General features: G+C 48.4%; 77 protein-coding genes across 77 annotated transcripts; 35 read left to right on the top strand and 42 right to left on the bottom strand.

The window, feature by feature from the left end:
* Positions 1–7,265: 7,265 nt before the first annotated feature.
* On the bottom strand, positions 7,266–8,856 carry ABOM_000917 (cytochrome P450; the record flags this gene model as incomplete). Its single annotated transcript, XM_022528047.1, has 2 exons — positions 7,266–8,594; positions 8,662–8,856. The coding sequence occupies 2 exons, from the start codon at positions 8,854–8,856 to the stop codon at positions 7,266–7,268; spliced, it is 1,524 nt and encodes a 507-aa protein (XP_022394184.1).
* Positions 8,857–10,841: 1,985 nt separating this feature from the next.
* On the top strand, positions 10,842–12,981 carry ABOM_000916 (uncharacterized protein; the record flags this gene model as incomplete). Its single annotated transcript, XM_022528046.1, has 2 exons — positions 10,842–12,255; positions 12,314–12,981. The coding sequence occupies 2 exons, from the start codon at positions 10,842–10,844 to the stop codon at positions 12,979–12,981; spliced, it is 2,082 nt and encodes a 693-aa protein (XP_022394185.1).
* Positions 12,982–13,361: 380 nt separating this feature from the next.
* On the bottom strand, positions 13,362–14,723 carry ABOM_000915 (4-hydroxyphenylpyruvate dioxygenase family protein; the record flags this gene model as incomplete). The annotated part of the gene is made up of 4 exons (XM_022528045.1): positions 13,362–13,496; positions 13,551–13,908; positions 13,964–14,023; positions 14,080–14,723. 4 exons carry the CDS (start codon positions 14,721–14,723, stop codon positions 13,362–13,364), a joined length of 1,197 nt encoding a protein of 398 aa, XP_022394182.1.
* A 671-nt stretch (positions 14,724–15,394) lies between these two features.
* Positions 15,395–16,140, top strand: hmgX (the record flags this gene model as incomplete). The annotated part of the gene is made up of 2 exons (XM_022528044.1): positions 15,395–15,579; positions 15,645–16,140. The coding sequence occupies 2 exons, from the start codon at positions 15,395–15,397 to the stop codon at positions 16,138–16,140; spliced, it is 681 nt and encodes a 226-aa protein (XP_022394183.1).
* Positions 16,141–16,582: 442 nt separating this feature from the next.
* Positions 16,583–18,089, bottom strand: hmgA (putative homogentisate 1,2-dioxygenase (HmgA); the record flags this gene model as incomplete). The annotated part of the gene is made up of 4 exons (XM_022528043.1): positions 16,583–16,703; positions 16,755–17,405; positions 17,460–17,969; positions 18,022–18,089. 4 exons carry the CDS (start codon positions 18,087–18,089, stop codon positions 16,583–16,585), a joined length of 1,350 nt encoding a protein of 449 aa, XP_022394180.1.
* A 504-nt stretch (positions 18,090–18,593) lies between these two features.
* On the top strand, positions 18,594–19,889 carry fahA (fumarylacetoacetate hydrolase FahA; the record flags this gene model as incomplete). The annotated part of the gene is made up of 1 exon (XM_022528042.1): positions 18,594–19,889. The coding sequence occupies one exon, from the start codon at positions 18,594–18,596 to the stop codon at positions 19,887–19,889; it is 1,296 nt and encodes a 431-aa protein (XP_022394181.1).
* A 173-nt stretch (positions 19,890–20,062) lies between these two features.
* maiA (maleylacetoacetate isomerase MaiA) lies at positions 20,063–20,764 on the bottom strand (the record flags this gene model as incomplete). The annotated part of the gene is made up of 1 exon (XM_022528041.1): positions 20,063–20,764. The coding sequence occupies one exon, from the start codon at positions 20,762–20,764 to the stop codon at positions 20,063–20,065; it is 702 nt and encodes a 233-aa protein (XP_022394178.1).
* Positions 20,765–22,873: 2,109 nt separating this feature from the next.
* ABOM_000910 (putative C6 transcription factor) lies at positions 22,874–24,399 on the top strand (the record flags this gene model as incomplete). Its single annotated transcript, XM_022528040.1, has 2 exons — positions 22,874–23,570; positions 23,651–24,399. 2 exons carry the CDS (start codon positions 22,874–22,876, stop codon positions 24,397–24,399), a joined length of 1,446 nt encoding a protein of 481 aa, XP_022394179.1.
* A 627-nt stretch (positions 24,400–25,026) lies between these two features.
* Positions 25,027–25,744, top strand: ABOM_000909 (protein transporter TIM17; the record flags this gene model as incomplete). Its single annotated transcript, XM_022528039.1, has 4 exons — positions 25,027–25,095; positions 25,167–25,365; positions 25,454–25,608; positions 25,703–25,744. 4 exons carry the CDS (start codon positions 25,027–25,029, stop codon positions 25,742–25,744), a joined length of 465 nt encoding a protein of 154 aa, XP_022394272.1.
* Positions 25,745–26,479: 735 nt separating this feature from the next.
* ABOM_000908 (isoaspartyl peptidase/L-asparaginase) lies at positions 26,480–27,820 on the top strand (the record flags this gene model as incomplete). The annotated part of the gene is made up of 1 exon (XM_022528038.1): positions 26,480–27,820. One exon carries the CDS (start codon positions 26,480–26,482, stop codon positions 27,818–27,820), a length of 1,341 nt encoding a protein of 446 aa, XP_022394271.1.
* Positions 27,821–28,107: 287 nt separating this feature from the next.
* ABOM_000907 (cytochrome P450) lies at positions 28,108–29,837 on the bottom strand (the record flags this gene model as incomplete). The annotated part of the gene is made up of 3 exons (XM_022528037.1): positions 28,108–29,265; positions 29,321–29,596; positions 29,661–29,837. The coding sequence occupies 3 exons, from the start codon at positions 29,835–29,837 to the stop codon at positions 28,108–28,110; spliced, it is 1,611 nt and encodes a 536-aa protein (XP_022394274.1).
* A 1,910-nt stretch (positions 29,838–31,747) lies between these two features.
* Positions 31,748–33,075, top strand: ABOM_000906 (NADH:flavin oxidoreductase/NADH oxidase; the record flags this gene model as incomplete). The annotated part of the gene is made up of 2 exons (XM_022528036.1): positions 31,748–31,927; positions 31,990–33,075. The coding sequence occupies 2 exons, from the start codon at positions 31,748–31,750 to the stop codon at positions 33,073–33,075; spliced, it is 1,266 nt and encodes a 421-aa protein (XP_022394273.1).
* Positions 33,076–33,472: 397 nt separating this feature from the next.
* On the bottom strand, positions 33,473–35,024 carry ABOM_000905 (putative salicylate hydroxylase; the record flags this gene model as incomplete). Its single annotated transcript, XM_022528035.1, has 5 exons — positions 33,473–33,516; positions 33,589–33,920; positions 33,977–34,718; positions 34,771–34,828; positions 34,887–35,024. Coding segments are annotated over 5 exons (1,314 nt in total), but the record flags the coding sequence as incomplete, so codon positions are not given.
* Positions 35,025–38,632: 3,608 nt separating this feature from the next.
* ABOM_000904 (uncharacterized protein) lies at positions 38,633–40,139 on the bottom strand (the record flags this gene model as incomplete). The annotated part of the gene is made up of 3 exons (XM_022528034.1): positions 38,633–38,834; positions 38,897–39,687; positions 39,942–40,139. The coding sequence occupies 3 exons, from the start codon at positions 40,137–40,139 to the stop codon at positions 38,633–38,635; spliced, it is 1,191 nt and encodes a 396-aa protein (XP_022394275.1).
* Positions 40,140–40,815: 676 nt separating this feature from the next.
* ABOM_000903 (uncharacterized protein) lies at positions 40,816–42,333 on the bottom strand (the record flags this gene model as incomplete). Its single annotated transcript, XM_022528033.1, has 2 exons — positions 40,816–42,216; positions 42,274–42,333. 2 exons carry the CDS (start codon positions 42,331–42,333, stop codon positions 40,816–40,818), a joined length of 1,461 nt encoding a protein of 486 aa, XP_022394278.1.
* A 2,199-nt stretch (positions 42,334–44,532) lies between these two features.
* ABOM_000902 (glutamine amidotransferase subunit DUG2) lies at positions 44,533–47,744 on the top strand (the record flags this gene model as incomplete). Its single annotated transcript, XM_022528032.1, has 6 exons — positions 44,533–44,769; positions 44,830–44,955; positions 45,008–45,139; positions 45,189–45,749; positions 45,806–45,992; positions 46,042–47,744. 6 exons carry the CDS (start codon positions 44,533–44,535, stop codon positions 47,742–47,744), a joined length of 2,946 nt encoding a protein of 981 aa, XP_022394277.1.
* Positions 47,745–48,539: 795 nt separating this feature from the next.
* On the bottom strand, positions 48,540–49,670 carry ABOM_000901 (putative LaeA-like methyltransferase; the record flags this gene model as incomplete). Its single annotated transcript, XM_022528031.1, has 4 exons — positions 48,540–48,970; positions 49,022–49,290; positions 49,369–49,479; positions 49,540–49,670. 4 exons carry the CDS (start codon positions 49,668–49,670, stop codon positions 48,540–48,542), a joined length of 942 nt encoding a protein of 313 aa, XP_022394279.1.
* A 984-nt stretch (positions 49,671–50,654) lies between these two features.
* On the bottom strand, positions 50,655–53,885 carry ABOM_000900 (TAPT1 family protein; the record flags this gene model as incomplete). The annotated part of the gene is made up of 1 exon (XM_022528030.1): positions 50,655–53,885. The coding sequence occupies one exon, from the start codon at positions 53,883–53,885 to the stop codon at positions 50,655–50,657; it is 3,231 nt and encodes a 1,076-aa protein (XP_022394175.1).
* Positions 53,886–57,040: 3,155 nt separating this feature from the next.
* On the bottom strand, positions 57,041–59,058 carry ABOM_000899 (uncharacterized protein; the record flags this gene model as incomplete). The annotated part of the gene is made up of 3 exons (XM_022528029.1): positions 57,041–58,446; positions 58,501–58,927; positions 58,996–59,058. The coding sequence occupies 3 exons, from the start codon at positions 59,056–59,058 to the stop codon at positions 57,041–57,043; spliced, it is 1,896 nt and encodes a 631-aa protein (XP_022394156.1).
* Positions 59,059–61,896: 2,838 nt separating this feature from the next.
* ABOM_000898 (arylalkylamine N-acetyltransferase) lies at positions 61,897–62,288 on the bottom strand (the record flags this gene model as incomplete). The annotated part of the gene is made up of 2 exons (XM_022528028.1): positions 61,897–61,911; positions 61,980–62,288. 2 exons carry the CDS (start codon positions 62,286–62,288, stop codon positions 61,897–61,899), a joined length of 324 nt encoding a protein of 107 aa, XP_022394155.1.
* A 1,676-nt stretch (positions 62,289–63,964) lies between these two features.
* Positions 63,965–66,799, bottom strand: ABOM_000897 (uncharacterized protein; the record flags this gene model as incomplete). Its single annotated transcript, XM_022528027.1, has 7 exons — positions 63,965–64,494; positions 64,621–64,784; positions 64,834–65,095; positions 65,185–65,484; positions 65,637–66,122; positions 66,209–66,245; positions 66,320–66,799. The coding sequence occupies 7 exons, from the start codon at positions 66,797–66,799 to the stop codon at positions 63,965–63,967; spliced, it is 2,259 nt and encodes a 752-aa protein (XP_022394160.1).
* A 510-nt stretch (positions 66,800–67,309) lies between these two features.
* On the bottom strand, positions 67,310–68,635 carry ABOM_000896 (uncharacterized protein; the record flags this gene model as incomplete). The annotated part of the gene is made up of 1 exon (XM_022528026.1): positions 67,310–68,635. The coding sequence occupies one exon, from the start codon at positions 68,633–68,635 to the stop codon at positions 67,310–67,312; it is 1,326 nt and encodes a 441-aa protein (XP_022394159.1).
* Positions 68,636–70,166: 1,531 nt separating this feature from the next.
* ABOM_000895 (DUF21 and CBS domain protein (Mam3)) lies at positions 70,167–71,840 on the top strand (the record flags this gene model as incomplete). The annotated part of the gene is made up of 4 exons (XM_022528025.1): positions 70,167–70,415; positions 70,489–70,702; positions 70,758–71,427; positions 71,492–71,840. 4 exons carry the CDS (start codon positions 70,167–70,169, stop codon positions 71,838–71,840), a joined length of 1,482 nt encoding a protein of 493 aa, XP_022394158.1.
* An 83-nt stretch (positions 71,841–71,923) lies between these two features.
* Positions 71,924–72,538, top strand: ABOM_000894 (DUF21 and CBS domain protein (Mam3); the record flags this gene model as incomplete). Its single annotated transcript, XM_022528024.1, has 1 exon — positions 71,924–72,538. One exon carries the CDS (start codon positions 71,924–71,926, stop codon positions 72,536–72,538), a length of 615 nt encoding a protein of 204 aa, XP_022394157.1.
* Positions 72,539–74,219: 1,681 nt separating this feature from the next.
* On the bottom strand, positions 74,220–75,660 carry ABOM_000893 (putative C2H2 finger domain protein; the record flags this gene model as incomplete). The annotated part of the gene is made up of 3 exons (XM_022528023.1): positions 74,220–74,237; positions 74,288–75,485; positions 75,545–75,660. 3 exons carry the CDS (start codon positions 75,658–75,660, stop codon positions 74,220–74,222), a joined length of 1,332 nt encoding a protein of 443 aa, XP_022394163.1.
* Positions 75,661–76,269: 609 nt separating this feature from the next.
* Positions 76,270–80,405, top strand: ABOM_000892 (HECT domain protein; the record flags this gene model as incomplete). The annotated part of the gene is made up of 3 exons (XM_022528022.1): positions 76,270–76,472; positions 76,532–80,225; positions 80,283–80,405. 3 exons carry the CDS (start codon positions 76,270–76,272, stop codon positions 80,403–80,405), a joined length of 4,020 nt encoding a protein of 1,339 aa, XP_022394162.1.
* Positions 80,406–81,813: 1,408 nt separating this feature from the next.
* ABOM_000891 (uncharacterized protein) lies at positions 81,814–82,161 on the bottom strand (the record flags this gene model as incomplete). The annotated part of the gene is made up of 1 exon (XM_022528021.1): positions 81,814–82,161. The coding sequence occupies one exon, from the start codon at positions 82,159–82,161 to the stop codon at positions 81,814–81,816; it is 348 nt and encodes a 115-aa protein (XP_022394280.1).
* A 2,923-nt stretch (positions 82,162–85,084) lies between these two features.
* Positions 85,085–86,686, top strand: ABOM_000890 (MFS transporter; the record flags this gene model as incomplete). Its single annotated transcript, XM_022528020.1, has 4 exons — positions 85,085–85,158; positions 85,217–86,338; positions 86,397–86,475; positions 86,552–86,686. The coding sequence occupies 4 exons, from the start codon at positions 85,085–85,087 to the stop codon at positions 86,684–86,686; spliced, it is 1,410 nt and encodes a 469-aa protein (XP_022394161.1).
* Positions 86,687–86,988: 302 nt separating this feature from the next.
* ABOM_000889 (Zn(II)2Cys6 transcription factor) lies at positions 86,989–88,405 on the bottom strand (the record flags this gene model as incomplete). The annotated part of the gene is made up of 4 exons (XM_022528019.1): positions 86,989–87,065; positions 87,157–87,491; positions 87,549–88,270; positions 88,337–88,405. 4 exons carry the CDS (start codon positions 88,403–88,405, stop codon positions 86,989–86,991), a joined length of 1,203 nt encoding a protein of 400 aa, XP_022394246.1.
* An 860-nt stretch (positions 88,406–89,265) lies between these two features.
* On the top strand, positions 89,266–90,314 carry ABOM_000888 (RTA1 domain-containing protein; the record flags this gene model as incomplete). Its single annotated transcript, XM_022528018.1, has 4 exons — positions 89,266–89,431; positions 89,489–89,511; positions 89,587–89,812; positions 89,875–90,314. 4 exons carry the CDS (start codon positions 89,266–89,268, stop codon positions 90,312–90,314), a joined length of 855 nt encoding a protein of 284 aa, XP_022394247.1.
* A 3,083-nt stretch (positions 90,315–93,397) lies between these two features.
* On the top strand, positions 93,398–94,554 carry ABOM_000887 (uncharacterized protein; the record flags this gene model as incomplete). Its single annotated transcript, XM_022528017.1, has 3 exons — positions 93,398–93,449; positions 93,509–93,656; positions 93,732–94,554. 3 exons carry the CDS (start codon positions 93,398–93,400, stop codon positions 94,552–94,554), a joined length of 1,023 nt encoding a protein of 340 aa, XP_022394248.1.
* Positions 94,555–94,669: 115 nt separating this feature from the next.
* Positions 94,670–95,600, bottom strand: ABOM_000886 (bZIP transcription factor; the record flags this gene model as incomplete). Its single annotated transcript, XM_022528016.1, has 2 exons — positions 94,670–95,418; positions 95,480–95,600. The coding sequence occupies 2 exons, from the start codon at positions 95,598–95,600 to the stop codon at positions 94,670–94,672; spliced, it is 870 nt and encodes a 289-aa protein (XP_022394249.1).
* A 304-nt stretch (positions 95,601–95,904) lies between these two features.
* Positions 95,905–97,458, bottom strand: ABOM_000885 (MFS transporter; the record flags this gene model as incomplete). The annotated part of the gene is made up of 1 exon (XM_022528015.1): positions 95,905–97,458. One exon carries the CDS (start codon positions 97,456–97,458, stop codon positions 95,905–95,907), a length of 1,554 nt encoding a protein of 517 aa, XP_022394250.1.
* A 717-nt stretch (positions 97,459–98,175) lies between these two features.
* On the top strand, positions 98,176–99,526 carry ABOM_000884 (uncharacterized protein; the record flags this gene model as incomplete). Its single annotated transcript, XM_022528014.1, has 2 exons — positions 98,176–98,351; positions 98,404–99,526. 2 exons carry the CDS (start codon positions 98,176–98,178, stop codon positions 99,524–99,526), a joined length of 1,299 nt encoding a protein of 432 aa, XP_022394251.1.
* Positions 99,527–100,713: 1,187 nt separating this feature from the next.
* Positions 100,714–101,859, bottom strand: ABOM_000883 (NAD(P)-dependent alcohol dehydrogenase; the record flags this gene model as incomplete). Its single annotated transcript, XM_022528013.1, has 2 exons — positions 100,714–101,616; positions 101,683–101,859. The coding sequence occupies 2 exons, from the start codon at positions 101,857–101,859 to the stop codon at positions 100,714–100,716; spliced, it is 1,080 nt and encodes a 359-aa protein (XP_022394252.1).
* Positions 101,860–103,407: 1,548 nt separating this feature from the next.
* ABOM_000882 (glycoside hydrolase family 43 protein) lies at positions 103,408–104,501 on the top strand (the record flags this gene model as incomplete). The annotated part of the gene is made up of 2 exons (XM_022528012.1): positions 103,408–104,090; positions 104,201–104,501. The coding sequence occupies 2 exons, from the start codon at positions 103,408–103,410 to the stop codon at positions 104,499–104,501; spliced, it is 984 nt and encodes a 327-aa protein (XP_022394253.1).
* A 178-nt stretch (positions 104,502–104,679) lies between these two features.
* On the bottom strand, positions 104,680–106,166 carry ABOM_000881 (uncharacterized protein; the record flags this gene model as incomplete). The annotated part of the gene is made up of 2 exons (XM_022528011.1): positions 104,680–106,070; positions 106,145–106,166. 2 exons carry the CDS (start codon positions 106,164–106,166, stop codon positions 104,680–104,682), a joined length of 1,413 nt encoding a protein of 470 aa, XP_022394254.1.
* A 1,884-nt stretch (positions 106,167–108,050) lies between these two features.
* ABOM_000880 (uncharacterized protein) lies at positions 108,051–109,060 on the bottom strand (the record flags this gene model as incomplete). Its single annotated transcript, XM_022528010.1, has 4 exons — positions 108,051–108,340; positions 108,397–108,556; positions 108,626–108,970; positions 109,025–109,060. The coding sequence occupies 4 exons, from the start codon at positions 109,058–109,060 to the stop codon at positions 108,051–108,053; spliced, it is 831 nt and encodes a 276-aa protein (XP_022394255.1).
* Positions 109,061–110,078: 1,018 nt separating this feature from the next.
* On the bottom strand, positions 110,079–111,128 carry ABOM_000879 (uncharacterized protein; the record flags this gene model as incomplete). Its single annotated transcript, XM_022528009.1, has 1 exon — positions 110,079–111,128. One exon carries the CDS (start codon positions 111,126–111,128, stop codon positions 110,079–110,081), a length of 1,050 nt encoding a protein of 349 aa, XP_022394105.1.
* Positions 111,129–113,324: 2,196 nt separating this feature from the next.
* ABOM_000878 (hydroxyacid-oxoacid transhydrogenase) lies at positions 113,325–114,904 on the bottom strand (the record flags this gene model as incomplete). The annotated part of the gene is made up of 3 exons (XM_022528008.1): positions 113,325–114,331; positions 114,377–114,435; positions 114,483–114,904. The coding sequence occupies 3 exons, from the start codon at positions 114,902–114,904 to the stop codon at positions 113,325–113,327; spliced, it is 1,488 nt and encodes a 495-aa protein (XP_022394104.1).
* A 1,299-nt stretch (positions 114,905–116,203) lies between these two features.
* On the top strand, positions 116,204–117,226 carry ABOM_000877 (Cdk5/Pho85 family cyclin-dependent kinase; the record flags this gene model as incomplete). Its single annotated transcript, XM_022528007.1, has 3 exons — positions 116,204–116,245; positions 116,298–116,321; positions 116,381–117,226. 3 exons carry the CDS (start codon positions 116,204–116,206, stop codon positions 117,224–117,226), a joined length of 912 nt encoding a protein of 303 aa, XP_022394101.1.
* Positions 117,227–117,504: 278 nt separating this feature from the next.
* On the bottom strand, positions 117,505–118,032 carry ABOM_000876 (Bys1 family protein; the record flags this gene model as incomplete). The annotated part of the gene is made up of 1 exon (XM_022528006.1): positions 117,505–118,032. The coding sequence occupies one exon, from the start codon at positions 118,030–118,032 to the stop codon at positions 117,505–117,507; it is 528 nt and encodes a 175-aa protein (XP_022394100.1).
* Positions 118,033–119,031: 999 nt separating this feature from the next.
* ABOM_000875 (arylsulfotransferase family protein) lies at positions 119,032–120,575 on the bottom strand (the record flags this gene model as incomplete). Its single annotated transcript, XM_022528005.1, has 2 exons — positions 119,032–119,715; positions 119,769–120,575. The coding sequence occupies 2 exons, from the start codon at positions 120,573–120,575 to the stop codon at positions 119,032–119,034; spliced, it is 1,491 nt and encodes a 496-aa protein (XP_022394103.1).
* Positions 120,576–123,372: 2,797 nt separating this feature from the next.
* On the bottom strand, positions 123,373–125,064 carry ABOM_000874 (Zn(II)2Cys6 transcription factor; the record flags this gene model as incomplete). Its single annotated transcript, XM_022528004.1, has 4 exons — positions 123,373–124,183; positions 124,232–124,356; positions 124,435–124,718; positions 124,773–125,064. The coding sequence occupies 4 exons, from the start codon at positions 125,062–125,064 to the stop codon at positions 123,373–123,375; spliced, it is 1,512 nt and encodes a 503-aa protein (XP_022394102.1).
* A 1,735-nt stretch (positions 125,065–126,799) lies between these two features.
* Positions 126,800–128,614, top strand: ABOM_000873 (cytochrome P450 61; the record flags this gene model as incomplete). The annotated part of the gene is made up of 4 exons (XM_022528003.1): positions 126,800–126,977; positions 127,033–127,183; positions 127,264–128,512; positions 128,579–128,614. 4 exons carry the CDS (start codon positions 126,800–126,802, stop codon positions 128,612–128,614), a joined length of 1,614 nt encoding a protein of 537 aa, XP_022394097.1.
* A 2,957-nt stretch (positions 128,615–131,571) lies between these two features.
* Positions 131,572–133,252, top strand: ABOM_000872 (putative MFS sugar transporter; the record flags this gene model as incomplete). The annotated part of the gene is made up of 3 exons (XM_022528002.1): positions 131,572–131,665; positions 131,731–133,007; positions 133,139–133,252. 3 exons carry the CDS (start codon positions 131,572–131,574, stop codon positions 133,250–133,252), a joined length of 1,485 nt encoding a protein of 494 aa, XP_022394096.1.
* An 849-nt stretch (positions 133,253–134,101) lies between these two features.
* On the top strand, positions 134,102–135,245 carry ABOM_000871 (uncharacterized protein; the record flags this gene model as incomplete). Its single annotated transcript, XM_022528001.1, has 4 exons — positions 134,102–134,287; positions 134,363–134,649; positions 134,700–134,916; positions 134,976–135,245. The coding sequence occupies 4 exons, from the start codon at positions 134,102–134,104 to the stop codon at positions 135,243–135,245; spliced, it is 960 nt and encodes a 319-aa protein (XP_022394099.1).
* A 1,694-nt stretch (positions 135,246–136,939) lies between these two features.
* On the top strand, positions 136,940–139,125 carry bipA (Hsp70 family ATPase KAR2; the record flags this gene model as incomplete). Its single annotated transcript, XM_022528000.1, has 4 exons — positions 136,940–137,121; positions 137,180–137,344; positions 137,399–138,504; positions 138,560–139,125. The coding sequence occupies 4 exons, from the start codon at positions 136,940–136,942 to the stop codon at positions 139,123–139,125; spliced, it is 2,019 nt and encodes a 672-aa protein (XP_022394098.1).
* Positions 139,126–139,717: 592 nt separating this feature from the next.
* ABOM_000869 (DUF967 domain protein) lies at positions 139,718–140,367 on the bottom strand (the record flags this gene model as incomplete). Its single annotated transcript, XM_022527999.1, has 2 exons — positions 139,718–140,257; positions 140,332–140,367. 2 exons carry the CDS (start codon positions 140,365–140,367, stop codon positions 139,718–139,720), a joined length of 576 nt encoding a protein of 191 aa, XP_022394218.1.
* Positions 140,368–144,025: 3,658 nt separating this feature from the next.
* On the top strand, positions 144,026–145,287 carry ABOM_000868 (putative C6 transcription factor; the record flags this gene model as incomplete). The annotated part of the gene is made up of 2 exons (XM_022527998.1): positions 144,026–144,771; positions 144,828–145,287. The coding sequence occupies 2 exons, from the start codon at positions 144,026–144,028 to the stop codon at positions 145,285–145,287; spliced, it is 1,206 nt and encodes a 401-aa protein (XP_022394219.1).
* Positions 145,288–145,698: 411 nt separating this feature from the next.
* ABOM_000867 (zinc-dependent alcohol dehydrogenase) lies at positions 145,699–147,001 on the bottom strand (the record flags this gene model as incomplete). Its single annotated transcript, XM_022527997.1, has 4 exons — positions 145,699–146,180; positions 146,234–146,312; positions 146,371–146,738; positions 146,836–147,001. The coding sequence occupies 4 exons, from the start codon at positions 146,999–147,001 to the stop codon at positions 145,699–145,701; spliced, it is 1,095 nt and encodes a 364-aa protein (XP_022394222.1).
* Positions 147,002–147,913: 912 nt separating this feature from the next.
* ABOM_000866 (putative translation elongation factor EF-1 subunit) lies at positions 147,914–150,733 on the bottom strand (the record flags this gene model as incomplete). The annotated part of the gene is made up of 5 exons (XM_022527996.1): positions 147,914–149,121; positions 149,177–149,359; positions 149,412–150,158; positions 150,338–150,400; positions 150,505–150,733. 5 exons carry the CDS (start codon positions 150,731–150,733, stop codon positions 147,914–147,916), a joined length of 2,430 nt encoding a protein of 809 aa, XP_022394223.1.
* A 563-nt stretch (positions 150,734–151,296) lies between these two features.
* On the bottom strand, positions 151,297–154,938 carry pan2n2 (poly(A)-specific ribonuclease; the record flags this gene model as incomplete). Its single annotated transcript, XM_022527995.1, has 5 exons — positions 151,297–152,224; positions 152,282–152,880; positions 152,949–153,396; positions 153,453–154,750; positions 154,810–154,938. 5 exons carry the CDS (start codon positions 154,936–154,938, stop codon positions 151,297–151,299), a joined length of 3,402 nt encoding a protein of 1,133 aa, XP_022394220.1.
* Positions 154,939–156,678: 1,740 nt separating this feature from the next.
* Positions 156,679–159,025, bottom strand: ABOM_000864 (ESCRT-0 subunit protein HSE1; the record flags this gene model as incomplete). The annotated part of the gene is made up of 9 exons (XM_022527994.1): positions 156,679–157,244; positions 157,300–157,509; positions 157,561–158,172; positions 158,232–158,352; positions 158,408–158,506; positions 158,569–158,644; positions 158,723–158,757; positions 158,835–158,884; positions 158,950–159,025. The coding sequence occupies 9 exons, from the start codon at positions 159,023–159,025 to the stop codon at positions 156,679–156,681; spliced, it is 1,845 nt and encodes a 614-aa protein (XP_022394221.1).
* Positions 159,026–160,650: 1,625 nt separating this feature from the next.
* pakA (mitogen-activated protein kinase kinase kinase kinase STE20) lies at positions 160,651–163,357 on the bottom strand (the record flags this gene model as incomplete). Its single annotated transcript, XM_022527993.1, has 4 exons — positions 160,651–160,755; positions 160,806–161,140; positions 161,190–161,289; positions 161,351–163,357. 4 exons carry the CDS (start codon positions 163,355–163,357, stop codon positions 160,651–160,653), a joined length of 2,547 nt encoding a protein of 848 aa, XP_022394226.1.
* Positions 163,358–166,772: 3,415 nt separating this feature from the next.
* ABOM_000862 (putative nucleoside transporter) lies at positions 166,773–168,458 on the bottom strand (the record flags this gene model as incomplete). The annotated part of the gene is made up of 3 exons (XM_022527992.1): positions 166,773–167,266; positions 167,350–168,031; positions 168,114–168,458. 3 exons carry the CDS (start codon positions 168,456–168,458, stop codon positions 166,773–166,775), a joined length of 1,521 nt encoding a protein of 506 aa, XP_022394227.1.
* A 2,875-nt stretch (positions 168,459–171,333) lies between these two features.
* Positions 171,334–175,411, top strand: ABOM_000861 (putative RNA binding effector protein Scp160; the record flags this gene model as incomplete). The annotated part of the gene is made up of 4 exons (XM_022527991.1): positions 171,334–171,724; positions 171,784–172,034; positions 172,090–174,373; positions 174,426–175,411. 4 exons carry the CDS (start codon positions 171,334–171,336, stop codon positions 175,409–175,411), a joined length of 3,912 nt encoding a protein of 1,303 aa, XP_022394224.1.
* A 651-nt stretch (positions 175,412–176,062) lies between these two features.
* ABOM_000860 (cytochrome b5-like heme/steroid binding domain-containing protein) lies at positions 176,063–176,677 on the bottom strand (the record flags this gene model as incomplete). Its single annotated transcript, XM_022527990.1, has 3 exons — positions 176,063–176,227; positions 176,305–176,431; positions 176,514–176,677. Coding segments are annotated over 3 exons (456 nt in total), but the record flags the coding sequence as incomplete, so codon positions are not given.
* A 2,148-nt stretch (positions 176,678–178,825) lies between these two features.
* ABOM_000859 (putative ubiquitin C-terminal hydrolase) lies at positions 178,826–182,275 on the bottom strand (the record flags this gene model as incomplete). Its single annotated transcript, XM_022527989.1, has 3 exons — positions 178,826–181,723; positions 181,814–182,014; positions 182,069–182,275. The coding sequence occupies 3 exons, from the start codon at positions 182,273–182,275 to the stop codon at positions 178,826–178,828; spliced, it is 3,306 nt and encodes a 1,101-aa protein (XP_022394086.1).
* Positions 182,276–182,653: 378 nt separating this feature from the next.
* vps27 (ESCRT-0 subunit protein VPS27) lies at positions 182,654–189,018 on the top strand (the record flags this gene model as incomplete). Its single annotated transcript, XM_022527988.1, has 14 exons — positions 182,654–182,667; positions 183,164–183,296; positions 183,368–183,649; positions 184,096–184,489; positions 184,542–184,974; positions 185,201–185,380; positions 185,649–185,683; positions 186,108–186,862; positions 186,917–187,137; positions 187,196–187,337; positions 187,831–187,871; positions 187,924–188,017; positions 188,089–188,394; positions 188,497–189,018. 14 exons carry the CDS (start codon positions 182,654–182,656, stop codon positions 189,016–189,018), a joined length of 3,552 nt encoding a protein of 1,183 aa, XP_022394085.1.
* Positions 189,019–189,614: 596 nt separating this feature from the next.
* ABOM_000857 (MFS allantoate transporter) lies at positions 189,615–191,550 on the top strand (the record flags this gene model as incomplete). Its single annotated transcript, XM_022527987.1, has 7 exons — positions 189,615–189,863; positions 189,910–190,020; positions 190,148–190,247; positions 190,300–190,366; positions 190,419–190,534; positions 190,624–190,881; positions 190,964–191,550. The coding sequence occupies 7 exons, from the start codon at positions 189,615–189,617 to the stop codon at positions 191,548–191,550; spliced, it is 1,488 nt and encodes a 495-aa protein (XP_022394094.1).
* A 416-nt stretch (positions 191,551–191,966) lies between these two features.
* ABOM_000856 (D-galactonate dehydratase) lies at positions 191,967–193,238 on the top strand (the record flags this gene model as incomplete). Its single annotated transcript, XM_022527986.1, has 3 exons — positions 191,967–192,142; positions 192,208–192,429; positions 192,485–193,238. The coding sequence occupies 3 exons, from the start codon at positions 191,967–191,969 to the stop codon at positions 193,236–193,238; spliced, it is 1,152 nt and encodes a 383-aa protein (XP_022394093.1).
* A 259-nt stretch (positions 193,239–193,497) lies between these two features.
* On the top strand, positions 193,498–194,394 carry ABOM_000855 (short-chain dehydrogenase; the record flags this gene model as incomplete). The annotated part of the gene is made up of 3 exons (XM_022527985.1): positions 193,498–193,614; positions 193,681–193,893; positions 193,951–194,394. The coding sequence occupies 3 exons, from the start codon at positions 193,498–193,500 to the stop codon at positions 194,392–194,394; spliced, it is 774 nt and encodes a 257-aa protein (XP_022394092.1).
* A 244-nt stretch (positions 194,395–194,638) lies between these two features.
* Positions 194,639–195,080, top strand: ABOM_000854 (uncharacterized protein; the record flags this gene model as incomplete). The annotated part of the gene is made up of 2 exons (XM_022527984.1): positions 194,639–194,761; positions 194,856–195,080. 2 exons carry the CDS (start codon positions 194,639–194,641, stop codon positions 195,078–195,080), a joined length of 348 nt encoding a protein of 115 aa, XP_022394091.1.
* A 518-nt stretch (positions 195,081–195,598) lies between these two features.
* ABOM_000853 (uncharacterized protein) lies at positions 195,599–197,620 on the top strand (the record flags this gene model as incomplete). Its single annotated transcript, XM_022527983.1, has 1 exon — positions 195,599–197,620. The coding sequence occupies one exon, from the start codon at positions 195,599–195,601 to the stop codon at positions 197,618–197,620; it is 2,022 nt and encodes a 673-aa protein (XP_022394090.1).
* Positions 197,621–198,229: 609 nt separating this feature from the next.
* On the bottom strand, positions 198,230–203,251 carry ABOM_000852 (BTB domain and ankyrin repeat protein; the record flags this gene model as incomplete). The annotated part of the gene is made up of 3 exons (XM_022527982.1): positions 198,230–199,955; positions 200,007–200,124; positions 200,185–203,251. The coding sequence occupies 3 exons, from the start codon at positions 203,249–203,251 to the stop codon at positions 198,230–198,232; spliced, it is 4,911 nt and encodes a 1,636-aa protein (XP_022394089.1).
* Positions 203,252–207,374: 4,123 nt separating this feature from the next.
* Positions 207,375–210,487, top strand: ABOM_000851 (putative autophagy protein Atg13; the record flags this gene model as incomplete). The annotated part of the gene is made up of 3 exons (XM_022527981.1): positions 207,375–207,596; positions 207,674–207,772; positions 207,887–210,487. 3 exons carry the CDS (start codon positions 207,375–207,377, stop codon positions 210,485–210,487), a joined length of 2,922 nt encoding a protein of 973 aa, XP_022394088.1.
* Positions 210,488–211,617: 1,130 nt separating this feature from the next.
* ABOM_000850 (WD repeat NOL10/ENP2 family protein) lies at positions 211,618–213,845 on the bottom strand (the record flags this gene model as incomplete). The annotated part of the gene is made up of 2 exons (XM_022527980.1): positions 211,618–213,563; positions 213,629–213,845. The coding sequence occupies 2 exons, from the start codon at positions 213,843–213,845 to the stop codon at positions 211,618–211,620; spliced, it is 2,163 nt and encodes a 720-aa protein (XP_022394087.1).
* A 534-nt stretch (positions 213,846–214,379) lies between these two features.
* ABOM_000849 (uncharacterized protein) lies at positions 214,380–219,092 on the top strand (the record flags this gene model as incomplete). Its single annotated transcript, XM_022527979.1, has 6 exons — positions 214,380–214,421; positions 214,474–214,762; positions 214,826–214,947; positions 215,040–217,701; positions 217,754–218,404; positions 218,458–219,092. The coding sequence occupies 6 exons, from the start codon at positions 214,380–214,382 to the stop codon at positions 219,090–219,092; spliced, it is 4,401 nt and encodes a 1,466-aa protein (XP_022394206.1).
* Positions 219,093–219,898: 806 nt separating this feature from the next.
* Positions 219,899–220,477, top strand: ABOM_000848 (pre-rRNA-processing TSR2 family protein; the record flags this gene model as incomplete). Its single annotated transcript, XM_022527978.1, has 1 exon — positions 219,899–220,477. The coding sequence occupies one exon, from the start codon at positions 219,899–219,901 to the stop codon at positions 220,475–220,477; it is 579 nt and encodes a 192-aa protein (XP_022394207.1).
* Positions 220,478–220,856: 379 nt separating this feature from the next.
* Positions 220,857–223,084, bottom strand: ABOM_000847 (translation termination factor GTPase eRF3; the record flags this gene model as incomplete). Its single annotated transcript, XM_022527977.1, has 2 exons — positions 220,857–220,916; positions 220,976–223,084. The coding sequence occupies 2 exons, from the start codon at positions 223,082–223,084 to the stop codon at positions 220,857–220,859; spliced, it is 2,169 nt and encodes a 722-aa protein (XP_022394212.1).
* A 560-nt stretch (positions 223,085–223,644) lies between these two features.
* ABOM_000846 (RanGTP-binding protein) lies at positions 223,645–225,967 on the top strand (the record flags this gene model as incomplete). The annotated part of the gene is made up of 6 exons (XM_022527976.1): positions 223,645–223,665; positions 223,733–223,764; positions 223,827–223,884; positions 223,958–224,026; positions 224,089–224,123; positions 224,176–225,967. The coding sequence occupies 6 exons, from the start codon at positions 223,645–223,647 to the stop codon at positions 225,965–225,967; spliced, it is 2,007 nt and encodes a 668-aa protein (XP_022394213.1).
* Positions 225,968–227,996: 2,029 nt separating this feature from the next.
* ABOM_000845 (BSD domain-containing protein) lies at positions 227,997–229,294 on the bottom strand (the record flags this gene model as incomplete). Its single annotated transcript, XM_022527975.1, has 3 exons — positions 227,997–228,298; positions 228,374–228,729; positions 228,771–229,294. 3 exons carry the CDS (start codon positions 229,292–229,294, stop codon positions 227,997–227,999), a joined length of 1,182 nt encoding a protein of 393 aa, XP_022394214.1.
* Positions 229,295–229,613: 319 nt separating this feature from the next.
* On the bottom strand, positions 229,614–231,557 carry ABOM_000844 (uncharacterized protein; the record flags this gene model as incomplete). Its single annotated transcript, XM_022527974.1, has 1 exon — positions 229,614–231,557. The coding sequence occupies one exon, from the start codon at positions 231,555–231,557 to the stop codon at positions 229,614–229,616; it is 1,944 nt and encodes a 647-aa protein (XP_022394215.1).
* A 367-nt stretch (positions 231,558–231,924) lies between these two features.
* Positions 231,925–234,979, bottom strand: ABOM_000843 (putative DNA repair protein Rad4; the record flags this gene model as incomplete). The annotated part of the gene is made up of 4 exons (XM_022527973.1): positions 231,925–233,684; positions 233,737–234,091; positions 234,145–234,348; positions 234,404–234,979. Coding segments are annotated over 4 exons (2,895 nt in total), but the record flags the coding sequence as incomplete, so codon positions are not given.
* Positions 234,980–235,919: 940 nt separating this feature from the next.
* Positions 235,920–237,079, top strand: ABOM_000842 (putative pyruvate dehydrogenase E1 component alpha subunit; the record flags this gene model as incomplete). Its single annotated transcript, XM_022527972.1, has 4 exons — positions 235,920–236,005; positions 236,069–236,295; positions 236,370–236,522; positions 236,574–237,079. The coding sequence occupies 4 exons, from the start codon at positions 235,920–235,922 to the stop codon at positions 237,077–237,079; spliced, it is 972 nt and encodes a 323-aa protein (XP_022394209.1).
* A 520-nt stretch (positions 237,080–237,599) lies between these two features.
* On the top strand, positions 237,600–238,233 carry ABOM_000841 (thiamine-binding protein; the record flags this gene model as incomplete). Its single annotated transcript, XM_022527971.1, has 4 exons — positions 237,600–237,659; positions 237,757–237,862; positions 238,004–238,106; positions 238,170–238,233. The coding sequence occupies 4 exons, from the start codon at positions 237,600–237,602 to the stop codon at positions 238,231–238,233; spliced, it is 333 nt and encodes a 110-aa protein (XP_022394210.1).
* Positions 238,234–242,630: the final 4,397 nt, after the last annotated feature.

The raw sequence follows: 242,630 nt of genomic DNA, 5'->3' as shown, positions 1-242,630 counted from the left end.
GAGAGATGCGTGGCTGCGGGTCGCGTGTGGGTCGATTAAAAGGTCGGGCAGATGACTGATTCGCTGAGTGGAGTGTTGTTGCTCTTTGAAAGTTCACCGGTACTGCTGTTATACTGTGACCGTGTACGGGGATGACGGGTATCTAGTACTCCAGCCTATTTTTGGCGAATAGCTGGAGATGGGGGTGTCGACTCAACTTAACTCTATACTAATAATTATGGTCCTCCTCTGTGCCTTGTTTTTGATGGATTAGATAGGGTTGATATGTGGAGAAGGGGCTGCAATTGGTATACGATTATGAAGATATAGACATTATCTGCTGGATGCGGTTTGGGATGATTTTGGGCCTGTTGTCGCGTCTATGACTGCAAGCTACCAAGTTTTACCCTGTGGTTCTGTACTTGGAAATATTAAGGTGGCCCCGGTCGATATCATATCTTCAGCTCGGCATGCCGATGGTCTCGGGATATGGTGGAAGACTGTCCTCCGGCTCCCGATTATACTTTTGCATCAGCTAACCACCTACCATGACTCTAAGATCTCGTGAAATGTCTTACACTGTATGTGTGCCATCCAGAATTAAATACACCAAAGCAGTGGCTGTAGGGAATCGAGTCCCATAACTCTGGTCTGTCGAGATCTAGAACATTATCCAACAACAGCAAAATGTATTTTTATTGGACAGGGTTTAGCTGGTATCTATAACCACAGCACAAGCCAAGGTTAATACCCGGGTCTAATAACATATTTCTTTATCTGTATGTTTACTAGTTCTTTCCTGGGGCAAGAAGTTCAGCCTTTGTTGCCTCTCGGTCCGTGTTTCACATCATCTTAGACCATCCCGAAAATTCGGGATGAAGCCGAGCTTGGGCACCGGCGGACAACGGTCGGGTCTAGACACGATACTATCAAGAATCTTTAGTGCTAGCTATTATGGATACTCGTATGATGGGCGAACGTTGGGAAATATCAACGACCCAGCAGTGTGAAGCGGTAAAGCTTCTTGAGACTCATATTCCATAGCAACGGACTTGATAGCATTGCTTACTCGGTTATCAATGTGGAGATACACCACTGTGAAAAAACAAGTCAGGCACCCCATTGCAGATATTAAATCTACCGGACTAAACTATACACAGTCCTCCGTGCCACTACGTACTAACCCACGCAATACATCCAAAACCCACTTAGCCATATCTAATGCCGCCGTTCTAATTGGCGCCATAACACACTTAAATATCACCTCCAGTAAGCACGCCCTTCCCTTCCCATATAAGGCTATATATCCGATGCGACCAGGATTCCGAACAGGGGCAATGCCAATATGAAGTAACAGCTTGCGACGGAAGCGGACAAATTCAACCTTGGTTTGGTCACATGTCACGCCCGTGGTCTTTTCACGACGAAAAACAAGGTTTTCAGGACGTGGCTTCGAGAAGTGTTCTAGAAGAGAGAAATGCATGGGCGTGGTATAGCAGCAATCGTGCGCTAGTACTGTATAGTATTAGCGTGGTATTTTATCCATTACCGGAGGAAAAAAATTCTTCTCACTTGTTTATATACACACATTGGATGGCGGTTCTCGCGGGTTCTGGGTGTATCCGTGTATTTAGTAATAATATCCACTCTATAGGTATTTGAAGGTAGCTTATGATTGTAGCGTGAAGAATAACCAATAGTGCCTGAGAATTGGACTTGGTCGATGCCCAATTGTAATTCATTGACTCTATTATTACCATTGTACGGAGTACTTTTTTAATTTCTAATTTTTTGTGTTTTTATCTTGTCTTCGGCTCCGTTGTTCTCGTGGGGGATACTTTACCAGTGGTATCTCTGTGTGGTGAATTGGCGCTAGTGAGGTGATGAGCAGTGCTATTGGCTTTGAAGCGGCTCGTGATCATGACTCTGTAGGGTAAGGTACTGCCTTAGGGCATGCATATAGATGCATAATACTTTGTGTCTTTCTAATGGCTTTTTTTTCCCCGTTTTTGTTCTGTCTTTCGCGTCTCTCGATTGTTATATTGATAGATTGGTATGTATGATGAACACGAAACACAAGCCAAAGATATTCCCGATATTACCCCGTCGAAAAACAAAACCAAATAGCGAATACGTAATTATATAACAGGAACAGCAACAGCAACTGCAATAGGTAATTGTTCATGTTCTGATGGCCACATCGCGACCGCCAAACACTGTTTACTATTTATTATTTATTAGTTACCCGGCTACTCCGCAGAAGCGGAGTATATCGCAAAGCGGCGCTCGTCAATCAACGGTGGCCGCCGCCTACAGTAGACTAAACTAGTTTACTAGTTACATAGATCGCTCGGAGGACTTTGCTCCGTCAGACACGGGCGGAGCTGACTCCGTACTCACCTGTGCATGTATGTATAGAACGTTGCTAGACTTTTCGATGGAAAACTCATAAACCTTGAAAGGCACAAATTCAATTGCTTGCTGAGTTCCTTATTTTTTGGGGTATTCGGGGATATTATTCGGAGGGGACCTGCCTAGGTAGGGGATGTAGGTTTACCGTTTTTTGGTTGGCGGGACGCTTATTGGCGGGTTAGGTTTACTGTCTCTGGGATCTGAGACTTCTACTGTGTAAAAGTCTTTTTGGCTTTGGGGACGGAGTAATCACGGAGAAACTTGTCCTATTCTAGTATTTCTTTTCTTTCTTATTTTCTTTTTTATTTTTTGGTTACTGTGTTGGTGGTTGCCTTTGGGTTATATGGTAGAACGTGTGTGCTTCGTGTAGGTATAGTATTAGGAACTATGGGCCATCGCCTCTTCTATTTTCTATTATATCTAATCATTAACGGAATCCAAAGAGACCTACCTGGTTACTTTGTCATGTACATTTTGTTATATTCTAATCTGAATTTAATTTCTCTTGTAATATAATTGAGCCTTCTGTAATAGAATTACACGTCTCTGTTTTCAAGTCGCTTTTCGTTACATGTATTTGGGGAGAAGGACAACAACTGCCCCAAATGAAATCGAATATGCATCACATGACCCTAATAATCACGATATCTTCTTACCCAAATGATAAGTTAGATGATGCGTAGGGAGTTTGTCTCTGATATATTATGGCATTCAGGCATCAATCATGCCAAACTCATGATGTTACTGTGATGCTCTATCTCTGGTAAATGGCTCGGCAGTTCCTTTCTGCTTATGTATTCTGTATATTTAAAGCCGTGAATTCCTTGTTCTTAGGCTACCTGAGTGGATATTCTATGATTTAATCGACATATCGCTCCTAGAGTAGATGATCTTAGAACTCTGGGCCTTGCTCTTGGTGATATGTCGACTGACCCTGCCTTCATATGATCTTCTCCATAAATGCCAGTCCCAATATGTTCTGTTCCGAGGTTCATGCGGACATGCATAGAGTAGGGCTCGGTACTGCTTCATGTAACTCGAAGGAGTGTGGCATTAGCGGGGAAATGGAAAGGAATGCAACAGCTTTATCCACTCGATTAGGTTTAAGTTTGGTTGAAGCAATCCGTGTAACACATATCAAATTAGTAGTATAGCAATGATTAGGGCTGATTCTCCTGAAACAATTGCGTCTGTCTATAAACCCAATATCGAGATGCACCGAACTCTAGATCACCATTGCAGTATGACGACCATTGCTCAGCTGAAAATAGTGAATTGGAGATACGAAGTAACGTATGTAGCGGCTCCTTGTCTACCAGAAGAGGTATCATTCCATTTAGACAGGCAGTCTAAGCTTCAAGTTCTTTAACCATACTAAGCACGACACCCTCTATCGGAACAAGCTTATACAAGAGGTACATCACCAATGACATAGACAATGACGGGTAGACAAGGGAAAGCTTATATCGATCTCGAAAACACCCGCCTTCAGTCGGTATATAGCGGATAAATTACCCCCCTACCGCTGGCAACCAATACAGTCCTAATTGAAGGAACCTTGATCTGCCTCATTCTCCAATTGGAACGCAGCCATGCCCTCGTATCCTGTTCTAGTGCAGACGCCAGAAGTTTCCTGATCTGAACTTCCCTCGATAACGCAGATCTGGACAATAGCTTCGGTCCTTGGTTTTGTGAGATGCCGGGAAGAGGTCCAATCATTATCCACTTAGCGTTGCATGTGGAAGATTTGCCTCTAGCCTACGCTCGATCGGTCTACAGTCTCATGATATTAGTAAAGTTATTGAGAACGCCTGTGACTTTTCTTGGACAGGGATTTTTTGGAGTGAATCCCCGTGGGTACTCGAGGTGACCCATTAGGGTTTGAACGTTGCAGAGCCAAAAGCCGATAGCCTCACGATGACGCCAAAAATCAAGGACCTGCTTGAAGATTGAGGCACAACCTAAATACTTCCATGGAAGGGGAATGAGAGGAACAGTTCCTGATAATTTTCGTGTGGTGGATCGAGGTTGCATCCCGGGGCTCTTCGGCCTCTGACTCGTGCGTTGGGACTGCCAGCGGCCCGAGTTAAGAGATTGAAAATCACGGCGGAGTTTTTGCTGCGTTCAGCTCGTGAGGGGGTTGCGGGGAGGAAAGGAGGAGAAACCCGGTTCTGGTGGGTCAAATCTGGCGGGGAAATGTTGGAGAGCGGAAGAGAGCGGAAAAGAGAAACGCCATCTCTCTGTTTCCTCGTGCGTTCCCGGTTTGAGAGCACTTAAGGGTTGAGGGTTTCAAATAAGTAATTCTTATTTACTCAACGGCTTGATTGTAGGTTTGTGGCTGCTCTTTTTCGTAGTGAATTCTTTGGCGGAAACTTTAGCAGTTTGGAGGGTTGCCGGGAAGTATAATAAAGTGGTTTGCGTGAAGGATCTAGATCGGCGTATTCTCGATGCGTATTCTCGTTCCGGTTTGGAGTCGTATCGGAACTGGGGATTACATACAGGGTACTTATGATGTACGCGAGAGTGTATCTGCGAGTACTTTGTTTCTGCTTCCACTAACCTATTAGTTTATGTTAGGTCTGTTGTTTTTTGAGGCAACGGCAGCTCCGACGTATTGTACTATAATGGACACTGCTAATTATCCCAAGACAACATGGGCCAGGGTGATGACTGCACTTTGAAAATATTCGGCCAAAATTCCACTGCAGGTGCAGACCGGAGCTGCCGATACCCAGATGCATGTCATGGTGAGATGCATACTGCTATCAGTAAACAATTGTGAAATCCTGATCCTACTCTATGTGGCTGGCATGTAGCTGAGAAAATAGAGGTCTAACCGTCGGATACGTTGAAGGCCGATCTAGGATAGGTTTCGTCTATAACAATCAGGTTGACCTGCTTTGGGACGGTGGAAACACTCAACCATTCCCAACAAGGTGTCCACGGTTGTTCAAGTCATACATATTCTCCCAACGTGTAGTATTCACGCTGCTAAGGAAAACTTATCTGGCTTTGTGTTCGGCATCTATTGGTGTCCCCAAGGGCTTGTTGGATCTTGTGAAACTCATACTGTAAAATAATGGCGTTAGTCTGTAGTCCACTAAAGGCTCTGGGCAATTCGTTCAAAATAATCGTAGGGAGATAAGCTTGCCGAATGTTTGTACTGTACGACTCGGCAACGTCATGTAGTCATGAGTCAGGCATTATAAATTCCCAAGGGTTCTTCTGGAGACCTGAAGAACCCCTGATATTTGGCCCTGCCGGTGATATCATGAGGCGCCGATCGACTCTCAGATTGACATCTAGACCATGCCAGTGACAACAGAAAAATCTGCATTACATCTGACAGTTAAATGATCCAATTATAGAAGAACTGGTTTATGCCGTCATTGACCGCGCCGTATCACGTGGCGACGAGGTACACACAGCAGTACAAGCGATGTGATCACTCTGCCCAATCTGCTACCCATATCTTGATTCAAACCAAACCAAAACAAAGAAAAGTACCGGTTTTTGTTAGCAAGCGGCCATCATTTCCAGCCCAGTCTCTTACTAACTTCGCCTCGACCGGTTCGCCTGTTTTCCATTTCCCATTCAGCAGATGCAGGTCAGGGAACTGGCCTTGTCGCTTGCGTTGGTCGTTCAATATCATTGGGCAGGACCTGAGCACTGTCGATCTCAAGGTCACCAGGTCTATGAGTTGGCAATTTCATCACACTTCGAATTCTTCCCCTGCTCCAGGACCCGGGATAATCCACTGACAAGTCACCCGTGTCTCTTAGTAAAGCTCGTTTTGTTGCTTAACGGAAATGCCGCCGATCGATGCAGTTGACGGCAGGTAAGGACTCCAGCAGCGTACCACCCTCGCATGATCCCCGGCTTTCGACCTTACATGGAGCGCCTTACAGTGGGCATGGCTGACGGCTTCAACAGGTCCTGACCCCACCTGGCGAACGGGACGCTTGACGCTCAGTCGACCGTAGAATCGTATTCGAAGGTCAGATCACTCCACCAGGTCCACCACGGTGCCACGAACCTCACCCCGTAATGGCTGGCACTTCATCTATGGGGCATATTTTCTGTACTCCGTATTCTAGACCCCGGTCCATGTCGATCAGCGCCTCAAAACTGGTGATGGTGTGCTATGATTGTTCCGGATGCTTGCACGCGCAGAGGTTTTGCTTTTTTTTTCTTCATTCCCCCTGAAACTGACCCAACGGCCCGTAAATTTTCTTGATCACACGCTCACCATTATCCTTATTCTGACATTAATCAATATCCGCTGCTGAGTTGGCAAACCCTCAGCCTCAGCATGTTGCTTGCGCCACCGATCAATGACCCGTGGGACAGCATATCCCGCTTACTCAACTGTCAAATAGGTAACTATGTATTCCCCTTGTTATACGTATTCCAATCCTGCTATAGGTGTTGAGCTCTGTATTACCCTCCATGGTAGACTAAAAGCTGGTATCTTACATACGCGGTTTACTGGTTACGCCGATTTGGTATCGACGCAGGTACTTACTCTCTTGGGATTTTGCTACCATCCAACTCGGCGGCTCCTGTCTTTCACGCATTCAGAAATAGCCATGTGACAATACGATCTCTTCTTGTCGTAATCTCCCATTATTGACTGCTCTTGCTGACATTTCTACTGGGGTACTTAGTCACCATGCCGTGGACATAATATTATTAATAACATCTAATGCTAACATTATACATATCCTTTCTAGGGTGCAATATCAACTATGGTTGACTCGAGATGGTCGACCTCACGAAGATGGCCATGTTACACAGCGATAAAAAACAAAGCGACGACAGCGACTGCATTACTCGAACATATGGGCTTCGCAAAGGAAGATTTTGATCAAGGCTCATGACTTTTCCGGGAATCGTCGCTCCCAACCAATAATCGCTGGTTTCGAGGGACCGGAGAACATGGACGAGTAGTCTGTGGCAGGAACACCTTTCTTGCCATCTACATTGAACAGCTTCATATGACGCGCCATTGTCGCCACGATTACTCCCAGGTTAACATAGGCAAACTTCTCTCCAATGCAGCGATGGCGGCCAGCGCCAAAGGGCAGATAAGGACTGGATGTTCCTTTGGACACGGTGCCATAGCCGTAGTCGACCATGTCCTCTTCATCCTCCTTCTCAGCTCGGTTCTCCCAGCGATGGGGATCCCAGCGGCTTGCATTGGGGAAGTACTCATCACTAAGAGCGGTCACGCCGGGAGATGCTAGCAGAACGTGGTCTGCGGGGACGACGTAGGGTGTGCCAGGAACCGGCATCGGGTTCTTGACCTTGCGCATGAGAGAGTGAATGGAAAGGTGCAAACGCAGAGTTTCCTTGATGAGATTCTGATGAAGGGGCAAAAGATCCAGATCACGGTACTGCAGCGGCGGAAGGGTACTTCCATCCGGGCTGAGCTTCGTGATTTGCTCCTGATAGAGCTCTTCCAAGACCGCGGGCTCAGAGGCTAGTCGTAGCATGATCCAAGAGCTGATAGATGACGATGAGTGTTGACCTGCCATTAGTAAAGTGATCATCATATGGGCGATTTCTTTGTCTGGCACAGGCTGTCCATTCTTATAGGTACAATGCATGAGGTTCCAGATCATGTCGGAAGTCTCCCGGTCCGGGCTCTTGCGGCGCTCGTTGATAATGTCCATATAGATCTCCCTCATGCGCACATGGGCAGCATCTCGCTTCCGGTTACGCGGCAGCGGTGCCCACGGAAGCATGAAGTTGATAGGAGTGAACCCCCGGTCAAGGTCATGATACAAATCTGCGAACTCCGCAGTAAGCTTTTTGCGAACCTCCTCGCCTTGCAGTGCCCGACCGGCAGTGAAGATAGTGATTTCAGCCATGGCACCCGTGATTTCCACCCGGCCGGATGTCCCCTTGAAGTTGGGTGATGTTTTGAGATAATCAAGAACTTCTTTTTCAATCAGTGGTACATGCGACTCCAGTGCAGCCTGAGTGAGGCCAAATTTGATGAATTTCTTCTGCTCCATAAGCTTTGAATTCGGGCAATCATACACAATGTCGGAACCAAAGACCGGCGTGGTGAGCGGGCTATAGATCTCCTCGGCATTGACATCCTTCAGTTTGCCATTGAGAATGAATTCGTTGCCTTGAATGCCCAGGTATACTGTGATCTTTCGACCCAGTAATATGAAGGTAAAGATGTCGCCATACTGCCAACTGTGTTAGCAGCGGGCTCCATACAGAATTGCGGAATAAACATCACGGCGGCCGACTAACCTTTTGTCTACAAGAAAAGAAAAATGCATAAGGGTCCATCCCATAAGTAACGGTACTGCCCAAGAAAGGGATCCAGTGGAAAACAAGAGGTGGATCAGTCTTATTACGAAAGAGAAGCTGGCGCAAGACATTTAGGATGATGATTGCCAGCACGCCAACAGCCGCGTAGGCGCTGACGAGAGTGAAGGATGCCATGCTGCGAGGAGAAGATCGCGAAGACAGGGAAGAATAGGAAAACGAGTGTGAGGAGCCAGAAGAATACCGACCATAATATGGAAATTAGATAGGCCATTTGGATCTACCTTTCAATGTGTATGCCTAATCTGGATGGAACCCTAACCCGTAACCATGAGGAGTCAAGGATAGCCAGACCATTACTAAACAGAAGCACTGCCCCTTTAGCAATCGGAACAACCCCAATTCTGCTGACACCACCCGGATATGCAATGCGAGGTACCTGATAGTGGACCCCATATTGGAGTACTTGGCATCGGCGGGTGGGTTGGCATCCGAATCGGACCACTCCAGATGCCCTAATTGATCAGCAGCCCCTTGCAGCTCTAACGACAGAGAAACCCAGCCCCGGTGAATGTATACATAATAATATGTACGGAATACACGGCAATGGTTTAATTTGAAAACGTACGGAGTAGTTTTCATTTCTTTCGAGAGTTGCTATATTCACTAGGTTGTTTTTTGTCCTGGTCAAATCTTCAGGTCCCAAAGCCTGGAAGTTTGCAAGGTACTGCGTCGACCGCTGTCTGTGTATTGGGCCATAAAGCTGGGACTGTCATACATTGTGTCGTTGGTAAAGTGCTGACATGTGCTGCTTCATGAAGCTTGCTGTGGATATAGTGGCTAAGATTGAGCGCCTTGTCTCTCCTCTGTTCAGACTGCTCTTGACCCACAGGGACTGGAAGAACTATACACTGAAGAATGTCCTAGATAATATTTCCGTATATTAATTCTGCAAGACTGGCTTGGCTGAGGAGATAGCTATTCAGATGCAAAAAAGCATCCAGTACTGATCACCCGTCGAGTAATGAACTACGATGCCTTTGCCTATAGAAAAGAGATTCTCTGATAATCGTTCATGTGGGCCTTCACATGAAGATCGTACACAGCTATGCTGACTCTCTCAATGACCGAGAACATAAACCTACTGCAGCTGCTGGGCATTCAAGTTCAGAAATGTATAGAGTGTATGGTTTTGTTTCCTGGTACATTACGGCACATGCATATTCTAAAATCGTAGTTAATTTCTTCCTGCATAGTATATCTTTCCACTCACCATGGGACGATTCCTGTCAGCCCATGCTTTTACTTCTAGAACTACATTATCGATACTTAGGGGGAAAATGTATTCTAGACAGGAAACGATGGTTAGATACGTCTTGAGATAGCGGCTGAAGACCCCTGTAGCATTGGACGGAATCTCCACCTAGAAGCTAACGACATATTTTGTTCTAGAGTTGGCACCATTCTTCGTAATACTGGTGGCTTGATACGTTTGAGGTATCTAGAATGTAGACGGAAAGTGGCGTGATTCGGTGGATAGGTTGATGATAGTAGGAATCAAATAAGATATCATGGCGCACCTTATGTTCAGCGGACTCTACAATAGGTGAAAGGCTAAAATATTCAATTGGAACCTATCTTGGAGATCCTAACTGGAGGCGAAAAAAGAATTCAGGGACGGGTTCTGTCAGGTTGCCGACCAGGCTAAAAATAGAGTAACTTTGAATAATAGTCAATCATTCCTTGGAATAGGAGATGCACCACATCTAAAGAATTACAGTCCCAGTGCCGTGGAAACTCGACGGGGTTTAATTGAGAACAGGAGTTCCTGACCTGGGACTAGTTCGTATCTGCAGCCCCATGTGGCGCTTGGACCTTGAGTCATTTGCACTGAATCATCGGGAGTCACGAAGAGTCATTGTGGCGCTTCTCCGTTTCAGGACTAGCGCGTGAGGCCGACCTTCAGCGGCAAACGTCTGATGACTAAGCCCGTATGGCTTCCTTTCACAAACTATCAATCTAGTAGTCGGGTTATATTGCTATTTATCCAGACGTATTGTCCGGGTCTGTAGTTGCTTCAATCTACTGTGCTGTCTTTTTCTGTCATATTTTGACTGGGCACTAGATTTTGAATGAACGACCCTTCATCGGCAGCCAGCAACATGACCAGCACAAGTTCAACAGCTGGCCAGAGGCCCGTCTCGAAAGCCGAAAGCTCAAATCCCCGCGAATTCCAGATAAACCAGCTGAGGAGACGCTTTCGCCCGGCTGAGAGCACGGATGATGTGGGCATAACGCTGACTTTTGGGATGGCCCCTTCGGACCCGGACTTTCCCTTCGAAATGGACAAGCTGCAATGCGTTTTGCATGTGCCTCTATCATATCCTGGTCGTGAGAGACCCACTTTGAAAGTGACCAATTCCGAAATGGGCAGCGCTTTTCAGGATAATGTTGCGCGGGGATTCGATGACATTGTTGACAGCACCCTGAGAAGTGGTGGCCGTGCGACCTTGTTAACCTGGATGAATACGCTAGACCGACACCTTGAGCGTTTACTCACGACTACGGAAAGAGGCCCTACGCTGAAGTTCGTACCAAATGTGGCTGGCAAGCAGAAGCCAGAGAGCATATCGATTGTGGAAGGTGTGAAATCCTTGGCTGTTTCTACCCCAGCGAGTAAGCAAGACATGGAACCAAAGCCGTTGTCTGTGACGGAGGTTCCCTCTCAGGTATACTCTGCAGAGGAGAAATCACAGGCCGAGAAGAGGAGGGCTGTGGAGACTAAGCAAATCGAAGCTCGTCTTGGAAGACTGCCTTTGTTTCAGAAATCCAAAGATGGGCTTTCGTTTGTGATTCCTATACAGCCCCCCAAACCCGACCGGCTACCGATTCCGATCCGTTCTGTGAAAACAGTCAAGCTATCGGTGCCCCGTTTGTACCCACTAGAACAGAGCTCTGTTGAGCTCCAAGGCGTTGATCGTGCAGAAGCGCGGCCTGTCGAAGTGGGGTTTGCGCAGTGGGTTGAAGGAAACTCAAAATTGAACCTGATGTCGCAAATCAATTACCTGACGGCCAACATGCATAACTTCGCCAAAACGCTACTTGAGACTCCTCAGGAGACTGTTATTGATGCGTCACCTGAACCGCATACAGACTCTAAAGCTCATGAAGATAAATCGACGACGATAAATGGCTCGACACTAGAAGACAAACCTCACGTCCATGTCGTTCCACGACCTCCAGAATGGACAGTGGGCGAGCGCAGCAGCGAGAGCGAAGGTACGGACATGACCGAGTCTGAAGATGACTTTACAGGCGAAGATGAAGAAGATGGAGGAGCTCTAGTACCAGCGCTCCCGGAAACCACTGTGGAACGTGGTGTTGCCCTTTCTTTCCCCTTCTTGGAACTATATGGAATTGAGCTTTTAGAGCTTGTCGGCCTCTCAATCACGATTAAATGTGATCGATGCAAGGAGCAGATGGACGTAAAGAACGTCCCCCAGGTCAAGGACAAAGCTGATGCATTGTCTCCTAAAGTTGAGTCATGCAAGAAATGTGCCAATACTATGAGTTTTGGTAAGGATTTCTCGAACAGTACATAATATGAGAGACTAAACTAATCACATTCAACTAGGCTTCCGTCGACAGTTAATGCACCCTAATTCAAACCGCGCCGGGTATCTTGACTTGGATGGCTGTACTATCGCCGATCTTCTTCCTAGCAGCTTCATTCCAGCATGCGCTGAATGTTCAAGCCCCTTCCCTGCACCCGGTGTTGTTGCAGTCCGCGGTGAGAGCGCATCAGCATCATGCCGCCAATGTCATCGCAAGATGGTATTCAAGGTTCCTGAAGTCAAATTCCTCAGGGTAGGATCGGCCGCATTCACTTCTCGCAACCAAGCATTGCCACGAAAGAAGCCAAAGGAAGCTCTTGGCATTGTTGCTGGTCAAGAACTCCCACGTCGTGGTCGCTGTTCACACTATGGCAAAAGCTATCGCTGGTTTCGATTCAGCTGCTGTGCCAAGGTATTTCCTTGCGATAAATGTCACGATGCGGAGACAGACCACCCCAACGAACACGCTAATCGTATGATCTGTGGCTTCTGCTCTAGAGAGCAAATTTACCGGCCTGAAAATTGCGGAGTCTGTCGTGCGGTTCTTATAGGAAAAGCAGGAAGTGGATTCTGGGAAGGCGGGAAAGGCACGAGGAACAAGGTATTGATGAGTCGGAAAGATCCACGGAAGTATAAGCGTCGACCGGGATCAACTCCGGGAGGTTCTTCTTCGAAAAAGAAATATTAAAGGTGTCTACTTGGGTCGTCATATGTGCATCGGATGTTGGGCCATGTCTGGTTCGTCGATACCTTGGTGCACTGGATGGCCTGTGTACATGAAATGAACATAATGTCGCCCAATGAAAATACGATTAGATGCTTCGTATGCTTAGGATTTACTGTAACCATAACTTCAGATAAACAGGCCTTTAAAAACATTAGAAAGTAGCATGTACATACAAGACTCCCACATTCATAGAAACACTTCTTGTTATAGCCATTAGAGACGCTAATCTAACATGCGCAGCAACTTGACAAAAATACACTTGTTGGAAGAGATGTAGGATAGGTATCAAGCAGAGGCAGCAATACAAAGGCATAAGTCATTCACATCATCACACCCACGTCCTAAACAAGATTTCCACGCAGCTCCTGTTCCCGCTCAATCGCCTCGAACAACGACTTGAAGTTTCCAGCTCCGAAACCCTCGAAGTTATGTCTCTGGATAATCTCAATGAAAACAGTGGGGCGATCCATCAAGTGCTATAACCATTAGTACACGACCATTACACAAGAAAGCGGAACTGATCAACATACCTTGGTGAACAACTGCAGAAGATACCCATTCTCATCAAAGTCGATGAGGATATCCAGTTTCTGGATCGTATCGAAGTCTTCGTGAAGGGTCAGGCCGGCCTTCTTCAGTCGGATCTTCACGTCATCGTAGTAAGTGCTGGGGACCTTGATGAATTCCACACCGCGAGCCTTGAGGTTGGTGATGTCCCGGATGATATCGTCGGTCAGGAGAGCGATGTGCTGGACGCCAGCACCGTTGTAGAAGTCGACGTATTCTTCGATCTGAGATTGCTTCTTGCCCTTGGCTGGTTCGTTTATGGGCATCTTGACGATCTCGTTTGGTGAGGCCATCACGATACTCTTCAGAGCAGAGAATTCACTACTCAATTGTTAGTTGATCGTCCCCAAAATCTGACAGGAACAGCTGGACTCACGTGCAGATTTGCTTGTCGTCGACGGACCAGAAACGGTGGAATCCGAGGGCTTTCTCGTAGCTGTGATTGTTTAGCTTTTGGGTATAAAAGACAAACGAAAACAAAGGATAACTCACTATTCGCAAACCTTGTCCATCTCATCCCAGTCCTGGTTTCCAACACAGTGGTCAATGCGGTTGAGATGCACACTGGGCAAGAATTTAGAGACGGGGTCCTCTGCGGTCTCGAGCCGGTAGCCCGGGAGGAAAGCACCGCGGTAGTTGCTCCTCTCAAGCAGTGTATGTGTGGTCTGGCCATAAGTCTGGATTGTAGCTACTCTGACCTCGCCGCTTTCATCCTTCAGCGTCTGCGGGTTCGATACAGCCTTTGCACCGTTGCTTACTGCCGCGTTGAAGACGGCATCGACAGAGTCGACTTCGAACGCAACATCCTTGACGCCGTCGCCGTGCTGCTCTAGGTGGTGGTGGATTTCTCTCAGCTGCTCCTGTTCCTCGCTGGAGAAACGGTCGATCTGGTCGAGGGAACGGAGAGGCGAAGTGAGGATGAAGGTGACGTCTCCGTTGCGGACAACGTGGGAGCAGATGCCTCGGCTGTCGGTTTCGAGACCACGGTAGGCGACGCGCTTGAAGCCCATGCGTGTGATATAGTACGTAGCGGCTTGTTTGGCATTGCCTACGTACCAGTGCACATGGTCGTAGCCTCTGTAGCTGGCGAGGGAGGTTCGGTCTGTGGGAGGGGGGCTGGTGGAGATAGGGGCCATGGCTGTTGTTTTCGTGGTATTGTTTTGCTTTGACTTTGATTCTTTGGTTTATAGTAGTACAGATCTGATAGAGTCTGAGTTGAGCAATATAAATTGAAACTGTCGTTGTGCTGTCTTGATATCAACTACGACGAATGATAATCATCTTAAATACAATTCGACTCCCAGCCGTGGATCGATCACCGGGTATCTTGCTAGCCCACCACTTCATCAAACCAACACCTACATCACCTCTGAATAGTGATGATTTCATTCTTCCCAGTCCTACATTACCCAATTCGGTCAGCGGGATGATGGCAACTTGGGGCTTGCGTCGGCTGTGAGCGGGTGTTGCGTGGAAAGGGCCGGCTGGGCGCGGGTATCTCGAAATAGCCGACGCGCAGATGACCATGGGTAAAACATCCGCCACAATGACGCTGAAGCATATCACGGCTTCAGTCGCTTTAATTGCTGGGACTATACCGTTTCCAATCTTCATAGATATACATAGTCTAGTTGTACATAATATCCACAATATAACACCTGAGACATACAATCCCTTACTCCCTTACATCAATTCCCCCTACTTACACCTACTCACGACCAAAACCAAACTATCCTTTCCACTTCTATACCTCCAATCACACCAACCAAATACCCTCGAATTAATACAACCCCGAAGACAAATGAATATGGCCTCAACAACAATCTCCTCCACAAAACCAAACCTAACAACCAACGACTCAGCCGTTCTACAAGCCCTCTTCGACGCCGAATCCTCGCCCTCAAACGGCATCACAATCAATCCATCTCTACCCCCCTTCCCAACCCACCTAAACATCGACCCCAAGCTCCACGAAACCCTCAAACCCGCGAAGTAGCCATCGTCCGTACCCTGGCATCGCCCAACCCGACCCCCGAGACGATCCAATCCGCCATAAGCCAGCTCTCCACCCTGATAGCAGAACACCCAACCTACCCACCCGCCTACGTGAACAGAGCCCAAGCCCTCCGCATGCTTATATCCACGGACCAAGCGGAAGAAACTGAAACAGAACTCTTCACCCCACAAAACGCAGAGACCGTATCCTCCCTCCTCTCTGATTTGGGCGAGGCGATTGGTCTAGCGACGCCGCGGTCACCGGCGGATCCTGTTTCGGAGGTCCAGGCGCGTTTACTGGCTGATGCGCATACGCACCGCGGGTATTTGTTGCTGAGGTTGGCGAAGGTGAAGAAGAGTGGTGAAGCGTTTGAGGGGCCAGGGAGATGGAGCCAGTTAGATGCGGACAGGTTGGAAGAAATGGCGAGTCGCGACTTCTTCTTTGGGGGTCGGTTTGGGAATAAAGTTGCCCAGCAGTTGGCTGTGCAGACGAATCCTTATGCGAAGATGTGTGGGGCTATTGTAAAGGAAGCATTAAGGAAGGAGGTTGAGGGGTGATGTTTCTTTTTGTCTGTGTTGTGTATGTGCATATGTGTAGCTTTAGCGTCGTGTGTTCAATGTGGATTGGTTTGTTATATGATTTAATATGAACTAGAGTTATTCCGGGTTCAGCTAGGATAGATGAATTCTAGTGACCAGGGTTTACCAAGAGAATGTAGTTCAATTGCTGGCGCAAAAGCCGTCCATGTGGTAGTACTGCACCATGCAACCGCAACACTATGGCGTCGGCCAAATCGAGGAAGTAAATTTAGCCAAGTCGGAGGATTGGCCTTTATGGCTGTGGGTATGAGGCTCCCATGACAGTTTGAATGTGAACAATGGATGCGAATACAATATTAAATCAAGTGTTCCATTTAAGTAGACCAGGTATCAGTGCTAAGTTGCCAATGAATGTTTACAAAATATGCAGTACATCGTTTTCTCATCACAAGTGCAAACCTCAGGCCTTGTTAGGGTTCTTGAAGTGCCTCTTCAATGGCCGCCAGCTATGCTCGTTGTACTCTTCCTGTACCTTCTGGCACGTCTTGAGACCCCATTCGGATACACCGACCATGAGAGAACTAAAGACATTAGTAATTGAACAATACAAGCATGTCATAGCGAATACGAACCTTTCAAACATGAATGCCATGCTTCCATCACCGACCTTCTGCGGCTTCAGTTCAGCATTGCTGGCCCCCTCGAAAGCATCGGTGTCGGGACCGTGCGCGCTCATGACATTATGCAGACTGGCTCCGGCTGGCTGGAAGCCGCCGCCGGTTTTCGCATCATAGTTGCCCGAGATCAAGCCCATGAACTCGGACATGGTGTTACGGTGGTACCATGGCGGACGGAAGGTGTTTTCTTGCACCAACCATCGCGGAGGGAAGATGACGAAGTCAGCAATGGCGGTTCCGACATGGTCAGATGGGCCGGTGAGGACAGTGAAAATGGAAGGGTCGGGGTGATCAAAGGAAATAGAGCCAATGGTGTTAAAGCGACCTAGGTCATACTTGTAAGGGTAGTAGTTGCCGTGCCAGGCGACGATATCGAATGGAGTGTGATCCTGGCGAGCGGAGAAAAGGGTGTTGTTGAATTTGCTGTACAGGCGGTATTCGGATGGTTCCTCTTCATCATCGAAAGAAGCTACAGGAGCTTGGAAGTCACGCGCATTGGCGAGGCAGTTCGAACCAATGGGACCAAGTTCTGGGAGTTGATAGTGACCTTGGTAGAGCTCGCAGATGTACCCTCTTACCGGGCCATCTGGCAGAGTTACGCGGTATCTTGTAATTGAAATAGTCAGGTTACTGCTAGACTCATAGCATAGGAGGGCTTACCTGACACCACGAGGAATGACACAAATTTCATTTGGGCGGACGATAAGTCTTCCCAATTCAGTCTGAATGTCTAGCACGCCGTGCTGTGGGACAATCAGGAAATCACCGTCCGCAGAATAAAAGGCCTCCTTTCCCATGTCCTTTCCAGCCGCATACATCAGAATTCCCAGTCCCTGTTTCAGGGTGGGATCTCCGGAGCCTGCGATGAGATGCAGTCCATGCACCCAGTCCACAGTCTCATCCAGATCGAACGGGTTCCAGCGAAGCTGATTGGGAATGTGGTGGAGCTTGGTGGTCTCGGTGGTCATATGAGTGTGATAGGAGTCTCCATTTTCGACCTTGAAGTTCTCGTGGGCGGCCGCAGGAATGATCCTGTAAACCCAAGTTTGTTTGTTCTCATGTCGAGGAGCAGTGAAGGCTGTTCCAGACAGCTTTTCGGCATATAGACCATACGGAGCCTTCTGGGGGGAGTTCTGGCCTACGGGGAGGGCTCCTTCGATGGCTTCCGATCTGCGAGAATGTTAATTCCGCCATCCCTCATTCCGCACCCTTAGAGGCTTACTCATGATAAGAATCGAATCCAGTCTGGTAGGAGTAAGGGTCTGGGTGTGAGAAATTGGTGACTGGCATGATGTCAATGCCTGTTGTCTGTAGTATATGCTTTTTTTTTTGCGTTCAACGAATGAGTAGTAGTACAAGAGGTGGAGTTTAGACTTGATAAAAAATCGCAACCCTAAAGGTGCGGCGTGTGCCTCGTTTTATGAGAGTATTGGCGGTCGCGACCTGCCGGACATGATCGCGGAGATTCAAAATATTGCGCAACCTTTACGATACATCATAGCCAAGTATGAAGTTGCGGGGAGGGACCGCGGAATTGGAGGTAGCAGAGCTGGCGCGCAAACAGCCGGGGATAAGCGGCATTGCGGTTTGGTTCCGCGACCACCCATCGGAAGTCGTCCCTCATATGCCAAACACGAAGCTGTCGCAATCAAGCGATGAGGGGCAGACTAAGTCAAAGCGACTTGTTTTTAATGTCGCTTTCTTCGCGGTCGGAGCTTTTCACATGAACACGTTTCTGTGACTACCTTCTTGACACATTCGAGGTTTCTCATCTCTTCTACTATAACCTGAACAATGGCATCGTGGCTCCAGATCCCTAAGAACTCGCCATTTTCGCTGGCGAATATTCCCTTTGGAATTATCTCCTCAACTAAGAGTACCTCTCGCGTGGCTGCGATTGCGATCGGTGAATATGCGCTGAACCTGAGCGCTTTTGCCTCATCGGGGGGTTTTGCACAACTACCTGACTTCCAACCACACCTCAATGTTTTTAGCCAGCCAACCTTGAACGCATTTGCAGCTCTGGGTCGCCCTGTGCACCGCCAAGTTCGCGAGTATATACAGAATGTCTTCCGTGCAGACACGCCATTTCCTCAGGTTCTCAAGGATAATGCCTCCTTGCAGAAGGAAGCCCTCTTGCCGTTGTCAGAGGTGACCAACCATGTGCCGATGCAAATCGGCGACTACACTGATTTCTACGCTGGCCTTAACCACGCTTACAATGTCGGTGTACTGTTCCGTGGACCAGAGAATGCCTTGCAACCCAACTACAAACATCTGCCCGTCGCATACCACAGCCGTGCCTCGTCTGTCGTGACATCAGGCACGCCTATCCACCGTCCCAACGGCCAGATCCTGGCCAACCCAACCGCTACACCTAAGCTCCCCACCTTCTCCCCATGCAAGAGACTGGACATCGAACTCGAGCTGGCTGCATTCGTTAGCAAGCCCAACGATCTCGGAAAGCCCGTTAACATCAACGAAGCCGAAGATCATATCTTCGGATTGGTGCTCATGAACGACTGGTCGGCCCGTGACATTCAAGCCTGGGAATACATTCCACTTGGGCCATTCAACGCAAAGAACTTTGCCACTACAATTACTCCATGGGTGGTTTTGTTGGACGCATTGGAGCCCTTCCGCGCCACGGGTCTGGAACCTGGCGACCGGGACTCTCTGCTTCCCTACCTGCGTGAAAAGCGCGCAGCCAACGTTTACGATATCCCTCTCGAAGTCGAAATCACCAACGCAGGCGGAAAGCCAACTCTCGTCTCCAACTCAAACGCAAAGAACCTCCTGTACTCGTTCCCACAGATGTTGGCCCACCATACCATCACAGGCTGCAACATGAACCCCGGTGACCTTCTCGGAAGCGGAACGATCTCTGGCACAGAACCCCAAACCCAGGGCAGTCTCCTTGAGCAGACAAATGGAAAGAACCCGCTCAAGCTGGCTGATGGATCTGAACGTCTGTTCCTGGAGGATGGCGACACTATTGTCCTGCGTGGTAAGGCCGGCACGGAAGGAAACTATGTTGGGTTCGGAGACTGCACGGGAACCATTCTTCCCGCCATCAAGCTGGAATACTAAGTTTCAATCCTTATACTATTTTTCTTTTTGTAACGTTTCAAAATAAGTGAGATTATCTGTGATGAGATAGCTATGAATAAGTATCCAAGAACGTATGGAATCCATATACATTCCGTCGTTATACACCCGTAGAATCCCTCCAGTTCCCCCATTCATAACTAGGACAATACAACCTACGAAGATTCCTTCAGCCGGAACTCTTCGGGTGTATCACTTTGCGTCCTCCAATGCGCCTTCTTCACTGCATCCTCCAACTCCAACCGTTCAGAAATCCGCTGTACAGTAGGATACTCGGCCAAGTTCACACCAGAGCGCTGCGCCCCCCACACAGCAGGAAGCAAACACACATCAGCCATAGTAACAGCATCACCGACACTGAATACTCCCGCCGTCCGCGAAATAATGGTCTCATAAGCGCGGAACCCGTCCTCAATAAGCTCCTTCGACCACGTTTCCCGATCGAATCCCAACGGGCCAACCCGCTTCAGGATCTTCAGGTTCGTGACTGGCTGCACATCACAGCTAATAATCTCGCAGAGGGTGCGGACGACCGCACGGGACTCTGGGTCCGAGATCGGTGGGAGGAGAGCATGGGATGATGCCGGGGTGATTTCTTCTAAGTATTCGAGCGCGGAAAGCGATTGCGTGATGGTCACCGTTGCGCCCTGGGGTGCTGGGCGCTCGACTACGAGGGTCGGGACGGTGCCAGACGGGTTGAGGGCGCGGTTGGCGGGGGATGACTGCTCGCCTTTCAGGAGGTTTACGGGGATAGAGGTGTAGGGGATTGATTTGAGGTTGAGAGCGATTCGCAGACGAGCTGCGGAAGAGGAGCGGAAGTATGTGTATAAGGTGATTTTGGGGGTTTGATCGGTCATTCTGGGTGTAGGGTTATATGTAACTTATTGGGGTTGTAAAGAAGGTTGGTTTCTTAAGAGGGGTATGTTATGGCAATATGGGAGAGATGGGCTACCCAAGTACTAGTAGAGCTTCTACGCTACAGCAATTTAATACTCTTTGGGGAATATACATAAATGAAACAAATTAATACTGGTTTAGCCTTCCATTACTGCGTCTCATCCATGACCACGGTTGTTTTTATTACTATACTCGATGGTCTGGTCCAGAGCAGGCGGAACAGTTCCGCCGGTGTGATACCCGATTCTGAGCGCAAAAGTTTCCGCTATTTTCCGAGGTCAATGATCGTCTTTTGTTGAACAAACTTGGGGAGACGGCACTTCTATATCGCTGTGGGGCAGTGCAGTGCCTGGCCATCTGGAGAATCTTTGAGCATAATGTTCTGGATTGTTGCGGCAGTAGTATGCAATGACATCATGGGCTGTCAACTGCGGATAACTATACAGTCATGATTAACATTGAGCACACATAATCCGGGGGAAATATTGTGAAAATTTAAGACCTCTGCCTTATTTTATCTATTTGTTCCACTTTACTTCTAGCCAGGGATGCATCTTTCAAGCTTCAATACATTTAAAGTTCCCTGAGTACTAGTAAAAATATATATTCAAAGCCCTGTGACCGCATCTTGTTAGTTACACTTCGACTAGTTAGTAGTTACATCGTGGTATCAAAGTGCCTGGCCCTAATGCAAATAGATTACGCTTGATTCATCAATCCTACAGAAGTTTATGCTCTCTACACGACATTCTAGATCTAAAAGGGGAACGATGCTACTGTTGAGGTGAAGCTAAAGTAGGGGCGGGTATTTCCACCTTTTCCTCGGCAACCGACGGCTATTTTGCTAACTACATGCCAACATCCGCAATATCTCGAAAAACCAAAAACCCGGACCACTCAGCCATTTGCCTTTGGCTCCTGTGTCCGGCCCATTGTTACGTACCTCATATCCAGAATCAATGACTATCATGTGATTGGTTGATTTGCTCCCTGTGAGAATGGAGGTCAGGAGACAGTCCCGCAACGGACATTCCACATTTCAACGTACCTACAAGGCATGTCTTGCTTGCCGGCAGCGAAAGGCGAAATGTGAGTTAGGGACAGGGCCGGATGGTCTTCCATTAGGGCCGCCGTGCGCGAAGTGCAGAAGGGAACAAAGGGAATGCGTCTTCAGTGAGAAAAAGGCATGGGAAAGACAGAAGAAACGAGGTGAATTACCCGTCCTCCTTCTCTAGGCTAGACCATGTCTTAACAACGCATAAGGACAATCGGAAGAATATACACCGCTGTCTGCAAGGACACGCCCCAGACTATCCAGCAATCCCGGAATCAGTAGGGACGAGTCACACCACGTTTTAGGCCACGGTCCGAGTCCACTTAGCTATGCGGAGCAAGACCAGGATAATGGTGATAGTACACTTCAGTCGTCCCCAGCAGAGGGTAGCCAAAGACGGCGGCAATCCACCTCTACCTTGGCAAATTCTATGATGCGCACTGTGGTGTCTAGTGGAAATGATGCTCTCAATATCCTTTTTGAGGCCGCGGCGCCCATAGTAAGGAGCATGGTAATGGTTTAAGCGAGTCGAGTACGCCGTCGCGAAATGCGCGAAGCTCTACTGGTCGCTCTAATAACTATGAAAACTCATTAAACCAATCCATTGTCCCTCCAGAAGTCCTAGCGAAAGCAGCGCGGCCCGTAGAAATCTCCCAAGCGTCCAAAGAAGTCCTTAGTGTCTGGGGAGCATGTCGCTTTGTCCGGATGGGATGGTTCACTGCGAGAGAGGCTGTCACATTTATTGACCTGTTCGTATAATCAGTTGTTCTAATGCTAAGGTGCCAGAGCTGACTGACGGCCCAGTTTCTTCAAGAATATGTCTGACCTGTCTCCCATATTAACTGATTTCTATGCAGACCATAAGAATCATCGCTGGCTTGTCTCGCACGATCCAGTTTTATGTTGTACTATCTTGATGATATCCTCTCGTTATCACCTGTTACCTGGTGCAGGTGGTGGGTCGAGGAACTTTTTCATTCACCATCGGCTTTGGCAGCATTGTCAGCAACTGGTAATGCGACTTATGTTTGGACAGGAGAAATCTTCGCAGTCTAAAGTTCGAAACATAGGGACAATCGAGGCTCTCATGCTAATGTCAGAATGGCACCCTCGATCCCTCCACTTCCCTCCAGAAAGCGATGGCTGGGACTTTGATCTCACGTCGGTTCCCCCGGAGCCGCAAGAGCTAGAGGATTCTTCTTCTACAAATCGATGGCTGGAGGATATGATCGAGCCAGCACGAAGATCAGACCAGATGTCATGGATGCTACTGGGTTCAGCTTTGTCTCTCGCGCACGAACTGGGTATTTTCGAGCTTGATGAGAAGAAGCTGGGTTATGCGTCTGGTTACGAGGGATTTATATCTGGTGAACAAATCAAACTCCGCAGGCAACGGGTGCAGCGTTTGTTATACGTATACATCAACCAACTCGCATGGCGAATAGGTTGTGTATCGCTTATGCCACAAAGCCTAAACCATGCTATTCTAGGACGGCGGGCGACAAAAGAGCTAAACCAAACCGGCGATGAATGGCTGATATTTATGGATTCCTGGATGGATCTGACGAAATTGGCAAAATCGGTCACTGATATGTTCTTTCCGACCGTCTCTTTTGCTAGGCAGCAACTGCATAGTGGGAGGTACATTGAATTGCTGGATCATTTTCGTCCAATACTGGACAAATGGAAGGAAGAACATCTCCAAGTACGATGTAGGTGAATCTGGTCAAACCTAGAATCTAACCCATGACTGTAATATTTCTTGCGCCTACGAAACTAACATAGCATACAGCACTCAAGAAACAGTACTTTGATATTCTCTTCATTGAATATCATTTTGTTCGAGTCTATACGCATTCCGTCGGAATGCAAGCAGTGGTAGAACGGGTGCTCGCAGACAGCGATCCTCACGCGGAAGAGGTCCGCGCACTGAATATTGACCCAATTGACTACGAATACATTCAGGAAGTCATTGATGGATGCTGCCAGATACTACAGAAAGTAATTCAACTGGCTGAGAACGGGGTATTACGATTCTGCCCTGTCCGGATATTCCTTCGCATCACGAGCTCGTCCATCTTTCTCATGAAGGCTCTTAGTTTGGGAACACGCCAATCGACGCTGCGAGAGTCACTGGATGTTCTCGAGCGAAGTATACAAGCGCTAAGGTCGAACGCCTTGGATGATATTCATTTGAGCACTCGCTATGCTGCGCTGTTGGACATGCATGTCGCGCGTTTGCGGAGGAACCTACTGGCATCATCAAAGACTGTCAAGTGTAACCAGGGAACAACCTCGAGACCCTCCATGGGTGTCCCATCGAGCACAGATCAGGGTAACAACACCCCTATGATGGATATTCCAATATCACAAAATATGTCTGATATGGGGTACATCCCGTCCCTCAATGACATCGCAGCTGACGATTGGCTTTCTTTACCATTTGACCCATCAATGGCACCATTTGGCATCAGTAGTGCAGGACAATTTCCTGCATATGAAGGAGGAGCTCTGAACTTTATTTGGAATTTGCCGTCTTGAGATTCTCTCAAGATACGTTTGCCACATGACGTGGAACGTTATGTACATAGGTGTAGACATCTTTCTGTGAGTTTTGAATACATTTTTAAACCATGGGCTCTTCTAGCATAAGGCCCAATCAAGAACAAAGACAATAAGGTTTTCATTTCCCATTTGCTTTGCCACAGACTATCGAGGCTACGGGAAAAGTCGTAGTTCTTCCATGTACCACAAGAAAAGTTTGTTTTGATACGAGCGGAAATCGGGGTGTTATCTGCACGTGACCCCGTTCCCCGGCCCGAAGTCACGTTTCACGGGCGAAAAAACGCCATCTAAAAAGATTGCTGAGATCCGCCAACTTTGCTCCATCGCCGACCTCATTGCCCCCACAACAGACATCTCCTCCCGCGGTTTGACGATTAGAAGACATTACTTGACGAGTTTTATCATCGCCAATATATACGCCTTCGATCCCATCCTCCCTCGAACGAGTCACAACCTACCCGGGTCATCAGCAACCGCTCGATCGATTGACACATCGCATCTCACAGACCGTGTAGCCTGTCAGGACAGTAGCTACTCGTGCTTACGGATATACCGCCCGCTTAACATCATCTACTCGTCCCTTTATCTCTCTTCACATTCGCCATGGATCACTCTAGAGATCCCTGCCCCTGGGTTGCCCTGAGCGACTTCGGTGGTGCTTTCTGTATGGGTGTATGTATTCGAGTCGAAGTCTAATCGCGCTCATTTGCAGGACTATTGGGCTAATTAGATGAAAACTGTAGGCAATTGGTGGTGCAGTATGGCACGGTGTCAAGGGTTTCAGAAACAGCCCCTACGGAGAGCGTCGGATAGGAGCCCTCACAGCCATCAAGGCTCGCGCGCCCGTCCTTGGTGGTAACTTCGGTGTGTGGGGTGGTATGTTCTCGACATTCGACTGTGCGATCAAGGGAATCCGGAAGAAGGAGGACCCTTACAATGCTAGTATGTGTACCCGATCTCGCAATTTACTGGACACTTGGGGTGCCCAATTCGTAGAGAGCGTCTGACTAATTGATGCTCTTTGTTATAGTTATCGCTGGTTTCTTCACTGGTGGTGCTTTGGCTGTCCGTGGTGGTGTTAAGGCTGCCAGAAACTCTGCCATTATGTGCGCTGTTTTCCTGGCTGTCATTGAAGGTGTTGGTATTGGTTTCCAGAGAATGATGGCAGACAACACAAAACTAGAGGTGAGCTTGATCTAGCGTCTTCTTTCGGGAGCAGCTTGGACTCCCGACTGACTGACCGCTTGCATGAGTTTTAAGCTAACTTGGTGTGTTTTAGCTTCCTCCTGCTCCCCCATCTGGCGACAAGGTCGCTGCATAAATCAGCACCCAGCTACGATCCCTCCTTCCCGAATCCGATCTATATGCTATATTATTATCACGTATCTCTCTTCTCAGGTGTTGGGTGTGGTCATCATTTCTGGGGGCATACTATAGAGGTTGCTATTTCTATTGTGCTTCTATCCCTGCTCTTAATCCTCTTGTATTGTTTTAGCCTGGTTTGTTGGAGTGCACAGCATTGCATTCGCATGTTCATTACGTTGATGGAGGGAAAAGAATCTTCGACGCCGGCCTTGGGGTTTCCAAGGCTGGACTTTCTTGTATATTAACTTCCGATAAATGGTATAATGTGATATCAGTCTCCTACACACTGCAGTCTACCAATGGCGATGCTCGGGTGATTTTCTTCAGAGTCAGATGAAGGCATCACCACAAATGAGGAATAACACGAAGAAGGAAATAGATACAAAAAGACCAGTGCCATGCTTATCTCTGGTTATCGGTGGGTAAGTCATGCCTTCCAACCCCAGATTATTCCGAGATAAGAAGCAAGAAACAATTAAGACTCCATCTCTAAATCACCTCCGAAGAATCAATTACTGATTATCTGACAGTACAGCTAACATCCATCCCTATCCCTCAAAGCCAAAAGGACCAACCAAACTCTAACCCCAAACCCTGTCTCCAAGCGCCCAAAACCTGCATATAAGAACCCGCTTCCCCGCAGCCAACTAACAGTTCTCCGTAACACACACAACGCACCAACATCAACACAATGGATAAATCCAAACCCAACCCCCAACAAGGAAGACCACTCTTCAAACCAACCCTAATAATCCACGGCGGCGCGGGTGCCCTAAAACGATCCACCCTCCCTCCATCCCTCTACACCCAGTACCAAACCTCCCTGCTCACTTACCTCCGCTCCACGCACTCCCTTCTCAAGTCCGGCTCCACAGCCCTCGATGCCGCAGTCCATGCCGTAACCCTCCTCGAAGACGATGAGCTCTTTAACTGCGGCCGCGGAAGCGTCTTCACCTCCGCCGGGACCATTGAAATGGAAGCCTCTCTCATGGTGACATCCCTCGTCTCCGATGGTGCTTCTGATTACCCAGGGTCGATCAAGAGAGGCGCAGGTGTTATGGGATTGAGGAATGTTCGACACCCAATTCTGGCGGCTAAGGAGTCACTTTTACGGACCGGATATGGAGGTCAGGATGGGGGCAGCATGCATTCGCAGCTTGTGGCGCCGTATGTTGAGAAGAAGGCCAGGGAGTGGGGACTGGAGTTCATGCGTGACGAGTGGTTCTGGACGCAACGGCGGTGGGACGAGCATCTACGGGGTCTCCGGGGGGATCCTGAGCCGGTCAGTTTTAGCCAGGGGACGGTTGGGTGTGTTTGTCTTGATATATGGGGTGGGATGGCTGTTGCGACTAGTACTGGGGGGTTGACGAATAAGTGGCCTGGGCGGATTGGGGATACGCCGACTTTGGGGGGTGGGTTTTGGGCGGAGGGTTGGGATGTTCAGTCTAATACTACAGTAGTCGATGGCGAGGAGTGTGAAGGGGGTGGAGGGTTTTTGGATGGGATGCTGGGGGATTGCTTATCGTTCTTTAATAGCAGGGGAGGGGGTGAGGGTTATGTGTCTTTGCCCATGGAGGTCCCTCTGGAGAGGGGGCTAGGGGAAAAGATGGTAATGTGTTCTAGTCCGGAGAATAGAGTCATGAAACGGGCTGTTGCTGTTTCGGGTACTGGGAATGGGGACTCCTTTCTGAGGGTTGCAGCGGCGAGGACGGCTTGTGCTATGGTTCGTTTTTCGGAGCGGACGCCCACACTGGCTGACGCCGTTGCTGCGGTTTCTGGGCCAGGTGGTGAGTTGCAGCGTTCGGCTGGGAGGCGCTGGGGGGTTACCGGGGAGGGTGAAGGGGGTATTATTGGGATTGAGGCGGAAGTGGAAGTGGATGAGGATACGGGAGTGCCTGTGTCTGGGATGGAGCTGGGACGGGGGAAGGTGGTGTTTGATTTCAATTGCGGAGGGATGTGGAGGGCGTGGGTGGAAGAGGATGGCCATGGGAACGATCTGGAGAATGTGATGGTTTTTAGAGAACCGTATTAGAGAGGACTTGTAGACCAGCCTTTTATTGTGGATTTGTGGTGTTATTTTGTATCATTCTTGTTCGATACCGAGGCCCGTAGCCCAATAGAGTCGACTTCAAGACAGATTGAATGACGAGAAAGATAGGAAGTGATATCATGATAGAACAAATGTTGGAACCACCAAACGAATACGAACCACTATCATAGCCAGGCCAGTTGCCACGGCTAGATCCCTGATTCGTAGATATCCAAGTAGGAAGTAGATCGACATTAATATACAAATATGAATTCAACCAGGTCGTTTCTTCACCACCCCTCTATTGTAGTAAATTTAGCAAGCACCCCGTCCTTAGGGCAAACGGTCGCTTGTTGTCGTACTTCGAGTGGAGCATTTGGATCCTTCAGCTCCATTTGGTACTTTCCTACAACCACTGCTACCATGCAGGCCAGCTCTGCTTTGGCGAATCCCTGGCCGATGCAACTCCGTGGTCCGTGTAGGAACGTAAGGTTGGCATAATTACTGTCGGCACCACCATTGTTAGCCCGACCAGGGCCTAGCCAGCGTTCTGGGTCGAACTTGTCGGCGTCGGGGCCCCAAAGCTCTTTGCTCTTATTGATGATTTCGGGGGCAATCAGAAACAATGTGCCCTTCGGAATGGGCTCGCCAATGATCGTTGTGTCTCGACTAGCACTGCGAATAGTAGCAGGTACAGACGGGTGAAAGCGAAGGACTTCATTACAGAATGCGTTGAGATATGGGAGATTATCGATATCGGCAGCAGCAGGCTGCTCGGGGTTCTCCGTCGAGATAGGCGGGAGGTTTGCACGGATCTCTTCCCGGAGTCGGGTCTGTATATCCGGGTGTTTGCATAAGACGTACACACACCACTGTAAGGCAGTTGATGTGGTTTCATGTCCGGCTCCTAAGAAGGTCATCATTTGGTCTACCAGCTCCTCCTCGGTGAATTTCCCGCTCCGCAGGGCAACCGAGACAATATCAATATCCTCTGAGGTGGAGGATCCACTTTCCCATTTCGCTCTCTTCTGCCGGATCATCTGCCGTGCCACATCTCGGATGGTTTCAGAACTTCGCTCAATACTCCTGTTCCTCTCGAGTGGCAGGTCATGGACGAAGGCAGGGTCACCCAGAAGTAGCGTCAGGAGGAAAATAATCTTCATGTACAATGGCGGTTCACTCATAAGGTTCTGATACGTTCTCACGAGTTTGTTGTTAGGGTCACGAAGAGATTGAAAGTCATGATCCATTCCAGCAACGCCAACGATATCAAGCGCCGCCCTACTGGCGTATGCTCCCATCCGGAGGACATTATCCGTTGGATCAGCCTTTTTCCGCAGGTCTTCGTCCATTACTCTCACCATTTCGATACTCTTTGACCAGAAAATCGGATACATCTCTTTAACATGGCGATAAGCAAATGCTGGAAGAAGGTTCTTTTTTGATTTCTATTGCAAGTTAGCCACAACAGGAGAGATAGTAAGTGATGGTCTGTGCCCGGACCTTATGATCGTCCCCTTCCACAAGGAGCAAGCCGTGTTCCCCGGCTAAACGTTTGAGGCTTGCTCTGATAAATTCAGGTTTCGGAAAGTCGTACGACTTGGTGACCAGAATCTCTTTCAAAGCTTGTGGGCCCACTGGTAAGATGCGCTCTAGGTTAATCGAGACGTAGTAGCGGATCAACCCGTTGTTTGGCACATTTTCCAGCCATCTATGCATATGCTCAAAAGGCGCCTCCAAAAAGACTGTGTCGGAGTTGCCCGTGAGCCATGATCGACCCTGCGCCACTGCTCATTAGAAATCTCACGGCCACAGGCGTCGGTGATCGAAATAGATGACTTACGGCAGGTGATGGAATTTTCTTGATAGGCGTGAAAAAGTCTGGGTACAGCACCCAATTATAGAAAACTTTGAGCAGAGAGACCAGGACTGATAGAAAGATGAAATTGCCGAAGGTTGACTTGGCGATTGCATATCCAGCAATGGCGATATAGACCGTCGCCCAGGGAAGTCCCGTCATCGTGAGCAGAGGCTGCGGTCACTCGAGAGCCAGAATCAGATCAAAGAGAGATTTAGATTGTCGGAGAGTGAGAGGTCACGGGGCGACTTCATGGGGCTTTAAATAGTTCGGGATAGAACAATGGGTTACAGCCGTTAAGGAGAGAGTTCGGTCACCTATTGAAATCGATATTCACGATGTCTTTGTTGCCGACAGACGATCTGCAGCCCGACCACTGGTCAGTGCGGTTGGCTGGAAGTTACCTAGGTACAGAGTACGCGACAATGAAAAGCCAACCTGGTCTCCACCGTGGTGCCGAACCAAATCAATCGATATGTTGCGGATCTGTTTTAACCTCCTTTATTTAGGGGAGACAGACCCATTGCGGCTCCTTCAAAAATTTCAACTCAAATCTGAGATGTTTTATGATTTATCGACGTGACCTTTCCGCTGATTGTGGCCTGGATGATGGGACTGGGAAACTAAATCTAAAGCGAATACCGCCATTGGTTCTTCAGGCAGGGATCATCTTTATCTAAGTGCAACGGTAGGCCAATAATATCTGTCCTTGCCGGGTCCACCTCCATGGAAAAGGTATCGAAAAGAGTAGGCGGAAAGGCTCAAAATTAGTTCAAAACTCCTATTATATAGAATGGACCTCAATGCTCGCTATGTTTCACTGCTGCTGAACATGGCCGGTGGCGATTATGAGATTCTTACAGAATCCGAAATAGTGCCGAATAACGGAATCTGCGGGATCTCGAGTTTCCCTCAGATCCCAATGGCTTTCCCTTTGACACTCATGTTGATTTCATCAACTTTGAAGGCGACTACGGGGCAGCTGTCTTCGAGTCATACATGAGTAGCGGGTTCCAAATTGGAAGCATTGCCGAATGAACGGAGCTCTCAGCTTTGGGCTTTCCAGTTCGGTCTGAGGTCCTACAGCTACACGCATACAGTCCCAGCTTTCGCGTGAAAAGCTTCCTGTATATTCTGGTACACCTCGATATGTCGATACGGGAGTGATTTGAAATGCCCACAGGGAGATATTACTTAAATTTCCTTTCCCTTTTAAGATGTGTATTTTTATTCCCTCCTCCCTCTTCCCGTTCTCATTGTTCAACATGAGCCTCGGATACCCCCAAGTATACGCAATCCGCCAAGCATTGAACAATAGGTTAAACGTCCAATGACCATTCCGGGTCTTTCTATTGTACAGATCATGCCGCCCTAAACCCCGGACGGTAGCAAGAGATGCCGTTTTCAGAAACCGTATCACCTTTACATTGAGTGTTGAATGTCTCATGGGTTACTAGCTGAATCTACCCTTGATTTGCGACACCCAATGGAAGCACCCCTTTCAACGCGCGTGAATACACATTCCATCACGATTAAAGTGCGGTGATCAGTCATCTAGTGCTGTTTGGGCAAATGATACTACGAGCGAAGCACTATGCAACCACGCGTGTCGCTAGTGCCACCAGGAGCGTGCGTCTTCCAAATCACCGCTTCTCCGCCTAAATGACTGAACCACGGGGAATGTCTACGTTCAGTGCAGAGACCATCGCAAGGACTCACGATATTGGTTATGGCGTCTTGGCGATAGTATGAGCGTCGATCTTCACCAGCAATTGTCGTCTCATATCTTGGCGGTTTATTTCGTGATTTGAAATATGGTCGGACCTTTTTTATTCCATGCCGAGGTGAAGATGAGTGGTATAATCATTATACGCGGGGGATCAGAATCGGTCGATCCTGTCAGGTGACATCATCATTTCATCGCAACTCATCTGGATGCATTATTAATGCAGAGACCCAATTAGACTTTATTAACTCGAAGGTAGAGTCGAGATGCCATCTCGACCACTTTTCCATTTTCGATCGTAACGGTACCCTCATCCATCGAACTCGTCTTCGTTGAGTCGAATATCATGGCTTCGCGAGAACTTCCTGATATTGTAAACAAAGCTGCGCCTGGCATATCCTACTTCACACCCGCCCAAGAACCTCCCGCGGGAACAGCAGCCGACCCGCAGTCAGATGGAACGGCCCCTCCGAAGCTGTTTCAATCCCTTTCTGTGCGGGGTCTGACCTTTCATAATCGCATCGGAGTAAAGCACCATCGTCCCCCAGTTACCAAACAATAATGCTGACATTGTTTAAAAATGCAAAGCTTTCGCCGTTGTGTCAGTACTCTGGTGACGATGGCCATATGACAGACTGGCATATGGCCCATCTCGGGGGAATTGCCCAGCGTGGACCGGGGTTCCTCATGGTTGAGGCAACTGCGGTTGAGCCCGAAGGTCGTATCACCCCCGAAGATCTGGGTTTATGGAAAGATTCGCAGATCGAACCTTTGAGTCGCATCATTGAGTTCGTTCACAGCCAAAACCAGCTGATCGGGGTCCAAATCGCCCACGCCGGCCGCAAGGCCAGCACAGTTGCCCCATGGTTATCCATGAATGACACTGCCTCTAAAAAAGTAGGCGGCTGGCCAGATAATGTTAAAGGCCCTTCTGATGTTCCTTTCAATGATCGAAACCCTATACCCAAGGAGATGACAAAGCAGGATATTGAAGACTTGAAGGTCGCATGGGTGAGCGCAGTCAAACGAGCTGTTAAGGCGGGCGCAGACTTTGTCGAAATCCATAACGCCCATGGGTATCTGCTCATGTCATTCCTTTCCCCTGCCGTGAATAAGAGAACGGATGAGTATGGTGGAAGTTTTGAAAATCGCATTCGCCTCAGTATGGAGATTGCTAAGCTGACCAGAGAGGCGGTTCCCGAGGATAAGCCTGTGTTTCTCCGCGTATCCGCAACCGACTGGTTAGAAGAATTGAGGCCGCCAGTGCCCAGCTGGAAAGTAGAGGACACCGCCAAGTTTGCTCAAGCACTCGCCGAGAGTGGTTATATTGATTTGATTGACATCAGCAGCGGTGGCACTCATCAGGCGCAACATATACATGCGAAACCAGGCTTCCAAGCCCCTTTCGCCATCGCTGTCAAACGGGCAGTTGGGGATAAGTTGAAGGTAGGGTCAGTGGGTATGATTGACTCGGCCCAGCTGGCCAACTCCTTGTTGGAGAAGGAGGGTCTGGATTTTGTCATGGTTGGACGTGGTTTCCAAAAGAATCCAGGATTAGTTTGGACTTGGGCTGATGATCTGAATGTGGAGATCTCAATGGCTAACCAGATTCGTTGGGGATTCTCTCGCCGCGGCGCTGGACCATTCCTGAGGAAGAGACAGGAAAAGATCTAGAGTTAGATAGTATATGGTTCGTGAAGTTTATGCATATATATATATGTTGACCATAGAAAGGATATATCATGAACAGGGCACGAAGCACAAACTAGAGCCATCAACCAGGGTATAACTGCTTTAGCTCTCGTCCAAATGTTGTGTTTCTCGTTGATAGTACTAAATGATTTTAATCTATAACCGTAAAATCAACCAAATCCCGACCATATTTACATAGATCCGGTCCCCAAAGTAGGAATAGCAAAAGAAATCTCGGTATATACATAATACGAGCGCTATGCAGACATGAAATCAATCGCTTGATACGTGTGGATGTAGACTCCTGTTCACTTAGAATACGATGTTGTACGGCGCACGTGCGCCCAACTATCCGACCACTGGGTTGAAAGAACCCCCACTACAGATGATGACGCGGTTCAAGCACATTCTCATCGCGTATTTCTGCAGAGGATATAATTTAGTTTTGTCAATGACAAAGGAAGAGAATGAATCGAACGACTTCGGGAATCTTACCATTCCAGGCCTCCAGGGCCGCTTTTTCGGCATCCCATCCCCATAAGAAAGTCTGCGTCTCACGATCTGTCCACCGATCGGGATTAGACCCGCCGGTCATCGATAGACGGAACTGTTCATCTCGAGCCTGCTGTTCGGGACCGTCAGGAAGATGCAGCGTGATACGGTTTGCCGAACCGGACTGCTGAACTGTCTCCGCGCGTTGCTTCCGGGAATTTTCGTACGCCCGTAGGGCCACGGGGATTTCATGCTTGGATGAAATTGTTGATAGGAGAATGCCTAGGGCGGCAGCGTCTTCGACAGCCTGCGCAGCGCCTTGAGCGACGTATGGCCTAAATGAGAGGTTAATTTGATACACCTCTCGCATAGAAGGTAAGGGGGAACTGACAGCATAGGATGACAAGCGTCACCGATTAACGCCACACTATCTTTAATCCAAGTCTTCAAGGGAGAATGCAGGCAGAGCTTCCACTCAAGAACTTCATCTTCCGCAACCAATTCAATGAGCTTCTGCACCCTTCGATCCCACCCGCGATAGTTGTCAACCATCTCCTGCTTCGATCCTTTGGTAGTCCACGATTCCTCTACGCCATGTCCATCCGGATGAAGCAGTACCACGTTGAAGAGCTCGTGCTTGCGAACGGGATAGGCAATGATGTGACGACCAGGACCGATCCAACGAGTTGCTTGTGGCTCGTCCACTAGCTCTTTTAATTCGGGATCATTTTCCATCGCGCTCCGTGGTAGCATGATCCGATAGGCTGCATCGCCTGTTGGAATGGCTTTCGAGGGAGAGTATTCTCCAAGCAGGTGATCACGGATGGTGGATTTGATGCCGTCGGCCGCTATCACAACATCCCCTCGGACAACAGTGTCATCGGCTAACGTCACAGATGCCGGGTTAAATTGAACATCGGTGACGGTCGAGTTTACTCGAAGTTCCACATTTGGTAGCGCCAGCGCTTGCTCAATTAAGGCGTTATGGAGATCTGCACGATGAATAACTACCTGTTGGCCGTATGTCTTGTTTACAGGCATTGTCCCTAAAAGACTACCGTCTTGCCACCGGCGGACATGGATATGCTCCAGGGCAACGTCTTTTGAGTGAATCAATGGGGACACCCCCCAGCCTTGTTTTGAATCAGCATCATCTTCAATTCGAGAGTAACAGCAAAAGCTCACGGTCAAAAATCCGTAACATATTCGGGGAAACTTGAATACCGGCACCGACCTCCAGGAGCTATGCATGGATCTGATTAGCAGATATTCCGACAGCAGATGCACCCTTGGCTGCGTACCTTTGGGGCAGATTCCAAAATCGTGACATGGTGTCCTTTTGACCCCAAAGTCAGGGCTGCTGCCATGCCACCAATTCCTATACTCGTTAGTGTCAAAACCATCCCCCCATACCCAGAGAAAGCGGAAGCATACCTGCCCTATATGAAGATTAGCATGATCATTTCGAGTGGCCCACACCAATTATGTCAGATACTCAACCTACCCAACAATAATCACCTGAAGAGGTGTCTTCGCCTGTACTACCATGATGACAAGAAGCCCGTGGAACGTCAAGCTACCAATCTAAAGGATCAACTCTGGAGAGTGGGCAGAGAAGCCAGGCTCTCGACGAATGACCTACACAGAGAAAGCCGGCTTAAATGTTGCGTGAAGATATAGATCACACTATGGATTTGCCACTCCAACTTGAGCAACATCGACAATGGACAATGGACAATGGACAATGGACTAAATAAGAATGATGGATGATGGGGACAAATATACTATTTAGTCCCACGGACACCCCGGTCTGTTCTACCGGAACTAACGGGAGGCTACTAAAACTAGAACTATCTCCACCATGGGGAGCAGGGAAAGAAAGCGGCTGCTAGCTATTGATACCCTGCCAGGGGTTTAAGTGTACAGTACGTATTGCCATCCCTGCCTCGTGCCAACAATGCAGGGCGAAGGCGCCACCTCCCGCCTTCCTACATTTCTTGTTTCCTTCTGCAACGAAGAGTAGCTGGCCGACAGATAAACGCCAATTCTAAACCAGAAGGCTATAGTCCGGACTGTAGTACAGAGGGGAAAAAATGATTATGAGCCGATGGGTGGCGCCGCTCGGTAAAGGGCGGTGGATAACGAGTCAGCGGCGACGGGGAAGAACTTCCCTCTCGAAAGCTTCTACTGTGCCGGCTTTCCAGCGGCCCTCCATCTGCCGAGGCTTCGTCCACTCCCCCAGGGCATGCGCAAGAGGACGTTGTCTCTAACCCCAAAATCAGTCTGTCTCCGACCCACATCGCTGCACTGTTGACGCAGACGTCAAAATCTGGTGTTTAGCGCAATCGCATCTCCGGCAAAAAGCTGGAGAGCACATTGCCGATACCGCTGTATACCCACAATTTTTGCGAATCACTTCTGTTACATTTCCAGGTTAATGGCTACAATGCCTTGCAGGAGATTTGTCGGCCCAACCCGACCACTGCTTTTAGTTATTTAAGATAGATTATTTAAGCCACTTCTCGTCATTCGAGTCGCTGTATAATTTCTTTTCCGTTTTTGCTTTTCCTTCAGTTAAATCTGTATTTGTTATCAATGCCTTCAGCTTACAATGCGGCAGTGTTGTTTTCATACTACTAGTACTAGTAGTAGTCCTGTCATGGTAATGGACCAAGGGCACAATATGCAAGGAGTTGAAAAGCTCCTAAAAATGCCAACCAATGGGGGTTTTGCTGATCTGCTGAAGACTGCTATGGTTGGCTCATTGCAGATCCTTAACCCTAGAATCAATCCCCTTCCGCTGTACGGTCTCCACATCAATACGGCCTCGATCCCACACCATCGGCCCGGGGCTTCTCTCACTGCTTCCCTTCTGGGAAGGTAGTATTAATTAAGTACCTTCATGCTGCCTCCTTGTCTGACCACCACCCAGCCAACAGCACTCTAGGCCTTTGTTATACGGTTCGAAAGACCACCTGTTCATCATACCGTTCATCATGGGACCTTGCATCCTCGTTTTCACTTGCATAACAGCCATTGATGTCACCCATGCCTATTAATCGAGGATCCCCGTCCTGCGATCTACAGCATTAGAACCGTCCTTTGTTGCGATAATGACTGTAATTTTGCCATTTTGGCTCCAAAGAAATAAGGATAAGGCGCACATTGTGCAAGCACGCTTTTCTGGCCACCTATACCACAATTCCACCAAAGGAATTCTCGACTCAATGGCAACGCTACGAAGGCTCATTGAAATGATTTCCACATACTGAACTTGTATTAGGCGAATGATACGACTAGAATGGGCAGTATTGATGCTTACAATCTAAACAGAAAAGTGCGACAGGGATCTATTAATCATCAGTAGATATATTGGCAACGATTGTCCGTGTTCAATGGGAAGAAACGTCACCGTGTATCTTATAGGCAGCAGGACCTTTATACATAATACTATGAAATATACAATTACGGCAAGGCATCCCTGTCGTCAGCATGGAGGATATTGTTTGACCGGTTTCCCGGTTTTGGTGGGCGGTTATCGCGTGAGTGTAGATTTCTCAGTACCCTTGGGTTATCGGGTGAGGATGTCTTGTTTTCTGGGCTCGTCCAGGTGGGGGCTTAGGCACTTGCAGTATGTTGCCATTTGGTGAGCATGTGCGGCTTACTACGGTCGATTAAGGTTGTGTACAGGGGTCTTATCTTCGATATCAAACGAGCCACGAATTCGCCTGGGACCGGCCGTCCCAAATCTAGCCAGATAAGGAAACCCCACTGATGAGGCCAGAATATGAGTAGTAATTGATTGTGGCTCTCTATCCAGCAGTGGGCTATTAGAAGAAGGACCCAAGGGCATGACACGAGGGTAATCCATTGTTGGTGACCTGAGCCAACCATTATCTACTGTCTACACGAGTCTTAATGAAGCCTGTGCTTTCGTCCTTTTATATAGCAGAAAACCCATGATCCGTCAGGCCCAATCTAAAATTAATGGGCAGCAGGAAGCTCAACGCTCCCTATCCATAGATCCCGCATCCATCGACGGGTCACTGTTCGTCTGTTCACTACGTTAACAGCTCAAATAACTATAACGGACAGTGGACGTACGTGGCAGTGCATGGTTTTTCGGAATCACCGCATAATTCCGGTAAAGCTCTTATTCATCTGAAACGCTTTCAAGATCCTCTGGACGTAAGAAACCACGGCGATGCGAGGACATGTTGGAATGTTATTCGGTTTAATTGGATTGTCCGGATAACCCTCGATGATTTTACAGGTATGATGATATACAGAATACCTTGATATATCGAGCAGTGATCTCATATGACTAAACACTCTCTCAGTATGGTTTCACTGAGGGTGGATTAGCGTGAGGCGCTCAGGCTCCCAACCAGGGTCGCCGAAGTATAAACCCCCCCTCCCCTCCTTTCCTCTTCCTTTCGTTCCTCACAGCTGCGTGAAAGTGTCGCTGAAAGAGCTCAGCATTCGATTGTGGATTTCCCCCAGTCTTCTGGAATGTGAGCGGCTCGTGTTGTATCTTGGCTCTTTTTGTCATTAAAGCCGTCTTTAGATGATGGCCCATGGTGGGAGGAGATGATTATTCTACCTGTCTTGTCCGGCAGATTCGATCAACGATTAACATGTGACATTCCTGGTACTACATTGGTCGTACGATGACTGATACCTACTGTACCATTGCAGCGCAGTGCTCAATTTGATGGCACACGGAGAATGAGACTTATTGTAATCTACAATCCGGATATATTCTTGGATCAAATCATGCCGCTTCGCTCCCTGTTGAAAAAGACTAGCCTTTTGTGAGTCTCTCCTGCCAACAGGTATGGCGTGGGTGAGAGCTTGGCGTGACATTATCATCAACCTCGTGTGCCTTCTGGCCCTCCATGGGACAGGTATGCCGGTATATACTAATCTGGCAAACAGCTTCTGTGTGGTTCTACTCTTGTTATCCTGGCCTCAGAGGAAGATTGGGTCTAACTGCCTTCTTGGGGAAGTCTGCATTTCATAACGTCCTTAACAGTATAATGATACGTTACCATCCCAACCACCTAACCCAGACATCAACTATCTTTGTAGAATCGGGGTCACTGCTCGAGTCAACCACCAAGTACCACCCGTACATCGCACCCGTTATGCACGCATGGTTGGGATAAATCTTGACAGTCTGACCAACACCCAGTGGGATCTTCTTTGCAACATCCTCCGACTCCCACCTCAGAATACTGTGCTCCTGACTGATTCGATCAATGAACAAACGATCCCTCTGCTGGGTGGCTGGCAAGCCCCAAGGCCCAACAACCCCCCATCCTTTATAACTCGGACAGGCTCCCGCCCCATCCCCAAAGTGCCCACAGCAACCAAGGCCTCCGGATACTCACGCTCCCCATCATTATACACACTGCAAGTCTCGGCCACCACACAAACACCTACCTCATCAAAGAACTTTTCCCGTACACCCCCCGCATTCGTACTCATCTGCTGCATATCCAGCAACGGGTAATTGCCCGCATGCAACTCAACTCTAACCCGTCCCTTAAACGCCCCCGTGTCCGGCTCCTTCAAAAACTTCTTCAGCTCCTCAAACTCAGCATCATCCCCCTCAGCCACAGACTCTGCAGCAACAACCTGCGGTGTTGCACCCACACTAACAATCAACTCCCTATCCACGGGCAAAACCCCCGCATAGGAATCCAACGCAAGTAAACAAGCCTCAACCTCCCCCCTCAAATGCCTGAGTGCATCCCCCTTACTCCGTCCCCCATAACTCAAACTACTATGCGAGTAAATCCCGACCAATCTCCCCGCTCCCGTCTTCTCCATTTCCCCAAGTTTCGAAAATAAACCCCCCTTGTCCATCGCCCTCGGCGGCAACCCAGCCCGATGATACCCACAATCAACCTTGAGAAACACCCCCGCTGCGAACCCCGTAATCCGGGCAAAGGTATCCAGAAACTTGATTTGGTCGGGGTGATCAATCATCACCGAGACGCTGTCCGGCCCAAGCTCTGCCGCTGCAAGGGCCAACCGGGAAACCTGGGATGGGACGAGTGGGATTCCATACAGGATGTTCACTTTGTGGCCTTTAGACTGAACTCTTTCAACAAGGGAAGCAGGTTCTCGAGTTCCAGGGGTGTGGAGGTCACAAAATTGATTTCCGGTGATGAGGTCCCGACTTGGAGACGGGATAGTTCGGTTGTCTTATTTTTGTTATCATTGTCATTCGTTGGTCGGGGGTTGCTATGGTGGATTTTTTTTATTTTCTTTTTTTTGGGGGGGGGGGCAGGGGTGAGATAGTGGGTGGACTGGTTACGGGGAGTTCGGTCTATGATTATTGAACTTACTTTGTGACTTTTGACGTGGGCTCGAAAGCCTACGCCCAGGGTTTGGATTGTTTGGAGCATTGAGTTACAGTGGCGTTTGATGATGGCTAGGTCTAGGACGGCGGCGGGCTTAGGGATTTCAGCGAGGGTTTTATGCAGGTAGAATTGTTTGAGGGCATCTTTTGATGGGAGGGGGCGTTGTGGGATCATGGTGTCCATTTTTGTGGTTAATAATTGATTGTATGATATGTAAGGAAACAAGGAAGGGGTCGATATGCGGCGAGATGGGGTTTTATAGACATATATTGTGGAGGGGTGGTTGTTTAAGTATATGGATGGTGTGGGGATACATTTTGTTTGTTCTGTTTGGCTACTTGTATAGGGATTGGCGGATGATAGTTTTACCTGATCTTTGTGCCTGGTTTATTTGAATAATGTTTGGTTGTCTTCTGTTGAATATTGATATACGGAGTAATGAGGTACACCAATTTTGCATTATTTATTTGAACTATCTCAAAACACTTTTGGTGATGTATTGACATGCAATCTGCGTATGTCTAGATAGGGGAAAACCTATCACAGATAAACAAATGACCCTCCGATCTAGAGTACGTTTGAACTTGTGTAATAGTTACCATTCCAACGCCGTATTATGCAATCACTAGATAACAGGTAGTTCCAGAATTGGTCCGGGATAAGAGAGGTAGGAGAAATAGAAAAGAAATGATGAGAAAGAAAAGGTCGATCGTGAAACAACTTCGTACTGGTATCCGTCGGTCATGCACTGGTCATTGCTAGTGACGTGTCATAGGGGCATCAAAAAAATATGTACAGTAGCGTATACAATAGCGGTCATAGACTGTCGTTGGGAGATAAGGATTGAGAGATTTCAAGATCAAGCTGTAAACATAAGTCGTAATCTGCTGGATCGCTTCTTTTTCTCTTTGGGTTGCGCGTCCCGATCTGAGTGATGAGAGTGGTGAGAGTGATGTGAATGGTGGGAGTCCGCCTTCGACGGAGCTCTGGAAGGAGCCCTAGATGGAGCTCGGGAGGGCGCCTTCGATGGAGCCTTGCTTGGGGCTCTCGACGGCGCTTTAGATGGCGCTTTAGATGGAATACCGAAGAAGGACTTAGTCGGTGCCTTGGAAGCCGCGTATGACTCCGGCCGTTCGTTCACACGGGTAGGCGCGCGAGATCTTGGGGGGCGCGAACGATGAGACCGGTGGGATGATGCCCTCGATTCCTCGTCATCAAACTTGAAACGAGGATCCCGCATCATGCGTGCAGTGGTCACATCGATGCCGGACATCATAGCAGCAGTTGGGGTGATGAATTCACCATCAACAGAGGTGCCGATGCTTTCACCAGCTGCATCGGCGACACCTCGTCGCCACATTTCAACACCGCTGAGACATTCGGTGTTGATCTCTACCATGTCATCCATACCGACAGACTCAGCCGGTCCAGGCCCGGGGCCGCGGTCTGGTCCTCGACTGACTTCGTTACCATTACCGGACATCTGCTTGATGATTTTGTAGCCGCCAAACATGACAATTGTCGCAGTGAGACCAACACCTGCGGCGATGAGAAACTGAGGGCTGGCAAGCAGTGCGAAAACGGCAGGGGCAGCCGATTTCAGTGATGATAGTGCGGCCGGGGCCATCTTCGAGGCAATGTTACTGATCTCAGCCAAGGTGAGCGCAACTGCGGCCATGGCATCTGGATTCTTTTGAAGATGCGCAATCGTGGTGGTGGCACTGTGGTGCACACAGTTGGCTTCCTCCATAAGCCACTGCGCGCGGTTTACTAGGCCACTCAGTTCCGGGTCCTCGATCTTCTGTAGTTGGTTTTGTTGTGGCGGAGCCTTGGTCAACGTGTGAGGATTGTAGTCGCCGTACGCCAGGTCCATGTCGATGTGCGCATCAGACTTTGAGCGACTGGTTGTCGGCCGAAGCTCGGGCCCCCGCGTGGCGATATCATGATGGGTGTGTCGACGGACCATGTCCTGCGGACGGTCATAGTAAGAGTCCGGGCGTGACGCAACGGAGCCGCGGTCCTGCTCATATTCATAGTCGTCGTCGTAGTAGTGCCGGGCATAGTGACTGCGGCCCGAATGGTGTCGCGAACGACTTCTCCGCGAAGAGGCGACGGAGGGCGCATCGTCAATCGTATAATTTTGTAATGCCTTCAGCGCTTCTCTTTCGGCGATGATAGCATTCCGCTCGGATTGGAACTGGGCCTTGCGGGCGCTATATGCATTCTTGGCATGGCTGAAAACACCAAACAATTGCTTACTCTGCCAAACAAAGCTGTTAGCAAATGTCGCGTGAACTGCGGGGGGCATGACACCTACCGTACTCACTACCTTGCCGGATTTATCAATCACGGCAATGGTTTCGCCGAACGGGGCCATTATAATCGATTAGCAGTACAGTACTGCTTAGTTCTTGGAATAATGATCAATGTCGAGGTCACGACTGACTTCCTAGTCAATCGTGATGTTGATCAGTCCACATTAAAGTCCACAAGGGTGCCGATAAGCATTCGCTTATAAAGTGATAAGCGAATAGCCCCGAGACGAGCGGTGTAAGGTAATCGAGTATATAAATATCGAAACTAAGCCCACTGGGTGGAGAATCGACCCGATCTTCCAAACTTTGAGAAAGAAAATAATCGTTCTAGGCCCTGGAAGGAAACAAAAGAAAAGCAGCAGGGCTGAATGGGCTCATATAATAAAGAATGCGATGGCGAATTTGTATGCACGAAAAGCTGGTGCCTGATGGAAACAGTTTCCGCTCAGCTGTGTCAGGGATATATACAATCAGACGGCGATTTCCGGAGGGTTATGAAGTATGTTGGAAAGTCAAACGACCACACGACACGAAACCGCTTTGCATCGGAGAAAAAGGCCACGAAGGAGGTACTCTGACAAGTCATATAATTGGAAGGGGAAAAAACTGTAGAGGGGGAAAATGAGGGGGCTGGGTGGGTTGAAAAAGGACGAGATCCGGCGACTCAGGCGCCTAAAATGGGCACGAAGCAACGAACAGGATTAAACACCGCCAAAAGCGTTTACGGTTGGGTGTCGATGACGCTCAGTAACAAGGCAGCCGATTTTGGTGAAAAAATGCCTTGGGAAAAAGACTATGAATGGCTGTTCGTATAGACTATGCCGCGACCAATCGGTGGGGTCAGTGTTTGCTGTCACCGCACACCCTGACAGCCCTATTGGTGTCCCTGTGGGGTGCCAATCGCCTCATCAAAGATCCGTTGGGTAGAAGGAGGGGGAATAAAATGTTTTCGTTGTCTGTACCTGATAATGAGGCAAATAGTCCGGTGTCCGAGTGTTTTCTCGGCGATGACGCATCCTATTTCTCCATCGGAAAGAATCCAGGTATCCATTTCATTCTGCTAGAATAGAAAAGAGCCTAGTCAGGGGAAGAGAAAAAACCCCATGACATGGAAGGCACATGTTCAAAGGAATGGCGGTGATGCTGGTCGGTATGATTGGTCAAGGCCATCACCGCCACTGTGGCTGGTGAAGTACCGCCACACCCGCAAGGAGATACCATACCATACCTCCCGTCAGTACCATACGCAGGTCTACAATTCTAGGCTGTCCCGGAGTGACGCATGATGAGTTTTATATAGAGCACCAAATAGGATTCAAGGGAAAGGGCTGTACGATATGACTCCAGTAATATCGCTCATGCTACCGATTAAAATACCATAGATAGGTCGTACGGAGTACAGGCAACCCGCAATATGCAGCGTAACCCGATCAGTGCTGCGCAATGATGATCAGGGGCTCGAATCAGACTCATTCTTAGTCGAATTCTGTGGACCACACTGACGGATCGATTCTATGGCGTTGAGGATTAATCTGCAGCTTCCCACTGATCGCAACCGTGCCCGGTTTCAAAGGGACTCCGTTATCTCACATATAGGGCCAGTATGCCACCTTTCCAACTTCCTTAACCATTAATTTTCTTCGTACCCTGTACCACACAACTCACTGATGTTTTCGAACCATGCCTCCAAGCAAGAATGATGCGCTAATAGCTCGTTTACTTTGGGAGCCCAGGTCAGTTATTTTCTCGTATAAACCCATGCATTTGTTAGGATGAATGTAGGGTTTGGAGGTAAAAATAGAGAGGAATTATGGGTCAGAGAATTAAAAAAGATTTTCAACGTGTTGACCGACCGCAGGCAGGAGTGTTGTGGCAGATATCCATTCCACGAGAGAATAGGTAGGTAATAGGCTGTTGACGGTGTTGTTGTTCCCCGTGCACCGCCACACTTCTGCATTTGCCATACATCACCGCCATTGAAATCACGACATTTGGTCCAGTCGCAAGACCTTACCGTTTTGGGATAATTGACTCAACTTCCACCTTTTGCCTGCTCATGCAATAATCTTTTCCACTTTGATGTACTAAAAATCTTCAATTTTTGTATATCTGTTTTTCTCTTTGACGTATATCCTCCAATAGTACTGGCTTATACAAAGGAAGAGTGGTTGCAAGGGTGTCACGTGGAGCCACACCATTGATCAATTGATATCCGAATAGAATATATTGGCTGAGACTTCTTCGGCCATTGCGTGCCAGTGATGGACCACACAGTACTACATGAATCGGATGGCACATCTGATATTGATGAACAGACCAAGACCTGGGAATCTGATCCGCGTTCTATAACTACGCACTTCGCCGACGATGACGCGAATGACTCCAATGCGATGATCGAATGTGGCATCGGCCACCGTGTTCAGGCCAGTCGGTCTGTCCTAGCGCTAGTCTTAGACGATGACTGCGTGTTTGCTGGTCTTCAGGGCGGAGACATTGTAGTATGTTACGGAGTGATGTTTCTGAGTCCATTGCAACTCTAATTGGTTTACCTCCGATAGGCATGGTCCCTCCAGACATACGAGCTCGTACTCTCGGTGCATGCTCATCAGGAAAGCGTTCTAGATCTTCATCTCTCCGAAGACAAAGAGTTGCTCTTTTCTAGCGGCGGAGATTCAGTCGTCAATGTAATCCTACCCTCTAACGTGATTCATGGAGAGCGAGGTTTAACATGTATAGGTTTGGTCGACGAGGACCTTCGATCGCCTATACTCTATTCACTCCCACCATGATGTAGGCGATATTTTCGCAGTCGCCTACTCGTCAACTCTGAAGACTATCTATTGTGCTGGTCAAAATACTAGCATCCAGGTAAGTTTTCCTCTGGCTTCGCTTGAATGGGCCTTCTGACGTGGCACAGTGGTGTGATATCTCACAAGCTGATGCGGCTGCCACACAATTGTCAGCGGCTCACCTGTCGAGGAGGACCCATAGGTTCTTTGATTCTCGGGGTCCTGATGGTACTCGTGCTCCGAGACCGGATGCGGGAGCGGACGGAAGCCATTTGGTCACACAGGGTGGTCAAGTTCTCACCTTCAAACGTGATCACCATAGGATATTTTCCCACCATGGCTATGTATACACGATGCTTCTTGTCCGAGGGCTGGTTGAGTCGGTACCCTCCGAGGAAGTACTCATCACCGGTGCTGGGGATGGCGTCGTCAAACTTTGGCGTCTGAACCAGGACAATTCCAACGCGGCGCCGACCCAGATGGCAAAGCTGCAAAATGGCGACCCAGTACTCTCCATCGCGGTTGATGGGTCATTTCTCTACTGTGGCCTCGCAGGTGGCGCATTAAACATCTGGAACCTAGATTCTCATCAGCTTGTTAAACGCATCACTAGGCACACCGGCGATCTATGGGCGGTAGATATTATCCATGGGGTAGCTGTGTGTGGTGACTCAAATGGAATTGTCAAGGTAGTACTGCTCTATCCAATAATCCAGAAGACCTATCTAATCTGTTATGGAATTAGAAATTCAATTCTCGATTTGAAGAGGTTGGCAGCTGGACCGCTCATGAGGGAACAATGCTCGCGTCGGCCGCTGGTCGGCATAGAGACCGATTTATTTACGCTTCAGGAGGAAATGACAATACTGTTGGTATCTGGGATTTGACAGACGTATCCCTAAAGCAGAACGAACTACCTCCTATCAACAATGGTAAGGGATGATGCGGTCCTGAATAAGCATTGTTGCTAACGGCACACAGATGAAATGGTTAACTGCCTTGCTAAGTTTGTCGCTTTCAAGACAGTTTCAGCTAGCCCCAAATTCGCGGGCGAATGCAATCAAGGTGCAGCATTTTTGCGAAGACACTGCGTTTACCTGGGAGCTAAAACGAAGCTTCTGACCACCGGGAAAGACACGAACCCAATTGTTTACGCACGGTTCAACGCAACATCCTCGGAGAAGATTGACAAAACTATTCTGTTCTACGGGCACTACGATGTCGTTGGGGCTGATGCCAACATTGCCAAGTGGAAAACGGATCCCTACCAGCTTACTTCGATGGATGGTTTCCTATACGGCCGCGGTGTATCCGATAACAAGGGCCCCATCCTAGCTGCTTTATATGCGGCTGCGGATCTTGCACGCCAAAAAGCGCTCCGATGCAACGTTGCTTTCCTCATCGAAGGTGAGGAAGAATCGGGCTCCCAGGGCTTCCATGAAACTGTTCGACAACACAAGGAGCAGATTGGTTCGGTCGACTACATCCTGCTTGCCAACAGTTACTGGTTGGATGACTACAACCCCTGCTTGACCTATGGACAACGTGGTGTCGTCCATGCGAACCTGATTGTGACTAGCGACCACCCCGACCTTCATAGCGGTATTGATGGAAGCGCATTGCTAGATGAACCGCTCAAGGACCTTACCTTGCTGATCGGCACTCTGGTGGGGCCTAAGGGCCGCATTAATCTCCCTGACTTCCGAGACCGAGTCTTGCCTCTCCCCGAGGCCGAGAAGCAGCGATACGCGGATATTGCGCAGATTCTTCTGCAACAACACCCTGAGATTACCGATCGCGATGCTTTGATTGACTCACTTATGCATCGTTGGAGGGAGCCAGCCCTTACCATCCACTCCATCGAGGTACCGGGCAATAGCAAGAGCACGACGACAACCATTTCACGCCGGGCGAAAGCCAGTGTATCCATCCGTCTGGTGCCAAACCAGGAAGCAGACGATGTTGCAGCAAGTCTGACGATGTATGCGCAGGAACAATTTGATCTCCTAGAATCGCAAAACGACCTAACTGTTGAGATCACGGGTAAATCCGATCCCTGGTTAGGTGACCCAGACAACGAGATGTTCGAGACTCTTGCGGAGGCTATCACAGCAGCATGGACGCCAGACACACAGGGCCAGAAACATCAATATCCTCCAGCCCAGCGGAACCTACAAGACCGAACGGTCAGCAAGCTATCCAAGGAGCCAGGTTCTCGACTTACTCGGAAAGATTCTTCAGACAGTCTTGCTTCCCATATCGATCGTATTATCATGTCGTCGACCACATCTTCAGCAAGGAAGGCCGAGACACGTCAACGCAGCTCACTCAGCACGGGTGTACCCACTTCCTCGACACTGACTAGCAAATCAAGCCCCGCAGTTGTGTCGGGTGATTCCACCAGAGAAACATCTCCAGCACCTCAGGGAGAAACGCCTCCCCGTCCCGAACCGGTACCCGGGCCGTCCGGCGTCCGTCCTATATATATCCGCGAAGGAGGATCTATTCCAACAATCCGTTTCCTGGAGAAGGAATTCTCGGCGCCGGCAGCCAACCTTCCTTGCGGGCAGGCGAGTGATAATGCGCACTTGTACAATGAGAGGCTGCGCGTGCAGAACTTGTACAAGAGCCGGGAGATCTTTAGCTATGTATTTTCGCGCCTGCCGGAGAGGGAGCGCAAGTGATCTACGAAGAGGTGTTTAGGTTGGTTGAGCACAGTTAGAGCATAATGTTAACGGAGAGAAATCGGCTTCACTGTTATCTGCGGGTTCGCGAAATGATCTTTATATTCCTCAATTCACTTTCAAGGTCGGCGAAAATCTAATAGATTGAATATTCATTTAATAGGAAAGAATCAAGAGGTCTCGAGTTATTTTGTTGGATTGGCTATATAAAGAATAATCTGAAGTGAAGCGCCCCGCAGTATAGTTGGGAGAACAGAGGTGGTAGACTAATAGAGGATACCGCGAGAAAAGTCCACGCCATTTCATGTTGATTCAAGAACTAAGCACCTGACTCAGGAGGTTAGCCGCTTTGCTCAAGTTGTCAGACATTGTTTTAGGCTATATTCCATGTCTTTGAAAGAGTCGTGAACATTGGATATCCACCTAGATAGATGTAATGCTGCTTGTTAGTGGTGATAGGGGTGTAGAGGGTGTAGAAGGAGAGCATATATACTAGAATCTTCAAGTGGTAGAGATGGTTGAAAACAAGATGCGTAGTTGGTATAGCGGATCCGGGGGTGGTGAGACATATTAGCAATGGTGTAGCGGGATCTGCCATGAAAATATAGAATATCATGATGTCTTGTAAAGCATCAGCATCATGTGAATCAACTATATATACATCACTCAGATACAGTATTAACCGCTACATGTATTATTAACACAGGATGGCACGAACAACCAAGGAAAGCAACCATATCAGACCCAGTATGAAACTCGTATCGTCGTCGGTACAATGTTGTAGAATGTTCCAAATCATCCCGCTAAAGGCTTCCTTCCAATAACAACATGCAGATTCACCACCGGCAAAACATTCTGGCAGCGACTCTCCAGCTCCCCGACCAACCGCTCGGTCCGTTCTAAGGCATCCTTCTCTTCTGTTACCTCTCCAGTCCCTAGCATCGACTTCGGCAGCAATGACCGCAAGACCTGGACCAGCCATGCCCGTGCGGAATCATGCAAATATGGTTTATCAACGGTATTATACGACTGCCGGGATATATCCTCAAAGCCGACCATATTGGCTAGCTTCTCGATCAGTACTGGCGCCGTCGGACACAGCCCCAGGTTCACCGCTGCTGACGCGACAGTCTCCTGCATGCGGAGAATGAACGGATCAGGCGATGATTCCGCGGTAGAGAATGCGGTCGTGTCGCAGTCGTCCCATTGAAGGTAGCCTCCTGGTTCTGCATACTCCCATTAACATAATTAGGATATAGAAAAGGGAAGAAACGTACTCAGTAGCTCATATACGTTACGCATTGATTGAGAATAATCTTCTTCTTTGAGGGCACCGACGAGGAGCCGGAGGTGTACTAAATCATATCGGCCTCTATGCTCTGGGGGAAACCGGTTGCGCATGTCATGAGTGGAGAGGTGTAGTTCATGTGTGGGTGCAATATCCTTATAGAATGGGTATTGGGCTGAGGAGATATCGAAGCCGTGGAGATAGAGACGATCGGTAGGATGTGTTTTGAGGGCCGTAATGAGGGACGAGAGCCATATACTTGGGTCTGTTAGCACGTCCTTGTACTTTGCTGAAAGCCAAAGAAAGGAAAAAAAAGAGAGAACTGGACACACTCACCCGGTCCCCGTTGCAACGTCTGCTATAGTTGTGATATTCTCTATAGGGATGGCAGGATGGATAGATCTACCCCCAATCAAGTCGACAAGGAAGTTATGTTGGGCATTGAGTCTGTGCTATCAGCTTTGATAGATCAGGATGAGGCAGGCAACTGAGCAAAGAACTACCTACCTGGCAGATTCCTTGGGGCTGCGATTCAGCAGGTAAACCTCGTCATTTGGGGAGACCGAGCGTGTACGGGCTACGATCTTCTTAACTCGACGCCAAAGCCTTAACAACAAAGTGTGTACGAAGCCCACCATCATGATTTACGGGCTAGAAATCCGAGGGAAAGGAACGACTGTCCGCACACCCAAGCTACCGGGGCCAATTCCAACATATAACGTCATGACCATTCCCTGCATTCTCCACATGTCAAGCCATGGGTAGGCCAGCGACAGACGTCAATGGCCATGCACAACCCTCAACAGGGTAAACGAGGGAAAAAACCCCCTGACTCTCTTGACGAAGCCTAGACCAAGATGGTCCTTACCAAGTGGACTAACACCACTCCAACCGTTGACCCAAGGTCTCGGAATGAGCACTAAGGGAAACACTATTTGGCACGATGGATCCACTGACAGTAGCGTCGTTTTCCGGCTCGTGGGTTGAGTATCCACACCAACGCTAAAAAGAGCGAGTGGGGAGGCCATGCTTGCTGCCAAGGTACTGTCCCGTCTTTTCTTCGGGCTTCGGGGATTGAACATGATTCAGACTAGGACTGCAATCAGGCAATGCTGCATGGGGTTGCCTTGTGCTCCGATGGGTTCCATGTCTTTTTTCTCATCCTAGCTTAGCGCTTCCATAAGCAAGACAAGGAGAAAGGGGAGAGAAAAGAGGAAGGAGTATATACTCTCTCATACAGTCCTTTCTGAGAAAAGGCAAGTGCTGCACTGTGAAGAACAGAGAGAAAACACAGGTTCGCTAGTCCCAAAGATGGAGCGAGCCACTAGTGGAGTCAACACGGCAGTACACAGTAAAAATGAAAAAATGCGGCAGTAGAAAATTCCCGAAGTTCAGGTTTAAGTGTGAAAAGTCTCCACTTCGCCTCGAAGTTTGACTGACCATTTCCTTTTTCATGCTCTCGTTCCGGCCCAACGGACTGGGGCCACGTTCACTTGCAGACACACATATGCATCCTCCATTACATACTCGCAGTCCAACAACAACAACACATCCACTTATTCTACACTATGATTAGGTATCTACACGTAATCTAAGGTACAAAGTACAAGGTCATCATCGAATCACCAGATCCTCTTGGCCACCATCTCATACCGTCGAACGTGGTCCATGTTCAGCTCCTCCTTGGAATTCTTCTCCTTTTCTTCTTTGGCCTTCAGCCGTCGTAGTCCCTCGGGATCATCCGTGTAGATCCACCGTCGGTGGTCGTCATTGACTTCCACCACTCCCCACCCGCCAAACCGACGACTGCCCTCTACCGCATATTCTCGTGCGCGGGGCGGGCCACCGTTCTCATGAGACGATTGCTCCGCCTCGCGCTGTTTCACCGCTCGGTAGCGGGAGCGGGCATAGGCTAATAATACCATTCCTAGGAGCAGTTTCACGATCAGTAATACCACATATCCCGTCAGAATGAGAACGACGGTGAAGATGTACACGGACTGCGCTGGGGATGGCATGGTATTCGCTAGAAGCTGCCGGAAGAAAGCGTTCATATGTGCCGCAGATGCTGGCACGATCGTCCGCAGCGTCAGCGGCGGCGGAGACGGGATCGGAGCGGGGACATAGTGGCCGTAGATAGAAGATAACGATGTTGACTCTACAGCCGTAGACGAGGGGTGTTGCGGCAGCAAAGCGGCCAGGAACATCTGATACGTCTGGACAGTAACCCGAAAGAAGAGGCATGACAACGGGATGACCGGCAGTCCCAACCGACGGGTCAGATTCTGATCTCCAAAGGCATTCGTGTAGTAGTCTTTCGTCAGAACGTCCAAGAAACGCTTGTAGATGGCGGGGCGGGTGTTATTGAATTTGCCGATGTATGCATGTTTGAGCCAGTCAACAAGCATCTCGGACCCCAACACAACCAGAAAAGGCCCGAGGACCTGGGCGAGAGTGGGGAGAAACGAATTCACATGACTGAAGGACGCAATGATGGATGAAGGCACAATCGTGAACGATTGCGGTAAGATCGACGACATGGTTCGCGGTGGCGTTGACAACGGTGTGCTATTGGTGCTCGTCGACTGACTGCTGAAACTGGAGCCCAGGTTGCCAATGAAGTTGAATGCGCCCGTCTCGACGATATTGCGCGAAGCAATGATGGTGAGCATAAGCCAAAGCTGAAAGCGCTCCACCACATCTGCGCAAGTTAACTGGAACAAGTTTTCTTTCTCGAATTTCTTAAAGACAGTAGACTTAATCTCGACAAACTGATTCGATAGCAGCAAGGAGAGCAAAGCATTTGAGTATGAATTGACAGCCACATTCAGCGTCATGACCTGATAAAAAAGTGCCGTAGCATGTACCACTGTGTAGGCCAACGCCAACAGGAAAAGCCCAAAAGGCCGGAAGACTTTGCTTCGTCCATTCGGCCGACGTTCCAAAGCCTCCCGCGAGAAAAGACACTCCAACACATCCTGCCCAATGGCTGCAAATAGCCGGTCGCTGACTTCCAACACGTTGTAGATCACGTAAAGTTTGATGGCGGCCTGCCCTCGGATCCAGTGATACATCCGGCTTGCATCAAAGTACATGAGAACAGCACATGTGGCAATCATTAGTAGACCCTTGAGAATATCTGCCTTATCGTCAGGAAGCAGTGCGGACGGAATGGACTTTTGTCGGCGGTGTTGATGCTTGTGATGTGTATCGGAGCGGCACCGTCTGCGCGCCTCCGCTGCCTTCGTTTTCACATCGCGCTCAGTCCCAGCCGATTCCTGTCGCGACCGGCCTTCAGCTTCTGAAACCAGGCGTGGCTCATGCGTTCCGTCTCCAGACACCTTGTTGCGCCTTCGCCATACTCTTCCCACGCCTTTAATGATAAAGCCGGAGATGAACCGAAACTCGAAGCCCAGATTAACCATCCAAGATTCTAGCAAGATATACAAAGCTTTCACAAAGCGAAGAGGAAGTATGGTAAAGGAATAGAGCCACGAGTCTAAGCAAGCCAGTATTCCAAACCAAAATACCTGCTCTAGCACTGGTGGAAGCATAAAAAAGTTCATCAGCCGCTCAAGCTTCACGCGAGAGGACTCATATGGGAAGTCGCTGGCGGCTGAGGGATGTATGTACAAGGGGGAGGGTCGGCCCGATGCAAGTTCTAATTGTAGATAAGTCGGAACAGACAAAGGAGGGAGGGGAATCGACGGTGGCATGGGTGATGGCAGTGCAGAATCGGCCATTTGTGGTGCAGAATTCAGGTTCTTGGAGTCTGATTCCCGACCTATGCTGGGACGATCCTGCTTCGACCGGGATGCCCACGTCTGTGCAAGGCGCTCGTTGCTAGGTAGCGTTTGTCGCCGAGCGGAGGTTGGGGTAGAAACAGCCCGTGAGCTTTGTGAGCGATGTCGAGTAGACGATGTGGGTGGTCTTGCCAAGCCTCCATCAAAAGTGAATTCTTTCTTTGTTCGGGATTTCGTGGCATGATCGGGTAGGAACTTTATATCGTTTGTTAGAGGCGAGGCGCCGTCCATCAAGTTCGTTTGCGAGTTTGAAGTATGCGTTTGGTCAGAAACAACCCTGCGACTTTGTTCGCTATCTGCCGCGCGATAAGGAATCGACTGAGGCGACGACGTGAGTTCTTGTATTTTGGCGGGGGATAGTTTCGGAACTCGCTCTCGATCCTTGTCCTGGTTCCTGGTTGGAGAGACCTCTCTAGACCACTGGTTTAGAACAGTCGCAACTTCGGATCCATCAATAACATCCACCAAAGAAGTCCTATGTGACGTGCTGCCGTTGGCATTGTCAGGTGCCTGAGAATGCTCAAAGACCATGCCAAAAGCCTGATCGGGTGGCAAGGAGTACTGTATGTTTTTCTGGTCGCCGTTCGTAGTTCGCTGACTTGGGGACCGGTGATGGCTAGCGCTGTGTCCATTGACCTGAGGACCATTTCGGTGTGGTTCTACACCTAAAGGTCTTCTCTTTGTAGCATCTGGGGCTTCGGAGACCACCGAAGCTTCAAAACCTTCATCTAGCAGATTCAAAGGTGACGGTTGGAGCTGTCGGGATCTTCGGGATATTTTCTCCTGATTTCTGGTTTCCGCTATTGCCTCCGTTTGCCTCTGTCGGGGACTTGGTGATACGCTCTCTGAACGGGAGGACCCCGCAAAAATGTCCGTGTCCTGCTGCTTCCCGGACTCGTTGTGTAACCCGTCCATCATTCGGGCGATTGCAGAACTTTCCAGTCCAGTTGTCCGAAAGTTGGGGGACTTGCGATCATCATCCGAGGCGACCGAAGCTCGAGGAAACTCGTCTGGTTTGGGGGCGAGAGGTGAGAGAAGGGGAGACACCATTGAAGGGAGCGATCAGAGTAGACATGGGATGATTGGCGAGCAGCTGAGCAACGACGCGGTATCTCGTTTCGAGATTCAGGCGGGGTTTGAAGCCATAATGGTAATCAAGCCCCAGGTTTACCGTCAGAGTCGAAAATTGAGACGGAGAGAGGAAGAAGAAGCGCTGTTAGCTATGTCCTCCGTAATCGCTCCCCGTGATAGTCGCTAGCCGGTGAGGGTCGAGCCAAAAGGCGGTCAGACGGAAGTGGATTCCACTCCATTTATTCTGGGTAGTTGGGGTAAACCCCTCCCTATACATGTTGTTTGTTCATAGCGAGTTTTCACACATAAATGCTTCAATTCATGATTAAAGTTTCGTTGTCAGAAATCTTCAGATAATTCTTCTTGACTTGGTATGTCTAATTGTTAAACATGCAAGTGTATTTACCCCTTCTTCGTTATGATCCGGGTCTCGCTGTGACATGAGAAAGACTGCCCTTCCTCGGGTTATAGTTCCGGTTTACTACCTTGAAGACGTATTTGTGATCATAGCAGTAGGGGGAAATGTACAGGATATTAGGGGAAACGAAATTGATAAATGTTGATCTCTCAGCTTTGATTCTACCGTCCCCTGGGTTCGTCCATTAACAAACTGCTTTCAGCTCAAAGGGGGCAAAGAGCAAATATATATTATCAAAGCTGCGAGGATATTTTATGGGTGTCCTAAGTCTAACTCCTCTGCTCTCTTCTCCAACATGGCTTCAGGTACAGAATATCGGTGCAAGAGGCCACCCAGTGATGTCCTTCAGTTCTATTTGAGAGACGACAATTACAAACCGTACAAAGCTCTACCAAATAAACCATTAAAACCCAGTGCAAGGCCTACACCTTTCGTCTATCGGCTTCCAGTCAAAATACTCCACTCGATACTTCTCAATCTTGACTTACACAGCATAGGGATGCTGTATCGAGTGGACACGCTAGGGAGATAGTTAGTGGAATCACTACCTGCATACACCTTATTCAAGACTCATACTTCGCACACGCTCTATATGATCGACGCTACCAGATGTTCTTCACATTTCCCTATACAATGGCTTTTTGCAGAGTTCATTCATCCATGGTGCCGAACATGTTCCGATGTTGGTCCCTTTCTTTACTTGCCCACTTTCACGCGCTCATGCCAGAAATGTCGTTACCTTCGACAAGAATATAAATTGGCACAAGTAGCTGATATTTGCTTGCACTTTGGACTGAGACAGAAAGATATCAAATAACCCCCAATCATTTACAATATTGAACCGCCCCGATACCGCTTAGCCGATATTACTCAAGCAAAAGCCCCGGGGATGTAGATTCGTTGAAGTCGTAAGGAGATGAGACGGGCGTGCAAGGCTGGCTTAAAGAGACGCGAAGAAAGTTACCAATGTTGGGTTCAACAATGGAAGAGGAAACCGCGTCAAGGGATCCATGCCGGACGTCCTAGACGGTGGCCTGCTCCTACATCCCTAGTTGTGGACGAGAGAGTCTAATGGAGGATGCAGGCAACAGTTGCATTTCCATACTGGCATTACCAGGCACAGACATTGGAGCTAGGTACCTACTGCCGAGTTTGTATTTATCACTGAGAGAAGGGTAAGGCGGATGATTGGAGACGTATGGAGACAATTTGGGATCTACACCCCCCACCAGCAGAGAAACCTATTATCGAGCATTCTTGGAGGCTGATATACCTCAGCATTTCTTAAATTGTCCAGCGGTGAGGGCAGACTACGATTTTGGAAATAAAGAAGCAGTTCTAGGGCATTATAAGAGGGATGGAACTGATTTCATTGTTCATCCTAAGAAAAGGTTCCGGTCCCGATACCAACTTTGGGTATTTTCCGGCATTCCATGGCACTCAGATAGATCTTCAACTGAGGGTATAGCCAAGGTAAGATCTTAATGAACAAACTTGAACGGAGAGTTTGAGGATATAATATAATGAAACGGTGTGGACAGGGAGTGAGCGCAACATGTAGCACACCTTGTATCAGTGCAATCTCAGGATTGTTTTTCCATATTTGCTTTCGCAGGGTTTGAAATAGATAACTCTCAACTTATCTTACTTCCTCCTCCACACTGTAGTATTATTTAGTGCTCTGTTGTTCGGCTAGCCAAGGCATATCCACGATGTCTTGTGGAACTGGTGTTATACCAGTGGATCGAGTACACGCGAAGCTCAATAGTTAGTACGCAGTTGCAATAAGGGTATCGAAAATCGGTTATTTGACCAAAATATTCAATTGTAAGTCATCAATATGTATCTGCACGAAGGAAAGGATGGAATTCGCGATAGGCTTCAATCTCTATCATTATCTCAGGATGGATAAATTCCACTCCCCTGGGTTAGCCACAGTACAGGGTTAGATCCCGATATCAGTGACAATATTCACCCTCGCCCTTGCCATACCTTATATGAGAGGTTAGCAACATAATTCAATGCGCTGGCTGACTGGCTTCGCAGCAAGGACGATAGAGCAAAGGTGCATAGTGATGATTTGTTAAAGAGTAGCTATGTCCTTGGGTGTTTGACAGATAAGGCTTCTTGGATTTCCCATTTCAAGAAGCAAGCCAAGGTGAAATTCAGTTTGCGTGAGGTCCTCATTTACAGAAGAAATAAGTCCTCTGGATTCTGAGCTTGGGGTTTCTTTGTGCATCCAAGGGCACGAAGGTTTAAAGCTGTTGACGTGGAACAGAAACACCAATATGGCAGGGAGATGAAGAAAAGTGACCACATATGAAATTTATAATGTCAATCAATGAATAATGCTCCATATCAACAACGGTGCTGCACAAGTTAATATTCGTTATGAACCTATTGGCACTCCATTAATATATTACATCGCGCCCTTCTTGTATAAGCGCAACTTCTCAATTCAGGTTATGACATGTTACCCCGTAGGCCATTATATAGTACAGGCTATATTACAAGGTAAGCAGGCATATGCTTTGGAGTCTCTGGCCCTCACAATTATGACTAAATGATAACGAGGGGTACTGGCATTATAGAAAATAATCAATACTCAATAATGCGTTGTTAGATCCACAATACATTACTAGATAATCTGAAGTCATGCTCAGTCCGATACTTATCAAAAGAATAAGACTATTTCTAATAAATACATTCATCGTAGCTAAATATAACCCTGTCCATAATTCTGTGGCTGAGGCGGATACGCTCGTGGAGGTGCAGACCTGTTATCGTATTCAGCCGACGGCGCGAATGCACTTGGTCCTGTCTGTTGATACACGGGAGAATTTGAGGCGAATTCTCTCGCAAAAGGTGCTGGGGAATTTCTGGAAGGCTGATCGAATGGTGCATAACCATCTGGTCCTGAGGGCCGCGGTGCTCCGCGAGGTGCGACATGCGAAAAGTTTCTCGTCGTTTCTTCATAAACGGGGCTAAAACTGGGCTGGGGTCTGGCCGGCGGTTGACCTGCCTCACCAAAGGACCGCACAGGAAAGCCAGCCAGCGAAGGCAGGGTAGGAGTGCCGCTAGGACCAGGAGGTGAAAAAGTTCGAAGGGGCCCGTTTTCCTCTGGTGACATACTCCTTCCTGGTGTCAGAGTTCGTGCCGCACTCTCTGTTGGGCTATATGAGTGGTATGGCGCATTTGATGCGAGATCGTGAGACGGATATGTCTCATAGGGACTGCGAGTGTCGCCGATGTCTCCAAAAGCATGCGCTGAAGCCATACTACTCACTCCACCAACTGAGGCCGCAGGTGCGGGTCCTGGCATGTTATTGAGCCTTGACATCGGCGTTTGAATCCGAGAAGCAGGTGTAGGCATCTGAGTTGGGAGAGGAGGTACAGGTGGCGCTGGAGAGCTTTGGCGATCAAGAGGACTATATCCCGAGACTGCCGTACTTCCCGAGAGTGAAGTGGACGCGGAGTAGGCCGATGATTGAGTCATTGTTCGGCTGAGCGGGGGTTTGTCTTCGAACGCTGCCACGTTCGGAAGGGTCGGAGCCCGGTCCGGTGCAGCTTTGCCTGAGCGTGATAAGTGCGACGGCAATGTGGTTTGCGTTGTGCTGCGCGAGAGAGTTGTGACAGTCGGCGCCTTGTCATGACCACCGACGGTGGGCAAAGTGGGATTCGTATCCAGACCCATGTTGGGTTGGGTTGGTTTTCGCTCCTGTAACACCATACCCTTAGCCAAAGCTTTGTTCACCTTCCGGCGCACAATGCGAGTGAGTCGGGTTTTGATCTTTCGTCGACAGTAGGCTTTCAGGGAGCCATCTTGGGAAGGGATATGATGGAACAAAAAAATGAGGTACAAGATAATGGCGAGCGCCAGCTTCAGGATGGATAAAACCCAAATGACCAAGGTGAAAAGCATGCCAAAGAGGACCAGGGCGCGTAGGTTGTTATTTTCAGCCAAGATCTTCACATTGTCAAAGAATTGTATGACCGGAGATGAATCATCTGAGTCGGGTGCATTCTCCCCACCGGGAAGCAGGTCCATGCGCATAACCGAATACAACGTGATCGCATTGACGACTTGACGCGGCCCATCGGCGATAAGGACATTCATCCAAGCTAACCATCGAATTAGTATTCATCGGATTGAGAACTGAAAATGGCCAGACTCACTCTCAAAGGAGAAATATGCAAACAGAGCAACGTACTCGGCCCCTTTTTTGCTTTTGGTGAGCTCGGCAAAGACGAGGAACCGTTTCCATCCATGACCACTGGCCCATAGGCGAATACTTTGAATGCGCACCGCGAGGGAGTCCAAGTAACTCTGCGAGATACTCCCGGACCGAATGGCGCGGATAGCACGGATCCATCGCAGAACCAAGAGAACGAACGAGATGATAATACAGACGGCAAAAATCCATCGAGAGACGGTAAAGGGAATGGCAGGCTCGATTTGTCCGGCCCATTTCGAGAATGCCAGTAGATTAACGGCAGTGAAGGTGTCGACCGCATACACCGCTATTGAAATCACGAGGAAGACCCAAAGAAAGAAGTAAGAGAATGGCGATAGACAGGACTCTGATGTGAAGTCATTCAGATTCTACGGAGTATATCGATGTTAGCCAAGGAACATCGACCAGGGGGTTTTCTCTACCCGAGGGAACGCACGATGTAGTCCCATTGTTCCTCCAGGGCTACCGGGCCTTTTTCACGATCGCCGCAACAAGGCATTCTGTGCGTCCTCGGTCCTGCCGAGAAGCAAAATGACCGACTCTGTGAATGAGTTTAAGGAGGGGCAGCCAGTCGCAGACAGGCAGGATGAACTTCGGCGGGCCAGCCGGGCGAAGTGAGAAATTGCAGCAGGCGCAATAACAGCGATTGAGGAAGTTGGGTTTCTTTTGTAGGGAGAGCCGATCCCAATAGCGAGTGACAAACAAGAACTTTCAAGTGGATCGTGTTCGATCGGCGGTTGCGAGAATCAGTGGCGCATCGCCGTTGGACAGTCGCAGGGCTGGAGATCGCAGAGACACGCGTATAACAGCCCCGGCCCGTCATACAGGGGCCATTGGGCTTGTTCAAAAGCGAAAGTAAAGCTCTGAAACGAACGAGAGTGGTTTGTGCGACTCTTTGTCCTCTCTCAGAGAAGATGATGGGACTAGCGCCAAGATCAGGGCTTTGGGGCGCGTTTGGAGACCGTCGCAACCGAGATGGAGAATTGCGGGGACTCGGGCAAACATAGAGTGGGATTCTGGATGGTTGACTGGGTCGCAAGGAACGAACAACTGGATTGACAGCGGTTAAAGAGGGTCGATTGAATCGACAGCCACCAACGGAAGAGAACAATATGAGAAGAATGGAAGCGCAGGTATGCAGGAGCCCCTGTGATGAAACACGAGGAGAATGCACAAGGGAACCCAATCACGTTCGAGGGGCAATCTGACATTGCGCGGTTAAGGTTCAGGAACCATTTCATTTCGGAGGTCTTTTCCTTTCAGAAACACTATCTCCGTTCGATCAGCAGAAGAAAGACGCTCACCGCGACAAAAAAGGAACAGAAAAATTGACAACCGGAACACACAAAGATAGTAACACTTCTTTTCTCTGTCAAGATTCAATAAGCTTTTTTTTGTTTTCTCTGGAGTTCTTATTTTTCCAAGTTTTTTTCTTGAATGTGGTTGTCTTCCACAAGCTTCTCCACTTCTGACTTGGCATCATTTCCAAATGGGCTGACGAGGGTCATTGCGGAAGGAAGTGGGCGCGAAGCGTGTGTCTGTCCCACGGAAGGGGACCCCATAAAATGCCCTACCCACCGACATACGCACGGGCCAACTTCCATTGACAAGAAATCTCCCGAGGTAAAAAAAGGGACGATGTATATCAATGCGGTGTGTGCTTGTCCCACAACAAGGGACCCCAAGCCCACCACCACAACACACAGAAGTATCACACGATAGCTAATGGTCGACGCAGTGTGTACTTGTCCCGCAGAAGGGGACCCCAGGCCCGCCACCACAGCACACGGAATGCTACGTCGCCGAGGAGGAATCGATCATTTTATCCAAGCGCACGCCGTGTGTTCCCAAGAATTGAGAACCCCACCACGTCGTCGACCCCACGGGTCGCAAGGAGAGCTATAATGACCAAATCCTCCACCCACTGCGAATAATCGCCGAAACTACCAGGCGCACAGGATGAGCAGTGCCCTACGATCTTAGAAACTTTGCGCAACATCCCCTGGAGGAGAGCTCGCAAGTCCATGTAGGAGATCAGGGGATAGTGGGCAGACGTCTGTTGCCCTGACGGCGCACAGGCGTCGATAATCTCTCCAAACAAAAACATCTGCTCAGCTGGAGAAGTCATGTTGGAAATGATGGTTGCACAGGCCGTACAAATCTTGTCAAAAAAGTGTCGAGAAAGGTTATGAAAAGCCGAACCCCGTATCAGGAGGCCTGGAATGACCAGGTATGGCTATAAGCAGCCAAAGATAGTATGATGATGTAAATATTTTGCTGTCTGCGACAGGCTTCAAGCTCAACGAAAATTTTGATCTCTCAAGCGCTGGCGATCGGCTTGAAAGAGTTGATGATCGTGAGAGGGAAGAGATGAGACAAAGGCTGGGGGGTCGCAAAAAGAAGAAGGAGCAATACAATGAGTCTGTTAGGCAACGACTTCACATCATACAGTGAATTGATGTCCAAGTAGGAAATCAAGGCAATGCAGCCTCCTGGAGCCAGATAATGAAAGTCACCAGGTCCAGATTGATTGTATGGTCGAGGAGCTTCAGCTGGCTAGATGCCTACGGGCAGTGAGTATGATAGAGATAGACGTGCTTCAAAGGACGTGGGGTGAAAACCTGTCAAGTCTACAGACAATGTACATCGAGCTTAACAACCCACAGAGGCATGTGTCATTTGAAGCTCAAGGCAACCTTTAACAGCATGACAACATAGGAGTCGACCTCAATTGTAGTATCAATAACCAGAAACAATGGCCTTTGTTCGATATGGAGAATCGCATCTTATATGCTAGTTCCCTATCTCTGCCTAGGGGACTTGCGAACTAAAATGTACTTGTAGAATTCACTCTTCTAATGTCTACTACAGAAAGACTTTCGTAGATGTATGATGTGCAGTCTTGGTGTCCCACCCGGGCTTGGATTCTTAGTGAATGTATGTGATGAACCTTGAATATTCCTGCTAAAATGGCTAGAGTAAGAAGACAAACAGAAGAAGAAAGATACAAAGAAAGAAAAATTTGACCTGGTTGTTAGAGTCCAGTAAAAAAACAACAACACCAAAGAGCTCCTTAGCATGATAAATTGAAAGTATTCTGTTACATATGTATACTGTTTTTTCAATGCCATAACAATGATGAAGATATGTCATATGTTCAGATTCATATACCTTTACTTGTATATCAAGTTGGTTCAATGAGCTCGTCCGCCAAACGATGCAGGGAAAGCGCTTAGCAAAAGTCTATCCCCGAACTACCCCCGAACTATCCAGTATATGGAAAAGTTCTATACAACAGTACCATCACTGCAACCGCAACCCAAGACCGATGGAGCTCTTAAATCTCCAACGCCTACAAATCAGTCAGCATGCCAATCCCCCCCCGAAAGACCCCAAGACCTAGTAAATAATGAAACTCACCATATCAAACCACCCCCCACCGGCAAACTGACACAGACTCGGCCCCTGGTTCTTAAATCCCGCACGCTCATAGAACCGGACCAGATAATCATGACAGATCAACACAATTCGATCTGCCTCTATGTCCGCATTCCTGATATACTCCACATACTCCTTAACAAGATAATTTCCCACTCCTGTCCCTTGATACTCAGGTAGAACTGCAACAGAATGAACGGCGATATTGGTACCGCGCGGATCATTGCCAATGACCTCTCCGTCTATTATGACAGGGTCGTGGGGGGAGCGAGATTGCCAGTCACTGGGCATCTTCATGGAGCCTTCCGTTATTGTTGTTGAGAGGGATCGGATCCCGATGACGTTAGCGATGAGTTGTTCTGTGTTATCTGCTTTTATGAAGAGGCCGAGGCAGAGTTCTGGGGTTCGTTCGAGGCGGTATAAAAACTGTGGTATGAGTTTAAGTATGTGATTTTGGTGTTGATTGGGGTTGGGAGGTACCTTTCTTCCGAGCATCTTTCCTGCTCTACGAATGCGCTTTCAACTGTTACGCAAGACTTGAGGTCTGTGGCGGTTAGAGGGCGAGTAAAGGTGTTTTGACCAGCTAGGGCCGGTAGGGGGTTGGTTGATGCCATTGTAGGGGTGGTTTTTGAGTTGGGTTCTTTTGGTAGATGTTGTGCTCAACTATCTTTATCTGTTATATACCCCGGACTATGTACAGTATCCACTTGTAAAGGAGTCATACTTCGTATTACTCATATACGTATGGGTACCTGGAGGAGAATTTCTTCTATGAGAAAAGGTCCCGCGAATCAGAGAAGATTGAATAGAAAGACCGCGCCCTACGCCGACGCCTTGCGCCACTAAGTGGGTCATTCTCAAACCACCTTAGGACTAGTATACTTACACCGGGTATGCAGTGGTGCTTATATTGTCGCATTAAGATAGTAAAGAACATAGTATTGGATTCTTTAGGATCGCATGGCATCTATTGGTCTAGGCACAGGGCCTTTTGTAGGGAGTGGAGTCAACGTGCATGTTCAACCTATCGTCTATGATGTGTATAATATGTGTTTCGCGTTGTATATTTGTGTATGGTTCTCCGTTGATCTCAAGATTTTTGGGTTGAAGTTTCCAATTGCTTCAGCTGCACATCCCCATGGCAAAGCTTTACCTGGTGGTCTCGTACTCAACTCGATTCTTTCCTCGTTCTATACCCGTTGTACTGCGCGTCCAAGTTACGTCTGTATTGAAGTATTGCTCACCCCCAGCCATGGAGTGCAATATCATTACTGAATCATGTTCAAGGAATGACGTAGAATATCCATTGAAATCAGTGGCCAGAATGAGAGCTCTATCAGGTCGTATTCAGAGATGAGAAGGAACTGCAATGAATCACTGCTGCCCGGAACAGTGAATATGATCACATCAAAGCCACACCTGTCATTATACCTCGACATTATGAGAAGCTTTCTCATCAATATGATTCTGGTAGATATACTAATGGTATCATCCTTCATTGCCTGTCTCTGAAGGAGGGTGGTATTGGGTGGCTTTGAACTAATTAATGCTCTATTGCAATGGCAGAACTTTGGTTTTCTCTTGACGAAGTAGTCTGTACACTCATTCAACCACACTCAGTTTCTATACTTGCCACTAGCATCAACAAGAGCACTTCCACGCATTCCATGGTCATCTGGTGGTAGAACGAGACTGCATTATATGAACTGTTTAACATTGGAAAAAACTAGATATTTCGAAGCGAAAGTAACCAATCTTTTGTTTTTAAATATATAGAGACCCGAAACCGAAATATAAGGATTGGTGAAAATAAGGGATTTCTCATCGCCCAAAATGACGATTGGCTGGCACAGTGCGTTGAACCGTGTTCATGCGATCACGAGGTGCTGGAATTGCAGGTAGATCATCGGGAAGTAAGAGATTTTGGTGGGAAAGGATACAATCATATTGATTTCCAAGTATCTCCTTCAGGCAGCCCTTTTGAGACAGCTGGTCCAGCATGAAGTTCGCAATTTGTGCTCGTGTGACCCAGGCTTTAAAGTTGGAAACAAGCAGAGCCTGTGTTTTTTCAACTCGCAGCTTGGGCGGGTTGGCTCTAACGATAGTGTGGTGAAAAATGCCTTATCAAGTTGCTGGTCCAAATGTTGCCTGCGCTTTTCTCCCAGCTCGAAATCCTTCGTTGTGCTGGACGTGTCATCAATGAACATGCGCAGAGAGGCACAGTTGGAGCAGATGCATCGTATGGTCGTCCTCTTTTTCCAGTCTGGTGGTGGTGACGGAGGGGCCTCTTTGACGTAGTCACGCACATATTTGGCCAACATATGTTTGATGAATCGCCGTTCACTGGCTGTGGAGGAACGGTTTGCCGTATCTATGTGTGCGCAAATGCCGTTCGCTACTGGGAATAGAAAGTCATCAAAAGCACTCTCCTCTGTCCCTTCCTTGACATCCAAGGCATGTTCAGTAAGGGCGTTGATTACTCCCATGCTGTCATTGCCTGTAGCATCAGCAAATTGAATCAACTTTAACTACCCGACTCGGGGAGATCCGCGAAGTAGTGCTTGGTAAATCGTAGTTGGAAACTCTCCGTATGAGCTTTGCTTAGGATGTGAACTTATCGCACTTTCAATCTTGAAAGATCCCACAATCTTGGAGAACAGCATTTTAAGTACTGCATCTGCGTCGCCCTTGTGAAACTTACCAGCAAGTGAGTAGTCATGAGCCGATGTAATGAATGCCACAATAAAAACCGTGTTATCCAATTTAGTTTTCAAGAAGGGTATGGCCCTGATGCAGTCAGCTCTGTAATCCTTACTCCAAATAAGCACACCTTTACCTTGAGAGCACCCTTCTTGTGGGGAAATCACTTAATTCTTTTGCCAGATCATGCCCGTCTGATTCTGAGCCTCCACTATGAGCATCGAATGCCTTAGCGAGATCGCCATCATGATATTCTTCAATCAACCTATAAAGCATATTCATGCTTCGAGAAAACGATTTTTTGTATTGCGTGCCACTAGACCTCCCCTTCTGGAGGATCTTGTCCAAGCTGCAGGAGTAGGTCAGGGCTTGAACGGTATACAGTGGTATGTCTTTGACTTACGAGGAGCAAATAGTGTCCATGCCATTTTGTGAGATAATCTTGCTATTTGGTCGACTCGGGCGGCTTGAGAGCGAAAAGACTTACTGTCAAGCCACTTCATAGCCCGACAGAATAATTCCACGTCAGAAAGCTCAAGAGCGATCTGCAAAACCTTGTCTTGCCCTTCTTGTGGCCTGGCATACAGCTCGTACAAGCTCTCCACTGGAGTAATCACCCTACACACTTGTAAGAGCTTTTGCTTGGCCCGCATGTCATTGGGTTGTTCTAGTACGGCACGGTGACAGTCTTCCAGGACCTTTAAAACATCACCCTGGCCATGTTTCAACCGCTGGATTGTGAACAAAAAGCGAAACCTTCTTGGGATTTTCAGTGCGCCCTGGAAACCTGTCATTAGAAGCAAGAATATACAAGAGAATAGCAGAGTGCGCATCAGTCATTATGATTAGCCTGAAACCTTACCGTCTGGTGGTAAAAGTGGGTTGCCGAAGCCCCCTCATTGCCCGTGAAGCCTTAAAAGTTTTCTTTATCTGGATCACGGTCAAAAACACCATTTTGAATGATTAGCAGGTCGGGGAACGGTAGATTCTTTCCAATAATAACACCTTCCGAGTCCACCACATGCGACAGCTTAAGGCTGGTCTCAATTAAATCTCTAATACGGTGAGTTCTATTACGTCTCCGGCCATAGAAGTCACCGTAGGAGTCCCCATCATCATCATCAACTTCACCCATGTCCTCTTTCTCGATATTAGCTAGGAAGATATCGAAGCCGGCCCTTTGACATGCATCCCGGAGTCCTGCAAAACGACACTGGTCAATCCCTTTCAGCCGAGAAAAGCCAAGCTCCGCACTGGTATACTGGTGCTCAAGAACATAGATGAGTGCTGGTGGGCAATAATTATAGATGCAATTACTCCAACCATTTGGGTATTGCATGCTGTCGACTTCAGCGGCACAGGCCCAAGATTGAAGCAGGCGAGTAATATTCTCTGTACTGCCGCCATGAGATTCCAGTAGAGCGGCTGATGGGCGATGTATCAAGTTGTAAATCAGGACAATCCTATATCCGGATGTAACTGGTTTCACCTCGTGAGTGACATCTGCATACCAAGCAGCCCATGACATCCCAAATTCAGAGACTGGCGCTGTTTGAAATTTGAGGCAATCATCCCTATGAGACGATCACATCCCCTCCTTCGTGCTTCGATGGGAGACATACAGCGAGCGTGCCAAACATGCCATCGGCCTTTTCAGATTCTCGGTGTGGCAGAAAGAACGCACCCTCCTGGTAGATAAGTAATTTGTATAACTCCGCCTTAACCTCCGGCCAATTTGCTGCAAGGCCAAGACCAGTTACAGCTTTGTCCATGAACATTTCAACCTGGTGCTGCCATATTGGGTTCTGAAGAGTAAACTGGCTTGCGTCTGGTTGCCAACTTTTCCGTACTGATTCGTCTACCAGGGTCTCAGTACCCTTTCCGTAGGGGCTCGGATGGCAGGACTGGATTATTGCCTTCGCATGTTCAGCTGATATAGGAAGCCCAATATTCCCCACATCTGGAATATGGAGGCCAGGATTGACGGCAGTATGAATATTCGCACCCGCCATAAACGATCCTGGGGACCGAATGTCATCTAGAGCGAGGTTGAGGCCCTTTTTAATGTCGATAGGGTCACCTTCATTATCCGATGGGGCCATTTTCTTTCTTTGAGTATATATGTGCGTGTACCAGGGGTAAACTGCATGGCAAAAAGTAATACTGTTGTTGACTGTCCATTGTCACTGTGTGCGCGCAGAATCGCGTCGCGTTCTACCCTAGAACTCTTTGTTTGTCCGCAAGCTCAATTTAGGCCGAACCAGCAGACTAAATCGAGCTTCCGGACAATGTAAAATATTACTACCTTTACCAATACGAGTACCAAAAGACTATTGTGTTACCCAATTAGATCCATTTAGAGGGTTCCACTATGCTTATTAACCAATTATATTTATTCTATATAGTTACAATAAAGCTCTACTAGTAGGTTAGTACCTAGTAGGTATCAATTACCAGTAGCCCGGTTCTAAGATCTTTACCACCTTTTTTACTATCTTAAAAAGCCTTTTCGAGACTGCCAGTTCTATATTTTTAGGAGATACCACTATTATTATATATCTATGTGGCGGTGGTTTGGAATCTTGCAGCGCGTTGTACATATATTCTAGTACCTAAATGTAGTGTGTTTGTAGAGATTGCGTGATCGAGAGGCTATCGAATTGCGATAAAGCTTGCTCCTTGTCCGGATTGTTTGACTGCTCAATATGTTCACGGCGAAACGCAGCAAGCCACTCTGGGTTGTCGAAGATGGTCTGGTCCCATGGATCTTCGGAATCATAGACTAGTCTCCTTGACTCTTGTTGGAGCATCTCATCCGTAGGGATGATTCCTTGCGCTAATTTCTGTCGTGTGTAGCGACCTAAGTGTGACGCCAGTACTTCCAGTAATGAGTTCAGGGGATTATTAGAAGTGCGAGCTGAAGATGAAGTATATGCCAGAATATTTGGAGTATTGCTTTCGATTGCAGTATTCCGATCCAGTCGGGATGTGATCTGATCTAACTGATCTTTCGCATGAGCGTTGGTTGCTGAAAAAGGAACGAGGCAACGAGAATCATGACGGATATAGTACGGAGGCAGGCTATTGGTCACATGCTTAGTGATCTCTGGCGGAAAGCCATGTTCACCTCTCCAGCAATCCATAGTTGAACCATTGCGAAAATGATGAGCTAGATGATCAACGCGCTCTTCCCAAGACAACAGCCTCATATCACAGAACCCACAGCGTGATGTTACTGTCGGGGCCGGTGTTTTCCAATCATCAATCAAAGGTATGACATCGAGGTTGTGCGTGAGGCGCAGATGTTGCACTAGGTGATCTTTGCGGCGAAAGGTACGGGTACCACTCAAGCATGCCTGGTAATTGTGCTCGTCTAGATGTTCTGTCCCTGGTTCCAGCATATTGCAGTATGCGCACTGTTGCTGCCCCGTGATTGGCGAGGTCACAGAGGCGCCATGAGGTGTGCACATCCAACTCTCAAGGTTAAGATGAAGAGTTTTCTCATGTCGCGCCCAGTCATATTTGGTTCGGAACTGGTCACAACAAAAGGTGCAACAAAACTTACGAGTTGACTTGGCGCTTTTACTTTTGAGAACTCGTCCAGTAGACTGCCTGTGCAATGTTTTCAATGAGTCGTGTGATCTTCTCGAGGTCCCAGATTTGACCGATGCGGTAGACGGAAGTGAAGAGACACTTGGGGCGCTACTCTGGGAGCTGACTGTTGATACTGGCCGACGAAAGCCGCTGAATGGATCATTTTCTCTAACTGGAGCCGGGTTTCCAAGCGCGGAGCCTCCTAGTTGTGTACCTGCGGCCGGGAGGTTCTTCAAAGAGTTCATGATTGCAGACATGGAGGCTGGCTCATCTTCAGGAGGTGATTCTTGCCATCGCTGCATAGGATCAGGAGCGTACAAAGGGTTTGGAATGAATTGGGGCATGGTCCTTGATTCTGTTCTTTGAAGGGAATACCGGCTTCTCCTTCTTGGAAGACCACGACTGCCATTTGAGCCGAGTGAATAAGTAGACTGCGGTCCTGATTGCTGAAGCCAGCTATTTCTGTTGTCAAGATATCCATCGTTTCTTTCGTCTGGCAGAAGTAGAGGCGCCTGTGGGGCAAAGAAAGCCTCATTTAACCAGTGAGACGGGGAGTCATTTGAAGTAGAGCCTGTACACCACTCATTATTTTGAAGCCACGGCACGTCTTGATGACTTGCTGTAGGCCAGGAAATCACTTGCCCTTCTGGTAAGGCGTTGTTATATAAATGAGCCCTCTCAGAGTTGTTAGGATTCAATATACGATTGTTCCCTAGTTCATCTAACGTATGAGGTTCAGGAGTTAAGGTGGTAAGATGTCCAGTGGTCTGTGGGTCAGTATAATCGAGGCCATAAAGCGAGCCCGGATCGATGATAAGGGAATTGTGATCCACTGGATGACCAAGCAGGCCCGCTAGTGAAGTTATCAGCGATCTGCTCAAGCATGGCTAGAGAAGCCCTGATATTAAAGGCTGGATCACCTTCATCTACTAATAGTGAATTGTTTACCATGGCGTCGGTTGAAGTTCGCTAGTATTGTGGAGCCTGAGTATTGCGCTGCTGCTCCATCCTACCCAAGACGTTAGGTACTGGTAGTAGTGTACCGTAATAGAAAATATCGCTCAGCACAACACCAGGATTGTCAACCAGCGCAATGAGTCAAGTGATCGACCTAACACTAGAGTCACGTGTCGATAGCGTACTTATGAGAGTTGTGTCTCAGAGGACTTGCAGCAAGAGAAGATTGATTGGATTAAACGGCCCGGAGTAGTAGAGTTATACGGCACCTTTAGCCTATGCTGCCGGTCCCACTGAGTTTCAACCAGTCCTTACCGAAAGGAGTACCTCGTGGAGCTGGTCGACAAGATAGGTTCCGTAGTTTAATACGCAGTACTACTAGTAGTATAGACATCTTCAATGCTTGACAGCGTGAGTTAAGGTGGCCCAATGACGCTGACTCATGCAGTTGCCACACAAACCAATCAACGGTCGACTGTAGACCTTTTTCGCAGTTGCTGCCGTCCCAAAGAGGATTAGGTTGTTCATTCGGAAAAATGTCCATCCCTTTGCAGTTTCCTCAATCAGCAAAACATTTTGGCTCAAGAACAAGTCTCGTTGAGTGGGAAGTGATCATCCATCGCGTCTTCACTCTGTATCATCATCATATCCATTCAATTGCTCTACCGATTCTTCATCCACTAACCAGCCCTTCAGTTGATACGTAGCTACCTAGCTTCTACCCACTCAAGGTTCCCCACTCGAACGTCAGTCTCCAATCGGTGGTCGGGACCGTCCCGATCGTGAGTCGGCCTAGTCTCGTCGACTAACGCATGGTCCAATTACCCGAACTGCGCCATCGAAATATGTCCCTCCAGTAGTTCTCCTTCGTTTCTCTTTTTTCTCTTCCTTTTGCCCCTCATACTTCACCCACAGGTGATGGCTACACCTTCTGCAGTTCGTCTTTTGGCCATCCGGCCGGTGATATTCGGTTTTGCAAAATTGTTGATGCTTGCTTTGGGCGGCCTTCCCCTAGTCGCTGCCGCTCCCGCGACCTATATTGCTTACTCCGAGGAGAGTCCGAAACCTCCTAGTGATCCGAACTTATGGCTGTATCTCGGGGTTGCCGCCATCCTCGTTGTGAGCGGCGGTGCATTCGCTGGTTTAACCATTGCGTTGATGGGTCAGGTAAGCCGTTTTCTCACTACTGAATTGGAAAAAGTTCAGCGTAAACCACTAACCTAGCATGTGCAATTTATAGGATGAGGTGTATCTACAGGTCATCAAAACTTCCGGTGAAGACTCTGAACGAAAAAATGCAGAAAGTGTGCTCAGGCTATTAAAGCGAGGGAAGCATTGGGTATTGGTAACTCTTCTGCTCAGTAATGTCATCACAAATGAAACCCTTCCCATTGTCCTAGACCGTTCGCTAGGAGGGGGTTGGCCGGCTGTTCTTGGCAGTACAGTCTTGATTGGTACGAAAATCCCTCTTGGTCTGGGCTTATTGAGCTAATCATTTATGATGTCCAGTCATTTTCGGTGAAGTCGTCCCCCAGTCGATATGCGTTCGCTACGGTCTTCCTATCGGTGCTTGGATGGCTCCTTGCGTCCTGGCCCTCATGTACATTATGGCTCCAGTCGCATGGCCTATAGCGAAACTTCTTGATAGGTTGTTGGGCGAGGATCATGGAACGATCTATAAAAAGGCTGGATTAAAAACACTAGTGACCCTGCACAAAACCTTGGGTGAAGCGGGCGAACAACTCAACTCCGATGAGGTCACAATCATTAGTGCCGTTCTGGATTTGAAAGATAAGCCGGTTGGCAGCATTATGACTCCAATGGACGACGTTTTCACTATGTCTGCGGACACTGTTCTGGACGAAGACACGATGGATTTGATACTCTCCCAAGGATATTCCCGCATTCCGATTCATGAGCCAGATAATCCTACAAATTTTGTGGGCATGCTTCTGGTTAAGATGCTGATCACATACGACCCCGAGGACTGCAGGCGAGTACGGGAATTTGCACTGGCAACACTTCCCGAGACTCGCCCCGAAACAAGCTGCTTGGATATCGTCAACTTTTTCCAGGAAGGAAAGTCCCATATGGTCCTGGTGTCTGAATATCCTGGTGAAGACCGCGGTGCCTTGGGTGTTGTTACTCTGGAAGACGTCATTGAGGAGCTCATTGGCGAGTACGTTACCGATCTTCTTGGCATGGTCTTCTGAAACAGGATTCTGAACTGACTCTGATGACAGGGAAATCGTTGACGAATCGGATGTCTTTATTGATGTTCATAAGGCGATAAGACGCATGACGCCTGCACCCATTAAATCCCGGGTTCCTAAGGGCAAGATTGTGGAAGAACCTCCTTCTTTGCCCCCTCACAAGACTGGTACTTTAGTGGATGTAGATGGCGAACCTCAAGCCTCCAGACCCCCTGGGAACGTTCGCCGTCGAAGCTCAGTAGAACCGCCACTGCCGCGTTTCCAACTTCGGATGCCACAGTCAGATAGGAACTCAGACTCTACAGATGGCCTAGTGACCAAACGAGGAACCACGGACGAAATTCGTGAACACTTGAAGCATCTCGGGCCTCGAATTTAGCCAGCCGACCACGTCAAACCCGGTACCAGAATGTTAAGATAAAGCGGGCTAGCGCCTCGCCAACTCGGTCTGCGCAAACTGACATGGACTCCGGCCATAGTACATCTGGCTCCCAAGCCTTACGCCCCATGTCGACCGCCTTACCCGGTGGGATTGGCGAGGGACTAGTCCAGCCAGGGCTGGATGCAAGAGATGGCGCATACGCTGTTCGTGTAGGTTACGGTACCATGACCGGACCTAATCCCGCCGATGCCGGGACCCAAACAACAGGGAGGGATGTCTCAATCCCGGAAGCGGTTCACGAAGAACAAGACGAACCACCTCGTCCATCCGGTAGTGCTGCAATCAGTGTTAGATCCGAAAGCTCGAACTCGCAGAAGTTTAAACCGACCAGCTACCAGCATCAAGGCCCTGCGCGTAGTGGTAGTATCACGGAGCATGTGGTTGATGTCAATGGAATCCGCAAAGTGGTTCTCCACACAACCAGCACCAGTTCATCTGATCATGAGGGACGTGCATCACCTAAAAGCAAATTTCCAGGTCAACAGGATGGGGAGGTTGTCGATCTGAATGGTAAAAAGTCCGACGGCACTCAAGGTGATGTGACTAAAAAACGTCGTCGTCGGCGCAAGCGTGGGCAAGTGTCAAAGCACTCGGACAACCATGTAGGCGAAGCATCGCCACTTCTGCCACAATGACAACGCTTTCGTGCCTCCTCTGCCGGGCAGAGACGTTCAAACTGACCTTTTGTTTTGAAAGAAGCGTTGCACAGTGTATATTGAACTGCCTGTTACTTTTTCTGTATGGTTGCTGGAGAAATAGTAATTTCTTTCGCGGTGTATCGTTTTACCCATCGTGCCTGTCGTACAAAACCGTCTGTGTCACCACAACTTACAGTTCATCTATCCTTATTTCATTTGTGTAAACATCAAAAGAATGACTGTTGTATTCAATATGACTACTATCACTATGAACCACTATTTCCCACTCGCGATCATCAAAGTACAGGGAAAACGGAGCGAGCGTAAGTCTCTCGAGTTGATCACCATATACAGTCACATAGGCTTTTCTAAGAACTTCATCAGCTGAGCCAAGGCTCCTGTCCCGCTGATTAAATGCCGACAGCCAGGAGCTCGCTCCGCATGCTGGCACAGTGCAGAAAGAGAACCAGACTTTTTAGCACAAGTCGGGCAAAGATACTTCTCAAATGCGTGACCGAACATTTTGTATCCCTGTCTGGTGGAGAATTCCAATGAGATGGCTTTGATCATATTTCCAGTAATGCCGCAAGCACAAGACCCCGATTCCAGGTGGGCAATCATACTGGAGTAGCTCCTGAACGTTGTAGAGCACCCGAAACACCGTAAAGCCCGCTCCTGGTGGCTATATTTATGCTGTCGTCATTATTAGCTATATATCCTCAACAACACAACCAAGGCTCACCAAGACAACATAAACAAGAAAAGCTGATAGAATACAAACTTTCAAAAGGAACGGAAAACTAAACGTAGAAAGAGAGCAGGAGACAAAAAAAAAGAAAAAAAAAGAAGCATACCATCTCCAAACTATTACCATCCCCGAAGACCTGACCACAAATATCACAAGATAGATGTGCGCTGCGCACATGGACATCAAGGGTCTCCGTGCCTGCAAATGTGCGTCTACAAGTTAGGCACTCATGATGATCATTATGCAAATGAGCTTTCAATTCTTTTTCTGTTATGAAGTCCTTGTGTATGCATCTTTGGCATATGTTGTGGGCGGCAGAACGATCTATGTGTGCTGCTTTTGCTGTTTGGGAGGGGAAGGCGCGCGAGCAGCGTGTGCACCAGTGGGCATGATTGATGTTGATGGAGGCGTGGAGTTTTAGGGCTTCTCTAGACGAGAAGGCGCGGTCGCAGTGGGAGCAATATGAATTCATCTTCTTGGGTTCGTATATATGTAGTCGGGGAGGTAGGGCTTAGAATGGTAGTGGGTTTGCTGGGAGGGGTGGGAAGAGCGTTGCTTTCTTTTAAGGGAAGCCTTTTTTTTAATAGTGGTGGTATAATAGTAGGTTATTAACTATTGGTACTGGTCTGTTGTGATGGTGCTGGGTTGTTGGAAGTTTGCTATCAGTTTTGTGAGATGTGGTGACTTAAGGTTTGGTTGGAGGAGTAGATGAAGGACTTGGTTCACCTTCAGTCTGGTAGACTTTCAATTTATCCATCTCAAGATACAATACAGCCTGGTTTTCTAAAGATAGCAGGAATCAGGAGTAAGATGATTTATCTTAATATTCACTTTTTATCTTGCCATGAGTATCTACATGTCATTCAGCCGTAACTCCATGATTTTACGAAACAATACCAACATGCACACAAAAAAACCACATGTCGGAATCTACTGTAGGAGAGGATCCTAGAAAGTGTGTTAGCTTGTTCTAAGGTCAATAAAGAGTTGAAACATACCCTGAAATGCTTCTGGTTATTGGCAGCCCGGTTGACCCGAGCTGTGTACCGCTTCTCTTGTCTCTGGGCACGAGTCCGGTCTTTGCGTTCAAGCTCAGCAGCAAATTGCTTCTGGCTGTCAGTGGTACCAATCATGCCCATACCACCATTGCCGCGGCTAACGACGGCCCGGTTAAGGTTGCGACCCCTGGGTTTTGGTTCCTCTTCTTCGATCTCGCCATTCTCAATAGCCAGCTGACGAGCCGCCCGTTCTTCCGCAGTAGGGTAGTTGCGCAAGTTCTGGCGGTAGTATTTGGCGAGCGATCGGTGACCTGCGGTGCGGCCCGATGGCAAATGCAGCTCAAACTCTGTCGCATAGACCTGTCCCTTCGTGTCGTCCATCTCATCCTCATCTTCATCCATAGAAGATGCAGAAGTTTCAGTTTCCCATCCCTCGTCATCTTCACCATCCACCTTGACGCCACCATCCTCCACAATCGAGTCATCCTCATCCTCACCATCTGAGTAAGTGCTGCGGAAGTCATAGTACTGTCCGATTTCAACTTGCTCATCCTGACTTTCGAAAGCGATCATGCAGTGACCCTTGTCGCGCATGTGGGTACGTGCACCCTCGGGATTGTTTCGGACGGCGTGGCAGTATAAACATTCACTGTTCTCGTTGATTTTCCGATAAAGGTAGTGGACAAGTCCTTCCATATCAACAAGATAGTCCTTCTCTGGTATGAACATGCCGTGGGTCTTGAACATGTGTTCGGTGTTTTGTTGAATATCTGAAGATCTCTCATTACAGAAAAGACAACGAGCGGCTGAGAATCCCTGCTCTTCCATTTCCTCATCTTCGTCATCCTCTTCGATGGTAGCGTTCTTGAGACTCTCCGTAACTTTCGACACTTCCGACCGCTCACGAGGCTTGTTGACTGGCTCACCCAGAGAGAAGGTAGAACTCATGACAGATGATGCGTCATCTGCACTGTCTTTAAGCATCTGCGCCTCACGGGCCTTGTGCTTAGAGCTCTTCACATGGTTCTGATACGAGTTCTCGCTGAAGAATGTCTTCTGGCAGGCGGTACATGTCTTTTCAAAGGAAGCTTTGGCGGCAGCGGCACTGGTTGTGGCTTTAGCAGCGAGGACCTTGTCGTTGAAAACTTCCTGGGATACTGGGGGCAGAGATGCGATGCGGCGCTTCATGTTATAGAGACTTGAGCCGACCGAACATTAGTAATGAATTCTAGGTTGCATGTTTTCCAACAAACTTACTGCCAGTCTCTGCGCATATGATCCCGCTGAGCATCGCTGCCGCGAAAAGCAACGAGACAGGTGTTGCAGGTGTATGGCAACGTAGTCGTTGGTACATTTGGATCGATGGAGGCCATGACTTCCGACAGTTCCTAATATGGAACAAAAAAAAGGTGGGTATCACAAGAATAAATTTGTTGAAAAGGCGGTCGGTTGTGCGAATATATACTGCGCGGGGGTATTCGTTCTTGCAAAAGTAACGAAAAGGCAAAACCAGGCGAAGTCGTAACAGAATGTTTTCGACTTGATTAGAAATAAAAGCTGGTAGGAAGTATCTAGCGAGAAAGTTGAAGCGGCGCAATATTGCCCCTCGACAGAAAAGATCGGGCTAATCGATGTCGCCGATAACCCGGACCACACATTGAAAATCATTGCCCATGCCGCTTTTAGAGAGCATGACGTTAATTGCACGTGCCCCTCCGCTAAACCTGCCTGGGAGGGCGCTATCTAGATCAGGCCTAGTGCATGGTCAATCGGACCGTAGTTCTTCCACTTAATATTAGTCAGCCGACTTAACATGCTTGGCGCCTGAGGCTGTTGTGCCAGTCCGTATGATATCAGCGTGGAAAGGGCAGGCTACCATCACCGCATTCCCTGGATTTCGAAAGATAAAGCCAGGCGAAGACGCGAATATCCCGATAGACTTTCCTGACCGGGATTTCAGGCATGCTCCCCAGTCTACGAAGATGACTAGGCTCCGCGGAGCTTCCGTCAGCTCGTATGAGGTTTCGCACTGTGGCACCGATAGACCCCAGTTTCATCGGTCGAAGGTTCCGCCAAACGCGCCGGAAGTTATCACGCAGAATACCGTTGATGTGTCGGACCCCGCACAGGTCTTGCTTTGGTATAGGGATGAGCGACGACGACAATTCAACCTTCTGGTTCGCAGGTTAGTATCCGCGGGGAATGTTTGGCTTGGATGGACGGCTGACGTAGCTGGCTCCCAAGGTACAAAAATCAACTTCTCTATGGATGTCAGGACCCAAGCTGTTCCACCCCCACCTGCGCGAGCTATCGAAGGAGGGTGACTGAGGAGCCGTTCCGTCGATATACGGAGTTGAGTGCCCGGACACTCGCATGTTACCTGGCTAGCGTGGATAACGCAGAGAGTGGCCTTTGTCGCAACACCCCTCGGGTTCCATCGGATTTATCGTCGCAAGATTATCACCGTCGATCCAAACGTCGAACCCGCGCTTCTACAAACGATTCGAGGAAGGAATCTAGTGGACTATCGGTAGTGGGCCAAGGCGCTACGGATGGATATCTAGCGACTCAAACTTCGTCGGACAAGCAGGTCGATCTCTGGGATAATGCGGGACAGTCTTCCTCCCCAGGATATACGTTGCAGGCAAGGGCGGAACGTATACCGGCCAACGACGACCAATCAGCCCAACCGTTAAAGGATCCAAAGTCGTTCACTCAAAATTTGTTCGATACTTTGTCTTTGAGGATGATTGAATGGTTGCCTTTGAGGCGTTCCCCGGGTACATTCAGCACAGACTCTGACCATTCATACTACCGATCTAGTTCTAGATCCCCAAAGCCGAGCACCGGGAACGCCAAATCTCATTCCGGGGCAGAGAAGCACCTCCAAGAGCGGGAACGTACATCTCGACACGGTGCATCTACTAGGGGCAATCCACACACGCCTTCGTCACGGAATATCGCCAATACAACAGCTGCTGTTGAATTGAAAATACCGAATCAGCAAATAAAACGGCTATCGCTCGCTGATGTAGATCAACGGCGGCAAAGCCCTCGATCGAGTATTGACGAGAAGGTTTATCCGGAGCTAAAGCCCGCTAGGAAGCTCTCCATCAACACTCATGCGAATGAAGATGGGCTCGTCAACATACCTTCCCCACCCGCTTTGAGACATCGTCCACAGAAACATCGGGGCAGGACTGGAGACGGTGCTTGCCTGCATGAGCAACCGAAAAAAGAAAGACGTGTTTCTTGGGACGGTGCGAAGCTCCTAAATGGGGTTCATGTTCCTGACGATCAAAATCCCCTTTCCGCTGGCGATAGCGAACTTGCCTCAGAGCCCCGATCTCCAAGTGTGCCTAGCTTGAAACAAAACGATATACATCATAGCGAGGATATGCCCACTATACAATCTGTTACTCACCTGACTTCTGAGATCATCGACGAATTAGGAAAAATGATAGTCCTGTCTGACGATGAGGCTCAACGATGGAAAGACGAACTGGCCTATATAGAGTCCATGGGCACATTCGACGACTCGGAGTGGAGGTTTGCAACCTCTCGTCAACGTGAAGCGTTTACCTTCGTTTCGCAGAGCGTTTTCTATGCATTGGGCAGCACGAGGCAAATTCTGCGATCTTTTCGACACAACACGGCTGGCCCGAACGACATGGAGCAGAGTAGTTCTAATTCAAAGCTGAACCTCCAGCAGCTTCAGCCATCATTGCGCAAGCTATTTACGATTTGTCCTAGGGAGCTCATCTTTCATAGTCTCTGGGGTGCTCTTGAATCGTTGTTCGTTCCGCCAAGGGAATTATCGAACCCCAGACAATCCCGCCGTTCATCATACAATTCAACAACAGGAGTGCCTGTCTCTGCACCTATAATTATTCGTCGGGCATCTGATGCACTAGGCAATGAACATGTTTCTGATTCATGTGCGGCAGACGTCGCCACTGTCGCCCTTTTTGCATTGGCTAGTTCTCTTCCGGACATAGATGCATCCACCTGGCGCAGAATTCTTCAAATGCGCGCTACTGGGGCTGTAGCGTCGAGCACGGATATGCAAAAACTCCCGTTACGGAATACACGAGCGGTTGTGGACGTAACCGACGCACTGGAACATGACCTTGCCTTGCGCTTAGTAGACCGCTTGGTACGCGCTCTTACGGCGCGAATGGCCTTCTATGAGATTTCGAAAGTCCGACATCCTTATAGTCACGCTTCACGTAAATCAAAGAACAGTGTTCTGGACTTTCTTATCAACAACCTTAGCGACAACCACCGCCTTGTAACTGCCGATATCGAAGACCAAAATCAGATGAGGCCACCGGGTGCTGCTGCTGTCATCGCGGAATGGCTACGTACTTTATTGCTTAAAGAATGGGATGGGAGTGCTGAATTGTCCAAAGGTAGCGCGACCGGAGGCGCAGTACAGCTATTATCCCTAATGTACAAGGAACGGGATCGCTTGGGCCTTGTCCCAGAAGACTTCCACACCCCGTTCCTTTCAGAGAGGTTGGAGCCCCTAGAGATGCCGGTTGAGTGGATAGGTCGATCGCCGAATAACAAAACTCTGCACTTGCTTTCATACCCCTTCCTCTTCCCTCCCTCTGCTCTGGTTATTTACTTCCGCGCTTTGAATTATGCCGCCATGTCAAGATTCTACGAGGCTGCAATGACTACTACCAGACACGTAACACAGACAGCATTTGGAGCCATACAAATTCAGGATGATGTCGGGATGCTCGCACGGCTGAAGACTTCGATGACTACGTATTTGGTTCTTGTGGTCCGACGAGATAATCTCCTCGCCGATGCCCTCAATCAGTTGTGGCGGCGTGAGAGGCGAGAGCTAATGAGGCCGTTAAAAGTCCAGATGGGAATGGATGAGGGTGAAGAAGGCCTTGATCATGGCGGTGTTCAGCAGGAGTTCTTCCGAGTACTCATGGCGGAAGCCCTAGACCAGTCGTACGGTATGTTTGCGACGGATAGCCGCACTCGAGTTTCCTGGTTTCAGCCGTGCTCGTTGGAGCCGCTTTACAAATATGAGCTTCTCGGGTTATTGATGTCCCTGGCGGTTTACAATGGCCTCACTCTGCCCATCAATTTCCCAACTGCCTTCTATCGCAAACTTCTGGGGCTGAAGGTGAAGCATCTCGACCATATCCGTGACGGCTGGCCAGAGCTTACTAAGGGTCTTGAACAACTTTTAACTTGGGAGGATGGCGATGTGGAAGACGTATTCATGCGCACTTATGAATTTAGCTTCGAAGCCTTCGGCACCATTGAGACCGTGGACATGCAAAAAGTCGACAAAGATGCTCCATGGCCTCTTCCTTCAGCATTGACGCGATCAGGGGGTGGAAACCGGTCCCTCGGTTCCCCACCTTGGTCGGAAGTTCGCCGTTACACTGACTGCGTGAACCTGAGCCCGCCGTCCTCAATGGGTGCAGAGGCAACAGAATCGTTTGCGGACATGGCGAAATCCCTGGATGGCTCGGTAGTGATGCAATCGCCTACGCCCCCAGCTGAGGAAGCGTCTTTCGTCACAAATCAAAATCGCTCTCAATTTGTTAAAGATTATACTTTTTGGCTGACAGATAAGTCAATTCGGCCCCAGTTCGAGGCTTTTGCACAAGGTTTCTACACCTGTTTGGATCGCTCGGCCTTGTCCATATTTACACCAGAGGCACTGAAGACAGTGGTAGAAGGAATTCAAGAGATTGATATGAATGAGCTGGAACATCATGCACGCTACGAAGGAGGGTTTGGCCCAAGCCATCGCTCAATCCGGGATTTCTGGAGTATCGTACGGCGGTTCCCTGCGGAGAAAAAGGCGCAGCTGTTGGAGTTTGTGACTGCTAGTGACCGGGTTCCGGTTAACGGGATTGCGAGCATTATGTTTGTTATCCAAAAAAACGGAGTGGGTGATGCTGTAGGTGTACCATTTCCCCTCAACACTTTAATCGGCTGCCATGCTAATCGCTTCTAGCGCCTTCCCACCAGTTTAACCTGTTTTGGCCGGCTTCTTTTGCCAGAATATTCATCGAAAAATGTCTTGGAAGACAAGCTCAATAAAGCTTTGGAGAACGCTCGGGGATTTGGCGTTGCATAATGCGGGACTAATTTTGGGATTGACATGGTACATTGTCCGACATATAAGTGCACAATACCCCTACGTTATATTTTCTGTATAGTATATATTCAGTCACTATATCTATAACTGAATACACCGCCAGTGCTGGCATTGTATGAAGATCTATTCTCTTCCCTACTTATCGCATTGGCTTGAAGCGTTTATCGAAACACGAGACAGGTCTCTAGATGTCACTTAGAAGTGGCCTGCGGAGTATAAAACCCATAGCCCTAAAGCCTCATTCGTTCTGGCCTGTGGTTAACTCAACATTTAATATTAATGAGGGTTGGTAGTGTCCAAAAGGTTGAGAGTTTAGCTGTAAAGGTGTCTGTCGTTTGTCCAGTCGATTTAAACAATTGTGTGCTTCACCTGATTGCAGCATATCGTGGTTATTATGTGACGTTTGTTTCTTCAAGTTACCATGTAGATTTTACAATTATAGTCCTCACATAGCCATAGTATCATTACTAAAAGCTCCAGCAGCTAATTGTTACGTTGAGCGAAAGGCCTGAAGCATCGAAAATAACCCTACACTGGGTACGGAGTGCTACATATCGAAAAACAAGAGTATATTGGATGACCATGGTATTGCCAATCCCATTGCTCAGTGACAGGAACAAGCTCTATGAGTTGTTTGGCCTTAGGTTGGCCACCACCTCCCTTGGGTTCAACATCAGCACCAACGCTACGAAGGCCGGCGGCAGGTTAAAATTGATCTGAAGAGGACGGTATCCTGAAGATGAATAAGCCGTACATGGGTTTCACGTAATATACAGCTAGAAAGCGAGGTATGCTTGCGATATTACGATGCTATTCTTCTTAGTCTCTAGTTAGCGTATTGAGTAAAAGGTCCATCAGGCTGCATATCCATTTATGTGGATCCCTCCTTACCTTGTCGGCATAAATTCAATATAAAGTGCATTCTGTTCCTGTACAAACCATGGGTACTTTGAAGGGATTCGGGTTTAGCAGTTCAACTGCGTTAATCACCTGCAATCTATACGATGCCCTTCGCGGGTGCAGGTACTAATGCGTAGATCCCTGCGTGTCTCCCCTCACGACGAGAACATAATAGTAGCCTGGGTTGGTGAATTCATGGGATTGGCTCTATCTCCCTACAGTTAATGTTCGTTCTGTTGGATTTGGTGGTATATCAGAGCTGAGGGCTATCAAATTCAATTACTTTCATATCGTCCGAGCGACAGAAAATCTACGTCTGGTTCCTTGTATCTTACACCGTAAATAGCTTCTTTTACAAGTCAAGCGTCATGTCTATTGAATAACCTTGTAAACCATTTTATCAACATAACCCCCGCGTGCCAAGATCATTTGAATTTTCTTCTGATTGAAGAAGAATGAGCCCATACGGCAGCCATCCATTGTGCTGTTATGCAGTAGTGTTAAGCGGATATTTATAGCGCAGCTTCTGGACAGTCTCGCAGATGATATTGGGGTCGCAGCGCTTTCCCAGGCCAGAGGCATCCAGAAAGTCTTTCGGCCTGATATACTTTCCTACCGCATAGCTGAGGGGTTTGTCAATGAACCCCGAGAGTATGGAGTGTCTGTTGAAAAACTCTTCTATCGCTTTATCCTTCATAGTGAAGGGGTTGAGGGCTTTCAGGAGCTCTTCACGCAGTACATCCTTGGGGATACCGGCGATGTTTATCAGGTTCTTGGGTGGTGGCCTCTTGGTTTGATTTGGGCTAGACTTTCTGGAAAGAGAGGTCAGTGCCATATCCTTCGAATATGGGTAATTGAGGTGTCAACGAGTCGCAGCAGGTTGAGACTGGATGCTTATAGTGCGAATGATAAGAAAAGACACAGTTGATATCCCAGGGAGAGAACGGAATTGGTCAGCATATAAATCCTTCGGCATGTTATGTTCACGTTTGTTTTACTCGAATGAACCGGCTACTGGTGTTGAACAAAGGCAAAACGAGGGTTGCACGTAAAATGAAACCCGCTGAGATGAATGATGACAAGGAAGTTCTTTCAAGACTGAAAGGGAAAGGGGCAGGGCCACTGGTCAAAGAAGTAAAGGGGAGATGCGATGTTCCATCTTTTTCATGGATATTTTCCACCACAGCCAAGTAATATACCGGCAGAGCATCGGATATCGCGATGTGGAGGAAGCTTCTGCTGCCCTAGATATGATGTACATGATCGGCTCGATATTCAAGTCATGTTTGTCGGCCGCTGGGGGAAAGCTCGTGGGCAAGGGAAGGTTGTCCTGGTTAAAACCGATTCAGAAATACATACCGGATGTTATCCCCAAGGGGGATCCCGATATTGGTCCTAAAACAAACTTTATCGACGCTCTAAGGAATTCTACAGGGCTTGCAGCTCCAACACTACTTTCCCTGGGCCGAAGGCAACAGTTTTCAGCGATGAGAAGACTTTCATCTGCTTGTTGTATTGTCTTCCTACACCCAATCACGAAGGACAGCGGTTCAACTCTTAGTAGATGTATAACAACTATACGTATGGTCTGGTTGCAAAGGTAGTTGAAGCAGTTAGCGGACAGAGCATTGCAGCCTTCATCACGCCAGAGCCACAGTGGTATCTACAGTGGGTGACACGATAGCCCCCGTGAGCCGGCTTATATGTGCCACTCTTGCAATCACACATCACAGTATCAAGCAACTGCTGAAGACACACTCCCCTGAGCATACGTATAGTGAATCTATCTTGCTTGATGAGAGCATAGGAATCGTCAAAATCTAAGAGCTTCTTCTAGGTAAAGCAGAACACGTAAAATGCATGGTTGATATTCTGTGCTGCGTGAGTCAACTGCCTAATCGCTGCATACCACGTCTGCAAAGTATGAGTTTAACTTGTCATGAAATGGCCTCGTGCATGGTTGGGGCCTAGGTCTACTAGTAGTGACCTTGTCAAGTGGCCTGCCTCATGCATATATTACCCGATAGATCCCTGTTCCACCATTCTCCCGGGAAGAAAGAGTAAAGTTTGAGTGTTTTGGGGTAGTTTATATCAACCTCGTTAGCTTTCTTAGAATATAATGCTCGACTAGCTTTGTGCTAGTTTAATTCATCAAGCATATATGTCACGGTTAGATGCCAATTAAAAGGTACTGGCGAGGCGATGAGAGAATGTGTAAGGGCTAGAAGGACACCAGGAAAAATCCCTCACGTGTGTCACCATTCGGAAGAAAAACATTGAAACTATGATGAGAGCCCTGCTACCACCGGACGTTCCTGTGAAACCATGAAATTCGGTGCTAACATCGTCCTTCCATCTCCTAGTAAGGTGGGATCGACGAGAGGGCGTATATCTTACAGTAACAATACTGCCCACAAGGGCTTTGGCTGATTCGATGTTGAGACTCTGTGAACTACTACTCATAGTTTGAACCAAACTACATTCATTTCCTCAGACTGCATCACCTGCCTGTCGTTGATAATTTACAAAGTGTATTTTCTGCTTTGCAGTTTCATCAAAAGCGACGATGGTATCTAGAGACATTCTATGGTCTTCAAGTTTATTTCTCTATCCACGCGTATAGCGGGCCAGTTGGCTTGGTCATCGAGCTTGAGTATATGATCCGATGAGGATGGATTTGACGATTGCATTGTCTCTTTATATCGAGCACTGTATTTCACTAGAATGACCAGACTCATCGTACATTAGTATTGAGCAAGACAATTTGCGGCATGGGGTTACTGTAAGCTCATATCAGACATCAATGGTAGACATTCTCCCATGGGCTTTCGTGCGTCCGGAATGATAGCTTTGAATGATGGATGGACTGAGGGCCAGTGCCAACATTTATTCATATCTTAGAAGACACGTAGCTATTATATATTCCTGCCATCGACTGGCTAGGGGTAACCCCTGCTCTACCAGTTTTAGTAATGGTAACGTTTCTTACAGTGGCTCTACCAAGTTTGCCGTTGTGGGGGAATCCCGCGGCGTGATTGTGAACACCGACTGTCCAATTTATATAGAGAGCATAGCGCCTTGCCTTTGTGGCATAACGTCAACTACCGATTGCTTTGACAGGTATAAATTACTAGCTTAGCATGGACACGCCAGTTTGGGCATACCAGCGCAAGATTTTATGTGGTGTTACGCTAAGATGGCCCAATAAAGTAATTGTATCACTAATCTACCTCGGATGAATTTATTGATTATATGTCTATGTCCGCCAACGTATAATAATAATAGTGGGTCTTCAGAAATGCAGCTGTTGTTTATTCCTATCGCTCTGTGGATCACGGTTTACTTGATGAGCTGAACATGCCGTCTAGGCTAAGAAATCTTTCAGTTCTGGAATCCATCGAGAATCGGGGCATGGTCCAAAAACCCAATCAGAGAGCCGTAAGCAATAGGCGAAAGGAGAGAAGAAGAGAATTATAGATATGAGAGAGATACTAGGAGGGGAAAGTATTTACCCTCCTTGTATTGTATAATACAAGACAAAAATTTCACATCTCGTTCTTGTCTCCTGTCTATATTTTCCCCTGAGGGCGAAACCAAGCAGGCATTGTGATCGACTACACTGCTGAGGAGAAGCGCCCGAGTCAATGATCCTAAGAGCGAATTGACCCATCTATCCAGGCTGTACTGGATACTCTGATGCAACACCCTTCTCCATTCGCTGCTAAGGCTCTTATTCGATCTCCTACTCAAATCGCAAAATGAGTGTACAGTACGTCGACTTTGATGGTCCCGATGATCGTTCCATACCCTTCAACTGGCCAATGCGAAAACGGTAAGCCATACACAGCATGATTTGCAGACCCTGGAGCTGTTTGCTGACTTTACTGCAGAGTATATATCTCGGTTTTGCTGGGACTCCTTACAATGGTTGTGGCAATGGCAAGTAGCATCTTTACTTCAGCCATACCCACCGTGATCATGATGTACAATATCGACAGGGAGGTAGCAACTCTAGGTGTTTCTCTCTACGTCCTTGGATTCGCCACTGGTCCCTTATGTTGGGCTCCTTTCTCCGAACTAAAAGGAAGAAAGCTTCCATTGGTTACATCTGCCTTTGGATTTACCGTGTTCTGTTTTGCGACTGCCGTTTCGAAAGACCTTCAGTCCCTTATGATACTCAGATACTTCACGGGCTTTTTTGGGGCAGGTCCCCTGACTCTTTCGGGAGCAGTCTATGCTGATATTTTCCCGCCACAGCAACGGGGCATTGCGATGGTCGGGTTTTGTCTGATGGTGTTTATCGGCCCTCTTACAGCCCCGTTCATCGGCGGGTTCACTGTAATGAACCATAGTCTCGGTTGGCGCTGGACGGCATATATACCTGGAATTCTAGGCAGCGGCTTTTTCGTTCTTTTACTTACTACAATAAGCGAAACCTATGCCCCGGTACTCCTCTGTTGGAAGGCGGATCGGCTACGTCGCGAGCAGGGTGATTGGTCTATTCATGCGAAACATGAGGAAATAAACCTCGACTTGCGAGCTATCGTTGCCGACTATGTCAGTCTTCCATTGAAAATGTTAGCTCTCGACCCGATCGTGCTATGTATGAGCGTCTTCGCCTCGTTCGTATACGGGCTCTTGTATCTTTTCTTGACTGCCTATCCTATTATATTCCAACAGATTCATGGCATGAGCCCCGGAGTCGGCGGGCTACCCTACATCGGAATCATCGTGGGACAGCTATTTGGCGCGTTCGGAGTATTTGCAATGCAGCCATGGGTCCTACGACAGATGAAGGAGAATGGAGGCATCATAATGCCGGAGTGGCGCCTGCCTATCGCGGTTCCAGGAGCAGTCGCCTTCTCAGGAGGCCTATTCTGGCTGGGCTGGTCGGGCTATCGACGAAGCATATCATGGGTAGCTCCCACAGTATCGGGCTTGCTTACCGGGTTTGGTCTACTGACAATGTTCCTGCCCTCGATCGCGTATGTGGTAGAGGCACGACCAAAAAAGTAAGTTCCCATTGGGATTCAGACTGATGGAAGACAAAAGTGATTGATTGCGAATTAGGGCCGCTTCGGCTGTCGCTGCACACACGTTTCTTCGCTCATTGGCTGGCGCCATATTTCCACTTTTTGCTTTTTATATGGTGAGTGGCATGCTCTGTTCCCATGGGAGGACACCGTGCCCGTCTTCAATGGGATGTTTAACAAATTGTGTGATAGTTCGACGCTCTGGGGGTGGAATGGGCCTGCACGCTGCTTGGATGTGTCGCGGCTCTCCTCATCCCAATACCTTTGCTGCTCTACATCTACGGTGCCCGAATCAGGAATCGCTCCGGGTTGTCGGATGAGTCTTAGGACATGGGTTGGAAGGTATGAACTTTACACTAGACTAATTCTTTCAGTAGTTTATCGATTTACTGGGGAAACCATACATACGCGGTCGACTGTAATGTCGTGGAGTTGAAATCTGACACAAGCAGCGGTTGCTTCGAACTATGCAGGATTCAGGGGAGTAAGGGCAGCTGAAGGACGCTTTTATATAGAACATGTTCTGTAATGCTAATTACACTGTGGGCCAACCCACGCAAGGAATGGTGTATTGGAAACGCTACATAGGGCTTTTAATAATAGTCTACCATTGTTGAAAATGTCGATTTCTACGAGTCGCAGAAACCCCAGATCAAGGGATACTGGTAGAGAAGGTAGGTGACTGCCTCGATGTACTGCTTCATTTCTGAGTTACTTTATATACTATTCTGCGGACAAGATGGCTCTCGGCCATTCCAACCAGCATGACAGTTTAGATGGTAAACAAACCGATATACCTTCCAGTAATGTTTGGGGCAGTCTCCTCAAGAACCAGAAATCACGAAAGAGATGAAGCTGAGCGCAATAGTAAGCGAGAACTAGAAGCGCGTATGGACGCTTCCGCTGTATAGAGTGGAACAGGTCATCTCCAGCAGATATGGGCCATAGGAAGGCCATTCCGCACTCGAGCGGTAATCCTGCGTCACGCATACGGGTCAATGATGACTCCAATTCAGAGAGGCCATGGTTGTACACGTCGCGTTCTGTTGCATTAATATCTTCTAGAGCGAAGAACTGCTTAAGGCGATGGATTTGATGAAGGAACTCCCGATAGAATCCATCCAGCGATTGGCTACAGGTCGTTAGCCAAACCAAACTACCCACTTTAGAGCACCAGAGGATGGCTTACGAATCTAGGTAATAAGGCAAGCCATCCCATACAAAAAGTCGAAGGGGGCTTTCTCGAACGAAGTGCATAAAAGGCTCGAGGACAAGAATCCCACGACATAGCTTAAAGACCTCTATTATATTTTCCAGAGGACATAGAGTATTGTCGTCCATCACCGGTGAGGCGTACGCATAGATTATCATCACGCCTGAAAAGGCAAAGAGCGGACAGCAATTCTCCGGCGTTGGCGAATGCAGTAAGGTCCGAAAGGTTCGTAAGCCTAATGTCAAATGGAACGAGGAGCGCGTGAGATAGGAACTGCATCTTTCAGGGGTTTCGAGCGCGATATGAAGTGCTGATAATGCGAGAATGCCATGCATTAAATATTCATGCGAGAATGAGATCTTCGGAATGGTGTCTTGCCATACTTCCTGCACCTCATTTCGCCTACTGAGCGTTTTCGAGGTAAGCATACAGTAATGGTGCATCAGCTCGGGGTCTTGGGCGGTCCAATGCGATGGGAGTGCAACATTTGCTAAAAGGTGATCAAATGCGCTGGCCGATTCCTTCCCTGTCAATCTGCGTTTCGAAGAATGAGAAAGGGAAAGGGCCAGCTCGGTCTGGCTATTGTGTGCCTTGACTGGCCTGCTTGATGAAGTCCCAGGACCTTTGCCGTTCTGCACAGCGTAGTGACAGGGCAAGCCACGCCGTTCGCAGTTGAAACAAGGAACAGATTCATCACACTTAGTCCCGGCTGTTAGTGATTATCTTAGAAATCACAGAAGCAGTGTCTTATTCAATCTCCTGACCTTCACCCTCCTTTCCTTGCACTGGACACAGCCAGTTCGAGACTTTTTGTGGGCCCGTCGGGGTGGCATGCGGGGATCTCTACCTGATCACTTTATGGTGTGGCGCGAGATGAGCACAGTACAATATGTTTGACGGAGAAGTCAGAAATCACAGCGCAGGGAGCAGGGGTAGACGGATTATATACGAGTCCGAGTGCGAGTCCGACAGTGTTTAATAGATAAGCGTGTAATTGGTGGGTGGCCCGAGGATTCTGGGTCCGATCCGTTTAGGCAACCAGGAGGAAATCCCGTCCCAAGGTCTATGGTATTCAAATGCTATTGGAAATTGCCTCTCAAATGGGTCCTGGCCCAGAATAACTTCCCTTTCTTCTTCATAGCCAGTACGCTTCCTTCTTCTTGTTCAAGGGCTATCGTAAAGCATCCAAACACACCCGAAACAATAACAAAGCACTTAAGGACTGTAAGACGGGATGTCCAAATAGTAAAACAATCGTTGGAATAAGCTGATTTAGTGTAAATCTCAGACTGAATGGTGAAGATGCTGCTCTAATAATAGGGTATAAAAGCGTTATGAATAGGCTTAGCCCATGGCTGACGTTCATCAGTTGGTCTAGAACCTGGAGGCTATTGGAGTATCACGCAGCCATTAAGCACGTTAGATGATCTTTGCCATGCGAAAACGATATCGATCTTCCATAGTTGTAATCAAGTACGATCGCGAAAACGAGGACGGTACAAGACTGTATATATTTAGCTCATCTGCACAATGTCCACTTCTTTCTCGGTACCTTTTTCACGACCTCTTGCTCTGTGCCTTTTATAGCTGGCCTCGCCTTTACTCCTACGTCGTTTGGTTCAAACGCCTTCTTTTCACTTCTTAGTATTAGACCCTTCGCAAAAGCCATCCCTCGTTCCTGAACTTCGCAATAATGGGAGATAACAAGAGCAATGATTTCGAATACTATCGTTACAATCCTTCCATCGGAGCAGCCGTCCTATTCGTGATCCTCTTCATTGCTGCAACAGGAATACATACATACCAACTGGTGCGAACACGGACTTGGTATTTCATTCCGTTTGTCATTGGCGGGTATTGTAAGTAGCATTCCAGAAAAGAGGTGGGAGAGCCATAAGCATGCTAATGATACATAGTCCAATGGGTCGGCTATATTGGCGTAAGTCTGGCCTTCCAGCATACTACTACATAGCGAACCTCAATCAATTATCCTCCCTAACCTACAACTATCTAGAGAGCGATATCGGGCCATGAAAGCCCAAACTTCTCCATGGGGCCGTACATCCAACAAACCCTCCTGCTTCTGATTTCACCGACTCTCTTCGCAGCTAGTATATACATGGAGCTCGGACGCATCATCAGGCTTACCGACGGCGAAGAGCATTCTCTAGTGAGGACAAAGTGGCTGACGTTGACATTTGTTCTCGGGGACGTGATCTCGTTCCTAATGCAAGGATGGGGTATGCTATACTACACCTCCAATACTACCCCTGACCTCCTATAAGTATGCTGATGTATCTAGGTGGCGGTGTGATGTCCGACGACAGCGGCGACTCGCTCAAGAAGGGAGAGCACATTATCATTGGCGGACTAACGGTGCAGCTGGTGTTCTTTACCCTCTTCGTCATTACCTCGTTGAAGTTCCACCTCAGCATACGGGAGCACCCAACGCCTCGTTCTCAACAACCGCACATAGAGTGGGAAAAGCACATTTACGCACTTTACGGCAGCAGTTTGCTTATCCTGGTGCGCTCCGTCTTCCGTCTAGTTGAATACGCTCAGGGCAATGCTGGATACCTTGTATCACATGAGGTATTTCTATATATATTTGATGGGTTACTTATGTTGGCCACCATGGTGGTGTTTGTGTGGATTCATCCAAGTCAGGTAAACGCCTTGTTGAAGGGTGGACAGGGCGCGAAGGCTGTCAGGCGTGTGTATTCTGTCTATTCTATGACTTGAATATCGTTATTATAGGGGGCTGGCTAATGTTGGATTTCCGTCTATCACCCTGACCAGATATCCAGTCCAGGGGAGGACTACATAGAGTTGGTGTGGAAGTTATCAATTGTTCTTTGCTACTTGTTGAATGAAGTCTTACATAGAGCTAGTAGTGAGGTGCTCGCCGATAAAAGTACCACACAGAATACATTTCTTGTTGATAAGGCTAGGAGGCCGCTGTTAAATAATCATAATTGACAATTTGACCAAGAGTGATACAAGTAAAACCTATGGCGAAAGACGGTAGTTGGAGTAGGCTAACCTCAACCTTCCTTTGCCGAGGCCGAGCCTGATAAGCTTAATAAATAATCAAAAATATAAGCCTTGGCGAACGAAATCTAGCCTCCTATGACGGATGTAAGGCGTACACATGAGTGCCTGGTAAGGATAAAAACATACTTTCTAGAATGTTGATTTGTTAGTGATATTTAGCATTCTTACAAATCGCATGTTTCCCAAGAAAGCGACCTACGCCTCCCACATTTTTAGATATATTCAACCATCAGCTATATCACTAAAAATAGTTAATATATTTAGGATCTTAGATAGAGTAGAAAGGCAGAGTTCTACTAGTAATTTCTACCTTGAAAGGAAAATAAACTCGTACTATTTGTTTGTAGTTTAAGCATTTAATATACCCTGTACATAAGAGGAGGTGCAGTTTGTACCTCTGTTCGCTGTCGTCGATGAAGAACGGGTCGACTGGATTCCATTTGACATATTCTTGATGCCCAGCGTCGTCAGGCTTCGTCCAGAGCCAGGGCAAGAGGGGATCGCACCCAGTTGTTGAATCAGCGGGGTTATTCCGGTACCATCAAAAGAACTTACCGCTTAAGTTGCCCTTTTTTCGATACAATGGGCTTGCAATATAGAGATCCAGCCCAAGGATGAAGCAATATCTCGATATTCTGGTCTGTGTTCGAGGAACACGATGAACTCGTGTCAGAACCACTCTGTTGTTGTATCACCGAGGATTGATATCAAGAAATCCCAATCGGCTCTCTGAATGATGTCGAGTTCTCAGAAGGGCTTTGGAATTATAGGGCAACTACAACACCATACTTGGTAGTAGTGCAGCAAGCCTGTTCCCAATCGGGCCAAAAGGTCACTGTGGATGATCAGACCCTAGGTCTGATCTTGCTCGGTTCGCAAGGCCGCGACCTGACTAACAGCCTTGTGAAGCCTTTGACTATACATCTCCTTGTCCAGTTCTGGACCAAACTTCGTAACCGGGCTTCAGCTGGGGTTTCTTCGAAGATATGAGGCTGAGCTCACTATATAAGATTTAATATTAGTGTATGCCCTGTGCCGGCCTCTGTATAATATACCCCATTTTAGTAGACTAAGACCTTGGCTTCGAACTCGGTGCGTAAATTTGATTCTTCTGATATGATTTTAAGGGCACCGGATCCTTTTGATACTACCGTAGAGTTGAAGTACGATTGACCTCTCCTAGAGATTCGTGAAAATGCTGCGTATAGATTTCCTTCGGTAGCTCGGTGGCCCAAGTCCGGGGTTGAGAAAACATTTCGCCTGGCGATGAGAAAGTGTGGCCAGCAACGACAAGTGGTTTCGTGGATTTATCAGACAACGTGTATATAGCTAGGTTGTTGTTATGGCCGTTCAAGCTAGCCCTGGTACTTGCTTCCAGCGCACGTACTTGTAACACATAGCTCATTCTAGCGATGAGTAAGATGTAAGAAGAGAGAATCCCCGGCGTTCTATAACATATGGAAGTTGATCTACGTATGAATGGTATGCGGTATTGGTGAAGGTGAGCTCACACGCAAGGGCGCCGGGTGAAGAATAAGATGGACGGTATGTTGAATATTGAAGGGAAGGATGGAAGAAAGACGAGGTGAAGGTTTTAAAAGAAAATGGAGAGTGCCCATAAACGGAGCAAGAGAAACACTTTCAGAAGAGGCGCGAGTTGCGAAATCAAGATCGCCGACGAAACTCTTAATTCGGATTAGAATTGATTTAGAATATGGTACAAGGCTGCCTTGGGGCAATCTCCAGTTGGCATTTGCGAAGTCCAGAGGTCCATATTCCATGAATACCAACGTTGTGAAGAAAGTCTGGCTTTGTGGGTCCTTTCTTTCGCTAGCTTCAATCTAGGTATGAAAGCTGGAAAGACATTCTCATTGTACGACTGTATTCACCAGACACGATCTCTGGCTCTGTCATTGCTATTTCAAACCTATGCCTTCCGTACAGCTCTACTGGATAAAGCCCTGCCTAATGAGGGGAGTTGACATTTTAAAACCGTCTTCAAAACAAAATCCTGGGTCATTGGGGTTTGCTGGTGTCTCGTGCTTCTCCTGATACGGCGTTTGGAATCGACGATAGAGCAAAGCCTCTCATCATATCGGAGGTTGCTACTGTCAAAGTAGCCTCCTGCTTGTTAGGACGCCATCCTGTCTGGCCTGGGCTGCACCGAACGAAACGTGCTTCCCCAAACGATGCCGGTTTAAGGACTGAAATCGTTCGGTGTACGGACAACAAGCGGCCTTGACTCTCTCCTCAGGCGGATTAATAGTGTGTGATAACAGTCTCTAGACCATGCCGTTAGTATGGAATACTACTTGACGTATTGAATTAGAGGTTCAAGATCATGTACTGAAGTCGGTCGGTGGAGTGGGGTCAGAGAGCCTAGACAGTGACGGGTCTGGAGGAGCGTGTTCATCTTGCTGGATTGAATTGAATTATTATAAATTGGTTCAGTGGCACCTAAGAAAGAGCGGCAAATGCGACCATGCTTTGCTTTAGGTGGAGATATCTAAAACCCTGGAATTTCATGTCATCATGAACCCGTAATTTCAGCAAAGCCAAAGAATGCAAAAAGCTAGGTTTAACAAATGCTTATTTGACTAGCCTTTTCCGTCCTAGTGAGTGGAACCTGGTGGGTACGCTGAAGCTTGACAGGTTTAACGAAGTAGATCTGGTTATATAGATCGTTCTCTCCAACAGCGGTCTAGGGATTCAGTCCGTCCTGACAGATAATCTTCACTTAGATCTGTATCATTTTCATCTTCAACTAGAAAATGCTTCCCACCGTTCAGCTCGGAGCGAATGGGCCTCGAGTGTCCGCGCAAGGTGAGAGATGGTTTCTACGATGGTCTACGCACTGGATAACAGCTGATGCGTTCTTGGAGGTCTTGGGCTTATGGGTCTTTCCATGTTCTACGGAGTCCCTATGTCAAATGAGGATCGATTGAAGTTTCTCGACAATGCGCATGCTCGAGGTGTCACATTCTGGGATGCTGCAGACGTTTACGCTGACAATGAGGACATTCTCGCCACGTACGTACCTCGAAACATTTCATCAATCATGAGGAAAATTTCCATCTCTGAACTATCTTTACTAACAACGGCTAGTTGGTTCAAGAAAAGTGGAAAGCGAAAGGACATTTTCCTTGCTACCAAGTTTGGTATTCAGCAGCACCCCGGTCTGCCTTCAACCATTCACAACGACCCTGAGTATGTTCGGGAAGCATGCCTTCGAAGCCGCTCCCGTCTTGGTCTTGTCGATGGCGACGCTATTGACCTCTATTATTGCCATCGCATCGATCCCGAACAACCCATCGAAGTGACTGTAAGAGCTATGCAGCAGCTTGTGGACGATGGTCTGGTCAAGTACCTTGGCCTGAGCGAGTGTTCCGCCGATACTCTGCGTCGTGCTCATCGTATTCACCCCATCTCGGCTGTTCAAGTCGAAGTTTCCCCCTTTGCCGTTGACGCGTTTCGCAATGGGCTTGTCGATGCATGCGGCGAACTCGGTGTCGCTATCGTTCCATACTCTCCTTTCAGTCGCGGATTTCTAACCGGAAAGTTCCGAAGCGTCAACGATTTTGATGCGAATGATCGTCGGCGTATCCTTCCTCGGTTCTCGGAAGTGAATTTCCCAAAGAACTTGGCAATTGTTAACCGCATGGAAGAGCTTGCTTCCAACAAGAATTGCTCAGTCGGCCAGCTAACGTTAGCCTGGCTTCGCTCTACAGGGAAAATGGTCATTCCTATTCCGGGCACAACCAAAATTCCGAATTTGGAAGAGAATTTAGGCAGTCTGGACGTTAAGTTGAGCCCGAAGGATCTTGAAGATATCAATGACGTGATTCAGGCTGCCGATGTGCAAGGCGAGCGACATCCAAAGAGCATGATGCCGTATCTTTATGTGGACACGGCTCCTCTCACAGATTAGACATCGGGCTTTTGTAGGGTCACTTCAAGCCCACAGAAAAGGGAAGCAATAGAGCAGCAATAGCTAACATTAGAAGTTGTTTCATTGCCCATAGTTTGCCCTTTGCGGTAGGAGTCTAGTCGAGCATCTGGCTGTTAGTTTTTAACTGTAACCTTTTGTCGCCACGAAGACTACGCCAATAATTAGTTGACCTCAAGAGCTCTGGACAATCCTGGGTCGCCCAGCCCCATTTTTGAATAAAGCCTTCTGATAACTCCCAGTTCTGCAGTATCCAGGGTTGCCCCCAAACAATTAAACTGGAATCCGGCCTGTTAGTATTCCAGAACCCCATTATATCAACACAAAGCTCGTCATCATCAAGCCCATTCGCTAGAATGAGGCGATCACGCATTTTGGGGTGAGGAAAGAAATCCAACCATGGATGATGAGGCACCTGTGATTGAACTGCAGTTGGTTGCAGGTGAGTTGGAAGAGTCGGGGAAGTCATATCTGGCTTTGACATGCAAAAAGGAGAAATTGCATCCGCCTTCATCCAACCCGCATCCATGCCCAATGCTGCGAGATTTTCAAAAAAGGCACGATAGACGTTGAGTTTGACCAGAGTGAGAAGATGATCGGCTACCGGCAACCTGCTACAATAGCTCTCGTAGGCAATTGTTTCAAACTCATTGAAAAAGGTTCGTGCGCCCTTGGGAGCTATGCTGCAGTTGTAGGTTGGTATCACGTTCACCCTCCTGCGAGGCATACCGAGTGTGGTGAAGTTGCTGCATTCTGTCGGTTGGTCTCCGTCGTCAACCAGTGAGCCGATCTTTTTCCACTTCGAAGGACTCTTCTTCTTTGGATTTTTAATTTGCTGACGTAACCCTATGTAGTCCTTACGTGTGAGTAGATGACCAGCAAATGCATTGGGTCGAGGGCAGCCTACGATACGTTCGCTGATTGAGTCGATTTTGTAGCTTGCGTCGCTCAGCCGGTGTGGCTACTAAGGACCAATCATCCCGAGTGGAGTTTTTCGTTGGTTTGAGCAGCTCAGCGTGGTAGTCCATTTTGCGATACGCAAGAGAATGAAAGCCCTTGGAAAACAGCGTGTTCGTGGATGGAAGTGGAAGAGACAGCCCTGAGGTGGCGACGGCTTGCTGACCGCGCTAACCGTTCTTATGTATTTAGATGGGAGATAAGCCAGTGGAATGTGGAGCAGTATGCTCGCAGACCCACGCTGCGTACTAGTCCAATCGTCGGCCGTGGCAAAATTTCTTAGTCGCCATACTGCATCAATTTAACCTAGGCTTTACAGACTCTAGTGAGATAAACAATTTTCTATCGTGTTGTCAGGTATCCAAAGCTAGCAAGCTAAGATGATGATACGTCTCCTCCACTCATTGCAATGGCAAACCTGGAACGCTGGCGTAGTCGGGAGCCGTATTTAGACAAAAGGAAGGGGGCTGGAAGACAGGCAAGAGACAGAAAGGCCGGAACACTGCTTGCCCAGTGAATCCCCAATCCTTCGTACAAATACGTTGTGAAAAGTGGGAACGCCGCGCCGCAAAATGATCGCATTACTGTCGCAGCGGCCAGAGCCGAGGCAGCATAGGTCACATAGCTATCGACAAGATAGTTGACCAATGCTAATGAGACACAGATATTACCAAACCCAAAAAAGGCGGTACCCACCATGCAAACAGCCCAGTGTATTGAGGGAGAATTGGTCCATGCAAAAAGGAACAGGCCGATAGGAATCATAACAGCCCCAACCTTGCCAGAAGGCAGGCGAGCTTCGGCGGGCAGCTGGCCTGTCTCGGAGGTCTTAGATTTCCTCGCGTATTGGAAGTTGATGAAAACCATAAAAACTGTTGCAAACAGCATACCGACCGCAATCGATATAAATGAAAGACCACCGATCCCAGGGCTCCATCCGCGAACATGTTGGAACACAACGGGTAGTGCTGCTAGTAGTAGATAGGTGGTACCGTAAATGAAAGACATATAGAGTGCGAGAACCACAACGATGGGCTCTCTGGAGAGGAGTCGCAAGGGACGGGCCGTGGCTACTTGAAATCTTTCCGCCAGAGATCCTGGAGGATTCTGATGATCGACGCTCGTAACATATGATTTTCCCGTCCGTATCGACAGCACGGCGGCTCGATGTCGAAGAAGAACGTTATTAAAGGTTTCGGGAACACAAAGAATTCCGAGTATTAGCATAGTTCCTGCGTATATTGCCACTAAGCCCTCAATCCATCTCCACCCTGCTGCCTGGCCGAGAAATCCGCCCACAATGGGACCAAGGACAGGCCCGAGAAAGGTAGCACAAGAGTAGAAAACCGCAGCAAGTCCTCTCGTTTCTGCACTGTAGAGATCGGCCACAATGCCCCCAGAGTTCGTGAGAGGTGCACTGCCAAAAGTTCCGGCCAAAGCTCGGAATATAACCAACGAGGCGAAATTGGCTGAAGCGGCTGCCGCAACGTTAAAAAGCGTGAAAAGGGTGAAGGTACCCAAGAACATGATTCTCCTGCCAAATGCTTCACTCAGTGGTGCCCACAGCAAAGGCCCTACCGCGAAGCCCAGGACATACAGCGACAACCCCAGCGTCGCAGCCTCAACAGAAACCTCAAAATCCTGGCAAATGGAGGATATATCTCCTGAATAAGAACTCGACGCAAAGGCGACAGAGAGAGTTGACAGTCCTGAAAGGGCTATGATGATGACTTTTCTCGCTGTGCCATAATTGCGGGCATTCAACGCATCATTTGGAGTCCAGGATATTATATGTGGATTATCACGAGTACCATTTCCCGGCCAATGATAGTCAACATTTCCCGTGACCTTTCTGAGGTCACTGGTACCTAGCACGAAAAGCAACCAGATGGTATAGGACATGTCAAGGCCCTTATTTTGGGTTTGCATCGCGTTCTGTGGAACACTAAAAATTAAGTGCTATGGCAAAGAGAACGGAAGGTGGTAGATAAGAATGTCGATGTGTACTCTTGCCACCATTTTGTATCCAATTTGATTTTTGTTTTATTCAATTCTGCTGTTTATTTTCTGACGGATGAGTTCACCAAACGTATAATCTGGCGACCAACGCAGAGCACGGCATCAAAGGAGTGCGGAAATGAGCCAACCATCTTTGGCTAGTATAGTAAGCTCCTGCTGTCCGTGACTTATGCTTCAGCTGCATAGCGTTTTGTAAAGGCAATTGCACGGAATTAGGAGCTAACAAAATAAGCAACCATTGGCTTTCGGAAGCTAAGCGTTATCGTCGCCGGACTTGGTTCCTTAGTTTGTGGGTGGCCACTTAAGGTGGGTCGGTGTGCTTTAAGAGGTTCACGAGCCACGCAAACTGGGTCATCCGTGCCATCTCTGGTTAGTTCGGTAAGCGTTGCAAGGTCTAGGAACCCTACATTCTCATCGCATCGTCATTATGGCCTTCCTAGGGAAACTTGCATGTCAGTTGCTGCTTCCAATAAAATAAGAATGACTGGAAGAATTCTGCCTCAAGACTCCAGATTGATATATAACCGATGCTCTCGACTCTGAATCGTGTGAAGCTCACCTTTGGATCAACCTGTCCAGCACCAACTGAAAATCACATCTCGATTTAAAGTAGGCTGTCACCCTAGAATGAATATCTCACCACCAAATGACACCACAATTACTACTCCAATCTTCGGAGCATTGAAGGATTCCTCGCCTATGACACTTCAAGAGTCGAAGGCCATTGGTACCAACCCGCCAAATGGAGGTATTCGGGCATGGCTCCAGGTTGTCGGTTCTTTCTTTCTGTTTTTCAATACCTGGTAGGCACGGTATTTGCTCAGCAGACTATTTGAAGATGCTAATCACCTTCAGGGGCCTTATCAACTCTTATGGGGTTTTCGAGACATTCTACGAGGAAACCTTGCTCCACGGAACTGCTCCATCGACAATTTCATGGGTCGGTTCTTTGCAGTCATTCTTGATTATGTTTCTTGGTGTCTTGACGGGGCCGATCTATGATGCCGGCTTTGTGATGCCATTACTGTATATTGGCTCATTTCTGGTAGTCTTCGGTCATATGATGCTTAGTTTATGCCAAAGCTTTTGGCAGGTTCTCTTAGCACAGTCATTCTGCGTTGGAATCGGAGCCGGCCTCATTTTTGTACCCAGTATTGCGATTCTTTCGACATATTTCACGACAAGATTGCCGCTAGTCATTGGCATAGCCGCTTCAGGCTCCAGCATAGGCGGCGTCATCTACCCGATTTTGATACATGAATTACTCGGCAAAGTCGGATTTGCTTGGACGATTCGCATTGCTGGCTTTGTAGCCCTTTTCGGGCTTTGCATTTCCTGTGCAGTGCTCAGGGTGCGCACTCTTCCTGCTAATCGCCGAAAATTGATTGACTGGTCTGCCTTCCGTGAAGCCCCTTACAGCTTTTTCAACATCGGTCTATTCCTCTGCTTTATGGGTCTGTATACGCCTTTCTACTACATTCAATCTGTGGCGATCCAACATCATATAACATCAGAGACTCTGGCGTTCTATTTGGTGCCGGTTATCAATGCAGCATCGACTTTTGGACGCCTGGCTCCGGGATATGCTTCCCAGTGGATTGGGCCACTGAACATTCTTATTCCATGCGCCTTTATCTCAGGCATTCTTGTTCTATGCATCATAGTTGTTCATGCACAGGGGTCTTTATTGGCTATTTGCGCTCTATATGGTTTCTTTTCGGGGTCACTTGTCTCGCTCATGGGCCCCATCCTCGTCATGCTTTCCCCGCACCGTGGGGTCACTGGGACAAGGATGGGTATGTGTTTCACGCTATTGGGGGTTGCTTTATTGATTGGGACGCCAATCGCCGGCTCAATCTTGAGTTCACATGGTGCCAATATGGTCTGGGTATATAGTGGCGTTTTGACCCTTTCTGGAGGGGCGATAATAGGAGCTGCTCGGTTTAGTTTGGCCAGTGCAATTCTTGCAAGGACCTAAACTACAGTTATGCGTCCTGAATGATGCAGGGTCATTATTTGGGCCGATTATTGTGATACATAAAACGTCTTTTACACCATAGAGCTAGCCACAGGTAATAGAAAGATTAGAGCAATTGTGTTGTAGCTCAAAAAGCAAACTTGGATTTTCGTGTTTGTGATTATAGATAAGACGATATCTATACAAAATGAGGTTCAAGTTAATGTACAATGGATTAGTATTTGTGCAGACTGGAAGGATTTACTCCATGTTGCGGCTTTTGTTCCTGAGCAGCGACAACCTCTTAGCCAAACAACACTGCACGTCGGTATCACTTGGGCAGAACAAGATAAATACCAACGGTATGCCCGACAAATGGCTCGGCCTGGCTGCATCATTAGACCGCCTTGCAATTGAGGAACGGAAAACGGAGATAACATATTTCTCGTCGTGCAGATGCTGACACTTGCCGAGTACTTGCCGTACAAGTTGTTACTACTAATTATCGAACAGGGTCAGGGCTACAGTGGAGTTCGTTCTTACCATTTCGGGCTAGCGTTGTAAGCAAGATCACTGCTACCAGGTCGGTTAAACTTGCCCCTCTCTTCCCCTTCTACTCTGTACCCACTTTCTTCCTAACGTTGCTATGCCCAAGATCAATATGTTACAAAGCGGCGCTTAGCGGACTTATCGTAGGCTCCTTGACTTATTCCCTGGAGAATGTGTTTCATGCCCAATCATATTTAATTATGATTAGGGAATAGACAAAATCTGGAGAGGCATGAGCCCACTCGACCAAAGCGTTGGAAGGTCATCGGGGTTACCAATTCGAGTCGACCATGTACCGCGATTACCCCCAGGATACTTTCTATAGCGAGTGTAGTAGGCATTCGTGACCAGTTGACATGAGAGACAAGTTCCCTTAACCTAGGGCTCTTCGTTATGGACAATCTTCTTATCCTGATTGAGGGAATCGGGAAGAGAATTCGAGGTTCAAGGTGCACGATCGACTTCAAGGACAGTGATAGTCTATGTGAAAATCAATTATTACTCAAGACGGAAACTAACCCACCAAATACCCTTCTAAAAAAAAAGTCAGATACCAATCACTACTTTCATGGCCCATTTTCTTGGCCTAAAACCCCGTAAAGGAGATGCACCACCAATGGTAACATATTTATGAGAGTAAATAACAATTCATTGAGCAATCAGTTCACCAGAACATAGCGATATCGAGCCTCTCCCTGGTCCATGCCAAGTATAACTTGGTTTGCCGCCTTCATCGGTCGTTCCTCAATCCATGGTTGGACATTTTTGGCTGCTGCAAGAGCGAGCATCTCCCGGACTTCGCTGGGACTACCGATCTTTGAACCACAGAACCTCAACCCCATTCCAATCAAAGCCCCAGCGGGGAAAGTAAAAGGACCGTCCTCAGGGTTGCCCACTTGTACAAAAGCACCATTTGACTTCAAAACCTTCAGGTGGTCAGAAATTGGGAGCGTGTTGGATGAGACAGTTGAAATGATGAGATCTAAGGTATTTGCGTGCCGGGCCACCCATTCTGGCTCCTCGCACGTTGCGACGTAAACATTGGCACCTAACTTCAGTGCGTCATCACGTTTCGAAGCCTTTCGTGAAAAGGCCGTGATCCAGTCAGCACCCAGAGCCTTTGCAAACAGGATGCCGAAATGTCCTAAGCCTCCAACGCCGATGATACCGATTTTCTTCCCAGGCCCACATCCATACTGCTTCAGGGGCGCATAAACAGTCGCTCCAGCACACAACATAGGAGCAGCAGCGGCAGAAGGGATAACGTCGGGAATCTTGATTGCAAAGTGGGATGGTACCCGGTTGAAAGAAGCGTAGCCCCCGTACGACTTGCTGCCATCGAGATAGCGACCGGCGTATGTGCCCGTCCACAGCTTGGTACAATATTTCTCATTCCCAGTACTGCACTCTACGCAGTGTCCGTCCACGCGGCCGCGGCATGAATCACTTTGCGGACCAACACCCACGCGGTCGCCGATCTCTAACCCCTTCACCTGCGAACCAACTCGAACAATGATGCCCACAATTTCGTGGCCCACACAACAAGGGTACGGGGTTGGACGCTGTTTGACACAAGTCACTGAATGTTCTACTATAATAAGCTCATGCGTTCATGAATGATAACATACCCATCCACTTCGTAAAACACAGAGGTCAGAAGCGCAGACACCGCAATGAGTAATGCGAATGTCTACGTCCGTTTCCTCCCATGCCTTGGGCTGGAACTCCCGCCACACCATTTGACCTTTGGCTGAATCCTGGTCAAGGCCTATCCACCCTTCAAATTTTGAGGTAGAGTCGGACATCACGAATAATAGGCTAGAAGTAAGTAACGCGATGTGGGTTGGAATGACTGCATTCAAGGGAGAATCGCGGATATGTGCGGGAGATAGATCAATCAATTTATAGTGGATTCGTTACGCTTACAGGAGAAAAGCTTAGACAGATAGATGGAAAGAATCTCCTTGTCATCACGCCTGTTCGCCGATTCCTGTTGCCGGCTCCGTTCATGGCTTCAGTAAGTTCCGTCCCACTGATACCTTTCTAGGCTAGCGCGTCAGCGAGTGATTCAAGTGAGGTGATTCCATAACCAGCCCACTTATGCTTAGAGCAAGGAGTAGTCATTGCCAGTGCTAGCCATTGTGGTTCTTCCCCTATGATTTCTTGGTAGGGCAATGGGGCCGTTCCGGATGGATTTCAAGGCAGCTGTTGCCATGTCTCCGGGCTCAACCGAAAAATTCTTCTTTTGTGGCAAAACAAATGGACACAATATCAGGCTGAAGACTGAACCGTATCTAGTTCGGCCACATGTCGAAAGCGGCGATTATCAGAGTGGTAATCAGATCTTTCAACGCTGGGCAGCTCGATATCACTGAGATCATGCTACACAAATGACATTATAAAATGAAAGATTAAAGCAAGAACTATGATAGTATAAGAGACTTTACGTCATTTACGAACTGTAACATATACGTAAAATAATAAACGGACACATATCGAAACTTATTAGGTAGGTCAAACCTTGAAGAAAAGAGGTCGTGAGTTTTAGGGTGCGCGGGTAAAGGGCTGGCAAGGCTTGCGCATCGCGGGTTATTGCCCATTATAGGACACGTGCAGTACGAAGCTTTGCTGTGTTGATATGGAGAATATTTATGGGAATTTCTCCTTTTACAGCCTGCTATACACGGGTTGTGGCCTTTTTTTAAATAAATTCACGCCTTGCGGCAGCCTGCACAATATATACTAGTTGCAATCTCATGTGTCACAACCTACAGGGGGTGGCCAGTGTTATAAGGAGTGGTTGAAGCGAAGCGGAAATCTATTATTCATAACAGCATAGCCGTAAATATTAGCGGATATCTCTTATATTGGACAAACCCTGGTGAAACTATAGTCCTTTGAGAGACGCTTTACGCCGATATGGACTCGAAGAGTGAGTCTAGGAAACCGCGAGTTGACGGAGTAATCAACCGTTCTATTTAGGGCTTACCATTAAACCATTACTAAACGCTGCCACCCTCCTCTACCTTAGCAATATACAGCAAGCCATCATATGGCCTATCCACCTGATGCCATGGCCGCAACTGACCAAAAGCCCAACAGACCATGTGCGCAATATCTGATCAATCTAATCGATATCTCCCCCGCATTTCTGCAGCAACCAAAAGTCAATTTAATAGTAACACATCAAACTTGAACAAACAAAACCCCCTTACATTAAATGTATTTAGTACAGATATTCCCCTTCTCTCTCCCCTTTAGCAAAATCCCCATCCTCTATCCTCACCTACTCCACCTTACGAAATACCCCAGAGCCAAAAAAGAAAAAAAAAAAAAAAAGAAAAGAAAAGAAAATGCACCTTCCAACAATCCAAGCCGTCCTCCCGACCTTCCTCCTCCTCCTACACCCAACCCCAACCCTCACCACCCAATCCTTACTGAACGCCCCCAAATCTGGCAACCCAGTAATAGAAGGCTGGTACGCGGACCCGGAAGCCCGCATCTTCGACTCCACCTACTGGCTCTACCCGACCTTCAGCGCCGCCTACGAAACCCAAACCTTCTTCGACGCCTTCTCTTCCCCGGATCTGCTCACCTGGACCAAACACCCAACCATCCTCAACCTCACCGCCATCCCCTGGTCCACCAACCGTGCCGCCTGGGCCCCCTCCGTCACCCGCTCCCCGCTGACCGGGGACTACTTCATGTACTTCTCCGCGGGCGACGGGGCGGGCATTGGCGTTGCGAAGTCCGTCTCGGGGATGCCGCAGGGTCCCTACGAGGATGTGCTGGGCAAGCCGTTGGTCGGGGAGACGGTGTTCGGGGCGGAGCCGATCGACGCGCAGGTGTTTGTTGACGAGGACCAAAGGGTTTGGTTGTATTTCGGGGGGTGGAGTCATGCTGTTGTGGTTGAGTTGGGAAGTGATATGGTTAGTCTCAAGGGTGAGTATTTGGAGATTACGCCCAAGGACTATGTCGAGGGGCCTTGGGTTTTGAAAAGGGGTGGGGTTTATTACTTTATGTATAGTGTTGGGGGGTAAGTTTCCTTTTTCTTTCTTCCTTTTGCTTTTGCTTTGATTTGAGATGGGGGAGTTAGGGCTTGGGCTCGGGTTGGAGAGAGGCAGTGCTGATTGTGGATCATTGCAGATGGGGGGATAACTCCTACGGGGTTAGCTATGTTACTGGGCCTTCGCCGACGGGTCCGTTCTCTAGTACGCCGACCAAGATTCTGCAGGGCGATGGCATCGTCGGACAGAGTACGGGCCATAATAGTGTTTTTACCCCAGATGGGAAGGATTACTATATCGTCTACCATCGCCGGCCGGTTAATGATACTGAGCGCGATCATCGGGTGACTTGTATTGATCGCATGGAGTTCGATGAGGAGGGCAATATTTTGCCAGTGAAGATTACGTCGGAAGGTGTCGAGGGGAGGCCGTTGGCTTAGAGTAGGGAACGACTATATATGCATAAGACTTTGTATAAATTCGGTTGGATTGCCTTGGTTTATTTCCAGGTTAGAACTGCTTTGAGTCTATGTACATAGCACGTCTTTTCTTTTTTTTGTTTTCTTCAAACGCCAACGCCATGGGTATCATAACTTCGTTTCTCAATAAGATAAATGATCAGAACATCGAGCTGCGCTTTTTGGCGAGTTTGTTTTCGTCGGAGGATGACCTCCGGAAGCCGAAGAAACTCTTCTTCTGCTGCAATTTTTGTGGTTTTGATCCCGTCGCTGGTTGTGGTTGCGTCGGCAGGAACGCGACTGACTGCCTGTGTGGGTTACCCCCAGGGGCCTGGAGGTACGGCGAATGTCCGATATGCGGCACGGACGGTGAATGGTGGTGAGTATGGTAGTACCGCTGAGCTGGGGCCCCCCGGCCAGCAGCAATTGGCCGCTCTGATGGCGGAGGCGATTGTAACGGTCGCGGCGGAAGCGATGGAGTCGAGAAGCGGACTCTCTGTTCTTCCTCGCCGTAAAGTCTCTGGAGACGAAGGGTTTCCTCGTCGATCTCGGCCTGGCGTTTCTGGCGGGCCTTCTCTTCCTCTTCAAGAAGTTTCTTGGTGCGACGTTCCTCTTCTTTCTCTTGCTCCTGCTTGCGTCGTGGGGGGTTCTCAACGCTGGGTTCCTCTGGAATAGATGGTGTCGTGTTGACGTTGAGCGCCCCAGGTCCAGCTGAGACAGGCTGTTTATCTTTGCTAGCTGCGGGAGCAGTGTTATGACCATTGGGCATGTTCGCAACCGCGGTAGCACTAGGACCCGCGGCAACTGACGTCGCATCCAGTTTGAAAGCATCCCTCATCGCAGTGAAATACACATCGCGAATAGTTACTGCTCCAAGCAAGAGAACAACCTCCAACCCCTTAAAATCCTCCATCTCCACTCGATATAAGTTTGGTTCGTAGAGCGTCAACTCACGCAGCGCCTGGAAGATCGAAATTGTGATGTCCGGCTCCTTGCTCTTTGTTTTAGTCCCCGACAGCGCAGTAGATTTCCCAGACAACAGACATGTCAGGTCCTTTGACAGCTTACTATCCTTCCGCCAGCTGAAGCGAAGTTTGGGCGTGGTATCTGCCGCCGCTGGGTCTGTTTGTGTCCGGTCTAGAGTCGAGCTTGAGGGTTGTCGGAAGGATTGCTGTGGCATTTCGAATGACCATGTCGCTGGACTATTCCATGTCTTCGGTTTGTATTCAACGGTGACCTGCTGGTCGGGGTTGTAGAGGTGGATGGTAAAACGGGTGGGGAGGATAGGCTCAGGCGGTGGGGTGACTCCGCCATTCTGACGGATAGCCTCTGCGGAAAGGCTTGGTTGCGTCCATTCGGGAATGAGTAGAACCTCGCCGTAGACGATATCCGGGACGTAGGGATCAACTAGAGCGGCGGCGTAGCGGTTCTTCGAGGAGGGGGATGCTGGGTCGGGGTGGCGAAGAGTATATGCGGGCTCGGGCTCAGTACCACGGTGAGAATGTAAGATGGTCCAGAGGAACTTCTGTTGGGTTTTCTTGATGAAGAACGCTGAATGGTTGTTAGTATTGCACTTGGCCTGATGGGATATACGTGCTACTTCTGCGATTGACCGGTGGACATACTGGGCAGGTTCTCGTCGAGCATTTTTCATGTCAGTAACAGTTGAAGTGATTTCAGTGGTTGTTGTCGTTAATTTAATGCCCTGGATGCCCTGTCAAGCACCTTGGATTATGCCATGGAGCTTGGTATAAGAGGGGGTTGAAGTGGAGATGGTGCGGACACGCGTTTCTGCCTGAGGCAGTCTGGGGCACTGCGCCACGCGATCGTCGCTAAAAATAGACCCCGTATGCGGGAACCTACAGTAGTTGAAGCCCTGGAACGATAGGCAGCTATATAAACAATGGGGTCTCTACCCTTGTTTATGCGCAGTTTTCAATATTACTCCATGTTATTCGAGGGCGAAGCATGGGGATATGTACCAGGCATCCAAATTCTTGAATCAGTCTATATGATTACAGCATACGGTGAGTGAGTGATGGGTAGTGATGACGAATCATGGGCCGATCAGCATCATATTCAAACACGCTAAGAGTTTTGTCGCTTGCCCTCCGCCGCGACCATGATTGTCGGTCTGAGTCTGCCTTGAGACAGGTCAATTGAGATAATGCGAAAGTCCTGAATACAAACACTTCACCGACAGTGTTGCTGTGGTGACAACACTGCCCTCGGCTTTCAACATGACCAGAGTCCGTACGATATGCTCACAAAGAGAAGGAAACTATGAGCCTTCGCTCGTCAGATCAAAAAGACTTTGTTTAATACGATTGATATAGAGGAAAAAGCGATATGTGCGCAGAGTTCCACATACAAACATGAATGATGGGCACATTTTCATATCTGAGCTGAATGGTACTGAGCATGAGTTGAGCGCCACTCAAAAGCTAATTGCCGAATAATCTGTCTTGGTGCATTCAGCGACTGTATACCATTCCATTTCTTCGTGTCAAATCAGGCTGCGCATGGCCTAATGATCTCATGAGCGGCGGCTCTACACTTTCTCTTCCACAAGGTCCAATTTGTTGATCGACCCTCAATGTGGGGATCACCTAACCCGTAATAGTTTACGGTAACTAGACGAAGGTTAGCATTCGTCATGGCCTGAAAAATCTAGGTTCGCATCTCACGGAGATAAAAGAGAGATAAAATCTGTTGGCCACCTACCCGCCCTTCGGAACGATACTTGATCGTCAATGTATTCTGGCTCTGACTGCTTCAATCAGTATATATCCTGCACTTACAGGCTAGAAGACACTTAGGCGGTAGCTTTGATTTTGTGGTGAACTCTTGACGGGCCAATTGCATGAAGTTTTCTGAGTAACAGCGTCTGCCGGGGTCCTATCTGTGAGACTCGTTACCAGCCGAGGAGATACCTGGAGCCATGTTTAGCCTTGTACGAGCGAAATTGGAAGCGAATGGCCAGACCTATCTGATCTCAATCAGTAAACGCTCTCTCTAGGATATAGGGTGCATGTACAACTTATTGATAATGTCACATCCATGTCCAGGGTTTCTTCGTAGTACCAGCAAGTGCTTTGGGTCGGGTCAGTCACACTTTGTTCTCTCATTGGGGTTGATAGGCGCATGTTCTGAAGGCAAGTCAGATTCATCAGGCTAGGGCTATTTACTTACTGTGAGACCATAGGGTAATGAATTAGCTATTAAAAGTGCTCAACCTGACAGGGCCTTATATGTATTGCATGATCAAGAGCCTAAGGTTTGTTTTCCATTGTTCAAATTCTTCATTGCAATGGCCATTATACTCATTGTTGTATGTAAACCAAACAGATTTGTCCAATTATATATTAGAACTTCCAATTGTCTTCATAAAACCCCAACTACCTCTTGAAGACTTATTTCGTCTCAATGACAAAGACGCAGCCGTTCTATTTCTTTATATGAAACCATGAACAAAGCATCCAACACTATCTACAGAAAGATATCAAACAGGGAGAGGATAATCCCAATAGCTCATACACGGACACCATCAACTTCTTTGCCCTCTGGAACCTTGGCCGCTTCACGTTCAGCCGTGCTCAATTGCAAACCCTGGTCATCCCACCCCTGCGTTCCTTTCTTGTACAGAGTCTTCTGAGATTCCCGGTCAGGTGCCGGGCCTTCTTTGCCACGACGCTCGCGCGAAGGTATAGTCTCAACCAAGGTTGCATCCTCGCCCTCAAGCTCATGGCCTTCCACGTCAGTCTTGTGGACCTCGGACGAGAATTCGTAAGTACGGTATTCGGTGTTAACCCAGGCCGTTCCTTGTTCATGGTTAGCCATTCACTTTCTTTAATTGTCCAAAGAGGCAATAACTCACCTTGGTACTGGCTGCTATCCTCCCAATCCTCGGTGAAGTAATGCAGGAATCCACCATGAGTCACAACAACGATCTCCTTCTCAGGTCTCTCCTTCAACCACCGTCTAGCCTCGCGGGCTCGCTTTCTGATCGCGTCATGCGTCGGGGCATACCGACCAGCCTGGTCTCACATTAACATCTATCCCATTGTCCGGGTAAGACCGAGACCCTCGAAGAAAGGCCAACACACCTTGTTGTTCCATCCCTCATGCACCAATCTTAAGTCAACAGGCAGTCCGTTGTCCTCCATTTCCTTCCGCAACACATCCGGGTCACTACCTGTGTCGCAAGGAACATCGCTGGTTTCTTGCACGTCCGGGAGCAGAATCAACTTCGTATCCTTTCGAGCTTCAAAAACAGGCCCGAAACTCTGCAATGCGGTGTATATAGTACGGCGGAGAGGAGAGGCCGTTACGAGATCAATCTTGTCATGGAAGGGGAATTTCTCGGAGAGTTTGCGGCATTGCTCGTTGCCCAAGTCGGTAAGGAGGGGGTCGCGAATGACATGGTTTTCTGTGCAAAGGTTGTGGAAGCCCTGATCGGTGTGTTAACGTGAGTTCAGAGCATATAAAGACTGTCGCGGAAGTACCTGAGCATGGCGCACGCAATGGATAACGGGAGGCATTTTTGCGTCTATAGTCTATGGCTGCTAAGGTCGAGCCGGTCAGTTGGGAGACCGAGAATTTAAAACGTGGGGTAGCGGGGTAGCGATAAGGCGTCGGGCACAGGTAAAAGGTACCTCTCTAAACGATCGCTTGGAAGGAGAAAGCTGGGTGGAATGCCAATTTATATCCACCAGGCTAAGAATTGGAAAATCAATCAGTCCACTGTTTGAATCCAATCCCAAGCGAAGGACACACACCGTGCAGCCGAAATTGGACAATTCGTCTTTGCTTGGCCGATGGCTGGGTTCTCACGACGGTGGGTCTCTATACTTCTATCGGTATATAATTATGCAGATAGAAATCTATTTGGGGAAAGAGTGACAGTTTTCTAGACAAATCAACGTGAATTGCTTGCGAGATACGAACAGAAATTTCAAGAATAGAGGCCAACGTCTTGCGATTGAGTCACTCCCGGAGGAAAGTTCTCCGATCTGGCGGGATCCTGAGGCAGGAACTGTGATCACGAGGCAACTTTGGCGGGTCAGGTGTTCGGTCAATTACTAACCTCGAGGTCCACAGCCTGCATCTATAGGAATTCTAGCCATAGTACACAATGAGTGCGAATGTTAGAGCGGTCTCGTACGGTGGGCCTATAACATCACAAGCGGTAAATGGAAAACTTCTTGCTAGGAAGCACATCCGGAAACTGTTTAACATAGCAGAATGCCGCTATGGTGGCACCTGCGCGGCCATGTCATGATCTATATTTATATCTCGGATGAATAGCAACTAGCGTATCACCTGGGATGAACCTCCTGTCGGTAATGTTGATCGAATCAGATACTAGAGACCTCCTACATATGTGACTACTGGTCCTCAGTTGTGATAATCGTAGTATTCATCAATTCGTATCTATATCAGCCCCACTCGACCAAAAGACCAGATGGCACTAAGGCCGTGCCTTGCACCCCTCTATCCCTAACATATAAGCCTATTGCATTCATTGGCGTAAGGATAGATACCCCATGCATTCATGGTTCACCCAGCAAGTGTAGTCCCTAAAAGTCCCATTGAACAACCCAAATGGTCCAGCCAACGGGCGTCTTGCACGATATAATTGCGATTAATAAGCTGCGCCAGCCCGGAATAAACACGTACGGGTGGGATGGGGACCTTTATAAGTCTTTGGGCTAGAGCATCCAAGAGATGAACGGCATTCTCTACCCCATCCAGTAAGAGTTTTGGTGCGCTTGGAATGTCCTCCGGCTGATAGATGCTGATGAGATCTCCTAGTTGAGTTGCAAGCAACCCCAGCCTGATCTGTGCACCGACGACCTCAGAGCACAATACCTGCACTTGCTCATAATTCTGGTTGCTCTGGTATAATCGTGCTTCAGATACGTATCTCGGACACTTGACGAGCTCCATGAAGATGCGCTCCGTGACATCCACAAACATTCTACGTATACCGAGCTTCTGTGAGTCCTCAACCCTGAGCCTCTCTGCTAGCTGCTGCCACTGATCTCCTTCGAGAAAACACGGCTGCTCTTGGTGAAAGGCGTAGGCAATCAGGAACCCGCGAAAGAAGATATAGCAAGAGCGCGCAAACCCATGCGTAAAGCTCTCTGCTCCCAGCTCCTTCATCAACTCTGTAACGCCGTGGCAATGGGTTGGCCATTTATCGTCAGGCTCGGACGGCACACGCATCTCATATATCGATAGCAAGATGATAGCACCAATCATATCGGACTTATTCGAGGTCTGTTCTCGATTTAAAGCCTGCTGGAGTGCTCCGAGAGCGTGTATGTACGCGATACGGCCTTTGTTTAGCAATGAGACCTCCACGTCTGTCCGGTTTCGGAACACGAGGCACACACTGTAGGCGGATGTGTCAAGACAGACGCTTTGATCAAACTTGGAGGTAATGTAGTCTGCGAAGTTCGGGTAATTCGTTTCACGAAACTGATTGTATGCGTGGGATATTAGAAAGGCATTATCCATGAATACTGTAAACGCGAGCCGCTGTTGTTGTTTGATTTCGCAGGGTTCGTCAGCTGAAGCAGCAACTTGTTGTTGGACCTGCTCCATTGTAGCTATGGTGCTATCCCGAACAGTTGGTACCGCGTCCCGACAATTAAACTCGCTTGAAACAACAGAAGATGTTGGGCTTCTGGATGGTCGATGCCGACGCTCCAAGGCTGGTCTTTCATCTTGGAAACGGAAAGACCGCGTGTATCCTGGGCAGGGACGACGGTACTTGCGGCATTGCGAACATTGTGGTTTAGCTTGGTCGCACTTGCTTTGTCAGACATTTGATGCCCGTTGAGATTGCTTGCTATCAAGTATACACACCTTTATGCGTCGCTCCCGACACAGTGCACATGCAGTACTATGAGGAACTCCGACCATCCTCTGTTGAGACAAAATCGTCAACGTAGCTACTAGTAATATCCTAGTGGGAACCAGCCATGAGAAGCGCTTGGTTCGTGGGGATGGACCGCTCTTTCCATTTATGTCACCGTCCCAGAAATGGACCCGTCATATACACTTCTGCAGTCTATACTAGTTACGACAATAGCTCGAAATGCCAGCCAACCTATTCATTCAGTCTACTTAATGACGTTCACTCAACTTTACCTAGTATACAACACTACACGACGGTCTGTTCCTATCGTATTGGACGAGCCCCACTGTTCGCCCTGATTTTCATTCATTCCATACGACACTGATGCGTGAATAACCACATAGAATCTGAGGCTGAAAAAAACGGCCCCAGAGGTCCGAGTTAGCGCGTCATAGATCAAGCATAGTTTGGCCTAGATATGCATCTAAACAGCAGATGAAAACCAATAACTGTACGCCCTTTGGCAGGCAATCGATGAATCCTCGCAAATGCCAGATAGGTACCATGCTAGCAACTACATATATAGCATAGCCGCTAAAGCCCGCTCAATAATATGGTTGGTGCTTAAATACTTGGTGATTCTATTTTAAATCTGCGACCTTGTCGATCACCCGGGTTTAGGGTTAGCGGTCAGTTTGGGGGACGAGATGGCCTCGTGTTTCCCTGCATTAGTGGAAAATTCACGAGGTATAGGGAACAAATAGGGTATAGTTCCGTTTCTATCTTTGGTTGAGGATTTAGGGTCCGAGGTCGTATTCATGATTAAAGTGGCCCATTAGATACAAAGTCATGGCAGCAGATATCCGGGAGTGTGGTGGATCTAATTAACCATGTATCATAGTGAAACTGCATATTCATGGGAGTTTGACTAGTACATTACTAGAGTGAACGTATAGATGAAACTGTTTATCCTCATTTCACTAGCTTTTAGCGTTATTAATTTTGATGGGTACATTCTACGGCTAACAAACGGAAAGGGTATATTTTGTAGCTATCATGATTATGCTACTACTACATATCCTCGGTTCATTCTATAGTTTTAAGTTACTTCCTCTCTGATTGTCTTTTTAATTTCATTCTTCTTTTTCCCCGCCCTCCTTTTCCTTTCCCTCCCTTGGCATAACACATGCCTAAGCGCACAGTAAGATCGTCCAACGTTCCCTTTACCTCCAAGTTGCCAGATATAACATGATTCCCTGCATAGTCGAATCTGACGTCTCTAATAATAGAATTCTTTGAGAAATATCCGAGCGAATAATCGTCCTGTGGTCTGAATCTATGTAGTTGATCAGACCCCATGTCCCTACAGCTCAACCCGTCATACAGGAAGCCTTCCCCACAAGGCTGTTATTCATTAATAAGATTAATGATTCATCTATTTGCCGATGCCTGCGTCTAGAAACGACGTCATTCGCATTATGTCCCTATCTACTGCGTTGGCTTGCTTTGACTGTCTTTCATACGTGTCTTCTACACTTGGATATTATTGATCTGGTCCCTCTTGACTTTAGTCATTGCATGATTACTATCTTCTCCCTCTTTTTGCTTTTCAATCGATCCAGCGCTATCAGAGTATCAGGCTATTTGCTGTTCTTTTTGTGTAAATGTAGGGTCTGTATCACATTTGGTAACGTTGACATGTGTGGTTTGGTTCAACAGTTATGTTCTACTATTATTCGGCTACAACTATTGTATGTTCTCATTTCATCTGTGCATACACTTCTTCTATTTAGCAGTGTATTACCCTCTTCGCGATGTTTTGTGGTCGACATGAACGTCGATCTTAGTTATTCCAATTTGATAGAAACTAGCATTGAACATGGAACTAGATTGGTATTGATATGACGAGATAAATGCAGCAGAAACCCCCGGTCCCTATTTTAATAATCCATAGATTGTTCTAACAAACTCCTCAGTTCAATCTTCTCTGCCTCCAGCTCCGCGTTGAGATTCGGCGCAAGCATCAGAACCCGTCTCTGCGGGAGAGTCCCCTCCACCAGGGAATCAATATCCGAAGACTTAAATCCGAGGTCCTTCAGACCACGGGGCTGGTCACCCAGCTCGGCCAAGAACTTAGTAATCGCTTCGCCGAGCACTTCACCTGCGCTTTCACGCTTGACATTTGAGATGTCGACACCGAAGGCCTCAGCTGCTGCCAAATGGCGGTCTGGGTTGGATGCAGCGGTGAATCGGAAGACTGCAGGCGCGGTGACAGCGACTGACACACCGTGTGGGATGATCGGATGCTCAACGTCATACCCGGCATGCTTGTAGCCGGGGTTTTGACTGGAGATCGGATAGCTCATGCCGTGGCAGAGATGGACACCGGCGTTACCAAAGCCAACACCGGCTAAGGTAGCGGCCAGAAGCATCTTTGACTGGGCCTCAAAGTCATCTGGGTCCTTGACGGCTCGGGGCAGATACTTGACGGTGTCGCGAAGGGCTTGGAGGGAGAAGATGTCGGAGATTGGGTTCGCGCCTTGGTACGCGGGACGGTTGATGGGGTTGGTTGGGCGGGGTGTTCGCTCGTTGTATGGGATTGCGGTCCATGACTCCAGGGAGTGGCAAAGGACGTCTAGACCGGAGGAGGCGTGCACGGCGGACGGCATGGTCCGCGTGTTCAGGGGGTCACAAATTCCCAGAGTCGGCTTGAGGTTCCGGTGTGCAATGCCGGTTTTGGCCCCCTTAGACACGAGGTCGAAAATAGCAGTTCCGGTGGTCTCTGATCCAGTGCCTGCTGTGGTTGGCACCGCTACCAAGGGCTTCAATTTCCTTTCTACTGGAAGACCCTTGCCAATGGGCGCATTGACAAAGTCGAGGAAATCGGCCTCAGGGTAGACCGTGTAGAGGTTCATGAGCTTTGCGGTATCAATAACCGATCCACCACCTGTGCGGTCATTAGCCGCTCAAGGGATGACAGTGGGTTACTTACCCACTGCGAGGAACGCATCTGGGTTATATGGTTTTGCAAAAGCAATTGCCTCTTTGACACTAATTCAATTAGTACATAATTAATTGGTCGGCATGGTTCTACTTACGAGTAATCCTTTGGTTCAACCCGAACCTTATCGAACACCGTAAACTCGATTCCTTCCCGGCTCAGCCCTTCCACGGCTTGCTTCATAGCGTCCAACTTGGAGACATTCTGGTCTGTGACAATGCATACTCGCTTTGCCTGCATGTTGGCAAAGTCCATTCCAACTTCCTTTGTGGCACCAGGGCCGAATCGGATGCTGGAGGCGGCCATCTCGAAGGCGTACTCCTTCTGCCGTGAGGGGTCAACAGGTGTGGCCATATGACGACGGACATGATCTGCTAGTGTGGGTGTGCGGTGATGATGATGATGGTTAGGATTTGAATGGCATGGACATGATGGTGGGTGAGTATACTGAACAGTGCGCAGGAGGTTCAGAGCTCTGTTGGCGGCCGAAGGGGCCACGCGGATGGAGGGAGCGACCATAATGCGGGGAACGCGTTATATGGAGCTCTATATAGCAGTTGGGGCAATGAGAAGAAAAGGCAATGGCTATATACACGGATTGACCAGAAGAACAAGTAAAGAGTATAAATAGCGGTCAAGAAGCGAAGTTAGCAAGGAGAGGTGAAGAAGTGGGAGGTTGAGAGTTGAATGCAGGTCGGAGGACCGCAAAATGCGGGGATCCCCAATCTGGTAATTCGGACAAAAAGCCGAGGTTACTGCATACAAATACCCTAAAGCCACCATTTGGAGATCCCAAGCACGCCCACTCCCACTAAAATATGTCTCCAGCCAATCAAGAGGATCCAGAGACATGAGAATTTGGAGAAATAATCCAAGACCTAAGGAAAAACCACAGTCAATTTGTACGAACTACCAGGCAGTACAAGGATTATGGCTCAATGAGGAAGTACCGAGGGCCAGCATCGATCGGGATCGTCAACACAAACACCGCTTCCCCGATTCGGAGAATTACAAATACCACAGGTCAAAGATATCTCCTAACCAGGTGGGGTGCCTACTTGCATATAGGACGTTGGAAGCTCTCATGTGCCGGGGTTATACCTTGCCTTATTTGCTAGGTAATGGGAGCCGGACCCTCGGTCTTACGCCCAAAGGGTGCTAGACTGGCCCATTAGTACGGTCGTACCCAATGTATAGATCTGTATCTGGTATTCGGAATAAGATAGAAACAGCTTCAATATTCCGATATCTTGAGTGTCAGAAATCGAAAGAGCTAGCCCCCGCGAGGGTCATATCTGATCACTACTGCAGTAATCATACCGCATTGTCTGAAACCAGATGGTCTTGCCATTCGTGCAAGCAATTAAAGGAAGGAAGGAAGGATCAAAGCAGTTACTAGGACTCGGGGCCTTGAACAGGTATGCCTTTACCTATGACTATCGACAGTGACATGTCCGATAAGAATGGCGCTCACCTAAGATAAGCTAGCGAACGATGATCGCCTGACAAGCTCCTCCTCCAATCCCGCCGCAGCCCCAATTAATATAAATGTGGCCGACAAGGAGTACGTGGCCTCAATAGCGCGAAAGTGGACGTGCCATCCGCGGCACAGCGCAGCGACGAGGATACGAAGTGCTCAGACCTAAGATAATGGGGTTGTTCGGGTTTAGCGGGATGCCATTCCTTAGTCTCGCTGATAATGTTTAATTAATATGGCCTCCCAAGGATTACCTCATTACTTTTCCCTCGTCGTTTTTTGTTACCCCTCACTCAACACGATCGAGATCGCGATACCCAACTACACCACATTCTGTCAAAATGGCTTCGGCGCCACACGCCTCATTCCAACAGCTAGAGAAGGTCAGTCGTGGCACCCGCCCAGACAGGTTAATTATTGGCTAATGGGTTTCAGCTTGGGGAAGGAACATATGCGACAGTTGGTTCCGCAATTGTGCACCACCAAACATCTCCGCAAACTGACCGAAGCTACCCTAGGTCTTCAAAGGTCGCAACAATCAAACAGGAGAATTGGTCGCATTAAAAGAGATCCACCTGGACACTGAAGAAGGGACACCCTCCACCGCCATTCGCGAGATCTCCCTGATGAAAGAGCTTCAGCACGAGAACATCTTATCGCTGTACGATGTCGTCCACACCGAGAACAAGCTCATGTTAGTCTTCGAATATATGGACAAGGACCTTAAACGATATATGGACACCCACGGTAATCGTGGCCAGCTCGAACCGACTGTCATCAAATCCTTCGTCTACCAGTTACTCCGAGGTGTCGCGCATTGCCACGAGAACCGGATTCTGCATCGCGATCTCAAGCCTCAGAACCTGCTAATTAACACCAAGGGCCAGTTAAAACTAGCTGATTTCGGCTTAGCAAGAGCCTTCGGCATCCCTGTCAACACTTTCTCGAACGAAGTCGTCACGCTTTGGTATCGCGCGCCGGACGTGCTCCTCGGCAGCCGCAGCTACAACACCAGTATCGACATCTGGTCGATCGGCTGCATTCTAGCAGAGATGTACACAGGACGCCCGTTATTCCCGGGCACCACAAACGAAGACCAGCTGTTAAAGATTTTCCGGGTGATGGGCACGCCGTCTGAGATCTCTTGGCCCGGAATTTCGAAATTCCCGGAATACAAGCCTGATTTCCCAGTCTATGCGACGCAGGATCTGCGGCAGATTGTTCCGCGAATCGATCATTTGGGCGTCGATTTGCTGAGGCGCATGTTGCAGTTGCGGCCGGAGATGCGTATCAGTGCGGCGAGTGCATTGAAGCATTCGTGGTTTAATGATATTCCTCGGCCAGTCCCACGGAGTGCTCAATAGTAGCTGCAGCTTGCTTTATTTTTTATTTTTTTTCTTTTTGTTATACTTCAATGCTAAGCTGAGTAGAACTGACGAGGGCTGTAAGGAATAACGAACTCCCTTGCGCAACCCATTACCATTACTATTTGAGCATCATTCTGGATTCCAATAATTCATGAAAACCAAAGCAAAACGAGTAAACTGATCACCTTCATTAACCACACCCAAGGGCCCCATCATCCCTCATCGAAAAACCTCCCAAACAGCCCCTCACCCCAGCCTACCCCAGCAAAAGAACACTAACAAACCGTCAAGACCAAATCCACCCCGGCCCTCTGATTCCCAACCCTAGACCCTGCAGGCGGCACCCCCCTCTCCCAAACAATATCCGTAACCTCCCCATCCAAAAGCACCCTGCTGCCCCTAAACGGATCCCCAAACACATCCGACAAATCATACCAAACCCTATCGCCGACAAGGTTATACGCGAAGATAGTCTGGGGCGCCGAAGTCTCGAGCCCGTTTGGCACAGTCGCAAGCTTGATGCCCACGCCGCCGGTTTGCGGGTCCCACCGGAATGTCTCCGCGTAGAGGGCTCCCTGCGTCATGTTTTGCTGCTCGCTGACGGTCGAGGCCACGGACCAGAGGTAGATGGGGAATGCGCAGTTGTTGCGGACGATTGCGTGGCCGAGTTGGGTTGTTTGGTTGTAGGGATTGGTTTGGTTTTGATAGTAGGTTTGGTTCTGGGCCTGGAAGAAGGGGAAGGCTGGCGTGAGGGTTGGGAGGAGGAAGAGGGCGGTGGTGAAGAGGGTCGACGGGAAGTGCATTTTCTTTTGGATTGGGATTGATTGAGGTGATTTAGTTTGGGGTTCTCTTGGTGGGTTGGTTGTTGCTTTGCTTGGAAGGGAAGAGAGGGCTTTTATATCTTGAATTCATTGCTTGCTCTGTGGGCCGTTTGGGTATCCTTGCACTTTTTGTAAATTGGTCTACTTTTGTACTGTGTTTCCCAGTACTACCCGACATTTCTTGATGTTTTACCTTTATAGAATCTCCCGAAATTTACCTTTTCGTGCTGGTGTTGCTGCAAGGGTGCTTGTGTATAGTTCTTGGATCAATGTACCTGACTTACACACGCTAGCAAACTATTAGATTTGTTGCACGAGTGAAGAGTAATACGACGGTCGGTGCATTTGATCGAAATTACGTGTATAGTGAGCGACAGGTCGGAGCACAGATAACTGCGAACACACCATGTTTACATCATGTAGTATCTGGGGTTTGACAAGGCCGCGGTAAATGCTTCATACAGCTACAGTCGATATGTAGCTTTCCTATTGACAAGAACCAGGTACATACTAGTAGTATCTTGGAGCGGGTGTAACGCAGCTCGTTGGCAGTCTGGCGGGTCTGCGCTGCTCAACAATACAGGGCTATCCCCGTTCCACACGCATGGGTCACTCCTGATCACTGTCTGTAGCGACATCGAGGTGTTCTTTGGCGAACTCCCAAATAGTCATTCTTATAAACATAGGCTATCGCTTGCTATGTATCCTAGGGCTAATGTGGACAGTAATCGAAAGGTCTAATATCTATAAATGGCTATAATTTCAAGGTCACATTCATATCTGATTTCAATATCCTGTACGGCAGATAGTATTTACATGTATAGTCAATGATAAGTATATACAGGGACAGAACAAGTCAACAATTTACAAGGAAAATCTCGCATGATCCCCAATGAGATGCACACGGCTGGCGACATCCGTGACACAAGCCCAGGTTCACACCACGGAGTCACATGTCTTCGAAGCTTGACACGGAGGATTTCAAGCAACAGGGACAATGGCGCTGCTAAGTGGAACATTCCCCTTCCGAGCAACTACCTGGAAGTAAGGGCTCCTCAAGTTGTTTACGTCCACAGCGGTCTCGAAGCCGGTCCGTTTGGCAGATGTAATAAAGGTATGGTCGGTAGACTCAGGAGAGCTGGCCGTGTAGATGGCCCAGTTGTCATGCTCTGTGGCTCCATTCCAGCTCATATGGACCGTAGCAGATGTTGAGTGCCGCTCCACCACGACGGCGGGTTTCCAGAAAGGGGTAGCCTTCCACTGGCACTTGTAGCCACGGTAGGACGCAACAGCATTGTCATCCCCAAACTGGGCGGTGAGAACCGCATTGTTGTTGGCGTCGAACTCCTTCACCTTCGAGATGGAACCGTAACCCATGAAGACATGGTTCGTTTCCTCGCTCATCAGCTGGTAGCTTCCCTGGCTGACACTGTGGATGACATCATCACCGTCGTTCATGGTCCGCAGTGTGATAGCCTTCCGGTTGACCAGGTCCAACGACAAACTCAGGCCGGTGGTGGGAGCAACCGTTTCCGTGGGGGTGTTGGCATTATTAAACAGGTCCAGGACCATGCCCTCATTTGTCTGGTTATAGACACGTATGTCATGCTGCCACGAGAAGACGGCACCATCGTCAATCTCAAAGTCGCCAACACCCTTCTCACCCTGAAAAAGGCGTCAGTGTTGATAGTGATCAATTTCAAAAAGCAAAAACTTACACTCAGTCGCCACATGACCGTGCCGTTCTCGGCGATGAAGTAGCCGGACCAGTAGTGACGCAGGGAAATAATCCAGCCTCCATCTACAAGCTCCACCGAATTTATGTGATACGCATCCCAAGGCTTTTCTTGGGTGCCATAGTCGTCGCCCAGACCTTGCTTCGACTGTTCCAGGGGGATATCTTGAATATGTTCAAGGGCACTCCATTGATACACAATATTATTAGTTGCGATATCGATCTCGAAAAACATCCCATCCAGCATATAGTCATCCATTTTACCGCCAATGGAGGTCAGATCATATTGAGTAATGTTGTAGGCGGTTACCAACAGAGTGTTGCGATTAGTTACGTGGCTTTCGTGGAGATCAATGTAAGAGTCTCTGGCAACGCCATCGGGGGAAATGAAGTTCCCTGGAAGGGTGACAGTGTAGGTCTCCTGATAAGTGTCGTCAAGGATGTGGACAGTGCCGTAGCCGAAACCAAGTTCCATCATGTTGCCAGCCCAGAAGGTGATGACATCTTTGTTATATAAACTCTGCACTTTGAAGTTGGCCGCTACCTCGGTAGGGCCTTGATACACAAGGTTGCCGTCCTCATCGTAGATGAGGGCCGCAGTGCCATTCGGCTGGTTACCCCGAGGACCGATGAAGATGTAGCCAGGGTCGGTAGTTCCGGTCTTTTTCACCTCGAGCTGAGGGGGCGTAAAGTCAGCCGTCTGTAGAGTCATATACGGCCAAGTATCTTCGGCTAGCGCCCCCATGGACAGCAGCAGGGTGCTGAAGGCAGTGACGAATCCACGGGCCATATTGCGTGATCGCGGGTACCCAGTTCACAACAATAGTATGACACTAATCAAAACAAGCATATATAGGATTTAGGTTCTACTTTGTAGAGTGCAACGCCAAAAGAACGATAAATGAGCGACGTGTGTCTACCCCAGCTCCGGAGTGACACGGTCAAAATGAGGGTATCAAAGAATGACTGAATAGAACAAAAAGGAAGGGGAGATAATAGAAAGGAGAGAAGAACGGAAGGACTATTTTACACCATGGCCAATATTAATAGGGAAAGATAGTGGGAAAAATGGAGGGAAAAGCCGAGAAGGGGCAAAGCGGGAACAACGCTGGACAGGCAGTGTGGGACGGGACCCTTCCTCACTTACCCTGTGGGGGGGAGGAAATAAAAATTGGAGGTAAAAAAATTGGCTGGCCCAACATCAACGTCAACTCTCGTGAAAACGGCGGAAAAGCCGATAGTACGGGACTTCAGTCACAATTCGCCGTTTGAACTAATGCTGATCGCGGTCCTCCGCCGGCTGTCCATACAAGAGACACGCAATGGGATGGGTCCAGGGAGAAGTTTATTACACTGACATCGCCGATCCCTGGCCCTCGACGCCTATGAGCGGTGGATTCGCGACGACAACCATGGGCACACGGCGATACTGTGGTCCCGTCATGGAATTAACAAATTGGCTGGTATGCTTTCCGTTTATATGTATATATATATGTATGTATGTATGTATGTATCTCTCCCTCCCTCTTTCTCCCTATTTTCAGTTGTTCATACATGATATGAACGGGGGATGAGACAAAAGCAAAAGAAGGTTATGACCACATGGCCCAACAGGGGTGCGATGTTGGCTGCCTCAGGCGGAGATCTCCACCAATAAGGCCAAGAACACCAGTCCCTGAATGAACGATCGGCAGACTATCGCCGCCCCTGAGTTTCATTACCATTACTACAATTGTGCTGATAATAACGTTTCCGCTCAGCTGGAGTATCATCAGATAAGATTACTCTGTACATGCGACAAAATTCAGCCCACCAATTGAATGATCCGCTTTCGGTCTAAAAGCAGCGTATGACAATTTAGTATATTGATATGTGAGGTGGTATTTATATGCAGGTAACTGACTGGCTTGAGTGCTTAATTATATTAGTGTTACGGTAGTCCGTAAATGTCGAAAAACCGAAATGTTACTTGAATGGTCAACTCCAAAGTATGCCTCATTATGATAGAGCGCCATTTGATCGGAATCTAATGATATGTCTCATGCATTGAACCCGGATACTGTTGTCTGCTTGGGTGCCAGTTATCTTCCCTGTTCCAGTGTAAAATTATTATCACTCCACCAACTCCTTCTGACATCCAATCCACACACCCAAAGTCGACGATTGCTCACGGGAGTTCTACATGGAGATATGTCTAATACACCAAGTGTAATCCGTTGTACTCTTCTCTGGATCCAGCATCAACTCCTTTTTCCTTAATTCTTATTTACGCTCGAGTTGGGATACGGCCTTCACAGATTATTTCAGAAGAACAGGGGGGAGAAAAAGGAGATAGACGGCTGCTCGGGCCTCGTTAGTCAACAAACCGACTGATCTTAATAATCACATACCCAAATGGCGACCGATCCTAATCTTGGATTATTTATGACCCCCTCCCCTAAATCTAGAGAAGCATAGTCGTTTAAGTTGAGTAGTCAGAGGAATTTTACAAAAACCTCTAGCTAAATTTTTCAAGTTCCCCAAACTTAGGGCAACGGAAACCTCTAGTTACAGATAACTGAGGGTTCATTTTTCCTATGAAAGCGAAGTACCGTGACACCATACATAGACTATCAAGGGTAGAAAATATACCCAAAGTGGCTGATGCAGTGCAACATCTGGCTGCCAAGAAGCTATGCTCCCTTAGCTTAGATAAACTTCTAGATGACCAAACAGGTATTGTGGTCCCGCGCACTAGTTCTCGTCGTACATGCTCTAAAGTCCTACCAGAATTTGTCATAATCTATGCTGCGCTAGCTGTAAGCCCAGAATTAGCAAAGGTGACTCTGTGGCATATCCCCCGGATCACAGTTCATCCGACAATCGTTGTCTTGTCTTTAAAGTGAGAAGTTCAAAGGACGTTGATTAGTTTACTACTTGTAGAAGGGTGGACCTCTCAGGTTCTAACGTCAGGGGTGTCACATGCTTTTTTGATGCTAAGCCCTTGCACATCTTCGTGATCGAGGCAGGGTAAAGCCTAGTTCCACTGGGCACATCATACATGTCGGTCTCATTTTGGTCCAAATGTTTCCTTGGTGGCCTCGCACCGCCTACTTTCTAAAATTCAAACGTTAGCTCTACTACCCCAGTATCAAATGTGTTAGCGATGTCGTCAGTACCATTCCTTCGAGCAAGACTATCCTATCAAGAGGAATCACTATCGAGTCTCTGAATCTGGTAACGTAGCTCAATGTCGTTGGTGTTGGCACTGCCGGTGCTTCGAGCCTATCAGCGGGCACAATAGTGATTCGGTTGCCGCTGGTCCCCAGAACCTCTTGAGCAGATGATCCTAATTCTGTATAACAGCAGTAATTGAACACTGTCAATAGTAGAAGGAGGTAGGACTCGTTGTGATGTATTGACTCAAGACCGTAAAGGGGTTGTGCGGATAAAGATGTCCTCATACAAGCTGACACAGCTATCCACGTGGCCAGGTACTCCTATGCCATGCATGACTCCGAACTGCAACCGTGCCTGTTGAGTAGTTGGCACTTTCGAGGGTTTCATAGCTTTTCAATAATCTTTTCTGCAGCTCATTGTTACAGTCATCAAGGCGATGTCACATCCATGTCCAATGACCTTCCGTCTGCACTGACCGGTTCTGAATTTTTCGGTACCACGCTAGTGGGCGAGATACATAAAGGCTCTCCTCCAGTGCTACCTGGTGAAGTACAGGTGCCGGGATGACTCATGGTACTGAAGATAGTGTCCCAGTGAGGCCGAAAGAAATCTTCGCCCTGCAGGGTCTCCATCCACAGGATACACTTGATGCGGACAAGAACGTCGTTCCAATTACTCATCTGTAGAGAAACAATCATGGTATGCGCTCTCTCTACAAACCACTGATAATCGGGTGTGCCAGTTGAGGCTACCATGCCAATTGCAAGAAGCCAGGCATCAAGCGAACCATACACACGAGGAGTTGATTCGAGTTGCATGAGTTGGTCTATGAATCGGATGACAATGCTATTCATCATGGCGGCATGTGAGTAATACGTTGGCCCGTGAATGATGAACATGTATAGGATGATTGCGTAGCGGATGCATTCGGTGATCGATGACGACTGAGGGCTTTCCGTACCCGGTGCTGTAAGTAGAAGTCGGTGTATGACAAAGCAAGTGAGGTCGTGAAGTCTTGTGGTTGGGAAATGTATCCGTTGCGCCTGCTGGAAGGCACTGCGAAGACGGATAAAGACATTCCTGACTGCGTAATCGACATCCATACTTATGAGGTCTGACGGATCATCATAATGGGCGGTAGGGTCCAACTGCCATTCTGGAATAGGCGGTATGCCGTCTCCAATTCCGACATCATCTTGGGCCTCGAATTGAGGGTGGCCCATTACGATCATCGATACCCTATGATGCATGTGAATAATGTACTTTCAAGGTAAACGAGGCACTTACCAGCTAATCATCCTCGCAGTAAGCGGGCTGGTTTGCCTCACTGAATTGATACCACCTCGCATGTTGACTAGTCTTATTGCTCCGTCAACATGCATTTGGCTGACGTTGATATTACCCTTGCCAAACTTAAAGTGGTGCGCTATCAGTAATCAATTCGGAATGTATGAGATTTTGAGATAAAATAGTTCAGGACGGGATCTCACTTCAATAGCTGCCAAGGTGATTACAGAGTTCATAGTTCCATCTTGTACCGCCAGCGACGTGTCTTCAACTTTGCGTCTGAGTAACGAGACAGAGTCGGCCATGAGAAGTTCCGAGGTTTGAAAGCCCTTCTGGGCCAGCAACTCCTCGTCAAGACATGCTGTCTGGAGCGAGACATGAAATAGTGCCGGGTCGCCCAGAGCAAGTGGCCACCAAGAGATGAGAAATGGATTTGTCGTTGGATTTAGGTCGAGCGGATAATATTGAAAGGCAATCTTGTGGATAACTGAATTTGGTAAGCCCAATTGTGATCAACGACGACGAATGAAGATGTACGCACAGCTGTAAATGAGACGCTGTACGCGTTCCCGGGGAAGTCTCGTCTGCGGATATGAATCGAAAGGATCGAGAGATCCAAATCTGTAGGCGGTTAAAGTGCCGGATCCATCGAGGGGTCTTGATGATCCGCCATCCCCCCGCCCGGGAGCTGCCGGCAACGCCGTCAAAGGCTCATTCGCATAGTTGCACTGGACATTGCGCTTGAGACAGCGAGAACAGCGTGGCGTGCGGAGGTCGCAACTATGTTTTGATTTGGCACATGCAGTACAGGATCGGCGAAGAGTTTGGCGCATTTTGGGCAAGGGACGTTGAGTGGAAGTGTAGGTGGAGACAGCTAGAAGACTCAGGTACCAAAAGGTACGTGCTGTCGAGCCACGTGCCAAGACAACAAAATACCCATAAATAACTCTTACACCCCACTTTTACCCGAAATACATTCTGGATATCGGGTTAAGCTTCAATTTCTAATACATCAAAGGAGATATTACTTTCTCTCAAAAGCCAGCCTTGGCTTACTTGATAGCTGATTAAATCGGCTACTTTAATATATTAGTTTTAGAGAAAAATTTTGCATCGTGCATAATAAACACGACATGACTCAGCGTATTAACTAATCTCATTATAACGGGATCTACAAAATATATATCTCTCTTTCAGCATGCTCAACACAGATTATTACTCCAACTGATCACGATGAGACCTGTATTCTGTAGTACAAACATCTGATCTAAGTTCAATCTCTGTTCTCAGCGCTTCCGTCAATGGTCGCATCTTGAAGCTATTTTTTGTGAATAACAACATACGGAGTACTGTTTGAGAAGAAACATACACAATCAAGCAAGAGCTTCTTTCGATCGCCGTCAACCTCCACTCTCCGACCCTCGTTACAACAATAGATGACTGGATAATTACCCTAGTTCAAGCTGCAATATAATATCAAGTGTTGGATATACCTCGATGGGATTCGTCAGAATTCGGTGCCGCTCCTAGATCTCACTCGTCAGCCATATGGCTCTAGAGTCGCCACGACTTTAAGCTTAACAATCCTTGTCTGTTTTGTTAAGCGTATGCTGGTTCTTAACCCGGCATAGCTTCTGATTCAGCTGCTGATTTCGTATGTTTAAAATAGGAGCGACAATCTAGGTGAGCCCTCGTTAGGTCATGTGAGCATTCCCTCCTTTTTCAGTTATATGTAAGTATCTATAAAATCGTAGATTATTGAAGTGGACTGCCGCCTGGGGCTATAATGATTGTTATCGATGTCTCGAATCCTTTACACATCACGAGATGTGCTGAATGATCGAGGAATTGGTTCTTCAAAAGGTTCTGCTTCCAAAGTGACCGAAGCTTTAAACACCACATTGCTGTTAACGATGTACCGTAGAGCAACATGCGTACGTCAAAACCAACATTCCTTCGATTAGAGAGAGTGAGACGATCACATGAAGGGCTCTAGAAAGCCGAATAGGGGTATTTCGTTAGTAGTAGGGGCTGGGAAGCAATGGCAACATCGAATACTATCTTGGCGATATTCTCAAGAATTTAATAGGCAGAAAGAGACTGTTACTGAACACGCCACTTGGGCAATCGTCATCCCGTGGTTGGTGGACTGTACAGTTTGACAAGGATATACAGTAGCGTGGCCGAAAGAGGACTAGACCCCGCCGACTGTATCTGCTCGACTTTCGGAGTCTAGTCCTAATGAGGTAATGTATGTACTAGGATTCGATTCCCCTCATATCGAGACTCACGCCATCACAAGGGAATTTCCCAGGACTCGTAAACCAATTGGTTCTGAGAGTGGGTCAAGACGTTCTATCTTATCCCCAGTTCTGTCAGGGGAACAGACCAGCTACTTTTGGCCCCGCGCTAGAAGGGGAGGGATCATGGATGTTGCCTCTTGTTCGATCATTCTTGCAGCGTTAGATCCACCCGCGGCCCAGAAGGTCGATCTCATCTCCTTATAATAAAGTCCTGATGTGCCCCCTTCCGGTTTTTTCAGAAGTTGGGAAGCGTGCCTCTACCACAATGGACGCCAAGATGGCTACTGAGATATTCAACACTTCCAGCACGCAGCCTGAGCTGTCGCAGCCATGGGCCCACAAGACTTCCCCGTTGCAAGGTGCCCTACCAGACTTTCTGGCAAAATGGTCTGCCTGGCAATACGTCGTGACGTTTTTGGTTGGTTTAGTGCTGTATGACCAAGGTAACCAGCAATGTCGATAACATGATCTTCTTCACCTTGCTGACTTCTTCTCTAGTCTTATACCTCAAGCGAAAGGGTGGCCTACCTGGTCCTACGTTCAAAATTCCCCTCATGGGCCCGTTTATCCAAGCGATTTATCCAACTTTCGATGGCTATCTTAGACAGTGGGCGAGTGGACCTCTCAGCTGTGTATCCATCTTTCACAGGTGTGTATTCACACTCATCGTGATCTTGCTAGAACTCGATAAATCCGTGTAAGCAATGGTACTCATACCCCACGTTGCAGATTTGTCGTCCTCGCCTCCGACCGCGATCTAGCCCATAAGGTTTTCAAGTCACCTGCATACGCCGAGCCATGCCTTGTACCGGTTGCGAGAGACATCATAGGTCACAAAGCATGGGTATTTCTTCAAGGTAGAGACCATGCTGAGTACCGGAGAGGATTGGTTCCTCTGTTCACTAGCAAGGCTATAGCCACCTACCTCCCGGTCCAAGAGAAGGTACTGGATGACTATTACAACCAGTTCGTTGCCGCTACCAAGGGGAACCAGGGCAAGCCAATGGCATTCATGACGCTGTTCCGCGAGATCAACTGTGCGCTTTCCTGCCGCACCTTCTTCGGCGATTACATATCCGATGACCAGGTGAAGAAGATTGCCGATGACTTCTACCTTGCTACTGATGCCCTCGACCTGGTCAATATCCCTCTGGCGATGTACGTCCCGTTTACCAAGACCTGGTTAGGGAAGCGGACGGCCGACGCTGTCCATCGGGTATTCGCCGAATGTGCAGCTAGATGCAAGGCAAACATGGCGAAAGGTGCGACGCCCACCTGCATTGTGGACCATTGGGTACTCCACATGATGGAGTCCAATCAATATCGCGAGAGAGTCGCCGCGGGGGAGACCAACTTAGAGAAACCCAAGAACATGATCCGCGAATTCACGAACGAGGAAATCTCAGACACGCTTTTCACATTCCTCTTTGCATCACAGGATGCGTCCAGCAGTGCCACAACCTGGCTGTTCCAGATCCTCGCCCAGCGGCCCGATGTACTCAACCGATTGCGGGAAGAGAATCTGGCCGCGCGGGGTGGTGATAGAAACAAGCCCTTCGACCTCCCCACGTTAGAATCCCTCACCTACACAAACGCAGTCATTAAGGAGCTCCTTCGCTACAAGCCACCTGTCATCCTCGTTCCCTATCTTGCAACAAAGGACTTCCCCGTAACGCCCGACTACACCGTACCCAAGGGCGCCATGATCATCCCTTCCTGCTACCCAGCTCTCCACGACCCAGAGGCTTACCCCAACCCCGATGTCTTCGACCCGGATCGTTGGATAACCGGAGACGCCGAGTCCAAGACCAAAAACTGGCTCGTCTTCGGTGCGGGACCGCATGACTGCCTTGCAAGAAAGTACGTACCGCTATCCTTAGCAGGTATGATTGGAAAAGCGTCGTTAGAGCTCGATTGGGAACATCATCCCACGCCGAGGTCGGAGGAGATTAGGGTGTTCGCCACACTGTTCCCGATGGTAAGTACTCACTATTTTAAGTTTTGTTCGTATTTTCTGGTTCGTGGTTCGTGCTGACTGTCATAGGATGGATGTAATCTGGTTTTCAAGAGGCGCCCCTAGTATCACGCTTTGATATTTGGACTTCGATTCTGCCAAGCTGAGGGCACCTGTACAACCAAAAAGTTTGTAATAACTTATGATGATAATAATAATTCAGCCTTTTACGAGTTATAGTTCCTGATCCATAAACTGCCCTCAGAACATATACTGCATCTGGGCATCTGTAATCCCTCACAAGTTGTAAGTCTCATCTATCTAGCATTCGCCTCTGAACTAAGCCCTATTATGAGAATAACTTAACCTCAATATCTTCAGAATTATTGTCTGACTGAGAACCAGAGGGTTTCACTTCGTCATTTGATCACCACGCTTGCCATGCTTGTTGGCAGTTCGCTGTGCTCTCTATCTTCCGGCGTACCCTGGTCTGGACGTAGAACATGAATCAATGCAATACGGAGATAATGTACTCCTGCTCAACACTCGCGACATTGGGTAACGCAAGTGTCTCTTTGCTACTATTTTTTCGATAGGGTGGAGCGTACTATTATTGGTTAATTAATTCATGCACCGGGCATGCAACGACCAAGGGACTAGTTCGGGTGCATCTGCCTAGGTCTACTGTGAACGAGAAATGCCATGATATATGGACGTACTCCACCTAGTAAGCTTGGCCTAGTAAAGTCTATCTTTCTCGTATTCATTTCTTTAATTGCGAGAGTGGAATTCTGTAGGTCCTATCTACCACAGTTGTCGATATATGGTCCTATATCCTCCTATCTCTGAAGAGCTACCTGACAGTCTATGTCATTATACTACCAGAGCTACTAGTAGCTATCTAACTCATATAGCCATATTATACACCGTGTACCATGTACGAACTGCGGCCAAAGAAACTTCCGAACTACTAGGGAGTATTCCATATATTGAACCTTCTATTGAGGCATCAAGCTGGAAACACTTGTAATTACCGTTATAGTTAGGTTGTAACTAGCAGGTAATATTTGTTGTTTATAATATGCAGTTTTGTTTTTCACTTGTTATGTCGTGGCTGGCGATCACTTCTCGTACGAATGTCTAATACGGAGCACCGCCGGGGTTGAACTTCTGCGAGCTACTGATAAATCCCTGCACTTAACCAAATTTTTACGTACTAGCAGCCTCGTATCAAACTTTGTAAGCCGGTATCTACGGAGTACTAGTAGGTAAGCTTAGCTTTGTGCCAAGTAATATCAATCATGTTTAATGGAAGTACTAGTACGCTTCTCATTCTCAACGTTCGAGCTTATACTTCTCTAAGCTGCATCTGTGCAATTAATGTTAGGGGCGTCATCATATATGAAGCAAGTATAAGGCCAGAAAGCACTAGCCCAGTACTTTCTCAATACTTGGATTATATGTCAATGCTCACGCCTCATGTATTCCTAGTTGTCTATGCGTCCCTCATAAAGTTATGGCCAGAATCTGACTAGGTCTATTCGAACTCCAGTGTCCTATCTGGTTGAAGTTATTCCTTGTACCTCAGGTCTGTGATATAAAGTTAGGCATCGATCAAAGCCCCAGGCCGCCATGTCTGCCTCCCATTCCAGGCAACTGCGCCTTCCCTTTTCGACTACATTACGCAAACAGATGAACAAATTCGGTCCTAATACTACCGCAGGGGCCCTGATAGTGTAGTGGTACCAGTAGGCTGACCACAGACCCCGGGCCCCTTGATTCGAGTCCCGGCCTCGACATGGTAAAATCCTTCGGGGTTTTCGTAGCCTTCGAAGTCCGCCCTTGATATGAGGCGAGAACGAGGGTGAGCTTTTTGTAGTTTTATCTTAGTCAATTTGATTGGTCCTAATCATTTTTATTCTCTCCGCCTGCCTCTTTTCTATTATTTCTTCATCGATTGTGCTCCTTTTCTTCTTTTTCTTTCAACTTGCTTTCGTGGTCTTCTGATCGTGGGTGCCTAAGGTGCTATCGGGAACCTAGACTTGGTATTAGGAAACAGCAGCGTTCAACTATCACTTCCTTTCTTCCTTCCCATTAGATAAATACGGTGCCTACTCTTCCGCCTTAGTAGCTACTTTCTTGGACCATCTCCCGATAGCGTTGTCTTGGATTGGATCAAGTACAGATCTCAGAACCTCCATCGATGCAAATCTTTCGATGCTTATTCTGTGCGGGGGTGCTTCGACGCCCTAGGAGGTATATATACGCTTTCATCAATCTCATTCTCTATCTTTGTTTATGGTCTATCTAACTGACAATCTCCTAACAGCAATATTTATCATTCGGAGTGGAGACGTCTACCCCATTACTCTATGGGGAATCTATGTCGATCTTCACCATTTTGTGGGGTATTTGACTCCACATTTCACCTGCGAACAAATACTGCGACCGCGTGGGATTTGAGAAGATCGTGTTACGCATGTCTGTTTCAATAATCATTCTTCTTCCAATAGAGGAGGACGAAAGTAGGGACTATATAACCTCTCCGGTCAACATGTTTTAGATCATCTCGGCTGACGTTGCTCCGGCCTGACGCTCTCAAGCCGCCTCAAGCACGCCATCCAATCTATGATTTGACCAATCCGCAGTTAACTAGTCTTGTCGGAACACTCAAATCAAAAGCAACTTCTTTCTTGGAGCATCGAACGACTCCTATCCTACTATCACAAGTCCCGAGCGGGGAACAGCACGATCTGCCAATAACTTGCTCTTTGTGGAATAATGCTCCTAGAAACGACCCATGACTGCACCTTATTGCACCATGGAGGTCATGCCATATGCTGTCTTGTTGTTCAAATGGATAACCAAATCCTTAGCATCCCCACAGCCTTGTGCAGACGACACGCGGCAGCGGCAGTTGCGTAAGGGGTGTCAACAAGCTTCTGGCAGCGGCCTCAGTTGCTTTAAATTCTATTGTGCCTTGCTTGGCTTTTCTTGTTGCTTTCTTGTTTATAAGACTACCAGCAAACTTGCGCTGCGGCTCCACTTTCCAGAGAAGACGGCTTGTTCAGAGCAGAACCAATATGGGTCGCAAGCTCGGCCTCTTCCGTGCCACATACTTGGCGTCTGCCAGTTGCATGGGCTCTTTTGCGTTTGCATTTGACACGGGTGTTATTAGTATGTCGGAAGCAACTGTGCATACCTTGACCGAATCGTAATGTTTGTCTAACTCAACCATGCAGGCGGTGTCCTTACATTGCCATCCTTTCAGCGAGACTTCCGATATGGCAACTCGCAGCAAACGACTGTCAATTCCAACGCGGTGTCAATTCTTCAGGCGGGGGCATTTTTTGGATGCTTCTTCACAATGCCTATAGCCTCGAAGTTGGGCCGCCGCTCTGGACTCATTCTAAGCTCACTTGTCTTCACCGTAGGGACCATCTTACAGGTTATTAACGCCCATACCTTGGGGACTTTCTACGCTGGCAGAGTGATTGCCGGACTTGGTATTGGCGCTGCCACTACATTGATACCTATGTATGCAGCAGAAATGGCCCCTAAAGAGATTCGCGGAAGACTCGGGGCCTGTTTCCAATTGTTCTTTGCCACGGGGGTTATGGTTGCCTATTGGGTTACTTACGCCGTGTCGAAGGATCAGCCAGATGCCACAAAGCAATGGCAGATTGCGCTGGGTCTGCAACTGCTGCCTTCCACACTGCTTCTACTCGGTATGTGCACAGTTAAAGAGAGTGCTCGGTGGCTTGCCACAAAGGGAAAGAAAGATAAAGCTTGGGAGTCGTTGAAATGGGTCCGTGGAGGTGAAGAAACCGAGGAGCTCCAGAAGGAATTTGATGAAATTCTTGCAGGAATCGAGGAAGAGTCTCGTGTCAAGGAGAGTTTCACTGTCCGCGAGCTTCTTTTACCAGTGAATCGTTATCGTATCTTCATTGCTTTTACAATTCAGCTATGCGCCCAGTTGACGGGAAACACATCACTCGCTTACTATGCTAATCAAATCTTCGAAGCCGTGGGAGCGGAGGGCGAAGCTAAACTAGTGACCGGCTTTTTTGGCGTGGTCAAGGTAGTCGGAGTATGTACTTTTCAATTGTTTGTTCTTGACCGTGTTGGAAGGCGAGTTCCGTTCATGGTTGGAGCACTCGCAATGGGTTCGTTCATGCTCATCATTGCATGCGTTCTGGCGACTCATCCTACACAATCGGGCGGGTCCGACTCTACGCCAACGAAAGCGGGGGTCGCCATGATTATCATGACCTATGCGGAGGCCTTTAGTTTCAATATGTCCTGGGGGCCTCTCCCGTGGCTGTATGTTGGTGAGATCTTCTCTAGTCGCACACGAGACGTGGGAGTAGCCGTCGGTGCTGCGTTGCAGTGGTTATTCAACTTTATGATGTCGCAGATAACGCCACATGCCATAACCAACATCAAATGGAGAATGTTCCTGATGTTTGCAATCTTCAACTATGCAATCATAGTATATTCATGGTTCTTTCTGAAAGAGGTATGTCCCAAAGCATATTTCTTTGTCTTCTTCCACTCTTTCCTAAGGGGGACATTCCCCAAGCTCTGGGATGCGACTCCGCTGTTTCGAAAGCAGAAAGAGGACCAGCTAATGATATGTTCTCTATTCAGACATCCAACCATTCGTTGGAAGAAATGCAAGAAGTCTTTGGGGGAGGCGACCATCCAAAGGAGGCCAATCTCGCTGTAGAGAAGGGCAAAATTGACGCCACGGTGCGACCATGAGTGTGACGCATGTCCACATGACTGCTGGCAGTGCGATTTCAGAATCGGTACTGGTTATAGATCAAGTTTTGTTAAATGCTTTAAGGGGGAATCCCAATAATTTGTAGAAGTTAGAATCTACTCCCTTGACCCCTGTGCCCAAAACTGTTGGAGTATGCACGTCGCAAATGAGCAGTCCACAGGGTGGCTCAATCTGGGTTCAGTCGACGGGTGTGGAGAAAAGCCCCCATGGGGACCAACGCTTTTTCCTTTCCCTTCGCACCTCGGCCACAAATCGGCTGGTTCGAAAAGTTTAGGGTGACTCGAGCCACCTGGAACAGACTAAGGGTTGCGGAGTTGAACCAATTGGCTCGATCTAGGTTCGGGAATCATTTAGTGTTCAGCCTAACCTAGGGACACCTGCCCCGATGAGAAAAGGAGCAGGAACCTCCACCAGGAACGGAGACATGGCAACACCCACATTGGCCAAGATGACCGGTACGAGGCATTTAAACGGTCTAGCCTCACCCGGTCGGGGAAAATTCTCGTCGTCCAGGAATTAGGCTTTAGTTGTCGCACCATATTAACCGGTGGAAATTAATGGACGTACGACAATCCCCGCAATTAGTACGAATACGTCTGGCCTCGTACCACAGGAGTTCCTCGTCGAGGCGTCTACCTACCGACACTAGTCACTGTAACTCCTGCACCCCAGAAACCATATTTCTTCCCACGTTCCAACCCGCACGTGCCCATGCTTACACCATGAATTCTTTTTATACTATACATCCACCATTCTTCCCACGCGCACTGCAAGCTTGACGATCAAATCTCAAAATCACAGCTTGGTCATGGTCGTCGCCCCTCTCAATGTCTCCGTCTGAGGATCGTATCACCCGGCCCACAGATCCTGATGATCTTGTCTTGGAGGCCTGGGGGCAGGGCCTGATGGTCGGTTCCCTGGTGGTGATGGCCGCGGTGACGTTTGCGAACATGAAGAGACACATTCTGCTGCATAAACTGATTTTTGCCGAGGTATGCTTTGATCTTGAGGTGGTAGGCTCGTGATCTCCCAGTGTTTCCACTATATTCCCTTTGCGCGGAGTGCTAACGAGTGGCGATCCCATCTAGCTTATTCTCGCTATGGCCCATGGCACCTTCATATTCCCCAAAGAACCCGCCTACGGATGGTATCTCTCCTGCAGTGCTATCGGACTGAATGTGTCCTGGACTCTACATAATGTCATTGCGTGGATGAAGAATAAGCCATTCCTGAGTCGCAGGGTTTCACAAGCTTATATCATCACGGTTCTGCTGGTCCAACCGTACTGGGTGGTGGAAATATACGCCAATTTCACCTACTTCAACAATATTAACAAGATCTTTCTCACGACACGGCCAATGGAGCCTCTCTTCCGGTAGTCTCACTCTTCCCACTTCCATCCATATCATGCTGAGCAATTGACAGAGACCCCTGGTGGGTGTTCACCACCTGTTCACTCTTCTACACTATTAAGCGCTTGTACAACTTTGGCATTATAGAATTGGTAACTGTGAGCCCGCGGTTCGGGATCATGCTTGCCTCAATGTGCCTTTCCATTGCGTTTATAATCATCGATACGTGTGTCGTTCTGAACGCCTTCCCGGCGCATACGCTCCCTACTGGAGTTGAACCATTCTGGAAGGTAAGCTCTCTACCTCGGATCATCCTCACGTGAATAGCTACTAAATTACATCTGAGCAGCTATCATTTATCTTCAAATGTCTCTGTGACACCGTCATTCTCGACGACTTCAAGACAGCACTTGATCGAATGCGAAACTACTGGCTACAGACGCGGGTCAGGACTGGCGAAGTCCTTCTTCCAGAGACCCAATACGAACCTGGCAGTCGTAGACACGAAGGGGATGACATCGAGGCATTTGGTAGCGAGAGACGGGGCAGTGAACTCAGAAAGCCCGATTCGGCGGTTCCGCGAGTTCAGACAAGGGAAGATGTGGGCATAGCTCTTTGATTATGCATATGTAATCCTGCATTGTGTTTTCTGATGATTATGATTGATTCGATGATATCCACCCATTGTTTCTGTTTGTTTCAATTATACCTTGGTTAGGCGAATACCTTGGGGGTTTAATGCGCTTAAATTGGTCACTGCTGTCGGTCACAAAGGCTCTTCTAGTCAGAATGTGCCAAAAATATCCTAATACATGATCTGCGATGAGCGATGCAAAAGGCGAACTCTTTGATTCTCGGAAATAGTAATTGGTCAGCCTTGTGAAGATGCAACACAAAGACCACACGGTAGTCAAAAAAGTGTCTCTTCAAACAACTATCAGAGAGGTCTAGGCCCTTTGTATCGTCAATCTTTGTTTTACTTTTTCTTCATTTGGTTTCTTTCTAGACAATTTGACCCGAAAGATCGATATACTGTTTCATATTTCTTTTGTTTCATGTTTGCCAAGCAGTAATCACGATGTGCTGTCTTTTCAGACATGACAAACCGCGTGACCGATTCTTTGTTTGATAAAGAACCCTACGTAGATCACGAAGAACGTTTTCAAAGTCTACCTATAAAAAGAATTCACATGCTTAGTTAAGTCTTTGGATCAATAATACCATATAATGAATTGATTTGCTCCTCTTCCCCATCTCCTCTGAACCTCTGGGCAACAAGGTCTTTCTGCAAGACATGTTGTAGTTCCCATAATTTATATATTGCCATGACGCTTGCCTCGATTGTTCCGAGGACTTCATAGAAACAATGAGGCAGTTGCGAGTTGCCTTTGAGACTACTGGTACTAGTAAGATGGACTTCTATACATGTGATATATCATTTGGAGATTGCGTAGGGGCTAGGTTCGGTACATGAAATGTCTACTGATAGACTTGTCCATTGTCTATAGTCCATTTACAAGCTTAACATGGGGATATGGTACTAAGCAAGCAAGGATGATATTGTTACGATCCATAGTATGGATGGGTATCATACTCCATGTCCGACAAACAAATAGTAGCAAGATGTGGCCACGTGTAGGGATGTTGTGCGAGTCATTAAACTGCAGAGGCCATGAATTCACGATGATTATGGTTGAGTAACTTGAAATATGGAAAGTACACGGTGTACTCAAGCTACTGTATAATTGGAGGTCGACGAGATCCTTTGTCCACGTATCCTGAATGAGCCCTGAGCAGATGGCCGGAGGACTAGGGCAAGGCAAAAAGGATTACCTAATAGGGGCTTCTGGCCAATGAAACGCGGTTCTAGTATGTTCGGTGGACCGCCTGCAGAACATCCATGAACACTTTGGGGCGATTTCGCCGGCAGAATGGAGGGCGGTGGCTACGGCGGATGAGTCATCCTGGTCCCTGAAAGCCAACGCACCAATCACACTGCGAGGAGTAACCTGCAGGGCGATGGCCGTACCAGCCATGCTGTCCTTTTCTCTGGCCTCAAGCATTTTAAAAAAGCTGATCTCTTCCTCTCACGTCCTTCGTTCAGCAACTTCTCTCTTTTGCCTCAACTTTCCCTTCCCCCCCTTCCATTCTGTCGCCTGTGGTTGGGTTCTCTTTTCTCCTTTTTGTTCCTCTTGAATACAGGACACTGTATTGAAGCACAAGGGATTCACCAAGCACACTACGAGCACGTCTCCCGAATATCACACGCGTGCCCCTTGGCAAAGACCACCGCTCGATATACACATAGGCACAATGGCGCGACTTTCGAGTCGCAACGGTGCGGCCAAGCCGTTTACTGCTTGGACCACCATCTTCTACCTTCTCCTTGTTTTCATCGCACCCCTGGCATTCTTCGGTACCGCACACGCTGAGGAGGACTCTGTACAAGACAACTATGGAACTGTAATTGGTATTGATTTGGGTACCACCTACTCGTACGTTCTGCAACAGCAAAACAAGGTCGGGCGTTACAATGACTAACCTTTTCAACAGTTGTGTTGGTGTGATGCAAAACGGAAAGGTCGAGATTCTCGTTAACGACCAAGGAAACCGTATCACTCCTTCCTACGTCGCTTTCACCGATGAGGAACGTCTGGTCGGTGACGCCGCGAAGAACCAATACGCTGCCAACCCTGTCAGGACCATCTTTGATATCAAGTGAGTTTCTACGGTTAATTCGTACACATAAATCGGTGTGCTAATGTCTCCCAGGCGTATGATCGGTCGCAAGTTTGATGACAAGGACGTCACCAAGGACACCAAGAACTTCCCCTTCAAGGTTGTCAACAAGGATGGCAAGCCTGTTGTGAAGGTCGACGTGAACAAGAGCCCCAAGACCTTCACCCCTGAGGAGGTTTCCGCTATGGTCCTTGGAAAGATGAAGGAGATCGCCGAGGGCTACCTCGGAAAGTCTGTCACTCACGCTGTCGTCACCGTCCCCGCCTACTTCAACGACGCCCAGAGACAGGCTACCAAGGACGCTGGTACCATCGCTGGCCTCAACGTTCTTCGTGTCGTCAACGAACCTACCGCCGCCGCTATCGCCTACGGATTAGACAAGACTGGTGATGAGCGCCAGGTCATCGTCTATGATCTTGGTGGTGGTACCTTCGATGTTTCCCTCCTCTCCATTGACAACGGTGTCTTCGAGGTTTTGGCTACTGCTGGTGACACTCACCTTGGTGGTGAGGACTTTGACCACCGTGTCATGGACTACTTCGTCAAGCAGTACAACAAGAAGAACAACGTTGACATTACCAAGGATCTCAAGTCCATGGGTAAGCTCAAGCGCGAAGTCGAGAAGGCCAAGCGCACTCTGTCGTCCCAGATGTCTACCCGCATTGAAATTGAGTCTTTCCACAACGGCGAGGACTTCTCTGAGACCCTCACCCGTGCTAAGTTCGAAGAGCTGAACATGGATCTGTTCAAGAAGACCCTCAAGCCCGTTGAGCAGGTGCTCAAGGACGCCAAGGTCAAGAAGTCCGAGGTTGACGACATTGTCCTTGTTGGTGGCTCTACTCGTATTCCTAAGGTCCAGGCTCTCCTCGAGGAGTTCTTTGGTGGCAAGAAGGCCAGCAAGGGTATCAACCCTGATGAGGCTGTTGCTTTCGGTGCTGCCGTCCAGGGTGGTGTCCTTTCTGGCGAGGCTGGTACCGAAGATGTCGTTCTGATGGACGTCAACCCCCTTACCCTCGGTATCGAGACCACCGGCGGTGTTATGACCAAGCTCATCCCCCGTAACACCGTTATCCCTACCCGCAAGTCCCAGATCTTCTCCACCGCCGCTGATAACCAGCCTACCGTTCTTATCCAAGTTTGTAAGTTTCCCTTCTACACAGAAATATTATAGCAACCCGCACTAACTGATCATAGATGAGGGAGAGCGTTCTTTGACCAAGGACAACAACCTCCTCGGCAAGTTCGAGCTTACCAGCATTCCCCCTGCCCCCCGTGGTGTGCCCCAGATTGAGGTCTCCTTCGATTTGGACGCCAACGGTATCCTCAAGGTCAGCGCCAGCGACAAGGGCACTGGCAAGGCTGAGTCCATCACCATCACTAACGACAAGGGTCGTCTCTCCCAGGAGGAGATCGACCGCATGGTCGCTGAGGCTGAGGAGTTCGCCGAGGAGGACAAGGCCATCAAGGGCAAGATCGAGGCCCGCAACTCACTGGAGAACTATGCCTTCAGCTTGAAGAACCAGGTTAACGATGAGAACGGCTTGGGTGGCCAGATCGATGAGGACGACAAGCAGACCATCCTCGACGCCGTCAAGGAGGTCACTGACTGGCTCGAGGACAACGCTGCCGAAGCTACTACCGAGGACTTCGAGGAGCAGAAGGAGCAGCTGTCCAACGTGGCCTACCCCATCACCAGCAAGCTCTATGGCTCTGCTCCGGCTGATGAGGACGACGAGCCCTCTGGGCATGACGAACTGTAAAATTATTTAGAGGGATGTATGGAGTTTCACTTTGCTTTATTGGCTGGTTTGAATCATTTTTTTATTAGACCTCGATACATGAGGTGACGGGAATAGCATGATACCTTGAATATTATCTGACTAGCTTCAATCACAACATTCTCCATCCCAAGACGTAAATGTGTCAATCTGTAGTAACTAGAATAGATCTCTCGAATGGCATAATTTCTTGAATTGTTGATGCTTCCCTCAAAGCAGTCCCGATAGCAGCTATGAATGGGGAATTAAACACTGTCCAGCAGAAGGGTTCTTAGTTAAGTGGAGCAAAAACAACTGGAGGCCTCCTGCATAACGTGGTCAAACTCATATTTCTTATTTATTCGATGTATATGGTCTTTAATACTGTTGCGTGACAGCTCTCGTTCCCCGACTATAGCTAATACTTGTTTCAACCGTCATATCATATGTATCTCACTAGTAATTCTGGATTGATAATATGGCATGCAATTCAATACTACAGATATTAAGCTAAGACTTCGTAAATTCCGACTTCCCTAGTACAGACACTATATATACACGGAGTGGCTCGTGAATCAGCTACACAACTAAGCCATCACTGTCCGTCCTGCTGGATAAACTCCCGAATTGTCTCCAAAACAACCTGGTGGTCATCCTCCTGCTTCAATCCACTAACAACCACCACGCCAATAACACCATCAACCCCCTTCACCCGCACAGGGAACGCCCCACCATGGATCGCGAAGTCATCTGCCGCCCCTCCACCACCGGTACTCGTCAAGGCATGCTTCCTCACAAATGCCGCCTCCACCTGATCCGCCTCCAAGCCAGTGCTCGTCAGCATCTTATTCCGCATCAGCCAGCTTGACACCCCCCACCGCAGCACGGTGTTGCGCTTCCGTCGCACCCACACCTCGTTATCGGCGAAGGTCCCCGGTTCCGTCGCGGCTTGGAATACAACATGTGGCTCGGACCCGCCGGTTAGCGCGATAGAGATGAGAGCCGGCTTTCGTTGATCCGCCGGGAGGGAGAGAATCCGGGATCGGAGCGCGAGACCGAGAGACCAGGCTGTTGTGGAGGTGAAGGAGGGGAAGATTACTGCGGCGGAAGATTCTTGGGCAGTGAGTTCGCGGAGCTGCGATTTTTGTGTAAGTATGTGCCCGTAGTAAACTTTGTATAGAGGGAAGCGTAGTGGGGAATTGAAGTTACATCTTTGCTCGCGGGGGCGAGGGGCTTGTCTTCCATTTTGGTGGTGTAGTTTGTTCAATTGCAAATCTGGTAGTGTATACTTGGGGTTTGAACTTCAATGATTGAGAATATTTGCAGGACTGTCCTATTTTATATAGTTATTCTGGGTGGGGATGTCATCATAATCGATTTAGATCTCATGACGTCGGTTCCGCAGGAGATATAGACGTCGTGCTGGATGGACCTTCCCAATGGCTGGGTGGATTCGGTACTAGACTGCTTCTGGCTAGCGACCAGGCTATGTCTGTTTTTGGATTGGGCTGGCTAGGAGGAAATAGTCTTGAGATTTAGATACTGTACTTATAATTGACTTGCAGAAGGCTTGCGATACTTCGGGATATGCGACATACGTTACAGCAACGTGTGTGAGCAGAGAACTGCAGTGACGGCCTCTACACATTCGACAGTCCTTACCCATTCTAGCCGGCAAGTCTTCACGAGGCGATGTGCCCACTCTTGTCTCTGGGTCCGACATCACTTGGCTCGGCCAGATGAGGAATAGTCTACCGAAAAGCCCAGTCTTCCGATGAAGGGTCCACGGACAACCCGTGTCGACTCTTATGCCGGGTTGGTCGGTATCAATGGACAGAGACGTCGCAATCCGAAATTAAGAACCAAGACATCGGTATGAGGCCTAACTGATCAAGGCGAGCCGAAAACTCTGCTGTGGATCCGTCTCTTCCGGCGGAAGGGGGGACGACAATCACTCCGCCGGTACTATACGCAGCGTATTTCGACCGCTTCTTCGTCCGGTATATGTGTCCCCGGTCCCGCGACGCCCGAATAGGGCGCCCGCGGAAGGCTTGCAATTCATGTCATTCACGTAAGGTGAGCAAGTGCCATCGGCGCCCGCAACAGTTCACTTAAAGGTAGCGTGGAGGTGCTGATTTAACCGTAGATTAAATGCGTTGAAAAGAGCAACGCCACCAAATGCGAGTGGTGTCTACATCAAGGGCTAGGATGTACGTATACAGGCATAAGTAGTCGACGAAAACGAAGGGCAGATAATTTATCTGAGTAGAGCAATCCATTATACTATCCTGCAATATTGCTGCCTCCAACACGACTAATATCACGCTGGTAGCTCTGAATATGCACATAAACACGCGCGTGCCGGGATTCCCGGCGACTATATCTCGGTATCCGATAGAAATCGTCGATCAGAGATGAGTGAGTAGAGGTTGTTTCTAGGTGTCGTCTGTAACAATGGCTAATGCTATGAGCAGAAAAAAGCACCTCTTGTGATGGTCATGGGAGCCATCGCCTGTCTCAGAATCAAGTTGTTGAAGGTCATGAGGTTGGTCCTTATGCCGGGAACCTAAACACTCAGGTCAATAATAGCGCATTCTTTCGATATTATGGGATCCCAGTTTTCTCCTCAATTGGACAAAAGTGGGTTCAGTCTCTCCGTGGGACCTCTGACATTCTTCAGACGCTTCTTTCATTCGGCCTCCCCTGGGCGAGTTGTCCTAATCACTCAACCTCAGAGGGAGCAGGCCTCAAGTCAGACGGAACCTCCATATGAGCTACCCAATAGGTTCGTCACTGAAGCATGCATTGCATTCTGCAAGTGTGGTAAAATCGGCCTGATCTGTCCTATTGCCGATATGCCCCTCTTGGAAGATTCAGTGAAGACCGCCTATTCCCCTCCACATGAAGAATCTCCCCAGGCTCTCTCCATTGTTAAAGCTCTTGTGCTTTCCTTCGTTGCCTTTTGCTCCGCTGCAGATCGCAGGGAACATATATTATATCCAATCGATGGCGAATGATGTGCCTTTGACGCTGAAAGTCTGCTCCTCACAGTCCATGATCAAGGACATAGTATCGGTAAGCTACAAGCTCTTTTGCTACTTGTAAGTGTGACCCGTCCAGTGTGCACCCCTTTAGCATCCTCTTCGAATGCCATTAGCAATGAATGATAGTCTCGCTACACGAGCTAATTATAGAGAAGGTTCTATTTCACTTATCGCAGGGAAGATTAGAGCTCGCAAGAGAGTTAATGAGCTCTATCGCTCGCATAGCGAACAATTTGTCTTCAGCCATGAAGCTTTCTGAGCCCTCTTCGCCTCCAGAAGGAGAGGTGGCACCATTGTGTGCTGATTATGAAGAATCTACTTTTCGAACACTCTATTGGAACAGCTTCATGCTAGATAAGGAATTGTCCTTTCGAACGGGTACGCCGGTTCTTATGCTTGCCGAGTCTCTAATACCCGCTTCATTAGACGCAGCGGAATCTCCAATTGAGCATCTTTCAAAGCTATTGCCCACAAACTACCCTCAGAACCATCGAACAGAGTCTTCCACGTTCCATTTAAAGCTAAGTTTAGTCATGTCAGGGGTATACTCAGAGCTCTATGCACCACATTCTCTCAAGAAATCCGACACTGAAACACTGAGAGCCATTCGTGCTCTCGACGATAAGTTGGAAGAATGGCGACTCTCAATACCTAGGGCCCGTCGGCCCACCCTCCACATTTCCGACCTTCCCACAATCAACTACAGATGTTGAACTCCTCTTTATCAATGTTAGATGTCACCACAGCCTCGGATGCATCCACCAAGCTGTAAGTCGATGCCGACCATGCAATCCCATGACCGAGGCTCTTCGGTCAAGCCTCAGTCTATCAGTCCGAGCAAGTGTTTCGTCTCTGGAAATCCTGCGTGCCACGCGCTTTACACTAAATCGAGAAATTTTCTGGCATGTAGCCCCAAAGTCTTGATCTTTGCTAGAATGCAAATCTGACTTACCATCAGGTTCATCTGCTTCTACCTGCTTTCGGCGATCATGAATCTGTTATGCAAGATCATCACCGAACCTTTCGATTTCGACAATCCAGAATATATGGGGACTCTGAAAGATACCCCCGTGATCCTCCGAGAAATGGATACTTGTCAATTGACCTCCACCGAGAGACGGCACTTGGACCTCATGATCCTTCTTAGTTCGGAGCTTAGTGCTTTGGTAGAGGGAAGCAGTGCTCGAAATGGTGCATAGTATAGTATCGTTTCCCCTTCAATGTATCTGTGATCTTTTATGCAGGGATATCGATATGCTCGAATTTGATTTAGGTCTGCCAAATGGCAGTTTTTGTTGATATAGAACTTTACTATGTCATTCTAGCCCTCGATGGACTATAACGATGACTTAACGGTACATCTCTTCGCAAAAGACTTAGGTGGGGATATGTGTACACTAAGAGATTGCAGTTTTTGATTTATACTATACGATGCCAATAGATAGACATAGTGTAGCTAAGACTGAATGAACAAGGATATATTTGTATTGTGTGTGAGTGTCCCGTGTTATCCTTTAAGAGACTCGGACTGTTTAGGATTGGCATCTATAAATGCCACGACTTATTGGATTACACGATCAATTTCATAGTATACCTTTTCGGTTATAGTTATAGTTATGCAAAAACATTAAGAATCAATTCTCACAGCGATCGGCATTCAATATAGCTTCAACGACGAGTATTCTCATAAGCACTAAATCCTATGGTCGACGGTCTAGATGCATGCACAGGTCCAGTGACCGGCAATCAATTCCCCCCTCACTCCCAACACTATCTCCGCATACATTTGCCATACATCATCCCTCCCGTTCTCCACTACAGCCATACCGAGCCTCTTACTATCACATACTCCGCACTCCATGCGCCCAAAACTCACCAAGCGAGCCTGCGACGAATGTATTACCCGCAAAGTTAAATGCAGCGGCGCCTGGCCCTGCGACACATGCCGCAGTGCCCTAAAACAGGTGAAATGCACATATCTGAAACCAGCGCGTAGAAGAGGTCCCAAAGTCAGACGTCATACTGGCAAAATTGATTCTGAGAGTTCCGTTTCGGAGGCGGATGCTTCTACATCGTTGGATGTCGGTGCTTCGAACGAAAGTCATGATGGACACAGGACGATCTCTCGGCCAGTTCTCGAAACGGTGGTGCATTGGTACCAGCATTCATCGTACAGTGTTTGGCCAGTAATTGATGCAGAGGTGCTTTTGCGGCGACTCGCGGGCGACAGCGGCCATGACCCTAATATTTATTGTCTCGCCACGGGTCTTTGCGCGGCGACGATGGCGCAGCTGCAGCTCCCACCATTGACAGATGACGTACAAATTGTTGATTGTGCAGCGATGGCGAGTGAGTGCATGAGGTTGCGTGAGGCGAGCAATTATAGAGAAAATCTCGATATGAAGAGTATCCTTGTTTCGTTTTTCTTGCATGTGTATCATGCGAAGATCAATAAGCGGAATTCGGCGATGATGTTCATACAGGAGGCTATTTCTGGAGCGAGGCTTTTGAAGTTGGATGAGTGGGACTGTGAGACGAGGGCCGGTGGTGATGAAGTCATTGCGAATGAGGATATTTTGTTCACTCTTCTCTGGATTTCGGAGAGGTAAAGTCACCCTTGCGTTTGCGTATGTGGGTAACACTGGATGTTGATCTTCTCAGGGGCTATGCAATGCATCTTGGACTCTTACCATCTTATACGAGCCCGATTCGCTTACCGGGAATATATTCAGCAGGCAATGAGCATGCCCAAGGCTTACTGGAGCTAGCTAGGCTATTCGCAGCTTTTGATAGCGTCTCTCTCAAGCGGGGTACCGGTGCTTTGAACCCTGGTGTAATCTCGACCGATTGCCTTACGGAGACGGAAGCGGCGTTGTCCATGCTTTCGCTAGGAGAGGGTGGCAGGGCGTCTGTCCGGATGGCGGACTATTGCATTACTAAGGAATGGATGAGGACTATCATCTGGCAGGAAGCATTGTCTCGACAGATGTTATCCTCCAAAGCGTACGCTGAGCTTCTTACATTCAAGTTCCCAGCCCGTGTCAGTCGGGATCTCTTGTATTCATTACAAGGTTTCTCCGAGTTTGATTTGTTGCCTCTGGGTCGTGATCAGGTATGGTAGCCTCTTTCTATTGCGACGGTGGTGGTAACATGAATGCAGTTATTGAAGTGTTTTGAGGTAACAAACTCACTTGCCGATGTCGTATTGTATACGCCCTCAGCTCCATCATATGACCTTCGATTAGGGCCTCAGGACTTTTTGCATGCTCTGTACCAAAAGCTTCTTCCATTTTTAGAGCAAGATACTATGCTTAAGTCTATCTTGCATGCTAAGACGGCCGAAGCTTTGGTAACAGCACCTGCTCGGTTGTTAAGATTCTATGATGGAGAAATAGCGGATGATGAAAGAACTATGAATGAGTATCTGGACCACTCCGTATATGATACGGCTGAATTCAATTCACAAGGTCTCAACGAGAGTTCATGACTAGTCGGACACACAGACTGTTCTCTGTGGGAAAGATGACGGTGGCTACTCCGACATTTGTAGCACGATTCTTCCTGCAATATCACCCTTTTCCATCTCCTCATATACCTGAGGCAACTCTTTAAATTTGCGGACTTTGATCTCTGGTTTCACCACACCACGGCGAACGAGATCGACAGCCTCCATACATTCCTTCAGTGACCCTACAAGATTTCCGGTAATCTTAAGTCCCTTGATCACGATAGTGCAGATCGGTGTCTCCAGCACCGGTCGGCCTGGAGGAATGCCAACACAGCTCAGCGTTCCACCGACACGTAGCATATCGCAGGCGTGAGCAAAAGCCTTTGCGCTTCCAGCTGTAACTACGACTGCGTGCGCCCCAAGCCCGGTGGCTTCATGAACGCGCTGGACGGGGTCGGTCGAGGTAAAGTCAATAAAGTCAGTAACCCCGAGGCGAAGGACAAAGTCGCGTTTGTCCGCGGAATCAACACCAATGACCAATGCTCCTTGAGCTTTTGCGTATTGAACTGTTCAATTTAGTATTGTATCCATGCATACAGCTCCAACTGTGACGACTCACCAGCCAAATGCCCAAGGCCACCTCCAGCACCAACAACGACCAGCCATTGTCCCGCCCTGATATTAGCATTTAGTACCGCCTACGTGGGGTTTCAGCATCTTCAGCAGTAACAACAGGAGCATAGCAGAACCACCAACCTTATAGGCAGTGACACCGGCACACAAAACAGGCCCAATGACCACCGGATCAATATCATCCGGTAAGATCGTCAAATAATCCGCGTCAAGTGCAATGAACTCCTGGAAGCTACCATCCTCGTGGTGCAAATGATTTGTACTCTTGACACAATACTGTTCCGTCCCGGCGAGGCAGAACTCACAGCGTCGACAGATCCGGCTCGAGAACCGGATTCCCACAAGACCTCCTACCTTTAAATCAGAACCACATCCGGGCCCGAGTGCCACAATACGGCCAACCCCTTCGTGGCCGCCGACATGGGGAAGTTTAATCTGGGTTATAGGGTCACCAGATGGACCAGCTGCAGTACCGTTCTTTGTATGGAGGTCTAATATCAGCAGATTAGCAGATTAGCAGATGTGCATAAAAGCCATGTCATGTGTGTCAGTCTTTCTATGATAGCCAAGGAATATATAAGAACGCACCACTTTGGCAAACGCCAGTATACAAAACCTTCGCCAGAACTTCATTCTCCCCAGGAGTAGGAACAGGATATCCCTCACGAAACTCGACATCACCACCCAGCTCGGATACCAGAGCTACAGTCTGAGTGGAGGGTATAGGATCAGAAGTTGGCTGAAGGGCACCCATGATGAATATAGATATTGTTTTCTCGGTTGTTTCTCCAACCATTCAGTAGACAACGAGAGCGGGCATCCGATGGTATAAATAGGCTGCTGGGTTCCAAACATGAACCATGTTCATTTTCGCACCCGAAAACTGGATTGATCATACGTATATCATACATATCGCTCCCTTACTATTACGGGATTGAGCTTGCGGGATGGCAATTCTCCAATTGGTTGTTTTTGCCATAGGCCCTGGTAAAGCTGTCCGGAGAATTGCGTGGGAGGTTAACTCCTTGTAATGGTCAATACTGTCTGGAGTATATTTGAAAATTACTCGTAGGGCTCTGTTGTATACCACGTACCAGAGTAGAGTTATATTTACAACCGCGTATTTCTCCGAATGCAACACCAGCCAGAAAGTGCCAGACGAAATGGAAACAGGAGTAGTAAACACGGGCCGAAAAGTAGTTCTAACGCTGTCCTGTCTTGTCGTTTCCCCTCATTTTAACACATCTACTCCACCTTTTGTCCGGGGTTTGTGGTACCCTATTTCTCCGAGGTATTTCTCCGTGCAGAGTCTTCTAGACTTCGTGACAAATAAGGATAGAAGCTGGTCTGGGGGTTGGTATTGGCTATTTTGCGTGATGGGTGATTCGTCTGGGGCATGTAAGGGTGCAAAGATATAGATATATCAGAGGTTATTGAAGTTTTGTTGTCATGTAGCCCCAAGATCCCGTAGGCTCGGTATTATCCGACTTCGATTTCCAATTGGAGTTCTTACTTTTGTTCTTCCTCTTTGAATGGTTTCTAGGTCCCTAAAGCACGTAGGAAGACACAAGTCCCTCGCGGTCTCCATTTTCTATGTATATATAGACCTTTGACTAGATATATACATTCCTCCCTGAAAGCAGAACAAAAGCCGCTCAAAGATTACTCATTCCAACAACCCAGCTGCAACGGTCTCGCCTCCAGCCCGAAGAACAATTCTCGTAGGCGCCTCTAAAGGCACTGCATGATCCAGTTCAACGACGATTCGTGCCACCGAGCCTGGTCCAACGATCTTTGGCTTTTTCTTGATGGAGGCGCCAGAGCCCTTATCCAACGTTGCGACAAGTCGACTAATCCGTCCAGGCACATGAAGGCGTCCCCGATGAACATCAACCATGCTGGGCATCAGATGATCAAATGCCAACACCTTGGCTGTGAATGATGTGATATTGGCGATAGGTTCAGAGGCACGACAGATCACATCACCGGAACGCAGGTGGATGGGGTCAATGTTTGCAAGGTTGAGGACCACGTTCTGACCCGCTACAGCCCAGTCGCTCGGTTCACCGTCCACTTCCAAGCTTCGAACCAATGCCGTTTCGCTGCTAGGCATCGTGAGAATTTGATCACCCACTTGCAAGTTGCCTGCATCGATCCGACCGGAAATCGAAAGGGGATTTTGCACACTTCCACGGAAGACATCGCCAATGGTCATTCGCAATGGCTTGTCAAGGGCATGAGAGTAAGGCTCGGTAGCTTCAAGCTCCTCAATTAGGGTGCGACCTGTATACCATGACACATTTGGATCCTCGCTTCGCTTTGTGACATTGTCACCACTGATACCTGAGCATGGCACAAATGCAATGTTTTTGGCCTGGAATCCTGCAGTGGTCAAGAAGGCTGAAACCTGCTGCTCAATCTCGTCATAGCGATCCTTGTTCCACTGAACTGAGTCCATCTTATTCACAGCAACAATAATCCGTTGAACACCCATACTCCGCACTAGAAGAGCGTGCTCCTTAGTCTGACCCTTTAAGCCAGACTCAAAGTTTCCCGTGCCTGAGTCAATAACAAGAACAGCAAAATCGGCCTGGCTAGCACCAGCTATCATGTTTGGCACAAAATCTCTATGACCGGGAGCATCTACAATTGTGAAGACGGTCTTCTCTGTCTCAAACTTGTTAGTCGCGATATCGATAGTGACACCGCGTGCTCTCTCCTCGGAACCTTGATCCAGCACCCAGGCAAGAGCAAAAGAGCCTTTGCCTATCTTCTCAGCTTCTCGCCGATACTTGTCAAGGGTACGTTGGTCTATTGCCTTCAGATCAGCAAGCAAGCGGCCCATGAGCGTACTTTTTCCCGCATCGACATGGCCTGAGTCACCGTTAGCAACACAATCCTGTGAAAATAGATGTTGGTGAAAACAAACCGATGACTGCAAAATTCATGGCATTTTTCCGCTTCGACTTTTGGTATTCAGATACAACGTCCAGATTCTTGCTCTTAACGGTCACCTTCTCTGCGACGCTTAGGTTGTTCATGCCACCCGCTAGGTCCTTTTGGTTTTTCTTATCGCCAGCCGGCTTAGAAGCAGGCTGTTTCGACTTGAAGCCTGCACGTCTATTAGGGAGAGAAGTCCTAGATCTTGCGCCGAATAGCCAAACCTTTTGCAGAGCTTTGTGCGTTCAAGACGACATCATCTGGGCTTGGGCCTGTGAAATCAAAGGGTTCAGTAAGATCTTGTCCGTATATCTCCATCAGATCCAAAGAAGTTGAGAACAAGGGACTGGGCTCGGTCATCTTTGGTCGCGTAACATCCCCAACGATAGTGCTAGCGAAAGTAGAAGGCGAGGCGCGAATATTGACAGTAGGCTGTTCGTTTTCTTCCTCTTTGGCCAAAGGCTCTACAGTAACCTCTTGTTGTACATTTGCTAAGGTATTCTGCGACGCTCCATTCTGCTTGACTGGCTCAGGAGATGGCTTCTTCTGGGGTGAATGGCTCCCGAGACGGGACAATTTCCCCAAAGGACGCGGCGACTGGGCGCCCTCAGGCTTTTGTGTTTTCCCATTGCCAGCGAGCCTCTCACGGAGAGATAAAGAAGCGCCTTTCTGCTCCGTTGAGGGCGCTGGTGTCTTATCCACCTCAGCATTCTGTGGAGGGGCCGCAGTTGAAGCCTTGTCGCCCTCCTTTTTCTTGCGGGCAGCAGCCAAAGCAGCTAGTTTCGAAACCTTTCCACCAGATTCAGGAGCCCCACCAAGCAGTCCAAGCCGAGGATAAAGAGGCTCTATGAGAATATCGGCCTTACGATGCGCCGGGACATTGAGCCAAGGCGAGTCGCGGAAGAAGTCTGCGGCGGAGAAATGTGGGGGTTCTTGCGGAGTCATATCGGGAGGTAAAGGGTATGCAGGCACTGAAAACCTGTTAGAACATTCTCGAGCTTCCATTTGGAGTCAGTTTACCAGCCAAAACCGAGGGACAGGTTACACTCACCACTACCGCAAGGGTGCGACAAAGGGGATTCCGCTGGAGACTCGAGCCCGCCCATGGGGGAATGGGGCAAGCTGTAAAACCAAAAGTGACCACGCTTACCTTTCGCCTTCGCCGCCGGAGCGGACACGCTCTCCTTCTTCTTCACTTCCTTAGCTTTTTTATCTAACCAAGCCACCACAATTAGCGCCCATGCCACCACCTCATCGATTTATCCCGATGAACAGCAACACCCATTCGTCCATCTGCAGAGTTTTCGCCAAACTCACTTCTTAAGTAGTTCACGGACTTTGCCACATCGTTATAGTAATGCCATAGTGCTTCCTGAACTTCGTCCCGCGTGGCCGTCACAGAAGGCGACCCCGCGAGGAGTTGACTCAACACTTCTGCAGTACACTGTTCGAGGAATTCCTGTTCTTCGGGATCTGGGGAGTCATATCCATCATCATCGAAATCGTCCTCATCGTAGGCCACGGCCTTTACGCGATGGCGCGACATGGTGGTTGTTGTGATTGTTGAGGGAGGGGCAGGTGGACTTGGAGGGGTTCAGCCGCACCAGGCTGATGTGTGGAAGGGGAGTAGGATGGTATGAGGGCAAGTATTCCAGTACGTCAAGTCTCTCGGTGGTGTGTTCCAATTACCCCGATGCAGATTACCTGGCGCAGCGGATCAGAGGAATAATGCAGTAGATGCCGAATTGTCAAGGAAGAAGAGACGAACCTCCACACGTCATTCCCTCATTTATTGTCCCCGCTGCACAGACCGCTTTCCACCCTAACACATAACATGAATCCCCTTATTGGCCCAGCGTAGAGCATAGATCCCCCGAAGAAGATCAATAGTAAACAAACCGAAAAACTTCTACAGTATATGTAAATATTGAAGTTGAGTTGTATTGTTTTCTAAGAATGGCTCTAGCAACTAGTGACTAAAAGCAATTGTCGTATCTGTCTGCAGAGCAGCTACTACTTACAGCAACACTAACGTAGCTCTATCCAGTCCTACGACATGTCATACCATCATGAATATTCGTCAGTGCGAAATTCTCTTTAAGGGGGTGGTCATTTCAGTGGGCTCCCCCCAAAAAAGTCTCCTGTTCCTGGGCCAGCAAAGCTGCCATTGCTCGGGGTCAGAGCAACCGAGCGTCGGAATCCCTGTCTGGGAGTGGTGGGCGCACTGGCAGCAGGGGCGGTCACTTCAGGAGTGCTGGGGGTGTTTCTACCGCTATTATTCTGCATCGTCACTGCAGTTCCAGGCCGTGATAAAACTGCTGTAGCGCCGTTTCGAGCTGGTGGTCGGAATCCTAGTTTGGATCCCTCGCGGAAGAGCTCCTCGAGTATTTGTGAAACCACCCCTGCGTCTTCATATTCCTGGAACTTCTTCCAAAGACGGAGGGCCATGCGTGCATCTTCAATAGAGTCATGCCCTTGGTTATTGTCGGTGGGTTCTTCTTGGATATATTCCTTGAACACAGCCCAAGCTAAGTATCGGAGACTGAGACGCCGATTCTTACCGGGGTGGAAGAACAAATACTGTGTATCGACTGTCTGACTTTTGGGGACTTGGATATTGATTTTGCGGAAATCGGAGGCTAATCCGTGCCCGACAAAAACGCATCCCAAATTGAGGAGTAGCCACAACTTCTTATATGCGACTTTAAGTGGGACAAGATTGTGCTGACTAGTCCTCGGGTCTAAGTCACCGGGTTTAATACCAGAGTATTGAGTGACATAGTCAACGATTGTCTCTTTGATGGTGATATAATCATCGATAAAAGGTACGCCTTCTCGAGTCCCGGAGCCTCTAAGAACGGACACTCGAGCAAGGCCACTCTTGCTGGGCCGTACAATTTCTTGAGATCCATCGGCTTTCACGTCGATCTCTGCTTTTTCGAGATCAACAAATTCGGTATCGAGGGCAACAGGAGTACCAGGAGTCGGTTTCTCTTCCTCTGAAAGAGTAGCAAGTGATTCCACGGAGCGACCGCCACTAAAAGGAATGGTCAGCATGGAACTATCTCGGTTTTGTAGCACAGATTCAACGCACTTAAGTGACCAATCGCGGTAAAGAAGAGTCGTGTCAAGGACGTTCTTCCAGTTATCATCCATGGAGTGGCGAGCATCCTTCACCTGGTATGCCAGCACACACGGCACTTTCCACGGTTGATTGAATCGGAGGGCTTCATCCTTGTCTACCTCCGTGACCAGGAAGTCATTGAACAGATGCCATTTATTTGCACTCTCCGGCTCGCGCGAGGAGATGGACACATTAATAAAGGAGACTAGATGAGCTTTCTGATGCTCAGGAATATCGATTTCTGAAACCACGCCTACCAGTTCATACACCACAAGGCCCGGCATGTTGTTCTGCATTCGTATTTGAAGGTCTTCGCCTTCAAAGCACAAAATTTGGCCAGCATCAACCACAAGGCCAACCGCTTCTGGCAACCATCCAGGAATTGCCCAAAGCCGTTTGCAGATAGGATTAGTTAGTGCGGTATTGAGCATCATGACTAGTGGCATGCGATGTACTGTCTTCCGAATAGCCACTTGCTGGTAACGTCGGCAGTAATTGCACCACCCTCTATTTTGAGTCTCGCGCTCAATGCTTGCCCGTAAAATGTTTGAGAAACGGTACGCAGGTTCCTACGGATCTGCTTTATATCAATTGCCGGATAAATTAACTCATTAACCAGCGAGTTTCCTGGTCTGACAATTTCCTTCTGGCAAAACATGCAGCGAATAGACTCGGAAGCAATGGTTGCTAACTTATGGTCGAGATCATCTGAGCTCGGGAGGATCATGCGGAAATCATGAGAAATTTGGCCAAGGAAAAATCTGTTGACAGCCTGGATTGAAGTAGACAACGCCTTATTCGTCAAGTTCTCTTCAAGCAGCCCCAAACTGGAGGCTTCCCGAAAACTGCCGAAAGTTTTCAGAAGATTTGTCGCTTGACAGTTTTGGCCGTCGGCTTTCTCAAGCATATCGAAGAGATAGCCCATCTCACATAGAAGGCAGTTCTCAAATATGCAAGTGCTTGCAGCGTGGTGGAGAGCTACATTTCGTATCAACGGAATGAACTTGAATAGTTGGAGGAGAGCATTTGTAAAGGAGTTTGCAATGTGTGTCTCTAGACCAGAGAATTTGGTCTGGTTATAGAATCTGCATCAAATGTCAACTGATCTGGTTTAATTCGTAGAGCTCAGGGTATGTCTTACCTAAAGTCGAAATCATCGACACCAAATCGGCTGTATTTGATCTCGACATTACTGTACTTAAGAAGAGGGTCGTCCTCTGCTTCGCCGTTAAGCTTCGTGCCCGCAAGTGTCTCCGCCGTATCGGTAACGAGGCCATCCGACTTCGCCTTACTTTGTTCTCTTGCCTTTTCGCTCAGGAACTTCGGCGCCATAAGAGCAGGTTCCGAATTGGCCAGTGCGCGAGTATTCTCTACTTGATTTCGTCGAGTCTTTTTCGGGTTCGGTGCATAGTGCCCAATCTCCGCGGGACGTAGGTAGGGAATTAGTGCTTGGTCAATAGGGGCTGGCGGGTTGCCAATCTCAAAAACAAGGTGGCTTGGCCAAGCAGAAAACAGCCGCTCGTGGTAATATGGCATCCCAATCATACTCAATGGCGTATCAGGTGACCAGTCAAGGGGTGGAGGTCGGGCAGGTACATCCGCAAATTCAACTTCCTTGCTCATCTCGTTGAAGTGCACTTTCGATGGAGAACCCCACAAGTGGATCGCACACTCGGCATCATTTATGGCTAATGCCTCCCCAGAGGGAGACAAATCGATCCCAAGCATGAATGAAACATTGGCCTGGCGGAGGTTGATTGCGTTAGGGTTCATGAGGTCAACCACCTGCAACTGACCAGTCTGCGACGCAACAAAACTAGTGGTATGCAGTTTAGGATGCATGCGTACATACGCAGCTCCAGCATGGAAAGGTATAGGAGGTAATGGCGATAGCGTTTTGAGATCATAAACGTTGGCCAAGGGGTCAACGATCGGTGATCCCAGATGTCTAACCGAAAACCCACAGGTGACCAGAAGGTCATTCCTAGCATCCATATCATTGACAGCTGTTCCATGAGCCTTCCAAGACTTAACGACACGAAAATCAGTGAGACTTAAGGCGTTCACTGATCCGGTGTCTGTCGCAGCACAAAGATATCGACTCTTTTTCATCATAGTGTAATTATATTCGGTCGGCAGCTTGTCGACTATGTGTCCCTTATCGATATCAATCGTAAACATTGCCTTCTGACATCCCGCTACTATAACTTTGTTCAGTTGTGCTGTGAAACTCATGCAACGTAGATCCGTCATGTCCTCATGGGTAATGTGCCATTGCGTAAGGCCACGCCGGGTTATCATATGCACACTCTTCGAGGACAACGATATCACGCCTCTATCATGAAATAATATCTGCCGTACGGGGCCTTCGGAAACTGGGTGTGCTCGGACGGAGGTATACCTCTGTAATTCTGGACCGCAAAAGGAAGTAATTCGGCCCTGCCGACGAAGAAGAGGAAGATCAGCACATGGTCAACCTCTAGAGTCAATGACCTTACATATTCGTTCCCAGCCCACAACAATTCCATCACATCATCAAAGGCTATTGCTGTCGCAATCGTTGGCATACCATGTGGGCTTGGAGGTGGCACCGGAATGCGCGACAGTTCATCCCAATCGGCTTCCATGGTGCTAACATTGCACCCGGGTCTGCACCCGAGCTTCTATCGTCTGTAAATCAGATGCAGGCGACGTGTATAATTCCTAAAGGCTGAAACGGTCCTGTTCATTCGGAAAGAGAGCGAAATCGGGCATTGTTCGGCGTAGACGCGATTGCGGGGGGAGCTAACAAAGGTCGTTTTCGAGAATCACGGCACACGGTCTTGAAGGGGTAGGAACCGAGCTAAAATATCCCATTCACTAACAATCTTACCCTTCTCTGTTCGAAAATATACTTGGAAAGCCCCCCAAGCGTGCTATCTGCAAAGGTGAGGCGGCAATACTACTACTCTGATGAGGTACCGACACGTCATCACGTGAAAGCTAGAGCGGGGGACATGCAGTATCGCCTGAGGCAGTGATCAGGTAACTCAAAAGAGAAAAACGAAAAAGTTATGAAGTATACACACTGCTTGCCCGAATGCCACAAGCCCAGGCGCATACTTATACCACAAGCTATGGTCCTTTGGTCATATGTATTCGTATTAGATATTGATTTTTCCTAGTCTCATAATAATGACCTCTGGACATAGACTCGCATCAAGAAATCAGAATGCACTAGGCAAAACAAACTATAGTACATACAGTAGTACATGGAAATTGTACAGAGTGAACAACAGCACTATTGTCCCAATTCAGCACAGAAACGACGCATATTCATTACACGTGGAGCTTTTGAGACTTCAAGTATATTGCAAGTGCTCATACAGAATAGTAATCAAGCTCATGTCTAGTAATACTTTAAATGCGTCTAATCGCACCATGTATGTCTACACCATATCGGACCGCCAATGACCGCCTTCGTAAGTTAGAATAATTACTAGTATTAGTAGCTCAGGGGAAAAATCCCCGACCGTAACAAAAGTCTTCGTTGTCCGCATACTGCAGTAGTAAAAACTCCACCACAAGGGGTCATACAAATTTGAAAATTTCTCGGATTATGCATTATACAGGTAGGCATTCTAGTTAAAATTTTTATTCGAAAAATTAATCGCTCTTGACGGCGTAATAAGCTTGAGATCTTAACCCTCCAGAAGATACAGGATCCTATTCCTTCCATGACAGACTGCATAAAATCAGGGTTTAGCCCTTTCTATGACCCAATGTAGTATAGTGCGCTTTCATGTAGTGTCCTGTTAGTATCTATTCCGGAGTATGTACCTATCTCTACTGACCATCCGTAGAACTCTTGCCAGGAACTTTAATATGATTATAAGATGTAATCATTATGCATAAGTTTAATGGAGCTTTTTTTATCGGTGCTAAGGGCAAGGGTCCATATGTTGCCATTTCTATCGGCTGCGACTAGTCTAGGGGGGTTCGCCCTGTGTCTATAAGTACTTGGATATGCTTCTATGACGAAGATCAGAGTAGCTATATCGTGATTATTTCTGAGTTGTTGCGACTATGACGATTCCATTTACATATTCAAACGAAGTGCATCTACCACATGACAAAAGTCCATATTCGTCTTGTGATTAGGCACATAACAAGGCGCAAGTGAAAATGAACAAATGGCTGCCAAGATCGACAAAGCAGGCTAATGTAACAGAACAAGCAAAAGCAATCCCCCGGCGTTCGCCTAGACCCGAGACCAAGCATCAAACCGTCATCGCGTTACACAAACCTCAATCGGAAAACGGTGCTAATACGCCGGTTCGTTAAGAGAAATCATGATATTCAGATCTTGTAAGCCGTACCACGAATGGTTAACGATAGAATGAAGCTGGGTTGGAGCTAGGTGCCGTTCCTTGGGATGGATTGTACGCCTGATAGCCTCCTGCTCCGGGCGTTAAAGAAGGGTAAGGTGTCGGTGTTGACGTTGTGCCCGGGACAGGGGGAGGTTGATGCATAGGTGGTTGTTGATTGGAAGCTGGGCCTGTAGGGTACGGGGGTTGTGGCTTAGCTGCATCTTCATGGGCATAAGGTGGGTATTCCTGTTGTTGCTGTTGTTGCTGCTGCTGCTGTTGCTGTTGTTGTTGTTGTTGCTGCTGCTGCTGGAAGGGTGGCTGGACAGCCGGCGGGGCTTGTCCGCTAGCCGGATATGGAAGTCGTTGGCTTGCGGAAGGATGCTCAACAGGGGAATCATAAACAGATGTTCCTAGCTCTTGCGGGTGTTCATATGTTGATTCTGGTCGGTGATGCACGGGCTGATAGGATGCACCCGTTGGGGGTGTGCGGTTGCGTGGATCGGGAGACTGAGACGTTGGAGGGTGCATAGGCGCTTGATCTGCACCGTAGTAAGGGGATGTATTGGGCTGGTGTGATTGGGTTTCTTCTCATAACATTAGAACTATGTTTGCTGATATTATCCCGTGGCGATCACAAACCTTGAGGCCGAGGGCTGAAATATCTTTGGGGATCAGATTGCGGAGGGCCCTGGGGATAGCCCATGGATGCCGCAGGTCCGGGATATCCATACTGAGATGGACCAGGCCTGCCATACGGAGGCTGGGCGGGGTGGGACATGGATGCCTCCAGAAGAGATTCATAGTCCCGTCTCGCTTTAATGAACTTCTCATTGAGTTGGGTGAACTCATCTGGATATGCATCAGTTAAACGAACTGAAGCGGGGTTTCAGGCAAGTATACCTTTTTTCTGAGAATATTTGCCGATGAGCTCAATCAACTTAGGTCGAATTGCCAAAGTGGAGTGATACAGAGCTGTGATTTCCTCATTATCCTGAACGTTTGGTTCGGTACTACGCGTGCTGAGGAGTGTCAACAACTTCTCAACGTTCTTGATCTGGCCGAACACCTCGCCTTCCATATGAGCTTCCCGCTGTAATTCTTCAACTGTAGGGTCTGGAAGCTTTTCAACATAATTGAGGGGGAAAATGCCAGTTTGCCCTCTTAGAGAGCCCTTCCACCAATCCTTATACACTGACTCGAGCACTGCAATGACATCGCCTCTGCGGAATTGTAGTTCGCCGGGTTCTGAAGGCTGGAAGTCATAGAGCGCCCTAACTCGCGAGACAGTGGCAGCGGAAGTACCAGAAGGAACCGCCTGATGTGCTGGGGCTTGTGTCTGGCTGGCAGGGGCAGCATTAGAAGTACTCGATTCCGGCTGCGGTTCAGACGCCACAGGATTCTTTTCTCTGATCGAGAGGGCCAGCGCCATCTGCAACTCCTCCTCTTCTTTCTGACGATCCGCTTCGGTTATCTCTGTCTTCACAGGCTTTGAAGGGGGCTGCAGGTTCGGGTCTGCGCGATTAGGGCGTTAGTAATGAGTCCCATCAATGCGACACCACATCGTGACTTACTTTGTGTCTTTAGCTTCATGTAGGCTTGCTCCATGATGCCGAAGTCTGGGTTACTAGCAAACATCTCTGTCCACTCTTGCATACGCTCTAGAATCTTTGCTTTGACCTGCTGGTGGGTGTTCTGCCGGGGACGCTGTCAGAGCCTATGTCAGATGTAGGGCGGCGATGATACGTACTCGGTCACTAGCAAGGCGGAGCAGGGCATCCGTGAAGCTTCGCGAAGCCAGTTCGCGGTGTATCTTCGGGCCGCAGTTCTGTGCCAAAGCATTGCCCAGCTATGAGAAATGTGAGAATTTGTCCCTGGCATATTCTAAATGTTCTGGACGAGAGTGCGAACCTCCAAAGTATACAGTTGCACATTGGCGTTTCTATGCGCAAGTCTCTTGATCAAGGCGGCAACGGCATCTTTCGCACTATATCATAAACACATATTAACACAGATCCGTATAGATCCAGACCAAAGCCAAAGAGACAAAAAAAGCCAGACTCACCCGGAATCCTCTGCCGCAACTTTGTCGCACACATCCTATTAGACGAAGGCATCAGATAAGTACATCCAAATCCGATTGCGGTATACTGAAGTGGTAAAAAAAGCTCCCATACAAGAATATATTCCCAGTTCTCCGATGTCAGATTCTCGTCAGTCGCCTTGGCTAATTGCGCAAAAGAATTCATGTCAGCAAGCTCTAAAAAGCAACCGAACTTGTATCTCGCCCACAAATTGCATGGCGGGAGAGTAGCTGGGACATCGTACCGACTGCGTCATCGAAGGCGTTCTGCTGTGCGCGGAACATGATTGTTCTTCCTCAAGCTAACCTAACCGGCGGCGTAATGTCTGGATTGACGGTGACAGGTGGTCTAATCTTTCGTTGAAGAGAATACGAGGCTTGTGGTCGGCCTAGTGAATTTGATCGCCTGCAGGTATTGACTCGGCTAGAGATTAGCCACTGAACCCCCTGATGGCTTCCAGGTCCCTGATCAACGCCCAATGCGGGGAACCGGTTGACGGTATCGAGACGTAAGGCTGAGGTCGGCTGGTTGTTGAGCAGTGTCTATTGGCTTCGTGAAGATAACAAGGGGGAACAGACTCCCGCTAAGACTTGGAAGGGATCTCAGGAGAAACGAAGGAACGTGAAGATCTCGGGCATTCGGTGGAAGGCTGCAACTGATACTGCCTTACGGTCCTAGTAGTCGTACTAAACAGGTGATCGCACAGGCGGAGAACTGCGCCTCTGACGCTGACTGGCCGCGCGCGCTACGCCCGAATAAGCGAGTTCGGGCACCTCCCTACTAGTATGACGATATTACCAGCTATGACGGAAACTTATCAGGCAGGTACCAGCCCACACGGCATCCAATCCGTATGGTAGGATACGAAGGTTATCAGGACTCCCTAGGAAGATAACGTACAGAACAATTGCAAATTGTCATCCGTATTCGTTCCTTTCGCCTAGACTGGGATAAGTACGTACCCGAGTTATATACAAATGGCTAGCCAGTACCCAAAATTTGAAGTGGATGAAATTAAATGTTACCATGGCCGTACGGAGTACGTGCCCCGTAGCAGAGCAGAGCAGGCATGGCATTCCTGAGCTATTTAAAGTACGACTACCGTTCGCTGAGCTAGAGAGACCAGAACGCTGCGCAAAGAATAGAATACCTCACGAACCTGTAACATAAATATCGACGATTATTCAAACGGGATATACATACAGGGTCATTAGTTTTTCAGTCGCAGCCAAGTTCGGCTCATCATGAATGAACTGCGTTATAGGGGAGACACCGGGAAAAGATCACCCTCTTCGTATTTTAAATAATATCTAAACAGCCGGGATGTCGCTATTATGATGAGGATAAGTGAAAAAGAAGCCATATATTAAACCGGCAAGAGGCCCAGCCGTGCCTTCGTATGTGACGCTTATGTCTGGGTTATTCTTCCCAGGCATATGCTCATTCATTATGAAGGGTCATATCCCGCGAGCCCTAGCTTTCAATCCCGCCGGCCCAGAAATTAGAATTACCGGCCAATAACAATAAACGAAGGGAACCCCATATAGGATTTACAGTATTTTCCATCATCCCAAACATCGGTGATGATACAAATAAAAAGAGTGAGGTGTGTGAGGTAACATCATCACAGTAAGAGGATATATTCGAACGTGAGGTAAGGTGCGGAATTTTTTTTTCGTAAACCCTGTCACAGCAGGTAAGAAGGAAGCGCAAAGCCATCAATCATCGCCATCTATGAGATTTAGATCCAGAAGAGAAACACGGGCATGGGAGGTCATCATGAGAGATTGTGCCATTATGCAGCAGCATATCATGGCCCAGCAAGATATAAGAAAACATCAGGAGCAATGGGTATCTGGAGAAGACAGAAGACATCGACGTATATAGAGACAATTAAGTGCGAAGAAGCTCAATGACCCCCTTTTTGGGCTTTCTCCTGGGCCCTGCTGAGCCGTGCAGCTTTTACAAGGGGTGCTAAATGGGATAGAGGGGCACAAAAAGACATAAAAGGGTGCTTTGACAAGGAGTTAGCACAGCTTCCGTTAACTAGAGTCAAGAACATACCTTCAGCAAGTCATGGGCCGATGCTCTCTTTTCGGGATCGACCTTCAGTGCAAGGTGCAAGAAGTCTCGGAAAACCGGTGACAAGTTCTGTTCATCCTTGATCGTAGGGGTCCCGTTCGTTGCGATCAAGTATAGTGCCCGAAGAGGTGATTCGGTGAGGTACGGAGGCTCACCCTCGATCATCTCGATAGCCATAATTCCCAAGCTCCAAATATCAACTTTTCGACCATACTCTTTTCTCGTAACGACTTCCGGGGCCATCCAGTACGGGGTGCCGACCATCGTGTTTCGCTTGTTGTGCGAGTCGTTGATTTGGGCGCAGAATCCAAAATCGGCTATATGAGGTTAGAATATATAGAGCGAAAAATGAACCAGGAGTCCTACTCAATTTTATATTGCCATCCAATGCCAGGAGAATGTTGTCTGACTTGATATCACGATGGATTACGCCTTTGGAGTGAAGGTGTTGTAGACCACTCAGAGTCTTCACGGGAAATGGTCAGGATCCGGGTCACATGTAAATAAGTATATTTTGGGAAACTTACTTCTCGGCAGACGGCAGCAATCTGCCCTTCACTCATGATATTGAAAGTGACCACATCGGTAAGGCTGCCACCTTCCATATATTCCATAACCACCCAGAGATCTAGGCCATGAAGATAACTGTCCAAGAAATTGACTATGTTCTTGTGCTTGCTGTCTTTCATGACGATAATCTCATTTATAATAAGATCCTTCTTCGGCTGCAGATCAAGGTTCATTTGCTTGATGGCAACACAACTGCCTGTTCCATTGTGGTACGCGGTGAATACGCCACCAGAAGCACCCTGGCCAATCTTGTTCAGGTTGTGGTACATCTTAGTTGGATCGCCAGGAGTGCAAATGGCGACCAGTCTTGACCGTATATCCATAGCATTGCTCTGGCGAGCTCGTTGCCGTGGGCGAGCAGCGGGAACGGCACGAGCGCTTTGCTGATGCGCAGCAGATGGATCCTCCACAGGCGACACCTGTTGTGGAATTGGTTGCGTTGCTTGTTTTTGTTTTGGCTGCTGTGCCTGCTGCTGGCGGAGGCTTTGACTGCGGTCAAGTTGCTTGCTTGCAATTGCCTGCTGGGCTGTGGCCATTGCCTGCTCCTGTTGTTGTTGGTACTGTGTTGGCGTGGAGGCCACCGCTGGTGATACCCATGGAGTAACTGCGCTGTTAGCCTTAGAGTTTGATCTGCTCAGCTGCGGCCCAGACGGTAAGGGCTCGGATTCCGGTATGGGCGGTGTGCCGAAGGGCTGTGCATTCTCCGGGATCGTTCCAAACTGAGGCCAGGGATCCTGTGCTGGTCTTGTCGTAGCGTATGAGGCAGTAGTTGGAGGCTGAGGAGCAGGGCGGGCGGGCGTCATATTAGTGGCAGCTGGGGGTCTTGGAGGGGCCCGGTTGGGTACAAGGCCACCAGCAGGGGGTGACATAGCCTGGGTTGCTGCTGGAGCAGCCCTGGGGATCGGAGGTGGCGCTCTTGGGTTTTCAAAACTCCCCTCATGATTTTGTGGGAAACGTGGGCTTGTGGGAGATGAGGCTCGCTGGCCCACAGTGCCATAGGGAGTCGAGCCTCCAGAGCTGGGCTGCGACGAGGAAGTGGTAACTGGTTGATGATGGGCATATGCATGGTCAAACTTGTGCCAGACCTCATCGTCTCCTTGCGCATTCTTCTCGTAGAATCTCATAATATCAACCATAGTTTGCGGGTGTTCTTCCTGCTCCTTCTTTGAGATGCCGCTTTCCTGTAACAGCCGTTGCCATTCTTTAGGCAGTCCCGTGAACTGCCCCGTCTGGTTATCGTAGCCAACATGTGTGACATGGACGGGATTCTCCGGTGCAGATATCTTAATACCACGAGGAGAACCTAGCATGCTGTTGACGAAGCTGGAGAAGCTGGCCTTCTTACTTCGCCCAACCGGTTTGGTACCATTTCCCTCATCGGAATATCGCTTAGTATTCGTCGAGCGATCGCTATCCGTTCTATTTACTAGGGCATCCATACGGTTGTGTAGAGCGGTGAAGCTAGCGGATTGTCTAAGTCCTCGAGTGTCGGGGGCTGTCTGAGACCGCAACGTCGGAGGTTTCTGGATTGGTTGTCTGTCGGACTCGGCAGTATTTTCTTGCAAAGCACTTAGCATACCCCGTGAATCAAACGGGGCACCGATCAATTCATCTGAGCTTTGATCGTTGAGTGAAAACCGTCCCGAGTGGGGCGGGCGGGATTTGGTGGTGTTGTGGTTACCAGAAAAATAGCCAGATTCGTTGTTTGCAAGAACTGGAGATGGCCCACCACTGTTCTGATCCAGAGAGGATGTAGAAGAGCCGTATGCGTTGGATCTCGTGCGCGAATGTTCGCGGCTTCTGCTGGCAGAAGAACGCGGATACACGGGCGCTGAGGGGTGTCGTTTAAGTGACGTGTTGCTCTGCTGACTCTTAAGCATGCGGGAACCGATACTAGGAGGGTCCTTGTGAAGCTTGCTTGACGGTCGTCGAAATTTGAGGGAAGAAAAACTATCGTGATTCATGACGTGTGGATTTTAGGGGGGGTGTTCCAGCAGGTCGGGCGGTTTGGTGGTCGCAGGGTAAGTGCCGCTAGGCTCAATGTTGGGCTTGATTGGAGGGACTGGAGGGGGGGAAAGCCACCTGTGGTGAGGCGGTGCTTTCTGGCTGGGCAGCCCAGTCTGTCAATATCGATTGTGGAACTAGGTACTTCGGGGGGTGCGTGATGGTGTATGGTAGGATGTGTCCACTGAGAGGAAGGTTGTCGTTGGAGCAATGAGGGGATCGGGGATGCAAGAAGATCCAGATAGCGATGCAAGGGAGGCGCGAAAAGAAGCTGCCGCGGGCTACCGTCAACCAGTGGTTAGCACGTGGAGAGCCGCTCGCTGGATGGATCAGAAACCAAAGTGTCCAAACGATTAATTTGATAAAGTAGACTTTAAAGGCGGTGACGGGCTATCAACTCCGAGAGGGAAGCATGAAAGGGGGACCCAAAAAAAAAGAAGAGAGAGAATAAAATAAAAAATAATATATAATGAAATGGGCAAATTTATGAATGGAGAATAAAAAGCAAGAAAATAAAAAGAGATGTATGTGATTAACCGACAGCTCAGCACACAGACCTGCAACCCATGGGGTGGTGGAAAGGCTGGAAAGGGTAAAAACAAAAAAGGAAAAAGGAAAAAGAAAAAGCAATAACAATGATATGACAGTGACAATTCGAAGAGGAGAGTACGGAGAATAATTAATCAACCTCAGTTGGGGAACCAGTGATTTAGTTAGATTGGAGGCTGGGCCAGCTACGGGGGACAAGCGAGTGCCAAACGGCCCGTCCAGCGTCATTACTTGCAATAATAATATTATTAACAACGGTACATGCAGCACTTATGGGGAAGGATAATTTCCTTTCACGGGCCAGCCACTGGGGTTGTTGACTTGGCTTGATCTCATTGTCACTGTTGACAAAAAAAATAAGAAGAAGAATAAGGGCGGTCAAAGGATTAATGCTATTTAACTTTGTATGATCCGTAGTTATTTATTGATTTTTTATTTATTTATTGATTGATTTTTATTTTTATTGTTTCTATTATCTTTTCTTCCGATCCTTCTATAGGATCGTTGCATAGCGAACCCCGTGATTGGTACTTTTGGTATGATACATACGAGAACTACTCGGCACAGAGGTGGTTGCAAATTCCTGGCACCTACTTGCTCGTAAATACTTGGAAAGCCCGTCACTTTGTACTAGGGCATACATCATCTGTCTCAGATCATCCATCCTCTAAGCAAAAAGAAAAAATTCTAGACACCTGTTAGACTCGGTTGCAATGGGGTCGTTGACTCGTTGGACCCAAACTGCTCCCAGACAACCACCCTCACTTTTGGGAAATTACAATCCGAGTCCACACGGTCTGTTAGTCGGAGAAGATATCCTTCAGATCAGTGTGGCACCATTTTTATTTTATTTTATCCATGATCCCCCCTTTCCATTTTCAAGGCATGCCGGTACGTAAAGTGGTTTAATTTATCTCAATCGACCTTCTCCGATCGTGCTCCAACCTAAATCTCGAGGCACAATATGAAGCTAACATCCTTCGAAACATTCTTGAGGTTGGGTGTCCGGTGGAAGCTCCACTTTGGAAGGCGGGGCTAAAGTTCCTTGACACGGTCGGCCTATGGTTGGATAGAATGTTCCAACCCGTCAACCAGACTTTCCCTGAACCATAATTCGAATGACATATTTACCAACCCGAGCTTCAACTCACATCTCCGGGATTGGTTCGGTTGGGATCAGATAGCGCCTTAATTTCCACCGTCTCGACTGCCGGAGACAATCACCGTCTTACCATATTGCTTATTATTCTCGATACGGTCTTTTCTGATACTGTGTAGCCCTAATCAGCAATCTAGAAAATCGAGAAGGGCAATTTAGTGGATCTTCACACCTCGGGAGCTCAGGTCTCTTCTTCCTCCACCCACCAACAAAGTTAATTAGAGAGAGTACCACGCAAACCAAATACTAAATAAAAAATTAAAATTACGCAGTAAGAAGACAAAAAAAGGGAGGAGCAGTGAAAGAAGGAAGACGTAATACTGCTGTGAACCTTCTGCCCAACCGTTTTGCTCTCCGGCCTCAAAGTTCTGTACATGTTATCCTGCAGGTACAGTGCCAACTACTACCAACACCATCCTCGGTCGACCGGATGAGCAAATTTCTACTCGTTCCCTGCAGTCAGAACACAGCCCAGCCAAGTCGCACAAACGTTTCTCATTCCCGACTAGTCAGGAAGTTAGTCTATCTAAGCCAACTCCCAGGTATATTGCAGTCCCTGTGGGCTATCATATGTGACTGGTAGTCGGTTAGAGTCTTCCAGAAACGCGGGACGATACAGCCAGTGCCGCCGGTAGACGATCCTTACGGTGTACGATACCCCCAGAGCATGCTCATGGGTTATCTTAAGAACTCCACTTGTATGAATCATGAGTTTCTTTTTCGTTTTTTCCTTTGGCCTTGCTATATCGTAGCAAACGCAGTAATACGAATAGGCTCTGTCCGATTCAATCAATTTGCGACCTGTGGCTGTCGTGCTAGCCCCAGAACAGACTCTTAGGGAAAGTGCCAGGACATTTGTTCTGCTGAGTCATTCGACATAATCGCACGTGATCATTCTCATGGAAAGGAGACTCCAATGAAGCTATACTAGGTACAGACTATACACTTCCAGAAAGGGTGATATTGTGCCAAATCCACCGAATGCATGCGATCATGTTAGTTCCGAGGCTCTTCCCAACTAACCATATCCCAATCAGTCTAGGATACAGAGTGCATTACCTATAAACATCCACCCACTTTGCTATCTGCGGGTCAGCTAGTAGCTATGTTCTTTGCTATGGGTATGGGCACATTGCCTGATTCTGATTTATCTGATTTAGTAGGTAGTATTCCTTTCACTGTCCCAGAGAAGCTCTATGATAATACCTGCCCGATAGGTTCATTATTTTGCGCGCTCTCTATAGTCCATCGTAATCTCGTGAAATTGAATATATATTGCCAGTATGCGCATCACTTCCCAAAGACGAAACGTCTGGATATTGGATCGTCATAACTGGCCCTTTATGTTGGATCAAACTAACTATTAATATTTAGACCTTGTGCAATTGCAGTTATATACAAATTGAATTACAGCTTCCCATTAGTTGGTTCGCAGCCCGGTCTGGAGAATTCTCTACCATAAGCCCACTTAAACTACCTTTTCTCCATTTTAAAACTCCTCGTCTGAGGTAAAAATAAAGCGAGACAAATACGTAACTCTGAGATGTTGGCCTTCGCATTGCGATTTTTTTCAGCCATACCTAAACTCTAACTTTCCATTAACACCCTTGCCAGCGGACTATCTGCACACGAGGATACTCTAGGTTCGGCCCGCTGCATGAAAGGAGCTATCGCCCAATATACTTCAACTCCAACTTCCTCAACGGTATATACGAAACACTCGTGAAAACCAATGCTAGCTCATTGGCTATGTCTCCCCCATCCGCACCGATCAATTTTACGATAGCACCGACATAATATGTCTCAACCATGCCTACGATCCATCCCGCAGCGCCGCACAGAAAGGCAGCGAGGCCCGCGAGCCCAATAGGCATCTTCGACGGCATATTCCAGGCATCAAGGTCGTAGTTTGCTACATTGCCGCCCCGGAAAACGTAGTGTTCGCAGAACAATATGACGAAAAATGAGGTGTTCCAATAGCCCAGCAAGGAGAGGAAATTCTCCAGTACGTCTAGCAAGTGATCTCGGCCGGCGATGCCCAGGGCCAGGATACAACCGAAGACAAGAGTAGACCAGATCGCCCTGGGGACCTTTTCGCACGGCTTGGCGAAGAGCTGAGCTGAGAGTGCGCCAGAGTAGATGGCGATGCAGTTGACACCAACTGTACAAGAAAAACGTCAGTGTGAAACCTTTTTTTTTAATATATAGTATAGCTGAGTGTGGGTTATACTATGGTTCACTTACTTCCGGAAAGGACTAGAAGAACCAATAGAAATTTGGCGAATCCGTTGGGATAGATGATTTCTTGTAAGATTTCCCCAATTCCATTGTCATAGGCAGCAGCCCATTCTGGATTTGTATCTAAGGCTGAGCTGATACAGGCTCCAAGTAGCATTCCAATGCAGGTTGGGATCGTGATTCCGAGGGTGGTGTAGAGGAATACTTTAACTTTAGAAATATTCACCGGGTAGTGCACGTAGAAGTCCGAGACGATCGAGCTCCAAGATGCACTTGAGCCATACACGACGCTGATTAGACTGAGGACATTCCCAGATCTTGTCATACCCGATACCGTTGCAGGTGCAGCAAGATTTGCCCGATGTGCTGACTCGCCGTAGATAATCATGAAAATGACGAAGAACACCATCCATGCATATTGCTCGTACATGAGAACGCCTTTCAGTCCGATAAAGCTGAAAAGAAAACTGATGCATGCGACAATGACTACTCCTACGGCGATCGAGACACGACCGTCCGAAACAGCACTCAATGCGAGACCGCCAGTAATGCAATTAACGGATGCCCACCCTAGCTGTTCAATGACGTTTAAAAGAGCAATGATAGACGACGGGTAAAATCCTAATGAGTACCTCGAAATGGCGACCTGACGGAGACCGGTCTCAGGACCCATCGTCGCACACCAACCCTGTAGATAAATGTAAGCTTTCAGATACCAGAAACATCAGAATCCTTTATAAGGTATGAAGAATAGGAAAAGGTATCCGAACCGTCACAGCGGCACCCAGTAACGTTGAACATATTATGATAGGAATGGTCTGCCCCAAAGATAAGCCGAATTGCTTTCCCAAGAATCCGGTACTGAAGCAGCTGATGTTCATTGTCGCAGACGCCCACATAAAAGCCATCGCTAGCGAATTGGGAGGATTGCGGCCTTCAGGGAGCACCCTGTCGAGACTGTGGGACTCAATACCCAACTTCTTATCCAAATATTCCTCATAGTATCTGATTCGGGCCAAGAGTCCTCGTGGCTTCGTAGGGGTCTCTTCCTCGAATGGCGCGGAAGAAAGCCCAGCCTGAGCTTCTTTCCCAGCTTCAAGGGTGTAAGTCTCCATAATACGAGTGGCTATGCACTGACCTGCATAATATGAAGAGTCTCAGGCAAAAACATTTGACTTGAATGGCCGAGCCGTGTATTTATGAAATCGAGCTCTTATGGTGCTAAGCTCGAGCTAAAGTAGGGGTATAGCCCTCATTCGCTGTGGTAGAATCCTTTTATCTTCAATTTTCCCGGTAGCGCCACTCATGTGTGGAACGGAAGTTCTCTTATCAAGGTCATATGTTCTTCTTCAGTTTAGCTCAATGCTGGAGGGGTCAAAGTGCAGAGAGCAGACTACACATTCCAGAAGAACAAGGGTAAGTATTCATTGACCCACGCTCTTTGATAGTAAGATATTTTAATTTACTGGTGTCAATAAGCACTGTTTTTGCATTTATTTTCCATTAAAGCAGACCATTCGAGCCGTAATCCAGGAAAAATTTGCGAAAATGCGTATCTCAATCAAGCTTTGGGTCCACTTCGGCCCAAGCTTAGCCTGTGCCTTTTACAAGGGTGGTGGGGTCGGATGTCCGAACCTTCGCTAGTCCTTTAAATGTGTAGAGTTAGTAGCCCTTGAACCCAGTCATTCTTAACTTGATACAATATACGCCAGTCTCATTGCCTATCCTTTGAACTATGTCTCAGGGTTTTTGCAACAAACAATATGTGTCAGCCTTCCGCCAGATATGGCCTTTTGAAGTAACTATATCTTTTTTTTTTCTTTTCTTTCTCCCCCAACACACCTTCTCCGTTGGCCTGTAAACGCCTTCATCGCCCAATGCCTTGGTTAAATTATCAATATGAACCATGGAACCTTCATCATTAGGGCTAAAATTAGTTCTTTTTAAACTCAAGGCGTAACATGTGTCTTGAACCGATATTAGGATGCACACTTTTGTTTAGATTCTAGACGCCTACTATAGCCCAGTGTTTTTCATGCACCTTCTACTCTCTTCGATACTTTTTTGCCAGATCTCCAGATCTACCTACTATATTTGTATTTTAGCAATATAGGCTCAATTAGATAAATCCTTTGCAGCAGTTTGATATACAAACTCAGACTTCGATGACCGTTGCTGATGATTATTTGGGTTGAAAGCTCAAGTTAGGGTTAGTACTAGGAATACTTGAGGTAGCCATGACATTGATTTGTCGTAGGGTTTAGAACTATATCGACTGAAGATGATGTGTGCTACACCTAGTAAGCCACACATTAATTGTCGCCAACTGAAAAGAAAGGGGGTCAGTTCTCGTTCACCTAGCATATGAAGTTCTATGTTTATTGGGATATATCCGGATGCAGTGCAAGACAAGGACTAACCAAGTATATCGAATCGTATACTTCCAAGGCCTCAATGATGGAGTATGGCGCGCTGCTCCTCTATCAGCAGATGTATTGCTTGTCAATTTGCGGATCTCGTGCGTCAAAAGCTTAATTTGAACAAGAATCAAGGTCGATGACATATCACAGGCCGGAGTGATGGGTATTGATGAGGTCCTAAAGAACGACTGAAGGTAGGGCTAGATGTTCTAAGACAAAATTTACCTGCATATGTCTGCTTGTGGATTTTGCCTCGCCAGACGGGGCTTCGTGAGGATATATATAGAAGCAATGTACTGGCATTTTGCTTCTTCTCTTATACTTGTGGTTCGATATATCGATTGACAAAGCCGGCTGGTTATGAGCAAAGTTAGTAAATAAATAAGTATTATGATTAGCGTTCTCGGCACTCTAGTGTGTACTGATAGATCAACTACTTTTCCGAGTCGAGACATTCGGGTGGACTTCAAGAACTTGACAAGAGATTAGGAAAAGAACAATAGAAAGAAAATACATCAATACCACTCCCGATATAACTAACTAGTCGCCGTACATTATTCAGCAGAAAATTCAAGCAAGAAGCTATTGTCTGTTCAATTTATACCATCTAACCTACACCTTATATGTCAATATACGCGCATGGATACTGAGCACCTTGTACAGCTATGGTAACGCTTTAATGTATAATTCGGGTTGGTAGTAGACATATCTCAAATAGGATTGGCTTAGTCCCAAGTTAAAAGTGATTGAATAATTGATCCTTGAGATTACTGCCGATACAAGTCAAGCTGAAAGAAACTTTTGGTGGCAAGGCTCGTGGTGACATTGCTATCACAATAGCTACATGCTATCGCCCTTTCCATAGAGCCTGGATATGATTACAACTGTTTAACTAGCAGTGCAAGGGAGAAAATGAAGGTAGTTTTTAGGTGCTGATCATCGCGGTGAAGTACTGGGCAGGTTGAGGCTCCGAACGGCAGTGGATGGCTGATGGTTCGGCTCCGCCGTCGAATCGCCCAAAGAGGAATAAGCACACCCCGGTCTCTGGTCTCCGACCACTCGGACTGTCTTGTCTGTCCTCTTCGCTCTTCTTCCTCCATCGTCACCACGCCAATTTATTATCATTCCTTCTTTGTCAACGGTCGATTTCCGACACCTTCACCCCCCATCCTCTCTTCCCTCTCCCTTATCCTACCTCCCTTCTCTCCGCTTCCGCGGAATTTCTCCTCAATTCCTCTTCACTCTTCTTTTTAATCCTGTTATGCACTGATTATATCTTAATCTCAGCCGTCATTTCTTATTGCCCACCTGCGGAAATTTTGAGTTGTCAACCTCAGTGACAATTTACCGTCAATTTCTCATTCTTATAGTGCTGTTTCAACTTGAACAGCATCTTTCCATTGTTTCTAGGGTTCTGGGTATGATTGACGGACAGCCTAATATATCTCAAGCTCTGATCAATTGATGAAATAGTGCCTTAGGTTAATCCGCCTTCCACCCTCCCCACTGCAAATAAACCATATATCTATTATTCCGAGGTCAAGCAGTTTTAATTACGGTTCCCGGCAGAATGGCTTCTGATCTGTCTAATGCCGACGTTAACGGCGGAATCCCCAAATCCCGGGCTGCTATCTTAGAAGAACAGCATGCACGTGATGAGGTCCATAATCCGACTGTGGAGGATGTCATCGATGAAGAAGACCTGAAACACCCTCCCCCATCGTCTTCAGTGCAGGACCAGAAGGCGGATGCCCCAGCGCAGAGCTCGGCCCCTACGGAAGCCCCCGCCCCTAAGGTTGCCCCTAAGAAGACGCCCGCCTTTGATGTACAATCGGAGGAGTTGTTCCCTGCCCTGGGAAGTGGCCCGAAGCCCAAAGCACCTGCTGCATCTGCATGGGGGGCTAGAGGGCCTTCAGCAGCTGCCGCCGTCGCCAACGGCGTTCCTGGTGGTTCCCCGGCGGGTAGGTTTTCCAACACTCGTGCTCAATCATCTGGACTTAGCTGACCAGCCGTAAAATAGCACAAGGGCCCCGCATAATGAGCCTTCCTGGCAAGCACGTCGAGCAGCTCCGACTGGCGCCGTCCCAGATGATGCCTCGAGGACAATTGAAGAAGCCTTTGCGGGATATTTTGCGGGATATCTCGAGGCGGTCGAAGGCCAACGTTGACATGCGAGGTGGCCCCGGTGGCTCTATAATCTTTGAAGGCAAGGGCTCAGTAGATGCCGTCAGACAAGCTCTGAAGGAGGTTGCACAACAAGTCGGCTCCAAGGTATGTTTCTGATCGTTTTAATTTCGGACTGGATTGGATTAACTTTTGAATTCAGCAATCGGTTCGTGTCCCGATTCCTACTTCTGCCCGTCCTCATATTATCGGTAGACAAGGTGCTGTTGTGCAGGATATGCAGCAGCGGACGGGTGCACGTGTGCAGGTTCCCCGCGTCGATGAATCTGCGGGACAGGTCGAGGACGATGAGGATACCATTGATGTCCTCATTGAGGGCGATGCTGTTGCAGCTGAAATGGCTCGCCGGGAAATTGAGGCCATTGTGAAGGAGAGAGCTTCTAACATGAGTCTGCGGCTCAAGTCTATCCCTCCTGAATTCTTTCCTTTCATCGCGGGAGCGCATAACGCGAATCTTAGAGATATCGAGCAGCGCACCAATGCCCAAGTGCACATTCCTCGGTACGATACATGGCAAAGCCAACCTCCACCTCAGGAGGCTGATCCGGGTCATGTTCAGTTCGTGGCAGTCCCTGAAAAGCACATCCATATCAGCGGGGAGCGTGCTGCAGCCCAGGAAGCTCGTGCAGAAATTGAGAGACTTGCTGCTGATCTCCAGCGCCAGTTGACTCTTCGTCAACTAGCTATCAACCGTGGCCAGCATCAATTTATCCTTGGTGATAACGCTGATGCTTTGCATGAGTTCCTTGCTGACACTGGTTGTGCGATCGTTCTTCCACCTGCGTCGGATGACAGCGAATTCCTTACGATTACTGGTCCATTGGACTCTATTGAGAATGGTATCAACCGGGCCATGGATCTTGCCACGAGTATGCAGATGGCAAGCATCGACCTGTCACGTCAGCACCCGAATGCTCCCAGTGGAGCCCACGCCCATGCGCGTGCCCTTACTCGCTACCTGAGGCAGCGACAGATCATCAAAGAACTAGAGAGCATGTACGACGCTCGTATCGCACTCCCCCCAAGTTCTGATGGCCCGGTTACCTGGGAGGTTTACTCTAGAGACGGCAAAAACACTATTCGTGCGCGGTCCGATATTATAAATCTTGTTCATGCTCATCCTCCAGCCAGGCTTCGCCACATTTCTGTTGACCCTTATTTCCACCCGTACATTCGGTCTCGGGCTATCCCGAAACTACAGGAGGAGTATGGCGTCCACGTTCTCACTCCCGAAGAGCTTGATTGTCCAGACGTAGTACTTGTTTACGAAGGGCCGTCAGCCACTGCTTCTCAATTCGAAGTTCCGCGTCAGCGGCCAACTGCTGCTGAACTCGCCGCCTTTGAAAAGACTCTCCAAGAAGCTCAGGAGTATCTCTCTAGCGCACTGGGTGATCAGAATGATATCGTCGCAAAGTCTGTGAAGGTGCCAACCAAGTATCAAGAGAAGGTTAGGAAGTTTATTGCTCGTGAAGAGCAGGCGAAGGGTGAGGATTCGATACCTGTTCGTGCTCTCGTCGCAGAGCCGAGCGGCCGTGGCGCTGAGTGCGAGGTTGCGCTGCGTGGTCCTTCTCGTCTAGTGGCAGAGTTGATCTCAAAGTTGCAAGCGTTTGTTACCGAGCAAGAGAAAGATGACCTGGAGAGGGGTTATACAACTTCGTTTGACTTCCCTCAGAAATTCGCCAACTTCCTCATCGGTAAGAAGGGTGAGAACATCAACAAGCTCCGTGAGGAGTTTGATGTAGATATCAAGGTGGAGAACGGCAAGGTTGAGGTCAAGGGCCCCAAGGCCAAGGCCGATGCTGCTAAAGCTAGAATCATCAACTTGGGAAAGAAGTTGGAGGATGAAACTACCCATGTCTTGAAGATCCCCGCCCAATACCACCGTGAGCTTATCGGCCAGCAGGGTAGCCAGGTCAACAGGCTTCAAGATCGGTATCATGTCCGGGTTCAGTTCCCCCGCGCGGCACCCATTGCTGCGGACGACCAGTCTGTCGAAGGATCTAGCGAAGCGGGCGGATCCCGTCCCAGCCGACCTCAGCAGGGTGCTGATGAAGTTATTGTGAAGGGCCCTAGCAAGGGTGCTGATGCCACCCGTGATGAACTTCTTAGCTTGCTGCAATGGGTCATTGATCACTCTCACTCTGGCTCGGTGTCTGTTGCCCAAAGCCAGATCCCATCCTTGATCGGTCAGCGCGGTCGCGAAATGGATAAGCTCCGCGCTGACACTGGTGCCCGAATTGATGTTCCTGGGGCCGATGATGCGCCAGATGCCTCGGGTCGGGTACAGATCAAGATTAAGGGAACCAAAAAGCAAGTCGAAGAAGCCAAGAAGATCCTGGAGCAACGGTCTAACGAATTTGATGCCACTGTCACTAAGACCATCGATGTTGACAAGAAGTACCACAAGTCCCTGATTGGTGGGGGTGGTAAGTTTGCTTCTTTACTTACATCTTCTTTCAATTGCTAACATATGGTCAGGTGCGAATATTCGTAAGATTGTGGCTGATGCTGGTGGGCCTACTGACGGTGGTGCATCCCGTATTGTCAGGTTCCCGCGCCCCGAAAGCACTGAGATTACTATTAAGCTTGAAGGAAACGGCCAAGTCGTTGACAAGATTATTGCTGCCATCGAGGAGTTTGTGAAAGAGCGCGAAGATCAGGTGACTGCGAACATTGAAGTTCCTTCTACTCAACATCGACTGCTCATTGGACGAGGTGGAGAAATCCGACGTGGTATTGAGTCGAAGTTCAACATCACACTCGATATCCCTAAGCAAGGCTCTGGACGTTCTGATATCAAACTCAAGGGTCCTAGCAATGCTGTTGCAGAAGCTAAGGAGCACATCCTCTCTATGCTTAAGGACCAACAAGGAGAGACCGTCGAGGTCCCTCGGCATTTGCATCATGCTATTTCCGATAATGGCTCTTTCTTCCGTCGCCTTCGTAACGACTACCAGGTGACCGTGGATCATGCTGGCCAGCAAGTACCACCTAAGCCCTCCTCAGAAGACACTCGCGGTGCAGTCAACGGTGGTTCATCTCTCCCATTGATCACCGATGAGCCAGACCAAGCCGCTGATGCTCATTCATGGAAGGTCATTGAAAACGTACCTGTCGCCAATGACCCAACCCAGCCTCCTACCATCCCATGGGTGCTGGCAGGAAACCGTGACAATGTGGCAAAGGCGAAGGCGGCTCTTGAAAAGGCCATTGCCAATGCATCACAACAGTCTGCGACTGGCTACCTGATCCTGCCCGACCCGAAGACCTACCGCTTCGTTGTTGGACAAGGAGGTAGCCAGATCAATGCCATCCGTAAGCAGACTGGTTGCCGAATCAATGTGCCCAAGGACCAGGCCAAGGGCGAGGCGATCGAGGTGAAGGGAAGCAAGGACAGCTTGGAGCAAGCCAAGGACATGATCCTGGAGGCTGTCCGGGCCGGACTGGAGGGTAACTCCCGGTAATGTCTGGAGGCTAAATATTTCACGTTGGTGATGAAATGAGGTTCCGGCGAACAGGAAGCCGAAAATTCTATTCTTATTGTGTCTTACGTCCGTGAAAAAATTGTGTTATATACTTTTATTACTTGCATCGGAGGCACTCGCCCGACTTGGATATTCTGTACTTAAACATTCCATTCTTCTCACGAGCATATACCTATTTCTGTGCATAACGAGTAATATGCTACTTTTTATTCTATTGTAATACATGCAACTCAACTATAGCTCTCAATGGCCAACAGAATGGCCCGCTTTGTGCACGAGTAAGGAGAAAAGCTGGACTAGTAATATACAGCGCGATCTATTATTTAAATTGAACGATAAGGCAAAGAAGCAAACGGATCCTCTTCTACTACAATCGCAGAGGCACGAAAAGGTTATAATCGTAACAGTTCCAAAAGTCTTCGGTCTTCCTTGAATTTCGCAAATCCCAAGATAACAAACAATAAAAGCAGTATCTGCAGTGGATATCACCCAAGTAACCCACCCGATGCCGAACGGAAAGCACACCGAGATGGTCGTACGTTTAGTAAAAACGCAAGGTCGTGTTGAAAAGTTCGTTCTTAATTATTTTTATTTTTTTTGTTTTTCTTGTTCCCCGTTATCTACCTTTCTCTACTGGGACTCAGCAGCGGCGTTCAGGTACTGGTAAGCACCGTAGGCGATGGCACCACCGATGAGAACGACGGCGTAGAGGCCAACACCGAGGCCGGCAGAGCCGGAGCTGGAAGAGGTGTTGGTAGTAGCCTGGGCGTGAGAGCGGGGAGCAGGGTCGCCGGGCTGCGAAGCAAGGTCAAAAGTGGTTAGCAATAGCGCACTTTTTTTGGTCTTTGTTGAAGTGAAGGCCTAGAACATACCACGCGCTTGAGGTTACCGACGAGGAGACCGTCCAGGATCTCGCGAGCCTCGTCACTGTGACCAACGTCCTCGAAAGCCTCGGTGGCATCCTGACCACCAACATCGAGCAGGACTTCCTCACCACCGCTATATGCATTGTCAGTTTGTGAAACGATATGAGATTCGCACTGGTTGAGGGTTCAAATGATGGGGAGTGTTGGGAACGTACGGATGCTCATCGACGAAAGAGGTGCAGTCGTAGACCTTATCGTGGATAACCATGTAAAGATCCTTCTTGGTGTTGTGGCCGGACACCTCCTGGAAGGTGAGTTCTTTGTTGTCAGACATTTTGTTTGGGGGGGTATGAAGACTGTAAGGATGGAACAATATTAGCTATAGTACTTCTAGGCTTATAAGCGTAAGATAAATAGGCGGATGGGGAGTATGACTGGCAGGACGATCACAAGATATCATCCAGGGGCGGTAGCGTTCACCGGCGAGATGCCGAGACACTACCCCGAGTGAATTACTGCGCAGGGAATTGATAGCGGCATGAATAGCGAAGAGGAGAATCTCCTCATCATATGCCCCTTGTATGGATTCCATGTGTCCAGCCCGGAGGATCGGAATGCGAAAAAGGGCAGAGCATAACTTACCAAAAATCTAAACTAAAACACAGACAGAAGTGCTGGGTGGGAAATCGCGAGAAAGGTCGGGAATTGATAGGATGGGAAGACCGGTGAGAGGAATGGTGGAGGAGGAGAAAAGTCAAGGCTGACGCTGAGGGAGAAGAAGAGAAGAAGAGTGGAAGATGATGAGAGAAAGTTGGGGGAGACTGCGGTCAACGTGATTCGACAGCGACTCCGCCTAAGGCCCTCAGGAACCTCAGCCGTTTGTTGGTTTGCTCTGTTTTTTTAACTTGCCGTGAATCTCTCCCGTCAGGGTCTCTATGTGCTTTATCCTCGGGGAAGATCTACTGGAAGTACTATCTGGCTAGCCATTCGGTAGACTGGATTATTAATGACCGCGATATCTCTAGTTCCTGGGTTTGAGGCCATTCCCTCTATCTTCCCCTGTATGCCGTGCCCATCGCCCTTGCCGGTACCTATCTCGACGCCGACAAGTGGCCTGATAGGGACCATGGTTCAGCGCGCCAATGAACGGTCGCTTATTAGGTGTCTTAGTCAGAGGAACTTTAGGTTTCCGACCGCCCAAAGTGTAACTAACCAGACCGAGTCAAGCGCCGTAGTTGAATCCTTCATGTGCGGAGGATCTGATGAAGTTCCTGAGGGCTGGACGCGGAACTTACTTAATCGATCGAAGAACTTCAAGTTGGAGTGAGGGGATCTGCTGATGGATTAAATTGCCTATTCGGGTCTACAACCCCCAATCAGGAAATTATCCTGCCCACGTTCTCGTCCCCATTTCATCTACAAACTACGCATGAGAAATTAGTAGTACTAGTTATTCTTATCGTTTTCCGTAACATAATTCAGGATCAACAGGATCAGCTAGCTTTCTCGCGATCTGGGTCCCGCCACATATCAACATTCATGACATCGGCCATATTCGAAACCTGTTCATTGTACTTGTGTCTGGTCTTTTCACATGCGGTCTATTACAGGTTACGAAGGACCTGATTTATCACATGGCAAGCAAAAGCCCTAGGTAGAAAACCTAGGCAACCTAGGTACATGCCACATTCGAGTGAATTTCTCATCGAGCGGAACCGTAGATCGTAGAAGCCGTTGTGAAGGGCCCCAATTCCGCGTTCTTGATCACTTTATCAGACCCGCTACCCGGTATCTGCGCCGTCCCTAGAAGGATAACCGTAATAACCTCGGGGGACACCCGTCTCCACGCGTGTCGGGTACCGCTCTCGGGTTCGTTTGCCCGAGATGGATTGTCTTCCCCGCTCTCCGCTGCGGAGATGATTCTAGAATTAGGTAGATGTGACCTTCCGTTGGTTGTCGGTTTTTGATGTTGGTTAATCGGGCTTATGTAGACAGTCTCTGAGCTGTACTCCGTATAGTATAGTGATCCGCCATTTGAGGATCATTGCACATAGTTACATGAATTAGACTCTAAGTCACAACAATGGGTTTCGTTATTTATCGTGCATTGCCATAAAATATTGCCCAAAATCAAGTGGCACATAGTTCTCTGCCTCTAATCACACACCGTGACACAGGGCTCAAAAATAGCCATGACACCATGCCTTCCATACACGGCTCTTTCGAGTTGGTCTAATGTATCTATCTAACCTAATATAACAACTGCCCTCGTCATTCCCATGTTCAATGACTTCGTTAAACAACCAATGGAGACCTATATACAGACGCATCCAAAATTAACCAAGCTCAAAACAAAAACTCGCTGAATGGCTCATAATGGCTTAACACGCTCAACATGCTTGCCGTCAAACGTAAAGGGAAAATGCTCGTTATATGCTCATATCACGTGTCCACCATAACGGCAACTGGGATATAGAACTGATGCTTTCAGCTTGAAACCGACCAAGAAAAGAAGAAGTCTCATCGCTCATTTCGCGGGAACGCGCTCATAGAATACAATATATGCTTGTTCGTTCTGCAGTCGGTCTTTGTTTCGCAGATCGCGGGGATTGAAATCAACAGTTCGCTCATCATCGAATCTCCGCCAACACTGGCGCGCTCCGTCTCGCACCAAAGAGATGTAATGCCCGCTGCTCATAGATGATCCAATATGGCGTAGCACGCCATAGGCATCGTACGTAAACGGGGGTACAGTCGCCAGGGTAGTATCATGTGGCATAGTAGCCTTCGAATCACCATTCGACTCCGGAATTGGCGGTGAATAAACAAAGTCATCCATCCGCAGACCATGTAAAGGAAATTCAATCGGAGTGTGAATCTTCCGGGCGCTTTGTGTTTTCGACGCCGAGAATCTCTTGAAATGAATCACTAAGATTTGCGGGGCCCGAGTGATGATGATCTGCTTCGTTGCAACCCTTTCGCATTTGCAGTAAGGACACTTCCACACCTCGTCGCCACTCAACATTTCTTCTTTACAATAGCTGCGCAGACATTGATAGATATCACCAGTACCGGACGGCGGAATTTCAACGCTAATGCTGTAGAAAGCCTCATATGTCGTGGATGTCCGCTTGCAGGTTGTACAACGCAGCCGGCTAGCATGTTGACCTGCAAAAAGCGAAGAAATGAAGGACTCTTCTCGATGACAATACCGATCCCATTCAATCTTTGAAACTTTGACAACAGGCATCCTCTCCCGCTGCATCTCCTCTTCAAATGTTAGCGGCCTCAAAGGGCTTCTCTGCCAATTAATGTTCAAATCCTCGTGTAGACAATCAACAGCAAAGTCAAAGAACTCTTTGGCATCCTGCTGTCGATCGATGGCCCATTCCTGATTTAGCCTTCCACAAAAGTTACGGAACGAAGTAGGAACAATCACTTCCACGTCACCCTTCCACAATGACCTTATGAGATTGGCAAAAAGTCCCGGCATGACTCCCTGCGAGCCTTTCCAGTTCTTCTGCACATAGTATCGGAATCGGTTATCAACAAAAAATCGACTCAACATCATCGTCGCATTCAAGCATTGTATCGTCGAGTTCATATAGCAGGTTACACCAAAATTGGCAAGACCGGTCCTGGGCAACTTGGCGCGATATATTGAACTTGGAGTGTAAAGAGCAGTCTTGGTAGCAGAATTCTGCCGCGCCAATGTAGGTTGAATTTGACGGCCATCAGTAACACCGCTATAACTTGGGCGTGGAACTGCAGGTGGAGGTCGCGAGGGAGCGACGGGGACGGGAGCAGCATAATTAGGCGTAGGCGGTACTGGTGGCCGGGCATGTGGTGTCACCATTGACTCCTGGATAGCATGGGGCTCCGGGAAGCGCCGTAGAAAGTCTTCATAGGTATGCACGAATGGAGTAGGAGGCTCATCCATTTCTTGTCCCTCGGGTTCCTCTGTCATTGGCTCCTCTTCGATATATGTCGTAGTGTCAATTTCTTCCTTCTTTGACTTTTCCATCCATGCGGTGAGCTCGTCTGGATTCAAGGGCTTATATTCGCGTAACCGTCTCTTCCTCACTTCCAAGCTAGAGTTAGCGCTCGCCATCGTAGGTACTCTCCCAAGAGGCCGCCCGGGTATATTGACCGGACGCTTTGTTTGGAGCGAACTCAGGACAGTAGCCGTGGAGGATGTGGCAAGGGATTGTTGCCCAAGGATATCGATCCAGGCGTCGAGACCACCCAGCAAAAGAGCGGGAGGACGACCATCTTTCAAAGGTTTATAGGCATTGAACTCATATAGAGTATCATGGAGAGCCCTAAGATGTGGCGCTGTTGTTCCAACAGGGGATCCGGCGAGGTAGCTGACTGAATCGCTGGATTGGTCGTAGTACACTATCATGTCAAATTCGTTCCGTTTCTCGAATAGGGACTGTTCATGCTCGGGGGACACCACCAAACGCTCCTCAAGCTCCTCCGCTGACACGTTTTCTTTCAGTGCCACTGGTTCAATGCAGATGATAGATTTCGCGTATACATGTCCACTATCATATTGATCCCGCGGGCGCACGTCGATCAATAACACGTTATATCTTCGGAGATAGTCGAGTAGGTTCTGGGCGCTGATTGCAGTGCTGTGTGGCAAATCGGCAGTGTTACTTCTGTCTTCCTTCACCTGGTGGATTCCATTCGGCGTCCGCGATCTATAAGGATTGTCGTCGAAGCCGTTACGACTTGGGCTACCCCGGGAAGAATTAGCGAGATGGGAGTATCGCGGGTTGACTGGACGGGAGCTTTCGCTTGAGGTCCTAGGTGGGTTTGAAGGCGGTTGAGATGGGACTGTCCAGATTGGACTATAGGCCGGATCTGGTGCACGAGGAAGCGATGTATTGAGGGGGACTTTAGGAGGCAGGACCGGGCCATCATGTGATGACCCCATACTACGGGGTCCTAGAGGTCGCCGCGAGGGTGAAGCAAGGTTTGGATTATACAGCGACCCTTGAGGCATGTAAGACAACGGTCGTCTAGGAATATCGCCATTATTACCCTGCGCAGGGATAGGGGTATTTTGACCGTTCATCGTCGGGAATGAGTCATTCGTAGCGGGCGGTGATGCTCTTAGTTTGGCGAAGCGCTGGGCCAGCATATCTTCTGCAGGCGCCGAGTATCTATTCGGTCTCTCTTGTAGACCCAACGACCGTTGAAATTCCGACGGACTAGGCATCCGTGCTGACTTATCACCTTGTTCGGTTTGACGACCTCTTGGGCTCGGGCTTCGAAGCGTACCAGCAGGCAATAGCTCTGAAGTAGGTCTGTGGTAATTGTGCTCGGTTCCAGTCGTAGGCTGTACATTGCTCCTAAGATTGTCTTCCACAATTTGTTGCTTGATATCGTCCATAGTCCCTTGCTTTGTCCGCACAGCCTATGATCTTGTGGTCAATCAAAATTGTATGAAACAATGTAAACCAAAGATTGCTGTAACCGATAAAATAAACACGACTGGAAACCATACCATCATTAAATTTGCGAACTGCTTGTACCAGTCCGAGCGCTGGCTGGCAGTAATTCGATAATCTGGGTGGTGAGGTATGAGGTTGATAGTAATCTCAGAAGCACGAAGGTACTGCACGTAAGCTTTGTCCGGTTGATCGCTATCAGCAAATCTCCTGGCATTTTCTATTGCGGCTTGGGCTCTATTGAGAAGGACGTTGAGCTGTAGAGAGTTAGCAATCTTACTCGGGTATTTCAAAGAACCCGGGGGGCACACTGATGAATTCTCATTCACATCCAAGGCCGCTGCCTGTTCTTGAAGGTCCTTAATATTAGGAAACCGTGGAGATTGATAACCGGCTGGAGTGGCATGGTTGCTGCTCGAAAGCGACTCAGGTCTGCTAATTTGCCCCCCAGGGTGACTGATATTTTCCCACGGCGCAAAGCCCGGTGGAGAGGGCAAAGCGGCTGCATCTGAGGACATTATACAACGATTGGTAAAAGCATTTCAATCGAGACTGTACATAACCAAGAGCGCTTCAAAAAGCTCGGCGGGGAAGTGTCGAGGAAATGGGTCGGTCTTCGGAGGCGGTAACTGGCTCTGAGACGTTTGGGCGATTATCGGGAACAGCAACGGACGTCAGGCACAAAACGAGGGAAAGGAGCGGCGTTAAAGATCGGATGAGATACCAAAGAAAATTGAACGGCTGAGGATTAGGGATAAAGGACGGAGTTCCTCAGAAGGCAGACAGATTGCGGGATGTTTCTGGGGTAAAAACTGTAAGTTACACCTGACAAACATCGAAAGGATAAGAAGGATAAGGCGGCACAATAACGGTATCGATACTCACCGCCCGCGTCTATGACGCCACATGCGTATGCTTGAGTTGAGTCAGCGCAGGCCTTACCGAACGAAGCTTAGCCGTCACTTACTCCGTTAGGCAAGTTAGTACCTCAGTCGATAGGTATCGATCGATCTGCCTGGATCTTGTATCAACTCCTCCCTCTCTTCCCCTCCCAGACCTAGTATTTCTTCATAACACCGACTAGAAGGCCGAGATAACCCAGATTCATCCTGTCGCCTTCACAACACAAGGCTTACGGTCACGATTCCCTCCCTTCCGTCATTCAACGCCGCTACCCAACGTCATAGCTGCTCGTCGCTTGACCATCCTTTGACACCAATCGCGCCCCTCTGAAATTACTACCGTCGCCATGGCGGGCTGGTTCTCCTCATCCTCTCCTATTGACGATCAGGTGGAGAAGGCAACCTCATCTTCTTTGTATGTTTAATAGCGGTGTTTCCATCATCCATAGGATTCATTGTCAAATGGCAAAGCCGACCGAATCCCGATTCTAACCACTACACTAGGGAGGATATTGCCCTCAACTTAGAAGTTTCAGACCTCATCCGATCAAAGAGTGTTCAACCTAAAGATGCGATGAGGTCTCTGAAACGACGACTGGAAAATAAAAACCCCAATGTGCAGTTAGCGACATTGAAGGTTAGTTTCCCGCCACTAACTCAGAAGCGCTCATTCGCTTTCCCCGTGTACTGATGTGTTTTATTTCATAGTTGACAGATACATGCGTCAAGAATGGTGGAACACATTTCCTCGCCGAAATCGCTTCTCGCGAGTTCATGGATAACCTCGTCTCCCTTCTGAAAGCGGACGGTTCTCCGCTTAACACAGAGGTGAAAGAGAAAATGTTGGAACTGATCCAAGACTGGGCGATGGCAGCCCAGGGCCGTATGGACCTGAGTTATGTCGGGGAAACATATCGCAAGTTACAAGATGAGGGTTTCCGATTTCCGCCAAAGACTCAAATCAGCGGGAGTATGCTTGAGAGTAGTGCGGTAAGTGTGACCTGATCTTCAGCTACAGCGACCTTGACTTTACTAACATTAGATGCTGCATGAAGCCCCCGGAATGGATCGACTCAGACGTCTGTATGCGCTGCCGTACGCCGTTCAGTTTTATGAATCGCAAACACCACTGCCGGAATTGCGGAAACGTCTTCGACGCTCAATGTTCTAGCAAAAGCCTTCCTCTACCTCACCTGGGAATATTACAGCCTGTACGAGTTGATGATGGGTGTTACGCAAAATTAACCTCGAAACCATTCACACCCTCTGGATTGTCGGACCGATCCGCATTTAAGAATAACTCTATCACAAAGTCTAGCGTAATGGAACCGCGTACGGCGCGGGCGGAGGGCGGTTTTGATGATGACCTACGTCGGGCGTTGCAGATGAGTTTAGAGGAGGCGCAAGGTAGAGGATCTACTGGCTACATTCCACAGCCGAAGGTTACCCAAGAGCCGCCTCAGCCATCTAGTCAATCCAGGATCGAGGAGGAAGAGGAGGATGCAGATCTAAAGGCCGCTATTGAGGCATCCCTGCGCGACATGGAACAGCACAAGCAAAAACACGCTGCCGCTCTGAAAAACACCCCTACTACTGAACCTTCCACATCTCGAGATACACCTGGCGTGACAGCGTTACCCAAGAATCCTTATGAGTTGAGCCCTGTGGAGGTGGAGAATATTCACCTCTTTTCTACTCTTGTTGACCGATTACAACACCAGCCACCGGGTACAATTCTACGCGAGCCGCAGATTCAGGAATTGTACGAGAGCATTGGCACCCTTCGACCCAAATTGGCCCGAAGCTATGGTGAGACTATGAGCAAGCATGGTATGTTCTTCTTCAGATTTTGAGGATAGTGGTATTGACCATGGACGTATAGATACTCTTCTTGATCTACACGCTAAACTATCGACGGTTGTCCGGTATTACGATCGCATGCTGGAAGAGCGTCTCTCGAGTGCATATTCGCAGCATTCACTAGGATATGGGACCGTTCCCAGCGGCCCACGGTATCCTAACGTGTACCCCCCGATGCCGCAACATGCTCCCGAAGGGAAGAGTGGGGTTGAAAACTTCTACTATGGGAATACAGGCGCGGAAAAGCCACCAATTTCTGGGACCCCATATATCCAGCAACAACCAGAAGGAGAGGGGCTCGACAGGGCTGGAATGCGTAGCGGCGCCATGAGTCCCGGCATGTACTCACAGCCTCCTCAGGCCATGCCGCAAAATCTACCTTGGAATGGAAAGGCACAGGCTGCGTCTCCCCAGATCTCGGCCGCCAATACGCCTTACCCTCAAAGCCCCTCTGCGTATCCTGCCCCAGGCGCACCGACACATTTCTATACAGCCCCCAACCTGCCAGAACAAGATGGCAATCCTTATCAACCTCCTCAACAGAGTGAGGTGGACACCTCATATATGCCGTCACCTGTGACACGACGCGATTCATTGTACCAACCAGCTGCACATTTCAATGTTCCAGCACCGAGCGTACCAGAGCAGCCACCGTCAGCTGAGCAAATGGCGTACTTACAGCTGTCAGAGTCCCACCCTATGCAACCCGGAAGCCACCCTACACTTCACCGCCAGCCCACGGACCCTGCAGCCCAGTCTTATTACTACCAACAACAACCTTCCCCAGCGCACCCAGCCGCTGCATACTCCCAGGGGCAACCGGCGTACCATGGGGCGTATCCTGTCAACGATGCCTCTCCGGTAGGCGGAACTGCCCCTCCTACACAATATCAACAACCACCGCCATCCCGACCCGCTGTTGAAGAGAGCTTGATTGAGTTGTAAGACATGGCGAGCTTTTGGCCCTTTGTGTGACGAGAAATGGATTTTTATATTTAATTTGCTATAAATGAACTTCCCTGTTGTGATCATTATGATACCAGTTGTTTTGGTTGTTCGCAGACCGCAAAATTGTATCCCAGCCCTTGATGAATTCTTCCGACTTCCACTTGATCATGAATTTGTATAGGCCATTCAAGAAAGGCAATAGCACGCAGATCAATGGTCTGCATGTACACTAGTCAAAAAGAGCATTAGTCCGCTTGCAGTCGATGAGAATGCGGGGAAAGCTTGGTTCTCCAACCTGATTTATGGAAAATTCCTATATTTGAAGGTACATACACCATTTCCATACTACTTTTTTCTGGCAATACAACCCCCACCTCGCACCCCACATCGCTTTTCCGGGATTGGTATCGGATATCCAAGTAGCCTTCCATGTCTCAAACGGAGATGACTTGGTTGTTCGTCCGATATTCCATGCCTTCGAGAACAGGAGTACAAAATGCGGTTGACTCGCGCTGAAGTAGAGAAACACAATAGCAAGGAATCCTGCTGGGTTACAATCCATGGCTCCGTTTACGATGTGACTGGTTGGCCTCCAAATTTGATTTCAATAAAGACTATCTCTGGTTCTAATACTCTGTAGACTTTGTGGACTCTCACCCGGGAGGTCCCAATGTCATTCTCCGCTGTGCTGGGAAGGATGCAACAGAGGAATTCGACTCAGTGCATGAGCAAGAGATCCTAACACAGTCTTTGGCTGCTTCGGCTCTTCGCGGGCATATTGAGCCAGGTACGCTGGTGAAATCGAATGACATCCATGAAATTAAATCATCGAACAAAGATGCAGGTCTGCCTCCTCCACTGAGTAGCTTGCTTAATCTTCATGATTTCGAAATCGTCGCCCAGAAGCACCTACCTCCTAATGCTTGGGCTTATTACGACTCCGGAGCCGAGGACGAGATCAGCAAGCGACAAAATTCCAAGGCATTCCAGAAAGTCTCTCTTCGACCGCGCATCCTTCGCAGAATTACGACTGTAGATACAACGACTAATATCCTGGGCAAGCAAGTTTCATTGCCAGTTTACATGAGCGCTGTTGGCATTGCAAAGCTCGCCCACCCCGATGGAGAACGCGCCCTAGCAGGCGCAGCTGGGAAAGAAGGATTGGCACAAGTGCTTGCCAATGGGGCCAACAATGTTATTGAGAGTGTCATGGATGCACGAACCAGCTCAGAGCAGCCTATCTTCCAGCAGCTGTATGTTAATCGTGACATTAAAAAGTCTGAAGGTGTGGTTCGGCGTGCGGAACGCGCTGGTGTCAGTGCCATCTGGATCACGGTCGACTCTCCAGTTGTAGGGAAGAGGGAGATGGATGAGCGATTCAATCTTCAGGTTGAGGTACGAATAGTGTTGTCTAAGATGACCGTATTCGACTAACAATTATTCTACCAGGCGAGGGACGACCCGTCCAGAAAAGGGCAAGGCGTTGCCAAAACAATGGCCAGCTTCATCTCCCCATTTATCGACTGGGATATCCTGTCGTGGTTACGGGGCCTCACCAAACTACCTATAGTCATCAAGGGGATTCAATGCGTTGAGGATGCGGTACAAGCATATCACTGTGGAGTGCAAGGGATTGTTTTATCTAACCATGGAGGACGATCACAAGATACGTATGTCCAAATTCAACAATGCACACACATTGTTGAAGACAACTGCTAATGGTAACAGCGCCCAGGCACCCCTCCTCACACTTCTTGAGATTCGACGATATGCCCCGTTCCTCATTGGCAGCAAAATGCAAATCTTCATTGACGGCGGCATTCGACGAGGCACCGATGTGTTGAAGGCAGTGGCTTTAGGAGCGACCGCTGTAGGTTTAGGTCGGCCTACGTTGTATAGCCTTGCAGCAGGATACGGTGAGCAGGGGGCTCGACGAGCCATTGAGATTCTACGACAGGAGATAGAGTCTAATATGATGTTTTTGGGAGTCAGGAATCTAAAGGAGCTAGGACCGCATCTTTTGAATACTGCTAGATTGGAGAGAGACGTGGTTGGATCAGTGAAGTTGTAATACACCGGACTATAGCAACACACCATACTACCCCAGTTGTCAAGGGCTCGTAAAATACCAACTCACAATATCAGTTCTATTTGAGGAGATTCTTTACCTTATGACAACACTAGTAATCCGCATCCTTAACCTTAGTAAATCACCCCCACGCAGCCACGCCCTGTCCTCGGTCTTCCCCCGAACCCCGCATGGGGCTTTCTTTAGTGTATGTGTATGTGTATGTCTATCACCATCTCAAAGTTTTATCACTACGTACCATCTCCTAAAACGCTTTTACTGAACTCCATTAAAGATGAGCAACCAAATTGATATTCTTCTCTACGGCCTAGGAGCGTAAGTCTCCAATGCCTTCTACTTATGCTGCTTCACTGACCGTTCATGATAGCATTGGCTCCTTCTATGCCTTCATCTTAACCCGCAATGACCGAGTCCGTCTAACGGTAGTAGCGCGGTCAAACTACGACGCGGTCAAGGAAGACGTACGTATATCGATCTGTCAGATGTTAGACTAATCGGGCGCAAACCGTTACTGACATTCTCCCGTCCGTAGGGTATCTTCCTCGACAGCGGAAACCATGGGCAGCACAGATTCCACCCTCACCACAGTAATACAACCCTTGTCTACATGCATATGCATAAAGGACTAACAGATCTAGTCATAAAATCCCTCGACGAAATATCCGGTCCATTTGACTACGTCATCTGCGCGCATAAAGCCATCGACCAAGAGGCAGTGGTAACCCGATTACAGCCAGCTGTGAACGAAAGGACAACTATTGTCATCATCCAGAACGGCGTTGGTAATGAGGAACCATTTCGGAACACATTTCCCATGTCCTCTATTATCACATGTGTGGTATGATTCTCTCCAGCGATACGCTCTGTATGTGGTACTTACGAATCAAAGACATGGGTAGGAGCTACGCAAACATCACCGGGAACGGTTAAACATACCAAGTCAGAAGACATGCAGATTGGTCTATTCCCCAATGCATCGGTAGATGAAACACTTGAGCGGACTCGATTGAACACGTTTTCTTCGCTGTTAGAGGAAGGTGGAACTAAGTTCCAGGTCCTGGAGGATATGCAGCGCCAGCGCTGGGAGAAGGTCGTCTGGAATGCGGCTTGGAATCCTCTGACTACTTTAACCTTGCTCGATACACAATCTTGGCTCCATTCCAGCAAGGATGCAACGCCCTTAACACGCCGTTTGATGCGGGAGGTTATCGACGTTGGTCGCAGGTGTGGTGTGCCGTTGGAGTATGGGCTTGTTGATGAGTTGATGGACAGGATTAACTCTTTGCCGGGTGTTGGGAGTAGCATGCAGACGGATTATAAGAATGGTAGGCCCATGGAGGTGGATGTTATCTTGGGGTTTCCGGCTAGGAAGGCGAAGGAGTTTGGTATGGAGACACCGGTTTTGGATACGATTCATGCGCTGGTGCGGGCTGTGGATGGTCGTGTGAGGGCTTCTTTGTAGATCACTATATTACATATAAGTTTCTATATGCTCGCTTGATTGAGAGGCTTTGGAATTTTTACGTATAGCAGTATCTGACAGAGCATATCGAGCAATGTACAGTTCGGCACTTGATTACTCTGGGGGGTCATAAGTACCTGTACTGTCAGGCAAGCTTCATAAGTCTATTAACTCGGACCAAGACTTTGACCCATGCTAAGGCAGTACTTGGGCATCGCACATCGAGTCAGCTTGGCTACGTTGCAACCCAACAAATCAGAGAAGCATGATAAAGCATACGCTGCCGGTTCGCCAAACCAAACCCCCACGCACTACGCACGGAATATACCAGGCCAGGGTCTAGGAAAAGACAACCCAGCATGTTAACTTAAAGGCTTCCCCGCGGTTACAATGCGGAGAACAGCCCACTTCCCCAGATTCCAGCACCCCCACGCACTTGGCTCAAGGATGGGGACTAAACGTCACTTCCGGCAGATCAGCGTCTACTAGCACTATAGAGCTTGTTAGCAGCAGGTGGGGAAGATTAAAGTCCAATGTCCCTCAAACAGACTTGATCTCCGTAGAGGAGACAGAACCAGACACCATAGAGCATAGCAATGACTGCAGAACAACCAACCCCAGCTCCTACTCAACCAGCTAACCATGGAAGCAAACCCTCGATGATGCACGTCGAGGCAATCCCTGAGCAGCCTGGTAAGATCCAGAATGGTGACACTGCCTTGGCGCTCTTTGAGAACTTCGACGAGCTGCACGAAGATGTCGACCCAGGGGAACTAAAACGGCTTGTTCGCAAGATTGATTTTATGATTCTGCCCTTTTTGGCTGTTTGCTATGCGTTTTACTATGTGAGTCCTTCGTTCATCCGTTTGTGTAGGTCTCTAACGGCGCTAGATTGACAAAACTACTCTTTCATATGCGGCCATCTTTGGCATTAATGAAGATCTGAGTCTATCGGGAGAGCAATACTCGTGGTTATCCAGTGTATTCTATTTCGGGTTTCTGGTAAGATACACTACTATCCTGACTATCCAGTGTTAGACGCCCATAAGAGCTTAGCTGCGAGGGACCCTTCACACCGGCACATCCTGACTGTATCCAAGATACGCAGGCTAAATTCATATCATCCCAGGTCTGGGCCCTTCCAACCAACTTCCTGATGCAGAAGTTCCCCATAGGCAAGTATCTGGGTGCCAACATCTTCCTCTGGGGGTTCTTTCTCATGCTCCAAGGTACGTTCGTCCTCTCACACGATAATTACATACTTCCTACTAATATCCATAGCGGCTGCAAAGAACTTCGTCCAACTCGCCGTGCTCCGCGTAATCTCCGGCGCAGCAGAAGCATGCAGGTACATACCCTTCCACCCAGGTTTACCCAGAAACAGAAGTCTAACAGCCCAGCGACCCTGCCTTCATGCTCATCACAAGCATGTGGTACACGCGCCGTCAACAACCCATCCGAATCGGACTCTGGTATACCGCCAACGGCTTCGGCATCGCCTCGGAGGTCTCCTCGGGTACGGCATTGGACACATCAAAGGCACCCTTTCCTCCTGGAAATATGAGTTCTTGATCATCGGAGCCCTTTGCTCAATCTGGGGTATAGTAATAGTCGTCTTCCTACCCGATTCTCCGGTGACAACGCGGTACCTGTCGCCCCGCGAGAGACGCCTCGCTGTAGAACGACTGCGAGAGAACCAGACGGGTGTCGAGAATAAAACGCTTAAGCCTGCGCAGATATATGAGGCTTTCCTGGACTGGAAGGTCTGGGTGTTTCTCCTCCTGGGGCTATCGGGGAATATCCCCAACGGGGGAATTTCGAACTTCGGGACACTGATTCTGAAGGGATTCGGGTTTTCTACCTGTATGTTAGGCAATTTCTTTGATAACCTCTTTCAACTGGTTGGGGTACTGATACTGATGCTGATGATCTGGGGAAAACGCAGTGGTAACAACCCTCATGCAAATCCCCTACGGAGCCTTCATAGCCCTCATGATCCTCTTCAGTATCTGGCTGAACGACCGCCTCCCCCAGAACAACCGCTGCTACGTGACCATCCTATTCCTTCTCCCCAACCTCGCTGGCTCTTTTGGGCTCTGCTACCTCCCCGGATCAAACAAAGTCGGCCGTCTCATCTGCTACTATCTAATGGGATCCTACAACGCCTCTTTTGTGCTCATTCTCTCCATCCTCACGGCCAATATCGCCGGCCACACGAAGAAAGTCGTCACGAGCGCGATGATCTTCATCGGTGTTTGCGCCGGCAATATCGCCGGCCCATTCTTCTATAAAGAGGCGCAGGCGCCGCAGTATCCGCTGGGCATTTGGTCGATGATTGTGTCTCATTTTGTGGAGATCGTGCTGGTGGTTTTATTGCGGGCGGCGCTGGCCTGGGAGAATCGGAGACGGGATCGCTTGCAGGGAATTGGGCCCGGTGGGGAAGGTGAGGAGGCGAGGCAATGGGAGATGGATCGAACGGCGTTTAGTGATCTGACGGATAAGGAGAACTTGAACTTTAGATATGTTTACTAGATTCGGGCCCTTTTGCTTGTTTGGTGTGTTTTGGTGTATTGGTTCTTTCTTAGGGCTGAGTGAGAATGGGGTTCGGACTTGTTTCCGATGCTTTGGCGCCGGGGGGGGAGGTTTTCCGAGTACCTACAACCTTGTAACATGGCTGTTATTGAATCGACCAATCTGGGTTCGCTGTTGGCAATGGTGTGTATTGAGGAGAGCACTGCACTTCCCCCGTATTTCTCCACGAATAGAGCTCCCTATCTAGAACGTGGGATGGCAGGGCTTCAGAGCTCATCACACCCCCGGACTTTGTAACGACCCCCACGCGGGGAAGTATGCAGTATGTGCACTGTCTGTTCGATTGTATATATAGCTCAACGGTAATGACGAGATAGTAGTCATAATCATCTATCTGTCTCGCTAGGAAACCAGAAATGGCCAGAATCAAGTCAATTGAGTACTTCCGCGTTAAGCCTCGATGGCTTTTCGTCAAGGTCACCGACGAACAGGGCCGATTCGGCTGGGGTGAAGGTACTCTAGAAGGCCATACACAAGCTGTGGAGGGAGCTTTGGATGAGCTCATCGCGAGGCTAGTGGGTTATGAGGCTGAGTATGTCCCATCCTACCTTCGGTGCTTTGGGTTCGTTCTCGGTAGAAAGTACTAATCAATGACAGTGATATTGAGCATATCTGGCAGACGGCTTGGCGACTGGGTTTCTACCGCGGTGGACCTGTGTTCATGTCGGCACTTTCCGGAATTGATATTGCGCTTTGGGATTTGAAGGGCCGTGTGCTTGGGGTACCGGTTTACCAACTGCTTGGAGGAAAGGTGAGACAGAAGGTACAAGTCTATGCGTGGATCGGAGGTGACCGGCCCAGTGATGTGGAAGTCGCAGCGTATGTATTATGTTCCTCCCTACGCAGATACCGGTATATACTTAGCTTGTGATAGGAAAGCGCGCATCGCCCAAGGACTCAAGTGCGTCAAGATGAACGCTACGGAAGATGTCAATTGGCTAGATTCACCCTCAGCTGTGGACTCTTGCGTTGAGCGATTGAAGCAGGTCAAGGCATTGGGTCTCGACGCAGGATTAGATTTCCACGGCCGACTACACAAGCCTATGGCTAAGCAACTAGCGAAAGCATTGGAGCCATATCGTCCATTGTTCATTGAGGAACCACTGCTTTGCGAACACCCTGAAGCGCTCAAGCAGCTCTCCGATCTGACAACGATCCCTATCGCGTTTGGAGAACGATTGTATACGCGGTGGGATGCGAAGAGGTTTCTGGAAGACGCGTCTGTGGATGTCTTGCAGCCGGATATTGCGCATGCCGGTGGTATTTCAGAGACGAAGCGAATCGCTACCATGGCCGAGACTTACGATGTGGCGATTGCGCCACATTGTCCGTTGGGGCCCATCGCGCTGGCGGCGTCTATTCAGGTTGCTTTGTCTACGCCCAATTTCGTTATCCAGGAGATGTCGTTAGGGATGCATTATAACGTGGAAGCGGGGGATATTGACTTAAACAGCTATCTAGTGGATAAGTCGGTCTTTGATATCAATGAGGGATATGTGAAAGCACCGTCCGGTGTTGGGCTAGGGATTGAGATCGATGAGGCCATGGTCAGGACAATCAGTGCTGAGACAGACCCATGGCTTCCAAAGGAGTTTTACGGTCCAGATGGCGGCATTCGAGAGTGGTGATCTGGTTGTATGTAGTTTGGTAGTGTTGAGCTGATAACCTAATGTCTTTTACGCGGAACATCTATAGGGCTGATTGTTCACCATATTACTAGTAGACAAGCTCCACGCGGAAGATGCGGGGGCGTGGGGGTTCACATAACATATATTCGAGGGGAAATCTGGCGTTGAGAAATAAGCAGCTATAAATAGTCGGTTTGCTACGCGCAACTTCGCTGCGATGTTAATAGTCGGCCACTAGCGTCCTGCATCATTCACCATAATGGATCTCTTTTCGCTCACGGGTAGGACCGCCCTTGTTACGGGGGGAACTCGAGGCATTGGACAGCAGATGGCGATTGCTATGGCTGAAGCCGGTGCAGATATCATTCTGGTTCAGGTAAATTGATATCTCCTATCAGCCAAGCAACAACAGCTCCAGAGATCTGACTCTTCCGGTATGCAGAGAGACGCCAGCAATCAAGACACGCGGCAAAGGATCGAAGGTTTAGGGCGCAATGCAACGATATACACAGCCGATCTATCTTCTCGGGAGTCTGTCTCTTCATTAGTATCAGCCGTCTTGAATGATGGGCATGATATCGACATCCTTCTCAACTGCGCGGGGATTCAACGGCGACATCCGAGTCATATCTTCCCGGATGGTGACTGGGACGAGGTATGCTACTTCCCCGTGGTTGAAGAGTGATATGCATATCAACTCTAACGGTGGCAGGTCCTCCAAGTCAATCTTTCCACTATTTTCACCCTCTGCCGGGATATCGGCGCCTATATGCTCACCCGGACCCCGGATTCCTCCGGCCACCGCGGAAATATCATCAACATCGCCTCTCTTGTTTCATTCCAAGGCGGATTGACCGTACCGGCTTACGCAGCCGCAAAAGGTGGCGTGGCGCAATTGACAAAAGCACTATCAAATGAATGGGCCGCCAAAGGAATCAACGTTAACGCGATCGCCCCCGGTTATGTAGCCACGGACATGAACACGGCGTTGTTGCAAGACCCTGAGCGGTCGGCAAGTATCCTGGCGAGAATCCCCGCGGGACGATGGGCAACCCCGGAGGATTTCAAGGGAGTGACGATATTCTTGGCGAGTCGAGCAAGTGGATATGTTTCTGGTGAGATTTTGACGGTCGATGGCGGGTGGATGGGGAGGTGATCAGGGTGTGTATTGTACATTAGGTGTGACAATAAATACATAGTGGAATGTTAATTGGCGAGCAATTCCAGATTAAAAATGTAATGGCTCAACTTGGTGGAGTTATTGGTTGATTGGAGGTGTTTCGCTCGAGCTAATCACCAGCCATTGTATAATTATCATCTATATAGGCCGTCGATACCATGGTAATGCTGTCTCTTAGTGCTGATTAGTCTGGTATACTTCGCAGGCCGAACTTTAGTCAATGAATCATGGGGTACGGGGCTGGTCCGGCTCTTGGCCAGAAGAACACCGTGATGACTGGTCAGTAGAGTGTACCTATCAGTTACTAACGAGTAGTCCTGTTAACTATGTACATGCTACAAAGGTGCCTGCCCAGGATTTACACTCTCTTATTCTTTTCAGGGATTCGATATTGCGTGCTGCACCGATCTGTATGATGACGTATGAGGATCGGCAAGTGCTGGAGGGGAAATTCATGGAATATGCACAGAAGATATCGTGCTGTTTTCATACCAGCAGACTGGTCCAATCGGTCCCCCATGAGGGTGGAGGAGATTCTGAGGAAGAAAAAAGATCCAATGAAGGCAATGCGAGTCGAAGGAGAAGGGATGATGACTGGATTCAAAGGGAAAATCTACGATCCACCCCAATGCGGTCTAGACTCCCGGATCCGTAACGCGTAATGGTAATACCCAAATTCATTCATTCCTTCTCTCTTTCTTTTCCCTTCATGAAGAACCTCTCCTTTTCTTGACTCATTTTCCTTCTGGTTCTGAACCGGATTTCTCTTTCTTTCCCTCTCATCATTCATCTAGAATTTTTCCGGGTGAGAAAGCGCTTTGAGACTTTCAATTTAAACCCCTCGCCGCCACGCGTCTCTGCTCTCGTCAGCTTAATTTCGTCCATCCCTTTGCCTGATATTTTTTACTACTGCACAGATTGATCCAAACCCTCGGGTGTAACGAACTTCTCACCTCCACCAATTGCCTGGCGCGCTCCCCGCGCTGTCGGGGGATACACAGTACTTGATACCTAGGCTCAGGACGCAAGCAAGCGCTCTTTTATTATACTTTCTTTTTCCTTACTTGTCCACCCGACGAGTTTCTCCGCAAGGCCAACGTGATTGCAACGATCTACCCTCGGCAGCAGCTGCTCGTCGCCCCATTCGTGGTGTGCACACTCACACACCCTTACCGCCGCCATGCCGACCTCTAACACCTCTTCCCCCGTCAAGCGCCCCGGTCTGGGTCGTCGCGCAGTCTCCTCACACGCCGTCGTCACGCGATCGACATCCACCCAAAGCGAACTGGCCAACTCCAACTCCGCCCACCAACAATCCTCCAAACTCTCTCACCGGCAACACCGTGCCCATATCGTCGGCGGTGGTCATCGCAACCACCATCGTAATCCGTCTTTTGGCAAAAATCTGAATAAACAGCTCCAAAGACATCTCTCTCACACTCAAATTGAGCCGGAAAGACCCGCTCGTCATCATCAGCGCAAGAAGTCCGCTCCTACGACTCCCGCTGCTGTCACACCTGCCGCAAGTCCGCGCGGGACAAACCACGTCCGTTGGGATGGAGCCTTGGACGATAGTCACCAAACCACTACTTCGATGAAAAAAAACAACTCAAGCCCTGCGCTTCGCCGAAACAGCAGCAGCGTCATAGGGAAAGTAGGGAAAAAGGCCCTGGTCACCGATCGCCCACATACCAGTTCTGGCAAGAAGAAAACTGTGGGCTTCGAATTGGCTGATTCCGACGACAACGACGACGGGGACTGGGAGGATACTACTCAGTCGCCGGAGAGCACTAGGCGCAGTTCCGTCGCTCAATCTAAGGACAGTGTGGAGAATACGACGGTATTGGTGGATCCCTTGACATTTGTTAAGCGTTCTTATCCACAGTTTCCTCGGTCGACCAGCCTTCCCGAGTCGAGCCTGAATAATTTTGGTCACAACAACCCTTTGCCGGACGACGACAGTGACGACGAGCCCAGCGAAAACAGTGATACAACACAACAACCGCCAACGACCGAAGAGCGGGAAGAAAATAGTCGCGCCACTGACCACGGTGATATTGCATCTCGCCTGCTGACTCCCGCACACTCTGCTAAAGCACCGCCCGCCATGTCCTCCATATCAGCCACAGCGAAGCCAGCCACAGTCGATTCATTGTCACGCAATGCTTCTCTAACCAATATAGCTTCCGGCCACGATGGGTTACGCCGACCACCACTCTCCTCATCTCAAAATACAATGGCCAATACCCCAGGCAATTTGACGCAAGCTACATCATCTTCGATCGAGGGCGGCGTGTCGAGGTTCATTAAGACTGGCTTCCGTGCAACTTCTCGTACAGATTCGGATCCCAACACTCCGTCCTCTTTCTTACCCCATTATCACCCCCAAACACCTCCCTCTCCTGGTCGTGGAGCAAGTTCGAAGAGAGCACGAGCATCCCCTCCCGCCCGGCCGCCTGGCGCAGAACCGCACTCTCGCACCCAGCAGAAGCTGTGGCTGCAGCGCACTGCCGCTCTGAACACCTCCCCTCCTGATGGCCATGGCGTGACAGCGATCGCACCTCCGTCGGCAATGGACCCGGCCTTCATGGCCGCAGCGCACACCCGACCAGGAGCCGGATTTGATGCAGGAAGAGGACTTGTCAATGGGGCGTCGCGGGCCGGTCCTGCGCACGACAATGAAGCAAAGCATGTCCGCAAGGCATATGAGAAAACCGCTTTGGAGCTTACAGTGGTTCGACGGTTCCAGTCACCGACCGGGGATAGTTTCCGTCGTTTGGCATCCCTTGTCAATGATACTAAATTGGGTTCCAGCCACCAGCGACATTCGTCCCTCGGCAAACCAATCAAGTCAGCGCCCGCCTTGACATTGCTCCAAAACGGCAAACAGCAGTCACCCAGCCAGAACAGTGCAATTCCAGAGCCGAAACAATTAATTAGTCGGAAGCGCTCGGATCTGAAACCCTCCGCCTCCCAAACATATCTTCAAGAGCCCGCCGATCTCGCAAACGAAACTGCAGATTCCTCACAACGGCCCAAATCCCAACATCCTTCTCACCGCATTCTCTCTACATCCGATGAAGCTGCCCATACGACTCCCGCCGGGGAAGAGTACCCCGAAGAGCCATCATTTATGGCCAGCGAGGCCGAGATGATGATTCGTCGTATGTGGGAAAGCCGTGAGGTAGCCACCGTCGGCTGATATACAACCACTACGACTACAGCTTTAGTTATGCCCTCATGTCTTCACTATTGACTCAAGTCTTTCAACATTGCTTGTCCTCTATTTTCCCACTGTTCTCATCCTAATGGCTTGGGCATATATGGCGTTCACGGTGCATTATGTATAGCGTACCAACTCATTTCGGGGTCCAATCTTATGCGTGCACATTATCTTGATGGGCGTCTTGCGTTCAGATCGCTTCTGTTGCTTTCTTACTTCCTCTGTCACTTATTATTCCCCGAGCATAGATATCTTCGTTTAATATTTGTAATGTATTCACTTTCCAGCGTGCCCACGAATGGTTTACATAGGCAGGCTAATTCATGATTCTCAAGGTTTCTTCCAGATTCAGTATCTTTCCATCTAAGATAGCATAAATGTATTCCCAATTCCATGTCTGTATATGTCATAAATAATGAATACACAACATACATATTACAATAGATCCATAGTGCAGAGCCCGCCGTCTATAGTGACAAAGAATCTAAAGAAAAGAAAATCATGATAAACAAGACGAGTTGTACACAGGACAACATTGAAACAGAAGAACAAAGAAAAAATAAGAATAAGGATAAGGATAAAATGACATCAAATATTCTCATCCCGATCTTTACCTCGCCCACGGCCACCACCACCTCTCCCACTCCGACGGGCATTATTCCCACCAGCAGCGGCATCAACATGAACAGTCCGCTGCTGACGGGGCGTCGAAGCTGAGTTCTTCTTCTGCCCAGGTTTGTCGGGCCCATTGCTCCGAGATAATTGTTGAGAAGGAGCTGGTGTAGAGGTATTCCCGCTGCCTTTTCCTCCTCCACCGCCACGTCTCTTGCGCTGTTGACCCTGACCCTGACCTCCCTTGCCACGGCCGCCGCGGCCAGATGGGCCGTCTCTCTCGTTCTCTTTTTGGTCCACGGGGGGCAGGCCTTGGATGCGTCTGCTTTCTTTATCCCACCATTCTTGGAATTCTTGTTCGGCTTGGATATCTTGCAGGTTGTGTTTGGCTGTTGCTGCTTCGCGAATTTCGTCTTTTTCTGTTTGTTGTTGCATGAGGATTGTGGCTAGGGAGAGGGAGTTGGGGGACGGGGAGGTGAAGCTGGTTTGGTATGGTTCTGGACGGGGGATGTGGCGGACTGACTGGATCGCGGGTCGAGGTTGAGGGGTTGCTGGTGGGTTGGGGGGTGGCGCTGTTGATGGACCTGAGATGGAAGGTTTGGAGGGAGTCTGGGCGCTTGTGGTAGAGGTTTTACGGTTCTGGATTTGTACAGGTGGTGTTCCCGGTTTTGATGGCGGTGGTGTCCCGGCGACGGTTTGACGGAGGGTCATGGAGGGCGCCTTGGGGGTTGATTTGACCGAGCCGGGGGTTGGGCTGTCTTGTCCGTCGGTAGCTTCTAATGGTATCGGTTTGGTGGGTGTAGCCATCTTCCATGGGTTTTGGGGTGGTTCTTTGGCTTTTTTCTGAGCGGCAAGCAGATCTTGCATTTGTTGTTGCTGGATCTTCTTGCGCTCCTTTTGAGATAGCTTTGGAGTGAGGTTGTTGCTGTTGTTGCTGTTGCTTTCCCGAGGAGCGGAAGACATGCCTAGGCTGAGATTCGACACGCGATTTTCTGATGCTTCGTCCATGATGTCTTTTAGATTTTTCTTGGAGCCTGAAACCACTGATGCACTCCATGGTTTTTGAGAGACGTCTTGTGGAGTAAGAGAACCGTTCTTCTTCCCGTTCAGCGCACTAGCTCGTAGTTCAGTGGGAGACGCTGCAAGTATAGCATCTTCTGGGGAGGCCATTTGATCATCCAGGTAACTTCGGCCTTCCAATGATCCTCCCTCTGTCAGACTAGAGCCCAGAGCCGGCGAGTCGGGGTATGAGCGAATGTCATTGGCATCATTTGGTTTGACCCCACGGACTGCCGTCTTTCCTTTAATAGATTCTCCCGGTATAAGCAGATTCTCGTCATCCATCTGGAACATCAGGTCTCCGATTGAATGCTTGGGCCTCAACGATGGGCTACGTGACGTAGCAGCCGAAGCCCCCTTAGTAGGAGTCTGTTGCGCTTTCTGTCCCGAGGGCGCTGAAGGCGTGAGTGTCGCTCGAAGCCTTCCTTCACTCGCCTCGATTTGGCTGATATGTGACCGAAGCCTCATGGAATCAATCTTCCTCCGCCGGTCTCTTTCTACCAAGGATACAAGCTCGGGGTACTTTTCAAAAACATATTCTTCGGAGTTGCGCCCTCGTGACACTGGGAAGCTCGAAAGCTGATTCTCGTGACAAACAGAATCAAGCGCACCCAGCAAAAATTCATCAAGATCCTCCAAAAATCTAGGAAAGTGTCAGAAGCCAGTAATACTTCGGCTAGGTCCCAATTCCTACCTATTTGAGAGTAGATCTTCCAAATTCAAGCAAATATACTCTAACGCAGCATCTTTGAACTCTGTCACACAACAAGGCGCAGTAGCGTTGAGTAGATGACACACATTACGTGTAGTTACTAGCTTTCGTTAGTAACTCGACCAGTACACAGATTAGAAGAGGCTGCAACTCAACATACCGAACCTGCCAAGCATCTTCTGACAGATTTGACCCAACCGGTCAATCATCAGCTCATTCGCCACAAAAGCAACATCAAGCACTAGGTCAATGAATTCTTCCAGGTCATTCGTTCGAACTTGGTCGAAAAGTTGTTCCTCCGTATCTGCATACATATACCTAAGCACAAACTCAAAGACATGCCGATCAATATGCTTTAGATCCACGTATATATCGTCGGTTGGATCTATACGGCGGGAGGAAAGCCATCTGCCACCTGAACGGCCACGGAACAAAGCGTCAAAAAATGGACATCTTTGGCAAATAACTTGGCTGTGAACCCTCATAGTGCCATTTTTCAACTCAACGATCACATCACCACTGTCAAAGAACGTGATATCATTGATCGCACGTTCCATATCTGACTTCAGTGCCTTTGTAGGCTCAATCATTAACCTGGCAGATCTCTCTAGACTGTGAAGGCCCAGGCACGTGGCAACACGCATCACTTCAGAACGGACCTGACGATATCTAGATGCACTTTCCGGCGTATGTTTGACTAGCTGCCACACTTCAAAAATATTGTCTGTGTAGGAGTAGAAAGCGAGGTTCAGAAGAGTCAAGAAGTCAACCCCTTGGAGTTGAAGCTGTGCATATCCTTCTCCATCGTAATTGATCGTAAGCACGTCAGGAATGGAGAATGATTGTGCGTGCCGTAGATCATGGAATGCCTTTCTCAGAACCGGGCTGCGCCCTGTCAGGATGAATTCGTGCACAGGTATACGTATGTCAGAGGTTGTGGTGGTGACCCATACTGTTCCGGGGAAACGTCCGGTCTGCAGCGGCCGGAAATAGGACTCGACATCTGGCTCTGACATGATGGCCTTCTTGATATTGATGATAGGCTCTGAGTCCAACACACCGTCTTGATGAATAGCAACAGAGCCTACTACAGAGTGGAAAGGTGAGAGTGGTAACATATCCTTCCACAGTGTGCTTTGGTCGATGTTAATTTGCTCCCTGGTCACGTCACAGTTCCGTTGCACGGCTGCGAAAGCTCCAAATGCATTGCTACATACGCTCACAACTCGAGAAAGCCCAGGGACGCGGACAAATTTGTGGTCTTTTGAACTATCCTTCGCTTTCCCCCGCTTTTCTTTCCTCCAGGCCGATCCAGAAGCTGTGCAAATGATGATCGAGCCATCTTGTCCAACATCAACGTCTCTCACAGCCATGTGCGCCTTCTTCACAGACCACACTCGAGCCGGTGTAGATAAGGAATTCCGTATTTTAGTTGGGTTTGTGGTAGAAGTCGAACTCGGTGGATTCTCTGTCCTGTTGACTTGTACTGTGAAGACTTCACCAGAACTGGACAACGCACATATGGTATTTCCACCGGACGTTACTTTAATGATACGATTGACGGAAGTATCGTACCGGGTGGACATGAAGCTGTTCCTAATGAAACTCGAGCTGATATCCAAAGGGAAAGACAGTCTCGAGTAGCCATACTGTGAAAATACCCAAACATCATGGTTCTGGAGAAGAATGGCGGTGGCTTGGTCAATAGCGGACACGCTCTGGATTGGAGCACTAAAAAGAGACGCTCCGACACGCCGAGGGGTCGTCTGAGTTTCAAGAGATCGGGCATCTGAGTCGACAAGTCCAAGCTGACCTTCATTCTTGCCAAAAGTATAAAGACCAAAGTTGCTGAAAACGACTGAATGTATCGCAGATGCTGCAGCTCCAAGGATGGTCTCCTTTTTGAACGGGTTGAATATCTGTCGTGGGGTCTTCTGCATGGGCACATCGTCTCGATTGTTGGTTCTTGGAAGACCATAACCTAATTGACCAAACTTGTTGCTTCCCCAGCTGAATATCTCGCCGTCCTCTGTAATTGCGAGAGTGTGATCCTGGCCAAGGGCAACAGAAATAACCTTCTTGTTGGCCAACCCTCCGGTCTCAATGCAGACAAAGCCGAACCGTGTTGACTCATCACCGGTACCTAAGCGCCCTCCGGGGCCGAAGCCGCACAAGAACAGGTTCGACTCTGGATCGTTTGTGAGAATGGCTGTGTGCAGCTTGGACATGGCAATGTTCTGAATTTTGATATGTTTGTTCTTGACCAATGCTGGCAAATCCGTAACTCCACGCACTTGTTGGAGATCTGAACTCCCTTCATCCAAATGCTGCTCTTGGAATTCGGAAAAGAACCGCTGCAAAAGGTGATCTGGACGTTGGAAAGTTATTCGCTCGGGATACTGGCGGTCGTCATGATCCCCTACACCAAGATTCAGGTTCTTATTGCTCCCAAATGTAAATACTTCGTCACCTAGTACATTTGTTCTCGGCTTTAGCGCTCGCTTTGCAAAATGACCGTCTTCGTCGAAGTCGTCAGGCTGTGAGGACGCAATGGAAGCAATATCCGCATTGTCAAGATCGCCGAGCTTTAGATCAGTCACTACCGGAGAGACAATACTCTTGATCTCACGAGATGCAATTGTAGCTCCATATACATCAAAGGGGCTGTATCCTTCTCTATCTTTGATTTTTATCAAGGTACCACTCGCGTTGGTTGTATTTCCCGATTTACTAAAGTCTGTTGCATCGCGCACATCGCGAGTCAGTAACGCTTGGGCAATGGCGGCATTGCCCGCATACAAAGCCCGATGCAGCGCTGTCCACCCACTCTCCCAATCTTGTGCATATATGTCAATGAAAGGCACCTCGAGTAAAGCCACCGCAAAGTCGGTCGCAGTAGGTTTCGTCGACGAAGCCACAAGGTGGAGTAGCGTTCTGCCAAATTGATCACGAGCGTTCAACTCCTCCCGAGACAATGGTCTTCCACTCCGAGGTGTATTGCTTCGATCCGGGACCGGACTACCTGGCGACGTTCCGCTCAATTTCTTGCTTTTGAATGAGAGACCAGTAGAGGTTATGGTACCCCCAGGGCTTCCGATCTTGAAATTAGACGATCCGCCAGGTCCTGAAGCCCGCTGGCTACCGGAGGTATAGCTGGCAGTTGCCAGAACCCGCCGGAAGCTATCAACGTCATCGCGCAAAAAGAACTCCCAAAGCTTGCTACTCATGTGCCCCAAGTTATAGTATGTCAGAATCTCTTATCAGCCGAGGACCAGAGCGTCGTGTTCACCACAGAGGGTTCACGGCGCACCGGAAGAGCTCCGCGGGGCGAGAAGAGTATTCTGACAGGAAGAGAAGGAGTCGACAGTCGTCAACGCGTAGTCGTAGTCTCGGATTGTAGTCGGAGAATGGTATGCACCAACGTGATAGCCGTATCGAAGGCAGAGGAGATGATACGAAGGAGTACTGGAGCGTGTCGTAAAATGAACGATATGCGGTGGCGATGACAGCTATGTCTTATATTATCTCCGAGCCTCGGACGTGAGGGTAAAGGAACTTTCAGCGTGGTCGGTTTGATTCGCCAATGGGACGCGACAGCAAAATCGATACAGAGGAGTAAATTCGAGCAGTGATAGAAGCGATTTCCGTCGATATGTTCTCAGAGGGTTTTCGCTCTTCTTTGAGTCTTTGATAGTGCTGTCACGGGATTTGAAGGATGACTGACCCATGGATTGGAGGGATGATCGGACAGTGTCCAATCAGGCGGTGCGCACCCCTCCATGCGCGGAGACGAGAGGCTGAGGAACGACGCGCTTCCAACTACTACTAGTAGTATGAAACCCCTCACCCGACTACATCCATGCCTTTCGGGTCCAAACGGTCTTCATGATGCGAACCATGGAATTAAGCTTCGGGTGTCAAATGTAACCCTAAACCCATGCTGGAATCTATACAGTCTTCCTAATGTCCCGATAATGGGGTCTACCCTAAAACATCCTGGGTATCCATCACAGGATAGGTAAACAGCCCAGTGCACCTCTATATACTCATACACAGGATAACTACTTGTAGGGCGACCAAAATCGATCGCTAGATCTATGTTCACCATCAACAGTAGAATGGCCGGACAATCAGTGATGTCTATGTGAATCGAGGGATTAGGCAAGAAAAAATCTGTCTAAAAATGAACCAGCCAATGATCGCACATATTGAGTAGTTCTATATTCTTATATCCGATCCCACTCATAAAGTTACCACGCTATGAACGCAACATTCATTCTGTTAATGGCATCAAACAGACACATATGTACCTTTGCTCTGAAATGTTGCGCCACTTGTTTGGATATGAGCCACGAGCCCCAGTCACACTACTCTTAATATGGTGTATGTACATGTGGATGAAAGATCATGACTATATAAGACTCAGCACAATTCCAGGTTCCTAAGTGGGCACCATAGCTCTGCAGATGAGGTTGTCTCATCACTGCACCAATTTACCTCAGACTCAGAAGACTCGGAGCTGCGTCATTCGCACACTTACTTCCTCTAAGTAACATGTGGGTGGCAACCATATCGGTTGTGAGGGCAAAGAGATAGAACGGGAAAAGAAAAGAAGAGATTAGACATAGGCGAAGACCCTACTCATATTTGGTCTAGACTGTACGACAGTGCGGATGGAATGCTCCCCATTGTGCATGGCGATGCCTTGGCAGTGGACTATGTGAAGGGTCTCGATCAGGCCTTCCGTCTATATTAATGATTGGCCAAAAGGGTTTTTTTAGCAGGTATGATGGGCCTATAATCGGAGTAACATGTTTCTTTTCCAGATGCAATGTATATCGATCTATACGGATGGTTAATATAATGCCCGAGGATCTGTCAGTTAGGAGAGTTAGTTAGTTTTCCATGGTGGGTATTATCGAATGATGAACTGGACTAGGAATTCCTATTTGGCTTAAAAAAATAAAAGGAGAAAGAAAGGAATTCGTGTATAAGATAGAATATGGATGGCAAAATGACAAAAGAAAAAGAAGATTAAATAAACGGAAATCCTGGACGAGGATAGATCCGACAAGGGATAACCCCAAAGAGCGTGCACGCACCCGATAAAGGTACGATAGTTCATTTGGTACTGAACGGTGTCCACACCATGATGTATAATAGCACTGTTTATAGGCATACATCTGTATCCGTATCACTAGCTGGCGCCAAACAACAATGTCCAAGTCTTTCTGCATTGTCGGAAGGAATCGGCTGGCCAACTTTTGTTCCAACACGATCAGGAATAATACCTGTGGAGCAGGGAAAGAGAAGAGCCTAGACTGGAGTACTCCGTATTAGAGGCGCCATCAAGACAAGAGGTCCCCTGCAAGGTCGCCTATAGTATGCTTCGCTGCAGGCCTTGCAGTTCCGGTGCATGGAGCTTGTCGCACATTGTAAGCCAAACTAATTTCTACCACTAAGCTTTCAGGATGAGCAACGAAGTAACACAACATCGAGTCTGTGCCTCGGTCGGCTATAGGCTGAGCGATTCCTCTGTAAATTTCCTTCCCCACCGCCCATGAAGCTGTTGCAGGTGAGGCGACCATTCCCAGCAGCCTATGCTCTGTTTTCGTCGACCGTTCCATTATTGGTACAGGATACGGACACGATGGAGAGTGGAAAGGTCAATTATGAATTAAATCCTCCTAGTTGAACACTTTATACCTTCTCCTGTACTGTGAACAATAAAAGTCAAAAAGTCAAAAAGAAAGGAAGGAAGAAGGAAAGAAGAGAAAAAGCAAAAGTAAAGTGACCGGAAACAAAGAGATGAGGACGGAAAAAGAAATAAACAAATAAATTAAAAAGCCAAAGATAAGAAACTAGAAAATCGAATAAGTCAAAATTAAAATAATAATAATAATAATAATAAAAGGAAACAAGAAAGGGGGTAAGGAAAGAACACGAAATCCGCACAGAAAGCAACGCTACTATCAATGAGGGTCCATTATCACGGGGGAGGTTGTTGATTAAGTTGATTGATCGACCTGCGCAAGCGGCAATTTCTGGAGCTCTCATCATACTTTCCATTGACTGCCGCCTCAATATTGAGTCATGTATCGTAATTCAAGGTTGAGTTGACGAACCTACACTAACGACCGTGGTCTTCGTATTTGTTACTCATAAGATATCATACTATCGATCAAGGCTTAATTCAAGAGAGAGACACGTACGTCTGTTTAGAAGTTAGTTAGGTAGCAATTATATACTGAGTCATATTGATAACTTGTATCCTGCTGCCAGTTGTCAGGACATGTTAGGTCGATAGAAGACAGAAGGATGATTTCATGAGAATCAGTATCCACCTGACTGTTTTCATACGGTCCAGTTGGGGCAATCATACCGACTGGACACCGCCTAGCAACGCTGTTGCTGCAACCGCGACTATCGCTTGACCGCCTTCTAACGCCCTGGTTTATCCTACCGGCGACTTACATTGTCATTGGCCGCGATTGATGCTTAACCACTCTTTCAACTGTACGACCCCCGTAAGTAAGTTGTTCTAAAAGCAGTTTCGAGAGAAACTGGGAATTAAAAATATCCCTTACTGGCAACTAGTCACTCGACGACAGAATAACTGTTGAATTGTCTTTGGTCAAGAATGCCGTGGCACTTGTCGGCCTGACCGTGGGCTTTACTTTGCACTTGACCTGGAGGTGGATTGCTCATGAACCACCCGAGTCACCGGGTGTGCGTCACAGACATCTTTGCTCCCGTGCCGCCGCCGCCGTTGTTGCTGTGCCTCACCTATCTCTTAGCGCATTACACGCCTTTTACCTTGTCTCTCCGTTTCATCTCTCCTTCCTTATCCCTCCCCCAAAAAACCATTCTTGTAATTCCCTCTTCCCTCTTCTCCTACCATTTTCCTTCCTAAACCTTTCGAATCCAGCGTATTGGTGACTATGAATCCTTAAATTACCTTATTCTCCCACGACGTGAGGACGCCGTGCAACCCCCCGGATCTGCCTTGTCGTCAGTGCGGAGAAGCTCACAAGGTTGTCTAGACTCTAGACCGCATGCTCTTCCAGTGTGCCAGCATCCTGTTGCCTGAGCACAAAGTGCGATGAAATCAGCCTCCACTAATTTGATTTGGATCGTGCCTAAGCTGTCCGGAATTTATTCCCCTAGCGTCTTTCCTAAACCTGAACCTCTGGCTGTGTAGTTAGTATGGCCGTCCGCATCGCATCAGACGCGCCCCCATTACCTTCTTGATCGAGACAATCGCCCTGTCATAGCTCTGGATTCGACTTCGGCTTTAGAAGGACTACTTTGAGAATCCTGTTCTCACTTGCGTTGTGTCGCAGAAGGATCATGCATCAACATCCTCGGTCGCCGGCGCCAACAGCGCCAACCTCTTCCGCCAGGCCGAACTCATCTCGTTCGAGAGAGCTGGATTATCGTCCTAATTCCCCTGCAGCCGATGTTAGGGTACATAACAGCAGAGGCTTGGGGATTGAAGCCGAACCTGGTTCGCCAGAGCAAACTGCCCAACCTGCAAAGGAGGCGATAGCGAAGCTGAACCAGATAATATCGGTATGGGATCAACGCCTGGCTTGTGACCTTGTGGCTCGGTGATGGATCTCCGCTAATTTGTTCCTGTTATGTTTCAGAATTACCACACGAAAGCTGCTCTGATTATACTGCATTCGCGCATTGAGCTCCCACCTTCATTCAACAAGGGCTCTGACACTCCCAGAGTAAACCGTTGGGTACGTCTTATCCCTGTCGCTTGAGAACATACCCTATCCCAGATATAACCAAGACCTGTCTTTCATCTGCGATGTCTCCAATACTTGGGCTGACCTAATACCTTTACGACTTAGTTTAACGTTGAGATCGAAGATACAGATGTGCTGCGAGAACAGCTGCGCACCTGGAGAACCTGTGATGCCACCGAGAATCGCCCGCCGCCTTTAATTATTGAAACATATCTCGATACAAAGGGACTCACAAATAATCAGACCCTCGTGGCTTTGGATGAGAATGGGAAACGATGGGATGTGTTAGAAGCCCTTGCTGCATCTCAACAAGCCCATCCGGTCAGACCACCCTCGGCCAGCTCTGATGATGTCATCTTGGAGCGGTGGAGAGTTGAGTTGGGGGATACGTCGAACGCGTTACCGGCTGATCTTGGATCTATTCTGCCTACTGTATACAAGAAAAGCATTGTTCTTTTCCGATCATTATTCACCTATTCTAAGTTCTTGCCCGCTTGGAAGTTCGCAAAGCGCAATGGAAGGCTTCGAGCAAACCCGGCTCTACGGATCAAGTACAGGATCATAGTCGGGTCTCCTAACCAGGCGAGTTCGAAGCCAGACCACTTGACCATGCCTTTATACGAGAGTAGTAGCAAAGTGGTTGAAACCTACAGCTTTGGTGTCACCGATTCGCCAGCCGGTCCATTCTCTGCTCAAGTGACATATCGAACAAGCTGCGATTTCCGCGTGGATGACTCCGAAGCTCTGCTAAGTTCTCGATTCATGGGAGCCGATGATGAAATCTTCCGTCCATCGCTACCTACGCGAGTGGTGGATAGTAAAGTGCCTCCCCCTGAGATAGGGTCACTCCCACAAGAGAGGAGAACAGTCGAAGATCCAGATCCTGGCCGGGCATACGGTAGTCTTTCGACCTTCCATCAGGTTGGACCTACGACCAGCGCGAGTCCCATATCAGCTCTCCGGGCTAAAGGAGAGTCAGGCACTTCATCTCCGTCCTCGCCTGGCTCGTCCTCTCGGAAAGCCTTGGCAGTTGCGAAAGCTAGTCCCATGGGACGCGCTGCTGTGCTTGCTAGTGAAGGTAGCCCAGGTGTCGTAAGGCGCCCATCTATATCTTTCCAGCCATTCAAAGCTCCACCCTTATCGGCATCACCGTCCCTTGTCGACCCTCCACTCTCGTCCCCTCGCTCAGTATCCGGGCCTCGTCCCCATCCATCTATGGCGACTTCTGCTCGTAGGTCTTTCCCTGCAGTGCAGGACACTGGCATTGCGTCTCCTAGTTCTGCATCTCCACGAACGGCGTCAATCTCGAGGTATAGCAGTGCTTTCAGCCACCGTCGAGGCAGGCCTTCTGGAGGGATCAATAAATTGGAAGACGATACTTCCAGTGGTAAAGCAAGTGCCACTTCGTCCGCTCAACCTGGATCCGGCCTGCTTGCTGAACCTTCTGGAACGAGTGCCGACTCTATTCACGCAGACGACGAAAATATTTCAGAATTCCTGAAAATGCTAGACCTACGGAAAGATCTTCTCAATACGTCAGGCTCAGCTGCTCTGGATGCTACTGCGCGTAGGACTACAGTCACTTCGGCCGCTTTAACACGTTTCCAACGTATGCGTGATTCTAATGCTGCCCTTTCTGACTCGATGTCATCATCTCTGCTCTTGCAGCGCTCATCGAATTCCTCTAGCAAACAGCTCTCTGGAGTCCCACCAATGGTTGCGGGAACGTCCATCTCAACTGCCTCATCGCCGGGAAAGCCGATATCTCCTCACACACCCCACACTCCTGCGATACCATCTCGCCTTAGTTCTAACAGCATCGTCAATTATACTCATCCTGAGGGCAATGGTACAGAACTCTCTCAGGGACATGGCTCCCCTCTTGATGAAAACACCAGCGATGGGACAACCATGGAGCACGGACCGTCCGCAGTGAACGCCATAGACATCCCAACATCACCTCGCCTTTTCCCCCCTGCGTATCGTCGATCTAGTTCTGCTGCCCATCGTCCACGTACGGTCGCTGTAGATGACGACGAGATTTTCCCCTTCAATCGCAGCGTGAGCCTTGGTGCCGAGGAGAGATCCAACCTGAGCCTTGGTGCACTTCATCGACAGCATGAGTATGAAAGCTCTGAAACGACCACGCATCAAGCGCCACGAGAGCCGCGTCCATTACCATCAACCGAAGCTGCAGTTGTACCGCCTAGCTCAATAGCCCGTGAGCAAGGCTCTCATAAGGGCGTGACCCCTGGCCCTACCGTTGCCTCTTCGTCTTCATCTCACCACCACGTCTACCAGCCACGCTTCAGCCACTCTCGCGGCCGGGGGTCTTCCGGCGGTCATCATTCCCTAAGTTCCGGCTCTAGTAGTCTTGCACGTGGTGCTGTCATTCCCCCTGGTCTTACTGAACGCGAGAGCGAGCGGGATGGCAACGGGAGCGGTAGCAATAGTGCTACCTCAGCAATGGAAGATCGTCGGGGTATAGGGCGACGACCCAGTGCTGGCCGTGGCGGTCCGCCACAGTCTGCCCAGTTAGAAGAAGATGAACCTCTGCTATTCGCTATGAGCGACTTTGGTGCCTCGCGACGGAGCTTCGAAGAAGGCAGGCATGGCAACCATGCTCATGATCCGACTGGGAATATCGCCGGATCAAGACGAGGAGGAAGTGGTAGACGTGGCGGTGGTTTCCACCCTTGGTCCTAAACAGGCTCATGCCTAGAGTTTCTGCAACATATTACAAAACCTGATCTCTTCATATCCCACTTCACACGCTGCCTATGTCAGCCCAATTGATTTTCTTGTCTTTCTTTTGGCCTCTAACTCATATCAGTATAATCTGGGCGATCTGGTGTGTTTCCTTTACCTTTTCAGGGATTGAATCCCTAGTCCAGCGATTATTCGAACATATTCGAAGGTTCTTGTCTACCATCGTGCCATTTTAGCCAGTATGGCTATTCTTATAGACTGTTTTGCGAGCACCATGATGCAATCAGGTAATGGAGGATAGAATGGCACGGAGCTTTTTTTCGTTTCAAAATTTCTTGTTTATTGGGCATTTTTCTTTTTGGCGTGAAAATGTCCTATTTAGATTTCCCGATCCGTTATTGACGCCGGGGCGTCAATAAGGCCCTGAGCATTTTTTTTATCTAGGTCTCATTTGGTTTCTTTCCTTTAGGATTCTTGTAAGTACTTGGAGCTGATGGCTATTGTCTGGTTTATTGTTCATGATTTGAGGACGGCTCGGAGTTGAAGTTTTTCTTTGAACTGGCCTATCGGTACTATATTTCTCTTAAGTGCATCATAATTCAAATTTCAGCATGAATTCTCAATTTCAATCCATCCAGTGTTCTAAATTGATTATATATACATTGAAGGGTGTGGTATTCAAATGGGCTGTTCATTCCGTAAGTTGGGCAGGAATGCCATTGGCATGGATAGAGAACATGGGACAGCAAAGACATCTTGATATAAAGGACCCTGGAGCTCACACTATGATAGGCTTAGGGCATCCATATGAAATTTGGAAGTCTATGGGTCCGCTTTATGGTGTGTCCTCGGCCTATAGACTGTTCGAATACGTCATGCTAGCCATAATGGCTAGGGCGCCCTGGATCTGGCGCACCGGCAACTATGTTGGATACCAACCCGAGTTTATGCTAGAGGTATCATAAAAACCCTCTCATCAGAGTCTGTTCCAATGGATCCCAATTTGAAGATATAGCGTTTGCATAACTGAAGCCCGTAGTACAGCGTATGTTGGTGAGAAAAAAAGCTCCTCATGAATGGAAATGCACCGTGACTACCCGACATAAACTTCGTCAAACTTTGCAGAATCACATCTTTCGGAAGGTGTTGCCAGATGCACTGCGTCTCTCCTTTGCCCTGAAACTTGTATCCCGAGATGGTGCAGGGGCCTTGTTCTGTTTCGACTTAACATGGGGTGTGAATGTCACCTCCCTCTCTCCAACGACACCGCCACGACGCGATGGTCTCTCCTTAGTCCGCATGTTCTGAGCCCTAGAGCCGAAGGAACGGTCACGAGTAGAGTTGACGCCAGAAGAAGAAGAAACTTGCATTCGGGGCTGCTGGGATCGGTTGGTACGTTTATAGGAGGATGTCGAGATCTTTCCGGAAGACTTCTCTTTAACAGGTTGTTCTGCTTCGCTCTCGGAGTCAGAATCATCGGAGCTGGAACCGGGCACTTCGTCGATTTCCTCCTGTTCAACGGCAGTAAGGCCTCTTTCTTTTCTCTCTGGGGCATCTGTGGCAGTGCTGGGGTTGAGAAGCCTGAACTCGTGCGATGCCTCGTCCACGGCGAAGTCTTCGTCCTCGAACAACTTGGCGAAACGACTATCGCCCAGTAGACCTTGAGCAGGTTTCTCTGCTGCAGGTGCAGATGCAGGTGCGTCGACCATCTCCTCATCACCGCCCTTCTGTAATACACGTTGTGCCCTCTTACGTTCGTTCTTCTCTTCAATGGCCATAAGTCTGTCGGCCAGCTTCTTGTTGACCTTGACGGCAGCCTTCTTCTTACCCCGGATTCTGCTCTCACGCTCCTTGTCGATCTTCTCCTTGACTCTCTTCGCACGTTCCTCTTCCCAAACGTAGGGGTTCGTGATCAAACGAGCCTCTTCATACAAGCGTTGTGCCACAAAGTAACCGTGCATGTAAGGGCGTAGTAGATTGGTCCGGCCAATCAAGTGCTCCAAGTTCAAAGTGCGCAGTTGAGGAACGGTCAAGAACTTGTAGTTGTCGTACACAGAGCTTGCCTGACCGCTGCTGAATGCGTTAGGATCGTTAGGATCTTCAGCCATTTCCTCAACGAGGTTGTCCAAGAAGGAACACCATTTCGGCGCGGGTCCAAGCTGAGGGATGAAAAATGCATGCTGCTGGCGTCCTTCGTTGGCAGTCAAGAGCATTCCGCTATCCTTACACCAAGCAACCGAGTTGATGTCGACCGCAGGTTCCACAGACGTCCAAGGGCTGCCGTCCCGAGGGTCCCAAATCTTGATAATCTTTTTGTCCGAAGAGAGGATCTTAGGCTCCATGGTCTGTTCACGTGTTAAAGATGAAGGCTGCAAGAACTTAAGTGTGTGGACGGGGAATCCATATCCTTGGTCTTTCTTGAGTAGAGGAACTGGCGAACGAAGATCGTATAGGTGAATAAGTCCATTGGACGAGCCGGTACCGAGTGTCAAGCCTGAGCGGTGGAATTCCAAAGCTGTAATCTCATGGCGGCCTTCATCAGGGACAGATTGTGTGGGTGGTAACAAGATTCCTGCCCTGCCTTTCGCTCTTGGATCCCAGAGTTCCACCGTGCCTAGCGTAGTACCAAAGGCGAGCAAATTGTGGCTTTCCTCCGCAATAGCTCCTGTGTTGATGGCACCTGTATTTATACCACCTTGCAACGTTCCTCCGCCAGCGGATGTGAAGTCGTCGCCACCCACATCAATCTCGAAACTCCGCATGTATCTACCCATCTCCAAATTAAGCCGAAAGACTTCACCCATGCCATCTTGATTCACGCCGACGGAAGGGACCAATGCCTCGGTAGATTGTCTATCGTAAACTAGATCACGCCCATATCTGGGAAGTCTCGTTGTGTAATGGCACCCTCCAGGTGTGTGAAACTGGAGTGAGCGATCGGACTGTAAATGGAGAGATTTGGAGTAGTCGGAGGATAAAAGGAGGAACGTGGTGTTTAGCGCATCTGTGTGACGGGCCCATGAGAGGGATAACTGTGAAAGTTGATGTGTATGAATCTGAGGCTTATAGGTTCCTATGTCTTATCGTCAGTCGCATGCAAAATATTATAATTGTGTTACTCAAGACGTAAGATCTAACCTGTGCTCATAACCCATTCACCATCTTCACTGACTCTTACACATTGACTAGCTTCTTCGAACTCGAAATCTTGTAAAAGTTCAACTCGATTCGCATACTCCGGGTCATTTTTGAGACTGCGCTTTCTCCGTCTCGCAAGCCATTCAGGAAGTGGCCGCGCAGTGTTCGATCCAGAGATTGTATAAACCGGCACTTCTGACTGATTCGAAAGCTTCATCTTTGCGCAGTGGTGCTCTTTGAGCGAGAAAGAGCCTGGCGTTGCTGCGACTGGTAAAGCTCCGACCAAAAAAAAAAAAAAAAGCCTTTGGAGATAGCGATAGTAGGACCCACGTGACCCAGCGAGTGTCGATCATTGATGATTGGTTCACGCGGTCCGGACGAACCTCCGTCGGGTTTCATGGCGTCGGAGGCCTGGATTGAAATAGCGACTTGCGACATTCTATATCTTGAACACCATCCGTTATCGGAATCTCTTATGTTCGCACCTCTATCATGATTGCTTTATCTTGATATATACATCGACTTCATTATTGGTATAGCATTTGCGACCCTTCCCTGCGGCGCGATGGCGCCAGGGAGCTGATCTATTTGCTAACTTCTGCGATAAGTTAACTCTATGGGCTATGGGTTGCTTCTTGGGATATAGTTTGCTTTCCAGACACTCCTGGAGATGATCCCTATTTCTCTTTTAAAGGCTTCTTTGGCTATCAATGAGTATTGCCAGGATCTGCCTCGGAGCAACCGTTAAACCATGGACTTTCCCGGAGGGTCCGTTACAAATATACGCGTCCTTGTATGTTAACCTTTACTCGGGTTTGATGTAAGCTCCTAATCCGAGAATCTAGGATGGATTCTCCAATATCTACTGGAGAATATATACGGAAGATCCCAACATTACAAATCTTCCAGGCGAGGCTCCAGCCAACGGTTTCACCATTCTTAAGCATTTAAGTCGCCTCAAGGACTTAGAGCTGCGATTGAGGAACTCGGACTGCTTAGTGTCGAGTTACCCTAGGCGTCTTGGCTTATGGGTATTTTCTGCGACTCCAGAATTTGAGTCTGTGGGCTGTTTGCGGTCAGACGAAAGTAAAGGCGAGCAAAGCAGACTTATTGTTGGCTCATCGACGTTAAAAGGTTTGTACGCCCAAATCCCTTTGGATTTATTCTATGCATTGTACGTTGACTGTGTAACCATAGTCTCTGCGTCCGGGAGTGTTACGCCTCGCGAGCTAGTCAAGAATCTCTCAACAGATCCTCAGACCGCAGGGGGTTCAACCGGGTCGCAACGACCACAGGCCAACCCCACGCCCACGAGACGGGTTGATAGCTATAGTAGCTCTGTTGCAATCTACGCAGCTTTCATTTCAGCCATAACCGGCTCACTAAATCTTCAACTGATTCGTCGCAGTAGTGCGATCCCCCTAGGGTCACGGACCCTCTTCACTGTCGTCGAGAGGGATTACTACGAGACTCCAGAATAGTCGATGATGATCCTTCTTCAATCTCTGCTCTGACTACACTCCAAGTTCAATTGACCTCGGTTGGGAAACTAACGGTGTCTTTGCAGACAACATCACAGCCTGGCATTGCCCCACTATGCAGACTTGGGGAAAGTCCATCCGACGTATGTGATGTAGCTCCCGGAGCTGATATCTGGTTATCACCCAGCGGCTCTGTTGCGAGGCTAGTATCAACCAGCCCAGGTCCACCTAATGCCTCACCTCCATATCCTTCCACGGGAAGCATTGGAACTGATAGTTTGGGCGCTGCCGGACGCAAGCAATGGAAAGCCAACGTGCTAGAGTGGCTAAGAAACTTTGGGCTGCCGATCGATTCTGTTGATGAGACAGCCTGGGTAGAAATTGAAATTTGGGAGCCGTTTTACTCCAGGTTAGCTGGGGAGACTTTACGGCTAAATGAGGATAAGTCATCTACGCTTCCCCTGAAGCGTGTCCTCTGGCCTGCTGTGTATTGCTTTCGGAGAACAAAGTCAGCATCCCCTGGATCCTCACAATGGATGGAAAATGCTTGCCCTGTGGTCAGCGATCCTTTGGATTTTGCAAGGAATTGGCGTGTAGTGGAAAAGCCAACGCATGATGAGACAAGTCCTAAACCCCCGTCTAGTCATCCAGAACAACAATCAAGGAACCCAGAACCATCCTCTGCTACTACTGACATTCTCGAGGGAATAGAAAGCCTATCCCGGGCTTCTGAGTATCCTGATCTCCAGACTATCAGTCTCGTATATCCGACACCGCCAGATGGAGCTGCTGCGATGGGATTGAACCTAGCAGGCCCATCAGATACATTTGCCGAGGAACCAGAACTTGTGCCATCCCTCTTGCAAAACCAAAACAAGCCAAAGTATTACGAGCAGTTTACTACTAAAGATCGCTCGGACGCTGACCCATCAGCGGGATTTGGCCCGTTAGGTGGGCTCGCGGTAGGATCTGGATTATACGACACCAATGGGGATGATGATCTCTTCGGAGACATGGATGAAAGAGACTTTGGCACCAAAGGGATCACCGATGCAGATTTCAATTTCTTCGATGACCCTAGCTTCGCTGCCATGGATACAGATGACCCTGCTGATGATGATGCTCAAGAGATGCTTGACATGACCAACTTAGAGGCCGCAGAGGCACATCCTACTGTCTCTGAAGATGCCATATTAGAAGATATCCCAGCTCAGGAAACACCAGCAGAAGATCTTGAAGTAACCCAAGCAAGCCCAAATGAGGTAACGCCAAAGGTTCAGCCTGAGCACCTAATTGCAGAGGAATCCACAGAAGCAGCCTCGCCTCATATTGAGCAAAACCAAACAATAAGTCCCCCTTTAAGTCCAGTGGAGATCAAGAGAATACTGCTACCAGAACCAAACGGAGACAGTCATGTTCCTACCAAAGGAAACCGCAAGCAAAGCTATTACAACCCAGTTGCGTTCAAACCAAATATGTCTTCCTGGGATCAGAAGTATGGCGCTGACGGCAAGTTCCGATTTACAACTGCGGGTCCATCTGCTTCCAAAGTGTACACAAATTCCGATATTCCAACTGTCGGTATGCCTCGCCGGCGCATTAAGAAATACCCCACCGCTGGCGCCGGCGCGATGGGTCTAGATGGTCACGCCAGTCCATCAAGCGAAGGTCAACATCTACAAACGGTTTTGGATTCTAGCAGCGATACAAGCGACGATAGTGACAATAGTGCTTCGGAAAGTGATGCACCACCGTTGCTAAGTCGCAAGCGAAAACGTGCCCGTTCTAACTCCGTCAGCTCGCCGGCCTTATCTCAGGTGAAATCTCTTGGGGAGGGAGACCAGGAAATCCCTGTCCATAGACCTGAGCATTCAATATTCCTGGGAAACTTACTATCCACATTCTCTGATTGGTCAATGACCGGTTATTTCTCATTAGCAGAGAACCGGTTATTTCCTGTTCTCACCCGCAAAGACATGCAAATTCAAATTGCCCAGTTATTTGTTGACCAAATTACACAGTCCTCTTTGGATCATAAGCTGGATGGAGGCTTCTGTCTCTCCGATCTTGAAACCAAGGCATATTCAGTTCAAAGTTTCCTTGAGGAGGAAGGTGTATTGGGCGGCATTGAAAGACTTGATTTGAATAGCTGGATATCCCTACAGGACAATGAGCAACCCTCTCCTGCACCCAACGGCACCGTAGCCCGGCAACTTTCTCAACGGAAAGAGACGGGAAAGGGTTCAATAACAAAACTGTCTCCGCCACATTTACGCGTGCGTCGCGGCAAGGAATACTTGGAAGCTCTGCCTCCTGCAATCTCATTTTGGGAAACATTCGGTCTGGAACCAGCCGACGGCCCAAAGGATATCTCAGCTTATTGTATTCATCCTCAAATTGCTGGCGATGCTGCCGATGTATTTCTGGAACGCCTAGGGTTACTCTACTCTAGTTGTAACCTTGGAAAACATGGTCGGGGATGTAGGTCTAGTGCCTTCGAAGGTGGGCTTTGCTCCTGGGACGTTGGTCCTTTGGATACTGCACAGTTCCTTCCTGCAATGCAGTCCTTGAAAGTAATATGCGAAGAGCTCGGTACGTTGGTGATCCGGTGAGCAGTATATTAACCATGCACTAACATTCACAGGAACGGCACTTCTGAAAAGTTCCCCGAGCAGTGACAGCCTAGTAATCTACATAATCAATCCGTTTGCGCATGCATCGGCGCTCGTCGATATATGCTCTGCCTTCTGGTGTCTGTTTCAAAAGTATATCGCCGACACCGGCAAGCAACAGGCCCGACAATTAAATGAAGTGGTACTCCAGATCATTCCAATTAGCTTTATAATGTCAACAGGCTCTGTGGTCGTCCCTCCACAAACCCAGTACCTGAACTTGGCACTGGAAATCTACAGTCGATGCCCCCCCCAAGCATTACAGTCGAGTCTCGTGAACTGCGCACCTCCGGTCCTTCTTGCCGAGCCTCTACCTAGGACGATCAGCTTCAGACTCGCCTCTGAGAAAACCTCACCCTTGCAAGAAGGCAAATGTCTTCATATTGCGTACTCAAAAAGTCAAGATCAGCGCTGGATAGGTGTTGCCTGGTCTGACAACTCTGGAGCACTCCAGCGTACAATTTCTTATAATCTACGCTACCGAAATGCCAGTGCTGTTAGGAGCATTTCGGACGTGCGTAGTGAGATTTGGGCGGCGACAAAGGACATCGTCGACAGGATTCAAGCGCGATGGAAGGTTTTCGTCGTGAGCACCGAGCCTGTCGATCAGGACGAAGTTGACGGTACGGATGTCCTCAAATTGTCTTGGGTACATTTTGCTAACTTGTATTCACAGCATGGACGGGTTTTATCGAGCAGTATAACAAGGCAAACTCCATACCATTGGAGCTGACGATATTGAGCGTAAATACTGCGCCCGATCTACACCTTGAACCTCCCTTCTTACCCATGTCTATGAGCGTCTTTAATCCACAGACCTCTTCAACACCTGTTGCTACGCCGAATGCTAGTGGCAATGTCTTTTCGCCGGATCAATCGGGCACTGCGCCTACACCTCCTAGTGGCGGAAATGCACCTGCAAATGCCTCAACACCCACAGAACCTACTCTGGAGGCGGAATCTGAATCCGTTCTTACAGATATCTGCGATGAGTCCTGGGGCGTGATACTCTCCCATCGCCTCAACAATTCGCCGCACCTCACCGAGTACCGACCAGCGTTGGCTAGCGGTTACCTACTTCGCCGAAAGGGAGACACCGACGGGGACGGTGTATATGCTATGACCCTTAATCTTATATATGCCCAACGACCTTCTTCCTGCGAAACAATTCTTCGAGAAACTCTAGGAATGTACCGTGATCTCGGCACCCTTGCTCGAGCCAGGGGTACCCGCACTGTACAACGAAACACATTACCTTGGCATATCGCCACAGCAGTAAGAGCACAGGAAATGCTAAGTCATGTTTTGTGATTTGTGACTGATTTGATACCATGTTCAACGGCAATGGGTGGCGTTGAAGGTTGTTTGGGTTCCTTTTTGCTTCTGTACATAAGCGGCTCTTGTTTGGCGCTCGCAAGATTGGATATACCAGGCGTACCTTGTTTTTTTCTCTTCTCTATGTATCATTCAAATATTTCTGTATCAAAGTGCTTCAAGTGCTGTTATTGTTCATTGCATATGGAGCGGGAAAGCATAGTTGGTTTTTGAACTAGAGCTTTGTGCACATCAGGATATATATCATATCATATACAGCACTCTTTAGAATGAGCTCTTCTTTTTGCATTAAAATTAGCAGCAACTGTCTGAAAACTTCAATATGACATAATTCTCCTTCTAATAGATCACAATATCTCTAATTCTCCTTATCTATTCATAATCTCTCAATTCTACTCCAAACACCTCGTAACATTCATCAACAATTCTAACGATATCATATACGATCACATGACCACAATCCGCTTATCGTATCTAATCTCCCGGTGATATCGAAAAATTCAAAGATTTATATATCAACAACCCAAACCTCCATTGCTCATCTCACAGGGTCATACATACTCTCACAAGCCCTCCGTCCACCGATACCACCATAGCGAACATAACTAAGCAATCAAAAACGGAAACCAACGCACCGCGCACCAGCAAACACCAAGAAGCGTATCCAACCCCGCCATACAAATCCGCAACCAACGAAAACCACCCCCCCCACGAAGAAATCAAATCTGCCCCAGCGCTTCCCCTAAGTACCAAAAAGCAGGAAATCCTTATAAAGCGCCAAAATGTCTCAACAACTGCTGCAAGAAAACCAGCCGAACTCCACCTCCTCCTACCTTGACCTCGGCATTACGCTCGCAATCCACAACTGGCCCGCTCTCACTCTAGCCGTGCAGTCCAACTGGGGTGGTCCAACATCATCCGACAAGCGCGATTGGCTCTGTGGTGCGATTTCTGACATGCTGAATGATCGGCCGGAGACGGATGCGGAGGATCTCGAGGACGTGTTGATCCAGGTTATGAATGATGAGTTCGACGTGGTTATTGACGATGAGAGTGCGGTGCCTGTTGCGGCCGAGATTATGGAGGTGAGGGAGTTGGTGGCGAAAGGCGATATCGATCCTATTAAGCAGATGTGGGAGAACTACCAGACGAAGAGTCAGCAGAAGGCTAGTAATGTTGCGGCGGCTTTTAAGAGGGGCGAGGATGAGGACCAGGATTCTGAGGATGATGACGAGGAGGATGAGGAGGACGATGTTGATATGGGGGAGGCTCCTGCTTTGGTTAGGGCTCCGAAGGAGAAGGTTCAACCTGAGGTGGATGAGGATGGGTTTACCAAGGTTGTTGGAAAGAAGAAGCGGTGATTTTCCTTCTCTTATCTTCATTATGTGTTTTGGCTGCTATGAGCTGTTTAGATATAGATACTTTCTGCATGTCCATATGGGTATTACTTCATGATTCGATGCGTTGATGGATATACGTGGATATCTACATGTAATGTAAACCGGTGTGAAACGTCCAAGCAAATTTTTTACCATTCCAGGGAAGAAACAGCAGGAAAAACAATCTATAAGAAAGGAAAATTTCATCATCATCAACCGAGAAGAAGTCTGCTGATCTTCTCATCCACCTTCTGCCCACCCATACCTCCCTGACCGTAGTCGGTTCAATTGCAGCCGTAACCCACCAAGGGTCAAGAAGACTGAGATAGAAGTCGCCCGGTTTTTTTGTGATTATGTGTGCTTAATTCTCTTCCTCACTCTTGATGAGCTTGGTGATCATACCAATGGCAACGGTTTGTCCCTATTGAAGTTTCAACTAGTTAGCTTTTTAGTCAACAAGTATATAATACAGCTGCTTACCTGATCACGCAGAGTGAACCGTCCCATTTGGTTGTAGTCCTCGAAACGCTCGACACAGACGGCACCAGCAGAGCTAGTGACATCAAGACGGGCGATGATCGTCTGACCCTTGCTGGCGAAGGGAGGTGGGCGCTTGCTCCTACGGCCTGTACCAGGCTCGCACTTGTGAAGCAGGGCGGAAAATGTAACCTCTTCAACGGCTGAGTGAACGTGCATAACACAGTTGTAACCGGCAGTGAGGATGCTCTTCAGATCGAGAATCCTAATCTTGGCCTCAAAGCTCGACACACAGTTCACCAAACGCTTAGGAGAGCAAAGTACAAATCCGGGAAGGAGATCTTCTTCTTCCACACCACGAAGACGCATGCGGACTTGGTCACCGCAAGTGGCTGTCGGGATCTCATCCTCAGTCTCTCCATAGAGAGCTGTGATCTCAACCTTGGTGCGGTTGGGCATAATGATACAGTTGCCGTTCTTCTTGACCACACCGGATTCAACGCGACCTTCCACCATGGTACCCATGTCACGATACTTCGCGGTAATAGGCATCATGAATGGCGCATTGATCTTACGCTCGGGCAACTTCATGTTGGACAAGTACTCCAAAAGAGAGGGGCCATCGTACCAAGGCGCAAGGTCCTTAGAGACACGATCCTTGATACCGAATGTCTTTTGAGCGGAGATAGGCATGAAGGTAAGATCATCCTTTTTGTAGCCGAGGGCCTCCAGGAACTTGGAGACCTTGACCGTGCACTCCTTGAAACGAGCATGACTCCATTCCACAGTAGGGTCGTCCATCTTGTTGACAGCAACGACCAGCTTCTGGACACCTGTGTTTCTCGCCAACAAAGCGTGTTCACGAGTCTGACCACCCTTTTCAAATCCAGTTTCGTATTCACCCTTTCGCGCGGAGATAACCAGAACACCAACGTCAGCTTGTGAAGCGCCACCAATCATGTGGTGAACGTATGCTTTGTGACCAGGAGCATCCAGAATGGAGAAGTGTCTCTCGACAGGTCCGTCAGGCGACTGCACATCAAGCTTGAAGTGAGCGCGGCCTACCTCGACCGTCTTTCCCTTGGCTCGCTCTTCGTTCGTCAAATCCAAAGCCCAAGAAAGATACCAAGTCTCACGACCGGCTTCCTTGGCATCTCTCTTATACTTATCCAAAGTTCGCTCATCCACCATGCCAGTGACGTACAGGATGGATCCACCCAGGGTAGACTTTCCGGCATCAACGTGTCCGATGAACACGATATTCACGTGCTCCTTCTTCTCACCATAAATTTCCTTCAGTGTGGCTTCGTCAACGTCGGCTTGTTGCTCCTTGGCAACGGCATCTGCGGCACGGGTAGCCTTAGCAACTTCAGCTCGGGAAGGGCTGGCTCTCCCGGGGCTAGAGCGACCCGACGCAGGAGCAGGAGATGATTTGCCGCTGGCGGCAGCCTTCTGTTCTGCCTTCTTCTCCGTCTTCTCAATAGCCTTAGTAGCCGTCACCTTGGCGGCTGCCTGAGCAGCATCGGATCCCTTGGAGTCTCCGGGAGTCGCAGATCCCGAAGATGGTGTTTTTGACGCAGGAGCAGGAGAGGGGGTACCGATCGAAAGAACCTTGGTCTTAGGGGCAGCAGGAGAGTCGCTAGCGCCGCCGATAGACAGAACCTTAGTTTTGGGAGCGGCGGCGGCAGGTTTGGGCGCCGATTGGGCAGGCTGGGATTCAGCAGCCTTGGGCTGCTGCGTAGCTTGGGGTGGCTGCTGAGCAAATTGTTGCTGTTGCTGTGGTTGCTGGTAACCGCCGTATTGCTGGTTGTAAGTTTGGTTGTAGCCACCAGGCTGCTGAGCATACGCTCCATACTGACCATACGACTGCTGCTGTTGACCATATTGGTAACCACCATAGCCTTGCTGGCCATACTGGCCGTACTGCGGGAAGCCACCGTACCCTTGGAAAGACTGGCCGGGAACGAAAGAAGCGGCTCCTGGTTGAAAAGAGGCCACTCCTGGGCGGAAAGAGGGAGCTTGGGGCTGTGGTCGGGACTGTGCGTTCAAGTTGACGCCCTCAGTCTGCTGAGAGAGTTCATCCTCCCAGGACTCCGGAGTTTGGCCGGCCATGTTTAAATTTGAAGAGCAGAAAACAAGGCGAACAAACCAAACACGTCTATATCGAAAAGAAAGGAGATATAGTGTGGAGGTGGATCTAAAAGTTGACGAGTGAAGGGTAGTTTAGATAGTGAGGGGCCTTTGGAAAGCGTCGATTTTGCAGCCGCTGACTCAGCTATAAAACGGGCTCTTCCCCGCCTTCGCCCAATCAGGGGACTTTTGCATTGTTTGCTTGGAGGGATTGTAGACGGTGCATAACGATGTACCTTGGCCATATACTGGGTTTTGCTATGATATTGAATATTACCCAGTAGTGTCCTATTCTGGAAGAACCGCCAAGACTGTGGATTTTGGTGGCGTACAGCTTGCGCATGGTCTTCTCTTACGGGTTGTCTATCACAGACAGTCTTTTTGTTATCGATAAGCAACGCAAACCCCTCGAGCGTTGTCCGCCACATACAATACATTTTGATATCGGCAATCAATCTGAGATTGGGTTGCCTAACGGATTCGGAAAGATATAAAGGAACATTGATTGAAGCTACGGCGCCATACAGCCTTGCGGTTGCAATATGGATGCATTTTTGACCAGAGTATGCTCTTATGACTTTACACATCTTATGTGCGATGTCTGAAACTAATACAATACATCTTCGGTAGCTCACTCATCAGGCTATGAACTATGCCCTTCGGTAAGTATACTGCCTCGGGATGTCAACATCTGTCTTATAGACTAACACATCTAATATTTTAGCTCTGGAATCGCTATAACGGCCAAATATGCTATTCGCCAGTCGTCGCGGCTGCTTAAAGTAAGTGATAATGATCATACTGGTCGCTAGCTAGGTGTTCAAGAATTCAGACAAACTGACCTTTCGATGGTAGAATGTTGAGAATGCCGAAGAACGCGAAGAGCTACTTGTACTACAACAGCGGCTGGAAAGCAAGATCCAGGTAGAGCACTCTGGATGTATGATTTCAGCTAATCTTAACACACTTGCTGATGCGAAGGACAGGTTATTTCACCTGCTATTGATATGATCGAGCTAATGTAGGTAATCCGGGATTATTTGAATTTTAGATTAAGCTCTGACTCTGCCTAGTGCTGCACGAGGAAACACGTCTCTTGAGTCCGCAGTTTCTCTCACACAATCTTTACGGTGGGATATTCAGGCCTTGGGCCAGCGATTGGCGAATGCTGCTGCGTCTGAAGAAATAATCCGAAAAGGGGGGCAGTCCTCAAGAAGTCGCTCTCAAAATGATGAAGAGATCAAGTCCATAATAAAGGACATCAGGAGGCTTTTAGTGCGAATCGAGGATGCAGTGCCGCTTATGAATCTTGCCATCACTACCTCCGGTGCCAAATTATCAACTAACCTCCCAGCGACTATATCACCATCTCGGTTGCTGCAGGCCAGTACCTTTCTTACCGCTGGTGACACCCAGTACTCAATGTCCCCATCACAAGCGGTCCAGATAGGTCCTACTTTTACTCTATCAATGTACATGCTTTTCGCAAGTCATCTCCGACCCCACGATGGAGACGGCATTCGTGAAACAACGTGGAAGGAGGTCATGCATAAAGCACGTTTGAAACTTCGACGGGTACCAATGGACCTTGCTGTCAATTCCCAAACACAGCTACCGCGCACGCAAATCGCCGCCGAAGCAAGGGTAGATGAGTATGCTTACCAACTCCTAATTATAGAGGATTTGGATGATGGAAGGGTCCATACGTTTGAAGAGGGTGAGCTTCAACCTCAGGCTTTTGAAGGTGTAGCTTCCGCTGGTGTGCGCGAGATTCTTCCAATACACCAGATCTCGAAGATCTTCTATGCCGACACTGGAAAAATTCTGAATATCAGCCCCGATGGCGAGGTTAACAATCCGGTAATACTCCTGAAGAGAGATATCAATGCTATACCTCCACGGCGTATGGTTGAAAGGGATGAAGCATTCGGTTATTCAAACGAAGACTCGGATCAAGACGAGGAAGTAGATGAGGTCCAGGCACAGCTGGACGCCCAGTTAAATGGGGCGGGCGCTCCGTCCACTTATCCCAACTTTCACGAGAGCTCAATACCAGAAGAATGGCGCCTTCCCAGAGACCTTGACCCTGAGTGGATCGCGTTCGAGGTTTACAATGAAGATGACGAGTCAGACTCAGAATCCGATTACGAGAACCCTGGATCCTCGGCCAAGGGGGGATCCATCGATCCAGAGCTTATAGCGAAACTTTCCCTTGATTCAGATGCAACACCGTCTAGGCATGGAGCTTTAGGACAGTCGCCCTCTTCTCAGCATATGACTACAACTACAGTCTCAAACCCTCATTTCAATAACATCCGTACTTCTCTGTCCCTCCTAGAGACGCTCCTCCGTCTCACATCACTGCAACAATTCCAGCAGCAGTCCCATCTATCTATTAGCGATGAACTCCTGAATTTCTTCTTGGAGGAGTCTTCAACCACTGGAGCTGGCGGAGACGAACAACATCGTCAGCGTCTTCGCGCTGATGCACGTCGCAGAGTCGGATGGGATCCCTACGATGAAAGTCCTATGAAGCGACGGGGCGAAGATTACCAGTATGGCTGGGTCCCCGAAGGCACGCCATCAGCGTACCCGCGTGAAAGCAGCGAATTTCCCTATTCTCCTAGCGACAGGCTCCGAGACTTCCAGCTTCGCTCCCGAGAGAATACACCGGAGACCCCTCCACGGTCTCGTCGTAATACTCCCAGGCAACCCGACATGAGACAGCACAGTACCCTACGCAGTACGCCTGCATATATGGACAGGGGCTCACGGAAAAACTCTCCGCTGCCTAATCGGTCTACGCCTGTAGCTGGCGATGATTCGGAGCGTGTTGGACGTGAATCAAGTGAGGAGAAACCATAAATCTTACGATGGAAGGCGAATTGCAGACTAGATATCACTGTAAATATACTGACCACGACATAGCAACGGACTAGTAATCTCATCTGAACGTTTAGAAAGAGCTATCAGCGGCGGAGACGCAGAATGTTAACGCAATGTGTATTACGCATATTTTCAGAATAATCAACACGCGCAATACAGCAGTAAAGTCAAGGCGTATGTAAGCTGGCTCATTTGTAATGGTTTGTACGATTTGCTTGCTTGTGTTTTCTTATTTCCCATGCACAACCTAGACATCACTGTACAGAGTACATCAAGTAAGCATATTATTGTCAAAAGAAATGCCTCCTTACTCTAAGCCAGAACCATGGCCAAAAACGGACGGGTCTTTGAGAACATTGGCATCATTCTCCAGGGTTCATACATTGGCCACCACTGGAATACGATATCCAAGATACTCATCCGCCTGGAAATTGCAATGGAAAAGCCCGAAGGGTGCGATAGATCGCCAGTGAAGCACTTCGAGCATCATAGCCCTGAGGTAGGACAAGTTGGCCATGTCGTTAAAGGTAGGTAGTCGATCGCCACCAACCACACGATCAAGTTCCGCTTAGGCTAATTTCATGGCCTCGAGGCACAGAACGACGGCCATCATGAAGACCTTTCGTTGTAATTGCCGTGGACTCTACTCCACCTTGCGCCAGGAGCCCCATCACAGATGCAATGTCCGCTAAGGAAACTTTTCCGGGCCCCTTCACACGTCCAAACTCCTTTGACCAGTTTCGGCAGGCTCTGGTTGGGGCACGACGGACATTTTATTCAAGAATCGTCATGCTATATCCGTGCGCTTTTCTTCCTAGGCGCTTCCAAGGAGCCACGCAGGCTGGAAGGGAGTCCCCGAAAGGGAACAGCTTCACAAGCACATAGTATGACATAGCAAAAGATCACAACTCACAGCCGATCATCTGCAAGGGTTAGCATCTACTCAATGCGTCTCGGCGGCTTAAGCACGTGTCTAAGATTCAACTTAAACCCTTATCAGTATAATTAACTTGAGACCAACCGCCATTCTCCGCGGAATGCAAGGAATGCATTGGGCACAGAGGCTCAGAGCCTTATCTCGCATCACGATTCACGTGCCGATCGAACATCGTACAGAAAGCAGCACTTATGCTTCTCAAAGATCAGGCCAACCCAGGTATGATACTCGCCATTCTTGAGACATCCAAAAGGCTATCCAAAACCGAGTCCCCAAGAATATTAAACGTAGTCCAGTTGTACTATGAGGTCATATCTTGAGCTACTCTACCACGCTCTCCTTTCAAATGCAGCTGTTTCAAAAGAATTTTAACATAGGATTCAATGATTGAGGCTTGGTATTACATAGTCCGGAAAACTCACGGGGCAATATCCGTCGAAATCTTCTATGCTTTGCTGTGTCGCATGCAATGATATTGTTACGGCCAAAGTTGGGGTGATTGTAGAAAATGGGATCCTTGTCGTTGCCTGGTAAACCTTCCTTTTTGGTGACCATAGATATTCTCCCCAGCCTGCGTGGCTTGGATATAAACTCGTCAGGCGCCACACGTACCACTTCACCACACTGTCCATGAAACCGCATGACTTCAGATGGAATATGTCCACTAAGTGATTTCCAGATCCATGGGATGAGGGATATTGCTAAAAAAAAATCCATACGATGATATAATTAGATAGAGAAATCAAGAATAAAGAAGTAAATGAATAAGGGCAAGATAGGGGACCAGGGTATAAAAATAGAGATAGCTCCCCAGATAGTTCAAATAATCAACAAACTTCTACCTCATATTTTCAACACTATATATTGATATCACGTAAATCGCTGAAGAACGCAAGTAAATAGGGAGGATCCTGCAACGCCAACGAAGTAGATAAAGAAGCAACAACCCTAACTCCTAGCACCCTCATTACCAAGTGGTATTCGGACCAGCCAGCGGTCAAGTAATTGGTCAAGTTGTGACTATTAAGGGGTACCCTCTTCTATTGACCAATTCATCTTTAATTTCATTTCTTACTCCCAGTCATCATCGCTGTCGTCATCCTTTGCTTTCTCCTTAGGGCTTGCAGGAGTCCGGCTGGTGGCACCACTGACCAAATCATAACTGGATTCACTGTCAGGCTGGGATTGTTGGTCGTTAGACTTGCGGGGCTCATTGGGTTTCAATGCTTTGTTCTCAGAAGCAGCGGCGGCAGAGCCCTGGGCGACGTTGGCCTTGTTGCTGTCAACTTTAGCTTGAGGGGTAGAGGGCGAATCGGTATCATCATCCGAATCATCATCCCAACCAACCTCTTCCTCGTCGTCAACATTGGCGCCTGCAAGCTATAGTTAGATATTTTCTTTATAGAACGGGTAGCGCAGCACAGTCTAGCAAGCAGCAGAAGACTTACCCTTAAGAAGCTCTTTGCGCTTCTGCTCTTCAGTCTCAATGACGAGACGAAGGAAATAGTACCGGCACCAAAAGCTTGCATAATCAACTTGCTCAGGCACCAGCTTCTCCATCGCAGTCCGCAACTCAGGGTACTTCTCAAGATCGGCAGCGATTTCAGTGGTCTTGTTGTCCACATTGAACTTCTCCTTGAACGTAGGCCACTCATCGCTCACCGGGTCCTTAGTGAAGCTCTCCATATTGGAATGAATAACATGCAACTGCGCCTCAAACCGAGTAGCATGGATGACCCTTTTGCCCTCCGCATCTTTACTCTCGAAGAGGAGCTTGCTGGAATCCGATTCCGGAGGAACAATGCTAACCGCATCGCGCAACTTCTGCCCAATATTCATTCAAACCGCATAATAGCTTCATCGGCAGCCTCCTCCGCCTTCTCAATCTCCTTCAGCCGTCTAGCAGCTTCCGCCTTAAACCTCGACAGGAAGCCCTCTCCGGCACCCGACTCCCCCTGAGCATCCACCGACCGAGACGTCTCTGGCGTAGCAGCCGTCTCCCCCTCTCCCGCCTTATCCGTGGCACCGGCATTAAATGCTGTACTCAGGGACAGACCGCGCGTGCGCCCCACGATACTCTGCTTCAGGTCCGAGAAGCCCTTGGCGGCTTCCTCGCTGGCCGCGGCGTACTCCTGCTTCGCGCCCTCATAGTAAGTCTCGCCTTGTTTGCGAACGTTGTCCCACAGGCCGCCAATGCGCATACCCCATGGGCTCGCGGAGAAGGCGCGGAAGGTTTCCTGCAGCTCGGCGTTCAGGTCAACGTTTGACTGCTGCTGTGTTTTGTTCTCGTCTTGGGCGGATCCCTCCTTCTTGGAGTTGTCGTTGGAGGAGAGGATCTCCCCTTGGATGTGATCGTATGCGATATCCATGACCCTTTTTTTTGGTATGTGCGCGACGTAAGTTGAAAAGCCTCGGATCCGGCTGAGTGCTTGATAGCGGAGCTGCGGAGGGGAGCGCCAACTTTTGGGTCAGTGTAATTGATCCGTTCCCGGGGTGATAGACGGGCCGACGCCCCGCTGTCCGTTACCAGTAGTTTAATACATCTTAATGCATACAGATAGTGTGTGTATATGCGTGGAAGAGGGGATATAATAATAATTTGTATTTTTATGTCTTTCATTAGGACTCATTATTATTTGATGCGTAATGCCTGTAGGATGTGTTTAATATCGCCTTGTTGGATGACTATTAGATATCTGAGTAAGGCTCCCCGATACTATCCTGACTACCCAATATGAACGCCGGCAATGGTATACTTTCCATGACACTTGATGTCAGGAGTGCACTTTTTGATATAATACCACGCGGCTGAGAGCTTCCATCAGCATCGGCCTTCCGTTGAAATCTATCTGCAGGTTGTGAAGACTCCACCTGCACGACAGATTCTCGAGTAGCAGGTCCACGTTGAATAGCGGCATTTGGAATATTTCCGCTTTCACAGCGTACAATAGGTGATGATTCGGGAACAATGTCTGTTGAAGATTTGTCTTGGTCTTGAGTTTGAGATTGGGTCTGTGTTTGAGTATATAGAGGACGGTACGGTGATGACCGGAATTCGGAGGCAGTGGCCGGCTCTTGCTGATGATCTGGAAAGAGCTCCGCCATCTTTTGTGTATTAATCGCGGGTATTGGCTCAAGTGGGAACTGTGTAGCCTGCTGCGGCCTCCGGTAGTATATTGATGCATCAGATGGCAAATTGGTTTCTAATTGCAGAGGACCACATTCAAAATCTAGCCCCGAGGGAGGAATTGGTGGAAGTTCTTGAGAATCTTCATTAGGCAGCTTATTATCATCTTCATAAGTATGGAACTGGTTTGCAGTCGCTTCTTCGGAAGGTAGACCAGGTATATTGAGTCCGTTGTCTGGGATGTCGTCACTATCGGTCTCAGCGTCTGTTTCATAAACGACAGTCCTCTGTGTAGTCAGAGGATGCTCATCGAGTTCATGGAGTGTATTAGTTCCCTCTTTGGTGACTGTTGCCCCTTTCGTAGAGTGGGATTGGGTAGAGCTCGCATTGGTTTCTAAGCTTTCTTTTGAAGTAAGCTTGATTGTCGGCGGGGGATGGGATTTCATAGATGGCGGTATTGAATCAAGGTGCAATGTTCGTTCCAGACTTTGAGGGGAATGATTTACTCGATCGTAGCCAGGAGATTCTTCTTTGATACGTTTAACAGTTGGGGTCGGGGACTCCCGTTTAAGGGGAGAACGAGTAGCACCGCGGAACTGCGATGATGTGATGATTGCAAGTCCGGGACTCTCTGGAGACTGAGAGGAGGGTATTTCCGATCGGCTAGGCTTCCGCGGCGTGACTGGGCCTCCAAATAATCGAGTCGCTTTAGAGTCCTTGGCCAATTCCACTTCTCCATTTGACCGGAGCTCGTGATCCAGTTTCCGTCTCTTAGACTCACTTGAAGTGGCATAGGTATCATTCGGACCGCGGGCCATATCTTCGGCGTTTGGAGGAGGCAAGTTATGAGATTTTCGTTCATGCTTGTGAGGAGTGGTATATGTGTACTCCAATTTGACATCCTCATCCGGCTCGATCTTCAAGTACCGCCTAACATAGTCCATCTGTGTCAATGTCTTATCTTTCTGTTGATTGTTCTTGCCCTTCTTGTTGCCCTTGACACCGTCACCACTTTTTCTCCGACCCCGTTTTGAAGGGCCAGCATCTTGACTAACCACCCTAGACTGCTTAGACCCGACATTATTCGCATCCCGATCGAACCTGACGCCGTGGGCTCGCGAGGCTCGCGAATTTGAGGGTGGTCGATAATCGGCATCATTATCAGAATCATCTGCTATCTCGATGACCTCCTTATGCCTCCTTGTACCATTCTCAGGTGCTTCATCAATAAAATCGAGATCATCGTCATCTGACTGAGGCTGCGATACCTGTGTCACGAAATCGATCTGGGTGAGTGTCGGCTGGTCTCGAGCTCCGGCAAATGAGGTCCTCTTCCATGACTTAAATGTAGAAGCTGGAGATGCGGGTGTTCCAGTCCTCTTCTTTGAACTCAATGATCCTCTCAAGCCGTCAGATACCGTTGAAGGACCTGGAGGTTTATCCGGAGTTTGAAACTGTTTCTGGCTGGTCTGAGCGTTCGTCCCACTTGTATCACCTCGTCTCATCGCAAATTAAGTCGTGAAGATGATGTAGTAGGTTGTAATGATCCATAGGATTTTATTGCCGGCTACTGAATAGAGAATTGTTTGGTGGCGTTGTCTTAGCTTTGCTTATTGATTGTGACGACTGGCGATACGCGATCACGCGTCGCTAAGCCATAAACTGATGGTCTGTGCACAACAAAGCCATTTAACTTGAATGGGAGTTATGATGCCTGAACCTTAGGGCAAATTTCATACATGTTGCATTCGTACAATGCTAACAACCACATGCGCAACTTATTGGGTATCTAGTATAATCATAGTGTATCTGGGATTACTTAAGAATAATCTGATAGAAAGGTAGGCACACATAGCGAGAAGCCCGGACTCGTTAATCAGACATGAGCCACTCTGGAATCGCATCTTCATCCTCTGGATCATGCGATAACAAGGACCCTTCGTCGTTACTATTCGATCCTTTATCTGAAGTCACGGGAGATTCAATACGTGACTGTATTGCTGAGATAGGCTGAGAAGTTACATCAACACTCGCAGAGTGTGTATTTGCTGCCGTTGACGACTCAGTCGAGATAAGTGTATTTGGCAAAACCCCTTCAGAAACTTTTCGGTCGTCCTCCTTAGGACCTTCTTTGTCTCTTGAGTTGGGCGCTGAAGCCTCGGGAGATATTGTGGTGCCTTGGTAAGGCTTTGTACTTTGAGCAGTGTTCGTATCGTCTGACACGACAACAAGCGAGTATAAAGACGGTTCTGCTCTATTTGTGTGAGAGGGACCCTTTGCCACTTCAGGAGCCGAGTCTTCGGCAGTTTCCTGATGTGTCTCACTGTCGTCAGGAATGAATCCTCCGCCGAGAAAATCATCATTTTTGGGAGCAGTGAAACTTTCAAAGTGGCGTTCTTGAGTGATGCTCTGTGAACCAATAGCTTCCTGGTTTGGTTCAGGGATGAACCCGCCACCGGTTTCTTCTGGGTTGCCGTGGCCAGTATAGCTTGATGCAATGCTCTCCTCGTCATCGGCCTCTTCGCCTTCAACCGCGTAGCTTTGGACTCTTTTTGCGATGCGAAGCCTAAGCAAAAAGTGTTTCCAAAGCCGAAGCGCTTCAGCCGATTTCTGCTCGAGCTCAGCCTGCAACCTTTGGTCTTCAAGACAACCTAGAACTTCCTTTAATGCCTCCCCATACTCATTAGCAATGACAACACCCTGAACTACGGCTGTCCCATGGCGCCCTTTGAAATTAAAGCCCGTTACGGCATCTGTGTAGTCAATACCCAATAGTTTCGCGGCGTGCCTAGCATCAGGGTGCTTGATATGGACTCCTCCAGGGGGAACCATGCTCGGCACGTAGACATCTAGGTTTCCGAAGGCATTTTTTGGAACCTTCCCTTGGACGACCGATGGCGGTGTATATAGTTCGGTTTGGTGAAAAGCGTATAAAGCTGTTTCAGTATTCTGTTCAGGGTCCCTCTCATCTTCCTCGACAGCTATGGCTTGATTGCTATGGGATTGAACACGCTTCAACGGCTGCTCACCAAGCTTTATGTCCCGTCCCGACCGAAACCACCTGTTCGCACTTCGCAAAACGTGGATATCGGATCGGCGATAAACAGGTTCCAAAACTTGATTTTTTGACCCTGATTTGCTAACGCTAACCTGTCCAACGACACGTTTCGGGAAAATAGTTTCATGACGGCGAAGATGTCGCTCGAGCGCAAAGATTGGGTGGTCTTTGAAATCTTGTATATTCCGGGGCATAGGCTCCGCAGCAATTTTGGCCGTAAGCTCGCTGATTTCCACTTCATCACGGTCCTCAAGGAAAGGTCTCTCATAAAACCGCATAACCTGGCTCCACCATCTTTCCCCATGTTTGGTAGACTCCACGCGTAGCTTGCGTGTTTTGGCATTAAATGCCTTGGAGTAACGGCGCGTCACATCTCTTGCCGAGGCGTCTTCCTCAAATGCAATAACATAACTCATACAGTTATACGGATCACTTGATGGCGGCTCAAATTTGGAAGGTTTCGCAAGCGATTTCGTCACCAATGGGTCAACAGGAACCCACTTCTGCATCGCTTCATTGAAAGCCTCGACCCAGAATACCGGGTGCAATGATTCCCGGATACTAGGTCGTGAGTCTTCAGTCATTAATACGGTTATTCAGAAACCTTTTTTGGGGGAAATACATACTGGCAATGAAGCTCTTCGGTGGAGTTGAGGGTTTGAATTGTGGCCGACCAAGTCGTCTGGTCCTTGACGGTGTTGGCGATGCCCTCCGCTTTGTCAAATCATCGGTAGAGGTATCATGATCATCTGACGAGATCACGATGATCTGCCGTCCCGGCTTGGTAGGCATCATTTGTTTGGTTGTTCCAGTAAATGGCAATGGCTGTAATGAACAGATGAGCCTAGCTTCCACAGCTGCGGAGCGCAGTAGGGCACAGAACAGCTGGGCACCAAAATCGCGAGAGCCTTGAAGTGTCTTAGCCTGTTTAAGAAAATCCTCCTTCGATAAGAAAACCTCTGCGTCTGACTGGATATCTTCCTAGGACGGAATTAGAAGCACAACCCTTATACTACAGAAGTTGAGTACAATACCACTCTCTGTTTCAAGGAAAGAGAGTCATCTGCCCAATGAGCTCGCTTCAAACCCGGCTTAGTCACTCTGAATCTCTTTAGAAAGGCATCGCTGGCCTGATTAAGTCCATCAATGAACATTGTCGACCTTGTATACTGTGGCTGTTCCTGCGACGGATTCAGAAGCGAGATCACGCGTTTTGTCAACATCTGCTTAAGAAACCCCTGCATTTTATATTAGTTGAGGTGCAAACAGGATCGTGCCAAAGCCAAGGCGCACCTGAATATATTCATCGTTGCACCAGAGGTTTCGTAACTGGGCATGAGACAATAGGCAAAGCAGATGGGCTTTGTGCACATGTAATCTAATCTCCTTCTCAGCTGCTGTAATTGGCTTCCGCCTTCTAATTACTTTTCGCTTTTGATCCTGATGAGGGTCAAGAGTGATCTGCATGGTGTCGTTTTCTCCTCCAGGAACAGGGGCTGGTTCAATAGGAGCAGCAGGTGCTTGAGAAATGTCAACCTCTTCCCACTCCATTTCCGATTCATCATCAGAAGAAGAGTCATACACCGTTTGTACTTGCGGGTTGACATTTTCTTGCTTCTTTGATGGATACTGATCTCCTTGTTTTGTAATCTGAGAAGGAGCAGAAGACGACAGTGTCTGCCCCTGTACCTTCCGCTTTTTTATTGGTCGATCATTCTCTAGGCGGCCGGGATCTCGAGCTTCGGCTTCTGCCAGCATCTCTTGGTATACTTCTGGGATCTCATCATCTTGCTCTCTTGACTGGTGACCGCCAGGGGCTGGGTTCTTCTTGGAACGGGCACGAGTCGTGCGGGGCATACTTTCAGCAAGACCTATTCGGAACCATAGGGTTGAAGTTTTTCGTGATCAGAGAAATAGTTATACGCGTCTCAACGCGTGGATGTGGTAAATTGGGAACTGCGATAAATGCCCTGGTGACTTCATCGCTATGTTGATTCGAGTGAGAGTAAAGATGATCCTCCGCTCGGCGAAGGAATAGGCATGAGATACAGCATTAATTTATGCCTATTTATTTACAAGCATAAGGTCTGATATCTTTAAAACTTTGAAACTAGTTCCAGAACTGCTCAGAACAGCAATGCGTCATCACGGATGTACTGTTGATCCGGTCCGAATTGGTGGGCATTTCCGGATCGGGTAATATTGATTCGAGTCGGTCCATCCGTCAGAAGATGTATGCCAAGTGGCTATAGATTTTTCTATTGGTTGTGCTTGTGGACTGACTAGATGTCCTTTCTGACAATAGGTAACATAGCAATGCCAGAACTCTATAGATAGGACTCTTAGACTTGCCCATTGAAATGTTAAAGGCAATACATGACCTGATGAGTTAAGTATTGCGTCACATATTGTTGATCCACTGGGAGCGCTCATTAAACCAACTCCAGAGTGACAGATTCCGTAAGTTCTATAGATTTTAAGAACTTAAGTTGGCACTTAAAGCAAGTCAAAAGTTCCCTGGAATTTCCTCCAGATTCATTGTGGTCTCATAGCAGCCAGTGGCACTATTGCGATAATCTAAACTATGCTTTCAAGATCCTTGAAAACAACTGGGGCGGTCCCTTGGATGCGGCCAGTCCTTTCTTGTACCTATCGCCGCTCTCTAGCACATGTCGCTAATTTGGAAGATATACATTCTGTACGTGACAAATGCACTATTCGTTTGTTAGACGGCAATTAATGACACTTGACGTCTCTGAAGGAAGATGATAAGCCGTTTAGTGTTCCGATACCAGAAGATAGCTTCGATATGTACCATTTAGATCCGCCTCCGTATTCAGTTGAAACCACCAAGAGGGAACTCAAACAGCTATACCATGATATGACATTGATAAGGTCTGCTGATCTCTCTGGTCTCTTTTCCGTTTCGTGCCGAGCAATATCGTTGACTATTTGCAGGCGCATGGAGCTTGCCGCAGACGGTTTATATAAAGACAGGAAAATCCGTGGCTTTTGCCATTTATCTACTGGACAGGAGGCAGTCGCTGTCGGTATCGAGCATGCACTTACTAAACATGACAAACTTATAACCGCATACCGTTCCCATGGGTTTACCTTGATGCGTGGAGGGACTGTGAAGTCTATCGTTGGGGAATTGCTTGGACGAAGAGATGGCATCTCTTATGGTAAAGGTGGCTCTATGCACATGTCTGCGAAAGTTTTTTTGGGGGGAATGGGATTGTCGGGGCCAGCGTGCCAGTAGGTGCTGGAATCGCGTTCGCTCAACAATACAACGATGCGAATAATGTCACCATCGATCTCTATGGTGATGGAGCAGCCAATCAAGGCCAAGTTCACGAATCCTTCAATATGGCTAAGCTGTGGAATCTACCTGTGATATTTTGCTGTGAGAGTAAGTTCACTCTCCCTAGGTGCGCTCCTCAACGTACTAACGTGCTTTTAGACAATAAATACGGTATGGGAACATCTGTTGACAGAGCCTCTGCTATGACCGAATACTACAAGCGTGGCCAGTACATCCCGGGGCTACGAATTAACGGAATGGATGTCCTTGCCGTCCTTTCAGCAGTCAGATATGGCAAGAATTTCGTCCAAACAGGAAATGGACCCCTGGTCTATGAATACCTCACATATCGATATGCGGGTCACTCAATGTCAGACCCAGGAATTGCATATCGAAGCCGTGAAGAATTGAAAGAGCAGCGTGCGAATGACCCAATCTCTAACCTCAAAGAGAAGTTAATTGAGTGGGGTGTATTCTCGGAGGAGGACGCCAAATCAATTGATAAAAATGTACGCAGCAAAGTGAACGATGAGGTGGCCGAGGCTGAAAGGATGCCTGAGCCCGAGACAAAACTCGACATTTTGTTTGAGGATACATATGTTCGTGGTAGTGAGCCGCAGCAACGGCGAGGAAGGACCATCGATGAAACTTATTATCGGGTTTAGGCGAGGAGTTTGGCATTTGATATGATCGATACCATAGCTGATAAGTAATAAGAGGTTAATGAGATACAGCTCGAAAAGGGTGAGGATAAGGATGCCCTGGGATTGACGTCTAGACAGCCGAACAAGTGTCAGTCATGAGATAGATCAAGTTTAAAGTAATCCATATATGACACTAAGCCATGCAGATGAGCCACGGAACGAGTGAGCCCAGAACGTACAGCTCTGCATCAATATAGTTTGGGCGCGGCCGTATTGCGTGGAACCCAACTGTTGGCGCTGGCCAAGATAACCTACACACAGTCGCAACCAACAATCTCATTCGCTGTTTGCGAGGAACGTCAATGATCAATATGGACGTCACTCTGATAATATGACAGGTTATGAGCTATAATAAGCCGCTTGGATACCAAGCGGGGCTTACGTAGTTTTAGATATTCCCAACGCTTAAGAATATCAACCCACCAGCACCAACCTTTGATACAGAATAGCATCAGTCACGAAAATAACAGCGGCAACAGACATGGCGACAGCTGATCTGACAACCCCTTCGACCTGCATCGCCGACTTCTCCTTGGTTCCGGTAGGTATTCCGTGTTCCAATTAACGATCGCGGTGGGCCATGAAGATGACGAAAAGAGTTGCCTAATGGATACATTCAGCTGACGCTCGCTTCTTAGATCGGCTCGCAGAGCGCATCATTCTCCAAGCAAATCGCAGAAATCCAGGACCTGCTGCAGAAGTCTGGCCTGAAGTATCAGATGACTGCCACTGGGACGGCTGTTGGTAAGTTGCTTTCATTTGACCATGGGCTTGATTGGAGCTTCAGCATGATGTTGTCTTACGGATTTGTCCGTTCAGGATAAATCTAAGAGATATTAGCGTAGACAAGCATGATGAACTTGAGCCACTAATTGAATGATCTAGAGGGGCCATGGGATCAAGTCGCCCGAGTCATTGGATATGCCCATACTTTGATCCACCAGGAGGGCATACCAAGAATCCAGACAGATATCCGCGTCACAACCAGGTAAGTTGGCATCGAACAAGGCCATTATTGGATAATCGAACGTCTAACATTGTACACGAGTAGGACGGATAAGGAACAACCGATGGAGGGCAGTTTGCTGTCCGTTGAGAAAATCTTGGCGACTTGAAAAAACTGGCGAAGACAGCTGTGGTTGCAATCCTCGAAATTAGGTCAGCATGCTTTCTTCAGGAAACAAATGTATGCAGAGAAACCACAATGGGGAAGAAGTGGAAGGGGAAGGGCGTGAGTTGTATGTAATGTGATTGATATCTAGTTTTGGAACATTCATCCTTCTCTGTTTGATATATTGGACTTGCAAAACTCGAGCTCCCGTCTTCTCGAAAGGACCAGGATCCAGGTTCTGTACAACCTAACCAACCTTTCTAGGCAAATAATGAACGATCAATGCAGTTTTTGGAAGAACTTTTCGCCGTGGTATAAGAATCTGACACATAAGGCCACGTCTATAGATACCAGGTACTCGGTACCTTGTGTTACACCCCGATTGACTCGCGACCCGACCGAATGGTCCGGAAGCGATCCTTTTTAACTTTATATTATCGCGTTACCTGATACCGAAAACGTTTGATTGGCCATTACAACCTACGACAGCACCAGCATCCATGAGTTACTAGTAGTATGGTTATCCGTATTTGTCAATTAGAAAAGTTTGGTCTGAGGGGTAAAACCCCAACACCTTGGTAGTAAATTCGCGTACTGGTCGATATTAGTAAGAGTAAACATTTGAAATGTCCAGCACAGATGTTTCAAAATTGACCACAGGTAGGTAGAGTCCTAATGACAGGAAACTATTACAGCCTCGAGCATAAGATAAACAGCAGTAGATAATACGTATGTGAGACAAAAACATACCTTGTATGAACCCATTACTCACTTGCAGCAGATCACAACGAAGTTATAGTACTAGACGTACCCCTAGCGACGGAGGGATTACGGAGTAGTGTTCCCAGGTTCGGTTTTCGCCTACAGTTTAGACTCCTTGTTATAAGAGGGGAACTTAAAGAAAAAGAACTGTCCACGGGTTAATCCTTGCTTCCACCCTTGTTACGTTCTAGATGCTCCAATATTACATATGCACTATAGTCTTATCTGGAATTTCCATGACAAATTGGAGTTTCTTAAGTATTACGTGTAATTCAGTAGCAGGTAACTTACTATTATCATTCCTACCCCGTCTGGAGGGAACTATCGAAGAATATTTCTTCATCCTAACGCCAAGTTGGCTCCAGTGCTAATATGACCACCTGTCAAAGGACACACTAGACCCTCACCTGCATGATTGGCTTGCCGGAGTAATTCCCAGAGTTAAACGAGCAATGACTCAATTAGGTATTTCCGCAACACCAGGCAGTGGTACAGCAAAGAAAGACACACCAGAGTGACTTCAAATCCCGATGATCGTTACTACTGGCGTTAACTAAAAATGGGGGTAATCTGCGATGTAACATCTTATTTTTGCTTTTTGACAGAATCTTAGGTGGACATTCGTGCAGCCGCGTCCTATCAACAAGTGCATATGCGTCTCGGCAAGGACAAAATTTGAGAAAAGTCTAGGGTCCATTGCACTTATGCATGGCCCTTGTATGGCGAGTAGGCAGAGGAGCTTCCGTGGAAATGTCTGGTGGATAGATTTCCCCTCCCACTGAAACTGTTGGACGTGCGTATAAACCATGCCAATTGGGGGTTTGTGAGGGAGAATCCTTTCAGCTTGAGAGCCACTAGCAATCCCTGAAGCGGCTTCTTTAGCTTCGCTTTGCCAGGTCGCTAAGTGCCCTGAACCCTCCAGACCCGAGTATTTGGTTATAGGAAAACAAGTCAGATGACATACTGTCAACTGAAAGGCGACAATTGAGAGATACTCACTGAGAGAACTATCTTAGCTTCTGGACGTTTCTCGCTTTTTCTTTCTTTTTTTTTCGATAGGGCCGCGGCTCCTAAATGTACTACTCCTGCATATGGAGGCTGGACCGGGCATATCCGGCCTGTGAGTTGGTGACAGCCGGTCACCAAGTAACCCTAGGACCATTTCGGGTCACGAGTATGGGTAAGTCCCACTATCCGTAACCGCAATCCAATAGCTATTTGGGTGTTTTGGATGTGGGCGAAGATCCAGGCTTGTAGGTCTTGGCGATTCCTTCGTTGTCCTTTCCTTACGAGGTAAAGAGTAATTATCCTGGCCTTGTAACTCGTGACCAAGCTCAACCTCAATAGGCGAAGTAGACGCCGAGAGTCGGGCTTTCCGTCATGAACATTCTACAGAGATAAATGTCTATTTGCTAACTGACAGATGAAAACATGGCTCTTGCCTACAGAAACAATGCGTTGAATCTAGCTCGCAAGGACAAGGTCTACGTATGTATATACGTAAGGAGTACGTATATACACTTACAACGAACGCTTGAAAGTTCTCTCAAAGTATGTCACAGTGTTTTCTTCTTAATTCAGTATAGTGCATCGCTTTTACAGTGGTAATCGCGCCTTCATACGTGCCTAACCCTGTGGCAGCCCGATGAAGTACATGCTGGAAGCCAAGCAATGGCGCTCAACACGCATGAAATACTAGTATAGTCCGGCTCAGCTCATGCAGACTTACATGTCTAGGAATAATATGGAGACTCGAGATAGGCTTGTCACAGTTCAGCCTAATTTCCGGCTAGTTGTACTTGTCGGCCGCCTGGTTTAAGGTCGGGGCGTTGTTCGTCTGATTCAGAAAAATTTTTTCACCTGTTTCTTTCACTCTCTACGATTTTCCGCTCTGAAACATGTCTCTCAATAATGTAACTCTCTTAGAGGCTGTGACCCGAAAATTAAAGTCAATGGACAGCTGCTCACGATGGTAATAGAGGATGAAACGGCCCGGTGAACATTGTTAAGGCACGTAGATGGGACGGCTCACGGTGATACACAAGATGAGAGGGGAAGATGGGGTCAAACAGCCGTTGGGATGACTTGTCTCATCTACCAACAGATGGATATTCCCACCGTGCAGTAGCCAACATCACTATGCTCTACTGGGAACTAGTAGCAGCACGCTATGGACTAGCAGAGGAGTGATGAGCTGGAAAATTCCAATCCCCGAGAGGAATCACCAATTGACTGTTGACAGCACTTGTCTCCACCCTATTGCCCGGGTAAGTTACTTATTTGTCGGCCTTTGGGCGGCGTCCACGGCAGCCTTCTGCACCTTGGAAATCCAGTTCCCCTACGGAAGGGTGCTGCAGCCTTGATGCACGCTTCATCAGCCTTGCAATAGGTAACATGCTTCCGATAGCCTTGTATTTGAATCTCCGTGCATACTGAGGGACTACTGAAGTACCTAGTAGGTAACGATCATCAAATAGTTGAGCGGGTGGCGTAGTCTATCTCATCTTTCTCCTCAGGCCAAGGCGTCCGAGGAATTCCCGAGGTCAACATATCATTGAAAAGTGCTACAAGCTTTCGTGCGAAAAAATAGTACCATTGTCACATCCCACTCTATATTCCTTACGCGTCACAACCGGTAAACGCCGATGTACTCGGGAATTTATATGGGGAAGATTATGGAGTACACGATGAGATGCTCGACACTATGTGCCGCGTCAACAATGTTGCGAAATATACCCAGTATAACAGCATGCTCTACGTGTAGATAGAGTCACGGCGGTACGGGACTGCGTTCGATAGTGGCTCCCCTGGTTGTGCGTTGACACTTCATGCATATATAGAAAGTGTTGAATTGGAGGTGGTGAACTTCGCATAGGACCTGAGTACAGTGAGAATTACTCTGTGGCATATATTTTGGCACTGGGTATGTCCGTTGTATAACAGCCCCTATCAATAGGAATTTTTACTTGGACTATAATTGTTACTGTTAGGAAAATTCTTGTTTATACTCCGTACTCTGTAATAGATCCACAACCGCCGTATTCCGAAAGGCGGCTAGTAGATCCTTAAGGTGTCGTATTTTCTACTACATCCATCTACCAATTAACGACAGGAATTCTCCAAGAAGAACCAGTGGAAACATACAACCGAGGCCCTCCTACCGCATTCGCGAGCAGTGGAGGTCTACCGAGCACTTAAAATTTTAGGGTACCACACTTTGAGCACAGGAGCAATTCACCAAACGCTCCATCAGCTGCAGGTGCATCTATTTCAGCGTAATTGGTCTCGGGTAAAGTTTGGTCACTGCGAGATAATGGATGCTCTCTATTTGGTTATATACTCACTCCGTCGCCTGAAATACTCTAGTTGATGCAGGAGTATGTAAGCGACATGCGTCGGGCCAACATTCCTTATGTATGGTACGCCCGGGACTTTGAACCAAGGATACAAGGTTCATCTCGCTTGACTGCTCTTCTCGAACTTTTCCCGAGCGGATGCCACGGGCTTAATCGGCGGGGCGGCATTCAACAGTATTTACCTCAAGACCCCTAGCTGAGAATAATCTGCCACTATCCACAGGCTTGATTCGTCGTCCGTTGCAAGGTTATAATCTGCGATGAGGAATAAGATCAAGTCTTG

Source organism: Aspergillus bombycis, assembly GCF_001792695.1.
Source record: "Aspergillus bombycis strain NRRL26010 chromosome Unknown contig00003, whole genome shotgun sequence".
NCBI classification, from domain to species: Eukaryota; Fungi; Ascomycota; class Eurotiomycetes; order Eurotiales; family Aspergillaceae; genus Aspergillus; species Aspergillus bombycis.
This window is presented reverse-complemented; position numbering and strand designations above follow the sequence as displayed.